General features: G+C 43.8%; 1 protein-coding gene across 1 annotated transcript; it reads right to left on the minus strand.

Annotated features, from left to right (window-relative positions):
* Positions 1-7,221: 7,221 nt before the first annotated feature.
* Positions 7,222-194,778, minus strand: LOC124555846 (glycoprotein 3-alpha-L-fucosyltransferase A). The gene is made up of 4 exons (XM_047129911.1): positions 194,635-194,778; positions 154,941-155,120; positions 93,892-94,322; positions 7,222-7,591 (listed from the first exon to the last, which is right to left on the minus strand). Exons 1-4 carry the CDS (start codon positions 194,776-194,778, stop codon positions 7,264-7,266), a joined length of 1,083 nt encoding a protein of 360 aa, XP_046985867.1. The 3' UTR covers positions 7,222-7,263.
* Between the last annotated feature and the right edge of the window lie 93,580 nt (positions 194,779-288,358).

Here is a 288,358-nt window from a genome sequence, read left to right on the forward strand (position 1 = left end):
TTGTGTGGACATGGCCACCATCTTATTGTTCACCTGAATGAGTGGTCACCTCTGAACTGTGGTCAAGAGCAGAGTTGACTGCCCAGTGGCAGATTACTGTTGAGCACAACATGCTTGACTTCAGTGGTTGTTTCACAAGTTGTGCCATTTGGATCTTCCCTCTTGTTGTGCATTTGAATAAAATGAGTATGTCATTGTAAAAATAATCATGCCACGGACTAAAGTAGGACTCAAATTGTAATTGTTACAACAGTAGAACAAACGAAATGTCTGTGTTGTTTACTCCATTAACAGGCAAATGGCTGCTACTTTCCCCACACAGCGTAGATACATATCAACACAAATATGAAGATATTGTGTGAAAAGAAATTCTCTTTAGCAATGCATTACACTATTCATTTTTATTTGTGGTTCCATGCCACTGAAAATTTCTTAAAGCAATTTATCATTTTGATAAGGCCATTCGTTTTGTTTTGAAATAAACACTATTTCAGTATGTAGTAATTCGCTAATTTCACCCCAGTGGGTAATATCAAACATCTGTAGCTTCATAATGCCCAACTGGATGATATTAGCTAATAGTTAAATAATGAAATAAAGTGCATATTAAGAAAAGAACAGTATACATAGGAAAATGACTTCTTTTAAGATACCACAATATCATAACTCTAAAAACATTTCTTAGCAACATATTGGAAACACTTTTTTATTAATAGTACTGCTTATTAACTCAAACAACTTTTCTTTTGTATTTCACTTTTTTAAGTTGTGGCAGCATTGTGTTGAGTAACATAGCAGTCCTGATAGCACAGAAATTTTCCTCTTTCTTTCCAGCCAGCTTTAACAAAGAAATATCTGTAATAATGTACATAATATGGTTATTTATTTGTTATCACTGTCTGGAAATACAGAGAAAAATTTATAGCTTCTCATTTGACTTTATGAGGCTGTCTGAGCCCCATTCCAGACTTGTGTGAGGTAGTCACTGAGAACATAACTCAAGAACTTTGCATCAGTAGCCAGAAATGATAACCATTCTGCTATAGGGGCAATTAGTTGTGTGGTGGTGATTCAGCAGCTGGAGAAGTTGAACCAAATGATTTAAATATATGTTTAAAATGACACACAAGATGTATAATTATTGTAACAACAACAATATTTTTATTTATTATGAAAAAGGGAGTAATCTTTGGTTAATACACTAAATTTTAGAATGTAATTTCGTTCAGACACTGTAGTGTCGTTGTAAATACATTAAGTATACTTGATCATGCATTCCACTCATCTTTACAAACATAAAGAAAAAATGTATAAAAATCACATAATTTTAAAAAACTGAACTAACTTATAAATGAATGTGTGTAACATTTTGGTTGAGAAATAATGCTAACTAAAAGGGCGACATTTTATTTGCTGCAGTGATCATTTTGATAATACCCTCTGTTACATTTTAGCAAACATTTTATCAACTTGATATGTCTACAGATATTAATATGTTAATTATTATTTTATAATTATGAGCACACAGAGAAAGATTATCTCCAATTTTAGACTGACATATAAAGTCTGTGAACAAATCATTATCTGTTACTTAGAAACAATGATTTGAGGCAAGTCTCACATTGTTGAGGTTTTAAATTTTGTTGATTGCTTATTCCAGGTCATTGTAAATGTTCGCAAAGTGTTATCAGTGGCTAATGTCTGAACGACTAATGGCATGCATTTAAATACACATTACTTCAGTCAACTAATTGTTGGCTGCGATAGGCATATTCTTAGCATAGTGTATGGTGTATAGTCTAGATGTTATACATCTTTTGTTCTGTTTTAGACAATGAAAGTGTTGTAGTGTGCTACTTTTGTAAGCCTCAAAAAAATATTTCACATATTTTCTTAGTTTGTGCCTGAATTATTGTGGCCCACAAAATTGTTGAGAGGTAATTTGGGATATAACTTTGCAAGTTTCAGTGAAATAAAATATGTGCTAAAATGTAGCATAAAAATAAAAATTACTGATGCATCTATACTCTTATAATTAAAAATGATGAAGGGGCTCAAGTATAAATGAGAATTTCATGTAATTTTTTCACATCAGTCAACATATGTCATAGTTTGAGGAATGCCATGTCACATCACCCATACCTCTTAAGTCATTCATCATCACATTGTCCATGCATGAAGGACGCATCACTTTCTGTCATTTTCAAAATACTTAAATACTTTTTTTAGGCATGGATTTCTGTCACAACCAAATGTGTATGGTCGGGCAAGACCATTTTTTGGCCAGAAAATTTCTACAAATGTGAACTTAATGCTCACATAAAATAAATGGAGAAATAGGTAAATTTAGTATGTGGCTTGTATTGTCACCTGCCTTTGCTACCTTACCAGTTTAGAAATATGAATGTTGAAAAATTATTTTCACCTACATATGAAATGCTGAAAACTATTTCAGATTCTCATTTTAAAACCTAAATATTTTGTTAAAGAGGTGATGTGAGAAAGGGATGGAAGAACAAATACAGAATCACTCTCCCAGTCCCTCATATTTTCTTTGTGCTATAGTTGATCAATTACTGATTCATGTATTAAAGTTCCATAATACTGCAATCCAAAAGAGAGAATGGGAGGGAAGAATGCAAGTTAATGTTCACCAACTAATATTTGGAGTATCACTATCCTCATTTTAGGTAGATATTGGGACAAATCGAAGAGCAGCAAGCAATATGTTGTCGTTACGTAACAACCCTCATTTATATTTGAACCTCTCACACATTAAACTCAGCAAAAATGTTACAATTTTATTAATCTCTTTTAATAAGAGTTCTTACATGATTTTAGTCTGAACATGCTAATTAGTCACAAATATTATAATACTGCAGTATAAAATTTTATGGCAAGGAATATTGAAATCAAGGTACACTTATCAGCACATGAAATTGTTTTTAATGAATTTCATGATTTATTGAGAAAGTACCCTGCAAAATGAAATGCTTTGGACATAAAAATTTCTCAGAAAAATTATTGAAACTTAAGCAGGAATATTAATTCATGGGGAGTAGTTAAATCTTTCTTATTTGTATGACAGGTTATTGAAAGATTTCAGTTCTAAGCTACCAAGTAAAGACCAGAAAACACCTAGATTGAGTTGTTTAGCACACAAAGAACTGGAGAAATATGGACTAATAATAAACTTATGAAGCACAAATTTAGACTTACTTTCATGAGAGAACTTGGGAGGCACAGAATAAAACTGCTTTCTGTAAGAGACACACTGAGTTCATTTAATGTGTGTTTATATTACTCTAGTTTTTCATAAAGATGTTGGACTCTATTTAAATATTAAAAGAGAAATAATTAACGAATATAGTTAGCATATATTGAGGAACATCATATTTTGAAATGCAGTTTTAATACAGATGTTTGTCAAAGACCTAAACCAAATGGCGATGAACAGTTTCTAGAATAGTGATAAAAAATTCTTAGAAATAATTATAATGAAATCACAAAGTATCTAACAACTTCTTATTGGAATGCTTTTTCACATTCTGTGAGACATTTCACACTATAAAAAGGTTTCTACAATTAGCTAACATCCACACTATTCCAGGCATCTTAATTTTTACAGTTGAGCATAGACTCTACAAATTTATGCACCACTGGATTCACACTTTGCAGCATGGGTAACTGTCTATTGAGCAAATCACTCAGAATATTGCATTAATCATATTGTCTTACAGACAGAAATAAATGCTGTTTTCATAAACACCACAAAAATTTTCAGCACCAGTACATTAAAATATAAGAGGGAAAAATCCTGTAATACCACATTCAGTAGCATTCTAAGAAATAAATACTGATAATAGAAGCTTACTAAATTTATCAGTGATTCTTAATTTTAGAACTGAACTGATATTTTTATCACAGCTAAATAAATACTATATTCCACATCAAATGACTTGTTTTTTATATGGAAAATTCACACTTTTAACTTACTATCAATATATTTTTCCATATCTAATAGTAACTATCTTATAACCAACCTTGACACAGGTGGATTAGTACATCTTTGGTGAGGAATTTGAATCAGTACTCTAAAAGACAATCTTACAACATACTTACAGGAGTTGTAAATATTACTGTTTCTACTACTGAGCTAATGTCAGTGGCACAATTCTATATATGACATTTGGCATACATTTTACTGAATAGTAATGAACAAGACAAAAAACTTTTCAGGTTCACATGATAGACCTGGTTTCCCAGTGACTCTACATTGTAAATACTAGACTGTCAACATGTTAAATGATGGGAACATTATATTTCAATTTTTGTTTTTCGTTTATACTATTACATGGGTCTGCATTGGCAGTTCTGATATGTTTACTCACAATCATGTGAGTGTCGACAACAAAACATTATCACCATTACTGATTAAAATCCTTCAGAATTTTGTTTTTCGAGTGTAGCCTCTTGAATTTCTATTATGAGAATAGGTAATTATCTTCATATAGAAAGTACTTTGTTATTATTGAAATTTCAGCATAATTATTTGTTTTCTGCAAAAAATATTCACAACCTTGTATTTTAAACACGTATTTTGTACTACTTGTTTTTTTAGCCTTTCCTACTTTTGAGCTGAATATTTTCATATAATATATTATGTTGTTGATTCTGCTACATATAGCTGTTGAAAAATTATAAAAAAAACCATACCACCATATGTATTATAGGACAATTATAATAGGAAAGTTATGGTAGAATGTAAATTTAGGTGTAAAGGAGACCACTCACCAAATAGTAGAAATGTTGAGTCATCAACAGGCACACACGAAAGAGAACACACAAGCACACATGCAGGTGTGTACATGCCCCCCCCCCTCTCTCTCTCTCTCTCTCTCTCTCTCTCTCTCTCTCTCTCTCTCTCTCTTCTGTGTCTGTGTGTGTGTGTGTGTGTGTGTGTGTGTGTACACACACACTCTCGTTCAAGAAATGTTTGATTCAAAAAGCTAGCAAGTTATCTTTCTCTTTTGTGTGTAGCTTTTGATGACTCAATGTTTTTGCTATTCGGTGATAGGACAGTTAGCTTCATATAATAATTCACACAGAAATTTTGCTGTCTCTGCAAGGACAAAAAGATGAAGCAACATGAAAAATTGTATATATGTACAGAGGTGTCAAATGATAGCAATCAATGTAAATTATATTGAATAATTTTAATAATACTGCTATAATGGATTTTGGTATACTCCTTTGACCTTCATTTCACCTGTTTCCTCAGCTCCCCACATAGAGCAAAAAATTGTGCTTTTGTATGCATACAGTTTCAGAAATTATTGTGCAGAAAATTTCCCCCCTTCAGTTATTATGAAATCATCAGTGCCACTATCAGTCTACAACAGATTTCTTTTGAAAATAAAACGTTCTGAATTCCTCATTTTCCCTACATGCTTACAACTTCATTGAATTCTTGTACAGAATTTGAGTGTTACTGCTCCTGACAAGTGGTTTACTTGTATTTTTAGTTTGAATCACTATCCTGAGAATAAAGCTATTTTAGCTTGTATAAATTTTGGTTGTGTCTTCAGTGACATCTGATGTGATGCGTACATAATATGAATATTCATCAGTATTATTGAAATATATACCAGACTTATGGGCTGGGGCTCTTGTGGTAGCTAGAAGTAGCTATACAGATGGGAGTAAATCCTATATCAAACACTGGAGGTTCTTACATTTGCCATACAAATAAAATATTATTTAGTTTCTCAGAAATGAAGATGCCAAACTACTCTAGATTTTGACCAGACTCTATGAATGGTTTGGGATGCTAATTGATCAAAAACATCAAGTTTTGGGTTGAATTAAAACGTTTGATTTGCTTATTGTACTCAGTAAACAGTCCATCTGTTAACACGTTCATTGCTGTATCAGCTTGTGCATATCTTATTGTCACATATTTGGGCCCCAAACGGGATTATCAAGACAGGGACAATTCAACAACAATGTAACAGGTGAGTAGTACATGTGTAATTATGTGCTGGAGTGCTTGATACATATCTCTACTAAAGAAAAGCACAAAGCAAATTAACAAACTGCTTTTTATCACTCATCAGCATATGTGAAAGTAGTCTTGGTTTATATCTGAATGGCTCTCAGACATAATATATAAATTATATTAAATCAAAATACAAATTTTAGCATCTTATCTTACAAGTTCCTTTTACATGATGTTGTAGGATAGTAATGTAATACAGAAAATTATGTGTAATCATGGATAATGAGAGCTACAGAAGTGTCTAGATGAAACAGAATGCAAGCAGTGGAAAGTGTATATCTGATAAAAATTTCTGAGTATTGGATACAGGACTAGTCAAGAGATGATTGTTCATTACTCATTTAATAAGAAGTGATGTGCCAAGATCAGCTAATCTTGTGAACGACGACTCCTTATTCAGTCCCAGATCTTCATGTTATATCAAGCCTTTGCCCCCCCCCCCCCCCCCCCTCAATATTCAATTAGTTTACATTACACTTTTCTTTTTGTTTACCCATGAAGTTTTACTTCCCTTCTCAGACAGCCATTGGCAATAATCCAACTATTAATCATCTCCAATTTTAACAGTACTTTGACATCTAATCAGTACTCTGTACCTCTTGTGCTGATGTTCCACTGATGGCACTATACATCATGTACCATGTAGAGTGTGTGTCTGTTGGACATAAAGTTATGAGTGACTTTTTCTTCTCATTTCCATGCCCCTATACTCTTCAATATTATTTTTGTGTAATTTTAAAGTGCTGTATCATCTTTTTCATGATTATAGTATGGATAAAAAAAATTCTGTGTTTAAATTGAAGCTTTCTCCTAATTTGACTGCAAGAGAGATTAAACTGAATGGAATGCACTGATATACTGGAATGAAATCTGTATTGTTCACCCTCACTGTGAAGCCAAATTTCAAAAAAATTGAACATAATATAGGTGCACTTACATTAGATAAGAAACCATTTCATTCACCATAGCTGACCTAACCGTATTAGACATTAAATAGCACATTCTCTGTCTGCTGTTTATTTGTACAATATGTACATGTTATTTTCTCAGGTTAATTATCATTGTTCTCTCCAGAATGATATGACTATCTATCTTACAAGATGCAGGTGACAGCCACATTTTGCAGCATGTTGTAGTGGTATAATACTTAACATGGAAATATGAAACTGATTCTCTTTTAAATCAGCATCTTTTCTCAAATTTCATTATTCATGAGTAACCTTTCGCCAAGATCCACTAGTACAAGTTCCTGGACCTCGCCACCACTCATTTATATCACGATACGCTTTGGCTGGGAAATCATCATGAAGGAGTGCACAAAGACGACAGAAGAAGTATGTGTTAATGAACTCTCCAGTGCCCTTCCAACGAAAATAAGAATTATACAGCTCATCATCTGTGTCAAGCTGATGTAAGTATGCTGCCAGTTCTTTAGCGGAGGCAAATTCATCAACATGGATGTAGGAACGCTCTGGAGCATTTCGTGCGTAGTCTTCAGGTCTTGCTCCCATAACTACAGGCAGAACATTCCTCCTGCAAAATAAAAGTAGAGAATTATGAATCTTTATCATGTCAACCATCCAGCACCTCACTCAAGCAATTATATGCATCAAGTACAATGGCAGAGAGTCTTGCAATAAAATCAATTTGACAACTAGTTTCTTTACTTCACAGTGACATATTTGTGAACTGTAGTGTAAATGTTATTCTGAATTAATTACACATGATAATCAACAGGAGGAGTCAAAAGTGTTGATGTAGTTCGTTAAAATAACTTGCACAACCATAGCTACATCTGTACTGTAACCTGCTCTTTTTTTGTTGAATGTAGAAATTTTATATTGCAGACAAAATTCGAAATGCTACACATACCTACTATTGTATGGCAGCAAAACTTGGTAGATATTGAAATGTGTTATTGTGGAACTGATTTATGCTGGAAAAAATTAGTTCCAATTTTGGCCACCAGGTGCAAATCTGGCGCCTACAGCATCTTGTCAATGTCTCTGGTGCTCATACTGAAAACACTGTGTAATAATAAAATCAACATTTGCCTTTCTCACTTCCTTGACCTTTTCCACCCATATCCCATTCCTAACCCATTACATATGGAAACATTTCTATATGTCTTCCTTGTGTTCACAGCACCAGATTTGCACCTAGTAGCTAAAACTGAAACTATTTTTATTTCAGCATAAAAGGGTTCCACATTAACACATCAGAGTATCTACTCATTATCATATGACAGTTACAGCCCATACTCAACCTCTGTGAGTAGCTGCACTTTAATTATAACCACCCAGTATATATTAACAAAGGTTTTCAGTGTGACTTTAAAACAATGTATTAAACTTCAGTACTGCTGGAAAGATATACAGGATATAAAATAACTATGTATACAAATGTTTAGTGTTACTGGAGTATATAAAAAGAAACACTTTTGTTATGTGGTGCAAATAGCACAGGTGGTCTGTTTCTTCGTTAGGGGCCCTTTAAGGGTTTCATGCTGCTCTTCCCTTAGGCTAATATTCAATGTTGTTTTGATCATTTTGTGTGTAACATATTGACACATGAATCTGATATGCAACACAATTACATCTTATTGCTGGAAAGGGTAAGTTGTCATTACTGGTAGCAATGTCCATGTCCCTGGATAAACAACTACATTATTAAGGTTTATGTTGTGTTGTGTTTACATAAAAGTTTATACCAGGCATCATGAGCCTTTGCTGACCTGTGAGTCTGATTCACAGTTACTTAAATTCATGGGCCACCGTGTCACGTGATGCTGCAGCAGTGCTGCTATCGTATAAAGTCAAAGCTATAGCATCTGTGACGTTAATCTTTATGGAGTAACACATCAATATCAATGGCACCTCTTTCCTGACACGCCAAGCCAACAAATTATGTCTCAAAACACACATTTTTGAGATTATATCCATTCTTTTCATCCCTTCATCAGATGTATACATTTATTTATGCATCATGAACATTATATCTTTAGTTACAATGTTTTGCAGAAGTTGTCTTAAAAGCTTCCACTGAAAAATTATGCAACACTGTTAGTAAAGAAACAATGTTCACAACATGTAAATAACTGTAACCATCTGAAGATGGGTTGCCAGGCATCTTGAAATGTCATTATGGGAAAACACTGCTTATATACGTTCCTGGTTGCAGTTTATTCATTGAAAATCACATTCAGTTTCAACAGTTGCAATGTTCTAATACATTCTACAATGGACAAGAATTATTTACTAATGCTAATATGAGAAAGACTGGGAAAAAATACGTCAGTGGTGATAGGCAGTTCCAGACGACTAGTAATTAAATAACTTTGTGTATTTCTTCTGCAGGCCAGATTGAAACCATTGCAGGCCAGATGTGACCCATGGGCCATTGCTTGCCCACATGTTGTTTGTACTGATGTGTACAGGTTCTTTATGGCTGATTACACTCAGACCACGTAAGCTGACATACCGGATGATCAAAAAGTCAGTATAAATTCGAAAACTGAATAAATCACGGAATAATGTAGACAGAGAGGTACAAATCGACACACATGCTTGGAATGACATGGGGTTTTATTAGAATGAAAAAAATACAAACGTTCAAGAAATGTCGACAGATGGCGCTTCATCTGATCAGAATAGCAATAATTAGCATAACAAAGTAAGACAAAGCAAAGATGATGTTCTTTACAGGAAATGCTCAATATGTCCACCATCATTCCTCAACAATAACTGTAGTCGAGGAATAATGTTGTGAACAGCACTGTAAAGCATGTCCGGAGTTTTGGTGAGGCATTGACATCGGATGTTGTCTTTTAGCATCCCTAGAGATGTCGGTCGATCACGATACACTTGTGACTTCAGGTGACCCCAAAGCCAATAATCACACGGACTGAGGTCTGGGGACCTGGGAGGCCAAGCATGACAAAAGTGATGGCTGAGCACACGATCATCACCAAACGACGCGCGCGAGAGATCTTTCACGTGTCTAGCAGTATAGGGTGGAGCGCCATCCTGCATAAGCATCGTACGTTACAGCAGGTGTTTATCAGCCAGGCTAGGGATCATGCGATTCTGTAACATATCGGCATACCTCTCACCTGTCACGGTAGCAGTTACAAAACCAGAATCACGCATTTCCTCGAAGAAAAACAGCCCGATAACGGTAGATGTGGTAAATCCAACCCATACTGTGAGTTTCTCGTCATGCAATGGAGTTTCCACGACAGTTCTAGGATTTTCGGTAGCCCAAATTCTACAGTTGTGGGCGTTTATGGACCCTCAGAGCATAAAATGAGCTACGTCGGTTCACAACACGTTACTCAACCAATCGTCATCTTCCGCCATCTTTTGAAACGCCCACACCGCAAATGCTCTCTGCTTCACGAAATTGCCAGGTAACAGTTCATGATGCTGGTGGATTTTGTACGGATAGCATCAGAGGGTACGCCTAAGTGCCAACCAAACAGTAGTGTATGGAATGCCGGCGTGATGTGCGACTGCACGAGTACTGACTTCCCCGTACATAGATGAACCTGCTACAGTCTCCATTTCTTTCTGAACTGTCTCAGTAGTGTTACGCCTTGTGCTCGGTCGGCCACTACGGGATCTATCGTCTTAACAACCTGTGGCTTCGAACTTTGAAATCATTCTCGCCACAGCTGCATTTGTCAACAGACCTTTACCCAATGTTAAAAAATATATCGGCTCAACCACTTGTTTATAGAAAACACTAAGATTGACGTGTTTTGGAAGTCAAGCTTCCATCATTAGAATAATAAAAAGTAAAACAACCTGTTAAAACTCGCTAAAATGGAACATGCACCAGGCACAATACGTGGTTGGGCCGATATATTTTGTAACATTGACATTCACAACCATGACCTCTCATCCAGTATGGATAAAATCAAAGGATCTTTACCCGTTCGAATCCCCTATAGTGATAGGATCGTAACGCTGAATTAGCACATTTCCCATTCTGATAGTACAGCTTCACCAAAAGCACCTTTTCAGGTAATATCAACATGCTGCAACTGCTGGCACATCTGATTCTCTCACTCATTACAGCTCCTTTTATACATGATTGTCATGCGCAGTCACTGACGTTTTGCTGTCCAGCGCCACCTGTCGGGCATTTTGTGAACTTTTTTTTTGTTCTTATAAAACCCCATGTCATTCCAAGCATGCGTGTCAATTTTCACCTCTCCATCTACATTATTCCGTGGTTCATTAAGTTTTCAAATTAATACTGACTTTTTGATCACCCGGTACATCTCATTTATGGGGAGAAATGATAGAACAGTCAAACAGCAAGGCACCTGCATGCAGAAAAATTTCCAGGGAGGAGGTTACCAAATAATATCACATTTCAAGGGATTAATGGCATTGTTCATTGACATGGATCCCTTTGGCTAGACTAATGGGAAACTGGTAGATCTTGAAGTGTGCGAACTGTTCAATTTGAGGAAGCTGTGTTACAACTAACTGGGGACAACCTCAGCACCAGTACACAATCCATTAACAAGGTGGTAATACCTTCAACACCAGTATGTGGACTGCCTTGTGTGAAACGGACATGCATCCACTCAGGTGTGAGGAGATACAAAACCTACCAGCTGATTACTTTCCCCAGCACATGAAGTTTTGCCAATGGCACCCATACCAACCAGTAAACATCACTGACTTCCAAATGTTCATTTTGTTTTCTACAAAGGCTGCTTTCACAAATGAAGGAATATTTAACAGCCACAATAGCCATGCCTGGGATTTGGAAAATCCTGAGGTGACTCATGTATTCCACCATCAACAGATATTTTCCATAAATGTGTGGGGCGGTATTGTTCATGAACATCCAATTGGGGGTGAATCTTCTCCCCAACATGCTTACTGGAGAAAATTACCATGTCTTTCTGCATTAAGTATTACCAGAAATGTTGGAGAATTTCCCACTATTAGTCAGCCAGTGATTATGATTCTAGAATAACAGGGCTGTACGACACAATGCACTTGATGTTAGAGGACATTTAGACAATGTTTTCCACAACTTTTGGACCCTGATCTGACTCCTATGGATTTCTTTTTTTTGGGGGGGGGGGGGGGGGTGGAGCTTGTGGTGTCTGAGACACCAACAGACACTCAAAAAGAGCTGTTTGTCCATGTGGCTGAAGCTGAACCCAAGATTCATGAAACATCTCTTTGTTTTGAGTGTGCTAGACAATCATTAGCACAAAGATACCAGTTGTGTGTTATTGTTAATGGACAACATTTTCAGCAATATCTCTAAAAGAATATTCTTCACATGGCAGTTTGAATACTTTCTCTGGAGTTCATTATTGTCTAAACTTTCATGTACCCCTAGCAGAGAATGATTCCAGTTGTAGCTGCCAGAGATGGTGGTCATGTGTGCATGAAATGTGTTTGCTTTCATGAATGGATGTTTGTATGTTTCCTTTTCTGAAGGAGGCTTTGACTGAAAGCTAATGTGATTGTGTCTTTTTCATTGTGCATGTCTGCAACTCTACATGTGATCCTAATGGTGAGTAGCAATCTATCTTTTCCCTGTAACAGTGATATTCCAACATGGAATTTCCATTGTTTGTTTTTACAATGGTCTCTTGTTTTGCTTGAGATAATGTTCTCATTGCTATATTTTGCAATAAAAGCACTCTTACAGGCTGCAGAGTGGCCTCACAGCAGCAGCCCATAGCTGATGTGCCTGCAGAACATTGCATACAACGCTATCAGTAGGTACTGTTCTGATATTATACTTTATAGTTTTACTCAAGAGGTAGAGGATCCATGGAAGTTTGGAACATGTTTAGTATGCTGTTACCAGGTTAACTTGGTATCAATTAAAAAACCTCATCAACTTCTGCATGTTTTTTGAATAATTTTCATCCTGTTAACAATGAACCAGGCCTTGGCCTCATTGAGTAGGACTATTGCTTGTTGAACAGCCTGATTTTATTTTATTTATTTTCGAGTTCCGTGGGTCCTTGATGCGAATGTATCGCTATGATGTAGAATGTGTCAGGTTATTACAGTAATAGCCACATGTAGATGATCATGAGGCAACCAGTTTAACATATATAAACAGATACATGAAAAAGGACATCCACATGTCAAATAATTCCACACCAAAATTCAGATAACAACACAGATAATAGTACAGTAATGACATAGATGATTGGATAAATAATAGTGCAGTAATGACATAGATGATTACATAAACAAATTTAAAGTAGGCCTAATTCATCTAAGAAATATTCTGCCAACAAGTGATATGCTAATCTCCATAATCAGTTCTATTAGAAATGCATGAAATTAAACACAAATTCAAGAAGTTTTACACATTATCAAAGAATTCCTGTAAAGAATAGAAAGAATTATCCAAAAGATAAAGTTTTAGCTCTGTTTTGAGTTTAGTAAGATCCCCAATGATTGGCTCAATATGGACAGGAAGTTTATTGAGCACTTTTATGCTTGAATAATGAACTCCTTTCTGTACCATGCTGAGATTTTTAAAATTTTTGTGAAGATCATGTTTTCTTCTTGTATTGTGATCATTGTATGCACTATTCATGTTACAAATTGGATAATTTTTGTTCACAAAGCAAAAAGTATTGACAAGGCTTGGTGAGGATCCCCAGCTGTTTGAATAAATTTCTGCAAGAAGATCTAGGATGCACTCTACTCATAATCCTGATAACTCTCTTCTGTGCAACAAATACTTTATTTGCTTGTGGTTGATTTCCCCAGAATATGATGCCATACGTCATAAGTGAATGGAAATAACCAACATATGCAGTTTTGATTGTTTCCATGTCACAAACAGATGCAGTTGAGCGAATGGCAAATGCTGCTGAATTCTGTCTTTTACGCAGGTCAGTGATGTGGACAGACCAGTTTAGTTTGTTATCAATACGTAAGCCCAGAAATTTGGAAGATACAACTTTCACTATTTCTTTGTCTCCACACTTTAATTCAACATTTTCCAATTTTTTGTTTACTGTTTGAAACTGAATGAAATGTGTCTTACTAACTTTGAGGGACAGACCATTTGCAGTGAACCAATCTAGAACTTCTTGGAATATAGTGACTGCAATGTTCTCTAGACTGCAGCTGGGTACCTTGTCAATCATAATGGTTGTGTCATCTGCAAATAGGGTGAAGTGTCCTTCTTAGGTCACACACCGTGAGAGGTCATTTACAAAGATTCAGAAAAGTAAGGGTCCAGGCACCGAGCCCTGCGGCACTCCACATTTTAATGTACCCCAATCAGAGTTGGCAGGTGCCTTTGCACAACTGTTGAATACTACTTTCTGATTTCTGTCATTTAGATATGGCTCAAACCACTTCCCTACTTTATCTTTCAAGCCATAATGCTCAGCCTGTCTTAGTAGAACTCTTTGATCTACACGGTCGAATACAATTGACAGATCACAAAAGATTCTAACTGGTGACATTTTCTTGTTTATTGATTCAAGGAGTTGGTTGACAAATGAGAAAATGGCTTGTTCAGTTGAGAACCTAGGAGAGTATATTTATTACCCATTTAGTGTTTCTCTTTTACATGATGTTTATAAGCACTAAATGTTTGTATATCATATAATTTACATATAAATGTATGTATGAAATGTGGTCCACACTTTTAAAGTATCAAAACCAGTTTCATTTTCTGACTTGAGTACTATATGACACAAAATCAGAAACAAATGAAATACTGCTTCTATTTAAATCACTGTTTCATATTGTAGCTCTGTGAAACTATTTTACTTCATACCATCCTCCATGACAGAAAGCTAAGAGGGAACTTAAAAAAGCGAGTTTCACATTATTATTGCAGGCCAGATAACTTTTATTGCATGCTGCACCACTCTTCAAAGTGACACGGTTACATTACACTGTTGTTCTACATAGACACAAAGACTCTGTAAGCAACAGTTAGAATGTTCTACCAATTGTTCAGTTGCTCAATGATGGAAATTTGCTCGTTGGCCACAGAGCCATCGGGAAACCAGTGTGTGAAAATTTTCTTCCTAGAAAAATCTCTTTCCCATCAGATGTTCATTCATCTTGCCAAATAGGTGCAAATCTCAAGGTGCAAGATCTTCCTCTCTTTCCAGTCAGCATCACCCATGTCATGGTCAAATTGTTGGCACCACTTCACAATGGCTAGACACAATATTGCATTTGGTCTATATATTGCCAGATTTTCATGATAAATCTGTGTCAAATATATGTCTTTTGCTCACAAGAATCGTATTATCCTTCATACTAAAACTTTGGAGTACATTTGCAGCTGCTGTACCATTTCACTCCCACACTGTGATGCACGTGTTATCCATACCGTAGCAGAATTGTGTCTGCACAAAGCGCGGAACATGTATTACTGTCGGGCAATGTGCCACTCTTGTTGCCCAATGGTGTTCATGTAGGATGACTTGTAACTTACTTCCTGAACTCCCTATATACTATTGTAGCAAGAATGGCAGATATGAGTAAAGCAAAAGTGCAGAACAGTGATCAGTTACTGTAAGTGCTTACAGGAAGAAACTGCCAGAAGGGATATGTAGTACTTGAGTGAGTACATATTATTTACTATAGGCTCATTAATCTCTGGCCTGAAAGAGATCCTCATCGAAAGATGCCATGAACACTGAAACCAAAACAAGATGGCAAATTGGGATTTTTTTCTGTTCCTTTGTTACCAACACCCCAGCCAGATTAGATACAGTGATGTCAGTTAATGAATTGGTACTGACATTTATGTCTTAAATGGTGCCTAAAAGTCACGTATTTTCAACACATTCATCAAGTTCTTAGAGTACAAGAGGTAATACAGTAATTTCCTGAACTCAAAGTATGGGATGAGTATTTCATATGCTGTCAAAGGTAAATTCTTTCTCCTAATGAGAACCTTAATGCTGAAAGAGCTAAAGATTAGTCGGATGCTTTTCAGTCAGAATAAAGTGTTTACTTGTGATGTGTGCCTCCTTCAAGTTTCCTTAAGTTTGGTCTGTGTCCACATTAAAACAAAAACAATATTTGTCATAGTCTTTAGACCATTATGACCATTTCTAATCACAGGTTCATCAACCACAAGATTTAGTCAGGGAAAGTGAGGACAATGACAAATACTTTTGATAATTCCTGCTATCCGTTAGGAGATACAGGATTGTGACCCCGTCCCAACTCTGGTCTGTCCTTTCTGTAAAATGAAGAAGGATGATGCCATCACATAATAACGACAGACTTCATAATTGTGGAGCCAGATAACCAGGCACATGTGTACCACTCTTTGCTCTAAACAGAAAGTGGATGAACGTGTAACCGAGCTAGGTAGTACAATGATTAAGACACTGAACTTGCATTCAGGAGGAGGGGTAAAACCTGACGTACAGATTTAGGTTTCCGTTACAGATCAGAAACGGAGCGAGTAGGAGCTGTTCCTCCAGTGCTAACGAGCTTCCTTCGTTCCCACTTTAATTTCGCGAGCATGACTGTGGCGCCGCGGTCGCTACATACTCGTCGACTCGTTCTCTCTTGCGGTAGCGTGCAGGAGTGTAAGGCTAGTCGTGACTGTCTTATTGTTAGTAAGAAAGAAGAGTACGCGATCTAGGCGAAATGACCTGTTGTCGGGATCAGATGGCCTCTAATGAAGCTGTGTTCTGTGAGACTGTGGGGGTATAAGGAGCAGTCCAATTGCTGCAAAGTACACTACTGCAAATCTGTTCCGTTAGAGGAGCAATGTCTGCTATACGTTTCATGCAATAGTTCACGCTTTATAAGAAAAACATAAAAAATTCGTCCAGTGCAAAAAAGGTTGTATTCTACCTCCACCACTAGAAAACATACGTGCTACTTGAAACGAAAACTGGGTAAAGAGCATCACATTATATCCCTGAGACAAGAAGCGAGCTATTTCTGTATTCATTTGGTCATGGCAACTTGCGCTTTTGGACTAACGGCGTGTTGTGTAGATTGTCATTCATTTCTGCAATTTATTATAGTAATTAATCACCATTTAGAGACTGCACTTCATTCTCATGTCATGTTTTCTGGCACCATCTTTATAGATTCTGTGACGCCTCGAAAGTGTGTATATGTGAACGTAGCTGTTAGACATTCTCTGAATAGATGTTAAATATTAAAATAAATTTACAGCAATCTTCGACAAAGTTTTACCTATATAAATATATGTGTAAACAGAAAAAATTTCACTGCTAACCGATCAGATATTATATTGGTATACAATAAATGTCTGTCTTTTAGGCTGGTCGGAAACTTTGTGACATTTCATCTTTCACTTTAGAATGACTATGAAACCGAAATCATGAATGTGTGAAATAAATGAATAATAATTTACATGTTAATGGCGGAAATTGTGTATGTAACGGGAACGCTGCTATTCCGTGGTTATACTTGTGAAATCGTGTGCTCGCTCTCCTTTCCGTGTGCGAGTTGAGTCCACTTGTGTACCCGACAACAGACTCGAGCCTGTTTTACACAAGCGACTCTCTGGTCAAAATCGACTACTCTGAGTTCGTGCACTTTTTATGCCTACTTGTAAATCAGCAACCAACCACGACGTGAGTGTGTCTGTGACGTCAGTGATCCATAGACAGTGCCGAGTGAGAAGTTACAAATTTCCGAGTATGCTGCTCATTGCGCATGCGCTAAACGAGGAATTTTAGGTGCGTGTGCTTCAGGTAACGAGTGGACTGCGGCGGAAACTCATGAGTCGAGTCTGCGGACACACGCAGATGGCGAGTTTGGAGATGAAGTCACAGGACTCGCTGGTTACATTCTGTCATAATGACTTCATCATCAGTGAGATATCAAACCCAAATATTCATTTTTCTTGATTATGAACAGGTACTCTGATCTACAGGTCTAACGAGCGGAACTCTCCGGGCGAGCGGTTCTAGGCGCTTCAGTCCGGAACCACGCTGCTGCTACAGTTCGAATTCTGCCTCGGGCATTGATGTGTAGTTCTACGTCTAGGGGACTGATGACCTCAGATGTGAAGTCCCATAGTGCTTGGAGCCATTTGAACCATTTTGGGGAACTCTCTCTATTCATGAATATGACCCAAATTGGCTTACAAAGTGGCATTTGATTTGTTGAAAAGCCATTGTTATCCGTTAAACATACCTGAAAGAGATACATTCGGATGAGGTAGTGTCTGTAATGAGGCTGGATGCTATATTTTTATGCGGATTCACATACCAGTAGACGCGGAACTTTAAGGGCGGAGGTCTGTAGGGATGGCCTTTTTATATCTCACCTCACTCGTGATGCTACATATGTCATATGAAGCTGACTTATCGTTTTGTACATTTCAGACAAGTTGTAAATAAATTATTTGTACAGTCGTCCCATGTATTCACACTTCCCCCTTCCTTGTCTTGCTCGAACTTGTGCTCTAATGACTTCATCTTCAGTTAGATGTAAATCCTCATCTTCCATCCTTTCTTCTTTTCATCACACGTGCCACCTTTTTTGTTGCCTTTATTATTTGGTTTTACGTTTATTTGTGGAAACCATGTGCAGAACTATTCAGACAGATTGGAGCCCTAGTTCGTCGTTTCAGTATGTGATATGAATTTTCGTCATATCTTCACTCTGTTAGTATTCATTTCCAGTAATTGCTGCGAATGTTTGTATAAGCCATGTGTTCATGGTCCCGACTAGTCTGGAATGTGATTTAATCACGGTAATTTGTACTAGTAGACTTTCTAGAACGGGGTAAGTAAGGGAATATCTATCAGTAGAACTTTTCAGGATTCAGAGTTACGTGTGGACATCCCACGGGAAGTATTGCTGATCAGTCTTCGTGTCGACACGAGCACATTCCCAAACTCACGACAGTACAGTACAGTACATGCCCGAGGGTATTTCACACCAACAGTCCAGCGATTTTCTGTCCTATTCCATTCGTGTATCGAGCGAGAGGAAAACTACTGTATAAAGGGCGAACACGAGCGAAATTCAGAGATTTTCAGGAATGTTTTCTGAGTATTTTGGTATGACAAATCGGTGCACTGCGTTGGATCCTTCCAAAGTAATTGCAATTAAATTGTTCCCCTCCCCCCCCCCCCTCATTTATCTCGCATACGTATTGCACTGAAAATAAGTGCACTACAGATGTCTAGTACTCAGCCACGAAGTTAGTGCACTTTTGCCGTTATTTGATACACGCAGTGACGTTACAGTAAAAAAGTACAACGGTGCCTAAGGAAAACACATCGCACTACCAAGGCTTTCATGTCAATTGTGCATATAGTATCAAGCCCGATTACCCGCAGACTCACGATGAGCCGACAGAAGTGCCCTTACTCCCACGTGCAATAATATTGTGGTCAACTAATACGATATGCGCTGCGTGTCTCGTTTGGATAATAGTCTTGTTCCGTTCACTCACGGTACCTGCTGTTAGCAACTGTAGCCACTTTATGTGATTATGGAAGTAAGGTTCTGCCTTGTGCAGACACAAATTTGTGTTTGCTCAGGACAAAACCCATATTTGCGTAATTATGTATTGGTAAGCAAACGTGGACTAGAAGGGAGTTTCAACCACACGATGAATAAGCTACAACTTTACTCTCCGTCCTGAAGCTTGCACTAAGTATGACTCGGTTGTGTCTAACGTTCTTTTTTTAGTTTTACCTGTACGCTAAAGTGAACCACTGCAGTATGCATAAGCTTCTCACGAAGAGTTGGCCGATATGAATCCCGTCTATGGTTTCACTGAACGCTATAGAAGGGGGCACAGTGACACTACAATGAGGTGACGGAAGTCATGGGATACCTCCTAATATCGTGTCGGGCTTCCTTTCGGAGTGCAGCAACTCGACGTGGCATGAACTCAATATGCCGTTGGAAGTTCCATGCAAAAATATTGAGTCATGTTGCCTCTACAGCCGTCCAGAATTGCGAAAGTGTTGTCGGTGCAGCATTTTGTGCATGAACTGACCACTCGATTATGTCCTATAAATGTTGGATCGGACTCATGTTGGGCGGTCTGAGTGGCCAAATCATTCGCTTGAGCTGTCCAGAATGTTCTTCAAACCAGTCGCGAACGACTGTAGGCTGGTGACATAGCGCATTGTCATCCAAAAAAATTTCCATCGTTGAGTGGCTATAAATCGTCTCCAAGCAGCCGAACATAACAATTTTCAGTAAGTGATCGGTTCACTTGGACCAGAGGCCCCAGTCCATTCCATGCAAACACAACCCACACCATTATGGAGCCACCACCAGCTTGCACAGCGCGTGGTTGACAATTTGGGTCCATGGCTTCGTGGGGTCTGCACCACACTCGAATCCTATGGTCAACTGTAATCAATTGAAATCGGGACTCATCTGACCAGCCCACTGTTTTCCAGTCGTCTAGGATCCAACCGAGATTGTGACGACCTCTGGAGAGGCGCTGCAAGCGATGTTGTGGTCGTAGCAAAGGGATTCGCGTCGGTCGTTTGCTGCCATAGTCCATTAATGCCAAATTTTTTCGCACTACCCTAACGGATACGTCCGTCGTATGTTGCACATTGATTTCTGAGGTTATTTCACGCAATGTTGCTTGTCTGTTAGCAGTGAAAACTCTGCGCAAACGCCGCTGTCTCGGTAGTTAAGTGAAGGCCGTCGACCACTGCGTTGTCCGTGGTGAGAGATATTGCCTGAAATTTGGTATTCTCGGTACACTTTTGACAATGTGGATCTCAGAATTTATTGAATTTCCTAACGATTTCCGGAACTGACTGTCATATTCGTCTAGCTAAGACGCTTTCGCGTTGAAATTCTGTTAATTCCCGTCGAACGTCCATAATCACGTCGGAAACCTTTTCACATGAATCAAATCAGTACAATAACAACTCCACCTATGCACTCTTCTTTCATACATTTTATACGTCATGCTACGGCAATCTCTATACGTGCGTATCGCTATCCCATGACTTCTGTCATCTCAGTATATACCAAAATACTTAGGAAATATATCTGAAGAACCTCTGAATTGTTGTCAATGGAGATTAGGTTCACCCCGCATGTGCCTCTGTATACGCCCTGATCTCGCTTACCTTATTCTCATGATATCTACGCGAGATTTATGATGGCGGCAGCGGAACAGTCGCACAGCATTAATTTACCCAACAGGATTTTACGAGACACCGTCACTTTCTTGCTAAGAGTACTATTTAAGATCCCTGAGAACCTCTGTTACATTATGATATGGCCTATACCGACTTGCTACAGAGCTAACAGAGAATTTTTTAATTCGGTCCTTGTCTGTTGCCATGCTTACTTCACAAAATTTCAATACGGTGGAGAAGTAGTCGAGAACTGATCACAGTAGCGTCTTATGTGAGGTTTCTGTACACATTCACTGCAGCTCCCCAGGACCCTTCCAATCAACCGAAGTCTTCATTTCGCCTTTCTTACTACCTGCAGACATTTAAGATGTTCGCCTCTAATCTTATAATCGGATACTATCGCATTATTTCCCTTTGTTGTAAGCACTGTCGTGTACTTATCCACTGGTGGATGATGATGATGATGATGATGATGATGATACGCGCATAACATCGTGGTCATCAGCGCCCGTACAAGTTCCTAATATTTCGATTTCCAGTCTCGGCACTGCTCGAATGATGATGAGGACAACACAAACACCCAGTCCCCGAGCGGAAAAAATCCCCGACGTGACCGGGAATCGACCCCGTGATCCAGAGGCAGCAACTCTAGCCACTAGGCCATGAGCTGCGGACTCCAGTGGTGGAGAGAGCTATCATACACCAAGTGGAAATTCTATCCAAATCTTTCTGCTTTCCTTGACAGTCGTCCAACGACGTTCGTGTAGACAACAGCAATCTGACAGTGCTACTGACATTACTTGGCTGTTTGATAAATCGTTTATGTATATTGAGAGCATTAACGCTTGTCTCGGAACACACTCGATGTAATTTTCGTTTCTGTTGAATGTGTGCCATCCAGTAGGCTTATAACGTACTGCTTTTTATTAGTCGAGTCATCCGCATATGCACAAAGATACTCAGTTTCATATTTTTAGTATTAATCAAGAATATGGTACTGACGAATGCTTTTTGAAAATGGAGGAGACGGACTCTACCTATTCACTTACATCTGCTTTTTGCAAGATATTTTGTGTGAATAAAGCAAACTTTTTCCTCACGAGTGTTTTTTTCCCTGCGAGTAGCTTCTTGTACTTCATCAATGTGAAAATGTTGGAGCTTAAAATATGTTCTAGAACCTTACAACCGTTAGCGATATAGGCCTGCAATTTCGTGCATCTTTCGTTTTGTCCGTTTACAAAACGGAAGTGACCTGCGTTATTTTCCAGTCATGTGGAACTATTCGTTGCGCTTGAGATTCTCGATGAACACGAAATAGGAAAGAATTTAATTCCGCAGCGTATTATATATAAAATCTTATAGGAATTATGTTCGGGCCTGGTGCTTTGTTCACTTTGAATAGTCCGAAGAAGGAAGAGGAGGAGATTAGTGTTAAACGTCCCGTCGACATCGAGATCATTAGGGACGGAGCACGAACTCGGATTATGGAAGGATGGTGGAGGAAAGCGGCCGTGTCCTTTCGAAGGAACCATCCCGGCATTTGCCTTAAGCGATTTAGGGAAAGCACGGAAAATCTAAATCTAGATGGCTGGACGCGCGTCTGAATCGTCGTCCTCAAGAATGAGAGTCCAGTGTGCTAACCATTTTGCGCGACCTCGCTCAGTGAGTAGTCTGAACTGTTTGCAATGGCAGGGCTACCTGTTTCAATATGCAGTGTATGTAGTCAAACATTGGTAATGGCAGTACCCTCATGCATGAGTACAGACTGCGCAAAAAAACTTATCACTTTTTGTAACCCTGTAATCGTCTCCCAAGTTTGCAATTTGGCTCAAAGATGCCTACACCCTTCCTCTGTAATGGTGCAAAAGCGTGGCGCCCTGAGACGTTACTCTCGGGCTCCGCGACGCTTCAAGCAGTAATGTGTCGACACATGCGAAGAAAGGCCACAGCTCAGAAGTTCACGTGTGCGTTTATGGTGTCACATTGGCACCAAATTTCACCACAATTCTGCCCAACGCCATCGTGGATGTGTCACACGATTGGAAGGTCGTCACAGCCCCTCTTATCCACATTTCACCCGTTATTTTGACGTCTCTGCGATGGAGGTCGAATCGCGACACCCAGCTTTGAAATCACGCCGTTTTCTTATGGGTGGCCAAGGAAAACATTTCAGACAAAGAGACACTACCGCTCAGAAACGAAACGAAAAACCGTCAGGAGATGGCACAAAGGGCGTCAGTGAAAGCACCGTTTCTCTCAGGGCGTTGATTCCCGTACCCTAAACTAAGGACATCGTGATGCTGCAACACCGCTGAACGCGATCTAACCCCTTTCGGGGGTAGTGCGACCGCAATGTTTGCTTTGATATACAATGTGGAATCACTAGGAACCATTCAAAATCAATCGATGAAATTTGAACCTGATATGAAGCGGCAAAGGGTGTTTATGCTTTGATTTACACATGAATAAAATGGCAAAGGGTCCGTCTAAGACCCCCAGTTTGCCAACACCCTCAGTGCCACCCAAACACCTTTGTGTAGCATGTAAGAAATGTACCTGTCAAGTACTCCGACACCCATTCAGCTGAGTGGTGCCAGATTGTTGCTCCCACACCTGAGGGCAGGAAACCCCACCTAAGGTGTGTCATAGGGGCTGCGTGCCCTCAGGTGCTAGAACAGCTCTGAGCCACCACTCAGCTGAATCGATGTCTTAAGTCTCTCGAGGTACATTTTTAATGTTCTCAAAAACATGGGTGGCACCGACCCTTCGCAATTGTATTCATGTACGTTTCAATGTTGCACCCGTCCATGATCATGCTACAGCTTGATCGTACCACAGGAGGACGCGAAACAAGGGGGCTGAAAAAGTATAAACACCCTTTGCTACTTTGGATCACGTTCAAATTTCGTCCGTCGAATGATTTTGAACGGCCCCTAGTGGTTCCACCCTGTGTACAAGAGCAAAAATAGTGGTCGCATTACCTTCCAAAGGGGTCAGATCACGTTCAGTGTGGTTGCAGCCCCACGATGTCCTTAGCATACAATTGAATCGTCCGGGGGTGTCAGCAGTGTCGAACGTTGCCAAGAACATCGTCTTGTCGCTCATCGCACTGCGAGCTGTCGTTATCGACCGCGGAATGCGTGGAAATGAACGCCGCAAGGGAAAGGATGGTTTCACTGACACTCTTTGTGCCACCTGCTGAGGGTTTTCCACGTGTATTCTGAGGTGCTGTGTGTCTGAAATGTTTTCCTCGGCCAGATATAAGAAAACATCGTGATTTCAACACTGGACGTTGCGGTGTTGACCTCCACTGCAGAGGTGTCAAGAGAAGCTATGAGATGTGGGGATGGGGGATAGGGGAGTGACGACCTTCCCATCGTCTGATACGTCCACACTACTGTTGGACAAAATTTTGGTGAAATTTGGTTCCACTGCGGCATCATAAGCACACCCTTCACCTCACCTGAGCCCGCCCCCCGTAGCTGAGTGGTCAGTCTGCCTTCGGCAGGGCAACAGAGCGGACGCGTACGTGTTGACTTCGTGCAGCGCGCGAGCTCGCCTTGTTTACTTTCTGACGGCCGTTGCTTAAGTGCCGGCTTATCTTGTACGATCCATGGCGAACCGTTACCGTAAATCAACACTCCGATTTACTTTCTGCAACGATTATGCCCGACCCAAAGCTCTCGAGGTGGAGCGTTTTCTGTGAGAGGAAGTGAAGATCCCGGCGACCGATATTATCGGCATACATTTGTCCATCGTGAGCAGCACGGTCTATGTGAAAATCATTAACGACGCGGCGTGCGAACGCATACTACGTGAGACCAAACAGGGGCTGCGCTTCTGTCACGCTGATGGCAATGTGGGGGAGGTAACCGTCGACCACGCAGGCTTAGGTATGCGAACGATACGCATTTTCGAATTGCCATTCGAACTTCCGGCTGAGGAAGTCGTCGCGGCACTACGCCCATACGGCACAGTCCACGGCCACACTGCGGAGAAGTGGACACAGTTTCGGACGTATCCTGTCCTAAACGGGGTCCGAAAGGTCACCATAGATCTCCGAAGCCACGTCCCGTCCTACTTACAGATCGGCGGATGCCGTGCCATAATTATATACGATGGCCAGCCTCGGACCTGTTCCGGGTGCGGCAAAGAAGGCCACCTTAGATCCGAATGCCTACAACGGCGTATTACGCAACTTCCAGCTGCCGAAAAACCACCCACGTCGCAACCTACAGTGCTACCGGTGACCTATGCCGCTGCTCTGGCTTCTCCTACCACTTTGCAACGTCGCCCGGTCACCACAAACGACGCCACCAACGAGCCCGACCAGACACCGACGGAGAGCGCCTCGGACGACCCGCCGCCTCGGCCGGCCATTGACGCCGCTCCGAAGATGCCGGCGCAACCAGACGCTGACCCTGATCTCGGAAACACGATGGAGATCGACTCGCTCATCGTTCCTACAGCGGCCTTTCTGCCAGAACGACGCGACTCCCTTCCGTCGTCGGACACGGAGGGTCGCACAAGGAAACAACGTTCCCCGAAACGTCGCAAGCGAAGACGTCGCACCGTTTCCGGCCAAGAGGAGACGTTACAAGTCGAGGAGGACGTAACCGTCGACCAGCACGAGGCCTCAGAACCCGCTACTGCTGACGATGACGTAATGAGCGCGGAGACATCTATCGGTGTGCCTGCGCCCCGTGCTGACGCTGAACTAAATCATGAACGTCTCACAGGCGACACTACACCACGCCCAATTACAACATCTTCTGCAGACAAAATGGACGATACACCAGTTTCCGCTTCCACGGCGTGGCACGAGGAGGAGGTCACGGAGCAGGAGCCGTTACGGGACCCTGCGCCGTCACGGCCGCACCACTAATCATACTCTCCCCAGACTCCCCTGCGGGCCAGCGGGATAACGTTCCGCTGCGACGCCCACACCCTTGCGCGGATGGCGGAGTGGACCAGCCTCCAGCAATCCGACACCAGGCCTACCGGATAGCAACCATCAACACCAACAACATCCGTTCCAGGGTGAAAATCCGCCTTATGCAGGAGATGTTCTGGGCTTCGGATATTGATTTCGCCCTTCTGCAGGAAGTTCACTTGGCTAGTCTCCCGGATATCAATGGCTATACCGCCCACGCCTCCGCGGGTGATCCTATGGGCCGCGGGGTGGCCATCTACGTCCGCCACGGGATTTCTGTGACCGATGTCGCCTTCCTTCCATCAGCTCGGGGCATGGCACTCACTGCCATGGGGACACGCATCATTAATGTCTACGCTCCCTCAGGCACCGACCGACGGCATGAAAGAGCCCAGTTTTATTCCGAGGAAATCGCTCCCCTGTTTTTAGGGCGTTATGACCATTGCCTACTAGGAGGTGACTTTAACTGCGTTCTGCATCCTAAAGATCAGATTCCCCACTATACTACATGCCAGGAGCTACATATAGTGGTGCGAGACCTCCTGCTTCACGATACCTGGGAAGTACAACACGGCGACCTTTCTGGCCATACCTTTCTCACAAGTCATTCCGCAAGCCGACTAGACAGGATATATGTCTCACAAACTCTTAGATCTGCAATACTGGGCGCCGAACGCTGGCCGCTGGCCTTTTCCGACCATTGCGCTTACATCTGTACGGTCCTCCTTCCGCCGCAATCAGTATGGCGCAGCCGTGCGCCATGGAAACTCAATACCTCACACTTGCATGACCTGGCGTGTCGCCAAAAAGGCACTGAAACGTGGAGAGCCTGCGAACGACGCCTTCCCCGCTACCACTCGACATTGACATGGTGGTTGGACTGCGCCAAGCCGGCGATCCGGAGGACACTGATGAGATACGGGAAGGACATGGCCGACTGGCGTCGCACCACTGTTGACTTCTATCACGCGATTCTCCGAGATCTGGATGCTCAACCGCCAACGCCGGACAACCAGTTGGAACGGCAAAGAACTAAGGCAAAGATAATTGCGCTCTCACGTCGGAAACTGCAAGGGGTCGTGATACGGACGCGGCGCCACGATCACGCGGATTTAGAAATTCCATCCATGCATGATATAGTGTCCGACAAACGAAGGCGTCGTCGGCAGATCATCAGCACTCTGACCACGCCTCATGGCACGCAGGTGACCACTCAGAATGACATCGTCCGCGCATTCGTCGAGCACTACCGTCGTACTTATAGTGATGACGACGCTGAAACTGCAGCAGACGACTCCATTTTGAATTACGTGACGCGCACCCTCCCCCACACGGAGGCGGATGCTTTGGTAGTGGCGGTCACGCTAGACGAAGTCAACAACGCAATCGCCAAGGGTGCAGTCAACAGATCGCCCGGCATTGACGGTGTACCGATTGAGTTTTACCGTATCTTTCGGGACCTCATGGCCCCACGGTGGACGACTATGTATCAAGAACTGATAACATCTGACCAAGGAATCCCACCCGCCTTTGCTGAGGGCATCATTATACCAGTCCACAAACCAGCCCGTGGTTCGATGGTCACGAGTTACAGACCGCTCACCCTCCTCAATGCCGATTACAAGATTTTCGCGCGCTTACTGGCAATGCGGCTCCGAACTACACTCCCTCATATCCTCTCGCCAGAGCAAACGACGCCTGGTGGACAGATTAACATACAGACTGCCACAGGGGAATGCCGCGACTTAATTGCGATAGCGGCGGCCTGCAGGCTCCGGGCAGCGGTCGTCGCTATAGACTTCGACAGCGCCTTCGATAAAGTGCGTCATCGTTTCCTGTTTTCGGTGGCAGCCCGAATGGGCATCCCCCCTCCGTTTCTCGACGTCATCCGGCGTCTTTACGACAGTGCCAGTACACGTGTCCAAGACAATGGACGTATAGCAGGGCCGGTACCTATCTGCCGTTCGATACGGCAGGGGTGCCGCCTCTCTACCCTCCTGTATGCTATTGCCCTTGAGCCCCTTATTGGGGGCTTGACGACCAAGCTCTCTGGCCTCACCCTACGCCAACACACTTTTCGCTGTCGGGCATATGCTGATGACCTCCTCCTCCTCATTCGCTCCGGCTCTGAGATTCGGGATGTCCTCGAATTGATTACCCGTTATGGGGCTGCCGCTGGCAGTGCCATGAATGTCACCAAATCTCCTGCAATGCACATTGGACGAGGCCTCCAGGAGGGTGAAGTGGCACCACTGCCGCTTGTGCGGACTTTCCGGTACCTGGGCATTACCTTTACCCCCACGGTCACACGCACGGCGGCAACGAATTTCCGTCGCCTGTTACACGTCCTCCGCAACGACGTCCGCCAGAACCTCTTGCGCCGCCAGGACACACTTCAACGGGTTGCGTTTATTAATCTTTATGTGGCATCAAAATTGGTTCACATCGCGCAAGTTCTCCCTCTGCCAACTGCAATTGGGAGCAACCTTCAGGCGGCTTTTGGCTATTATCTCACGGCTGTGTCAATGTTTAAAGTCCGTTATGAGACACTTACCCTGCCCTGACGGTATGGTGGCGTCGGGCTCTTCAGTGTCCGTATGCGAGCTGCAGCCTTGTACATGAGTACCATGAGAAAACAGTGGATGGGCCAGGGTACATCTCTATCACGCAGCTTGCTTGAGGTCCTCCTACCTGCTTCCACCTCACCACCGGTGTCTGTCGGCCATATCGTGCCTCATTTGTCCCATATTTCGACCTTTTTCGTCGACTACAGTTACATACATACCAGTCTCCCAGATACACGCCCACCTAGGACTAAGGATTTTTACAGCCTGTTGCTGCGCTGTGTTCCCCGGAATGTGATGGAGACCAAACACCCCTCCATCCAGTGGCCCATAGTGTGGACTACCATCCACCAGCCCTTCCTTCCTACGAACGTCCGGGCACTGTCGTATCACATAGTCAACAGGAAATTTGCCACGAAGCAGCGCCTGCACAACATTGGCTTGTCAGAATCCCCTCTTTGTCTCCTTTGCCAGCAACTGGACACTGATGAATACCGTCTGACATGCGCCTCATCGCAAGATGTATGGCACTTCGTGCAGCAAATCATTGCCTGCTATCTCCGGGTGCCACCAGACACAGTCGAGCCTCGAATGTTTCTATACCCGGAGGACCGACATTTTCCCGCCGCCAAATGTCATGCTATTACGTGGGTCAAAGGGTGGGCGGTCGCTTATCTCTTTCATGAGGGACCTAAATCCCACCTCGACTTCTGGACCTATTTACGAACAGCCCATGCAGCTCTCGAAAACACGCCACGTTACCGAACATTATTTGCTAACTATCTTCGAGCGGTCTTTGTTGGACCTCCACTGAGTTGGGGGGTGCCTGGCACAGAGGGCACCCACCCCTCCTCCCCCGGCGGTGTCTGAGTTTCAACCGCCTACGATCTATTCTACTTCTGACCTCCGCGAATGGGAGAGCGCGTCGCAGATTGCGCGGATTTTATTTCTTTTTGCTTTTCCTTTCTCCTTTCTTTTTCTTTACCCAGAATTTATATTTCTTTTCTCTTTCGCATATGTGTTCCCATAATTTCATGCTATTAGTGAATATTACAAAAACACAAGCAAATAAATAAATAACAACGCCTTCCACTACTGTTGATTCCTGTTTCTCCCACTTCCCTAAGCACCACAGCCTCGGTGGTGGTGAGGGGGACAGGTTTCGACCCCTGCCCACTTTGCCCCCCGAGCCCCCACCGGTCCACTACAAAAAAAAAAAAAAAAAAAAAACAGTTGCGGAATGGTTACGGTGTTGGGCTGCCAAAAAATAAAAAAAATAAAAAAAAGTAGTCAGCGTGCCGAACTATCAATCCAAAGGGCCCGGGTTCGATTACCGGCTGGGTCGGAGATTTTCTCCGCTCAGGGACTGGGTGTAGTGTTGTCCTAATCACAATCATTTCATCCCCATCGACGTGCAAGTCGCCGAAGTGGCGTCAAATCGAAAGACTTGCACCAGGCTAGCGGTCTACCCGACGGGAGGCCATAGTCACACGACATTTCATTTTTTACCTGAACTTTCAGCTGTGGCCTTTTTTTCGCATGTCGCTGTTGCTGTTGGAAGTGTCGCCAACCCCAGGGATGACATCGCAGGGAGCCACGCTTTTGCACCGTTGCAGAGAAAGGCAGTAGGCACCTTTGAGGAAAATTTCAGACTTATGCGTCACAATGGGAGACAATTACGGGGTTTCTAAAAGTCATAAGTTCTTTTGCGCAGTGTATTTTTTTAAATGTAATAATAATGTTTGAGAGCTAATTGTTCAAGTGGCGCGTTTCCCACACGTTTAACAGATATATTTAACATTTTTTCACATTTTACACAAATACTGCGCGTTTAAAGCTGTTCTCTTCAGCTTGATAATGTTAGACTGTTTGCTGGACTGGGTCTCAAATACAGATATCTGTATTTAGTGAGTAGTGCGCTTATTAATCGCGTCACTGACGTGGTTTGACGTAGGTTTAGCTTGCCATAGCCTTCTCCTAGTTTTTCTGAAATTCACAGAATCTCTCCCATCCTGCTGTGGCATCTGCGCGGATTGGGGAGAACGGGAATTGGAGGTGGGAGAAAGATAGATACCGCCTATAGGAAAATTAAAAAGTCCTTTGGAGAAAAGAGAAGCAGCTGTACGAATATCAAGAGCTAGATGGAAAACAAGTCCTAAGCAAAGAAGGGAAAGGTAAAAGGTGGAAGCAGTATACAGGCTCTTCAAAATAAGTGTCGAATACTTTGAGAGGTGGTAGTACTCATCGAAACAAGAAAAATGAGTACAATGTACTTTCTGAGATAAACACATGTTTATTGGAAGGCTTGCGGACATCAGCACAGTCGTTACATTACAATGTGTCGGCAGGATATCATGGTGTCTTACTCACAGTACCCTACCAACCATCAGGCGGTCTGCAGTCAGTTGTGTGGTTAGAGTTGTGTTGTAGGCAACGTTAGTTTTCGTCGTGCTTGTGTGTTATTGTGCAGCACTGTCTACCCTGAGTGCTTATATTGTGTTTTACCCCATTCCAAACGCGGATTCACTTATGTGGTTACTGTTATTGTGCTGTTTGTACGTACAAATGGCGTAGTACATTTACGTCTTCTTTCTTTCATCACTTGTTAGCAGCAGAAGCCTTCTACTCGACAAGTGAAATGGCGGATACGATATTCTGCTGTGGTTTAAGAAATGGCCGTAGCTTGCGAACTTGTGCCCTCTGGGCTAGAAAATATCTGCAGCGCAGACTGCCCTCTGATAACCTGTTCGGCAGACTTCTCCAGCGTCTTTGGGTCACACATGCCCTTGCGCCTCATAAGACTGACTGTGGAAGGCCCCGCACAGTCCTCACGTCTGACATCGAGGAGCGTGTGCTACGTTCGGTGAAAGAAACCCCTGGGACCAGTGTGCGACAATTAGCAGCAGCAGAAGGCGTGTTCTCTCTCTCTTATCTGGGGGTACCTCATGAGCAATTGCTGTATCCATATCATCTGCAGCGCGTTCAGGCCATAAGGCTACAGCATCATCATGGCAGACGACGGTTCTGTCAACGGCTGTTGCAGAGGTGTGCCGCAGATCCACTGTTCACATCCAATATTCTATTTACCGACGAGGCAGGGTTCACAAGAGGTGGTGTTGTGAATATCCATAACCAGAATGTACGGGCAGATGTAAATCCCCAAGCAATTCAAGAAAGAGGGAATCGACACCGATTGTCAATCAACGTATGGGCAGGCGTACTTGGCGATAGGTTAATAGGGCCATACGTGCTACCACAGAGGTTAACTGGGAGGGCAGGGGAGGGGGTACTATCTGGACTTTCTCATTAGCTTGTTGCCTACCTTGCTGAAGGCTGTGCCACTGGAGCAACGAATACAAATATGGGTCATGTATAATGGCAATTCAGCACACTTTCGTCACAATGTGCGCGAACAATTGTTGAAGACATTTCAGGACCACTGCGATGGTCAGGAGGGGGGGGGGGGGGAGGGCAAATTTGGCCTGCTCTTTCCCCATACCTCAATCCCCTAGGCTTTCGGTTATGGAGCCACTTGAAGGAATTGGTCTACGCCACGCCAACCAACGCTGTGCGGACACTACAGGGTCGGGTCTTCAATGCGTGTCAGCAAGGACAACAACAATCGGGCATACTTCACACGGTGCTTCATTCCTTACGCCGGAGGGGAGAGGGGTGCATTGTCATGAATTGACACCACGTTGAACACCTCCGGTAAACATGTGTTCGCCACAGAAAGTATGCATTTCCAGACCCATGTTTACTGGACTTATCTCAGAGAGTATGCATTTTCGGACCCATGTTTACTGGACTTATTTTACTTGTTTCGATGAGTACTACTACCTCTCAAAGTATTCGACCCTTTTTTTAGCACCCTGTATAGAGGGAGTATAAAAAGAAATTAAAGTAAGCCGGTATTATAGAAAGGGAATAGAGATTAGATGAAGATGAGATGGGAGATATGATACTGCGAGAAGAATTTGACAGATCACTGGAAGACCTAAGTCGAAACAACGCCCCCGAAGCAGACGACATTCCGTCAGAAGTACTGATATCCTTGGGAGAGCCAACCACAACATAACTGTCCTAGCTGGTGTGCAAGCCAGACGATAGTTATGGGTCGAAGGGCATGAAAGATAACCAGTGTTTGAGAAGAGAATGAGACAGGATTGTAACCTGTCCCCGATGTTATTCAATCGGTACCTTGAGCAAGCACTGAAGGAAACCAAAGAAAAATGTGGAGAAGGAATTAAAGTTCAGAAATAAGAAATAAAAACTTTGAGGTTTACCGATGACATTGTAATTCTGTCGGAGATAGCAAAGCACCTGAAAGAGCAGTTGAGTAGAATGGACAGTGTCTTGAAAGGAGGATCTAAGATGAACAACAACAAAAGCAAAAGAAGGGTAATGAAATGTAGTCGAATTAAAACATTCGATGGTGAGGGAATTAGATTAGGAAACGACACATTAAAAGTAGCAGATGATTTCTGCTGTTTGGGCAGTAAAACAACGGATGATGGCCGAAGTAGGGAGAATACCAGATGTACATTAGCAGTGGGAAGAAAAGCGTGTCTGAAGAAGATAGATTTGTTAACATCGCAAATGGATTCAAATGTTAGGAATTTTTTTCTGAAGGTAGCATAGCATTTGGAGCGTAGCCTTGTATGGAAATGAAACTTGGGCCATAAACAGTTCAGGAAAGAAGAGAACAGAAAGTTCTGAAATGTGGTGCTACAGAAGAATGCTGAAGATTATATGCGAAGGTACTGTATAGCACTGGGGAGAAAAGAAGAAATTTTTGGCACATCTGCACTAAAAGAAGGTATTGTTTGACAGGACACGTTCTGAGATATCAAGGGACAACCAATTTAGTAATGGAGGGAAGTGCGAATGTGTGATTGGGGGGGGGGGGGGGGAGGGGGAGTAAATACTGCAGGGGGAGGCCAATACACACACAATAAGCAGGTTCAAAAGGATGTAGATCGAGTAGTTGTTCGGAGGTGAGGAGGCTTGCCCAGGATAGAGTAGCTTGGAGAGCTGCCTCAAACCAGCCTTCGTATTGAAGACGACAATAACAACAACAACAACAACATCAACAAAAACTCGTAAGAAAACTCGTACGAAGTAGGCGTTGGTACGAAAGCCCTCACATCGTCCTTAGTCAAACATGAATAAAGGAACACTTGATAAAGTAGGAGGGTGGTTTTGTTGTTGGTCCGAGCGGTGGAGTGAGCAGAAGAGGACACTGTACTGAAAAGGAGGTCACAGGCGGCGCTTGTATTTGCAGAGCAGTTTTTGGGCGGGCTGCAATATTGCGCTGCTGGGTCATCGACTGGCAGGCACGGGACGCGATCGTTACGAGCCAAAAGAAGAGCTAACTCGCTCGCTGCTGTGTAGTTGCATCCACTGTACGACTCCGCTTTTCAGAGGATCACATCTCCTCTGATGCCCTGAATGCATTTCATAGCTACACAATACAGAACGCTCACGTAGAGCTGTTCCCCTCTCCTTTCGTTTCTTTCTTCTTCGTTTTGAGCGTTTCATAAACTTCAAGTCAAAGGTAACAAGAGCAGTGTACATGTTGGTAATGCACGTAAACTGTGCGATGCGGGACACGGTAGGAGATGATTCAGTTTCCCACGTATTTTCTTTCAGTACACTTATTTTACTAATCTTTGGTGCAGAAAAATGCACAATGGTAAATGTGGTGCCACCGCCAGACACCACACTTGCTAGGTGGTAGCCTTTAAATCGGCCGCGGTCCATTAGTATATGTCGGACCCGCGTGTCGCCACTGTCAGTGATAGCAGACCGAGCGCCACCACACGGCAGGTCTAGAGAGACTTACTAGCACTCGCCCCAGTTGTACAGCCGACTTAGCCAGAGATGGATCACTGACAACTACGCTCTCATTTGCAGAGACGATAGTTAGCATAGCCTTCAGCTACGTCAATTGCTACGACCTAGCAAGGCGCCATAGCAATGGATATTATTTTATATTGTGGTTATAACATGTATCGTCAAGAGAGATGTTCTACAATTGTGGATTAAAGTTAAGTATTACATCATCTACGTACTTTATTTGCAATTCTCAAGACATTGTCCTGTTCCAGACCTCACGCCAATCAGCGTGAGCTTAACGCGTGCCTTTCGGCTTTCTCTCATTGTGACTTGGCTGTCTTGCCAAGTCACAACAGTAAACAGCGAGAATGTTACGCGATGATGAATGCACTAATACAGCTGATGTATCTTGAGCAAGATGACTCCCTTCAGACAAAAAGAAACTCCTAAGGACATCTGCGACCATATTGGCTCTAAAAGGTAATACGCTTGTCCTGATTGCTACACTGAATTTACTTATCACGTAATGACGCGTTTCGGGAGAACCCCATCAGATCAGTGGCATGAAACATAGGATATATACTGAGGGGACAAAAGTCACGGGATAGCGATATGCATGTATACAGCTGGCGGTAGTATCGCGTACACAAGGTCTAATAGGGCAGTACAATGTCGGAGCTGTTATTTGAACTCAGGTGATTTATGTGAAAAGGTTTCGTACGAGGTTATGGCCGCACGACGGGAATCAACAAACTCTGCGCGCAGAATGTTAGTTGGAGCTGGAAGCATAGGACATTCCATTTCGGGAATCGTTAGTGAATTCAATTTCCGCGATCCACAGTATCAAAAATGTGTCGAGAATATCAAATTTCAGGGATTAATTCTCACCACGGATAATGCAGTGGCCGACGGGCTTCACTTAACGACCGAGACCAGCGGCGTTTGCGTAGAGTTGTTAGCGCTAATAGACAAGCAACACTGCGTGATATACTTGCAGAAACAAATGTGGGACGTACGACGAACGTATCCGTTAGGATAGTGTGACGAAATTTGGCATTGTACTGTATTGTATTGTATGTTAACCGGGGACCTAGAAACGACGCAGCCGCAGTGGTTCACAACCCCACGACCACTACCGCAGTCCACTTCAACCCTCCGCCGCCCCACACCGAACCCAGGGTTATTGTGCGGTTCGGCCCCCGATGGACCCCCCAGGGAACGTTTCACACCAGAAGAGTGTAACCCCTATGTTTGCGTGGTAGAGTAATGGTGGTGTACGCGTACGTGAAGAACTTGTTTGCGCAGCAATCGTCAACGTAGTGTAACTGAGGCGGAATAAGGGGAACCAGCCCGCATTCGCCGAGGCAGATGGTAAACCATCTAAAAACCATCCACAGACTGGCCGGTTTACCGGGCCTCTGCACAAATCCGCCAGGCGCATTCGTGCCGGGGACCAGGCGCTCCTTCCCGCCCGGAAAGCCGTGCTTTAGACCGCACGGCCAACCGGGCGTGCTAAATTTGGCATTAATGGGCTATGGCAGCGGGCGACCGACACTAGTGCTTTCGCTAACAGTATGACATCGCCTGTAACGCCACCTCTGGGCACGTGACCATATCGGTTGGGCGATAGACGACAAGAAAACCGTGGCCTAGTCAGATGAGTCCAGATTTCAGTTGGTAAGAGCTGATGGTAGGGTTCGAATGTGGCGCCGACCTCACTAAGCCATGGAACCAAGTTGTCAACAAGGCACTGTGCAAGCTGGTGTGGGCTGTGTGAGCATGGAATGGACAGGGTCCTCTGGTCCAACTCGACCCATCATTGCCTGACAATGGTTATGTTGGGCTACTTGGTGACATTTTCAGCCATTCATGTATTTTACATTTCCAATAAGCGATGCAATTTTTATGGATGACACTGCGCCATGTCACTGGGCCACAGTTGTTCGTGACTGGTTTGAAGAACATTCTGGACAATTCGAGAAAATGACTTGACCACACAGATCGCCCGACATGAATCCTACAGAACATTTATGGGACATAATCGGGAGGTTAGTACGTGCACAAAATCCTGCACCGGCAACACTTTCGCACTTGTGGACGGCTATCGAAGCAGCGTGGTTCAATATTTCTGCAGAGGACTTCTGACGACTTGGAATGTTAACGCCACGTCGAGTTGCTTCACTATGCCCAGAAAAAAGCTGTCCGACACGATATTAGGAGGTATTCCTTGACTTTTGTCACCTCAGTGTAAGTCAGTGTATTAAAAGGTGTACATGTCATATCACGAGCAATACTTTTATTCTGAAAATTTTATGTCATATCGTAGACGCAGGTTGTATTTTATTCTATGTCTCATTTCAAACTGTAAAAGAATCCTTGTAATTTTGTTTAAAAATTGTTTAAGCATTTGAGTTTTTCATTTTCTGTTCGGCGATGTGCGCTGTGAGCTGCAGTTGCTGTTGTGTCACGGCAGTGGGTCTGCTTTGTTTCGTTTGTGATGAAGTGCGGCGTAACATTGAAATGGCAGTGAATAATGATTTCAAAGTTTTGTAGTACAATTGCCATGACTGATGACGTCGATGCTATAAGTGTAACTTGCCACTAGGCCCAAATTTTAGTGGTTCGTCTTAATAGTATAAATATCCTTGTTCCTTTTCTTCCACAGTTTTAAAGTTTTAAATTTTGATTTTCTTTGTATGACTGCTTTGTACTATTGTTTTTAAATAACTAGGTTAACCTTTGCGTGTTGAGTGTATCCGTATGCGCTGTGTTACTATGTTCGACATCCAGTAACTCGGGGCGCAGAAGCTATGGCCTTGTTGGTACTAGTTTCTAAATGGAATGACATTATCTCGATCTATTAATATTACCTGCAACTAAATCATGAATATCAGTGGTTCCTCGCAAACGCAATAAATATTACTGCTCCTTTCCATCTACATCTTTAATGGTTTATATTTATTGATCTGTTTACGATTCTGATTTTGCCATGTACTGTTGCCTTTAAAATTTTTATTTGAATTTATGTAGTGAGCTGTTTCAATTTGTGTTAGTTTCCTATGTTCAAATTCCAGAAGCTTTGGAGAGCATCAGCTGCAGCCTTGTTAGTACATATTCGATTCCTTTGTTAATAATTTTTTAATGCATTCACTATCCAGTCACATTAATGTGACCACCTGTCGAAAGCTTGAATAATCCCCTTTTGCAGCGATCGTGCAGGAAGAGAGTCAATGAGCTTCTAGAAGTTGCCGACAGGGATGTGGAGCCATGTAGGTTTCTCAGTTGAGGATTCATGGCGCGGACAGTCCGATCGAGGAGGTCCCACAGATTCACGATTTGGTTTAAATCCGTGGAGTCTGTTGGCCAGGAGAATACGCCAAACTCATCCTGGTGCTCTTTGGACGGCGCACGTTCACTGCGAGCTGTGTGATATGTTTTGTCCTGTAGGCAGATGCCATCATGCTGAAGAAAAACAAACTGTGAGTAGGGGTGAACATGGTCCTCAAGGATAGATGAATTCTTGTGTTGATCCACTGCGCCTTCCAGAATGACGACATCACCCCGGGAAATGCACGAAAACATTCCCTAGACCATAACGCTCCCTCCCTCGGCCAGTACTTCTCCGACGATTGTTGCAGGGTTTGCTTTCAGACATTTCATGCCGTACGCGCCAACGGCCATCTGTCCGATAAAGCACAAAACGCGATTCATCTGAAAAGGTCGTCTATCGCCACTGAGTTGTGGTACTGGCGTACAAATTCCAGCCTTCGTCGCCGATGAACGGCAGTCGGGATGGGTGCACGAACCAGACGTCTGCTGCGGAAGCCCATATGCAGCAACGTTCGCTGAACAGTCTTTGGGGAGACACCCTTCGATCATCTGGGCAGCTGCACGTCTATACGATCGTACGCATCTCCGCAGTCATTCACTCCTCTCCTCTAGGGTCCGTGGTACACGACAGTTTCCTCGGCGCCGGTTTTGGATAGCGCCATTTTGTCACGCATGGTATACTTTAGCCATGGCGGTATGCGAACAATTTACAAACTTAGTCGTTTCTGAAATCTTTCAACCCATGGTCCGAAAGCCAATGCTCATGCCCATTTGGATGTCAGGTAAATCGCTCCGTTTCCGCAATACGACAACGACTGCATTGTTTTCCGCGTCTCCCCGACACGGTTTGTATACCCTTCTCCCACTGCTAGTGCTACCTCCTGCCGTGTGTGAATGGGTTATTGCATGTTGATGTTGAACAGAGGCGGTGGTTACATTAATGTGACTGGACCGTGCAGAATCTCAATAATACATTATATTTCTTAATAAACATTCGTCATATGACAATTATGCCTTATCTCATAGACATTATTTTCACTAGCGCCATCTACTGTTGAAATTGTTTTCCTTATACAATACCGAACTGCCTATGTTAGATGGGTATGGATGATGTTACGGGGCCGGCCGTAGTGGCCGAGCGGTTCTAGGAGCTGCAGTCTGGAACCGCGCGACCGCTACGGTCGCAGGTTCGAATCCTGCCTCGGGCATGGATGTGTGTGATGTCCTTAAGTTAGTTACGTTTAAGCAGTTCTAAGTTCTAGGGGACTGATGACCTCCGCAGTTAAGTCCCATAGTGCTCAGAGCCATTTTTTTTTGATATTGCGGAATTGTAAGTGAGATGAGATTGTTCATTGATTTTAACACATTGCAATGTACTACCTTTAATATCCCACCTTATATATTACGTTTCATGCACAGATCTGATGATGGCGTTCTCCCGAAACGCGTTATGAGATGATTAACAAAGTTCTTTCATTTGGATTAACCTCCTCCATGTCAACCAGCATGGTTTCTGAAAACATCTTTCATGCGAAGCCAAATCTTGGTTTACTCGCAGGACATCCTGAAAGCCATGGATCGCACCACAACCTTTATTAACAAAAAGTACGAACATTTGGGGTATCAACAACGACAGGATTTCTTGGTAAGGAGGTCTCAGCGTGTTATCTTGGGTGGAGAGTCACTGACAGAAGTATAAGTAACTTCAGTTATATTATTGGAAAGTGCTTTGGAACGCTTGCTGTTAATGCTGTACATTAATAGCTTGGCTTGGGTTCAAATGGCTCTGAGCACTATGGGACTCAACTGCTGAGGTCATTAGTCCCCTAGAACTTAGAACTAGTTAAACCTAACTAACCTAAGGACATCACAAACATCCATGCCTGAGGCAGGATTCGAACCTGCGACCGTAGCGGTCTTGCGGTTCCAGACTGCAGCGCCTTTAACCGCACGGCCACTTCGGCCGGCCATTAATAGCTGCTTCATACTTTTCGCAGATGGTGTGGTTATCGATAATGAAGTAACGTCTAAGTCCAGTTACTTCTTAATAAGACTCTGAAATGGTACAAAGATTGCCAACTCGCTTTAAACGTACAGAAATGAACACTGAGGTGAGAAAAGTCATTCGATACCTCCTAATATCGTGTCGGAACTCCTTTTGCCCGGCGTAGTGCGGCATCTCGACTTGACACGGGCTCAACAAGTCGTTGGAAGACCCCTGCACAAATATTAAGAGATACTGATTCTATAGCCGTCCATAATTGCGAAAGTATTGCTGCTGCAGCATTTTGTGCACGAACTGACCTCTCGATTATGTTCCGTAAATGTTCGAGGGGATTAATGTCGAGCACTCTGGCCAGCTAAATCATTCACTCGGATTGTCCAGAATGTTCTTCGAACCAACCACGAGCAACTGTGTTCCGGAGATATGGTGCATTGTCATCCTTATAAATTCCATCGTCGAATGGTCGGCAAGTAACCGAATATGACCGTTTCCTGTCAATGATTGGTTGAGTTCCACCAGGGTCCCAGTCCATTCCACGTAAACACAGCACGCACCATTATGGAGCCAACACCAGCTCGCACAGTGTCTCGTTCACAACTTGGGTCAATGGCTTCGTGGAGTCGGCGCCATCAGCTCTTACCAACTGAAATCGGGGCTCATTTGACACGGTTTTACAGTCGTCTAGGGTCCAACCGATACGGTCACGAGCCCAGCGGAAGCGTCGGAAGCAATGTCGTGCTTTTAGGCAAGGCGTTCGCATCGGTCGCCTTCTGCAATAGGCCATTAACGCCAAATTTCGTCGCACTTTCCAAACTGATACGTTCGTCGTACGTCCCATATTAATTTCTGCGGTTATTTCACCCAGTGTTGCTTGTCTGTTACCATTGACAACCCTACGCAAACGCTGCTGCTCTCGGTCGTTAAGTGAAGGCTGTCAGCCACTGCGTTGTTCGTGGTGAGAGGTAATTCCTGACATTTAGTATTCTCAGCACACTTTTGACACTGTGGATCTCGGAATATTGAAATCCCTAACGATTTTCGAAATGGAATGTCCCATTCACCTAGCTCCAACTACCATTCCGCGTTCAGAGTTTGTTGATTCCGTCGTACGGCCATAATCTCGTCGGAAACCTTTTCACATGAATCACTTGAGTACAAACGACAGCTCCGCCAATGTATTGGTCTCTTATATCTTGTGTACGCGATTACACCGCCATCTGTATATGTGAATATCGCTATCCCATTACTTTCGTCGACTCAGTGTAAAGCTGTGCCCTTTACGGGACGTAGAAAAGTAGTATCCTACGACTAAAACATCAGTGATTCACCAGTGGACTCTAGCAACTCATGGATGTAAAAATTTGTGGGGGTATGAACTCAAATGGTCACATAGGCTCAGTCGTTGGTAAGGCTGGTTCATTGGCCGGATAGTGGGAAACTGCAGTCATTCTGTAAAGGAGACTGCTTACAAATCTCTTGGACGTCTCATCTTGTAATATTGATAAAATGCGTGGGATCCATACCATATAGGACTAGCAGGGGATACTGAACATACACAAAGAAGGAGTGACACAAATGGTGACAGGTTTGTGTGACTCACTGGAAAGCATCACGGAAATGCTGAAAAACCTGGATTGGTAGCCGCTCGAAGATGGGCAACAATTATTCCGAGAAAACCTATTTACAAAAGTTGCAAGACTCATTCGGGATGAAGTGAAGAATCTATAGATATTCTTTAGGCCTGTAGCTTCAGTCGATCGACTTATTCGGAAGATGACAGAGAAGTAAAGGCCTACTGTATGCGTTTCAGCGGAAGAATGGGAGTTTCTATAGATACATGCCCGAAACGTAATGGACTGTGGAATAAGGTACGAAGTCCTCATGGTCACAAGGTGCATTTCGACTTTCATCAATGCTTCAGCAGATTCAAAAGGAGCCAGTAGCTTTAGATATGTTGCAAATGGGTTGTTGCTTGAATGCGAATATAGATATTTTGTTTGCATCCTCCAGTTAACTTTATTTTACACTAAAGCTCTTAAGAAACTGGTACAGGCATGCATATTCAAATACAGAGAGATGTAAACAGACAGAATACGGCGCTGCGGTCGGCAGTTCTTAGTTCGGTTACTGCTGCTACAACGGCAGGTCATCAAGATTTTAATGAGTTTGAACGTGGTGTTATAGGCGGCGCACTATCGATGGGACACAGCATCTCCGAGGCAGCGATGAAGTGTGGATTTTCCCATACTATCATTTCAAGAGTGTACCGTGGATATCGGGAATCCAGATAAACATCAAATCTCCGACATCGCTGCGGCCAGAAAAAGATCCTGCAAGAATGGGACCAACGACAGCCGAAGAGAATAGTTAAAGGTGACAGAAGTGCAACCGTTCCGCCAATTGATGCAGATTTCAATGCTGGACCATCAACAAGCGTCAGCATGCGAACCATTCAACGGAACATCATCGATATGGGCTTTCGGAGCCGAAGGCCCTCTCGTGTACCCTTGATAAGTGCACGACACAAAACTTTACGCCTCGCCTTATATTGGACTGTTGATGATTGGAAATATGTTGCCCGGTCGGACGAGTCTCGTTTCAAATTGTATCGAGCGGATGGACGTGTACGGTTATGGAGACAACCTCATGAATCCATGGACCCTGCATATCAGTAGGGGACTGTTCAAGCTGGTGGAGGCTTGGTAATAGTGTGGTACGTGTGCAGTTGGAGTGATGTGGGACCCCTGATACATCTACAGGGTGGACCATTGATCGTGACCGGGCCAAATATCTCACGAAATAAGCGTGAAACGAAAAACTACAAAGAACGAAACTTGTCCAACTTGAAGGGGGAAACCAGATGGCGCTGTGGTTGGCCCGCTAGATGGCGCTGCCATAGGTCAAATTACTATCAACTGCGTTTTTTAAAAATAGGAAGCCCCATTTTTTATTACATATTCGTGTAGTACGTAAAGAAATACGAATGTTATAGTTGGATCACTTTTCTGGCTTTCTGATGGATGGCGCTGTAATAGTCACAGACATATGGCTCACAATTTTAGACGCACAGTTGGTAACAGATAGGTTTTTTAAATTAAAATACAGAACGTAGGTACGTTTGAACATTTTATTTCGGTTGTTCCAATGTGATACATGTACCTTTGTGAACTTATCATTTCTGAGAACGCATGCTGTTACAGCGTGATTACCTGTAAATACCACATTAATGCAATAAATGCTCAACATGATGTCCGTCAACCTCAATGCACGTGTAACGACATTCCTGTCAACAGCGACGTAAAGTTCGCACATGCATTGACAATGCGCTGACGCATATTGTCAGGCGTTGTCGGTGGATCACGATAGCAAATATCTTTCAACTTTCCCCACAGAAAGAAATCCGGGGACGTCAGATCCGGTGAATCCACCTGTAATGAAATATGGTATTCAATACCGCTTAGCCGCACGCGAGCTATGTGCCGGACAACCATAAAGTTGGAAGTACATCGCCATTCTGTCATGCAGTGAAACATCTTGTAGTAACATCGGTAGAACATTACGTAGGAATTCAGCATACATTGCACCATTTAGATTGCCATCGATAAAATGGGGGCCAATTATCCTTCCTCCCATGATGCCGCACCATAAGTTAACCCGCCGAGGTCGCTAATGTTCCACTTGTTGCAGCCATCGTAGATTTTCCGTTGACCAATAGTGCATATTATGCCGGTTTACGTTACCGCTTCGTCGCTAAATAGAACGCGTGCAAAAAATCTGTCACCGTCCCGTAATTTCTCTTGTGCCCAGTGGCAGAGCTGTACACGACGTTCAAAGTCGTCGCCATGCAATTCCTGGTGCATAGAAATATGGTACGGGTGCAATCGATGTTGATGTAGCATTCTCAACACCGACATTTTTGAGATTCGCGATTCTCGCGCAATTTGTCTGCTACTGATGTGCGGATTAGCCGCGACAGCAGCTAAAACACTTCCTTGGGCATCATCATTTGTTGCAGGTCGTGGTTGATGTTTCACATGTGGCTGAACACTTACTGTTTCCTTAAATAACGTAACTATCCGGCGAACGGTCCGGACACTTGGATGATGTGGTTCGGGATACCGAGCAGCATCCAAAGCACATACCTGTTGGGCATTTTGATCTCAAAAGCCATACATCAACACGATATCGACCGTTTCCGCTATTGGTAAACGGTCCAGTTTAACACGGGTAATGTATCACGAAGTAAATATCGTCCGCCCTGGCGGATTGTTACGTGATACCACGTACTTATACGTTTGTGACTATTACAGCGCCATCTATCACAAAGCGAAAAAAGTGGTCCAACTAAAACATTCATATTTCCATACGTACTACATGAATATGTAATAAAAAATGGGGGTTGCTACTTAAAAAAACGCAGTTGATATCCGTTTGACCTACGGCAGCGTCATCTAGCGGGCCAACCATAGCGCCATCTAGTTTGCGCCTTCCAGCTAGACGAGTTTCGTTCTTTGTAGTTTTATCGTTTGATGCTTATTTCGTGAGATATTTGTCTCGATCACTATCAATGGACCACCCTGTATATACGACTCTGACAGGTGGGACGTAAGTAAGCATCTTGTCTGATCACCTGCATCCATTCATGCCCATTGTGCATTCCGACGGACTTGGGTAAATCCAGTAGAGCAATGCGACACCCTAGACGTCCAGAATTGCAACAGAGTGGCTCCAGGAACACTCTTCTGAGTTTAAACACTTCCGCTGGCCACCAAACTCTTCAGACGTGAACATTATTGACCATATCTGGGATGCCTTGCAACGTGCTACTCAGAAGAAATCTCCAACCCCTCGTAGTGTTACGGATTTATGGACAGCCGTCTAGGATTTATGGTGTCAGTTCTCTCCTGCACTATTTCGAACATTAGTCGAGTCCATGCCACGTCGTGTTGCGGCACTTCTGTGGGGGCCGTGCACGATATTAGGCAGGTGTAGCAGCTTCTTTGGCTCTTCAGTGTATGACCTCATTCACTATAATTTTAATGATGGTTGTATCATTGAGACAACTCAGTTTAAACATGGATCATGATTTTCCCATGTCGTTGTGTATTGGTTTATTTTAATAACCTTTGTTCAGTCTGACGACCTTTACTCTGTTTTCCATCTATCCAGTGCATTGTTTTGAAGTGACAAAGTTTTTAATAATCGTTTTCTTCTGTTTTTTATGGCTGCCTAATTACTATCCCTTCTATGTAATATTCATAACATAAAAATGTTTTATCATCATCACATTTAACACTAAATGACTGATGATATAATTTTAACAAAAACACTGAGAGGAGGCATGACTTTCCTAAATTACATCATGTGAAACCCTTTCTCCTGTACTTCTCAAAATGGCTTCACGATTGAATCGCAGTTCTGAGCTACAGACACAATGCAAGTATCTCTGAGTTTTATACGAACGAAATTGTTTCTGTACTATTTTTTGAGACTCCTCGTTGGAGGCTGTTGTTGAACAGATAGTTATAGTTAGGTTTAGTGTCAATGGAGCATTCCAGTGGACAATTTAGTGGATGCGTGATGGACTAAGAATTCAGAGATTAGGTATTCGTTCTATCTTTGATGTAAAGATTTTTCTAAGCACTTACAGGGTGACAATTATCGAATTATATGAAACAAACGCGTCATGGCTTCTGAACGGTTTGCGTTAGGACGTTCAAACTGCATGGCTGGCCGCGGGGCAAGATGGGAATTACGTGGGTTGCCCAGAAAGTAATGCACTGCATTTTTTTTTCTGGGCCGAAAACAATGCTGCGAATGCGAAACGTTACGTATGTATTATTTGAAGTCTCCTGAGTGAAAGATAGCGTAGCTGCAGGACAGTTTCAAAATGACATCTGTAGGTGATGTACGTTACAAGCAACGTGCCGTCATTGAATTTCTCACTGCAGAGAAAGATACTGTGGGGAATATTCATAAACGCTTGTGAAGAGTGTATGGAGCATCTGCTGTCGACAGAAGTACAGTTAGTCGCTGGACACGGAGGGTGATGTCTTCAGAAGGCGGTTCGGCGGAGCTCCACGATTTGCGGCGGTCGGGGAGACCATCCACGGCTGTCACACCTGACGTTGCAGCGAGCTGATGTTGTCATTCGCGAGGACAGAAGCATTACGACTCGTCGGTTGCTGCTGCATCTGTCAATCAGCAGTGGATGCAATTATCCGCACTCTTGGACACTCAAAAGTGTGTGCAAGATGGGTCCCACGGTATCTAACGGTGGACCAAAAATCGCACAGAAAAAACATTTGTCTTGATTTGTTGCAACGTTTTGAGGCTGAGGGGGAGGCCTTCTTGTCCCGGATTGTGACAGGTGATGAAACCTGAGTTCACCGTTTTGAGCCCCAAACAAAACAACAGTCGATGGAATGACCCCATTACCACTCCCCAAAAAAGAAAATATTCAAAGCAACTGCTTCCGCCGGTTAGGTCATGATCACCGTGTTCTGGGACTGTGATATTCTCACTGATGTGATGCCAAGAGGCGGTACCATTAATTCAGAAGCATATGTCAACACATTAACAAAACTCAAGACGCGCTTCTGGCGACTTCGGCGCCACGGCAACCGAGGAGATGTGTTGCTGCAACACGATAACGCTCGGCCTGTCACACGTCTGAAGACAGCTGAACACATCGCAAAAAAGGATTGGACAGTGTTACCCCATCCACCCTACAGCCCCGACCTAGGCCCCACAGACTTTCACTTGTTTGGGCCATTAGAGGATGTCATTCGTGGAAGACATTATGAGGATGATGAGGAGGTGATTCACACACTGAAGCACTGGCTCCGCCACCAGGACAAGGATTGGTACCGACAGGGCATACACACCCTTGTTTCGCGCTGGAGGAAGAACACAGAACGCCGGCCGGGGTGGCCAAGCGGTTATAGGCGCTACAGTCTGGAACCGCGCGACCGCTACGGTCGCAGGTTCGAATCCTGCCTCGGGCATTGATGTGTGTGATGTCCTTAGGTTAGTTAGGTTTAAGTAGTTCTAAGTTCTAGGGGACTGATGACCTTAGAAGTTAAGTCCCATAGTGCTCAGAGCCATTTTTGAAGAACACAGAACGGGATGGAGATTACGTGGAAAAGTGGGATATGTTGATAAAACATCATTCCTTTGTGTGTGTAATTCTCATTATGTTCAATAAAGCATTGTTGAAAAGGAAAAACGCGGTGCATTACTTTCTGGGCAACTCTCGTATATGGTTTGATTTAGCGACGAAGCCCATTATCATTTGGATGGGTTCGTCAATAAGCAGAATTGGCGCATTTGGGGGACTGAGAATCCGCATTTCGCGATCCAGAAGTCTCTTCACCCTCAACAGGTGACTCTGTGGTGTGCAATGTCCAGTCACAGAATAAGCGGTGCGATTTTGGAAGATGATTTCAGCCCCATTATCCTAAGTGTGCCTGATTTTGACAAGATGCGGTTCATGCAAGACGGAGCTTGACCCCATCGAAGCAGGAGAGTGTTTGATGTTCTTGAGGAGATCGTATTCTGGCTCTGCGGTTCCCAGAGGCCACTAGTATGGGCCTCGATTAGCGGCCATATTCTCCGGATCTGATCACACGAGACTCCTTTTCGTCGACCTGTATTACGGACAAGGTGTACAGCAGTAACCCCAAAACCATTACTGAACTGAAAACAGCCATTCAGGAGGCCATCGAAAGCATCGATGCTCCGACACTTCAGCGGGTCATGCAGAACTTCACTATTCATCTGTGCCTCATCATCACCAGTGATGGCAGGCATATCAAATATATCATAACCTAAATCCCAAAATCTGTATTGACGTTTACATGTTGAATAAAGTGTGTGCACGCCGTAGTTTGTAACTAATTTACATTTCTTTTCCATGTAGTTCAAAAATTGTCACCCTGTAAGGTGATTCTCATCTCCGACAATGTATTGTGTAATGTAAAATATACAAATCAATGTTCGAAACTCACTTAAAAGTGTAGAATGTTGCTGTTGTGTACATGGCTCTAGACTTGCCGGCCTCCAGAGAGAGTGGACTACTGTGCTTCCGCCAACGGGCACTAAAGATGATGTGCTGCAGACACTCTCTCAGTTCCTGTAGTTCGCCTGCTGCCTGCGCTGCCAGCAGTTTCTGCAATTACGCTATGGAGCACAGTTCCACGAATTCCGTTCGGGAGACCACAGTTCCGACTTAGCAGTCGCTATTTACAGAGGAACAGAAACAGGAAATACGAGATTCTCCATAATTACTTTCAGCCATAGTGACAATAGCATAGGTTGCCGAGAGGCAGCAAATTTATTCAGATTTCATTGTGTTAGGGATAGGACTTCAAGTTCTATGCATCAAATTGTTACCAAACTTAAGTGTAATTTTGTATCGTAACTATGAATATATGCTATTGATAATTTCTGACTGGGTTGTCTCATTTCTGTAGTAGTACCACCATGTCAAGTAGGTGTTAAGCAGGCTTTAACTAGCGTGTGTACTGCCACCTGTTTAGTGAACTCTAGTAGAAATACGTTTCCTACCACTGTGGATGTTTGGGCTGAACTGATAGCAACATGCAGCTGCAACATCTCACAGCTGCAACGTTGGAATCCTGGGCGTAGAGTTTTCTAAGGTTTAGTAGGAACTCTTCACTATGGAGTAAGTGATGATATAAATATACAGTGGCTTAAATATCAGACCGAATCCATCACCAATAAGAACTCACAAATTTCCAAAACTGTGTAAGGTATGCCACCCAGTTACAGAGTGTTGCGTGGTTGATGAATCCCGATACCTTCTTCATCATGCCGATGGGAGGCCGCGAATCCGTCGTCTTTCAGAGGAACAGCTCCTTGACACCGGTACTGCAGGACGGAGACATCTATATAAATGGAGCCAAGGACAAATGCACGCCTGAAAAGAGGCAAGGAAGGAGTACGGTGTCACGCTAACGTTGATCGGTGAGTGTACAGTCTTAGACATAAAAACTGACCGCCGGCCGGTCGCCACAGAGACTAAGTCCAAGGCGTTCACTTAAGGTGGCCAATAAAACCGACCGCCTCTGCCAACGCTAAGTCCGCCAATCTGCACAATCTGGCAACATTGTAAGATGTGGAAGTGTTAGGAGGAAGTATTACCTACTTACGAGAGTATGTCGTGGTGTGGGAGCCTGTGGTCTAGTGGTAATCGTAGTGCATTCAGAAATTATAGTCGCGTGTTCGCGTCCAGTCGTACCTTTTCTTTCACATTCTACCCACCAGTAGTAACACATACTTTCAGAAACTATTCTGCAGGACAGCTCGTGACTGCGTCGCTATCACAACAGCTGACGCTGGAGCGTTTCCTCGCGCTGCAGCGGCTACCGGCCACCGGCCAGACGCTAACCGCAGCCTGAAATCGGGCGCCGCCCAGGTGAACGGGGCACGACGCTGTCAATGTATGTATCAACTTTCATTTTCGAATCTGAAGTTCTAGTTATCACCTTGCAGTTAACCGTTGGATTTCTTGAAAATCATGAACTACGATTAAGTGCTGTAAAATTGAGTCGCAAGTGGAAAAAGATGTAACATCTGCAACACAGTATTTACTTTTGGTATAACAGCGGGCTGAGTGCAGAGGAGCCAGCTCGAAAGACTTGAACAGTGTGTAGAGCGAGTGCTTTTGGGAAAAATACGTCAGAAATAGATATTCTTGTTTCAACAAAGATCATTCTGGCGTGAATGATTCTCCACATTAAGGAAGTCTCGACTACTAATATAAGTGACGGATTACCATTTAACCACAATGCAACATTTGCATTCAATAGGCAAGGCTCAGAAGTCTGGTGGAGGAGTACTGCATGCTCTAATTCGAAACAACAAAAATCAACGGAGTGATTACTGTTGAACTTTTACTTCAACATCATCAGGTCGCTCATTGAGCATTCCTATGCAATACTGTTACTGGTGAAGAGTTATGATGCCTTCATCGTTAACTTCCTAAGATGAAATGAAAGGCTGAGCCACACCGAAAGATGTAAACTCGAGCAAAGAGTAGTGTGAGCATAATGTTTTCCATCTGATAGCTCCAAATGTGTGTTTTGCACTACGAATTCTTCCCCAATGGTGTGTCCATGACTGGAATTTGTCCATCAGCTGGAATTTGTTGCCAACAACTGAGAAACCTTTCGGTCGCAGTGTAAGAAAATCGACAAGCCAAACTACATGACGTGTGCTACTGCGTGATAACGCACTCTGTTGAGGAACAAAACTATCCAGGAGATGATAGAGAAGTCATCTCTCAGGCCCTTCTCCCTTCGATCGTACACTCGTAAAATTTTCCCTTTCCCGCTCTTGATCTATCAATCGTCAAGGCAATTCATTTCTAGACGAAAATGGACTACACTGGTTTAATGACATCGTTAGAACCAGTAGGTTTCTACAGGAGTAGAATTTGTAAACTACTTTATCATTGTCAGATTGTTTGCGATATTGTGAAAGAATATACTGTTGCTGTTTAATTTCTCTTTGATGATTACTGTTATGTTCAATAAACTAATGGAAAACGTAATTAAAATATTCAACTTACTATAGAAACATCACGACGGCAGTCTATCTTAATAAAGCATTAAGTGTCTGTAAGACGATTGTGCGTTTTTTTTTTACACGAATTAATGGGATATTACCGACTTTTGACTTCTAAAGGGTCTGTATTTACTTCATGTGCTGTATCATACTCAAGGCTGTCACAGGGCGTTAAAATACAGCTATAGCTGCAGATGAAAATTTGTGCCTGACCAGGTTCGAACCCGGATTCGTGGTGTCTTTTCTTTCGGACATGTCCGACAGAACAAACACCACACATATATGCATATACATGGTCTTTCAGGAGGAATAGTAGATATTTTAGCAGGTGGTAGTATAGACGAATTGCATAAAAAATTCCATATACGTGTGTCCACTTTTTATTGAGTACAGAGATACAGCTGTTAGTATCTGACCCTAACAAACTCAAAGCAAAGGCAAATGAGGACGTTGAAAGTTGATTTTCAAAAATTCCCCCACCAACTTCAGTGCATTTTTGACTTCTCTTGATAACACCACGTGTAGCTCTTCTGAGGTCGTCTTTGCGTTCTTTTATGAGGGTTTCACTATTCATAATCCGAACGATGAAATCGGCTCTTGGCTTTACTTTTTCTTTGTACATTTCGCCTTTAAACCATCCCCACAGCTGGCCGGTGTGGCCGTGCGGTTCTAGCCGCTTCAGTTTGGAACCGCGTGACCGCTGTGGTCGCAGGTTCGAATCCTGCCTCGGGCATGGATGTGTGTGATGTCCTTAGGTTAGTTAGGTTTAAGTAGTTCTAAGTTCTAGGGGACTGATGACCTCAGATGTTAAGTCCCATAGTGCTCAGAGCCATTTGAACCATCCCCACAGGCCTGGGGACCTTGGTGGCCACGAAAAGTGCCCATATGTACTGATACATCTTCCGGGAAATGTTAGGCTTGGATCATGTGTCACATGACGACTAGAAAAGTGCAAGGGCCCCGTCATGCTGGAGGAACATATCCATTCTTGTAGCCAAAGGAACCTCTTCCAATGATGCTGGAAGCTCATTTTCAAGGAAGTGTAGACGATGGGGTCCTGTAAGGCCCAACAAACGAAATGAAAATGCGTTGAACCTTGCTGTATGTAATCAATAAAAATTGGACGCATGTTGTATAGAATTTTTTCTGCAATTGTCTATACTACCATCTCCTACAACATTTCCTCCTGAAACATCCTGTATTATTATTCAGACGCACGTCATTGTGCGAAACTTCGCGGGAATACAGTGTGACTGCGAGTGAGTGGAATAATGGACGGGGGGTTACCGCATATGTGGTATGTGGCAACGATGGGAATTTGTGTCCGACGAGGAGCATGTATAGATATGTCCTGCAGGGAGGTCGGTTGCTGTGTCTGGATAGTGCAATGGTCAACGCGTTTGCCTAGTAAGCGGCAGGTCCATGTTCGCACCCTGGTTGGTCACAAATTTTCATCTGCCGTCGTTGGTGTATTTCAACGCCCTGTGACAGTCTGGACGTCTGTCCTTCGATATTTCAGATGCAATTGATTTTTGAGGCAATACAGGTGATTTGTGAACATTTGTCTTGCTATTAATGTAACGGTACTTCAGCGGCATCCATTCCTTAGACATTGATTTGTGATGGCGCTAACCCATGTCATATATATGCGAATCAGATTGTAGCGCATATTTAGTCAAATAACGAATGGTCAGTATACAAGTATTTATGAACAGTAGATGCAGGATTGCAGCGAGGTGATCACTTAACCAAGTGCAACATAGAGTACCTGTGTAGTGAGTCATCTCAGCTGCATAGCTGACGCTAATATTTTTCAAGCAATTGACTGCAGAATTAATGTAATACCCGCACAATGATCTCTGTAGTCATACTGTATCACTAACAGCTCGTGAATGGAGTACTACGTTCGTTAAATCAGATTACTCAAGGCGATGCCAAATAAAGAGAAACGACGACGCCACCACACTATCCTTACTTAGGTAGTCAGCGCTAGATTAAGTGCACCACCATTAACGTTACTGTAAGCAGTTTGACAGCATAATAGCACCACATCCACTGACAACCTGTACCATTATCATCACACAGTTGTGACTGGCACTGATTACAAGTTGCTGATGTTTGTCAAGAATGTGAAGTTCCATTTGCATTACGCCTAGGACAGACAGAATCCCAAATAACAGTAATAGGTTACCCAGCGAAGGGAAGAGTCTACGTATTGTCTCGAGTTTTTATAGTTTCATATTAACGTAGTTCCCGATGGTTTCACACTAACAGGTCTTTTGGCTATCAGAATACTCATATGGGAATTATCAAAGTGTAATTGCTAGAACGCTCAACTACCTTCATAACACCTCATTTTGGATTGAATATGACTCAGAAAGCGCCGTTAATTTGACGTTTCCTTCCGTCTCCTGACGTTTTATTAGATGAAGTCTGAAGTGCATTCACAGTTGTGTTGCATGTCGCATGAATTCTATAAAGTGTTGTGACAGCTGGCAGTAATTGCTTAATGTGCAACTATCTCCACTGCTCTAGGGGAATTCGTCTTTGTTGCATTTTTTCCGTGCCGTTATTAGCTCAATATCATAAGGCTCATTGTGCTGAAGAACTTGATGCCTGCAAGTCCTTGAATTAGAATCTGCGAGCGGTAGTATTGCATGAAAAGAAACAGACTGTTGGACAAAAGAATGGAGAGCTCCCTGCTTTTTGCGTTTCCGATAAGGCCTACCGTAAGAATCTGGTGTCATATTATGCTTCAGAACCCTAAACTATTTATTTTTTTCATTTCATACTAAAGCAAAAGCTATGATATGAGAAGAGGAAATGATATATGCTTCTCAGAAACTTTAGTTTTTGTGTTTATTTTCTCATTTCATACTAAAACAAGGGCGTTGATATGTGAGGAGGAAATGAAATACACGCTTCCAAGCCATAATTTTTCGTTGTGTATTACTACTGCGTGCATGAAAGCTCTGCAGTTAGTTTCTGTGTTGGATAAGCTTTGATATCACCTCACATTATTTTGAGAGAAGGTTTATATTTTTTTGGGATTGAAATAGTGTGGACATTTCACCAATGGTTAATATTTTGATGACTAATGGCATGATACCCATTCCAATAGCTCCATGGCACCTGTGAGTAGTGTCTCACGTCGGTTACTACAAGAACATGCTGGCAGTGATGTCCGCTCACTGCAGTGAGAGTCAAGGTGATTTCTTTCTGTTTATGGCATAGCGTCTTCTGCATTGTCCACGCTCAGCCAAAAGAAACAAATCGCGGCGGCATTGGGCACTGCTAATAGCTGCATTTATTGCGAGCCACGACAAGAGCTGCTAAAGATATTATGGAGTTAATACATCTTACTTACTTAACGTAATATGCAGGACATGGGTTGAGTAAAAATTCAGTTTGTAACTTTCCATCGCATTAAAATACTTTACAGTTATATTTGATGCAATATTTATCCATAATCATTGATTCCAGTCAGAGTGACGACTGCTGTCTGTTGAACAACACATGCGCCAATCAATTACTCAGTTGGCGTCGAGTGGGTGAAATTTTTCAGTTACCTTGCATTGCAAGATTTGTGAAGAGGAGACTGAAAGTAAATGGCCTTGTATGATAAAGAGCCGCAACAAAGCAAAGCTTGGCCGATTATCAGATAATTGTCCACATAGGTTTTGTAGATGAGCATACTTTTAATAACCTACCCACCCACCATCATTACGTAAGATTTCTCGAAGGCGGCGGAGCATTGATTCCACTAAGGTCCTCGATAGTGTAGCGTAATTGTTTACTTCCCACCATACGTTTTCTATATTCGTCTAAAGGCCACTTGGATTTGTAGATCCACATGGCAACGACCTCGTTACCTCTGCCCGCATATTCTCTATCGGGTTGAGGTCCGGTGATCGTGGAACAAACGGCAACAGCTTTATCATCTCTTGGCCCTGAAACCAACCTAGAATTGCTCTGTTCTGATGGATGGGGCTGTGCTCCTGTTATAAATTGTTATCTCGTTACTTCATATATTTATATTTAAATAACATTTTGTAATAAGCACACAGAATTAGTATTTTCCGTAGTGTTTAAGAATTCAGGCCCTGTCATAGATAAGTGATCTAGATTCAACAGTCCGATTAGGAATGTGGTTTAGCGAGTCTATCAAATGATGAGAGTCGTAATCGGAAATACACATTAAGACTGACTGGCTGAATCAGATTAGAACGATCTGATATCGAACGGAAATTACAGAAATAGGATAATCTGTACGTCTGTATTGCAACAATGCCGCGCACGTAAATTCCTTTGATGGATCAACAGGGAGCAACTGTGTAAGAAAAAGTGAGCAATGTAACGTAATTATAACCTATATTTTTGTTTTGCAAATATTGATTCGAACAAAACACCCGTATTTCAGTGGTGGGAAGATAACACCATATCGGATATGCTGTCGACATAATAATAATAATAATAATAATAATAATAATAATAATCCCGTATGAGGTTGTTAGATCCTCCATCGGGAGCCTTCCCAGGTGGCAGATAGGGGAAAGCCTCCCAGATATGGGTGGTAACAAGGAAATTAAGTACTTGGGGTGGACCAAATACTAACACAATCCTCAACGGCTATTCAACCCATTGAATCCAAAATCCAGACACGTCTAAGTGAAAATCACCGGTACTCCTGTCACCGGCTGTTAGCTCAGTGTGCTCGGCTGAAAATATTTGGTTCCAAAGGCTTCAACAACTTCTGGTCCTATCCGGTCCTGGTATCATCGAGGCCAACCAATGACACACAAGCAAACATGAACTTTGCAAGTAAATTCAACTTTATCCCAGGTTGTACACAACCCGCCCGTCGACACACGGCATCTGGACTTTCGGATTCTGGGGAGTCCAGGCTAGCACAGCAGAGAATATCAGAGATCTCTGGTAAGCTGCCCCACAATCAGAAGATATTCATTGGAACACTAAATGTCAATACATTGATCCAAAAAGGAGAATTAAATAATCTCACATAAGAAATCGACTGACAAATAATTCTCATCCTTGCTCTTCAAGAAACATGATTAACTGACAATTAAACCTTTCATTATGGAACCTATCGCCTCTTCAAGAGCAAAACAGAACAAAAGGTAGCCAAAGGCGCACCAATCTTCGGCATGCCATTTCTCGTACACAGATCCATCATCAACTCCATCAAAGAATTCACACCCATCAACAATCGACTGATGACTATGCGCATTCAGAGCCCCAATAAAAAATATACCATCATCAATTCACATATCCCAAAAACATCGAAAATAAGAAAAACCCCAAAAACGTCGAAAAATTCTGGAACACACTCGAGAAAACCACGAGCAAAATTCACCAAGTTGATGCGAAAATCATAATGGGAGATTTCAACGCTTAATTTGGGATAGAAAATACCTACAGAAAAATCACCGGTAAAAATTCAGCACACCGAAAAACTAACACCAACGACACACGTCTGATTGACATTTTCTAACAATTCAACCTCGAAACGAAAAAAGAAAAACAGTCCCGAGGTAACATGCTTGTCTGCCAGGTGCAAGCTGCTTTCGTTCGTCTTTCTAGACTCGCTGAAAGTCAGAACGACATCCACCCCTTAGAAAAAAACCAGTCCCGAGGTAACATGCTTGCCTACCAGGAGGTTAGAATGGCTCTGATCACAATGGAACTTAACTTCTGAGGTCATCAGCCCCTAGAACTTAGAACTACTTAAACCTAACTAACCTAAGGACATCACACACATCCATGCCCGAGGCAGGATTCGAACCTGCGCCCGTAGCGGTCGCACGGTTCCAGACTGTAGAGCCTAGAACCGCTCGGCCACTCCGGCCGGCGCTGAAAGTCAGAACGATGTCAAAAGTCGGTAATACCCTAATAATTCGTGTTAAAATAGGCACAATCGTCATACAGACACTTAATGCTTTATTAAGATAGAATGCCGTCGTGATGTTTCTATAGTAAGATGAATTTAATGTGTATTAGTACAGTGAATATTTTAATTACGTTTTCCATTAGTTTATTGAGCATAACAGTAATCATCAAAGAGAAATTAATCAGCAACAGCATATTCTTTCACAATATCTCAAACAATCTGACAATGATAAAGTAGTTTACAAATTCTACTCCTGTAGAAACCTACTGGTTCTAACGATGTCATTAAACCAGTGTAGTCCATTTTCGTCTAGAAATGAATTGCCTTGACGATTGATAGATCAAGAGCGGGAAAGGGAAAATTTTACGAGTGTACGATCGAAGGGAGAAGGGCCTGAGGGATGACTTCTCTATCATCTCCTCAATAGTTTTGCTCCTCAAATCAACAGAGTGCGTTATCATGCAGTGGCACACGTGATGTAGTTTGGCCGGTCGATTTTCTTACGCTGCGACCGAAAGGTGTCTCAATTGTTGGCAACAAATTCCAGCTGATGGACAAATTCCAGTCATGGACACACCATTGGGGAAGAATTCGTAGTGCAAAACACACATTTGGAGCTATCAGATGGAAAACATTGTCTTCACACTACTCTTTGCTCGAGTTTGCATCTTTTGGTGGAGCTCAGCCTTTCATTTCATCTTAGGAAGTTAACGATAAAGGCGTCATAACTCTTTACCAGCAACAGTATTGCTTAGGAATGCTCAATGAGCGACCTGATGACGTTGAAGCAAAAGTTCAATAATAGTCACTGTGTTGATTATTGTTGTTTCGAATTAGAACATGCAGTACTCCTCCACCAGACTTCTGAGCCTTGCCTATTGAATGCAAATGTTGCATTGTGGTTAAATGGTAATCCATCGCTTATATCAGTAGTCTAGACATCCTTAATGTGGAGAATCTTACATGCCAGAACGATCTTTGTTGAAACAAGAATATCTTTTTCTGGCGTATTTTTCCCAAAAGCATTCGCTCCACACACTGTTCAAGTCTTTCGAGCTGGCTCCTCTGCATTCAGCCCGCTGTTATACCAAAAGTAAATACTGTGTTGCAGATGTTACATCTTTTTCCACTTGCGACTCAATTTTACAGCGCTTAATCGTAGTTCATGATTTTCAAGAAATCCAACGGTTAACTGCAAGATGATAACTAGGAGTACAGATTCGAAAATGACAGTTGACGCATACACTGACAGATTCGCGCCCTGTTCTCCTGGGGTGCGCCCGATTCAGGCTGCGGTTAGCGTCTGACCGGTGGCCGGTAGCCGCTGCATCGCGAGGAAACGCTCGAGCGTAAGCGAACACGCGAATATAATTTCTGAATGCACTACGATTACCACTAAACCACGGGCTCGCACAACAGGACACACTCTCGGACGTTGATAATACTTCCTCCTGACGTTTCCGCATCTTACATTGTTGCCAGATTGTGCAGATGGTCGGACTTAGCGTTGTCAGGGGCGGTCGGTTTTATTGGCAACCTTAAGTGAAAGACTCGGACTTTGTCTCTGTGGCGACCGGCCGGCGGTCAATTTTTATGTCTGAGACTTTACCTGCTCGAAGATTTGGTTGTCAGTACGCTTATGCAACGTTATGCTCTGGGGAACATTCACGTGGGCATCTATGGGCCCAGTGGAGCTCGTGCAAGGTATCGTGACGGCCAAGGAGTATCGTATACTGGTCGCAGACCACGTATACCCTTTCATGACGATTACGTTTCCCGATGACAGTGGCATTTATCAAAAAGATAATACGCCATGTCACAATGCCAGGAGTGTGACGGAGTGGTTCGAGGAACACAATGGCGAGTTCCCAACTCGCCAGATCAGAACCCGATCGAACACATCTAGGATTTAATCGAACGTGGTGTAAGAGCTAATCGCCCCCTCTCCGAAATTTGCGGGAATTAGGTGGCTTGTGTGTGCTGATGCGGAGCCAACTCCCTCTAACGACCTACCAAGGCGTCGTCGCCGCTGTTATCCGCGCCGAGGATGGACATACCGGCTATTAGGTAGGTGGTCATAATGTTTTGGCTGATCAGTGTAAAGCACAGAATGTAACTGATAGAAATACGCAATGAGCGGAACAGAAATGACACTCTTATTCAAAGATAATAATTATACAGAAGTCAACGCAATTCAGGATGGTCCTCTGGACATTACAAACGATGGGACTTAGTTCTTAATGGGGATGTGTGATCAGCACGGGCGACAAGGCATGCTCTGCAACGTGCCCTCATGGGGCGACAATGTCGGTAAGGAGCTCTGACGTGGGAAAACGTCATCGCTAAGTCACAACGCGAACGGAAGTACGTGTTGAGTGATAGTGGTGGACGGTCACTGAAGTGGATTGTGTCGAAAAATAGGTCACTGCTGAACTAAATGCCGCACTCACGAACCCTATCAGCACCGAAAACAACACGAAGGAAGCTCCATAGGCAGGAAATTGTAGGGAATTTCAAAATCTCTCATCAGTGGTGTAAATGCCCATAACAAGAAAACGTGCCGCCGATGCCATAAAACCTAGACTCTGGAGCGATGTAAAAATGTCATTTGGTCCAATGTGTCGTGTTCCGCACTGTTTCGAACTTTTGGCCGAGTTTACGGCTAAAGAGTGAAATATGGCGGGAGTTTGGTGATGATTTGCCAGCCATATCGCGGTATTCCATGGGTCCCACGGTTACTCTGCAAGGTCGCATTGCTACCGAGGGTTATATGGCCATTCTGGCTGATCACGTTCATCCCGTGGTATAGTGTTTGTTCACCAATGGTGATGGTGTGTTCTAAGGCGACAGGACCATTGTTCACACAGCTCGCTTCGCCCAAGACTGCTTTTATGAGCATGAAGATAGATTGTCGAATCTCCCTGGCCACCACAACCACCAGATCTCAATTTTATTGAGCCACTTTTGACACAAGGATTCCTGATCACTATCCACCTCCAACACCATAGCAGAGGGACAAGGGCGGCATCACCACAGTAGTTAATGCAGGTTGCATACATCAGGTGCAAGTATGTGCTCAGGGGTAAACCTGTTATTCTCTTTTGATTGACAGGGGTTTAACCTACTGTTCTGCTAAGAGGATTAAGATCCCCTGTGGATAATCTGTCCTTAGAAACCTCCCCCCACCCCTCCTCCTCCTCCTCCTCCTAACCCCACAGGAAACCTCCAACCCTCCCCCCTCTTGCTGTTACAGATGCACTTTCAGGCCTGAGTTATTCGAATAGCCCCCTGCCACTCTATCAATTTGACTGATTACTTAATTAAATTGATCAATTAATTAACCCTCACTGGTAAACCCACAACCCTTGCTCCCCTTCTTCCCCTCACCTACCTGGAAACTGGTGGCTCTGTACTGGAGAGGAAGGATCTCAAGACAGGAAGTTCAATTATGTAGCAGAAGGTATTTTGCTTATTTACAAAAAATTCAGTCTGCACGTGTTGGATCTCTCTTGCTCATCATTCCCTGCTGTTTGGGAAGATGCAGGTCTTGTAAAATACATCGAAAGTAAGTAATTAAATCAATCGATTTTTTTTATCCCGGTCATGCGAGAAATACTGTTATGAAACAGTCAACACACGCAACTACACTGTTAAAATTGTAATTACACGTGCGAAGCATGCACCGTCCACCATCCCGCATCCAGTGCTGGCTCGCGCCACACACGCAGGCTGCCCAGATTCGGGGTGCACTGGGGGCCGCGCGAAGCGATGTGTCACGCTAATCCCTGAAAGAAAGCACCCGAGAAATTCCTGTCGAAACATGTACTCTCTCTCTCTTGCTCCTCCTGCAACGTGCCACTGCTGGGCCTGCACGCGTCGGCGGTCGCGGTCGGACCAAGTAGCAAACAAAGCAGCGTTTACGCGAGAACTCACTCCAAGGTGAATGACTGACTGAGAATGGATTCCGCCATGGGCCCTAAGCTGCCGCCTGTGCTGAAGAGGAAGGATCTCACGACAGGAACTTGAATTACTTAGCATAGGATATACCGTTTATTTATAAAATTCAATTCGCAGGGGCTGGATCTCATTTTTATTTGGTGGGAAAAGCACGCATCCAGCAACTGCATGTGCTAATTATATAATTCCACTGCTGCGGATTGGAGGTTTCGTCTTATTGGAAAATTTTCATGTGTGGGCTCACCTTCACATGCAGGGATCGATTGAGCTAGTGCACAGTGCACCATCAAAGGACGTCCCATTCCCGTACCCCTCGGCCCCTTCCTCCTCAACCATCCCAGAAAAAAATGGTAGGAAAAAGACTCACTCTGTGCTGGAGAGGAAGGATCTCATGACATGAAATTCAAATTCCCTATACCCTATTAGGAATGGTAGTGCGTTGTGTTTCCATAGTTTTGTCCACAACCTGTATGTTTAAAACTCTTTGTTTTACAAGCACCCGCTAATAATCTTTTATCATTCAAGCACTAGAGACTTGTGTAACTGATAGAATCATTGATTCTTCTATTCTGCCTTCATTGCTTCGGTGATTAAAACACTTTCAACTAGGTTCACATAAAGAGATAGTAAATTCTAATCTGCCTCCTCCGGTTTTTCGTTGCAAATTTTGTCTCTCTTAAATGATGGGTAAAAACAGCCAACCGTTTGTACAAATTTTATTGCACTGACCTGGTTTAGAAACCAATTAAGAGTATCTTCATCAGAATAATTTACAGTTATATATAATTTTCAATCAACATAGGAGAATAACAGCCATATCGAAAACCTTAAGTAGCACTAGAAGCATTAGAAACAGGAAAAGTGTTATGTACATAGATTGACATTGCATGGAGAGACAATGAAAACATATGAGCTAAAGTGCTCAAGTCAAATAAGTAAAAGCTATCTTGTAAAGCAAACATTAAATCCACAAGTATAGCAAACCACTAGAACTGACATCACACGAAAAGGTTAGCAAGCCTAGTGGCTTCCTATGCTCGTAGATTTAAAATTGGTTTTACAATAACTTTTACTGATTTGACTTGAGCCCTATAGCTCATATGTTCTTATCATTTCTCTATGCAATCTGAATATATATAAATAATACTTTTTCTGCTTTTTAATACTTCTAATGACACTTGGGGTTTTTGATGTGGTTGTTCTTCTCCTATGTTGATTAAAAAGTTTTTATAGGTTACTGTAACTTATTCTGATGAAGGTAGTTGGTATTGTCATCAGATCAATGCAGTAAAATTTGTGCAGCCAGATGGCTGTTTTTATCCATGGTTAAAACTCAAATAGCATTCGGGAGGACGACGGTTCAATCCCGTCTTCAGCCATCCTGATTTAGATTTTCCGTGATTTCCCTAAATCGTTTCAGGCAAATTCTGGGATGGTTCTTTTCAAAGGGCACGGCCGATTTCCTTCCCCATCCTTCCCTAACCCGAGCTAGCGCTCCGTCTCTAATGACCTCGTTGTCGGCGGGACGTTAAACAACACTAACCTAACCTAACCTAAAATTTAAATACGGCTGCTGAATGCCAGCTATGTTCAAAATCGTTGAGACAAATTTTTTTAAAGAACTTTCCGCCATATGAATGTAAATTTTTATTTATTTTACGCAATCATTTTGCCTTTATAGCCATTCTAAACTGCATCTTGAACTGAAAAATAATAAACCGTAAGTATCATACAGAGCTGGGCATAGGAACAAGAAGTCATTACGTATTTCAAAACATTTTTACATGTTTTATTAAAAATACACCTCACCTGTCTGTTACATGTCATAGTCGAAAAAACATATTTCTGAACTGAAGTTGTCGTGTTACTAGATATGAGTACAGATCTAAGATACATAATATGGCTGACAATGTGCACAGTGAATAACCATTAACACACAGTATGCCGTATTTAACAACCAATATATTCCTGTGCCCTGTATTTGTCACTTCTGTGCGTCAACAGACGTTAACGTGTGTTAAAACAGTGGCAGAGATCGTAGCAAAGCTGCACCACAGCGAGGGCTACATGATCTTTGGATTAGCAGAGTTATTACAAGAAAAGTGAAGGTGGAAATTGATGTGTCTAAATGCCTGTATTACACATTCATATCACCCTCTTACGATCTCTGCGCCTGTTTTGACGTACATTAACGTCAGTTGATACACACAAGTGACGAATGCAGGTCACAGAAATATATTGGTTATATTGGCTATTAAATACGCTATACTGTGTGCTAATGATTATTCACTGTGCATGATTTCAGCCATATTATATATCTTCGATATGTACTCATGTCCTGTAATACGACAACTGGTCTACAAGACCAGGAATATGTTCTTCTTGACGACGAGATCTCACACAGGACAAATATATCTGGAAACGTAAATAATGTTTTCATATAAGTAATGATGTCTTGTTTCTATGCCCTGCACTGCATGACATACACTTGAAAAGGGCTATAAAGTTGCAATCATGGTTGTGTAAAATAAATAAACAATTTAGAGTCAAATGGTGGAAATTTCTTTAAAAATACTTACGGGACTGTGGTCTCCCACGAAGTAAAAATCATTAAGGCAAATTGTTCGCTCTTTCAAGTCGATTTCTTGTTGTGAAATAACAGGACATGCAATTTTGGTTTCAAAGATTGTGAGAAATATATCCTTAAGCCCCTATTATGAGTGCTAAATTTTCGTAAAGTCGACTAGCGTTTACATAATACATGGCTACGCCAGTGCCAGGCGGAAAGATAATGGAGCATTCAGAATCACAACTCTATGGAGCAATTTTCGAAGTCTTTTGAACTGTCATTCACTAAACAACAGTCATCCAAAAATCAGTTCAATTCATCTGCAGACTCTGACTGAAACTGGTTGGTAGTTAATGCATGAAATATACATTATTACCTTTCCGGTTTGATATGAAGAGGGTCTTATCACAGAGCTACTTTGCTTCACAAAACACTCAATTTTCGAAAGTAACGCTCTTGTTTTAAGAATGAGATTTTCAGTCTGCAGCGGAGTGTGCTCTGATATGAAACTTTCTGGCAGATTAAAACTGTGTGCCGGACCGAGACTCGAACTCGGGACCTTTTGGTAGAGCACTTGCCCGCGTAAGGCAAAGGTCCAGAGTTCGAGTCTCGGTCCGGCACACAGTTTTAATCTGCCAGGAAGTTTCATATCAGCTCTTGTTTTAGTTGACTGTCTACCAGACTCATGAAATAATAAAAAAATAAGATCTATCTTAAAATGTTACTTCTTAGTGTCAACAGTCTACAGCTATGCTCATTATTTTTCGACCATTTCTGTTTGTTACGCTGACCGCTAAGAGTCGCTATGTTTTGATCCTTAGCTAAAATTTATATTTTTTCGGCATAGTTTAAGGTACATTTCTGTGTTAGTTGACTGTCTATTAGAACCATGAAATAATAAAATAAGATCTATATTATAATGTTACTTCTTAGGCTCAACGTCTACAGCCATGCTCATTGTTTTTCGACCGTGTTTGTTTGTTACGTTTACCCCTATCAGTCACGATTTGTAAGGTACAGATTATAACATCAGGCAATAACACCAATACCATAAAGCGTAATTACTAAATCTTAGCATTGCAGAGAAAAAGAGAGTGAGTGATGCCTCCATCACATATAGATAATTAGATATGAGTCAAAACGTGATCTGTTCATGGACTGATGAAAGATCTCAGCATTCACATACAGTGAGTAATGAATACGTAGTATTGCGTCTATCGGAACTTGCAATCATATCATATCGAATACGGATGCAATCTGCCTGTTACTCTCGTTGTGCTGCAGTGTTACAACGTTATCGATCTTCGCAGGCACTGATGATATAATAATGAGGCGCCTAATGATATAGCCGGACTTTACACGGCGAAGTTATTCAAGCTCTGTTAATCTTTCGCCCCCCCCCCCCCCTTCCCCGTCTCCTCCCCTCCCTCTGTCTTTCACAGTTCCTATTCTGAAAGTGACGTCGAGAAAATTGGCTCAGTGATGAAAGAGGAACACCGACGTCAGCCACATGAGGGTACTGAAATAATTTAGTAGCGACAAGTGAAAATTTATGCCACACTGGAACGCGAACCATGATTTCCCGCTTTACTCGAGCGGTCGTCTTAAACGCTTTATTTGTTTATTTTATTTATTGAAGAGGAATTGACCAACGGGAGCTCGGTGGAGAGGGGGGAGGGGGGGAGGGGAAGTGGGCAGGGGTCGAATTCCGAGGCCTGGCCACAGTATCCACCTCACTGCCATCCAGCCAGTGTAGCATAGGACAGTGGGAGAGCTGGGAAACAACTGAAGTGTATGTCTTTTTTTATTACTGTTATTATGAAATTTTGGTGAGAATACGTCACCTACGAAGAAAACAGAAGCGTTTGTGAACATAAACGACAAAGAACCGAAAAGGACTGGAGTCACCGTATCCGAGGTGGCCAGGGAAACCACAGAGACGGGCTTCCGTGTGCCAACGGCTGGATCAGGAAACAAGGAGAAAAGATGAAAGATGGCACCACGTTACCCTGTGGCAAGCGTACGTCTTTCGCGCATAAGAGCCGGAAGTGGGTTAGTGCCGGACGATAGAAGAGGGGTGAAGCAAAACGAAAAATAAAAAAACACGTGTTTACGGCACGCTTTCCCATCCGCAGCAGTCGGGTGTAGAATCGACCATAGGCGGCTAAGACACAGCCGGAGGGGGCAGGAACCTGGTACTACTTTGCTAAATAGAGGTGTAACAAAGACCCCTCCACGACAACTGGAAAATAAAGGTCAGTAACGTGGGGTATTTTCGAACGCTGTGAGGGCTGCTTGTAAATAGTTTCAGATGTCGAGGCAGGATTTTGATCCCTCACGGAAAAAAATAACTGACTGCCGACAGGTTTACCCACGTAAGGACATGATATTTGGCGGCGGGAAAATGTGTCCTCTGGATATAGAAACATTCGCTGTTCCGTCACGTCTGGTGGACGCGGATGTAGCAGGCACTTATTTCTGCACTAATCGCCAGACGTAGTGCGAAGAGGTAAAGGTCAGACGGTGGTCGTCAGTGTCGGGTTACTGGCAAAGGAGACAAAGAGGGAACTCCGAAAAAAATCAAATGGTTCAAATGGCTCTAAGAACTATGGGACTTAACGTCTGAGGTCATCAGTCCCCTAGAACTTAGAACTGCTTACACATAACTAACCTAAGGACAGCACACACATCCATGCCCGAGGCAGGATTCGAACCTGCGACCGTCGCGGTCGCGCGGTTCCAGACTGAAGCGCCTAGAACCGCTTGGCCTCACCGGCCGGCAGAGGGAACTCCGACAAACCGATGTTGTGCAGTCATTGTTTTGTGGCCAATTTCCCGTTGACTACGCGGTACCATGCCCCCCGGACGTCGGTAGGAAGGAAGGGTTGGTGGATGGTACACCACACTATAGGCCACCATATGGAGAGATTTTTGGTCTCCAGTACGTTATGGAGAATGCTGTGCAGTCGTAGGGAGTAAAAATCCTTAGTACTGGGTAGATACGTGGCTGGGAGACAGGTAGTGCATAGCTGTAGTCGACAAAGAAGGCTTAAATGTGAGACAGGTGTGGCGTAATGTGACTGACAGACACCAGTGGTGAGGTAGACCAGGCAGGAGGACATCAAGCAAGGTGCGTGTTAGGGACGTGCCCCGTCTAGTCCATTGTTTTCTCATAGTTATTTGTCCAACAGGTAGCGCTTTCTTGAGGGTAATGCATTCCAAACGATTCCATTGATTCCACTCAAGAGGCTACATTTTATACGTGGAATGGGATGGCTCGCATTAGGACGTTGATGAGTCCGAGGCAACCATCCTGTTGCTAAGTGTCTCATAACGGACTTAAAAACATGGAACTAATTTAAGGTAATAGCCAATGGCTACCTAAAGGTTGCAATCAGTTGTCGTCGGCGAGGGAGCACTTGTGCAACGTGGACCAATTTAGACACCACATAGCGATTAAGGAACTCTATGTGTCAAAGAGGGTCTTGGTGGCGGCGATGGTACTGGCAGACGTCGTTGCGGAAATACGTCACGACTGTGCTTGTGATAGTGGGGGTAAAGAAAACGCCCTGGTACCAGAAAGTCTGTACTTGCAGCAGGGGTGTCACCTCATTTTCCTGGAGGCCTCATCTGATGTACATCACAGATTTGACCTGCAGTAGCCCCATAGCATGTACTCAATTCCAGGACTAATCGAATCTCAGAGCCGGAGTTAATGAGGAGTAGGAGGTCGTCGACGTTCACCTGGCAACAAAAGGTGTGTTGGCGAAGGGTGAGTCCAGAGAGCTTGATCGACAGACCCCCGTTGAGAGGCTCTAGGGCAATAGCATATAGGAGGGTTGAGAGGACCCATCCTTGCCAAATTGAGCGGCAGATGAGTGCCTGTCCTGCCAGTCGTCCATTGACTTGTACTTGGGAACAGGCACCACTATAAAGGCGCTGGAGGATGCCGATGAAGGGAGGTGGGATGCCCATGCAGGCCACCACCGAAAAGAGGAAACGGTGCGGCACTTTGTCGCAGGCTCCATCGAAATCTATAGCGATGACTGCCGCGCGGATTTTGCAGGTACCCACCATCGCAATTAAATCATGGGGTTCACCTGAGTTAACCTGCCCAAAGGTACAGTTTACTCCAGGGAAAGGACAAAAGGGCCTTTGGAGATGCATTGCCAGTAACTGGAAAAAGATCTTGTAATCTGTGTTGAGGAGGGTGAGCAGTCGTTAGTGTGTGATGGTCAAACCACAAGATGGTTTGTGGATTGGAACAATGATGCCCTCAAAGAATGCGAGCAGGACTGCTTCCTCAGATGTCATCAGTTCCTGGAACACAGTCATCCACTGTGGTGCCATGAACCCTCAGAAGGCGCAGTAAGCCGGCCGGTGTGGCCGAGCGGTTCTAGGCGCTTCAGTCTGGAACCGCGTGACCGATACGGTCGCAGGTTCGAATCCTGCCTCGGGCATGGATGTGTGTGATGTCCTTAGGTTAGTTAGATTTAAGTAGTTCTAGGTTCTAGGTTCTAGGGGACTGATGACCACAGATGTTAAGTCCCATAGTGCTCAGAGCCATTTGAACCATTTCTGAAGGCGCAGTAAATCTTATTCAGTAAACTGTCTACGCCAGACAATCTGTTGATTACATCTTTATCGATTGCATCATCGACTTTGTCCCATGTGAACACCACTGTTTAAGTATCTGCCTCCATGTGGGCGAGGGGGCATGTGCCATACTGCAAAATGGCATCGTCATAATGGCGTTGGCATCCTCTGCCCTGTAAGTATGTCGGTAGTGTTTGATGAAAACATTAACAATATCATTCTGATTCGTGACTGGTGAATCATATGGAATGACCAGAGTGTCGATGAGCTGTGGATGATGCTGTCGATCGTCGGACACTGTGTGATGCATGGATGTAATGTAATTTCCAATCCCGCCTGGGCATGGCATCATTACTGTATTACCACCTCCTGCAATTTAAGGCATGCCAGGACAGCTATCCTCATCTTAGTTCTGTGCCATTCCATATGGGTGTCTAGGGATGGTGGCTGGACGATCTGATCTCAGAGGATCGCACAGTAGAAGTTGATGATGTTGCCATGTCATTCGGCCAGGTCCTTTCCATATTGCATCAGTGCCCTCCAGATCGCTTGTTTGGCGCAGTGCATCCACCATATCAGCGCCAAGTGGTAGCTGGGAAGGCATTGCTCACAGGCCGCCCACATCACAGCAATGTGCTGACGACAGTCTGGGTCAAGCAGATGAGAATACTGAGTTTCCAAGGCGCTTGGAGGCGTCATACAGATTGGGGTGGAAAGAGGACCGTGCAGATGTAAGCACAATGGTCGGAAAAGACCAGCAGCCATCGTTTGGTGTCGCTTATTGCAGATGTAAGATCCCGTGACGCATATATCCTGCTAAGGCGACTTGCCAAATGGTTTGCAAGAATTCTATACATGGCTGCACGTTTAGAGACCGTGAATAGTTACAATTGAATGATAACAGCCTTCAGTCACTATTTTTAACGAATTAACCGGGTTTCAACACTGTTAGGAGTGTCTTCCTCAGAATTTAAATCAAAGAATGGTGTTTTGCAAGATATGTACAGCAGGACGGTCGCCATTTTGGACTTACCAGGTATTGTGAAGCACAAGGTCCCCCATCATTAAACGTAGTTCCTGGCATCAATCAGTGGGGATTCCAATTTTCTGGGTGCAGAACACAGTTAAAATCACCTCCTAGCAGGCAGTGCTCATATCACACTAAAACTGGGGACAGTGTCTTCGGAAAAAAACTGGGCCCTTTTACATTGTTGGGGGGAGTCTGACAGGTCATAGATATTAATGAAGCATGTCCAGATGGCAGGGAGCGCCACGGCCTAGCTGATGGCAGGAAAGTGACACTGGAGACAGGAATCCCTTTGTAGCTGTATATGGCCCATGGAGTCACCTTCAGAGGCGTAAGCAGCATAGCTGTTTATATTGGGAAGACTAGCCATATGTACTTCTTGCAGGAGGGCAAAATCAGTATCAGAAGCCCAGAACATCTCCCACATAAGGTGGGGTTTTACCCATGAACTGATGTTGCTAGCGTTGATCGTCGCTATCCGATAGACCTGGTGGTGGACTGCTGGAGGAAGATCTGCTGTGGCATCAACAGAACAGAAGTCGTGGGAGTCGTGATGGAACATCGTTCCACTCGCCCATAGGTGTTTATGGGGAGGGAACGATTAGCAGAATGGTGCCAGTGTCCCAGGACCCCTTAGTGGGTCCTGGTCCTCGACCTACTCTACAATCCTGTGCCATGGAGGCGGGCACCAGTATATCGTCCATTTCGTCCTCCAAAGAGAGCGTACTGGTTTGTGATATGGTATCACCAGAGCTAAGTCTACTGGTGGTTTGGTGTCCTCACGGTGCTGTGGGGGCCGGGCACAGGGACACTGGTAAATGTAGCCACACTCACATCGTCCCCTTCAGCGATGGGGATTTCGTGGGCGTCGTTCGGATCGATGGTGGCCTTGTCTTTGGCCTGTAATGTCCCCTCTTGGCTGGAGAAAGTTCAGCGCCTTCTCTTGCAACTTTTCTGAGAACATCGTTTCCTCACGTGACTTCCCGTGTCCGACGACGGCAGGGATTCGCTTCGCTGTGTCAAGAAGGCCGCGTTAGGGGTGATGAACGAGTCGTGCTCCACCTTGATGTTGAGGAGTGGGTCGGCGTTCGACAGCGTCGTCTCCGTCGGAGCGGGGTCGACGGCAGACCTAGGTGCCAGGCCGTCCGAGGCGCTCTCAATAAGAGGATGATCCGACTCAATGGTGGCGTCCGGGCGTCGTCGCGAGGCGGCAGGAGAAGAGAGAGCAGCGGCGTAGGTCAGCAGCAGGAAATTGCATAATGCGCCGTTGTAGGTGTTCAGATCTAAGGTGGCCTTCTTGGCCACAACGAGAATAGGGCCTTGGCTGGCTGTTTTACATAATTATTGCACGGCATCCTCTGATCTGTACGTAGAATCGCAGATCAATAGTGCCGCCATTTAGGACAGGAGATATCCGAAACTGAGTCTGTTTCACCGCCGTATGGCCATGAACTGTGCCGTACGGTCAGAGTGCCATGACAACTCCCTCTGCCGGAAGTTTGAATGGCAATGTGAAAACGCGTATCATACGCATGCCTAAGATGCGTGGCCTACAGCCACCGCCCCGACAGTGCCGTTGGCATGACAGAAGTGGAACCCCTATTTGGTTTTGCACAGTATGCGTTCACATGCCGCTTCATTGATGGCTTTAACGTAGGCCTTGCTTTTCAGATCAACAAATGTATGGCTATGATGACCGATGACCTCGATGTTTGGTCTCTTCCTCCAAACAATCCCAGCCTATGATGTCAGGCACCGTGATCTTGACCTCTCTCAGAAAACGCTTCACCTCGAGCGCCATGGTTTGGGTATAGTCGTTGCAAAAAGTAAACAGGAGTGTAGATTTACGGTATGGTTCGCCATGTATTGTAGACACTAAGCCACCGCGTAATTAACCACTGTAGGAACACGACAACATGTGCGCTCTGTTGCACTGCCAAAGGCAGACTGCAGCTGTGGCTCTCCAACCCCAATTTCCAACCTTTAGCAACTACTTCCACTGCGCGCCCCTGTCCACAATTCTCATTGCTCTCAGTATATGGCACGATTCCCGCAAGAGGTCGGACCTAAGGTGCATCCACACAAAACATACCAAGAAATGCCGCAAAGGCGTATACACCGAGGTGACAAAAGTCATGGGATAGCGGTATTCACAAATACAGATGGCTGTATTAACCCGTACACAAGGCATTAAAGGGCAGCGCCTTGGCCGAGCTGTCATTTGTACTCAAGTGGTCGGCGTTGAAAGGTTTCTGACGTGACTATGGCTGCACGACGGGAATTAACGGACTTTAAACGCGGAATGGTATTGGAGCTGGACGCCTGGGACACAGAATACCACATTTCAGGCATTACCTCTCACCACGGACAACGCTGCGCGCCGGGCGTAGTGGCCGTGCGGTTCCAGGTACTACAGTCTGGAACCGAGCGACCGCTACGGTCGCAGGTTCGAATCCTGCCTCGGGCATGGCTGTGTGTGACGTCCTTAGGTTAGTTAAGTTTAATTAATTCTAAGTTCTAGGTGACTTATGACCTCAGAAGTTAAGTCGCATAGTGCTCAGAGCCATTTGAACCATTTGAACAACGCTACGCTGACGGCCTTCATTTAACGACCGAGAGCAGTGGCGTTTGCATAGAGAAGCAACACTGCGAGAAGTAGCCGCTGAAATCAATGTGGGACATACGAAGAACGTATCCGTTAGGACAGTGCGGCGAAATTTGGCGTTAATGGGCTATGGCATACGACCACGGATGAGAGTGCGTTTGCTAACAGCGCGACATCGCCTGCAGCGCCTCTCCTGGGCTCGCGACCATACCCGTTGGGTCCTACGGGACTGGAAAACCGTGGCGTGGTCAGTCCCGATTTCAGTTGGTAAGAGCTGACGGTAGGGTCAGAGTATGGCACAGACCCCACGAGACTCTGGACCCAAGTTGTCAACAAGATACTATGCAAGGTGGTGGTAGCTCCATAATGGTGGGGGATATGTTTGCTTGGAATGGACTGGATACTCTGGATGTTCGGCTGCTTGGAGACCATTTGCAGCCATTCATGGATTTCATGTTCCCAAACAACGATGAAATTTTTATGAGTGACAATGCGCCATGTCACTGGGCTAGAAATGTTTGCATTCGGTTTGAAGAATCTTCTGGACAGTTCGAGCGAATGGGTTGGACACCCAAATCAACCGACACGAATCACATCGAACATTTATGGGACATAATCGAGAGGTCAGTTCATGTACAGAATCCTGCATCGGCAACACTTTCGCAATTATGGACGGCTGTAGAGACAGCATGGCTCATTATTTCTGCTGGGGACTTCCAAAGACATGTTGTGTCTATCCTACGTTGAACTGGCCCAACACGATATGAGGAGGTATCTCATGAGCTTTGTTAGCTCAGTGTGTATTATTATTATTATTATTATATGTGTGGTGTCTGTTCTTTCGGACAGACACAACACATAAAGAATTGAAATATGATCACACACAGAACAAAGTGAACACATTTCATAGCCACAGCCCCATAAGTTGATGATGGCAGCGACAGGAAGGCTAGCCGGCCGCAGTGGTAAATAGAAATAAATTTTGCCAAATCTTGAGTACAACGAACTCGGCGCTAGATGAGATTAACGTAAAAGAAGAAGAAAGGGGAGACGTTATCTCAAGCAAAACTCGGGTTCTGTGTTCAAGGAAGTGTTCTAGGAGCAGTACTGTTTACTAAAAGAGACGTATTTAGCACTTGAGGCTGATTGCAGATCACATTATGGTATACAGGGACGTCACGTCGTCAGAAAGGTGCTACAGAATGCAGGAAGACTTGAAGATGACCAGCCTTGACACAAAGAACATGTTATCGACACTGAGTCACTGGAACCAGTCACAGCCGTCAAGTATATGGGAGTATGTGGCCAGAGAGATCTAATATTTAATGGCTATAGAAACCTAGCCCTGTAGATGACTGATGCGGGACTGAAATTTATTGCAACAATCCTACCGAAGTGTTGTTCACTCATGAGTTATGGCGCTTAAAAATCCTACGTCAATCAATTTTGGTACTGTTTTTTTTGTGTGGGACTCACATCGTCTATGATTAAAAGAACTGCTCGCTTTGGGACATGTTTTATGTAGCTAACGCGAATCGTCTGATAGTCGAACAGGAAGATTGGGAAATGATTCTGACATCACATAGCCTCTGGTTTGCAGAGTACAGACAGAGCTGCAATAAATGTTTTGGAGCCTTAATTTCACCAATAATAACAGGAAGGTTGCAAAATGATATGGCGCATCATGTAGCCTAAAGTTAGCTGAGTACAGATATAGCTGCAATGAAGGTGACGTGATTTAGAACGTTAAATCAGTAACCTCATTTCCTAAGGAGAATCATCTACATTGTGAAATCTGCTCATGGAAGATCTTCCTTACGTTTCTGACTTGTGACTCATTATGAATTTCCCGAAAGGTTCGTAAACTTCCCAGCGAAGTTTTGTGTTACTTCCTGTCGTGTAACATGTCAGGAAAAAATGTGTGTGAATTCTTAAGGGATAAAACTGCTGAGGTCATCGGTCCCCAGACTTACACACTACTTAAATTAAGTTTTGCTAAGAACAACACACACATCCATGCCCGACGGAGGACTCGAACCTCCGGCGGGAGGGGCCGCGCATTCCATGGCATGGCGCCTCAAACCACGCACCCACTCCGCGCGGCAGAAAACTTTTGATTCGATCTATTATAGTCTGGAAAAGGCTCTCTATGCAGCGACCATATCTAATGCCAAAGAACTGAATAGGTCACTCTGTATGTATGCAGATGTAACGTTTAGCACTTTATTCTGAGCAGCGACAACTCATCCCTCTTTTCACTATGATTCAGATGCGTTGACACCGATGAGGGAGTGATGCTGGATGTTCATAATTTTGGTCAGTTACTCGCAACTTAATGAACAAAGATATCTTATGCCTGGAAAGCATTTATCATTCTACCTAAACCTTGACAGTTGTGCAGCAGCATGCCATTCTGAGCAGAAAGCAATAAATTATGTCTTTACTTGTTCACTGTATGTAATTACGTACAGCGTCCGTCCAAAAAGTTCCGTGACTGATTTTATTCCTGACGTATAAGAGACGTCAGCGCAGTAGCTACGGTGGCAACTCGAACTAACGACTATAACAACTGTTGTGCATTCGACCGATCAGTTGTGAGAAGGCAGTGTTCAGTAGTGGACGTGTTACCGTAGTGTGTCAACGTTGTTGTCTCACAAATCGCAATGGAGCAACATCTCTAAATCAAATGTTCAAGGAGACTTAGAATTATCAATACGAACCTACCACATAACGACAGAGTGCAGAAATTCACGTGAAGGATCGACACGTCGGCGACATAGCTGATGTTGAAGCCAGCGTGACGCACGAGTTGAACAACATCCCAAAAAGTACTTTTCTGAAAGCTTCACACGCTTTTACGAATATTCGTGCGTTTTAATCAAGATTATGTAGAGCAATTAAGCATTAAAACCACCGTCTTATCTATTCTCTATTTTTTTATTAATCCAACTTCGAAAGTTTTGTGACTTCCAGATGGGAGGGTAAAACGAGCCCAGAATTTGGGGCGACGATGAAAATTTTGGTTAGCATTTTGATCTCAGACGAGAATTTTAGGTGTTTCTGAGAAAAATTTAAAAATAAATTCTTTTGAAAACTACAGACATACCTCCAGAGAATTTTTGAGTGTTCAAATACGACTATACCTTTTGCAACACAGACACGTCTTGTTTTGGATTTATTATAGGCACAGTATATGATAAGGCACTTTTAGGATCCTCTGCACCGAGGTGACATAAGTCATGGGATAGCGATATGCACATATACAGATGGCGGTAGTAGAGCATACACAAGGCATAAATGGACAGTGCTGGAGCTGTATTCAGGTGATTCATGTGGAAAGGTTTCAGACGCGATTATGGCCGCACGACGGAAATTAACAGACTTGGAAAAGGGGATGGTAGTTGGAGACAGATGCGTGGGACATTCCATTCAGGAAGTCGTTAGGGAATTCAATATTCTGAGATCCCCATTGTCAAGAGTGTGCTGAGAATACCTAATTTCAGGCATTACCTCTCACCACGCACAAAGCAGTGGCCGACGGTCTTCACATAACGACCGAGAGCAGCGGCGTTTGCTTAGAGTTGTCAATGCTAACAGACAAGTAACACTACGTGAAATAATCGCAGTAATCAATGTGGGACCTACAACGAACGTACCCGTTAGGACAGTGATGCGAAATCTGGCGTTAATGGGCTATGGCAGCAGAAGACCGACGCGAGTGCCTTTGCCTACAGCACGACGTCGCCTGCAGCGTCTCTCCCGACCTCGTAACCATATCTCTTGGACCCTAAGCGACTGGAAAACGGTGTCCTGGTCAGATAAGTCCAGATTTCAGTCGGTAAGAGCTGCTGGTAGGGTTCGAGTATGGCGCAGACCCCACGAAGCCATGGAACCAAGTTGTCAACAAGGCAGTGTGCAAGCTGGTGGTGGTTCCATAATGGAATGAGTTGTGTTTACATGGAATGGACTGGGTCCTCTATATGTTCGGCATTCGTTGTCATTTATGATGTTCCCAAACAACGATAGAATTTTTAAGGTTGACACTGCGCTATGTTACTGAGCCACAATTGTTCACGATTTGTTTGAAGAACATTCAGGTTAATTTGACCGAATGATCTAGCCACCCATCCAATGTTTATGGGACCTAATCGAGAAGTCAGTTCGTGCACAAAAGCCTTCCCAGGTGCACTTTCGCTGTTAGGGTCGATCATAGAGGCAGCGTGTCTCAGTATTTCCGCAGGGGACTTCCAACGACTTGTTGAGTCCACGCCACGTCCAGTTGCTGCACTACGCTGGGCAAAAGGATGTCCGAACGGTATTTGGAGGTATCCCGCGACTTTTGACTCCTCAGTATATGTGGCTGTTGCCAAGACGCATTTTTAATGAACCTCCTTGCTAAATATCACGTAAATGCTTTGCCTTTAGCAAAAAAATTTACAGCCACCCATTAAGGCTGTTAGGTTTTTAATGGGAACTCCCTCAACACGTTTCAACCAATACATGTTCCTCAGAATCGCAGGACTGCTTTCATATGGTTCAAAATTTTGAATTTGGCTCATGTGTATTTCCTGGGTCAGAACTAAAGGGAAAAACAGCAATGGTAAGTTTTTTCATTGTATTTTATAAATATGGCCCATTTATTTGTGTTAGGCTTAGTCGTAGCGCAACAGATGAGTCTGACTGAAAGATCGCCAATCCGAGCGGCAACAAAGATATCCAGTTCTAAGATACCATTTAAGACACCATATACAAATAATAAACGTAAACTTTGATGATTAGATGCCCATGAGATACTGAACTACAGTCAAATCCCAACAATCATTACAAGTAGATGTTATGTCGCACACCAGATCCCGGTTCCCGATGCCTGCTACGGGAAATACACTTTCAATTAAGCAATATAGTAAGTTCCACGGATCGACACATTTCAGTCTCTGGGCATCATCTCCGCAATTTCCCTTTTCAGTTCACGTAACGGAGTACAACTTTAACTCCACAGAGAAAGGATACAGCAAAGAAAAAATGGAAGTGAAGGCTCATTTTTTCTAACAAATTTCATACTTTGTTCTTAGTCGGCCATTCACTGCTTTCGCCATTAATACGTTTCACTTGTAGAGTTTGGTAGCGGAACTGTTACTTACGGTAACGGGGTAACTTCGTCGGAGGTCCGGGGCGGGGAACTAAATAAGGCCCACGGTCTGCTTAGAAACTGATGCATTTGTTGTGTAGATTTCTCAGAAAATAAATAATATAGGTGTAAGACCTGACAAAAAATTCAGATATTTATAACGTGTGTACTCGATGTTCTAGCAATTGTAATATACGTACATAAAGATATATGTGAGATACTTAGAATGCAAATCAGCGTTTAGCACACCAACCATCAGACAGAGTGCGAAGAAATAACAAAGAACAGAATAAGAAAATTACCTTTTATTTTATATGTCTATAAACAAAGCTTGTACAGTTACAATGTCAGTTAGTTTCGTAATGTTAGTACGAGATGGTAGATATTATTGATCTTACTATGGCACATGTTTTCGTGTCCCTATTTCACTGAAATTCTCAATAACGTCGTTGAAACCTATTCGATTTGAAACTTTTCTCTCGGTTTATACAACTGACAGTTTGGCTAGTCTTTCTTGACTCATCGCAGGGTGAAGATAATTTTTTATTACTTCCAGTTTAGAAAAATTTCTCTCTCATGACGCGACCGATACACAAAAGGTCAAGAAGTATTAATTACAAGGGATGTAGAGATTTTTACTCGATACTCTAATGAATCTTCGGATGGAAGTAGGCTAAATATTTTTTTAATGAATTTGTTATAAAAATGAAAATTTATTCTATTATATAAAGACAAGTCAATGCTTAACGTTGTTACCAAAAATTGCTAGAATTACTTGACCAATTTGCTTTCAGTTTTTATACGATACTCCAATAATCTTTATGACAGACATAGGCTACAAATTTTTAATATATGTGACATATAAGTATATAAAACAGAGGACCGTTTTTAGCAAAGTCTTGTTGACCGATTTGATCCAGTTTTTACACAATGTTGTAATAAACATTAGACACATGTAGACTATATATTGTAATATATGTGATCCATAAATATATATGTATATACTATATGAAGGGACACGTTGTTAGCAAATGTCTCGCAAATTTGTTGTTCGATTTATTTCAAACTACACTGTGACAAACATTCGGACGGAAGCAGGCTGAGAACACATTGTTAGCAAAAATCTCGAGAAGTTCTTGACCGATTTACTTTCAGTTTGTACACGATAATTTAATATACATTTGCACAGGCATTTGTCATATATTTTTCAATATATATGAAGAAGAGAAATTTGTTAACATCGAGTATAGATTTAAGTGGGAGGAAGTCTTTTCTGAAAGTATTTGTATGGAGTTAGCCATGTATGGAAGTGAAACATGGACGATAAATGCTTTAGACAAGAAGAGAATAGAAGCTTTCGAAATATGGTGCTACAGAGGAATGCTGAGGAGTAGATGGGTGGATCACGTAACTAATGAGGAGGTACTGAACAGAATAGGAAAGAAGAGGTATTTGTGTAACAACTTGACGAGAAGAAGGGATCGGTTGTTAGGACAGGTTCCGAGGCATCAAGGGATCACCGATGTAGTATTGGAGGGCAGCGTGGAGGGTAAAAATCGTAGAGGGAGACCAAGAGATGAATACAATAAGCAGATTCAGACGAATGTAGGTTGCAGTAGTTACTTGGTGATGAAAGAAGCTTGCACAGGATAGAGTAGCATGGAGAGCTGCGTCAAACCAATCTCTGGACTGAAGACCACAAAAACAACATGTTATATTTAAAGACACACACACACACACACACACACACACACACACATATATATATATATATATATATATATATATATATATATATATATATAGTAGGGAAATGTTGTTAGCAAATATCTCGAAAAGTTATTTCAGATTTTTACACGATACTTCAATAAACATTCAGACGGACCTAGGCCCTCTGCTTCTTTTTTAAACAACACTTCACAAATTTTCTGTTAAAACCAACTGTGAGTAAAAAAAAAAATACCGTGCTATGCGACGCAGTGAAAATGTGCGGTTTCGTTTTGTTTCTTGCTTTTTAACTACGACAGACCGCAAGACATAATGATTCTCCCATATATATTCCTTCTCCTTATATATAATTTTAAAGAAAAATTGTATACACAAATAATGATGCTTTGTTTTCTTCCTCACAGTCGGCTTGAATAGAAAACAAGGACGTTATATTTTTGGCTGTGGGCTTAAGATTAGAATACTACTACGAAATCTGAATCGCTTAAAACTTCTTGAACCTATCCGTTTGCAGATTATTACTATGCAAAATGAAGCGTCTGAAGATCCTCTAGGATCCAGTACCTGGAGAGGTCTCTCATACCCCATATACCTGTCGTCCCAACCAATTTATCCATTTATTTTAAGCGACTTTAGTTCCCAGTCAAGGTTTCGTTGGCTATAACAATAAGAAAGGCTCAAGGTCAGAGAGAGGGCGAAAGAGGGAATGGACAGGGAGGGGGATGGAAGGAGACCAGGGTAAATGGACGTAGAGAGGGGAAAGAGGAGATGGATAGGGAAAGGAGGGAGGAGCAGGTGCTGATAGATAGGGGGAGGAGAGAAAATGGACAGAAAGTGGGGAAGGAGGTGAAGGACAGAGGAAGGGTGGAGGAGGAGGAGGATATAGACAGGAGGAGGAGAAAATGGAGAGAGAGTAAGTGGGGGTGAAGGACGAAGGAAGTGGAGGAGAAGGAGGAGATAAACAAAGAATCGATATCCAGTACAGGTTTAAATACCCTCCTTCTTCATAGTCAGTCAATGTTTAATGTTCATATCATTGCATTTTTCAATACCAAAAGCAATAGCATTGTCTATAATTGTAGTTCGTTACATCATTAAAAACTCACTCAGCATTTTTAATTTGGCGAATCCTTTACTCAACTTCATTTCTGGAGACTGTAGATATTGTTGGACTAAATTTAGTTCTTCTAGTGGTTTGTGCCAAAATTTGATGTGGGTCATAAAGGTGAAATCACATGTAGCTGCAGATGTAGTATCAAGGTTTGCCTTCGATGGAGTTTGCATATCTTTCAAGGTACTAACAATAGTTTCCACATATTCTTTTATGACTTTAAGTCAAGTGTAATAAGCACTCCAACGAGTGTGAGACAATCGTTTCAAACTCTTTCCTGTTTTTTCTACAAGTAATTCCCATCTATAACTAGAAGGCGAGGAGAACCAATGTACTCACCTCAATTCCAATACTGGTGACACTAGAAGGAACATATGAGAATGAATGAACGTCACAAAGATTTAAGGAATGATTAACTCGGGGACTGAGCAGAGCTTTAGGATTGAATTCTCGAAGTTTTCATTCTACTACTCCACGTACACCTGACACTGACGCAACAGTGTCACAACCTTGAGCCTTGAGTCGTGCACCAGTGGCGGATCTAGGTGGGAGAGGGTGGGAGGACGGATGGGAGGGGTGGTGAGAGGGGGAGGGGGGATGGCAGAAGGAGGACTTGCTCTGGGCGGCAGAATTTAGGAGGCGGAAAATTTTGGGAGAAATTTTATTTTTAGGTTAAGTATAAAATATTTGTTTCCGATAAATTTTAATAAAAGTAACTGTCATAGAACTATATGTATGTTAAACAAGTGCAATCAAAAAGTGATAACATTCAATAAAACTGAAGTACCTCCAAGCTGACATGGAAATTGCCTCAGACACTATGCCTGCGCAACCTGACCCCCTCCCATCACATGACAATCCATTGTTTGCTGTCTGCTAATCCTGTTTCATTGATCTCTATGTTTTGTTAATTTTTGTGTGTTTAAATTTATGTAATAACTTTTACAATACTGTATGGTCGAAGAAGAAATAGTGGAGCGATGTATAGAAAAATATCGGGAGTAAAGAGGAAGAAAGTAAGTGAGGCGTTATCCCAAACACGAAAACAGGATTCGTATTTCACACAGCCTACTGCCTGTAATGAAAACAAAATATCAGGTAGGATTGTACAATATAAATACGTGACGGGTACCGTGAAATTGTAATGATATATTCGCGTTTTACGTGCTTTTAAAATCATACGGCATTAATATTTGTTTTTGTTGTGATTTTATCGTTGAGTATTACTTTGTTTTTAACGAGTTCGAAATGGACCCTTTGCGCAAGAAAGATAAAGATAAAGTGTAAACAAAACGTTAGACCGCGTGTGAATTCGTTTTATTTCTATTTATGGATGTTGAAGTACTTTCAAATCGGGAGTCTTCATTATGTTTACGTATGTGAAAGATTTGAACAATGCGAAGTATCACACAGTTTATGTTTTAAGATATAGGGCTGCACACATAAACGTATCTACTCATATCTAAATATAGAGCATATAAGAATGGAACTGAATGAGGAATGTTACAAAAACGATGTACAGATATGAAATAGAAGATGAAATACAGTATAAATATGAATAGAGACTCACGGTTGAAAATATGTATCTAAGCCTGAAGAAAATAACAGTAGATTTTTGTTGCATTATCTCATGCGATTGTACAGATTTTCATTACCGATTGGTTTGTATATGTAAATTACGGATAGTTTTCTTTTTGTACCTGTTTTATGTGACATTTTTAGCACTGATTAACCGCTTACCGGTACTATAGTATTATCACAACAGAAAATGTAAACAACTTACTCCAGGACTCTATACCTCACAAATTTAGTATGGATTTTGTATTTTTATGTTTCAGGGGAAACTGAAGTTAACCACCAAGATGACACGAGTAAGAAGGAAATAGACGATGGAGTGAAATATGAAACATAAATTGTGGGATCGTGAGTTGGTCTTCATCAAAAGGCCGAACCTGTGAGTCTGAATTTGATTTTAACGATCCTGTTACATGGCCGAAGAAATTTTCTGACATTGAGAGACGTTATGTTATAAATATGAGAGCAGGAAACAAACGTGATCCTGAAATCAGTAAAAGCTATAGAGAAGGCTGCAATTTAAATAAAGATTGGTTTTGAAAGAAGTTAAAAATGGATCAGTAGCTAAAAATTTTATGGCTAGGCTATGATGAGAGCAAAGATGTTTTATCTTGTACACCCTGCAGATTATTTTATTACTTAGGTTCAGATGCTGAGTCAAAATCATTCTTAGCTAAAGACGAAGGGCCCTGAAAATTCACCAAACTCTAGAGTCTTCTCTTGGATGTTGGGGCTTTGATTCGAAGGTACAAGACCAGATAAAAAGAGATAAACCTCAATGGAGAACTGTGTGGCACTGAATTATTGATGCTGTTCTTTTTCTAGCAAAGCAAGGGACTCCCTTTAGAGGAACAAACGGAGCTGGAGATTTGGGTGATCCAGAGAGTGGCAAATTTGGAAACACCATTGATCTCATATCATTCTATGGTGATGCCATACATCAGCATATTGAGCGCCACATGAAAAGACAAATTAGGCATCTTTCCGAAAATTTACAATATGAGTTCCTTGACTTCATTGTCAACAAAATAAGAAAAGATATAATTAAAGATATTTTAGATGCAAAGCACTTTTCATTTATGTTTTCGAATGCACCCCAAATATCAGCTATAATGAACAGATGAGTTAAGTAACTCACTATGCAAAGTTAAGTTACTGAGAGGTTGTGGAGAGTTTTGTTGACTTTTTTATAGTTAGAGATAAAACAGGAGAAGTTTTTTGTCAGAAGATAGTGCAAAAAAAAAAAAAAAAGAACACGATGAGTTGAACATGAAATACTGCAGAGTCAATGGAGCAAACATCGGTGGAAAGTACAAAGTGTTCCAATCAAGAATGCCTGAGGAGAGTCCATGTGTTGCTAATTCTATGAATGTAGCAGGATCATATACAGCGAACACATCTGCCGTAGCTCAAATGTTTTTTGAAACTATCCATCGTTTTTATCTATTCTTTGTGGCTTGAACTTCAAAATGGGAAATCTTACAAAAACATGCACCCATAATATCAACATCCGAGAGAACGAGTAGGTAGTCTCCGAAAGTAGAGGGGTCGAGCTGTTTACAAGCATTTTGAAAAGGTTGCAAAGGCTCTGGAAGAAGTTAAAATTCATAACTCGTCAACTCCACAAACAAAAACTGCGGCAAAATCTATTTTAAATGAATATAAGAAAACTCATAGTCATTGGTTTAATTCGTTGTGATATGCAATATTTGAGGAGATGGGACCTGGATAAACCGAAAGAACCAGAGGTTGTAAAGAGCTTCAGGGAGGGCATTAGGGAACGATTGACAAGAATGGGGGAAAGAAATACAATAGAAGAAGAATGGGTAGCTTTGAGAGATGAAATAGTGAAGGTAGCAGAGGATCAAGTAGGTAAAAAGACGAGGGCTAGTAGAAATCCTTGGGTAACAGAAGAGATATTGAATTTAATTGATGAAAGGAGAAAATATAAAAATGCAGTAAATGAAGCAGGCAAAAAGGAATACAAACGTCCAAAAAATGAGATTGACAGGAAGTGCAAAATGGCTAAGCAGGGATGGCCAGAGGACAAATGTAAGGATGTAGAAGCGCATATCACTAGGGGTAAGATAGATACTGCCTACAGGAAAATTAAAGAGACCTTTGGAGAAAAGAGAACCACTTGCATGAATATCAAGAGCTCAGATGGAAACCCAGTTTTAAGCAAAGAAGGGAAAGTAGATAGGTGGAAGGAGTATATAGAGGGTCTATACAAGGACGATGTTCTAGAGGACAATATTATAGAAATGGAAGAGAATGTAGATGAAGATGAAAGAGGAGATATGGTACTGCGTGAAGAGTTTGACAGAGCACTGAAAGACCTAAGTCGAAACAAGGCCCCGGGAGTAGACAACATTCCATTACAACTACTGACAGTCTTGGGAGAGCCAGGCCTAACAAAACTGTACCATCTAGTGAGCAAGATGTATGAGACAGGCGAAATACCCTCAGACTTAGAGAAGAATATAATAATTCCAATCCCAAAGAAAGCAGGTGTTGACAGTTGTGAAAATTACCGAACTGTCAGTTTAATAAGCCACGGCTGCAAAATACTAACACGAATTCTTCACAGACGTATGGAAAAACTGGTAGAAGCCGACCTCGGGGAAGATCAGTTTGGATTCCGTAGAAATGTTGGAACACGTGAGGCAATACTGACCCTACGACTTACCTTAGAAAATAGATTAAGGAAAGGCAAACCTACGTTTCTAGTATCTGTAGACTTAGAGAAAGCATTTGACAATGTTGACTGAAATACTCTCTTTCAAATTCTAATGGTGGCAGGGGTCAAATACAAGGAGAGAAGGGATATTTACAATTTGTACAGAAACCAGATGACAGTTATAAGAGTCGAGGGGCATGAAATGGAAGCAGCGGTTGGGGAAAGGAGTGAGACAGGATTGTAGCCTATCCCAGATGTTATTCAATCTGTATACCGAGCAAGCAGTGAAGGAAACAAAAGAAAAATTTGGAGTAGGAAGTAAAATCCATGGAGAAGAAATAAAAACTTTGAGGTTCGCCGATGACATTGTAATTCTGTCACAGAGAGCAAAGGACCTGGAAGAGCAGCTAAACGGAATGGACAGTGTCTTGAAAGGAGGATGTAAGATGAACACCAATAAAAGCAAAACGAGGATAATGGAATATAGCCGAATTAAATCGGGTGATGCTGCGAGAAATAGATTAGGAAATGAGAGGCTTAAAGTAGTAAAGGAGTTTCGCTAATTGGGGAGCAAAGTAACTGATGATGGTCGAAGTAGAGAGGATATAAAATGTAGACTGTCAATGGCAAGGAAAGCGATTCTCAAGAAGAGAAATTAGTTAAAATCGAGTATTGATTTAAGTGTCAGGAAGTTATTTCTGAAAGTATTTGTATGGAGTGTAGCCATGTATGGAAGTGAAACGTGGACGATAAATAGTTTAGACAAGAAGAGAACAGAAGCTTTCGAAATGTGGTGCTACAGAAGAATGCTGAAGATTAGATGGGTAGCTCACATAACTAATGAGGAGGTATTGAATAGAATTGGAGAGAAGAGAAATTTGTGGCACAACTTGATTAGGAGAAGGGATCGGCTGGTGGGGCATATTCTGAGACATCAAGGGATCACAAAGTTAGTATTGGAGGGTAGCGTAGAGGGTAAAAATTGTAGAGGGAGACCAAGAGATGAATACAATAAACAGATTCAGAAGGATGTAGGTTGCAGTAGGTACTGGGAAATGAAGAACCTTGTACAGGATAGAGTAGCATGGAGAGCTGCATCAAACCAGTCTCTGGACTGAAGACCACAACAACAACAATGCAATATTAACAAAAAATATCACGTCAGTCAGTTTCTGCAAAGATAAGATCTTACGACTCATACAAGTGCTCGAAATGTCGAAGGCTTTTTGAGCTTTCATAAAGCTTCTAGCGACTCTTGCACCCACGGAGCAATTTCTGAGGCCAAATAATTAGTAGAAGAGAATGAGATATTAACGGAATTCTCAGAAAAAAGGATCAGAGGAAAGAAAAAATGACCGTCGAGCTTTATGAGGATGAAGTATCCGAACATTCATAGGAAAATTTCTTCAAGGTGTCCCTATTAGAAATAACTGTCCGAGTTATAATGGAGCTGAGTACCAGGTTCAAGGCACTGTAGAAAGTTGGTGCAAAGTTTAGTTTTTTATGTGGTGTCGAAATTCAAGAAATGGAAGTGGAAGACTTACAGGCCATATCAGCGGAACTTGGAGGTATCTATGTACAACATGTTAACAATGAAGAATTTGTTTTTGAAACTGAAAGTTCCAGACACCATCCGCTGGAAACAGAAAGAGGCTTGCGAGGTGCCACAAGTTTAATTTATGAAAATAAATTGGTGGAGAGGTACCCCAACCTTACTACAGCCTTTAAATTATTCCTTGTCGTGTCAGTTTCTGTTTCATCTGGAAGAAAGAGTTTCAGCAATCTGAAATGAATTAAAAGTTATTTGATGAGCACAGTTGCTCAGCAAAGGTTAACAATTCTGAACATAATCTCAGTAGAGCAAAAACGAGCCGATTCCATAAACTGAGATGATAAACATTTTTGCTGAAAAAAAGGCGCGGAAAGTGAAACTTTAAATTTATTATTTCTACAATGAATCATCATGTTTTATTTTTTGTATTTTTAAAGTTGTTTTTTGTTTGTTTTGACATTGACTTAATTTAGTCAATACAGTAAGTTAATGTTATGAAATGGTGATATTTATTTCGAAATATATTACGTAAATTACTGGTATAAAACTGTTGATCTTTGTAGGGGCAAATTTAAGCTTACCCCCTTGGTAAAAGTCCTAGTTCCGGCCCTGCCTTGCACAACGCAATATCGAGCCCCTCTTTTTCCCATCTGCTGTTGAAAATCTTTTGCCATACATTCCGTAGTCTTTTCCGACATAAAAAATGTAAGAAGGATTCTACAACTTCCTCAGTGTTGTGTTCTATATAGGCGTATCTAATTATATGACTCATTCAGTCAGTTCTGATTTCATAAGGAGTGCTGTCAAAAATTGTTCCGTGGTATTTACCCTTTTTTATATCTGCAGTCAATTTTTCCTTAACTTCTTCACCCAAAAGAAAAAGAAATTATTTTGTATCTCTTTTGAAAAACCAAAACGTACTCTAGTTGATCCGCCAGCGGACTCTTCAAGTTTTAAGCAATGCTGTTTCAATACTGGAGCATATTTCGTCATCAACTGCATCAATTCTTTTGTTTCCCGATGGAATGTGTTCACGATGACTACGCAAAGCAAGATTTTGCTGGGCTACAAATAGTGTAATATCTAGAAGGCTATGTAAAATGTGTCTCTATTCCTTGGTCTCGTAATTAACCATCTTCTGACTATCTTTGCCAATTGACTTATGAAGCTTCAACCTCATAGAGAGTTTTGAATTTTTCTAAATTTGATAGATGTTGACATGATAATTCAAGCTTTAATGTCTTTGAACATAATTTCTTCCACTGACAGAAGTCAGAAATAAATTTATTTTTATTGGTATCGCCCTCAGAGGCAAATAATCGGCAGCGAAATCAGTACATTTCTTTGTTGATGGTCAGTGTAGCAACGATTCCCTTAAAAATTTAGTCTCATTCAAATGTGAGTAAAACCACGACAAAATTAAACAACGATGTGTTTCTTTAGTGTGTTCATCTGGTCTTCTATAGATTCAAAAGATCCTTCCTTGCTCTGATATCCTTCACTATCTTTTTCAGTAGTCACAATTCTGAAATACAGGTATTGTAGTTTCAGTGGATGAAGAGGAGTCTAAATTAAATCCATCAGAAATATATTCATTCTCAGTAATTTTCTCTTCATTACTATCTTTATCATATTTTTTCAGTCTCATGTCGAAGTCTTAATTAAAATCACGTACAGTAGGCCTTTCACCTCTGTTTTTAGTCTCAATAGCAGTAATTATCAGTACACTAGAGGCACATTAAACAGTTTGATTAATCTTTCCTTCGTCATCATTATTTTCTCCACGAGAGGAAAGGTATTTGGATAAAGTTCTAGCGAGTGATTATCTTCTCCATTCCTTGCTTTTCTCAGCTTTCTTTTGTGAGAGCGAGATGGATGAATTCTTTTCACTAAAAAAAGTTTTACAACTTTATTTCGGTTACAGATCATAGCCTACATGCCAATTAAAAGTTATTTTGTCTCTCCATGTAGCCTGTAGGCTTTTAGTAATGAGAATATAATAGCATCATGATCGTAAATGTACATATGGTCATTATCAAATGAATGGTGTGTGTAGTGTTCATATTGTGACTCACTTCAACGCCAATTTGTTCAGTATATAAAAAGTTTATTTTTATTTTGCTATTCTTTAAACCAGTATGTGCTTGTTGGAAATCATGATCGTAGAATTTATAACACATTTCAGTATTAAAACAAAGTGTTATTAGCTTTAAAACTTTCTAAAGAAAGAATCTAATGTTTACAAAGAAATAAACACTGTCCAGTCACATTAACGTGACCACCTGTTGAAAGCCTGAATAACAACTTTTTGCAGCCCGGATACCTGCGAGACGTGCGGGAAGAGAGTCAATGAGGTTCTGGAAGGTACCGGCAGGGATGTGGAGCCAGGCAAACTCCACTGCCGTAGCTAGCTGCGTTAGGTCTCTCGGTTGAGAATCCACTGCGCGAACAGCCCGATCGAGATGGTCCCACAGATTATCGATTGGGTTTTAATCCGGGGAGTTTGGTGACCAGGGGAGTACGGTAAACTCAACCTAGTGCTTTTCGGACCAAGCACGTGCACTGCGAGATGTGTGATACGTTGCATTGTCCTGCTGGTAGATACAAGCGTGCCGAAGAAAAACAAACTGCATGTAGGGGTGGCATGGTCCCCAAGGATAGATGGATACTTGTGTTGACCCATTGTACCTTCCAGAATGACGAGATCTGCCAGGAATTGCCACAAAAACATTCCCCACACTAGAACGCTCTCTCCTCCATCCTGTACCCTTCCTACGATTTGTGTTTGCTTTCAGACGTTTCTCGCCACTGGAGCATAAACGTGATTCATCTGAAACCAACTGTTGCCATTCGGTGGACGTCCAGCTGCGGTGTTTACATGCGAATTCCAGCCTTCGTCGATGATGAACTGCTGTCAGAATGGGTGCATGAACCAGGCGCCTGCTACGGAGGCCCATACGCAACAACGTTCGCTGAACGGTCGTTAAGCAGACGCTGTTGGTATCCCCTTGGTTCGTCTGGCCAGTCAGTTACACGTTTGTTCGCCCGTACACGTCGCTGCAGCCCTCGTTCACCCCTGACATCTATTGCCCGTGGTGCACCACAGTTATCACGACGCTGGTTTTGGATAGCGCCGTTTTGCCATGCGTACACCTTAACGACGGCGGCACACGAACAATGCACACACTTAGCCGTTTCGGAAATGCTCCCATCCTTGGATGTCAGATAAACCACTCCGTTTCCACATTACGACTGTCGGTGAGTGGTTATTTCACACTGATGTCGAAGGTAGGCGGTAGTCATAGTAATGTGACTGGGCCGTGTAGAAAATTGTGAGTCCATGCATTTCTGGTCCTGATATTATGTTCTTGAAAATGTCGAGATAATAATAACCTAATTAGAAATATAGGTACTTACTTTTTGGGCTCTTCTTAGATACACGGTGATACAGTGTTTTAAACTCACTGAGTATGCCAAAATAAATATCAAAGAAAAATTATTCTACATTAATTACGTAGTAATTTTAATTGAGCTTTAAGAAGAATGAAATGAAGTGAAATTAACCCGAAACTCACGGTATTCTAGGGCGCACGTGCGAGTGGACTGTTTGGGTTTCTCCATTTTGAAGGTTTCCCCATTTTGAAGACTGAAATGGAAGTCGAAGGGAATTTTGCAGTGACGACTATATTCATTTGTTCTCCTAACGGGTTACGCGTTATAACGTATTTTTACGACAATAAGTTTCAAACTGATTGCTCTCATTGCTAGTCTTCAATAGGTATTTTTTCCTTTTGCGAAAGAAATCATCACATGATTTCTCTGTTGGTCGGATCTATTATTTTAGGTTCACGCTGAAGCCGCCATAGAGCGAGTGGAGTGCATCGTTTTAAGGCAATGACTCACTTTTTCGAAAAGGCGTAACTGTCTAGAATTATGACAAAGAAATGTGAAATTTGGCTCAAAGGTACCTGAAACCTTCCTCTATGATGGTGCAAAGCGTGGCGCCCTGTGACTTCAACCGACAAGGTGTAGACAAATGGAAAATAAAGGTCACTGCTCAGAAGTGTATGTGAGGTGGAAGGCGCGTTAAAGATGTCACATTGGCAGGAAATTTCTCCACAATTCTGCCCAACCCCACCGTGCACATGTCACACGATTGGAATATCGTCACACACCTCTTTTACCCACACGTCACCTCTTCTGTTGTCACCTTTGCGATGGAGGTCAGAACCGCGAAGCCCAGTATTGAAATCTTGCGGTTTCTTATGAGAGGCCGAGGAAAACATTTCAGAGGCAGCACCGCTCAGAACTGACCGAAAAGGTTTTAGGGGGTGGCAAAAAGGGTGCCAATAAAACCACCCTTCACTCGGGGTGATGATCCGCTCACAGTTGTCGCAGTCAGTTCGAAAGCAACAGAGTGACGTTCTTGACTACCTTGACATTGCTGACACCCTGCTCCCTCCCCCCCCCCTCCCCCCCCCCCCCGCTCCCCCAGACGATTCAGCTCTAAGCTAAGAACATCTTGGGCCAGCAATCCCACTGAACGTGACTCCACATTTTTGGAGTGTAATGTGACCGCACTTTTTGCTCTGGTGTACAGGGTGGAACAACTAGAGACGGTTCAAAACCACTGGACGAAATAAGAAAGTGATCCAAGGGAGCAAAGGACACGCACGAATAAAATGGCAAAGAGTCCCTATAAGACAACTCAACCTCCCCCCCCCCCCCCCCCCCCCTCGATTGGGAAAACACCGTCAGTGCCACTTGCTCACATTCGTTGATCACTTTAAAAATGTACCTGTACAGAGACAATCTGCGAATGATTCCTAGGCGCTTGACACCCCTCTCATGCCAAATGCTCGCTACCAGGGGCTACAGCAGCAGCGCAGCTTACCTGCAGGTGCCTAAGAGTCCATCAAGAGTTGTCTCTGTACAGGTACATTTATAATTTGCTCAACAAAAGAGCGCTGGTGACACTGAGGGTGTTGCTGAACTGGGTGGTCTTGGAGGGACCCTTTGCTGTTTTAATCTCGCATGTGTCAATGTCGCCCCCCCCCCCCCAAACCACCGCCACCATGATAATCCAAATCACCTTTTTTGCTCCTTATCCTCTCTCATGGAGCGTTTCGTGCAGCGTGTCCTGTTTAGCAAAAACATCCGTTATATCGTGTCGTATAAAATTACACAGCTCTTACTTTAAGCAAAAAATGCGTCTCTCATGTTTTATGTTCATATATCATTAACTTCCACAATGTAAAAGCGAACAAACAAATTTAAATAACGAGATAGAGAAATTCTGAAAGTGCTGGTAAATAAATCAACTGTACTACTTTTTGATTAGAAACTACTGGGAATTGCTTTTGAATGACTATTTTCACGTGCCTGTTTGTACCTCTTGTAGACTACCCCATTAATAACCAAATGAAGGAAGAACATTCCTCTCGTGTTTCGTCAGAGGATTAGCAATGTCTGGCATCATCTTTGATTTGACCAACAGAAGTGCTTTGTTTAAATGATGTCGTTTCCTGCTTTTGGTTATAACTGTTTTTATTGTGCTGTTGCAGCTTTGGCTTCTGTGCCATTATCAAACATAATACTCAATGTCATTTTATGGCATATAAATAGTCTTGAAGCAACAACGTTCTTTTAACGCTGTGTACGTCTTGACGGTAACAGGGTCAGTGGCTGTTATCACTTACATGAGTAACATAATACATTAATCTGTGTTATACTACGACTGCAGTTCTAAGATGTGTTGTTACTGCAATTCGTGCACAATTAATTAAGTGTATCACTTTTGAATGTTTATTCTGTAGTATACGAATTGTCTCAAATTTTATGGCCCTGGAAATGTAATTTATACTTTTTATTTGCACAGCGGTTTTATTTTTGTATGGTGTAATCTGACTGCAGGAGGAAATTTTAGTGATAGAGCCGATGACATGCACTATCTATTCTTGTGCACTGAATCCACTAGTCCTTATGTTAAACTGTGTCTTGACCTGTCTTCTGGTCTTGAAATGGTGGTTTTCTGAGCATAGCATTTATTTGCCTTGTTTTACCTCCATCACGACAACGAACCCTGGTTGACTGCGTCACTTCTTTCAAGGTGATGCTTCCGTAAATTTTCGTTGCAGTAATTTTTGTGGGAAGATGTTTAAAAAAAAAAAAGAAGAAAGAATCTATAATTAATCGTTTCTCAGTTGTAAATTGTAATTTCTCGTTTTGTTTCTCAGCTCCAACTATAAACATACAAAACAAGTGTCGACTGGACATACTCGAACAATCATGTTATACACTTCGTCGATCACTGAAACAACTTCTGTACTTGTTTCATTATTTTACTCGTAATACTTGCATCTTTCGTGGACTCTCGACCCTCTATCCCAAATGTTAATTTTATCAATTCTTCGCGAGCACTCCCATGACATCCACACTACCTACGTTCTACGCTCTGAGCACGTGAACACCACAGAGCAACAAAACATACGCCTTTCACGTGACTGTCAGACGAGGGCAATACTTTTCTGAGCAATTCCTTTTCTTAACGGTACTTTTATTGTCAAACAGTTACATCAAAGGGGCGCGGAATTCAGGGGCAAGTTACATATTCAACTACATATAAAGAATTTTGATCGTCTGTGCGTTACTAAAAAAGTGAGATGACATTGGACGTGTCTAGGATACGGTCACCTTACATTGTTATTTACACGAGTTCGACGTGCATGTATATAACACAAATTTACGTATCATGTTACTTATGTCATTGAAAACAGCCATTGATTCTATTACCATGAAGTAGGTCACAGCCCTACAAGAACATTGCTACTTTTAACCTATGACTGTGCCATTATTTGTCTAGCATATGTCAATTCCAACTGAACTGGAACTAACATTCAAGAATTACGTGATTTTGCAAAATAAATAGAATTAAAGAACTAAATCTAGAAATTAATATCCAAATTTTCAGTCTATTTAGGGCTCCTCTGTCACTCCCAAGAAACCTTCTAGATTTCCGGGTTAAGCTCGTCTACTACAGTTTGTTACAATGTGTCTGATTGTCTGATGTTCATTACCACAGAGGCCTTTCGCCATCGGTGGAGGCTTTCTGCACAAATGCTATGGCGTATACGAGACCTGTTAATTGTTTTCGAAGCACGCCGCGGTAATTCCATGCCGGCTGGTCTTGCGCGAAGTATTGTGAGGGCCCGATATTCCTCATGGGCGATATTATTCAGTGTTTCCGAGCGCTTTCTGCTCAAGGTTAAATACACTGCTTGCATTGATTCCGCCAGTATGATAGGTTATCATAATTTTAATTAATTTTTCATACTCCTTGAAAGGTGAATTCTAACTTCGAAGATATAGCGGAGCAATGTACCATAGGGATGGTAATCAGTGAACAAGAGTAGACCTAATGCAATCTGTTATTGTCCACATTGCTGCATTTAGCTAAACATCGATATTTCTCACATGTGAACTACAGTAAGGTGACAAAAGTGATGGAGTGCCTCCTCGACCTCCTGCTGCCCAGCGTAGCGCACCAGCCTCCACGTGGCGAGGACTCAACAAGTCCCCTGCAGAAATGTTGCCTCTGTAGCCGTCCATAATAGCGGAAGTGTTGCTGGTGCAGGATTTTGTGCACGAACTGACATCTCGATTATGTTCGAATAAATGTTCGATCGGATTCATATCATACAATTTGGGTGGCCAGACCATTCGCTCGAATTTGCAAGAATGTTCTTCAAACCAATCGCAAACAATTGTGGCCTGATGACACAGCGTATTGTCATCCTTAAAAATTCTATTGTTCTTGTGAACATGAAGTCCATGAATGGCTGCAAATGGCGAACATCCAGAGGACCCAGTCCATTCCACGTAAACACAGCCCCACTGTGAAGCCACCGCCAGTTTGCACAGTGCTTTGTTGACAACGTGGGTCCATGACTTCGTGGGGTCTGCACCACACTCGAACCCTACCATCAGCTCTTACAGACAGAAATCTAGACTCATCTGAACAAGCTACGATTTTCCACTCGCCTAGACTACAGGCAATACGGTGACGAACCCAGGACTGCAGGCGATGTCTTGCTGTTAGCAGAGGCACTCACGTCAGTGGTCTGCTGCCATAGCCAATTAACGTCAAATTTCGCGACGCTGTCCTAACGGATCCGATCGTCGTACGTTACACATTGATTTCAGCGGTTATTTCACGCAATGTTGCTTGTCTGTTAGCACTGACAACTCTACACGAACGCCGCTGCTACCGGTCGTTAAGTGAAGGCCATCGACCACTGCTTTGTGCGTGGTGAAAGGTAATGCCTGAAGTTTGGTATTTTGACACTATGGGTCTCGAAATACTGAATTCTCCTACGATTTCCGAAATGGAATGTCTCATGTGTCTAGGTCCAACTACCATTTTGCATTCAAAGTCTGTTAATTCGTGTCGTGAGGCCATAATCACGTCAGTAATCTTTTCACACGAGTCACCTGAATACAATTTAGAGCTCCACCAGTGCACCGCCATTTTATACCTTGTGTACGTGATACTACCTCCATCTGTATATGTGCCTATCGCTGTCCGATGAATTTTGTCACATCAGTGTATTCAGCAGCAGAGTACACGAGTCCTATGGAAGAACATCGTTGTGTTGTAGCACCTGCACTCCATGATGTTCCACCATATTGTGTATGATGTTATTGCACGATCTCAGCTTTATTTCTATGCCATTAGGTGGCATCAATGCGTGACAATGCCACATAAGCCGAAATTGCAATAGCACAATCAGAACAGTTACAGGCAAAAGAGGAAAATGACATAATTTAAAGAGTCTATAGAGGCTGGGGACCCGCTTTCCGATACATTAGTAGCCAGTACTCTAATGAGTACTTTGGCATGTTAGTTTCTTGTGTATATAATCTGCCCCAATACCCATATTAAGTTACACTTTCATGTCTCTGTCACTAGACAGGGCTTTAACTTCATAAAGGCAGAGAAATAAAAAATAATTGAATGTTTCTAACAGTAACTTACATAAGTCCATTGACGTAGAACTTTTCGGTAATGTAGTCTTTACAGTTCGAGTTCTCGAATGCCAAGTAGAATTTGTAGTCCCTGTCGAGCATTTCGAGACATTTGTTGGCATTGGAGCGCGGGCACTTCTTGGTCCCGCACGCGCCGTAGATGTCGACCTGGATGTGCTTCTGCAGCTCGTGCGCGTACTGCAGCCTCTTGTTGCGAGCGCCGCAGTTGGAGACGAACCAAGCGACCTTCTTGGTCTTGTTGGCGGCGTAGTTGAAGTCGGCCTGCGGTTTCTGGCGCACGCGGTCGTCGTAGTAGGCCCAGCGCTCGTACGGCGCCACGATGTCGCTGTCGCGCCGGTACGTCGCCGTCCAGTTGAACACGTCGTTGTGCTTCACGTGCTGCGTGTGGTACGGGCACTCCAAGAAGTACAGGATCCACACCTGCAAGCCAGCCACATAACACAGTTCATCGCTGTACATTAAAAAAAGTTACATATGCGCACTTATGGTATATCCCTACGCTTTCACATTAAAAAAAAAATATTATTGATACATCAAATGCTAGCTCCAGTCCTTCCTAACACCTATATTTACTTCCTTTAACGCCGCGTTGTACAGATTTTTAAACCTTTTTTTACCAATGACTACTTTGGACAGCAATCTTTGATAGATCGGCTTCCTAGCATGCCAGTGGTTCCATAACGGAACCGTGACATTTATTTGCAACTGTTGGGCATTAGTGGTCACCTCCAGAACTCGGTGTGCAGTAGGACACATTTCCCGTCTTTAATGGCTTAGAAATAAAAGCTATAGCTTAGGTTTCTTATGGGCTCCACTGCTATAAAGATAGTTATGTGAATACGTGGTGTCTGTCCTTTGGGACATGTCCGAAAGAATAGCCACCACGCGAAATCTCCAGCTGTGATACATATCACGTAAATTGGAGGTGGAGTGGGGAGAAAGGAAATGAAATTAACTAATGATAGCAGCTGCATCGGGACTTTATGCAGAATCAACGTTGACTAGCGAAAATGTGTGCCGGACATGGACTCGAACTCGGAATCTCCTGTTTACTAGGCAGTAGGGTTAACCACTGCACCACCTGGACACAGCGTTAAGTGCAAATGCGCGGACTATCTTGACCGCTCCCTTGCTGTTTCAGATACCCAACTAACGCCACCTATCCACAGCCCCCGTCTATATCCTCTAGGCTCGCTAATTTTAGATTCCCACTGGAGGTCGAACGTAGATGTGCATCCACGCTGAAGGGTGTGGTTAATTGCCCACCCAGGCGAATCAATCATACGATCGCGTGAATACACACTGAAGAGCCAAAGAAACTGTTACACCTGCCTAATATTGTGTAGGGCTCCCGAGAGCGTCCATAAATTCGTAAGAGTACTGGAGTGGAGGTCTCTTCTGAACAGCACGTTGCAAGGCATCCCATAGATGCTGAATAAAGTTCATGGCCGGGGGATCTGGTAACCAGCGAAGTGTTTAAACTCAGAAAAGTGTTCCTGAAGCCACTCTGTAGCAATTCTGGACGTGTGAGGTGACGTAATGTCCCTCTGGAATTCCGGAAGTCCGTCGGAATGCACAATGGACATGAATGCATACAGGTGATCAGACAGGATGCTTATGTACGCGCAACCGTCAGAGTCGTATCTAGACGTACCAGGGGTCCCATATCAATCCAGCTGCACACGCCCCACACAATTACAGAGCCTCCACCAGCTTGAACAGTCCCCTGCTGACATGCAGGTTCCATGGATTCACCTCGGAGATGCTGTGTCCCATCGCTCGTGCGCCGACTATAACACCACGTTCGGACACACTTAAATCTTGGTTCGGTTCTGAGCACTATGGGACTTAACAGCTATGGTCATCAGTCCCCTAGAACTTAGAACTACTTAAACCTAACTAACCTAAGGACAGCACACAACACCCAGCCATCACGAGGCAGAGAAAATCCCTGACCCCGCCGGGAATCGAACCCGGGAACCCGGGCGTGGGAAGCGAGAACGCTACCGCACGACCACGAGGTGCGGGCACTTAAATCTTGATAAGCTGCTACTGTAGCAGCAGTAACCGATCTAACAACTGCACCAGACACTTGTTGTCTTATGTAGGTGTTTCCGACCACAGCGCCGTATACTGCCTGTTTACATATCTCTGCATTTGAATGAGCATGCCTATACCAGTTTCTTTTGCGCTTCCAAAAGGACAGACACAACGTGTTCATAAAACTGATTCGCCTCAATGGGCACTGAATCCACAACCTTTAGCGCAGATACACATTTACGTTAGACCTCCAACGGGAATCTAAAATTAGCGAACATGCAGGACATGGATGAGGCTAGGCATAGGTGGTGCGAGATGGGAATGTGAGTCGTCTGGGGAACGTGCCGCAGTCCGCGCTATGTACGGGTGGCGCGATCGTTAACGCAATTGCCTCGTAAGCAGGAGATCCCGGGTTCGAGTTCAAGTCTGCTAGACATTTTCGCTCGTCGCCGCTGATTACGCAAAAAGTCCCAATGAAGCTGATATCATTAGTTCTTTTCCTTTCCTTTCTCTCCCCTCCACCTTCGATTTACATAAACAAGACTATCATTTGTGTTTCAGACTGTAGCCACTGTCAAGAAACGGTGGAATCATCTCTTCCTCTCAGAATTAGATTTGTGGAATCTGCATGCTGCTGACTTGATCAGTTGCTGACTTGATCAGTGACATGCCCTCTCAGCTACTGGATTACCGTATGATGAGAAGTCAGTAAACTCCGATAGTGATAATCAAACAGATGTGATGGCATGTAATGTAATGTGGCATGTCGTAAATGTGGCTATTGTCAGTGTTGACATAATCTCTGAGAAATTAGTGCAGAAGACAGAATGGCTTTGAAGGAGTTTAGAGTTTTTGTCATTGTAGGCCATTAGAGCCGTACATGTTTTCGGCAACAACAGGAGCAAATGAGCTTTAGGCATTATCTCCTATAGAGCATGCGCTACAGAAACTAAACTGATAAATGACATGAAACAGTAATACGCCTGCAAAGGGAACATTTGGAAATTAAGCATTCTGTAGCACAGCGAGACACTCTCATCGTACCAAGTGGATCTACCAAACATGTGATGCTGGACTCCTCAGGTGTCATACTGAGAAATGAAACTTCCTGGCAAATTAAAACTGTGTGCCGGACCGAGACTCGTACTCGGGACCTTTGCCTTTCGCGGGCAAGTGCTTTTCGCAGGAGAGCTTCTGTAAAGTTTGGAAGGTAGGAGACGAGGTACTGCCAGAAGTACAGCTGTGAGGAGAGAGAGTGAGTAGTGCTTGGGTAGCTCAGCTGGTAGAGCACTTGCCTACGAAAGGCAAAGGTCCCGAGTTCGAGTCTCGGTCCGGCACACAGTTTTAATCTGCCAGGAAGTTTCATATCAGCGCACATTCCGCTGCAGAGTGAAAATCTCATTCTGGAATACTGAGAACTGTTTTGCAGACTGCAGCAAGAAGTGAACAACTTGTGCTTTACCAGCAGTTTCGCTGAAACAACATAAAACAAAAGTGCTGTAACACACACTTTTCTTAAAGTATCTGTGCTGGTGCTAATTTAACATTCACTTGATATGACCTTTGTTAAGAAAAAATAATTTTTATACAGATTTTATTTCTGGTAAACAAAGGGTTAAAATAAACTGTATTATACGCTTACAAAACGCTGTTAATCGAAACTAGAAGAAAGGATGAATCAGCCTATTTCCAGAAACAAGTAACTTTCGAGGCATGAGATATTTTACTTATGCTGAAAATATTCAGAACTCTGAGGTCTAAGCTGCCTTGCTGTCCAAGTTCATCACTCATTATGAGAATTGAGGTCCACTTAGTATGCAAACAGAAATATTCATTTTTTTACCCAAACATCTTTCAGCAAACTTCTGTCATCATTTGAGAGTATCTTATTCAAGTCTGTAAAATGTAAACACATTTTAAATAATAACTGTTGAAAAATGAATTGCAGGACTAAATAAATTTTAAGTCTATTGCGACAACTACCTTATTATTGCCAATGTTAATCTCTGTAGGACATATTTTCCATTATTATTAGTAGTAGTATGTGGGGTTTGTAGCACAATTTTGATATCAAATTGATATGCAAATTAGTTAAATTGATCAGTTAATCATTCCCACCCCAACCCACTCCCGTCTACCCTCGCCCCGACCACGCCCCCCCCCCCCCCAGATGACATCACGTGTTTTTCTAAGCTGCACATGTGCACCAGCCTCCTCATCCCCCCTCCCCCCTCCCCCACACCTACCATATTGGCGGCAATCAGGACTGTGCTGGATAGAATGGACGTATACCTTTATTTAGACAATTTGAGGCAGTGCCTCCATCCGGTGTGTTCACCATGGGGTCCAGAGTCCCACTGACCTAGTATACATCACTGTCACGAGAGGACGCCATTGTCCCACCCGTGACATAATCCAAGATGGCGGTCTTGAGGGGAAAAGTGGCGGGAAAAGGACTCAGTCTGTTCTGGGCTGCTGGAGAGAGGAAGGAGTGTTCTTTATTTATTTTTGGAACAATTTGTTTAGGGACAGATTTCACATAGTTTATTTATTATGTTGGTACAAAACACTCGCCCTGATGTGCTTGGGGTCACAATACACAGTTTACAGACCTGGAAACTACTCGTAAATTACCGAAATAATGCAGTACAATGATGTACAGACACAAAGGAAACTTGTAAATTGCCGAAATAACGCACTGCACAGCCTACAGACATGTTCAAAAAATAACGCAGTACACTGATGTGCAGACACGTTCACTATGCATAAAATTATCCATATAATGCATGTATAACGTTCTCCAAACAGGCTCACAATGCTTAAACAGCCAAAATAATGCAGTGCACAAACACTCATATAGGTTCAAAATGGTTCAAATGGCTCTGAGCACTATGGGACTCAACTGCTGAGGTCATTAGTCCCCTAGAACTTAGAACTAGTTAAACCTAACTAACCTAAGGACATCACAAACATCCATGCCCGAGGCAGGATTCGAACCTGCGACCGTAGCGGTCTTGCGGTTCCAGACTGCAGCGCCTTTAACCGCACGGCCACTTCGGCCGGCTACTCATATGGGTGCGAAAAGGGGGTCGCTACACTTTCAACTACCTAGTTTCAAATACTTTTCAAGGTCATCCAACCACCCACTTCCACACCTAAGATAAATGCACATAAATCGTAGTATATAGGAAATGTCTTAGGGTTTTGGCTAGGTTAGCAAATAAGACAGTTATATAATCTCATACAAAATAATGATTAACTTTCGCATATACATTTACACACAGAAAACAACTCTTTCTTTATTTTTGTTAGGTGTAGTTTTAATAATGCCCAATTTAATTTTTAACTTATAACTTAAATCCACATCTAAATAATCTACACTCCAGGAAATGGAAAAAAGAACACATTGACACCGGTGTGTCAGACCCACCATACTTGCTCCGGACACTGCGAGAGGGCTGTACAAGCAATGATCACACGCACGGCACAGCGGACACACCAGGAACCGTGGTGTTGGCCGTCGAATGGCGCTAGCTGCGCAGCATTTGTGCACCGCCGCCGTCAGTGTCAGCCAGTTTGCCGTGGCATACGGAGCTCCATCGCAGTCTTTAACACTGGTAGCATGCCGCGACAGCGTGGACGTGAACCGTATGTGCAGTTGACGGACTTTGAGCGAGGGCGTATAGTGGGCATGCGGGGGGCCGGGTGGACGTACCGCCGAATTGCTCAACACGTGGGGCGTGAGGTCTCCACAGTACATCGATGTAGTCGCCAGTGGTCGGCGGAAGGTGCACGTGCCCGTCGACCTGGGACCGGACCGCAGCGACGCACGGATGCACGCCAAGACCGTAGGATCCTACGCAGTGCCGTAGGGGACCGCACCGCCACTTCCCAGCAAATTAGGGACACTGTTGCTCCTGGGGTATCGGCGAGGACCATTCGCAACCGTCTCCATGAAGCTGGGCTACGGTCCCGCACACCGTTAGGCCGTTTTCCGCTCACGCCCCAACATCGTGCAGCCCGCCTCCAGTGGTGTCGCGACAGGCGTGAATAGAGGGACGAATGGAGACGTGTCGTCTTCAGCGATGAGAGTCGCTTCTGCCTTGGTGCCAATGATGGTCGTATGCGTGTTTGGCGCCGTGCAGGTCAGCGCCACAATCAGAACCGCATACGACCGAGGCACACAGGGCCAACACCCGGCATCATGGTGTGGAGAGCGATCTCCTACACTGGCCGTACACCACTGGTGATCGTCGAGGGGACACTGAATAGTGCACGGTATATCCAAACCGTCATCGAACCCATCGTTCTACCATTCCTAGACCGGCAAGGGAACTTGCTGTTCCAACAGGACAATGCACGTCCGCATGTATCCCGTGCCACCCAACGTTGTCTAGAAGGTGTAAGTCAACTACACTGGCCAGCAAGATCTCCGGATCTGTCCCCCATTGAGCATGATTGGGACTGGATGAAGCGTCGTCTCACGCGGTCTGCACGTCCAGCACGAACGCTGGTCCAACTGAGGCGCCAGGTGGAAATGGCATCGCAAGCCGTTCCACAGGACTACATCCAGCATCTCTACGATCGTCTCCATGGGAGAATAGCAGCCTGCATTGCTGCGAAAGTTGGATATACACTGTACTAGTGCCGACATTGTGCATGCTCTGTTGCCTGTGTCTATGTGCCTGTGGTTCTGTCAGTGTGATCATGTGATGTATCTGACCCCAGGAATGTGTCAATAAAGTTTCCCCTTCCTGGGACAATGAATTCACGGTGTTCTTATTTCAATTTCCAGGAGTGTATTTCTTTCTTCAACTAATAATTTGACAAATACAGAGAAGGTACATTCTCAAATTCTAATACATATATAATTTTCTTCCTGTAAAATACTTGTTTTATGGCTTTAACTATTAGCTCAGTTCCTTGCTGCAGCTCTTCCAGGCGAGAGAATTCAGGGATTTTAGTTTTTCCTCGCATCTCCTCAATGACGATACTGTTAAAGCATTCCACGTCTTCCTGTGTGTATGTCGACAATTCTTCTGCTCTACATTCTTGTGGGATTCCTGTAAAGAACTTAAAATTTACAACTTTTGCAAACGAGTGTCCATTAAATGTAGTTATTCCATTAGTTTTAATCTGAGGAAATGGCAGTTCTGTTGTTATGTGGACAACATCCAGCTCGCCACACTTACATAGAATATAACCATCCTTTTTAAGCCGATCCAAATGGGAACAGAGCTTAATAAACACATTTTCCATGTATCCCTTAATAAAGTAAATGTTCTCGATTCCACTGATTTCTGTCAGTACTCCAACACGTGACCAATTTCCATTGCTGTTTACTGTAAATGCCAATATTTTGTATTCCCCCTTCATAGATAGATTTTTCCATACACTGTCTTTGAAGCCGTATGTAAACCTCGCCTGCACATCCGCAATAACCTCTTCCTTTTCCATTTGAAGCTTATATCCTTCCTTTATGGCAGTTGTCTTCTCTGTATACTCTAGTTTTCTTTCCTTCAGTTCGATGTCTTTCATTTCCAGTTTCCTTTTTCGTGCACATAACACATTAACTGTACTTAAAGATGTAATTTCTTCAATGGGAAATTGTTGAAGTCTGTGTGATACATTTACTCTGTTTCTTAGGAGTTGTGGAATGACGTTGTTTGTGTCAACCAATCCCAATTCTGCAATATTTATATCGGCCGGTATTGTGGAGAACAGTGTTCTAGGCTGAGAAAAATAAGTTTCTCCTGCTTTAACATAACTCTTTTGTATAATACTTATATTGTCTTAATTGGAGTCATAGTTAAAAATGTCCACATAGTTTATAGGTAGATAATTAAAACTGTATGCAGACAGAACATAGCTGATAAACTTTTCTCTGTCTGGAGTATCTGGAAGACTTACTTGTACACCTGTAAATTTTTGGGTATTCTTATTACCCCAGTACACAAACTGTATAACATTATTAAACACAACAGTTATTCTGTATGTTATCTGTGAATTGCCGCTACATGGAAGAAAGTGACACAGAGTGAAGTGGAGCACATCGTAAATACTGTTTACTGATGTCTAATACAAGTAAACAAATACTCGTGCACAGGCTCGAACACATGATCCATTCTGTAGTTGGATATTGTAGCCTCCAGCCTGGTAATGCCATGCTGCTTAGCCAAGGAAGACCTACAATTTTCTCATAGTCGCATGTCTGGGCAGCTTATAAAGTCGATAACGTGGTTACCAATATCTTTATTGTGCACTGCATTATTTTGGCTGTTTAAGCATTGTGAACGTGTTTGGCCAGCGTTACACATGCATTATATTGATAATTTTGTGTGTAGTGAATGTTTCTGCACGTTAGTGTACTGCATTGTTTTGTGAATATGTCTGTAGGCTGTGCAATGCGTTATTTCAGTAATTTACGAGTTGTTTTCATGTGTGTACATCAGTGTACTGCATTATTTTGGTGATATATGAGTAGTTTCCATGCCTGTAAACTCTATATTGTGACCCCAAGAACATCAGGGCGAGTGTTTTATATCAATGTAATAAATAAACAACGTGAAATATGGCCCTAAATAAACTGTTCCAAAAGTAAATAAAGGACACTCCTTCCTCTCTCCAGCAGCCCAGAACAAAAAAATGGCTCTGAGCACTATGCGACTTAACTTCTGAGGTCATCAGTCGCCTAGAACTTAGAACTAATTAAACCTAACTAATCTAAGGACATCGCACACACCCATGCCAGAGGCAGGATTCGAACCTGTGATCGTAGCGGTCGGTCGGTTCCCGACTGTAGTGCCTAGAACCCCGCACGGCCACTCCGGCTGGCAGCCCAGAACAGACTGAGTCCTTTTCCCACCATTTTTCCCCTCCAGAGCGCCATATTGTATTATATCATGTGAGGGCCGACAGTGCCCTCTGGTGGCAGTGCTGTATACTAGGTCAGTTGTACTCCAGACCCCATGGTGAACACATTGGATGGAGGCACTGCATCAAATTCTTTAAATAAAGACTGTTTAAATAAAGACATACGTCCATCCTCTTCAGCACAGTCCTGGGACAACGAAATTCCCGCCAAAATTCGAACTTCCCGCCAAAATTCGAAATTCCCACCAATAGGGTAGGTTGGGGGAGGGGTGAGGGTGAGGGAGGGGGGGGTATGAAGAGGCTGAGGCACATGTGCAGCTGAGAAAAACACGTGACGTCATCTGGGGGCGGGGTTGGGCGTGGTCGGGGGCGGCGGTGTGCAGGGGTGGGCGTGTGTGATTAATTGATCAATTTAATTAATTTGCATATCAATTTGGTATCAAGATTGCGTTACAAAGCCCACTATACTACTACTATTATTTACCTTGCCATCTGCAACGAAACGTGGTTAGTGAATTAAAAAATAATTTCACTTATAAACGTAATTTTGCTGCGGAAAATATTTCGCGACTACTTGTTGCGATTACTTACAACTTCAGAACCAAATGATGACGATTATTGCTCGCCCCTGTTGATTATGTTTGGCTGTGTACACATTCTATTTGCTGTGGTGCAGTTAAAATTGTTTCCTGCATCATCCAATCTGTAAGGTTGGTACTAAGCGCTAAATATCCACACTTTAATTAGGCATAAGGTGGATGCCACACATACTGGAGTAATAAATTACCACGATAACAACGCATAGGCAGTTGCATATTCCTGAATGATCGTTGAACCAAGACATCAGGTTCAATGAAGTATGAACGGTGGGTAACGTATTCGTACAGTAGCACACTTTGCCGCAGACGTTATCAGGCGCTGTCTAACTACAGTTTTTGCGCGAATAATTATCCTTGCAGAAATACAGTAGACTGGTTATGTACGACAGGGTTCTGTCCAGTTTTCTGCGCCTCGTACAACGTTAGCCAAGCTAAACATTTAATGAGCGATGTATTGGTGATAATGTCCTGTAGCACGATCTCCACTTTTACCTGACTTTAAACCTTTGAAATTTTGGCTATGGCGACGTTTAAAATCGTTGGTACAGGCCAAATCCATAGACAACGTCTACACGTTGTCCAGTGTGTGTCCCACACATCTCAGCAAATCTGAAGGCAGCCAGGTGTGTTAACACAATTTTGTGATTATTTGAGGAAGAGTGTTGAAAGATACGAGTACGTAAAAAGTGATGGCAACCATATGAACATCTTCTACAGTGCCATCAGACAGATGGCTCATATCTCAACAAGTTTCGTTTCCGCACATATGCTTATAGGACTTATTTCCTAGTTTTGCCCAGTACCATCTCCCTGCAAGAATAAGGTCACTTTTTAAACAAGACATCCTGTGTCCAGGTCAGAACCTTGAACTATAGAATGCATGAAAAATTCTTCTGACATAAAAAATACTCTCGCGAGACGAACTACTGCCGTTACCGTATGAAGAATTTTATTTTTAATGTGAAGTTCCGCTTTTTGGCCTAGACGAGCAAAAGGAACAGACCGACCGCCGTGTCATCCTCTGCCAATGGTGTCATCAGGATGCGGTTATATTTAATAGAGTTCCTGAATCTACTCTAGCCGACCATATTCACTGTTGCCTAAAACAAAATGTATTCTTCCCCACTATCCTTCAGTTCCATTTGCTGAACTTTGTCCGTCCTCTGTGTCTGACTAATAGGAACCTTACTAATTAACCATCATTCTTACGTCACTGTTAACAGTTCCAGTTCCAATGCAAGGCTTGGCCCCATTTCCACTCCATATTTATTTACACGGTTGATTTTCCAAAATTAGTACCTGCAGTCCACTGAATCATTTATGCTAATCCCATGGTATTAACAAACTTATACCTTTTCTATTCCTGTAGTAAAAACATCCAAAAATTTCTGCCACCTGTCGTAAGTTAGATTCGTAGAAATCCATTTTCTGTTCTCCAACCCTTGCTTTCCGGCGCTCCTCTCTGCGCTTCTACATGTTTCATGTTCTTCTACAACAAAATTTTAACCACCTCTTTCCCACAGATCACAATATATATATGAAAAAACTCCTCCCGAATAGGCCATGAAGGCCCAACGGTACTGACTGGCCGCCGTGTCATGCTCAGCTCATAGGCGTCACTGGATGCGGATATGGAGGGGCATGTGGTCAGCACACCGCTCTCCCGGCCGTACGTCAGTTTCCGAGACCGGAGCCGCTAATTCTCAATCGAGTAGCTCCTCAGTTTGCCTCACAAGGGCTGAGTGTACCCCGTTCGCCAACAGAGCGCTTGGCAGACCTGATCCAAGTGCTAGCCCAGCCCGACAGCGCTTAACTTCGGTGATCTGAACCATATATATGAAGGCATCTACTTTTTTTGTCAAATTTACTGGTCCCCTCCCCACTTTGCTCACTTCAAGAGTCCCCTTCTATAATTTGCGTTCGCAGAATCTCACCGCTCATGTCAATACTATCATCATGGCTCTGCGTTCCGTTTCTTCATCCGAGTGTTTCCTCTTTCACACCCGTACCGTATGTTGCAGTTTACTAAGCCCTACATAGTCGTGTGTAATGAGTGTTAAATTTACTAAGACGGCATAACAACGAACTGAACTTGCATGCATAATACGTGACAGGCACCACGCACAAAAGGAAGATTGAACCCGCACGATTTTCACTTATTTTGTGCACGAAAAACCAAGCGGCTCCTGATAGTGAACGGAATGTAAAAAAAAAAAAAAGAATAAAAAAGTCATACACAAAAAATTATTCTGCAGATGGAGTTGAAACTTGATGTAGAAAATTGCTCAAAATGTAATTAACATGTGTATAAGCAAATTTAATTAGTATGAAAGCCATCTCTGTGCCGGCAGATCAATTTCCCCTACCCTCGTGGCTCTGTCATAATGATGTGCTTGCTAACTTTCTGCAGCTGAGAGCCCTGGTCTGTGGGGAAAACAGTGCGCACAACGGATCATCTGGAGAGGCTGTGACACGAATATTCATAGCTGCAACCATGAGAAGCAAGTTGTACTCAGCTTTTATTGGTCTAATGTACCTGCCGCAGTGAACATCATCTAACGGACGTCTGTGTTGCTACCGCGAAGACACGAAACAGGTGGCAACGTCATCAATGTTCTTAATTGTCAAATTTCTCTGTTGGCTGCTCCCGCAACATTTAGCTGAGTAGTTGGTAGATGAGTAGATCTAACTGGTTCAAGAACAAAAACTGCTCCGAGAGTAAAATTTTCACCCTGTAGTAGAGTGTAGGCTTTAATAAAACTACAGGCTGACAATTACTGAACTATATGAAATAAAATCATCATCCCCTTTGAATGGTTTGTGTTAGGACGTTCAAACTGCACGACTGGCAGCGGGGCATCATGGGAGTTCGTATCCGCATTGTTGTTTGGTTTAGTGACGAAGCCCACTTTCATTTGGATGGGTTCGTCAATAAGCAAATCTGGCGCATTTAGGAGACTGTGAAACCGCATTTCGCTGTCGATAAGTTTCTTCACCTTCAACGAGTGACTGTGTGGTGTGCAGTGTCCAGTCACGGAATAATCGGTCCTATATTCCTTGATGGCACGATGACTACCGAACGGTACGTGAAGGTTTTGGAAGGTGATTTCATCCCCATTATCCAAAGTGACCCTGACTGCGACAAGGTTCGTGCACGACGGAGCTCAACCCCATCGTAGCAGGAGAGTGTTTGATGTCCTGGAGGAGCACGTTGGGGACCGCTTTCTGACTCTGGGGTACCTAGCGGCTACTGGCATGGGCCTCGATTGGCCGCCGTAGTCTCCAGATCTGAACACATGCGACTCCTTTTTGTGGGAGTATATTAAAGACAAGGTGTAAAGCAATAACCCCAAAACCATTGCTGAGCTGAAAAACGCCGTTCAGGAGGTCATCGACAGCATCGATGTTCCGACACTTCGACGGGTCATGCAGAATTTAGCTATTCGTCTGTGCCACATCATCGCCAATGATGACGGGCATATCGAACATGTCATAACCTAAATCCGAATATCTGTAATGACGTTTACATGTTGAATAAAGTGTGCGCACGCTGCAGTTTGTCACTAATTTGCAGTTCTTTTCATATAGTTCAATAATTGTCACCCTGTAATTGGGAGTCTAAGGCCAGGTATAGGAGAGCATCAGTGGAATTTGTTGCGTAGGAAGGAATTATTGGCAGACGGTAGCTTTGATTAGTAATTCGTCAAAGAGTAACAAGGAAGTGTTTCGTTATCGACGCAGGCTTCATGGCTTGCAGTTTGGTGGAAGAGGCATTTTGTGTTAGAATAAATGACTGAAATTCTCTCGATCTCGTACACGATATGTGGAGTAGAACGACGCGTGTGGCATCTCATCCAAGTTGCAACGCAAGAGGTAAGGCTCGCAGAAAGCTGTATTTTAAGTATTGTTGAGGTAGGGAAGACTGATCTGTGTGGAGTTATGAAACCCAACTGCATTAAAAAGAATCGAAGATTAGGGTTAAATATCATAACGACCATAACGACTGTGAGCTAGGATTGGTGACGGGAGGGTGAGAACTGACGCACAAAATCGATCCCTCTAAGACGCGTACCCCCCGCCCCCACCGTCTGGCAACGCTCTTGATGCCACTCGCGAGTCTTTATTGGGCACTTTAAAATTTTCTGTACAGAGACTGCCATTCACTGATGCCTAGGCGCCAGTGTGACACACAACCATTTCGACACATCTCAGCTATGTGGCGCCACGTCGCTGAAGTTGCTACTGATGCATGCAAAATCTAAGAGGTGTCGAATGGATGTCTGTACGCCAGTACCTAGGAATCAGTGAACGTATGTCTCCGTACAGGGACACTTTTAAAGTATCCAACAAAGGTGCGCGGATGACACCGAGTTTGTTACCGAACTGGGGGTCTCAGAGGGATTCTTTGTAATTTTGTTCACAGTTGTGTCAATGTCGAATCCCCCATAATCACGTCATAAGAGGGCGCGAAAGAGGAGGGCTGAGAAAGCATAAGCACCCTTTGCTACTTCTGATCGCGTTCAAATTTCGTCAAAGGGTTTTGAACCCTAGTGAATCCACCCTGTACGCAAGAAAAAAAATTATGGTCTCGTTATACTCCAAATGGATGCGATCACGTTCAATGGTGTTTCAGCCCCACAACGTCCTTAGAAAAGGATTGAATCGTTCGGGAGTGTCAGCAGTGTCAAAGACTGTGAAGAATCTAGTCTTGTTACTCATCGCACAGCGAACTGTCATTTTCGCCGGCGAATTGTGTGGGAATCAACGCCCAGGGGAAGGAGTGGGAAGGGAATGGAGCAGGCGCTACAACTCCACGAACGCTAACTTCTGAGCTAGCGTTCGTGAGCCGTAGGACTGCTCGTTCACTGCCACCGCCTACCATCATGGCATGAGGTCTAAAGATGGTCTAAAATAGACCGAAACTGGTAACCTAAAAAAAAGTTTCTTGCGGTTGTGACTGTTAATGTTCATTTCAAAGTTTTTAAAAAACGGCTGTTCTCCAAGAGAAATATCCTCAAAAATTACTGAAACTTCACATTACTCACCAGCTTGTGCCACGTGAGGCAGACGTTCGAAAAGACTTGGCACTTGCGTTTCTTGCAAGGACTGAGGTTGACGACATATGACCTTAGAACATTTTGAGGAGCGATGAAGCACACTTTACGCTCACTGGGCGCAGAACACTCACAGTCGTCGCATTTGGGGATCCTCAGCGCCGACGAACGTTCCTGAAGTGTGGCTTCATTACACAGTTTGTAAATGGCTAATTTTTCTTCGAGAGACTTGGACCTCGAGGACCAAGGCCATGCAACGTGAACGGCACACACATTACCATAATCTGATTCGTCAACATGTGATCCCTTCTCTACAGGTAAGAGGTGCTTTGGACCGAAATGTTTGATGTAGCTCCATCTTACATTGCTTGTGAGGTCAGTCGGTTACTCTGTAACACATTTGGGGAAAACCGAATAGCTGGCAGATCGTTCTAAACTTCGTAGCCACCAACCTTGTGATTTATGGATATGGGATTCGCTGAAGGATACGGTTTATCAACGGGACACTAACACACGTCAGAGGTTGAAAATGAGCATAGCGAGGGAGGTAGCCAGCATCCCACCTGAGATGATCCGGGGTAGCAGGAGAGCAATCTGTAGCGCGGTTCCAGGCTGTCGTGGATACAGAAGGTCGTCAGACTGAGTAACGTTTTTAACGTGGAACGTGGTACACAATTAACAAATGTTACACTATCAATTGGAAATTAAAATGTGTTTCTTTTAGACGTTTTTTCGATATTTCTCTTCCGCACGTCCTTACAAATGTTTCCACGAAGTTTCATTGTCCCACTGTCACTCGTTTCCCATTGGTGCCCTCTCAAGTAGCGGAAGCTTAATTATAACCGGCCTGTATATTGCTACCGGACAAGTGGAAACAACTGCATTCGCAGCACCATTGACAATCATGTGAAAGCGTCTCGTTTCTTGGAGAAGCGTTAAAATGCTTTTGTTCGTAACACTCGGCAGAGAGATGGAGACGGGGAGCTAATAAAAAACTTTGGAATTTTAGGTCAAGAGGGCCTTGGTTGGACAATTGCTCTAAAGTTCTTAAATAAGTCATATCTCTGAGCACATCTTTAGAGCTATGGGTTCGGCTCCATTGCGTTTGTTTCTATTCGCGCTACTAATCTATTCCTAATTCTTAATTATCTGTCCATGTTATTTCTCTGACAAACAAAGCTTTCACTGTATATACTAATACGTTTACTCCTAATTCCAGTAGTTCAGCGGACATGTTAGGGAGCCTATCATGGACTCTTTTTGTCCATATGCTGACATTTTGATTGTGGTAGTCTACTACAAAGCTTAAGTATTTTTGCGTTTGAAAAGCGTTCTTTTCTTTGTATACAATTTGGTGTCTGGAGAACACTTACGACACTGCCTTCATAAAACTGTTTTATTAAGACGCCTAGCAATCGCTTTTCACTCAGGTTTCTCGAGACCATAAAATGAGTAATGGATCACGTTAATATCATCATCTCTGTCAGCAGTTCATCAGTGACAGTTAATACTGAAATTAGTAAATGATTAATAAAGCGTCAAGAATGTTCCTGTCAATTCGCTGCATCTCTCTCGAGTAGGTGTTACACACGATGCAGTTAAAACTGATATACGCCATTCGTACACAATATTCTATATACTCTTGTAGCCACTCATGAATAATATTCTCTGGCGTTAGGAGAGGTATGTATCTCTTCATTAGGTTCAAAATGGCTCTGAGCACTATGGGACTTAACAGCTATGGTCATCAGTCCCCTAGAACTTAGAACTACTTAAACCTAACTAACCTAAGGACAACACACAACACCCAGTCATCACGAGGCAGAGAAAATCCCTGACCCCGCCGGGAATCGAACCCGGGACCCCGTGCTCGGGAAGCGAGAACGCTACCGCGAGACCTCTTCATCAGGAGTCACAACAACAACAGCAACAACAACAACAGTTTTATCAAGAAATTAATAAATAACGGCACATCGACATATTATTGTTTTGTAAGACTTTGTTGAAAATACTTTGTTTCATGAGATAATCGCTGTTAAAAAGAGAAAACAGGTTACTGAGTGTTAGCTATCTGTTATAGACTGCCATGCGCGTCGGAGCTTTAGGTGACAGCTACTGCTCCATGTCGGATACGTGTTTAAAGGACTTAGTAATTGTCCCTGCTGTCACCTCTTGTTTGTGAAAATTAATTAACGCAACAGTTCCTCTCTGGAGGACAAACCTGTCACAAGCCTCGGTAGCTTTGTAAATCTCGACGTGGAACACGTTATGCAAGACCATAGAACTTACGCAATAGCATGTACGAGCTGCAATATTGTTTAGTCTCCTTTGTTGGGGTGGATACACAGACACAGTAACTCTGTCACTGAAGTAATTTTCATCCACACGAATGACACCACAGGCGAAAAGGTTCATTTAAAACCATGTCGAACCTCATAGTCAGGCATTAGTAAAATGTAAAATGTTGCAGCAAAATGATGTAACTATGTGTAATTTATTTACTGAGATAGGGAAAGGGGGCACTGAATTTTGATTGGTGTCAAATGCTCAGGAGGTAATTAGAGGTTTCTGTAACTGAATTCGTTTGATATTACACAGAAAGCGTACGGACTGCGTGGTGCAGAATAACTAAACTGCTATTTCATCTGCGTCGATACTCCTAATAAGTTTCCCTCACGTAATTGTTTCACAGCTTTGTTCGTCACAAGGTAAGAGAGGAAGAAGATAAGCTTATAGGGTTCCGTGGACACTGGTGTTATTAAAATCGAGGTACTAGCGAAGACGGATCTAAATGAAGGAATTAATCGACTGCGCTCATGGTTAAAGAACCATTCCTGCATTCGTGTAAAGTATTTCAGAAAAATTACGGAAGTTCTAAAGTAAGACAGCTAGACAGTGATTTGAAACATATTCGTTCCTAATACAGTGCAGTGTTTCAATGACTGCGTCATCCAGAGCACTCTATATGCAGAATTAACTTAATATGTACCTTCTCTACCTTACAGCATCATTGACGTACAGCGTTTCAGAATTACTCAGCTTGGTATTGGACTAGGGATATTATTTTGCAGTGCTTACGGCCACATTTGGCTAATGAGAAGACACTCAGTGAATTCGTTGCAGATTTGAGCACCATTTTGCGCGACGACAGTTGTTAAAAAAACTCATAACGTTTCCTTTTTTGTGTTGACGCCTCCTGTCAAAACTGTTAATGGGAAACTGTATGTCCATCAAGATACACCTAAAATATGCTACAAAATAATTCTTTCTTTATATTTTTTACTGCTTATTAATACAGTGTTGTATATACCTAATTTTTTAACTTCTATTAATTCAGAATTATTATACTGGTTTTGGAGTATTTATGATTCATTATGGAAATATTTTGCTATGTAATTGTAACTGTTCATTCTGGCGCTAATTGTCGTACGGTCGAACACCCCACATTGAAAAAGAATCTGTGTTAGAAATATCCAAATTACTGTGTCGAGTCGTATTATCATTACCACCCGGTGATGGCAGCACAGATCATGATTGCACTGTCTGACAAAAAAAGTGAAGCACACGGAGGAAGGAACGAAATGGAACTTCACTGGTTGAGAGGGAATGTGATGTTATTTCAGTGATTACGGAACCGAGGCAGATTTACAAAGCACTAGGAAATACGTAGGTTGGAACTTAAATAATGGCAACACTGCTGTGGAGACACAATGCAACGGAATCTACTATTGTCGCTGATAGCACCCGTTGTTGACATACCTACATTACCTCCGAGCAAATGTACTCGCCCGTCCCACGTCACCGGCGTGCGCACAGTCGAGGGAAAAACAGTAACTTGTGAGCAAGCGGTCTAACGTAACGGTGTCACTATGTTTTCGAAACAGGAACAACGGAGTTGGATCAAGATTGAATGTGCCAGAGGTCGTACAACACGACAGGGTCATCGAGGTCTTCAAGAGGCTTGAGCGGAATCGCCATTGCCGCACAGAACAGTGTTACGTTGGGTAAAAGCCTTCAACGAAGGTCGGCAAAACTGTGGCAGACATGCATCGGACAGGTTGTCCTAGCGCCTCTGAAGAAGAAATGCATGCTGTTGCCGCGTTAGCGGACCGTAATCGACGCCATACGATTCGTGAGCTCGCCCACGAAACCGGACTAGCACATACCACTGTGCTTCGCGTCCTGAAGGAACGCCTGGGCATGCGAAAAACTGCATCACGATGGGTTCCGCATAAATTGACGGAAATGCAGAAATGGATGCGTTACGGCGCTGCTCAGACGCAGTTCGAGCGCTATGAACGCGAAGGAGAGGCTTTCTTACGCCGTATCGCAACACTGTATGAGACATGGGCCACATCGTACGAGCCAAAACTGGAACGCCAATCCAACGAATGGTGTCATTATGGGTCGCCGCGAACGTCGAAAGTGCGTCAGAGCCCCAGTATGGTGAAAGTTATGGTGATTCTCGTGTACAACTGTGATGGTGTTATCCTAACGCATTACGTTCCTCCACGGCAGACTGTCAATGCACGGTATTACTGATCGTTTTTGGATCATCACCCGCGACTAGCTTTTCGAAAGAAGCGGCGACACTTTCTGAGCAATCACCCATCATTTTGCACGACAGTGGGCGGGCGCATATAGCGCAAGTTGTGGCTTCTCTGTTCGGTCGATGGGACTGGGAAGTACTGTACCATCCACCATATTCCCCAGACTTAAGTCCTTGTGACTTTGATTTGATTCCGAAGATGAAGGAACCACTTCGTGACATTCGCTTCAGAATTGTTGCAGAGATTCGACAGGCAGTAGACCGCTCCATTCGCACCATCAACAGAACAGGCTCTGCTAACGGTATACTTCGCCTTCCACATCGCTGGCAATAGGTTGTACACAACACTGGTGACTACTTTGAAGAACAGTAACAGGTGCAAACATGTAACTCTTTTGTATCGGTTGCGAATAAATAGTTGCCACTATTTAAGTTCCAACCCTCGTTAAAGACCACTTACCACTATGACGCTCCACGCCCTCTGTCTTGGATGCATGCTCTGATTCGATTGGGAAAGGTGTCATAAATCCATTGTACTCTCTCTTGAGCCAAGCTGGACCACAATTTTTTTTAACTCGTCCTCGATATCCAGAACACTGGCACTGGGACGCGGCTTACGTCCGAGTTGGTCCAGCACATGTTCTGTTCAGGACGGATTTGGAGGTCTTGTTGGCCTCGGGATTACCTCATCACGCAGAGTGTTCACAGAGACACGTGCCGTGCTTGGACGATTAGTATCCTGTTGAAAAATGGCACCGTGATAATGTCGAATGAGAGGTAACGCAGGAGGGCGTAGGCTGTCCGTAACTACCGTTGAACCGTCAGAGTTCACTCAATCACCACGAATCGTGACGTGAAGCCATACGTGATGGATCCCGACACCATGAAGTCAAAAGTAACATCCCGTGCCTCACCAAAACACTGGAAGGACGGGACGTCTTCCTAGATCGCCGTCATATTCAGCGTCGATGGTCATCTGGGGTAAGGCAGAACTGTGATTCATCGCCGAACATCATGCGACAACATTCATCAGCAGTCCACGCTTCCCGGTAATGGCACCAATGTGTGTAGTGATAGCGGGAGAATGTGCATGTCACTGTAACTCCCTAGTTCGGATGCTCCCAGTAACCGACCAGTGATGGGGAACGACACAGAATGTTGCAGAAGGTCCATTACTAGTTCTCAGACGGGTGGTGCAGATGTGAATCCACCCTCGTGATGGTCCTAAGTGGTCGAGCGCAAACTTGATAATGAGTATGCCTGCCCTCACGTTTTCATGCAATCGACATTGGGCGACTGTCACATCTGAATGCCTCGCAAATCTGGATATTGCGCGATTCGACCAGCCGGTCAAATGGAGACCCACAATGAGGCCTCTTTCACACATTCTTTGTAAAGGTCCGTCTTGATCACACAAATTTTACTATCTACCATTACCGGTTTCGGCTACTGACGTCTTCAGATCTATTACAAAGAAAAAAACGATGGTGTAACCAACTAAGTTCAGTTAGCTGAAGCAAACTCTATAACAGACGTGGTGATACATAAGAAAAATAAAAAAAATATTTGTATGATTAACAGCCATTCATTTCTGCCATACATATTCTGATGTAGGTATCAACGTTAAAATTTATGATGTAGGTACATAATAAGTGCTGTTCATGGCCTGCATGTGCCTGGTATTTATACAAATAGCTGAAGTCAGCGAAGAGAAATATAGCTAGGGTACATGAGTAACCAGTATTGTAAATTTAGTAGTTAGAATGCGGTATGTGTAGCCATTACTTGAAATTGCTTCGCATGGCTAAATGATCGTCTGACAATAAAACATAAACTGACATACAATGTGTGTAATTAGATCCACACTTAAAATCCACATATAAGGTGTAAAGAGTAATAATGAGAAGTATGGATCTAATTCCATATATTGTATGTCAGTTCATGTTTTATTGTCAGACGTTCGTTTTCCCATGTAGAGCAATTTTAATTAATGGGTACGAATACTGAATTCTAAGTATTAAAATTTTTTATACCGATTACTTATGTACCCTGGCTATAGTATCCTCTATTAGCCTCAGTTACTTGTATAAATACCACACACATACAGACCATCAAGAGCACTTACCACATTCCTACATGTATAAATTTTGACGTTTGTACCTACATCAGAATATTTTATGGTCTGTATGGCTGGTATGCATGGTTGTTAATCATTTAAATATTTGCTATTTTTCTTATGTATCATCAGGCCTGTTATAGATTTTGCTTCGGGTAACTGAACTTAGTTGTTTACACCACCGTTTTTTTTTTATTTGCAACAGATTTGAAGACGGCAACCGGTAATAACGGATTGTAAAATTTGTGTTGTCAAGACGTACCTTTACAAATAAAGTGCTACAGTGTGATCGCAGACTCATTTCCAGACTTTATGTCTTCAGTTGATACTCTTTCACACAGTCAGTTCCTGATAACGTACACGGCACTCCGTGTCCTTGGCACAGATCACTCAACATGTGACGCTGTACACGCCCCTTGTATATACTGCCAGGGCTGACAAGAACAGTAAATACGAGGAACACTAATGCAATCTGGTCGACATTCTACCTGTCACAGAGAAATGCATTTGCGTTCCCGCCGATGTTGTGTACGTCTACGAAGTTACGTTGCGATTCGATCATGTTTTTGCTTCGTTTTTTTTTTTTTCAGTCAGGCCGTGTGTGTAGACGTTTTGAAAGCGGCTCACCCCAAATGCTGAAGAGTGTGTGACAGAGGAGTCGCAAAGCTAACACGGCGATTGAACTGAACCCACAGATGTGGAGTTGGGCATGAGAGCTGACGAGTAAGGGGGGGGGGGGGGGGGGGGGAGGGATGGACGAAGGGAATAGTAGCTCATTTTCTTCCAGAATTTTCCATAGCTGCTGTTTGCGGTTCGGCGGTGTCTTGATCGACCGCTCTCGGCGCGTCGCGCTCCGCTGTCTCCGCTGAAGCAACATTTTCAAGCGACCGCCTCGAGCCGCTGTTAACCGGCATCCGCCGTGAGTCAACTGTTGCGAACCGCGAAAATATGAAACAGTCGTAGCGGATGAATTATCCTACGTGAGCACTAGAGATCTGAAAAATGGGCATTTTGCTCGTTCATACTCGCTCGAGAATAATGTGCTAGACTATCAGTGTGCCGGCCGGAGTGGCCGTGCGGTTCTAGGCGCTACAGTCTGGAACCGAGCGACCGCTACGGTCGCAGGTTCGAATCCTGCCTCGGGCATGGATGTGTGTGATGTCCTTACGTTAGTTAGGTTTAATTAGTTCTAAGTTCTAGGCGACTGATGACCTTAGAAGTTAAGTCGCTCAGAGCCATTTTGAGACTATCAGTGCACGCAGCGATCAGACTGTGGTCGAGGGTGGCACCTTGTGGAGGTCAGAAGTCGCCCCATACGGCGAGCGCGTCTCTATGAGTCATATGTTAAATGTATTCCCAATTGAGAATATTAACAACCATCAACTGAAGAATGGAATACCGACAATGAAAATGTATGCCGCACCAGGACTCGAACCCGGATTTCCCGCTTATAGCGAGCGGTCGCCTCACCATTTCACTATCCGCGCACCCCTCACGGCCAGACCCAAACTTCCGTATGTCGTCAACAATGCGTCTGCAACCTGTACTCGTACATCCATTATGCACACTACTGGCCATTAAAATTGCTACACCAAGAAGAAATGCAGAGGATAAACGGGTATTCATTGCCCTAGAACTGACATGTGATTACATTTTCACGAAAATTTGGATGCATAGATCGTGAGAAATCAGTACCCACAACAACCAGCTCTGGCCGTAATAACGGCCTTGATACGCCTGGGTAGTGAGTCAAACAGAGCTTGGATGGCGTGTACAGGTACAGCTGCCCATGCAGCTTCAACACGATACCACAGTTCATCAAGAGTAGTGACTGGCGTATTGTGACGAGCCAGTTGCTAGGCCACCATTGACCAGACGTTTTCAATTGGTGAGAGATCTGGAGAATGTGCTGGCCAGGGCAGCAGTCGAACATTTTCTGTATCCAGAAAGGCCCGTACAGGACCTGCAACATGCGATCGTGCATTATCATGCCGAAATGTAGGGTTTCGCAGGAATCAAATGAAGGGTAGAGCCACGGGTCGTAACACAAGTGGTGTCAATGCGAACAAGAGGTGACCGAGACGTGTAACCAATGGCACCCCATACCATCACGCCGGGTGATACGCCAGTATGGCCATGACGAATACACGCTTCCAATGTGTGTTCACCGCAATGTCGCCAAACACGGATGCGACCATCATGATGCTGTAAATAGAACCTGAATTCATCGGAAAAATGACGTTTTGCCATTCGTGCACCCAGGTTCGTCGTTGAGTACACCATCGTAGGCGCTTCTGTCTGTGATGCAGCGTCAAGGGCAACCACAGCCATGGTCTCCGAGCTGATAGTCCATGCTGCTGCAAATGTCGTCGAACTTTTTGTGCAGATGGTTGTTGTCTTGCAAACGTCCCCATCTGTTGACTCATGGATCGAGACGTGGCTGCACGGTCCGTTATAGCCATGCGGATAAGATGCCTGTCATCTCGACTGCTAGTGATACGAGGCCATTGGGATCCAGCACGGGGCTCCATATTACCCTCCTGAACCCACCGATTCCATATTCTGCTAACAGTCATTGGATCTCGACCAACGCGAGCAGCAATGTCGCGATACGATAAACCGCAATCGCGATAGGCTACAATCCGACCTTTATCAAAGTTGGAAACGTGACGGTACGCATTTCTCCTCCTTACACGAGGCATCACAACAACGTTTCCCCAGGCAACGCCGGTCAACTGCTGTTTGCGTATGAGAAATCGGTTGGAAACCTTCCTCATGTCAGCACGTTGTAGGTGTCACCACCGGCGCCAACCTTGTGTGAATCCTCTGAAAACCTAATCATTAGCATATCACAGCATCTTCTTCCTGTCGGTTAAATTTCGCGTCTGTAGCACGTCATCTTCGTGGTGTAGCAATTTTAATAGTCACCTGCGCAGGTGAGACTTTTACATGGAAGTCGCTCGCCCGGTGTCGACGGGTAAATACCATATTGCAGTGTCTGTATTATTTTGAATTAAGATGCAAAGACCATTTGGACATGCTTGCAAAGCATGTCTAAAGAAACTTTGCTTCGTAATCCAGAATAACACAGACACTGCAACATCGTATCGCTCTATATATATCTGTAGGCTGGTGTTGCTTCTGACGTACCCCCACCAGATGATGGAACTGTACCCACATCAGTTTAGTTATGCAGTAGACGTATATTCCTGCAATGCATCGCCTAACTGCGACAACGTCAAGATTCACAGGAGAAAATATACTGAAACGCTAAAGAAACGACTGATGACCTCAGCAGTTAAGTCCCATAGTGCTCAGAGCCATTTTGAGCTAAAGAAACTGGTATGGGCATGTGTATTCAAATACAGAAATACATATGTAAACAGGCAGAATACGGCGCTGCGATCGGCAACGCCTATATAAGACAACAAGTGCCTGGCGGAGTTGATAGGTCGGTTACTGCTAGTACAATGGCAGGTTATCAAGATTTAGAGTTTGAACGTGGTGTTGTAGTCGGCACACGAGCGATAGGACACAGCATCTCCGAGGTAGCGATGAGGTGGGGATTTGCCCGCATGACCATTTCACGAGTGTTCCGTGAATACCAGGAATCTGGTAAAACATCAAATCTCCGACGTCGTTGCGGCCGGAGAAAGGTCCTAAAAGAACGGGACCAACGACGACCGAACGGAATCGTTTAACGTGACAGAAGTGCAACCCTTCAACAGATTTCTTGCAGATTTAAATGCTGGGCCATCAGCAAGTGTCAGCGTCCGAACCATTTAACGAAACATCATCGATATGGGGTTTTAGAGCCGAAGGCCCACTCGTGTACCCTTGATGACTGCACGACACGAAGCCTTACGCTTCGCCTGGGCCCGTCAGCAACGACATTGGACTGTTGATGACCGGAAAAATGTTGCCTGATTTGACGAGTCTCGTTTCAGATTGTATCGAGCAGATAGACGTGCATGGGTATGGAGACAGCCTCATGAATCCATGGAACCTGCTTGTCAGCAGAGGACTGTTTAAGCTGGTGGAGGCTCTGTAATGGTTTTATGGACAGCCCTGCAAGACTCACGCTGTCAATTCTCTCCAGCACTACTTCATATTAGTCGAGTGCATGCCACGTCGTGTTGCGACACTTCTGCGTGTTCGTGGGGGCCCTAAACGATATTAGGCAGGTGTACCTGTTTCTTTGGTTTTTCAGCGTAGTTTGCTTTAAACAATTACAAAAATTTGGAAACAGTTTAAAGTTTTACTGGAAAACTAAATAACTAACAACTTTTGTAAAACTGGCCAGTCGCAGAATGAAAAAGCGCATGGCTGTTTTCTATAACATCATCTGCTCTAATGATTCAAAATTGCGTACTGTACTTACGGGACATCTACCACCTAAGAAATTATAAATCTAACAGGAAAAAATTGTCTATTAATTATTATCTGTTAGCGTTGTAATTACAATGAGTTGTCCGTATACCATCTACTTGCTTCGGGTCAAGTATGCTTTGTCTGTCCGACATAAGGTTCCCCGCCGACTGAAATATATTTCGCTAGACACATCTGAGGCTGCAACACAACATTCTTCTCACTAAATTAAACAGCTTGGGAAACAGACTACTATGATATTTCAATCTCTGATGTGGATGGTCGTCATCACCACTACTCATTCGGGTTCAATACAAATCGTCCTCATCAATAGATAAAGTACGACGTGGTCCACAGTGTAGTCACTCCAGACACAGTCACAAAATTTATTTAGGCTGATGAATTCGGCTGACATCCTCCCTACGGTGCTGAATAGATATTTACAGATATCACAAAAACAGAATAAGTTATTACTGTCACGTTATAATGTTTTTCTAGCTTACCTGAAGCTGATATTCCATCAGAAATCTGACGCGCAGTGTTTAACGTCTCGTCTATGTCAGAAATGGACATCACTTTTAGTAACCTGATGGACGGTTGTAGAGATGTCACTATTTTCTACAACGTCCGGATTTAGACTTTCTCGTCTATGAGACGCAGACAGCACACTTTCAACGCTCGTCGTTTCTACAGTTTATAGACGACATTATGATAGAATGAGATTTTCACTCTGCAGCGGAGTGTGCGCTGATATTATGACAGTTCTAATGTACAGTGACACTGAAACTGACGTTTCGCAATAATTTAAACGTGCCTCTGTACCTTCTTTTCAGTTTACGTACCCATAAAAAAAAAAACTGAATTGTAGGATACTCCTAGCCTTCTAGCAATTTTGTTGCACCTTTGGTTGGTTGGTTGATTTGGGAGAGGGGACCAGACAGCGAGATCATCGGTCCCATCGGATTAGGGAAGGAATTAAGCCGTGCCCTTTCAAAGGAACCATCCAGGCATTTGCCTGAAGCGATTTAGGGAAGTCACGGGTTTGAACCGTCGTCCTCCCGAACGCGAGTCCAGTGTGCTAACTACTGCGACACCTCTCTCGATTTACATCTTTGAAAGTCCATAATAATTTCACGAGTTCTTTAGCACTGTTGTTATCATTATCAAAATGTTTATCAGAGACGCACTTCCCCGCAAGCATCTCCACGACTTTATCGTACAGTCTAACCTAATATTCCACCTAATATCCGTTTCTTGTTTCAGGCTTGTATGTATCGAATTCACGTCACCAACGTATCCTTATCAATCAGTGATGAAAACCTCTCCCAAACATTGCTACGACCAACATCTTTCGTATTCAGAATGCTTCCTTTTGAGTGAATTTCGCTTTCACACTCTCCTTCGTCTCAGGTCAACGCCACCTAAATGTCTTTTAGGTGGCGTTGCTCAGCCTTACGCGCCGTGATTCTGCAGCAGGCGACTGGGCTCTGATCGGGTAACGAGAATAGACGGCCGGGCCATTCGAGCGTCAGATGATCGAACGAGTGTGAAGGAAGTCGAGTGTGGTTGTTCCCGGCTGTATTGACATCTGTCGGAGTTCCACGGAACTACATGCACCGGGTGATGGAGCGAGCGTAAACGTCACATGCAGGTCTCTCGTGAGCGCACACGGCGGGACATCGAGCGACGCGCGATTCGTCGAAGGGAACACGATCAGTCGGTTTAATATTTTCGGGTGAAGTGGAGGCGGTTTGCGGTTTAATTTACGATGTCTGAAATTTCGATCAGTGCCATGCAAGAACGCTATAAAAATTGTATTAACTATTTAATATTGTACGGTTCAAAGGAGGAAGTTGCCAAATAATTGGTACCACAAATGAACAGATACAGCACATTTATTAACCAACGTATTTTGAATTCTTTGTATAGGATTTTGTTCAAAAGACAGTGTAATATTTTCCCTCGTTTGCTCGGCTGCTCGTGATGAACATTACATCTGTTTTGTAAATTGTCTTTAGCTATTTTTGGTATTTTTCAGTACACATTCTGGAAAAATGCAACCTCAGTCTCGTTTATTGATTCAAGATCACGAACGATGATTTTATAGCTTTCACAGTATATGCTGAATTTTCTGCATTGGCTTTGATAGGTTTAAACCAAATTCTAAATTTATATGTTATAGAACCAAAAGAACGTTCTGCCACAATTTTTGCCTATGATGACCGATAGTCATCTGTATCTTTATTGTCTTCGGTGTAGTCTGTGGTTTCTGGAAAAGGCCTCATTAAATATTCGTTTCGAGTAAATGCTGCATCTCCTAGGAGAAATATGGACACTTGGTAGGGGATCGTGGCAGAAATTCTTATTTAGGTATTTTTAGTCGTCCCATTTCTATTACGTGTCGCAAGGGAAAGTAACATAAAACACCTGCGTCACTCTCTTTGCCATAGAGGCCTATATTCGACACAACAAACCAAATATAAGCATCAGTGACAGTTAATAATCCAATCGAAAACAAGGATGTGTAGCAATGATACATGCAACCAGATTTACAGGGTATAGTAATGCGAATGTGTTTCCCGTCAATACTTCCATGACAGTTCGGAAAGTGTCATATGTCCCAAAAATATTGTACTAACTTTTAAAATTCATCTTTTGTCGCCTCGAGCATGTGCTTTGTTAACAATGTTGTCTATCTAGTTCTACAAACTTCTACAACAATTGTGGAAACAGCCGTTTTTGAAATTCTGAAAGAAAAGGCGAGTTGGCTGAACTGTATTAGTTGGATTGAATTGCAGAACAGGTTTTATAGTGGCGAAGATATAATCAAATGTTCTAGGTAATATTCGAGCATACTCCTTGAACAGCAAAAGGTTGACGTTTCAATTCTTCGTAAAAATTGTGAAATTCTCCATGTGTAGGCCTTTATAATACATATTATTAACTCCTTCGCCGCAGACAGTGTTTCTTCATTATTTGATACTGAAGATACGAGTTTTCCATTAAAACTGTCTTTCGTCTGTCCATAATGAATGTACTGTGCTGAATGGGCGTGCGGGCTGGCGGCGGAATAAGGTGTCAGCTTTAACCAACTTTCAACAACAGATTGTGAACTGCAGGGAACTTACCCGTGGTGCGCTCAGGCAGCGCGCTCAAATAAAATATTTCAGCTTCTGTTTTCTCCATACTGTAGTGAGACATGGCTTTCATTTCAACTTTAAAAACAATTTCGATACGATAGCTACATTTTGTAAGCAGGAGTGCAACAGCTAAAATGAACCAAACGTAAAGTAGCCAGTGACGACATTTTTCGCCATAAAGCGAATTTTATGGAAAGGTTACTTTGGAAGTAACTATTACAATAATTATGACGAATATCGAAAAAATAGAAATTTCATAATCGAGCTGTTATGTGAAACTATAAGATATGAAGACCTGCGTCAGAATCAAATGAGAAGCATTTATAGCGAAGAAAACTCACAAATACGAAAGACGTGGTTTGTTATATTTTAAAATGAAAAGGCGAATATCTAGAGAAAAACTAACTGTACGAGTTGACGTAGGCTTTTTTCATTAACATATAGTACTTTTTACAGCATGAAAATGGGAAAAGTATTTTTTCTGAAGTATTATTAGCCGCCGCGCGGCTGGGCTGCGCACGCAGGACAGGGTAACTGCATTGCACCACTTCGCTTTAGGTCTCTCGCGTGTTCACGCGGTCGCTTTCGCATCGGACTCCTCGCGTACTACGTAGTGCTAGAGAGGGAGAGGACGCCGAATTCATATCACCTCACTGTCTGCAATAATTGTGATTGGTCCACCTGTCTTTTTAACCCGTCGCACTCAGAACTCCGCTTCAGATTATCTCAGATTATCATCAGACTACTCTCCGATCACACCGAGCGTTCGGAAGACAGTGTAGTCAGAATTTTACGAAATTAGTACGACAGTAGTGCTACTATGATTGCTAATGAATATTGACAACCAGTACTAATGGAACAGAGAGAGAGAGAGAGAGAGACTGCGTAGGGAATACAAGATACAATGTTATGCGTGATTTATCTCAAATGTATTGTAAAGAAATGCATCGTTTCAATCATTCATTTGATGCATTCTAGAGTTTTTATCCACCTCGTTACACCGACGAACACAACAGACATTTCTAGCGTCGAATTTGTGATTTGTGACGACTTGGATGCACGGAAGAAGTTTCGACATCTCTACACACTGAACTGGTCAGTATTTTCTTCCAGTTTCGTCGGAATAAACTGCAGCTTTTCTATTCTAGAAACAGGCAGGAGCGTAATGTGTATATGGTTCAAATGGCTCTGAGCACTATGGGACTTAACTTATGAGGTCATCAGTCCTCTAGAACTTAGAACTACTTAAACCTAACTAACCTAAGGACATCACACACATCAATGCCCGAGGCAGGATTCGAACTTGCGACCGTAGCGGTCGCGCGGTTCCAGGCTGTAGCCCCTAGAACCGCTCAGCCACCTAGGCAGGCGTAAAGTGTATAGTTTTCTTCACTTCTGTCTTATTATTATTATTATTATTGTTATAGTATTCCTGAATTTGTTATCCCTATTTTTGAAGTGATTTAAATTTTGTATGAAATGGTAACCTTTGGAGACAACACACACTGTACTTATTACTCACATCAAAAAAAGTTTTGCATCACCCCGGTTTCCACAACTTCTGAAGATAGACGTTGACTGTGCATATTGTATCATAGACACAGTCCCTTTGACTGTTCAGAGATGTCACTAAACCCGCCCAAAGCTGTAAACAACCATGCTTCAGCAGCGTCTATTAGACGGAGAGGGTCCGACAGCCGATCAGCTCCAGGCATTTCACCAGGAAGGAGTTACAAGGTTCGTGTTGTCTGTAGTTCAACCATGCCTAGACGGTCAATACCGCGGTTCGATAGCGTCCGCATTGTTACTTTGTGCCAGGAAGGACTCTCAACAAGGAAAGTGTCCAGGCGTCTAGGAGTGAAACAAAGCAATGTTGTTCGGACATGGAGGAGATACAGCGAGACAAGAACTGTCGATGACATGCCTCGCTCAGCCCGCCGAAGGGCTACTGCTGCAGTGGATGACCGCTACCTACGGATTATGACTCGGAGGAACCCTGACAGCAACGCCACCATGTTGAATAATGCCTTTCCTGCAGCCATAGGACGTCATGTTACGACTCAAACTGTGCGCAATAGGCTGCATGATGCGCAACTTCACTCCCGACGTCCATGGCGAAGTCCATCTTAGCAACCACGACACCACGCAGCGCGGTACAAATGGCTCTGAGCACTATGGGACTTAACATCTGAGGTCATCAGTCCCCTAGAACTTAGAACTACTTAAACGTAACTAACCTAAGGACATCATACAGTTCCATGCCCGAGACAGGATTCGAACCTGCGACCTTAGCAGTCGCGCGGTTCCAGACTGTTGCGCCTAGAATCGCTCGGTCACTCCGGCCGGCAGCGCGGTACAGATGGTCCCAACAACATGCCGAACGGACCGCTCAGGATTGGCATCACGTTCTCTTGACCGATGAGTGTCGCATATGCCTTCAACCAGAAAATCGTCGGAGACGTGTTTGGAGGCAACTCGGTCAGGCTGAACGCCTTCGACACACTGTCCAGCGAGTGCAGTAAGGTGGAGGTTCCCTGCTGTTTTGGGGTGACATTATGTGGGGACGACGTACGCCACTGGGGTCATGGAACTCGCCGTAAAGACTGTACGAAACGTGAATGTCATCCTCCGACCAATAGTGCAACCATATCGGTAGTATATTGGCGAGGCATTCGTCTTCATGGACGACAATTCGCACCCCCATCGTGCACATCTTGTGAACGACTTCCTATAGGATAACGACATCGCTCGACTAGAGTGGCCAGCATGTTCTCCAGACATCAACCCTACCGACAAGGCCTGGGATAGATTGAAAAGGGCTGTTTATGGACGACGTGACCCACCAGACACTCTGAGGGATCTACGTCGATTCGCCGTTGACGAGTGGGACAATTTGGACCAAAATTGCCTTGATGAACTTGTGGATAGTATGCCACGACGAATACAGGCATGCATAAATGCAAGAGGACGTGCTACCGGATATTAGAGGTGCCGTGTGTAGAGCAATCTGAACCACCACCTATGAAGGTCTCGCTGTATGGTGGTACAACATGCAATACGCGGTTTTTCATGAGCAATAAAAAGGACGGAAATGATGATTATGTTGATCTCTATTCCAATTTTCTGTACAGGTTCCGGAACTCTCGGAACCGAGGTGATGCAAAACTTTTTTTGATGTGTGTATGTTTCCAAACCAACAAATTCAATCTTTGCTAAGCAGCGTAAGTACACTGGTTCAGGCTCAGCAATCAAAAACCACTGAAGCACAGAATTCCAGTGGCCAGGTTCCGCCTCAACCCTTCCACTGTTTTGATGACAAATAAGAGGAATGGACAGAGTATCGGATACCGCTCCAGCACCACTTCTTAGCTACAAAATCACGGGCTACTCACGACGTTATTTCTTTTTTTCATGGGTAGGAGTGTCAGTTTTCAATAAACTGTTCGCTCAGTAGAGCCCGGAACTCACCGTAAGGGGAAGTGATTCGGAAGCTCAACGGATTTTTTGAAGCGTAGATTCATATACCAGCAGCTCCTTTCAAATTCTCTCGCACACGTCATCAAAGTAATCAGTCTTATAATGGACGGATCGCTGAACTCAAGGGCATGAATCGCAATCTCGAATTGAACTGCACTCGTTGAGCTCCTTTTCAAGGAGAAATGCTTCGCGAGACCATAGTTCAGAACGTTACAGAAAAGAGGAGACGCGACAATATTCTAAAGCATTGGAAACCTTGTCTCAATGAAGTACTTAAAGTAAATGAAGCTCAGGAAGTACAAGACTTTGCGTTAATTTACCTTAATGTGGCCGCCCCGTAGCTCATGTTGACGACAGTCGAAAACCACAGTGTATGCTGGGCATGAGGTACCCCGCCACTTGGACCTCTTACAGTGTAAATACACGCGCTCCCAAGTCTTGAGTCAAGTGTTAGTCACGCATGATCGCAAACACTGTTTCTTCCGCCAAGCGGAAAGCTGGTACTGTCACAATTCTTAACACACACCAAGTGTGCCTGCAAAAGAAGTGCATAGCACACTGTTTCACTTCAGCCAAGTTTTGTGCAAATGGTTTCACATTCTGTATCTTTATCCGCTACTCGTGGCAATACTCACAGAAACCGTAGACGCAAGCACCCTAACCGCTAATCAACGGGCACAGTACATAACTTGCCTAACTCAAATCTGCTGTCCTTACACGGACAAACTGCAAAAGGCTCTGTCTCTCGCAAAGAAGGTAAAAGCATTCTTCCGAAAGTTAGAACTGACAGCTGTCTTCCGAGAACAAACCACAGACTATTCATACGGTTACAGATTTGCAAGAAATCTGAACTATTTCAGTTAAATACTGGTGCTTCAGCCACATTAGTTAATCAGACTACATACGAACAATATGGATATCCTTAGCTCTAAAAATCACTCCATCGCCTCACAGACTACAACGGCGGAAGTATTTCTGTTCTTGGGACGTGCACTTTGCAGACAAAGTATCGAAAAATGACTGAAGCAGTGTCATTCGCAGCAGTTGAACCACCCTCGTGTCCCAATATTTTTGGCATGGGTTTATTTCATTTGTCTGGATTAGATATTCAGGAGAATGTGTATGCTTTTGATACGCAAGTTTCCCATGGCGGCGTTCATCTACTGTGTGGAAAATATGGACGTTTGTTCGCTGGCACATTTGCACATGCAAAAAATTTTCAAACACACATTACGCTGAAAGCTAGGGCTCTACCGCGCGCGTTCTGTACATCCCTCCATTCGCAATCAACCTGCTATTGAACTCACAGATTACGGCAAATTGGAGTCTTGAAATTTATTTCTGATAGTCAGTGGGCAAAAAAAAAAAAAAAATGGCTCTGAGCACTATGGGACTCAACTGCTGAGGTCATTAGTCCCCTAGAACTTAGAACTAGTTAAACCTAACTAACCTAAGGACATTACAAACATCCACGCCCGAGGCAGGATTCGAACCTGCGACCGTAGCGGTCTTGCGGTTCCAGACTGCAGCGCCTTTAACCGCACGGCCACTTCGGCCGGCAGTCAGTGGGCATCTCCTCTGCTTATCATAATAAAAATGAACATAAAAAATCAGACTTTGTGCCGACTTTAAAGCGACAGTTAATGCTCAAACGGTTATTTATTCTTTCCCGTTCCACATATTGAGGAGGTTACGAATAATCTAGCACCAGGACGATTTTTTTTCTAAAACTGATTTAGCCATTGATTACCTTCAACATTTCCTATATGAAAAATGTTATGGTGGTCAATACACTCGTCGGATTGTATCAATACCAGCGCCTTCCCTTCGGAAGTTCGTGTGGTCCCACGTTATTTTAACGCTTTCTCAAACAAGTGACGCCGATATTTCCGTCATGTCACATTATTTGGATGACGTCATTGTGTCAAACCAACACAGGGATAGCATCTTCAAAATCTGAAATATCTTTTCAAGTTTTAACCGACGCAGGGCTGAAGTGCAATTTACAGCAGTGTTCATTCTTCAATACAAAAGTTGAGTATTTTGGACATATCATTGATACCCACGGCGCACGTTCATCGAACAAGCATTTAGAGACTATCCAGAGATGACCTCCACAAAATGTAGTAGAATTTCATGCGGTTCTGGGCAAACTGACCTACTATATCAAATTTAACCCGAACGAAGCATAAATTGCTGCTCGTTTGCATCTGCTCCGCCGTAAAAATGTTGCTTTCCAATTGGCTGGAGAATGACAACATCCATGTTGAAAGTCGAAAAATGCGTTGCTTAATCTCCAATGCCTTATTCATGTCGATTCGCAAAACAGAGAAATGCTTGAGGTTGATGCGTCATCGCATGGTGTATGGGCAGTTTTATCTCACAAGGTTACGTTGAACAAGGCCCAAGTCAACTACAGTCAGCTGGAAAAGGAAACCTTAGCCATCATCTAACGTGTCACGAAATTTCATGAATATCTGCATGGTAGAAAATTTTTCTCGTGACGGAACTTACGCCGTTGACCGCCCTTTTCTATCCGACGAAAGATGTGCCTGATTGTACGGCACAGAAGCTGCAATGTTGGTCGCTACCTGTTTCAAATTACCAATACGAAATTCTCTGTCACCCTACAGCGCAAAATGAAAATACAGACACTCTGTCTCGATTACCTGAAGCATCTAGAATTGGATGCATCAGAGGCTTCTTATCTTCGAACTAATCAATCTGATTCGCAAGCACTGCAAACTTTTTCCCATTGTTTGTCGGCGGATCGCAGCAAAGCTACTGAATAGAGTCAATCACTACGATTGCTCGAGTATTACATTTGGTCGGTTGGCCTAGTAATCTGAAATCAGTGATCAGATGCAGTGGTACGGATATGCTATGCGGAACACAACAGCCTTTCTCTTCAGAATGGGGTAATTTTATCGCATACTCCTAACGAACAAACGCGAGTCTTGACCACAGCAACGTGTTTATAGGTTATTATAAAAAAGGACATTGCAGAAGCGTTAGAACTAAGAAGCTAGCGTGCCAGCATTGTACATAGCTCGGTCTTGACAAGCAGAAAGAAAAGGTAACTGCCCACTCTCATGCATGCGCGGATAACCATGCAGTGGCCTCGACCTTACGGTCCTTGTCAATGCATCCACATCGATTATGCTGGTCATTTCTGGAACAAACGGTGGTTGATTATAGTCAATGTGCACAGTAGATATCCATCTGTCATTCCAATGAATTCGACAACTAGCGGTAGCACTATAAAAGCACTGACTTCTGTCTGCTGTTAAGAAGGCTTGCCACAAATTATCGTTTCGGACAGTGGTCCACAGTACCCTTCGATGCAATTTCAACAATTTTGCTAACAATATGGGTTTCACCATATCCGAATGGCACCGTCTTCTCCTCAATCTAACTATGAAGTCAAACACTTTGTTCGCACATTCAGGGCTCAGATGTCCAAACTTCGTGCTGCGCACTCGAGGGAAAGTGGCTTCCAGTTGGCTCTACAATTGTCGGTCAGCATTGGAAGTGCGTCTGCATTGATCGAGACTCTCGGATATTCAAAGAGGTGCTCACGATGGGTTCCACGAATGCTCACAGCGAACCACAAGATTCAAAGAAAGGCCACTTCATCTGAATTGTTGGAGCTTTTTGAGACCGACGGAGAGGCCTTTCTGTCACAGATTGTTACGCGGGACGAAAGCTGGGTGCATTACTCCGGAAACAAAAAGGCAGTCCACGGAGTGGCATCATCCTCATTCACCACTAAAGAAGAAATTCAAGACAACCTGCTCTGCCGGAAATAGTCGTGGTGACTGACTTCTGTATTGTGGCGTCATTCTCACGGATGTGATGCCAAGAGGGTCGATCATCGATTCAAAGGCATACGTGAAGACTCTGAATAAACCAAGAACCGTTTCCGACGTGTTCTATCGGACAAGAATCCAGCAGAAATCTTGTTCCAACACGATCATGCACGTCCACACACAAGTCTGACAACCCGGGAACACGTCGCCAAATTGGCTTGAACATCATTGCCCCATACACTCCACAGTCCAGACCTGGTAGCCTCGGACTTCCATCTCTTTGGGCCGCTTAAAGATTCTTTACGTGGAACACACTTTGAAGATGACGAGAGTGTCAGTCATGCAGTGAATACATGGTTACGTCTACAGGACAAGAGCTTTTCCCAGCAGGGAATACATGCTCTTCCACAACGTTGGCGTACGACCATAGAACGTGATGGAGACTACGTAGAGAAGTAGGATATGGACGAGACATGTTGATGTATGTTGTCACCAAATTCTGACTCTTAACAATAAATATGTGGGGCATTACTTATTTAACGACCCTCGTATTTCATTCTCGACAGCCTGCTTCAGACGCCAACTTCGCAAAGAATTTCTATAGGGAGAACAAATTTTTCTACCCCTGCTTTTAACAAGTCTCACAACTGTGAATCCGGCATCTTCACTCAGACGACTGTCCGAACTCATTACACTGTTTGCGGAAAAACAGGCACCCACCGACTGCACCAAAATCAACTACGTTTTCGAGAGTATTGTGATCCTGCCGTAGATGTTCGTGTTTTAGAAACGCTGTCTGCATCTCCGACTGCTGCAGCGAACAGCCCTTACAGGGGCCTGACGAACTCACGGCTCGACCCGGTGAAGGAGATCGACCACTGCCCACCTACGCAGCCGCTGTCGCCTCCACAGCTGTTGCTGCTACCGCAGCATCTGTCACTATTCACAGCGACGTCAGTTCACGGACATCGGCTCTGCGACAGCCGTACAGCCCTCGGCTTCTACAGCATCACTAACGTTGCACCCACCTGTGCCGTGGGATGGACGTCTTACCTCCCGTTTTTTGCAGATGTTCCTGTGGTTCGCAAGACGAATGTCGCGACGCCGGTTGATTAAAGACATCTGCCATCTCGCCACAGCCGACTCCATCTCCACGAGTAGAGCAGCACCACGGCACAACCTCCCCCGTATCGTCGCTCGCACGCACAATATGAGACTAAGGTGTTCACTTTGGGGGGGGGGGGGGGGGGGAGGAGGGGGTTATGCGGCATCGGCGGCGCCTTCGTCGACCGCACTCAGCGCGTCGCACTGCGCACTCATCTCCGCAGAAGAAACATTAAAATCGGCCGCCACGAGCCTGTGCAATAGAGGGTTCACAAGACGCCACCAGGTGGCGCTATACACGCCACCAGCGGACGCCGAATTTTCGTCACCTCCCCGCCTGCAATTCTGATTGGGCCTTGCTTCCTCTTAAATTGCCGCACTCAAAGCTCCGCCGAGCCTTTCCTCTGTCCTTTTCTCGGGCTCCCTCTCCCCCCCTTCCATCCTCTTTCTTCCCCACCTCCCCTCTCTTTGACCCCTTCTCTCCCCCGCGTACTTTTACATTTCCCTCCTCTGCCTCCTCTCATTCCCTCTCGCGTCTGCCCTTCTCCCCCTTTCTTAGTCCTCTCCCTCCTTGGTTCCCCCCCCCCCCCTTTTCGTTTTTTCCTCTCCTCCCTCCTTGTTTTTCCCCCTACTCCTGGTCCCCCCCCCCCCCCCCCCATCTGCCTTGGGTCGGGAGTGCCATCTTTGTGCCGCCTTTTTCGTGCAGTGTTTTGCAGCGTGTTTTTCCAGTGCGTGCTCCGTGTTGTGTCTTTTGGGAAGTGTAGCGAACAGCCATCATACTGTCGCTGGGTGTGCTTTTTATTACTTGCGAACAGAAACCAGACTGTCGCCATGTTTTTTAATTGTGTGTCTACTGTGTTACTTGTCTGATTCCTGTGTCTTTTATCTACATTGCCAACCCCCTTTAGCTTTCTGTTTTAACTTTCCGCAATTTTACGCCATTTTTCACTTTAAATCGCCATTTTATCGCCTGTTTTTCCTTGTTTCTTTCTTCTTCCTTTATTTAAAAAAAGTCTGTAGGCTGTAGAGCAGCGTAGTAAGCTGCTGCCGGCCCGCCCCCTTCGGGGGGAATTGAAAATCAATAAAGAACAAAAAAAAAAAAACTCCGCCGAGCGCCGCTCAGCGCGATGCCGCAACTTGCAAACTGCGGTGCGCCCGCGGCTGTCGCAGGCGTCTCAGACTTGCCGTGCGATGGGTCGCGCCGCCCAGTTTATGACCAGCGTGGCCGTGGAAGACAGACATCTGACGACGACGGCTCAGGCTGCGGACACGGCAGCTTCTGGTGCGACGAAAACGGAAAACAGTGGGGGGCCTGGCTCACGCCCGCGGCCGGCAAGCCCGGGACCTCCTAGAGCGAGGTCCGGGCAACATACCGCGGGTGGGACTATCACTTTTCAACCTTACACCCCACCGAACGTCAGCATTTACCCTCTGCCAGCCACTGACGATCTGTAAATCAGCGAAGAAGATCGCAAGAGGCGTGAACGAGAAGCGAAGGACCTTGCCTTGCCACACCTCTCTCTCTCTCTCTCTCTCTCTCTCTCTCTCTCACACACACACACACACACACACACACACACACACAGCCCCACCTCACGTTATCTCAGATTGTCATCATACTACTGTCCTATCACACTGAGAGCATGGACAACAGTGCAGTGAGAACTTATAACACCTCGGTTCAGTTTACAGTGATAAAAGCTATAGAAAGAATAATTTAAAATTAAGAATAGAATTTTTAGATGGGAAAATAGTGTAGAATCAGAGTTCGGTAATTGCAGATCAAAATTATAGTATATCAGCAAGTACTTTACGTCTAAGTACAGCAAAGCCAGGGAAGCTCCGTCATGGAGAAGGCAGTGACGTTAAACTCTTGTGATGAAAAACCTATAAAAAGGCCTGATCGTCATTATTGCCACCTTTTTTCCTTGATTGTTTCGTTAAAGGGCGGGGAACCCGTGTCAGTCAGTGATAAAATAATTAAATTGGACTTTATCGTGTAAAGATTCACGATAAACTGTTAGAATATTACGGAGATTAAAAGTGATGTTGTGTACGATCTCTGACTGTTGGTAGCAACGGAGTATTAAGGGGATTTTAGGACTTTAGTGCTAGATTGGAACTTTACGGACATATAGACGCAGAAACTCAATATCTGCTGATACGAGTGAACTCAGAGGTACCGGTTTTCAGATATTAACGTGTGGACTTTTGAAAGTGTCGTGTGCCGTTTGTTGGGAATCTGGACGTAGAGCGCGTGCATATCGGCATTTGCGGACTATTTAGATTCCTCCAGGCTAGGAACCTTTTAAATAGACCATCATCCATCACCATCTTAATCCTTGAATATAGAGTGAAAGTGAAATTCAAGAGTGCTGTACTTATTTCATTTACCTAGTACTAATCAGTGAAGGTTTTACGGACGCAAAGCTATTCAGCAGTAAGTCAGCACCATCTAGCGGAAAGCGTAGGCATTAACTAACACGCTAACTGAAGTGAACGTTTCGTGTTTTACGGACTGCTTAATATGAACTTTTGTGACTCTTTGACGTCCCCACTCCCTTCGAATGGTGGCGCAGGCTATCTTAATCATAAAAGGGGAGAGTTTTAGCCGGGCAAATTACTAAATAAAAGCGATATTTACAAGAATCGCAGAAATAGCAAAACACAAGGCCCGCACCTCATCGGAGAGTCGTCGCTGTCACGTCCGGAAGTAAAGCCGGAAAACCTACCGACGATACGTATCTACGAGCAGACGTCGACTTGGAGTACCTAAAAAGGAAACCACAAGAGAGTTGGGGATGCTTCAAACTTCTTTATGAATGTAGTACAAGTGGAACTGAGAGAGAGACTGCAGAACGACTACAGGATACAAACTTGTGTATGGTTTATCTTGTATATATTGTAAAGAAATAAATTTGTTTTAATCATTCTATAGTATTTGATGTGTTATAGAGTGTTCATCCACATCGTTGCACAGACGGACACAACACGGTCAATACTGATAACGAACGTCAGTGGCAAATGGGGCTCTGCAAGTCAGATATTGTGATAAGTCGTTTCCTTAACCTGTGATAGTCGTGAGCAATATACGAGCAGAAAATCTGTCATTGTCCTTGTATACATATTATATACATATTTCGGCAGTGCACATGAAGTGACACGTGTAACTAGCTACACATTGTTGGTATAACAGATAGGACGTAATCATAACAATGCAATTCTATAGTGTATGGTAATAACGTGAAACTCCTGAAGCGTATACTGGTTCAAACCTAAATCTGTTCGTCTTAACATTACATCTGCACTTTTATGTGTCGTGAAGCCATAGTACAACTGTATCACGATATCAGTACCGAGAATACGACGCTCCTGTATCCAAATGAGTGATTCATTTAACTTGAAAACACAACATATTTTCGGAAACATGGTCCCATTATCTGTTTCTATAAAACAAACAAAGAACACGCGAATCATTACTCCACATTATTATACATAATAACATACATGTAATGGAACTCTGTCTATATTGTCCATGCAGTATAACGTACCTTAAAAGTTTTCTACCATTACAAACAGTCAAAATCAAGCAGAAAAATTTCTTGTCAAACATATAAGATTCTGCATTATACATATTGTGATACAACGTTCCAAATTACCGATGGCGCTAACACACTCACAGATCTCTATTTGTCAACGGATGTCCACTGCCAATCACCTACGAAATAATGTAATATGTTGTTGCGTATACATCATTGCCACTAACGATACAGCTGTCGATTAAAACACAGTTGACCGTAAGTATGTCACGTCGTAGCAAAAATTAAAGACAATCGTACACCTATGTTACCATGTTCGCATCTATTGAGATTTGACAGAAAATAACATCGACTGATACACTATCTGATTAAAAAGTATCTAGGCACCTATTACTGGTCATTAATGCGCGGTGTGTCCACCTTTCGGCTTGATGACATCTGGAACTCTACTGGGGACACTTTCAATGAGGAACCGAATGTCTATGGACGAATGGCATTCTTCTTCAATAGTCGAAACCAGAGAAAAAATGGTTCAAATGGCTCTGAGCACTATGGGAATTAACTTCTGAGGTCATCAGTCCCCTGTAATTTAGAACTACTTAAACCCAACTAACCCAAGGACGTCACACACATCCATGTCCGAGGCAGGAATCGAACCTGCTACCGTAGCTGTCTCGCGGTTCCATACTGTAGCGCCTAGAACCGCTCGGCCACTCCGGCGAAAAGTATATCGCTTACTGTATTTTCGATGTTCATGCAGTATACTTGCCGCGTCAGGTATGACGTTTCAGTTATTACTTCTTTACCACTGACAAAAATTTGACATACGACGATCGTAAGGATAGAGCTTGAGCCAAAGGCTGAACAGTCTCGAGCGCTATCACCTACGCTACGAGAACAGTCGATACTAATTCCATCTTGCGGGCTGTTTGAATTTGCGCGCAATGGTCTGATTGGCTAACTTCAATGCTAATTAACTCGGAAACGGCACAACGTATCGAATTCTTTTCTTAACGTTTATTTCTCAACACAACCTACCCTGCAACACTCTTATAAGTCTCCAGGCTGTTTCTGACCGCCCTGTCATCAGGCACGTGGACCAGTTTCTTTGGCTCTTCAGTGTATAAGCATCGACGAGGAGGTAAGGGATTAGTGTGGCATTCGTGTCTTTCTGACGTGCGAGCTTTAAATGCGGAAATGTGATCTATAAAAACTAAAACTTAACTCCTACCGAAGAGGCCATGAAGGCCCAACGGTCATCCTCAGCCCATAGGCGTCACTGGATGCGGATATTGAGGGGCATGTGGTCAGCTCACCGCTTTCCAGCGCTCTGTAAGCACACCGAGACCGGAGTCACTACTTCTCTATCAAGTAGCTCCTCAGTTTGCCTCACAAGGGCTGAGTGCACCCCGCTTGCCAACACCTGTAGGCAGACCGGATGGTCACCCATCCAAGTGCTAGCCCAGCCCGACAGCGCTTAAGTTCGGTGATGTGACGGGAACCTGTATTACCACTGCGGCACGGCCGTTGGCGGCAATGGGAACTATGGCGACGTTATTACCAAATGCGCCCGAACAGGGCCAACGTGCTATTCTTTTCTCGGCTGCCGATGAACATCGGTAGACATCCATCCATCCATCCATCGGAGAATGAAGAACGTGTATGGGAGAGATTTTCTGTCGAAAACCGCTATTGTGGATTGGTGCACCAATGGGTGTTGCAGTTTCATGATAACGCACGCAGAAGCTACGCCATCTCAAGTGGGAGTCACTCGTGCATCCGCCCTACAGTCCACGGGCCGACGATTCCTGTCTGTCGGCCGGAGTGTCCGAGCGGTTCTAGGCGCTTCAGTCTGGAACCGAGCGACCGCTACGATCGCAGGTTCGAATCCTACCTCAGGCATGGATAAGTGTGATGTCCTTAGGTTAGTTAGGTTTAAGTAGTTCTAAGTATAGGGGACTGATGACCTCCGATGTTAAGTCCCATAGTGCTCAGAGCCATTTGAACCATTTAATTCCTGTCTGAACAGGATATGCAGTAGGCAGTCACGGGCTTCTTCACGCAGCAGGACACGACACTTTACCAAACGGGTATCTTCAACCTGGTGGGTCGGTGGGATGATTGCCTCGATGCTCACGGCGATTTTGCCTGATTGACAAACCGGTTCTGGACACTGCGGCCTTCGAACAGGAACTTTTTGATCGTCCCCTTATACTAAATAGAGTACGTTGCTTTTCACAAGATCAGCGCTAAAGTAGGCTCAGAAATGGTATTGAATACTTTAGCTGATGCGTTCATCTCTCAAGGTGCAGAATATTTCTGTTTCCTCTTAGTTTGACGGGCATCGAGCTTTTTCTTCAAAATTCAGTGTATTTAAGCTGTCCATGATTCTTCTTACGATTGCTGCTCATTGCTAAGGTACTTTGTTACCGACGATAAACCATTTTCTGTGTTCAAATGGTTCAAATGGCTCTGACCACTATGGGACTTGACTTCTGAGGTCATCAGTCCCCTAGAACTTAGAACTACTTAAACCTAATTAGCTTAAGGACATCACACACATCCATGCCCGAGGCAGGATTCGAACCTGCGACCGTAGCGGTCGCGCGGTTCCAGACTGTAGCGCATAGAACCGCTCGGCCACCCTGGCGGGCTTTTCTGTGTTATACAGAGTCATGTCATATTGGGGAATAACCTCATATAAGCTGGCAAGGTTATTCAACAAAAACGAAAATAAAATTACGTTCTGGACGGTTAAGATTAGCACAGGTGAAAATTGGATGCGAAAAGTGTATGAAACAAAACCTCAAGGTTGTGAAATGAATTACGTGGGATAGACAGGAAGAAATTTTATCGTTACAATCTTTGAACCTTATTTTAAAGGTTCAAAGAATATAATGATAATGACAGTGGTGATCAGCGGTAGCAAGGCTCCTGAAGAATGAGTAGCAGTCGTTAGGAACCATCACGGACAGTTCGAATATATCGCATTTGGAACAGAAAAGTTCGTTGCTATCAGACCGGAAGGAAATAGAAATATGCTGCGCTTTCAGAGATGAACGAATGGACGCGTTCAACGAAAATACGTAAGTGTCTAATGGGCATTTCTGGGCTTACTGTAGCGATGTTCTTGTGAAAAGCAACCACCAACGTAATCTTCTTAGTAATAATTTAGTTTTAATGTAAGTAGTTAATAATCTATATTGTAAGTGATGGAACATTTTGGAATGGGGATCAAGTTTTAGTCATGAGGATTCGATTGGTTACCAGTGTTTACACATGTGGGTTGATATATCAGTGAATATTATATTCTGTCAACTCTTAATACAGGCAAATATGATAATATAAGCGTAAGAGTATTTTTAGGTTTTGCTATGAAATGACGTACAGACGTTCGACTGTATTTCTATCGACAGATATATCGTTGGTGAAAATAAAATGTACGTAACAGCAAGTTACAATCTTCGCTAGGTGACTGGTAGTTGACTCTCGGTAACAAACAGTGCTCTATGTGAATGTTAAGCGCCATCGGTAATTACGAACGTTATAACACGATGTGTAGAACGCAGAGTCTCACATAACTGACAATGAATTTTTGGCGCTTGATTTTAAGTTTTGAGTGCGCTTAATGGCATATCACTTTAAAGGTACTTAACACTAAATGGACAATAGAGTCAGATTTCCATGACATGTATGTTATTACAATGTCCAGTCATATTAATGTCACCACCTGTCAAAAGCCTGAATAACCAAACTTTGCAGCGCGGTCCGCTGCGAGACGTTCACTGAGAAAGTAAGTGAGGTTCTTGACGTTACCGGCAGTTATATGGAACCATGCCGACTCCAGCGCGCTAGGTTTCTCGGTTTAGGATCTGTGGCGCAAACAGCCCGATGGAGGTGGTCCCATATACTCTCGATTTGGTTTAAATCCAGTGAGTTTGGTGGCCAGGCGATTAAGGTAAACGCATCCCGGTGATCTCTGCACCAAGGACGTATACAACGAGCTGTGTGATACTTTGCATTATTCTGCTGGTATATGCCATCGTGCCGACGAAAAACAAACCGCAAGTAGGGTTGGATACGGTCCCCAAGGATAGACACATACTTGTGTTGATCCATTGAGCCTTCCAGAAAGACTAGACCTCCAAGGGAATGCCACGAAAACATTCCCCAGACCATAACGCTCTCTCCTCCAACCTGGGCCCTTCCGACAATTGTTGCAGGGTCCTACACGCCAAATGCCATCTGTGCGATGGAACACAAAACTACATTAACCTGAAAAGACCACCAGTCGTCAGTGGACGTCTAGTTGCGATACCGACGCGCAAATTCCAGCTTTTGTCGCCGATGAGCAGCAGTCAGAATGGGTGCATGAACCAGTCGTCTACTCCGGAGGTCCATACGCAGCAACGTTCGGTGAACGGTCGTTGACGAGACGCAGTTGCTAGCCCCTCGGTTCATCGAGGCGATCAGTTACTTAACTGTTGCACGTCTATTCGCCAGTGTGCATCTCTGCAGCCGTCGTTCAACCCCGTCATCTATGACCATTGCTACACTACAGTTGCCAGTTTACAAACTTAGTCCTTTCGGAAATGCTTCCGCCCTTGGCCCGAAGCCAATGATCATGCCCGTTTGGACTTCATAGAAATCGCTCCGCTTCCGCATTACGACACGACTGCACTATTTCTCCGCTTTTTTTTTTTTTTTTTTTTTTTTTTTTTTTTTTTTTTTTTTTTTTTGGCGTATTGTGTCCAAAGAGTGATCGCCTTTGGCGATTTTTTCTTCCGGGGTGGCAACTTGTGAGAAATGGTTTCACTTTATCGTGTATTCGCTTGCAAGGGGACTTGGGCTCTCTGTGGGTCTTTGAGTCCTTTGAGGGTGTTGAGGTGTTGGTTAGGTAGTCGTGCGAGTGATTGACAGTAACTACTTACATGTTAAACAACGAATAACTGAAGATTGCATTATCTTTGGTGGTCCTGTGGGGGCGCAATAATGGCTCGAGGCACCTTGTATTTGTGCCAATGTCGTGATAGGGCCTGGCCTACATTCGCAAGTTGTCGGGCATTTCCCCGATACTCGTCTAATTTGTGAAAAAGAGGAGTAACCTGGCCTTTTATCTTCTCAGCGATGTATTTTTCTCATGTCAGCTCGTGTATTTCTCTCGTCCTGGCCCATCGTGGGGCGCCTAGACTCCACTTCGGAAACCTGTTTTGTAGTGGTTGCAAACTGCGTATATTAGAGTCACATGTTGTTCCCCAAGACGTCGAGCCGTACAGCAGGGAAGGTTGTACCGTTGTTCTATAAAGTTTTAATTTAGTTGATGGGTTTAGATTCTTGCTCGCGAAAAACAGTGCGAGTCCCCGAATCATCTACATAGTATTCAGTTTTCTATCTTGTATGCGTGGGCTAAAAGCCATCCCTTTATCCAGTATCAATCTTAGGTATTTCGTCGTAGTCCAGGATATTGGCTGTGCGTTGATGGCAGGTCGCGTCCTCAGTTCCGGCTGTTTCTTCGTAAACAGTATTGCTGCCGTTTTCGTAGGGTTTAGGGTGATTTTATTGCTCTTTGCCCATTGTTCGGTGACGACAAGTTGTCGCTGCATTCTGTTGACAGGTCGTTCGACGTTCCTTCAAAAAAATGGTTCAAATGGCTCTGAGCACTATGCGACTTAACTTCTGAGGTCATCAGTCCCCTAGAACTTAGAACTAATTAAACCTAACTAACCTAAGGACATCACACACATCCATGCCCGAGGCAGGATTCGAACCTGCGACCGTAGCAGTTCCAGATTGTAGCGCCCAGAGATGTTCCTTCCAGACGTTAGGAAAGCCGTGTCTTCGGCGTACAGACTGGCAGTGACGTGCTGAATGGTGGGAATGTCGTTAATATACAAATTAAACAGGCATGGCGATATCACCGCTCCCTGTGGGATGCCAGGTGAGACAATTTCCAGTGATGATTTCTTCCCATCTGTTTGTACAGACAGACGCCTATCCTGCAGAAAGCTATCAATCAGCTTGATGTAACTGTCGGGGAGACGGGTTTGATCGACTAATTTGACTATAAGCTTGTCACGCCACACCCGATCATATGCCTTTTCGATATCTAGGAAAACTCCAACTATGAAGGTCCGTCTATTCAGGTTCAGTTGTACGGACTCTGTGATCCGAAGCAGCTGAAGCTCCGCCGATAACCGTAGCTGGAAGCCAAACTGCTCGTGGCGGATGATGTTATTTTTTTCCAGATAGTCTCTTAGACCCTGTAGCAGCATCCGTTCCATTATTCTGCCGAGTGTGAGCAACAGACTAGCTGTCTGACAACGTTGGGTTTTTCCCTCATTTGGGAATAGGAATCGTCTTCACCGTCTTCCAGTCTGCAGGGAAGTAGCCGATGAGTAAGCAGCTGTTGTTAATTCGAGTTAAGAGAACGGTGGCGTTTCCCGGAAGATGTTTAAGATCGGCATTGGTCACAGAGTCCTTGCCAGGCGCCGAGTTGTTCGTTTTCCTGATGAGTCTTATAACTTCAGCGGGAGTGCTAAGAATAGGCCTCTGTTCTATGGTGAGTTGGCCGAAGTCGCCGATTCGCTGTCGGATACGGTCCTCTTCCCTTGCGTCCTCTGCATCCTGTAGGGGCCTAGCTGTTATGTGGTGTTCATATACGTCGACATACAATTCAGCTTTGCCAAGAGAGTCGTATAAGAGGCCATCGGGGCCTCGTATTGCTCTCGTTGGTGGTCTCGGTTGGCGTAGTGCTTTGGCAAGTTTCCACCCTTCCCTAGTCTGGAGAAACATTTCGTACATCTTTGTTTCCCAGAGGTCTTGCCGCCATTCTTCAGATCGGCCGCGTAGCTACGGAGACAAACGATGCATCAGCCGTCTATCTTCTGGATCTCTATGTCGTTGCCATCGGTTTCTGTGACTATTCCGGCGATGCTTGATGTCGGTGAGATGAGGAGGGAATGTTTCAAATTGATGCTCATGACGAAAGATATCAGTCGCTGCACGTCTTGTTGCCCGTAGGATTTTAGCAGTCAAAGTTGCCACAGCGATGTTAATTTCCTGATGATGTCATATGGTGTTTTTGACGAACACTGCAGTTCCGCCAGGTCGTTGCCCAACCTGGTCCGTCCTATAACCGTACATGTTGCGTAATCTGAAACTAGCCATGTCTGTCAGGTGCGTTTCCGATGTCACAACTATGTCCAACCTGTGCCGACTCGGTTTAAGGCGCTGCAGTCATGGACTCTGCGGCTGATCCCGGCGGAGGTTCGAGTCCTCCCTCGGGCATGGGTGTGTGTGTTTGTCCTTAGGATAATTTAGGTTAAGTAGTGTGTAACTGACCTTAGCAGTTAAGTCCCATAAGATTTCACACACATTTGAACATTTTTTTTCTGTGCCGACTAACAAATTCGTTCAGTTCAGTTTGTTTACGTCTTGCTTCATTGGCATTCCAAATGCAGAGTCGGAGGTGTTTTGTTCTGCGGGCGTTATCCATTTCTTAAGGAGCGGCAAACGCCGTGATTGTTCCCTCCAAGAGCGTGAGGATTGCTGTCAGTTTCTGTTGAAGTTGTACAAGTAGGGCTGCGATGTCTGATATGACTGGTGTCGAGGTGCCTAGGGTGGCTGTAGTGGAAGCAGATGTTGCAGGTTGGTCTCTCCTAGGCGACAGTGTGTCTGCATAGGATCGTGAAATCCGTCGTCTTGGAGTCTTCCGTAGTGGTAGCTGATATTTGGGCCTGTCCGAATGGGTGTTGTTCTGGTGCCTCACAGTCCATCTTGCTGCCGGCCGCGGTGGTCTCGCGGTTCTAGGAGCGCAGTCCGGAACCGTGCGACTGGTACGGTCGCAGGTTCGAATCCTGCCTCGGGCATGGATGTGTGTGATGTCCTTAGGTCAGTTAGGTTTAAGTAGTTCTAAGTTCTAGGGGACTGATGACCACAGCAGTTGAGTCCCATAGTGCTCAGAGCCATTTAGTCCATCTTGCTGGTCGTCGCTGGCGTTGTCGATTGTTGAACGATCTTCACCGTCGGTTTCTTGTCCTGCTGTTGCGGCTGGGCTTTATATTTCCGGAGGAGTGCCAGATATTTTTCGCAACCGCACCATGAGGCGCAGTGGTCTTTGTCACAGTTAGCACATTTTGCTTTAGAGGTGCAGGGCAGGCTGCAGTCTTTGGTTCGATTGTCTACAGCGCACTCCACGCAGCAATAATTTGCCGTATGCTCGAAGCACCGATAACCTTCAATGCACACCCTCGTGTAGAGAAGGTACCGGATGTCGTAGATTTTATGGTTGTCTTTTGCCTTAGGAAGGCTGACGCAGTACGTGGGCAGCCTAACTAATTCACCACTGACTTGATGTCCCTTTCTCCTTTTATTTTGATATACCCTGGCGCGGGGGAATCCTTTTTCACTTAATGCCTCCTGGAGTTGATATTCTGTGACCTGTGCAGACAAGCATTTGATCACCGCCTTAAGTTCATTTTCTTCCAGTGGTTGATGTGTGAAGTGCGGCAAGTCGCAGGTCTCACAAAATTTCAGAGCCTTACTTTAATACTCAAAGGACAAGAAATGGTACTTCCTTCTGGAAGATGGCCTTCAGGGTTCCAGAGAGTTGTTGTTGTAGCGCATTACTCAGTTCCACATACTAGCCAGTATAATAAATCGTCACTGGTGGAAAAAGTTTTTGTTTTGCTGTGGCAGATGCAGCAGCGGCTTGTTGTTCCGACGTTCCTAGTTCGAGGTTTCGTGTCTGCGTGGAGTCGTCATAGTTCTCATCTCTAGGGTAATAGGTGTGCACCTATTGGTAATCTCAATCGTCTCAGCTCGTCGTTTCTGAAGCTTAGCGTCTTCTGTCGAGTTTCTCCGAGAGTACCGTCGGTGTCGCACTACGACGAAATCGTCCGTTTCTCCAAAGCTATTGTCTCTTTCCAGTGGTTCTTGGCCCATCAATTCGATGTTCTCGCCGAATTCCAGTGGTGTTGTCCCGTCATGTTCCACATCAGGTTCGTCGTGAAGGACGCTACCGCGCGGAGGGTACGAGTTTTCCTCGTCCGTGAAGGCGCCCTTGGCTTCCGCGAACGCTCTTGTTTACCGATAGAAGCGGCGTCTCGTTTTCTCGTCGCCGCGGCTCCAGGCGGTTGCACAGCTCCACCCGAGTGAAACATCCATAGCCTGTGTCGGCTCCCTCCGGTGTCCATGCGCCGGTGCCGAGGTAGTCGTAAGTGGAGTGACCGATGGGGCCTACGGCAAGGCAGACCCCACGTTTTATTTATTTATTTATTGTTCCGTGGGATCAATTAAGGAGAAGTCTCCATGGTCATGGAACGAGTCAATACATGAAATTATAACATGATATTAGAAACAGATAAAATGAAATATAAATGCCGGCCGAAGTGGCCGTGCGGTTAAAGGCGCTGCAGTCTGGAACCGCAAGACCGCTACGGTCGCAGGTTCGAATCCTGCCTCGGGCATGGATGTTTGTGATGTTCTTAGGTTAGTTAGGTTTAACTAGTTCTAAGTTCTAGGGGACTAATGACCTCAGCAGTTGAGTCCCATAGTGCTCAGAGCCATTTGAACCATTTTTTTGAAATATAAAAAAACATATTCAGGTGACAAGTCGTAAGTTTAAATGAAGAAAATCAACAATGTAGCACTGGAATTTGCTTAATTTTTTAGCTCTTCCAGGAGCTCCTCGACAGAATAGAAGGAGTGAGCCATTAGGAAACTCTTCAGTTTAGACTTAAAAGAGTTTGGGGTACTGCTAAAATTTTTGAGTTCTTGTGGTAGGTTATTGAAAATGGATGCAGCAGAATACTGCACAAGAGTCAAGGAAGTGCATTCTACATGCAGATTTGATTTCTGCCTAGTATTAACTGAGTGAAAGCTGCTAACTCTTGGAAACAGGCTAATATTGCTAACAACAAACGACATTAAAGAAAATATATACTGTGAGGGCAATGTCAGAATTCCCAGATTTTTGTGTAGGGGTCGACAAGAGGTTCTCGAACTTACACCACATATAGCTCGAACAGCCCGATTTTGAGCCAAAAATACATTTTTGAATCAGAAGAATTACCCCAAAAAATAATACCATACGACATAAGCGTATGAAAATATGCGAAGTAGACTACTTTTCGTGTTGAAGTGTCACTTATTTCAGATACTGTTCTAATGGTAAATAAAGCAGCATTTAGCTTCTGAACAAGATCCTGGACATGGGCTTTCCACAACAGCTTACTATCTATCCGAACGCCTAGGAACTTGAACTGTTCCGTCTCGCTTATAATATGCCTATTCTGTCTGATCAAAATATCGGTTCTTGTTGAATTGTGAGTTAGAAACTGTAAAAACTGAGTCTTACTGTGATTTAGCATCAAATTATTTTCCACAAGCCACGAACTTATTTCATGAACTACATTATTTGATACTGTTTCAATATTACACACAAGATCCTTCACTATCAAGCTGGTGTCATCAGCAAACAGAAATATTTTTGAATCACCTGTAATACTAGAAGGCATATCATATATATAAATAAGAAACAGCAGTGGCCCCAGCACCGACCCTTGGGGAACGCCCCACTTAACAGTGCCCCATTGGGACTGAACATCACTACCACTCTCAATATTGCGGAGAATTACCCTCTGCTTTCTGTTATTAAAGTAAGAGGCGAACCAATTGTAAGCTACTCCCCTTACTCCATAATGGTCCAACTTCTGCAGTAATATTTTGTGGTAAACACAGTCAAAAGCCTTCGTTAAATCAAAAAAAAAACACCTAGCGTTCGCAAACTTTTATTTAATCCGTCCAAAACCTCACAGAGAAAAGAGAATATAGCATTTTCAGTTGTTAAACCATTTCTAAAACCAAAGTGAACATTTGACAGCAAATTACGTGAATTTAAATGTTCCAGTAACCTTGTATATACGACCTTCTCGATAACTTTAGCAAACACCGATGGCATAGAAATGGGTCTAAAATTGTCAACATTATCAATGTCTGCGTTTTATAAAGTGGCTTCACTACCGAGTACTTTAATCGGTCAGGAAACCGACCACTCCTAAAGGAAAAGTTACAGATCTGGTTGAGAACTGGGCTAACATACATAGAACAATACTTCAGTATTCTGCTAGATACCCCGTCATATCCATGAGAGTTCTTGGTCTTTAGTGATTTAATTATTAACTCAATCTCCCTCTTGTCAGTATCATGGTGGAGCATTTCAGGTAACAGTCTCGGAACACTTCTTTCTAAGAGCGCTATATGATTCCCTGTTGGGACTAGGTTTCTATTTAGTTCACCTGCTATATTCAGAAAGTGATTATTAAATACTGTACATATATGCGACTTATCAGTAACACGGACATTCCCACTACGCACTGATTCTATATCCTCGACCTGTCTCTGCAGACCAGCAACTTCCTTTACGACTGACCATATGGTTTTAATTTTATCCTGAGACTTAGCTATTCTATCTGCATACCACATACTTTTTGCCTTCCTAATAACATTTTTAAGCACCTTACAATACTGTTTGTAATGGGCTGCTGCATTTAGATTTTGACTGTTTCTAACGTTTTGATATAATTGCCACTTTGTTCTACAAGATATTCTTATCCCTCTAGTCAGTCACCCAGGCTGCCTGTTTGTGCTAGTACCCTGTTTTAAACGTTCTAACGGAAAGCAACTTTCAAAGAGCATGAGAAAAGTCTTGGGAAAAGCATTATATTTATCGTCTACTGTATCAGCGCTATAAACATCTTGCCACTCTTGTTCCTTTATAAGGTTTACAAAGGTCTCTACAGCAACTGGATCAGCTTTCCTGAACAGCTGATGACTATATTTAACACGTGTTGCAGCAAAAAAATCTTTTAAAGTTAAAATTTGTGCATCATGATCTGAAAGGCCATTCACCTTTTTGCTAACAGAATGCCCTTCTAGTAATGAGGAATGAACAAAAATGTTGTCTATGGTTGTTCTACTGTTACCTTGCACTCTCGTTGGAAAGAATACGGTTTGCATAAGATTATATGAATTAAAGAGGTCTACCAGCATCCTCTTCCTTGCACAATCACTTATACAATTAATATTGAAGTCACCACATATAACTAACTTTTTGTATTTCCTATAAAGTGAACCAAGAACCTCCTCTAGCTTTCGCAAAAATGTTGTGAAATCGGAGTCTGGGGATCTATAAATAACAACAGTTAGAAGTTTAGCTCCGTTAAATTTAACCACGCCTGCACAACATTCAAACACCTTTTCAGTGCAGTACTTAATTAATTACATTAATGTTCTGGAACGTGTATATGTAATAAAGTGGAGTATTTATTTGTTTTTTCCTTGTTTTATACGACTTGATAGTGGGATCGTATCTTTCCGAAACATGTTATGTTTTAAACTAACCAGATCACTCATCTGGACAACTGGTGCGTCATTATGTTCATACTGATATTCATATTTTAACCAAACTGTGAATGCACTTATATTATAAACTGATCTGCAAATTTTACGTGTAAACTTTGCTAAGAAAATCATTTTAATGATAAAATTGTGCATTGTTCATAGCAAATTAACTTACAAGCTTTCGTTCTCAGTATGGCAAGGCGGGCTGAGTGAACGACGATGCCACATCATGCCCACAACCAGCGCTAGCTGTTTTTTGTTATTGCTGCATGATTAGATTGTGCACCGAAGTCTTTCGTGAACTGTAAAACATTGTCTCCACTTGGAACTTGTTTGCAAATGTAGAAAAAAAAAATGGCTCTGAACACAATGGGACTTAACATCTAAGTTCATCACTCCCCTAGAACTTAGGAACAACATGTTATTAGTAGGGGCATAATAGGTTTTTTTGGAGATAGCTTCCATCAGTCCTGCACAGGCTAATGTGAGAATACTGCTTATCTTCATTTTGACACTATTTCAGAAAAGCATTTTGATTCAATTGATGTATTTCTGTCGAAGCAAGAGGTCAAAATACGAGCGACGATCAAAAGGTTTCCGTTTGAGGGCGTTGCTGCAGCGTATATGCATCGTAACGCGACTCCGATGTGGGTATATAAGCACCGACATGTAGGCAAGGTATTACTGTGGAATTCGTTCCGAGGTGCATCCGGTAAATGCGGAAACGTGAACTATGGCGACGTTATTCCAAATGCGTCCAAACAGGACCAACGTGCTGTTATTTTTTTCTTAGCTGCCGAAGGACAAACATCGGTAGACACCCATCGCAAAATTAAGAATGTGTGTGGAGCAGCATGTCTGTCGAAAGCCACCGTTGTGGAATGGTGCAACAAGTTCCGTGTTGGGCGCTGCTGCTTCATGATAACGCACGCCCCCATAGTTCCCCATGGGATTATCAGGTCTTGAGTCCCATAAAACAGGCTTTGAAGGGTCTAAACAGGAAGTTACTGACTTCTTCATACAACAGGACACCATGTTTTACCAAACGGATATCTTCAACCCTATGCGTCGATGGGAGGATTACCTCACCGCCCACGGTGATTTCAACTGGCTACGGTGATTTTAATTGATTAGCATACCGATACTGGACTGTACGGCGTTCGAACGGAATGTTTTTGATCGCCTTAGACCTCGATTTTGATATATGGGTTTAATTAAAGTGCAATAGTTTAATGTCTATTATTTAATTAAAACATCCATAAAGGTGCAGAGATAACTTTTATAATACTTTATGTAGCCCAAATCCAATTTCAGTTTCGTAATCCTCTGATCAGAACGAATCGTTTAATATACAGTGTGTTTCAAAGTCTTGGCGTCGAAATGACAGCGGGAATCCCTCACAAACTACCCGTTCTGAGCGCATGTAAACAGTGTTTATAATAGATCGACTGAATCGAGGGAAAGGTGGAGGAAGGGCAAAAAACATACAAAAACCTAAAAGACTATAAATATCTCAAAAACCAGTGTTATTGTGATATATACAGAGTGAAAGTCTTTGCATTATTGATAGGCCACGTCAGGAGAACAACTTTTGTTAGACACAAATTCACTTTCTGGCGACGTTAGGCTTCTTCCTGAAATTCGATGGCCCTGGGACGACGAGATTTCACCGCATTATCCGAGTCTATTAACCACGTGTGCTTCATCTTCATACTACCTACCTCAGTAAATTGCTGGAGTAATTTTCAACAAGAAAACCTTAAGAATGAGAGTCTCTAGGTGGAGAAGGATATTTTAAAAGCTCGGCCTATCCCGTTTCACGCCGAGCAGCAGACTCGACCATAAGCAAGATACGCTGCATACGAACATCGTAGAGTGCGTACGCCCTACCGCCATTCAGGGGCATAATCAATCACAAAAGACGCCCACCGTCGCCGGGAAGCGTCAGCGAACATTTTCCACATCTACATCTACATGGATACTCTGAAAATCACGTTTAAGCGCCTGCCAGAGGGTTCATCGAAACACTTTCACAATAATTCTGTATTATTCCAATCTTGAACAGCGCGCAGAAAAAACGAACACCTATACCGTTCCGCTCGAGCTCTGATTTCCCTTATTTTATTATGACGATAGTTTCTCCCTATGTAGGTCGGGGTCAACAAAATATTTTCGCAGTCGGAGGAGAAAGTTGGTGATTAAAATTTCATGAGAAGATTCCGCCACAACGAAAAACGCCTTTGTTTTAATGGTGTCCACTCCAAATCCCGTGTCATTTCCGTGACACCCTCTCCCCTATTTTGCAATAATACAAAACGTGCTGCCCTTCTTTGACCTTTCGCGATGAACTCCGTCAATCCAATCTGGTAAGGATTCCACACCGCGCAGCAGTACTCCAAAAGAGGACGGACAAGCGTAGTGTAGGCAGTCTCTTTAGTGGAGTTGTTACATTTTCTAAATGTCAAATCAAATGGCTCTAAGCACTAAGGGACTTAACATCTGAGGTTAGGGCGATGGCGTGCATGTGACGTAGTTGGCGTTCTGCTATCTCATTGGTCAACGTTATGTTATGTCAACGTTATGTTATGTTACGAATATCTGACATCTTAGAGATTGCTCTGCACTTTCGGAAAGACTCCCCAACGTGCTATTCCACGCTATGACTTCTGAAACTCAGCACGCTCAACGCTCAACGATCGGATGCACGGTCCGTGCGACGACGGCTTTAGGGTGCATTCATAGTGGCACCGACAACGGTCGTCAGAGGTCGCCCGATATTACCGGCCGACAGCTTGGTCACAGTATGTCCGATGTCCGTCTGTGTTTGGAGGGTCAAGGAAGTTAGGTTAGGTCAGGTTAGAATCTATTCTATGTATGAATTATGTTACATTTTACCCTCCTAACGTCGGATGGATACCATGACGCCTCTGTGCTTTGAGACGAGTGCTGCATTGCGGCTTTTGCTCTTAATAAGACGTCAAACGCATGTGAATCAGCTATATGTGTATCGAAAATAACTTGACGAGTACTGTACATTTTCTCCTCGGTTATCAAAACAACCAGACAAGTTTCACGAATACATGAGATGACGGGAAAAACGTTCTGTTACACACTTAAGATGATTCTTAGTGACAATGAAAAGCAAGATTACAAACACACGGTTTTTCTGTATTTGTTTGAAGTTGCGCAACCATACGTCAGTTAACCATTAATGACTGTCATTTGGCAAACATGTGGAAGATTTAAGTATGAAGCTGAGAACAAGATACTCTCAACACCAAAAGCACTGAAAAATAGAAACACATACACCACGTTTGCAAATCACTTCAAATAACAGAATCACCACCCTACCGGTATAAAAATGCCAGTAAGCAGTAATGATAATTTGTAAACAGCTAATGCCAAATTACCACAACCCAAAAAAATCCACTACAGTAACTTAAACAATACGATACGCCATCCTTCTCATCTGGCCGGCCACGGTGGCCGAGCGGTTCTAGTCGCTACAGTCTGGAACCGCGCGACCGCTACGGTCGCAGGTTCGAATCCTGCCTCGGGCATGGATGTTTGTGCTGTCCTTAGGTTAGTTAGGTTTAAGTAGTTCTAAGTTCTGGGGGACTGATGACCTCAGCAGTTAAGTCCCATAGTGCTCAGAGCCATTTGAACCATTTGAACCTTCTCATCTGAACAAATTATTGTTTGAGGTAATAATTTAAGCCCGAAAAGAAAATAAACTTGCAATTTTAGTACATAGATTTCGAACTTTATCCCGATTACGATATTTTTCATCCTCAGGATATCTCAGAGTCACTCTTTCTTGGACTCAGCTCACCAGTTTTCCACAGTCCGTATGTCGCGTGTGAGAACGTCGGTCGATATGACAGAAGAAAACAAAAAGGTCTAAGTTTCACCGATTGTGGAAGGGACCTCCAGGCGTACGTACCTCCTATTTGTTCTAGACGAGTATCACATTTTATGACTTTTGCTTCCAGTTTTGTAAGTTTTGTATCTTGAATTCCTTTGTTGTAACATAGATCACTCCCGTTTGTTTGTTTTCTGTGAGAGTTCTATGCAGCATCTCACCTGCTCTCACATTTTATCGCATTTACTTGCGACGGTAATATATTCTTACCACGTGACTCATATTCTATATGGACTCATATTCGGGAGGACGACGGTTCAAACCCGCGTCCGGCCATTCTGCTTCAGGTTTTCCGTGATTCCCGTAAATCGCTTCTGGCAAATGCCAGGATGGTTCCTTTGAAAGGGCACGGGTGATTTCCTTCCCCATCCTTCCCTAATCCGAGCTTGTGCTCCGTCTCTAATGACCTCACTGTCGACGCTACGTTAAGCACTAATCTCCTCTCCTGCCTCCTCATATTCTATAACCAAAGTATAGCATGACAATTGCCAGTACTACAGAAGAAGGACAGACACGTCAATAACCTGATGGAAAGTGCATAATTTTGTGAAAAAAAATGTATTGAACACGGATCTCCTGCTTTGCAGTCCAACATTGTGACCACACTACCACGACGCCATAGCTGCTCAGTTTTGCTCACATGCTGAGCTTGCACCCTTCACTAATTCTGTTTTGCTTGTTTTTTCGCTGTTCAGTAGACCTTCTTCCTCATTTCATGCTTGATCTGTGCTCAGTTTTTGAGGGCTATCCACTGGACGACTTAACTATTAAATCTAAGGGGGTTGCGATGAGAAGTTTCACTTGTGAACAATTCCCTTGACTATCTCTAAGTGGGCTCCGAATGTCTGCTTGCCGAAGATAGACACGCACGGCGAGTTCGTTTCCCTCTTACGAGTTTCTGTTACCCGGCAAGTATTGAGCCACCGTCGTACAGTGAAGTAACCGCGCCGACCGTTTAGTGTAGTGACGTTGCCACGCCTGTGCAGATAATAATGTAAGTCCATCTTAGGAAAGATACATTTAATCTCGCCAAACGAAATGAGGGCTACGTAGAACACACACTTCTACGCCACCCCTCGTCTTTGTACAATCGCCTAGGTCTATATTTATGTACCATGATCTCCTAGCGGAGTCTCGCAAATCAAGAAAAGTAAACTGACAGCTACATCGGCACACAAATAAGGTAATATTGCACCTCTTACAGGTTTTCTGTGACACAGCATCAGTCTTATGGGTATTTAAGTCTCACCAGAAATCGAGAAGCCGACGAGTACTTCACAGTACGTAAGCTGTGCTACAATGCTCGGCAACAGCCATTGTACACTGAGGCGACAAAAGTCACGGGACAGCAATGTGCAGATAGCGGTAGTATTGCGTACACAACGTACACTGAAGCGCCAAAGGAACTGGTATAGGCATGCATATTTAAATACAGAGATACGTAAACGGGCAGATTACGGCACTGCGGTCGGCAACGTCTATATAAGACGAGTGTCTGGCGCAGTTGATAGGTCAGTTACTGCTGCCACAGTGGCAGGTTATCAAGATTTAAGTGAGTTTGAACGTGGCGCTATAGTCGGCGCACAAGCGATGGGACACAGCATCTCCGAGGCAGCGATGACTTGGGAATTTTCCCGTACCACCATTTCACGAGTGTACCGTGAATATCAGGAATCCGGTAAAACAGCAAATCTCCGACATCGCTGCAACCGGGATAAGATACTGCAAGAACGGGACCAACGACGACTGAAGGGAATCGTTCAGCGTGACAGAAGTGCAACCCTTCCGCAAATTGCTGCAGATTTCAATGCTGGGCCATCAACAAGTGCCATCGTGCGAATCATTCAATGAAATATCTTCCATATGGGCTTTCGGAGCCGAAGGTCCACACGTGTACCCTTGATGATTGCACGACACAAAGCTTTAAGTCTCTCCTGGACCCGTTAACACCGACATTGGCCTGTTGATGACTGGAAATATGTTGCCTGGTTAGACGAGTCTCGTTTCAGATTGTATCGAGCACATAAACGTGCATGGGTATGGAATCAACCTCATGAATCCATGGACCCTGCATGTCAGCAGAGGACTGTTTAAGTTGGTGGAGGCTCTGTAATGGTGTGAGGTGTGTGCAGTTGGAGTGACATGAGACCCCTGATACATCTAGATACGACTCTGGCAGTTGACACGTACGTAAGCATCTTGTCTGATCGCCTGCGTCCATTCATGTCCATTGTGCATTCCGACAGACTCCGGCAATCACCGGCCAGGGTGGCCGAGCGGTTCTAGGCGCTACAGTCTGGAACCGCGCGACCGCTACGGTGGCAGGTTCGAATCCTGCCTAGGGCATGGGTGTGTGTGTTGTCCTTAGTTTAGTTAGGTTTAAGTAGTTCTAAGTTCTAGGGGACTGATGACCTTAGAAGTTAAGTCCCATAGTGCTCAGAGCCATTTGAACCATTTTTGAACTTCGGCAATTCCAACAGGACAATGCGACATTCCACAAGTCGACTATTGCCACAGAATGGTTCCAGGAACACTTCTGAGTTTAAACACTCCCGCTGGCCACCAAACTCCCCCCAGACACGAACATTATTGGGCGTATCTGTGATGCCTTGCAACGTGCTGTTCAGAAGAGATCTCCACCCGCTCTTACTCTTACGAATTTATGCACAGCCCTGCAGGACTCATGATGTCAATTCCCTCCAGCACTACTTCAGTCATTAGTCGAGTCCATGCCAAGTGATGTAGCGTCACTTCTGCGCGTTGGCGATGGCCCTTCACGATTTTAGGCAGGTGTACCAGTTCCTTTGCCTCTTCAGTGTAAAAAATGGCAGGGCATTGGCGGAGCTGCCATTTGTACTCTGGTGATTCACGTGAAAAGGTTCCCGGCGTGTTTATGGCCGCAAGATGTGATTTAACAGACTTTGAACACGGAACAGTAGTTGCAGCTAGATGCTTGAGACATTCCATTCTGGAATCGTTAGGAAATTCAGCGTCCCGAGATCCACAGTGTCAGGGATGTACCGAGAATACCACATTTGAGGCATTATCTCTCACCACGGACAACGCAGTGGCCGACGGCCTTAACTTAACGACCGACAGCAGCAGCGTTTGCGTAGAGTTGTCAGTACTAACAGAGAAGCAACACCACTTGATATAACTGCAGAAATCAATGTGGAACGTACGACGAACGTATCCTTTAGGACAGTGCTGCGAAATTTGGCTTTAAGGACTATGGCAGCAGACGAGCGACGCGGGTGGCTTTGGTAACAGCATGACATCGCCCGCAGCGTCTCTCCAGGGCTCACGACCATATCGGTTGGACCCTAGACGACTGGAAAACCGTGACCTGGTCAGATGAGTCCCGATTTCAGTTGGTAAGAGCTGATGGTATGGTTAGTGAAAGGTGCGGATTCCACTAAGCCATGTATCCGGATTGTCAACAAGGTACTGTGCAAGCTCGTGGTGGCTTCATAATGGTGGCGCTGTGTTTACCTGGAATGGACTGGGTCCTCTGGTCCAAATGAACCAATCGTTGACTGGAAATCGTTATGTTAGTCTACTTGGAGCCATTTTTAGTCATTCACGTTTCCAAACAACGATAGCATTTTTATGGGTGTCAATGCGCCATTTCACTGGACCACTAATGTTCACGACTGGTTTAAACAGCATCCTGGAAAATACGAGCGAAATGATTTGGCCACCCAGATCGCCCGACATGAATCCCATCGAACATTTACGGGAAATAATAGAGACGTCATTTCGTGCACAAAATCCTGACCCGGGAACACTTTCGCAGTTATGGACGACTATATAGGCAGCATGGCTCATTTTTTCTGCAGAGGACTTCCAAAGACTTGTTGAGTGAATGCCACGCCGAGCTGCTGCACTATGCCTGGAAAAAGGAGGTCCGCCACGATATTAGGAGATAATGTGTGTTACATATGAAATTAACTTTCCAGATGGATGATTTGAAAAATAAATGCCTTGTGGTGTTGAGATCTGAAGTGTGTTCAAAAAAGAAAAGAAACAGGAGGTATGAGACGAACCTGCCTGGCGGGGCGATGGACGCCTGGGTTGACGAAGTGGTCTTTGAAGAGGATGGCGTCTGCGTCCGAGGCTTCAGCTTTGTTGGTGGTGATGGTGCAGCTGCTGACAGGGCAGTGTTGGAACGCGTCGCGACCAGCGCGCAGCGGTGACCACGACCCCAGTCCATTGTACACCAGCACCTGCGACACGTAACAGTTGCAGCTCACAGACAACGTCTAGCAGTTACATTAGTACGCGCGTGACAATGTGCGCTACCGCAAATCTTCTAAAAAGCCACGCATAAAAGCAGGTTAGTTCTTTTACATTAAATATCGTGTATAATGGGCCTTAAGGAGCTTATGGAAGCACCATTTTGATCATGGATGGTGCATGAGAAACCCCAAAACCTTGGTTTTCGATACCAAAACTGAGCCACGAACTGAAGACGGCTACGCACATAAAATAGTTGAAAATTTTTCCAATATATTCCCAAGATCCGGATCTCGAACAGCCTTGACAATTTTCTTGATATCTTTATCATTTTCCGAGATACACAGGTCCAAAGTTACCCTACTTGCAAATAACCTCGGCAAATGCCTCAAATTTTAAAAGTATATTCTGTCGGCATTCATCTATAAGTGCCATCTTCCCGTTTTGAAAAATGCAGTGATAAGCCAAAACATTATCACCACGTATCTAATAGCTGGTATGTCCGACTATGGCACGGAAAACAGCGGTGACGCGTCGTGACATGGAAGCAATGAGGCCTTGTTAGGTCGCTGGAGGGAATTGGCACCACATCTGCACACACAAGTCACCTAATTCCCATAAATTCTGGGGAGAGTGGCGATGAGCTCTGACGCTACGTTCAATCACATTCCAGACATGTTCCATCGGATTCAGATCTGGCGAGTTGGAGGCCAGCACATCGATTGAAACTCGCCACTGTGCTCTTCGAACCACTACGTCACTCTCCTGGCCTTGTGACATGGCGCACTATGTTATTGAAAAACGCCACTGCCGTCGGAAAACACGATCGTCATGATGGGGTGTACGTGATTTGCAATCAGTGCACGATACTCCTTGGGCATTATGGTGCCTTGCACGATCTCCGCTGGACCCGTGGATGCCTAAGTGAATGTTCCCCAGAGCATAGCGGAGCCGCTGCCAGCTCGTCTCCGTCCCGCAGTACAGGTGTCAAGGAGTTGTTTCTCTGGAAGACGACGGATTCGCGTCCTCCCATCGGTATGATGAAGAAGACATAGGGATTCATCAGACCATGATACGCTCTGCCAGTGCGCCAACGTCCAGTGCCAATGGCCACGTGCCCATTTCAGTCGTAGTTGCCGAGATCGTGATGTTAACATTGGCACATACATGGGTCGTCGGCAGCGGAATCCCATCGTTCGGAGTGTCTGGCGCCCTGTGTATTCAGACTCACTTGTACTCTGCCCAGCACTAACGTCTGATGTTAGTTCCGCCACAGTTCGTCAACTGTCCTGTTTTACCAATCTATCCAGCCTACGACGTCCGACATCTATAATGAGAGGTGGCCGCCCAAACTCACGACGTCTGGACGTGGATTCACCTTGGTTTCGCAACGTGTTGGAGACGCTCATCACGGCACTCCTCGAACACCCGACCAGTCGTGCAGTTTCCGAAATGTTCGTGCAGAGCCTTCGGGCCATCACAATTTGCCCTTGGTGAAACACAGAGAGATCGCGGGCCTTGTCCATTCTACACACGGACAGCTGGCTCACTGATACTACAAACGCCGTGCGTGTGTCTGACTAGCAGTCATTACTTGACAGGTGACGCTGATATCGCCTGGACGGGTATCTATCGATAGTATGTCGGTGATCATAATGTTCTGGCTGATCAGTGTACTTATCCATTGTCGAGAAACTCCAAAAACGTCGTTTATGGGTGTCAGAACCGAGCCATGTGTTCTAGAATGGCTACGCACAGCAAATGCCTGTAATGTTTACTATGTATTCCTAAGATTCCAATCTCGAACAGCCTTGAAAATTTTCAAGACACTTTTACCCGTTCCCGAAATACAGAGGTTCAAAGTTTCCCTACTTGATCACGTAAAATACGCACATAATATTCAGTGTGATGCGAAAACGAAGTTTATAAAGTGACGTAGCACTGACAAATATGCTGTAAAGTGTCTTCGTTATCATCAGAAGGTTTCTAGAAACACCAAGTTGTAGTACTGAAGCATATGCAAAATGTTTGTGCATGTAAAATACAGTATAAGGCTTAAAATTAGTTTTGCATTATTTCAGTTTCACAGAAGTACACTATGAAAAGTTTACTGACCCATAAATTTCTTTTCATCTAAGTGACATGCCCTGTTGTAGCAGGGAAAAGAAGGGAACCATCGGCAAAATACTCCTGTTGGAGCACAAAGAAGGCTAATATGCTCCTTTTTCAAAAGACTCTGACTCAAAATTGGGGTTCTAGCTGCCTCATTCTACTTTCCTTAGCACCTTTAAAAATATTTGCAAAAATTTTGGCACGTGAACATCTTCGCCCGTCTTTGTGCTGAGGGATAAGGAGATAGTAGCAGTGAGAAAGAGACAGAAAATTAATAAATACTGGAAGATGGTAGGGAGTGGTTGGGTATAGAAAGAGCGAAGGAGACAATGGCAATGTGTGTGTGAGAGAGGACCATAGTGGCATTGGAACATAGTTGACAGTGACAGGACAGTGCTAGGAAAAGGGTGAAGAAGACAGTGCCAGTGGGAGAGGAATGAAGAGAAGAAGAAAGTGGAAGTGAGTGAGAGCCAGTGATAATGAGAGACAGAGTCTGTGACAATGACAATGTGGAAGAGAGAGACAGTGACAGTGAGAATAGACAGCAGCAGTGGGGAGGAATGAAACAGACAGTAGAGAGTGGCAGTAAGACAGACCAAAAGACAGACTGTGACGGTGAGAGAAGACAGTAGGTGTAGGACGGAACGAAGGAGACAGTGGTTGTGAAACAGGAGACGCTAACAGAGATACACAAAGAGACAATGACAAGAGTAGGGCTGAATGGGTAAGTGAGAAGGGCCATGTGGGGTAGGGTGGGTATGAACGACTTGCAGCTATGATCTAGTGGGTATGAGCGAGTTACAGTTAGGGGAGCTTCTGGGTGTGAGAGGTGAATTGCATGTTTCAAAAAAGCGCAAATACCGGGTGACCAAAAGTCAGTATACATTTGAAAACTTAATAAACCACGGAATAATGTAGATAGAGAGGTAAAAATTGACACACATGCTTGGAATGACATGGGGTTTTATTACAACCACACCATATTGCTAGACGCGTGAAAGATATCTTGCGCGAGTCGTTTGGTGATGATCGTGTGCTCAGCCGCCACTTTCGTCATGCTTGGCCTCCCAGGTCTCCATCCCTCAGTCCGTGGGATTATTGGCTTTGGGGTTACCTGAAGTCGCAAGTGTATCGTGATCGACCGACATCTCTAGGGATGCTGAAAGACAACATCCGACGCCAATGCCTCACCATAACTCCTGACATGCTTTACAGTGCTGTTCACAACATTATTCCTCGACTACAGCTATTGTTGAGGAATGATGGTGGACATATTGAGCATTTCCTGTAAAGAACATCATCTTTGATTTGTCTTACTTTGTTACGCTAATTATTGCTATTTTGATCAGATGAAGCGTCATCTGTTTGACATTTTTTGAACTTTTGTATTTTTTCGGTTCTTTATTAGACAATGACAGTTAACATGTACCTTATATATTGTTCAAAAGAATTAAGGAACATGTCTATCAACGTCCCGTATGTCATTCCAAGCATGTGTGTCAATTTGTACCTCTCTATCTACATTATTCCGTAATTTATACAGTTTTCAAATTTATACTGACTTTTTGATCACCCGGTATGTTCGCATGCCAAAATTTTTAATGGTGCCGAGGAAGGTAGAAAGAGGCAGCTTGTTCCCCATATTTCAGTGAGAGTCTTTTGAAACCGGAGCATGTGCTCCGAAAGAAGCACTTTTCTGCTAGTATAATAATACTCCAGAAAGCCGTAGGACAAATAAGTTCGGTCACACTGAAACGTTCCTTTCGTCCGTTGTCTGAAATTTTGTGACATCGCGCAAAATCCACTGGTGGTTGCGGGCAGAATCCATGCACTTTCGTTGTACGGCGCGCCAGACGAATTACACAATAGTCTGCAGATTTAATCCGCAGTGTTTTCTGCCGGACCCGGATTAATTCCCTGCACTGCTATACACATGTAATCAGTTTAAGTAAAGGTCACTGACCCAACTTTCACCGGGAAGGCAGGTATAAACTTGTCACCAATCTTAGCTCATCAGTTAAAGCACTGTGACTGTCTACGTTCCGAAAGATAAAAGATCCCGCCCACTACACTGGGTATGCACATCGCTAACAGTTCATATGCTGCCTCCAACGGGCTCCTAGCACCTTCTCCTCGTATTCTACGGAACAAAAAACAGGAACGCATTTTAATGGCAATACCGAAAAAGTCATTCAGTAAAACCATACTCAGATTTTCAGTGGATCAAGACGTGAATAGTGTCAGTTGTAATTTACAGGTCTTCCACGTCATATAATTAATGAGGCTTGGTGCTCAATTTGAAATAATGTCATCAACTGCTGACTCGTTGGGTTTGATACATCCATGTACTGGACTATGGTTGTACTTATTATAAAAAAAGTCAGTAACATGTTATCAATGGGAATTAACATGGACCCTATATATTGTTCAAAAGAATTAAGGAACATGTCTATCAACGTCCCGTATGTTAAATCTATTTTGATACAGGCGGTACGTGTGGTCTTATTGCATGGTCTGGGATCTTTCCTTTCAGCGTAAGGAACAACTAAAATCATTCGCCATCTATTGGCTGTGCTAGTGTCAGGCGACCCCTCAGAAGGAAATGAGCTTCGGTGTCCCAGTGAGGTACACATATGGCAGTTGTCATCTGTGGATGTTGGGAGTGCGACATCTAGTGTAGTGCAAGTTGCAAGGATGGCCTGTCTGATCCAAAAGGATGGACTTTCGGTCGTGTTGCTGCAGATGCCAATGTCTCCCCATGTGTGATCCATAGATTGTGGACATGCTATAGGGAGACAGGCGTGTTGGACAAGGTCGCTGACGTAGTACAACTCCACGTGAATACTAATATCTGGCCATATCTGCGTTGCGGCGTCGTACAGATACCGCAGGAGCACTGCAAGACGATCTCAGAATGGCACCTGGAACCGCTGTGACCGATCAGGTTGCAAGAAACAGGTTACGAAAAAGGACCTTACGACCCAGACGCCCAGCTTGAGTACTCCGCTTGACAAGACAATATCCTGCAGCTCGCCTTCATTTCTGTCGTTCCCACGTCAACTGGCAACTTCGTCATTGGCAAAAGGTGTTATTCGTAGACGAGTCCAGATATCCTCTGACGCAAGCTGACGGCCGTGTTCGTGTGCGGAGACTCGTGATGAGCGGTACGTGCCAAATGTTGTTCAGAAAATCGGACAGACATCCACGCTTCTGTGATGTTATGAGGAGGCTTCAGTGCTGACAGCCATGCGGATCTTGTCGATGTCCACGGTCGCCTTACCGCCAGGCATTACCTCGAACAGATCCTGTTGGACCATGTGGTGGCTACTGCGTAAGGTGGTGGCCCTGAATTCCTTCAGGACCTGTGGTGGGCGTCAGCAGAGATATCTCGCGAAGGCTGGGCACTGAAGTAATAGAATAGCTGGCGGTGAGTCCCGACGAAAACTCCATTTTGGGTATGTGGGACATGCTTGACAGATGTGTTTGTGGTCGCCCTGTTCCACCACATACTCTCCAAGAATTCTCGTGGGCTCTCATTGAAAAATGGTAACGGATACCACAGGATGAACTCTGTGGACATACGGAGAATGCCACGTAGGTGTCAGGCAGTGATAAACGCTCACAGAGGGTATAAACGTTATTGAGGCTGTCAAAGTCCAATGAAAAGCACGCAGGACGACGGGATGGTTGATTGTTTCCACTTTATTTTCGACACCCGTCGGACATTTCAGTTCTTTTTATGTAAACGATCGAGGATGTAATGATGTTCTGTTTTGTACTTAATTGGTGAAAGACGATGTCGGATGTTGGTAATTGGGATGACATGTCTGATGTAACTGCGACCGGGACGTTCGCAGGGTAGCAATGACAGAAAGTGCGGCAGGACCCGTGGAGAGGCCTGCGAGCAACACAACGGGAGAGGACTGACACGACCAACGAAGGACAGAACGAATACAACAAGATCGAACAACAGAGTCACAAGGAAACACACACGTCCACTCATACACAGAACAAGGAAGTACCGTCTAATGGGAGGCGAGGTGTCAACCGATGTACGCGTGATTAGACTGGCTGGTTGGCCTTTTTTCTTTCCTTATTGTTATTTCACATCTCACATAAGGTGGGCTGGCAGCGGCACAGTTGGTTCAAATGGTTCAAATGGTTCAAATGGCTCTGAGCACTATGGGACTTAACATCTGTGGTCATCAGTCCCCTAGAACTTAGAACTACTTAAACCTTACTAACCTAAGGACATCACACACATCCATGCCCGAGGCAGGATTCGAACCTGCGACCGTAGCGGTCACGCGGTTTCAGACTGAAGCGCCTAGAACCGCACATCCAGCGGCACCTTATGCCGCTCTTCAGCCACAGGTATTACAAGAGAAAAACAATGGAGACACAGAAGGAACATAACATAATGGGGGACAAAAAACAGTAGTCACAGTAACGAAAAAACATGAAGCTGTTCACACGCAAAGAAAACCAAAGGAATTGTTAGCACTTGACATGGACACTGATGATGGGGATAACACATGAACGATGGAGTGTGGGTGGCGAAAACACTAAAGCACAAACATGCCGGCACACACACAAAACAGATGGCAATGATCTCTGGCGCATGAATGTCCACTTAACGTGTGGGAGTCCGAGGACCTGCCAAGAGGGGAAAGAGGTGGGGGGGGGGGAAGTAGAGGGGAGGGCGGAGATGCCAATGGCAGAGGAGATGGGGGGAGGAATGAAGGGATGGGGGGTAGGAGAAGCCTGGGAGGGAGGAGGGCTGAGGAAAGAAGGAGGGAGAGAAGGGAGGGGGAAGGGAGAGAGGGTGCCCTAAGGAAGAAACACAGGAAGTGGGAGGGGAGGAGCAAATTTCATAGGAGGGGTAGATGCAGTGGAGGAGGGCATCACCAGGGAGGGGGAGCTGGCGGAAGCCACCTTGGGAGAGGCTAAAGAGAGTGGAAAGATGGAGAGTAGGTGGGACATGGAAATACAGGCGTGGTAGCGGATGGGGGTGGGAGAGGATGGGAGAAACAAGCGGGTGAGGGGGATCTAGTTTACGGGAAGTGTAGAGGATCTGGTTGGGCTTTTTTTTTCTTTATTGTCATTTTGCACCTCATACAAGGTGGGCAGGCAGTGGTTAATTTTACTCCGCTCTTCAGCCACAAGCAGTACAATAAGTGAAAAAACCAATGAAGACATAAAAGTAACATAATGGTAGGTAAAAAACAGTAGATACAGTAATTAGAAAACATGAAGCCGTTCACACCCTACGCAAAAACAAGAAAACTGTCGGCACTGTGCACAAACACTGATGATGTAGACGACACACATGAAAGAAGGTGCGTGGGCGACGAAAAACACTGAATCACAAACACAACGGCACACACACAAAAAACTGATGGCGATGATCTCCGGCATGCGAATGTCCACTGAATGTGTGCGAGTCCGGAGACCGGCCAAGAGGGGAAGAAGGGGTGGGGGAGGGAGAGGGGAAAGCAGAGATGCCAATGGCAGAGGAGATGGGGGGAAGAATGAAGGTGTGGGGGGTAGGGGAAGCCCAGGGGAGGAGGGGGGAGGTAGGGAGGAGGGAGGGAAGGGAGAGAGAAGGGAGAGAGGGTGCCCTAAGGAAGAAACACAGGAAGTGGGAGGGGAGGAGTAAATTTGATAGGAGGGGTAGATGGAGGGAAGGAGGGCATCATCAGTAAGGGGGAGCACGCGGAAGCCACCTTGGGAGAGAGTAAGAGGGTGGAGAGAGGGAGAGCAGGTGGGACGTGGAAATACAGGCGCGGCAGCAGATGGGGGTGGGAGAGGATGGGAGAGAAAAGCGGGTGAGGGGGATCTAGTTTACGGGAGGTGTAGAGGATCTGGTTGGGCGAGAGGCAGGCGCTTAAGTACGCAATCGGGGGCGCCGCTATTGCTCGCTGGAACCACGTGTTCCGCTGTGGCGCCCTTACAGTAAAAGCGGGCCAGGAGGCGCGCAACGCCACAGCTTACGGCGCGATGCTGCACAGACCTTTATGGGTCTTCGACGTCCATGACGTCTGGCGTGGATTCAAATTCCGCGGCGCGCGGTACCAGAATGTCACTTAATAGCAGGCAGACTGAAGTTTCCAACTCGTTTGGTAAATTGCCGAATCAGATACTGCCAATTCTACAGGGGACTGGTCAGTCCAGCATTAAAACAGGGGACAGTATTGTAAAAAATCTATGGTTATTTCCTAGGTTACTGATTCATTCTGAGGTTTTTCAAATTTCTCGTGTTAAAATTTTACAAATGGTTTATCGATTGGCCTAGGGGCGGGATTGAAGAAATACTTTCTGAGAGAGTGAGAAATGAGCTTACTAACAAATTTTATTTTCGTGTTCAATCGTCCAGTGAGACCTTTGCTAACTATGTTGAAAGTATTAGGATGGTTAAAGTTGGCTAAATGGCTCTGAGCACTATGGGACTCAACTGCTGAGGTCATTAGTCCCCTAGAACTTAGAACTAGTTAAACCTAACTAACCTAAGGACATCACAAACATCCATGCCCGAGGCAGGATTCGAACCTGCGACCGTAGCGGTCTTGCGGTTCCAGACTGCAGCGCCTTTAACCGCACGGCCACTTCGGCCGGCGTTAAAGTTGCTTTAAGCCTTAATTCACTGAAGAACAAACTGTTGCTAGTATTTTCGATGAAATGCGACAGGAAGACCACTCGAGAGTTGCAATCTGTGCGAAACCTGTAAGCTTTCGTGATCTCAATCGCATTGCTAACACTATTGAAGGGATCCGTTTTAATGACGAGGAAAGAGATAGTTCAAAAGGTGTTGCTAAAACAAGTGCTGCGACTTTTCACAGGTTTATTGAGAAATGAATTCCTGTCAGCCAAGCAATTGTTTTCGCTGTGCGCAGCATGGCCATTTTGCCAGAAACTGCTCCGCACGTAAAGAGGGTAATACAAGCTGACGCAAGGAGAGACCTGCTCGCCGTCGTGGTGCGCACCGGCGCCGCCGGTGTGTAATAACCTCAGTACTATGGGCCCTGGTTCGTTGTCGCGTGTGTGCGTCTTAATTAATCAAGCGCCTGTGTGTGCACTTTGCGACCCCGGCAGCAGTTTGACTTTAATAAGCTTACCAAGCTTTTTTAAGGTACAGAAACGTTTGCAAATTTCCTGAACTAATTCCAGTGAAAAAAAAGTGTCTTTCCGTTAATAGCGAGTCTGTTCCTACTGTGGGTCGAGTGAGGGCTCGCATTAAGATTTATGATTTTTCTTGGACCATTATATTTGGCTTTGTGATAGGTCTGTCTGTTGATCTCATTTTGGGTTGTGATTTTCTCGATAAAGTAAATTGCGTCTTCGGATTTGCAGATAGAACGTTTTGGTTAAAGTTTAGGTCAGATCGGAGGTATCAGTTTGACAATCATTCTAAGGCCGGGCTTAATTATGTACCAACAAGTGAAATGTAGTTTGATGTTGCTCATTTGAAGACGGAAGAGGCTGAACGCTTGGTGGGGGTTTTGGAGGCATTGCCCAATCTTCTCACCGAGCGTTCGGGGGTTATTAATCGTATTAAACATCGAATCCAGTTGACGGTTAATATGCCAGTGCGCCACCAATCTTTGAGATTGTCCCAACCCAAGAAGGAGGAAATCAGAAAAATTATAAATAAAGTTTTGCAAGAAGGGGTTATCAAGCCATCAACATCTCTATACGCATCAACCATGTTTCTGGTGCCCAACCCTAGGAGCGTAGGATAGATGTCGGTTGTTGATTATAGGGCACTAAATCGTAAGGTAATTCTGGACTCAGTGCCCCTACCAGATTTGCGCAATTGTTTCAAGTGTTTCGCGGGGGCCCGTCTCTTTAGTGTGTTATATCTCAACGAGACCTACCATCAGATACCACTTACTGAAGACTCTAAGCCATTAACAGTCTTCAGCACCGATTACGATTTGTTTGAATTTAGCCATGTCCCATTTGGCTTATCTACTGATGCAGCCGTTTTGTCTAGACTCTTATATTCTGTCATGGGTGTGCTGAAATTTCGTATCGTCTACAACTATTTGGATGACGTGGTTGTGTATAGCTACACATTTTAAGAACATATTGACCATATACGTCAGGCCTTGGAGAGATTTATGAAAACTGATATTACTATTAAGCCTAGTAAGGTGAATTTGGCATGTTCAGAAATATCGTTCTTGGGACATGTGGTGTCAGCAAGCGGAGCGAAGGTAGACACAGAACGTGCCAAGGCCGTCAGGGATTTTCCTCAGCCTAAGAATAAGAAATATATCGCTCGATTTATTGGAGTGATCAACTTTTTCTGTAAGTTCATTTCAGGATTTGCTCAGCTAGTAGTTTCGCTTAACATGTTGCGTCGTAAGGGCGTGCCGTTTCAATGGACTGACAATCATCAAGCTGGTTTCAATGCCCTGAAGTACACTCTTAGCACAGCACCCGTGTTAGTCATTCCTGATTTTAAGAAAGACTTTATGCTTCAAACGGACGCATCCAGCTATGAACTGGGGGACTATCTTGTTGCAGAAGTACAATGGCGAGTGACGTCCCGTCGCATATGCGTCCAGGGCATTATGTAGTGTGGGGGTCAATTATGCACTCTACGTCTTAGAAGCTCTCGCATTACTGTATGCCTTAGAGAAGTTTACATTTTTTCTAGAACATCAAATCAGGCTCGAGCCTGACAATCAAGCCCTTAGTTGGATGTTGGCTGCACCACGTAAGACTGAAGGCATAGCGCGGTGGGCCGCCCATATTTCCGCATTCCGATTCACTGTTAGACATATTCGGGATACGGAGAATCAGCTGGTTATGTTCTTAGTAGAATGATTATTGACAGTGAGCAGGTTACGTAATATATGCAGTGGCCAGCAGAGTGTAACTTGGGTGTACTCAGTGAAATGCCTGAGCTTTTCCTGGATTTTGCCGATCAACAGGCAAAGTATCCCAAGCTTAGTAGTATTTTCCAACTGCTTACCCCGGGGGTCGAGTTACCAGGCTATAGCTTTATTAAAGAGTTGCTTTCCTACCGCGCCAGCCCGGATGATAAATGGCTCCGAGCACTATGGGACTTAACATCTATGGTCATCAGTCCCCTAGAACTTAGAACTACTTAAACCTAACTAACCTAAGGACATCACACACATCAATGCCCGAGGCAGGATTCGAACCTGCGACCGTAGCGGTCACGCGGTTCCAGACTGAAGCGCCTAGAACCGCACGGCCACACCGGCCGGCAGCCGGGATGATAAATCGAAAATACGTCTACAAGATAATTTAGTGCCTGTAGTTTTCCGCTATTTCCATCTGGTCATTTACGCCTCTGTAAGACTATAGCTAAGGTTCAGGAGCATTTAACTTGGCCCACTCTCTGTGCTAACATCCGCAAGTTAGTACTGAAGTGTTAAGAATGTCGGTGTGCGAAGCCCAGTCCGAATACCAGGCGAGGGTTGTTGCAGTCTTATCAAGAGGACAAGCCTATGCCGGCCGGAGTGGCCGAGCGGTTCTAGGCGCTACAGTCTGGAACCGCCCTACCGCTACGGTCGCAGGTTCGAATCCTGCCCCGGGCATGGATGTGTGTGATGTCCTTAGGTTAGTTAGGTTTAAGTAGTTCTAAGTTCTAGGGGACTGATGACCATAGATGTTAAGTCCCATAGTGCTCAGAGCCATTTGAACCATTTGAACCCTCAACAACATTAAATTGGCTCACCGCCGATAAGCAGAACGGTACAACCGTGGGAGGCGCTCTATCTCTTTTAAAATTGGCGAGTTGGTCCTCGTTAAAAAACTTTAAAAAGTGTAGTAGGGTGGCTGCAGACGAGATTACGGGTAAGATGTTCCTGAGATTTGTTGGGGCATTCCGAACTGCTGAGATGCCTATCCAGTCTCGTTTGTCGTTGAGAACGTGGCTACAGCGCAGCAAGGTCAGGTTCATGTATGCCAGATCAAGGCTGTGGGGCCCCAGGATGAGGCTTCGAGATCCCCGTCCCCTCTTCTCCATGGCCTTGTTTAAGCGTGGAGGAAGTGCCAGTTTAGTGGAGGTTCGATCTCGATTTGATTTTACGTGTGCTGTAATTCGCCTAAAATGGCAGCGGCCGCTGTGACGGCGCCACCGTGGGTTTTGGCGAGGCTTCTTCAAGCGGTGAGCCTAGGCGCTCGCATAGAGTCTGCCCGCGAAGCGAAACAGTGTAGTTCTGCCCCATGTCTGTGACTTCTTGTCGGCAGCAGTCAATGTTTATCTGTAGAGTTGCGCGCAGAGTGCGTAAGGAGTGAAGGCGCAGCCGTGATGACGCTCACGTCTGAGGCTGCTAGTTGCAAGGGGCAAACCTCATTCTGACTCAGCTAAGAGCAGCCTATGGATATTGGTGCCCGGCATCACTTGTCAATTACGGGACGCGCGGTGCCTCAGTAGAGCTGAGTCACTGTTGGACGTCGAACATACTTGATTATTTTGGACGAAATGTGACCTGGTACACTCTGCAGTATGGTGGCCGCAGATGAGGGGGTCGTTTGCGGAAACTGCTGACCCAAACCGCTGGATGTATAGTTTTGCAGGCCGCTATTTGGAAACGGAGAGCATCGCTTGTGTTCAGTGCATGAACCGTTTCTTTGAAAACGAACTCTCTGCCTGGGTCACTTTCACCGCTGGTTATTGCCCTAAAGATTCACCTAAACAAGATGTTTATTTTAATTATCACTTTCTGATGGTCATTTGCGCTCTGCTTAACGTGTAAGTTGAAATTTGATCTTACCACGAACTGTAAGTTGCGGAACTCAAATTTCTTGTTTACCTCATTGTGAACTGTTGTGCGCTGTCACAAGTACGTAAGCTGTTTGCTATAAATCATTTGTCTGCTGTGGTGCAGCAACAGATTTATTAAGTTTACTCTAAAGTTTACCTTAGTTAAATTCGTGAAGTTGAAATTTCCCAGCAGGTCAGCGCTGTTTAAATGTTTTTAAAGAATTCATTACCTAAAATGAAGATCACAGCTTTTAAATTTTACTTGCTGCTTAGTCTTTTAAGGTTCCTTGTCTTAAAGATTTTTTTATTATCTACAGCTAAACTTAAAGGTTTCATTGTTTAATGTCTTGTTGTTCATTTGTTAACTGGAGTCCTTTGAATTTCTCTATCTAAGTTATTTGTGGCCGATTCTGGTTGGCCTCAAGGTTTTCTGTTGAGCATCTTTTACAATGCACCTTCTCTCCGTTTTAGTTGTGACTTAAATGTCCAAGGGACCAGTCAGAGAATCTGTTCCCTGAGTGTCGGAACTGCGGTCATTGTAAGATTAGATTTGAAGTGGTCTTCCTGATACGAAATGCTGAATTTGGTAATGAGATGTTGCCTTCTTGTTCATTGATTCAATAAAGAGACTGTTCAGTTTTGTTACATATTTTCGTGGTCTAGACGCTTACTGCTCAAAGTAAATCCTCACTCCATACCACTTTTATGAAGCACTATGTAAGTTAATGTATGCACTTTACGTGTTGCTGTTCTCCTTTGCTACAGATGGCTCGAAGATGATCTGAATTCTACCGAAATCGATACCGAAAAAAATAATACATAAATAAATATTGTACTGTTGTCTATTAAATGGTGCAATTCCTAACAAACGCAATTTATTTGTTTTAGTTAAACTTTGCCAAGCCTCGTTTGTTAATTGACCACCACCTCCAGCTACGAACTGGATCAGCGATCTGACGTAAGGCTACTGTCTACCGAAGCCGAGCACGCCCACAAAACCGCAACAGAGGCCAAACTGGCCGGAAACGACTCAGTCACAGTTCTGTGCCCATGCACGGGAACGTACACACAAACTGTTTCAGAGCTTTCAGTATTGGTAACCTACTTCGTGGATCACTCACTCCTGATTCCACATAAGCAGCAACTAAAACACCACCTTCAGTCTACAGGTCTCATGTACCGCGTTCTCTACTCTCCGCGAAGACTGATGATCGACTCACCGATTTTTCTCGACTTAGAAAGTTTCAAATTATTCCACGAAATTATTTAACATTGAACTCTTTTAGCCAGTCTGCCTCAGTAACAGAATTAAGACATTACTACTGGCAGCTTCGTGCTCGTGCATTTTCTGTAAGGTGCTGCTTCCTGCCAAGACCCTCAGAAGTTTTTTTCCAGTGGATGTTCACCGGGCAACGTGTGAAATCCCAAGCCCTTAATCCAGCCTACTTGACTTCGACCCAGGCCATTTAGAAGGTTTATGGAAAGATTGGCCCATCATCTCCAGGCTGAACAAAACTCCCCGTCCCCCAGATAACGGTTTAGTGCCCACAACAGCGAACAGGACGAGTACACAGATGTGCCCAGGAAATGATATGTTACGTCACGACTAAATACAGTCATATTATTGTTGAGAATATTAATACTAAGCAAAGGATCCGACTACTCCCAAGGGACTTCCAGATGAAGCTGGAGGAAAGGACTAGTGGTGTGCTCTAGTAGATGCGGCGGTGGTGTTGAAATAATAATCTAATCATAGCAGCACCAAAAACTATCTACATGCTACACAGAGGCCCCAGAGGCGTACTGTGTCAGGCTAGAAACTCCACGATTGAAATTAATAACGCCTCCATATCACGCAGTGATATCTGTAGGTATATGAGAGTCCAGTTGGATCAAAGAAGGGATTTTATGACACGCACTAAGCTATCCGCAGGAAAATCAGTGAAAATTATGCTCAAGTTTGTAAGAGCCGGCCCAGCCGCGTTGGTCTCGCGGTTCTCGGCGCTCAGTCCGGAACCGCGCGACCGCGACGGTCGTAGGTTCGAATCCTGCCTCGGGCATGGATGTGTGTGATGTCCTTAGGTTAGTTATGTTTAAGTAGTTCTAAGTTCTAGGGGACTGATGACCACAGATGTTATGTCCCATAGTGCTCAGAGCCATTTGAACCATTTGTAAGTGCCGGTACCATGAATTTCAAGCATGGCGTTTGGGCGTACGACACCGCTATCTTCACTGACATAGTTGGCTTCGCAGCCAGTTACGGGCTCATTGGCTGCTATTCAGAAATGCAGAACCATCCTTAGACGAGGGCAGAGGAGCGAACTCCTCAGGCTTACTGGGGCCTTCGGTACACGCCTGTCGAGAATGTGCTGGTAATGCTGGTGATCTGCCCCATCGACATTCAAGTACGATAGAGAGCAGCATGCTACTGCTTCAGTAAGGGGTGACTCGACCGAGGGCATGTTATTACATGCGTGAATATCAATAACAAAATCGCCGGCTCTTGACAACACACCGAGCGAGGTGGCGCAGTGGCTAGCACACTGGACTCGCATTCGGTAGGATGACGGTTCAATCCCGCTTCCGGTCATCCTGATTTAGGTTTTCCGTGATTTCCCTAAATCTCTCCAGGTAAATGCCGGGATGGTTCCTTTTAAAGGGCACGGCCGACTTTCTTCCCCGTCCTTCCCTAATCAGGTGAAACCGATAACCTCGATGTTTGTTCTCCTCCCCCAAAAAATCCAACCCCAACCCATACATGTTCCGTGGAACCGGATCCTGCACCGGATCTTGACAACAGATGAATGGCAGTGTGACTGGAACGATATGACTGCCGATAGGTGTGTGCATAGCTTTTCCCCCAAGTGTCAAAGACAGACTACGATCGCGCCTGATGTCCAAACTAAGGGAATAGTGCACTTCATTACTGGACGTGGTCCTAACACCGTCCGCCAGCACAGAAGAGGATGATGAGCAACAGCGCTCTGCGATTGTGGAGAAACAGGTACATCTGAACTTGTGGTGCTTCACTATAATTGAACCAAATAGAAAGGGGGGACGGAACGCGTAACAGGATACCGAAGGATGGACGTTACTAAGTCTCTATATAAAATGGGCCAAGATCAGCGATGGTTGGTGCGTATTTTTACAAGAAAAACAGGAGCAGAAGAACCACGTCAAGAAGGGAGTACTGAGGAGGAAAACTCAGCGGGCATTCTAAGTCCGGATAGAGATGATGACGAGTGGGAGTAGGATGTTGAGTATCCCACAAGAATTTAACCTTTTCAGCCAATCGGCCTCAGCAGCAGAATGCATGATGGCTGCAAAGGTCGTCAAGTAGCCAAACATAACCATTTCTAGTCAATGATCGATTCAGTTGGACCAGAGGATCTAGTCCACTCCATGTAAACACGACCCACACCATTACGGAGACACCAACAGCTAGTGGCAAGGTTATGAAACATAGTGTCGAAAGAAAAATTTGAAATCGTTCACTGCAGGGTACGTAACTATTGTCTGCATTCGATGTGTACAGAGTACAAGACGTGATTTCACTCGTGACCATGAATTTTGGGAAGTCAGTCTGAAGCGAATTCCTCAGCGTCAGAGATGATTTCAGGCAGGGTACACTTTAACCTCCTGCCGACAACGGAATTGTTATAAACGTATCACCCCTCGGAATGAACAAGGAAACTGCCACAACCTTTTCAAATAAACTATCACGCCATTTGCCTTAAGCAATTTCGGGAAACCACGGCAAACCTAAATCTGTATGTCACATACAAGCCTAAAGGGTATTATACAATATTTTTAAAATTTTATCCATTTTTCTTTCATATTTTCGTCCTTAGAGCTCAGTATTTGATGTAGATTGCTCAGATAATCTTAAGTTTGCTTCCCGAGACTCTTGATAACCGAAAACGTTCCCCTAACTTTCTTAACATTGCTTATAACATCTGAAGCCACTGATACTGCAAAAGCCTAGTGATCACTGATTCTCTCCATTACGTTAACTGATTTGAACAAATCGTGTCTTTTAGGTACTAGGAGGTCTAAGACGTCTCCCTCACGAGTCGGTTGTCTAACTACACGAATTATTTGTCAAGAAAAACGTTCGGATTAATTTCGTACGAACCCCTGTCTCTGGCACAAGTTTTAATTTGTTTGGTCTACAGATTGTGTTAGTATAGATTCAATAGCATGAAATCATGAAATTCAGAAATTGGAGTTAATCGTAGCTAGTGGCGAGGTTATATGACATGGTGTCGAAGGAAAAATTTGAAGTCATTCGCTGCAGGATACGTAACTATTGTCTGCATTCGATGTGTACAGAGTGCACGATATAATTTCATTCGTGTCCATAAATTTTGGGAAGTCAGTCTCAAGTGAATTCCTCAACGTCAGAGATGATGTCAGCCAGCGTTTCATTTTCATCAGACGCTGCGTTTGTAAGGCTCCAAAGTAGCTTCTCATTTGCTATTAAAAAGAGTGCGTAGATGGACAAGCAGATGGACAGACGGATAAACAGAGCAAGTTCTCTCACATTCATTTACTGCGTGCAGCAAGATCACACTACTCACTCGAGGAGGTCCTAGTGAGGCTTTTTTCCTCTACTTGCAACCAAACATAATACTTCGCGTCTGAAATCAAATGACTGTGAGGAACACATGTTATACAATGAGGTGAAAAAAGTCTTGAGATGCATCCTTATATCGTGTCGGACCTCCTTTTGCCCGGGTTAGTGCAGCAGCTAGACATGGCATGGACTCAGTAAGTCGTTGTACGTCCCCCGCAGAAAAAATTAGCCATGCTGCCTCTACAGCCGTCCATAATTGCAAAAGTGTAGCCAGTGCAGAATTTTGTGCACAACTGTCTCGGTTATGTCCCATCAATGTTCGATGAGATTCATGTCAGACGATCTGATTGGTCAAATCATTCGCTCGAACTGTCCAGAATGTTCTTCAAACCAATTGCGGACAACTGTGGTCCGGTGACATGCTGCATTGTCATCCACAAAATTCCCATCGTTATTTGGGAACATGAAGTCAATGAATGGCTGAATATGGTCTCCACGTAGCCAAACATAACCATTTCCAGTCAACGATCGATTAGTTGGATCGGAGGATCCAGTCCATTCCATGTAAAGAAAGCCCACGCCATTACGGAGCCACCACCGGCTTGCACAATGTGTTGTTGACAACCTGGGTATATGGCTTCGTGGGGTCTGCGCCACACTCGAACACTACCATTAGCTCTTACCAACTGAAATCAGGACTCATCTGATCAGGCCACGGTTTTCCAGTCGTCTAGAATCCACCCGATATGGTCACGAGCACAGGAAAGGCGCTGCAGCCGATGTGGTGCTGTTAGGAAACGTTCAAATGGTACAAATGGCTCTGAGCACTATGGGACTTAACATCTAAGGTCAGCAGTCCCCTAGAACTTAGAACTACTTAAACCTAACTAACCTAAGGACATCACACACATCCATGCCCGAGGCAGGATTCGAACCTGAGACAGTAGCGGTCGCGCGGTTCCAGACTGAAGCGCCTAGAACCGCTCGGCCACCAATGGCCGACTGTTAGGAAAGGCACTCGTGTCGGTTGTCTGCTGCCATAGCCCGTTAACGCCAAATTTCGCAGCACTGTCCTAACGGATACGTAGTCGCACGCCCAGACCGGTTTCTGCTGGTATTTCACGCAGTGTTGCTCGTCTGTTAGCACTGCCAACTCCACGCAAACGCCGCTGCTCGTTAAGTGAAGGCCGTCGGCCACTATGTTGTATGGGTGACAGATTAAGCCTGAAATGTGGTCTTCTTGGCACTCTCTTGACACTGCACGTCTCAGAATACTGAATTGTCTAAGATTTCCGAAATAGAATGTCCCATACCCATAGCTCCCAGTTACCGTTCCGCGTTCAGAGTCTGTTGATTTCCGTCGTGCGGCCATAATCACGTCGGGCACCTTTTCACATGAATCACCAGAGTACAAATGACAGCTCCGTCAATGGTTCAAAATGGTTCAAATGGCTCTGAGCACTATGGGACTCAACAACTGAGGTCATCAGTCCCCTAGAACGTAGATCTACTTAAACCTAACTAACCTAAGGACATCACACACATCCATGCCCGAGGCAGGATTCGAACCTGCGACCGTAGCGGTCGCGCGGTTCCAGACTGAAGCGCCTAGAACCGCTCGGCCACACCGGCCGGCGCTCCGTCAATGCACTGCCCTTTTATACCTTGTATGTGCGATACCACCTCCACCTGTGTATATGCATATCGCTGTCCCACGATCTCTGTCACGTCAGTATACGTACACAAAAAAGTTTTAATACGACACGAATTCTTTTATTTAGGTAATTTTCTGTAGAATTTTTTCCTTACTTAAATTACAATTGATTGTGGAGCGTAAAAATAAACTTTAACCAATCCAAAAATCTTCTCATTAACCGTACGTATTTTGGAACTTGTGGACTGACTTTCTAATGATATTTAATGCTATGTTGCCATGTACGAAAACTGAAACCAAAACAACATTGACACGTATCAGTGAACCAATCGGGTAAGAAAACTTTATTCGAGCTGGTAGTTTACAATATGAATGGGCGTACATGAAGAATAATATAAAGGTAGTGATACTTAAACAAACTGAAATAAAAATTTCACTGTTGATTTCTAATGTAACATTATTATGAGCAATTTTCACACAAAGCTACTAATGATATACTTTTACTTATCGTTCCATAATTAGTTAGAAGCCAGAGTAGTTCATCTTTACACTAATATGGTTGACACATAATTACAGCTCGCTTTTCTACACATTGTTACGCCACAGCTAATTTTCTTGGCACGGCTGGGTAAAATTGAGACACCGCCCACAGCTGATGCAAGAGGCCGTGGAAGCAAGTCAGTTTAGGCTGGCAAGGCGAAGTTACAACAGAGGCTACCTGGTGATATGGCAAGCATTGTCTCAGAGGCGTTGAGGTGGTTACAACATGCTACGGACAAGCAGGTGGACCAGTGGCGTTATAGCATTGGTGGAGTAGAAAGACAGCTGCAGCGTGGGTGACTTCACGCCCGCGCCGTTGTTCTCTTGTTCTTACATGACGGAAACCGATCCTTTAGCAAAACAGACACGGGCCGAGCCTGTATAAGTATTACCCATTTCTAGACAGAGGGATTGCAGTCTGCCGGCCAGCAGCTACGAGGGGGGACCTACGACGGTCTACAGGTCTACGAGTCTACATGCTTCAACAAGTGTACTCTGCCGCTGATAGCTGAAGCTCTACCGTTCGCGCTGAGTCCGATGCTACTGACTTAGCGCCCTCCAACTGGTGGGCTACCTGCAGGCCTATCTCAGCTGCCGACGACCTCCTACCCTGGAGGTCTGCAGTTGGAGCCCTGTGCCTTGCAGTGGCTCAGCCGCCATCGCCCCTGCAGACAAACTCATTGGCGGACCCCTCTGCTCGCGTGGCCAGAGACTCCTACTGCGGGCGTCTCATCCACCTGGCCCACAGCTCGATTCTGCGCCTCGTCCTGAGGAACCAGGATGCCTCGAGCCTACTCTGTTGGCTGACGCCTGCTGCTGCAGTCAGTAACCCTGCCGACTCGGTGCCATCCTCATCCCACCGGCCGTCCGACGCTTCACGTTGCCTGGCCAGCTGCTGAAGGCGGCACTCTTCCTGACCCTAAACAGCTTACGTCCAGAGGGCACTGACTAGTCTGGCCATCGTCACGATTGTTTTGCTTTGTTGAGCAATAAATGAATGTTTGAACAATGATGTTTCCATGACGATACGTCGAACGGCTACCAGGCACCCAGTCGTCACTCTTACTGCTACTCTGTCTAGGACTGTGAACTACTGGCCTCCTGACTTCTGTCAATCCAGTTCCGCCACCCACCATAGAGGACTGTCACCTCGGCCTCTACGATATCATTTAATATAGGCCCTTTCCTATTATGCCGTTGTGGCAACACCAGTTCTCGTCATATCACTGAAGTTAGGCACTGTCGGGCTCGGATGGTTCAATGGCCGGGTCTGGCGAGCACTGTTGGCAAGCAGGCTACACTCCACTCGTTTGAGGCCAATTGAGGAGCTACTGGACTGAGAAGTAGCCTCTTCGGTCACGGGAGAACAGTGTGGTGACCACATGCCCCTCTATACCCACAACCAGAGGTGCCTACAGGCTGAAGATGACAAGCCGGTCGGTTCAGTACCGTTGGGCCTTATGTAGCCTATTCAGATGGAGTTTCCTATTATGAAAACGATAAATAAGAATATGCTTGTACTTTACAGGGGTGTTGTGGAAAGTAGAATCATTAAATTAGATAATAATTAAAATGAAATGTTGTGAATAACCACACACTGGCACCACTTCAGCTTCACTTTGAGAGAAGTTGTCACAGGATCTTGTTGTGACACCAAGAACACTGTGGGAATACGAATGTTTTTCGGAAGGGTCTTCCTTTAGCAAAACGCAGTTTTGTTTTTTAACCCAAACATGTTTCACTACAGTTGCAGCATCTTCAGTGGGCTTTTATTTTTCATCTGTTAAAGATAAAGAATGTTCTTTACTGTTTGTATACGTGCAACTATTAGTTCTTAAATCGTAATTACAGATATTTGAAAAAAACGCATAAGTTATGAATTCATGCCTTTTTACCACATGGTGTAGTTTTCCTGATGAGTTGTGTTTCTACAGTGACTGTTTTGTTCCACAGTTTCTCATCTACAACCACTTACACCTTAAAGTAGATAAACTGTTTAAGCCAAAATTTCGATTTGAAAATTGTTAGCCGGCCGCGGTGGCCGAGCGGTTCTAGGCGCTTCAGCTACGGTCGCAGGTTCGAATCCTGCCTCGGGCATGGATGTGTGTCATGTCCTTAGGTTAGTTAGGTTTAAGTAGTTCTAAGTTCTACGGGACTGATGACCTCAGAGCCATTTGAAAATTGTTATTTCTATTCCTAAAATTATATATATATATATATATATATATATATATATATATATATATATGTGTGTGTGTGCGTGTGTTTCTACTTTCATAATGTTTCATTTACTTTTTAAAAATATTATGTAAATAGACACACACACACATAGAATTAATTAATTTCAGGCATAGAAATAGCACCGACAATGTATAAATAGCCCAGACAACAAATGTGTCGGTATCACACACGATTTAGTCACTCTGCCTGCAGCTGTCGTTGGCCATGCGACTTGTCAAACTCGATGCACAGTTTGCAGGAGGCATACCGAAACGTGCAGCATATCGAAGCTGCCTATGCCCACACGATATTGACGCCGGCTCTCTCCCGCCTCGCCATCATCGTGAGAACACGTTCTTCATTCTCGACCGCTTCAGCAGCCAATTGACTCGGAAGTCAATACTTCGCCGCCTCCTTCTTCTTTCCAAACGTCTGCGCGTTCAGCCCTCTTGTTTCTTGCAACAAACGACTTGATAATCCGAATCTATGGATGTCATACCTGCACGCTGGACCTGGGTTTTGATCACATTTTCGCCTGGCATTCATAGCTGGTTATGTTAGTGAGCCAGTACTCAGTGCAGTCTTCCTTCGAAACTTCCGTTTGGTACCTGATCGGTACGTGGTGTTTTGACTCGCGCCGCTAGCGGCCGCACTGTCACCGGTGACTTGGGCCACGCCCCCTCGACTTTACGCAACAGCTTCCGCCGCTCACCAGAATGCCCACCGGCTAGCGGTACCTTCAGGACTGCCTTCACAACACTGGTCACATTCAGAAACTACAACAGCTCTGTTTCGACTCGCATGCAACGAACATCCTTATGCAACACGAAAAATATGCCATTCAGCTCAAAATTAGCGAAGCTGAGGAGGAACACCAAGTGGCACCGTCTTGACCAGCTTCGCAGACTGCCTCGACCCGATTCTGACGTACCCTCCGTCTCTCAGCACGACCGGACTCTGAAGCTCTTTAGCCATCTGTGGATCACTTACAACAACGTCACCATCTGCGGATACTAAGGCCAGTATCATGGTTTTTGCTCGTGCTCCCTCTGACGTGTCTTCACGCTATTCTCAAAGACTGCTTTGTGTAGTGCCTTGTTAAGAACAGAATGGTTCATAAGATCATCACTACGCCCAGCCCCCCAGTGCGTCACAGACCGTGCAGACTACCACCGGATCTACCCACGGTCGCTAAGATAGCGGTAGATGAACGCCTACAGGCTGACATCACACGACAGTTCGTGGGCTTCACCTGTCAAATTAGTTCCCAAAACACGGATGTGTCCGATTGTGTGATGCTCGTACTATACTGAACAGCTACCCAGTCCCGAAAATTCAGAATTTCATTCATCATCTGGTGAATGCATCTGTGTTTTGTGTCACTGAGTGCAAGAAAGCATACCTGTAAATCCCTATGTTCCCTGACGATATCCACAAAATGATTATTATCACGTGTTTGGGATTCCCATTACACGCGTCTCATACAAGTTTTCGATGCGCTCTGACAACGGACTTCTGGGCAACGAGAATTGATACTGCCGGAGCCGGCACCTCGAAGATTCATGCGGGCGCCGGGAGCGCTGTTTTGAACATGCCACCAATGAAGGCCGCCGGCTAATGAAGACCACCAGGATGGTGTTATAGGTGGCGGACACCCGGGCACCAATCTCCTAGCCGACATTACTTCCATGTCGCTAGCTGGTGCAAAAGTTTACACCGAGTTGTTGACTGCTAGCTCTACCGGCAAACATATAGTGTACATAGACACACGCCAGGGTCTGGCCTCTGGTTATAGCTAGCCATGGCTGCTACAAGCTGTCAACAGTGTAACCGTTCTTTCACAGAGGTCGAGTAAAACATAATTATTTAAAATGCATTTGTGTCAACTAATCTTTTGCTTGCCTGTCCAGATTCCTACGGCGACAGACCGCTTTGGTCGCTTGCCACCCATTTATCATTAGCAACGAGGGCGTAGTATTAGGATCCTCGGAACACAACGACTACCCACTCGCATCATAAAGTCACCTACGAGCCTTGAATCTAAGTCGACACATCGTTTTACTTCTTCTATCGTCTATTTTTTCATCACTTTCTGGATATTTTTGTCGCGCTTTTGTCGTTTGCGCCGGTAGATATTTCTGTTCCAGATCCGTGCTTGCAATTTTTCAGTCAATTTACTTGTTTGTGCTGCTACATATTGATTTAGCTTCAGTATTTTTTGCTTTGCCACGGCTACCCCACCGCCCAAAGCATGCCTGCCTCGCACTTAGCGGCGCCACAATTGCAAGCGCTTTCGGCACCCACTCCAGTTACGGACGCAGCAAATGACGCAGGTTATTGAGATGATGATGGCAGCCAATGGAAATCACAATGAGACTCCACCAACTAAAGTAGCGTCGCAACTTATGCAGCAATCATCAGTGATTCCGTTTCGCCCATTTGAAGAGGACTAAGAGGACTGAGTTGAGTACTTGGCCCAGTCTGACACCCATCTATCTGCGCACTAATACCAGATAATGTTAAACAATCTTTTTTCTTATCAACGGCCGGTGTGCCAGTGAACAGAACGTGCTGCAAATGATTCCCCACTTCGCGGCCAGATCTTCTGACCTATGAAGAATTAATTCACTCTTTGAATACATACTGTGACGAGAACGTCCATGTGGAGGCTGCCATGTTTAAATTTTTCAGAGTAAAGAAGTACTCAGGACAAACTTATCGACAGTGGGTGACAGACCTATAAGGGCTTACTAGGCAGTGTAAGTTTAAATGTGAGGGTGGCAAGTATTACAGTGATCTTATGATATGTGACGCCATTACTGAGAAAATGACTATAATAGAATAAGGGAACAGATTCTCAAGTATTCAGACTCTTCCTTGCAGCAAGTTTTCCAAATTATTGACGATCGAGGCTCTTTTCATAGTGCCGTAGATAGTTTTCAATCAACAATTCTGTTGTGGCGCCTAGCTATAGCATTGCGCGACCGCGTAAACAGACCGCTTCCAAGTCACACAACGGCCCACTCGGGCTCAGCATAGCCAGCCATGAAGCCTTGCCCACGCTGGTTCTCAGCGCATAAACGTCGCTTATGCCCGCCACGAAACGACTTGTTTTTCATGTGGCAAGAACAGATATGTTCGAGCGAAATGCTTACGGAAAGAGAAGACTCCCTCTAGTGGTACACGCCCACAGAAATCAATCTTTGCTGTAGATGTTGTGTATTCTGAACCAAACTGACCTTGTAGCGTGGAACACAAGTGTGGTGGTTCGCAATTCAAGAAATCAGTAGCTTCTTCTTCGGTGCAACGCCACTCTAACAAACTCTACGTAGACCTTGTGATACCTGGCCAAACTATTCATTTGCAGTTAGATACGCGTGCCTCAGTTTCCTTGCTCAGTCGCAATACTAATGATCTTTTTGGCAAGCCCAAACTGCAGAAATCGCACACTACGCTTAGAGCACACAACAGACAGGACATTCAAGTGCTCCGTTCTTGCAGCCTTCCTGCTGAATATCAGGGCTTGCAGAAAACTGTTACATTTCAGGTTTTGCGTTCAGCGAACAGTGCAAATATATTTGGTCTCGATTTGTTTGATTCTACATTTACATCTACATCCATACTCCGCAAGCCACCTGACGGTGTGTGGCGGAGGGTACCTTGAGTACCTCTATCGATTCTCCCTTCTATTCCAGTCTCGCATTGTTCGTGGAAAGAAGGATTGTCGGTATGCCTCTGTGTGGGCTCTAATCTCTCTGATTTTATCCTCATGGTCTCTTCGCGAGATATACGTAGGAGGGAGCAATATACTGCTTGACTCCTCGATGAAGGTATGTTCTCGAAACTTCAACAGAAGCCTGTACCGAGCTACTGAGCGTCTCTCCTGCAGAGTCTTCCACTGGAGTTTATCTATCATTTCCGTAACGCTTTCGCGATTACTAAATGATCCTGTAACGAAGCGCGCTACTCTCCGTTGGATCTTCTCTATCTCTTCTATCAACCCTATCTGGTACGGATCCCACACTGCTGAGCAGTATTCAAGCAGTGGGCGAACAAGCGTACTGTAACTTACTTCCTTTGTTTTCGGATTGCATTTCCTTAGGATTCTTCCAATGAGTCTCAGTCTGGCATCTGCTTTACCGACGATCAACTTTATATGATCATTCCATTTTAAATCACTCCTAATGCATATTGCCAGATAATTTATGGAATTAACTGCTTCCAGTTGCTGACCTGCTATATTGTATTTAAATGATAAGGGATCTTTCTTTCTGTGTATTCGCAGCACATTCGTGTTGGTTGCCTGTGGTAGACTATGTGTTGTCAGTTACTCCTTTTGATTCACGGATGGCTCCACCACACGTCGCTCCTTTTGCTGCACCATCCACTGCGGCCGGCGCCTACTCCGCCCACTCAGGCAATGCATCACACTAATGACCCAGTTTTTTCAGATCATACAGTGGTTGGAAGCGCTGGGAACGCGGCATCGTCGTAAAGTTGCTTGAAAATTGCACGATTTTGATACGAGGTCCAGGTGGATTGAAGCTTCGCCACCTGAACCAACTTCGCACCTGCAGATTCGTGATCCTGCCCCTGACTCTTTGTTCCCAGATTCATTGCCTGCCCGGATGATGCAGCCTGCACCCCCCTGCGGCTACCTGTGGTCCTGCGTCACCAACACCTAGCCCTGATCTAATGGACCTGGACGCGACACCTCATCTGTCACCAAGCAGGCAGCAGGCAGCAGGCTTCCCCTCCATTCCGCGGTCGGCCACCGCTTCGAGATGCCGTTGCAAAAATGGTTCAAATGGCTCTGAGCACTATGGGACTTAACATCTGAGGTCATCAGTCCCCTAGAACTTAGAACTACTTAAACCTAACTAACCTAAGGACATCACACACATCCATGCCCGAGGCAGGATTCGAACCTGCGTCCGTAGCAGTCACGCGGTTCCGGACTGCGCGCCTAGAACCGCTAGACCACCGCGGCCGGCTCACCACCTTACACCCATGTGTCATTATCAATGGGAGATACGATACTGCGTGAAGAGTTTGACAGAGCACTGAAAGACCTGAGTCGAAACAAGGCCCCGGGAGTACACAACATTCCATTAGAGCTACTGACGGCCTTGGGAGAGCCAGTCCTGACAAATCTCTACCATCTGGTGAGCGAGATGTATGAGACAGGCGAAATACCCTCAGACTTCAAGAAGAATATAATAATTCGAATCCCAAAGAAAGCAGGTGTTGACAGATGTGAAAATTACCGAACTATCAGTTTAATATGTCACGGCTGCAAAATACTAACGCGAATTCTTTACAGACGAATGGAAAAACTGGTAGAAGCCGACCTAGGCGAAGATCAGTTTGGATTCCTCAGAAATTTTGGAACACGTGACGCAATACTGACCTTACGACATATCTTAGAAGCTAGATTAAGGAAAGGCAAACCTACATTTCTGGCATTTGTAGACTTAGTGAAAACTTTTGACAATGTTGACTGGAATACTCTCTTTCGAATTCTAAAGGTGGCAGGGGTCAAATACAGGGAGCGAAAAGCTATTTACAATTTGTACAGAAACCTGATGGCAGTTATAAGAGTCGAGGGGCATGAAAGGGAAGGAGCGGTTGGGAAGGGAGTGAGACAGAGTTGTAGCCTCGAGGGGCATGAAAGGGAAGCAGCGGTTGGGAAGGGAGTGAGACAGGGTTGTAGCCTGTCCCCGATGTTATTCAATCTGTATATTGAGCAAGCAGTAAAGGAAACAAAAGAAAAATTCGGAGTAGGTATTTAAAGTCCATGGAGAAGAAATAAAAACGTTGAGGTTCGCCGATGACATTGTAATTCTGTCAGAGACAGCAAAGGACTTGGAAGAGCTGTTGAACGGGATGGGCAGTGTCTTGAAAGCGAGGATATAAGATGAACATCAACAAAAGCAAAACGAGGATAATGGAATGTAGTCGAATCAAGTCGGGTGATGCTGAGGGAATTAGATTAGGAAATGAGACACTTAAAGTAGTAAAGGAGTTTTGCTATTTGGGGAGCAAAATAACTGATGATGGTCGAAGTAGAGAGGATATCAAATGTAGACTGTCAATGGCAAGGAAAGCGTTTCTGAAGAAGAGAAATTTGGTAACATCGGGTATAGATTAAGCGTGAGGAAGTCGTTTCTGAAAGTATTTGTATGGAGAGTAGCCATGTATGGAAGTGAAACATGGACGATAAATAGTTTGGACAAGAAGAGAATAGAAGCTTTAGAAATGTGGTGCTACAGAAGAGTGCTGAAAATTAGATGGGTTGATGACATAACTAATGAGGAGGTATTGAATAGAATTGGGGAGAAGAGGAGTTGGTGGCACAACTTGACAAGAAGAAGGGACCGTTTGGTAGGACATGTTCTCAGGCATCAAGGGATCACAAATTTAGCATTGGAGGGCAGCGTGGAGGGTAAAAATCGTAGAGGGAGACCAAGAGAAGAATACACTAAGCAGATTCAGAAGGATGTAGGCTGCAGTAAGTACTGGAAGATGAAGAAGCTTGCACAGGATAGAGTAGCATGGAGAGCTGCATCAAACCAGTCTCAGGACTGAAGACAACAACAACAACAACAACAAGGAGGACGTAAAATTAGTCTCCCCAGAACATAACAGCTGCTGACTCGCATCATAACAATTGTCTTTGGCCACGTAGTAAACGCCTCTGGCGTTCACCCTACGCCACAGATCACTGAAATCATTCAGCAACTGCCGTCACTGCAGAATTACCAGAAAGTATGCTGGTTTTTAGCCGTGGTAAATTTTTATCCAAAGCACCGTCAACAGGCAGCTTCTCTTCAGGTGCCACCCACTCAAGTCCTCATCGGCAAGCCCACTACCGGCAGACGTAAACTCACATGGACGTCAGAGATGCAATCGACTTTAGACAAGTCTGGCACTTATCATAAGTTGCACAGTTCACCACCGACGTCTGTCATACGAAAGGCGTGTAAAACGTAGTGAAAGATAACCTCTCATGCATCAACACCGTGTCATCCCACTTCGACTAGTTAAGTTCGCGGAAGCACAACACCAAGGCCAGCAGTTACAGGCTTTTATTCGTGACACCTCCACAAATCTATGGATTGCACTTTGGTCTACTGTTAGCGTCACCAGCCCGATAATCTGTGACGTCTCGCCGAAACGGACGCGCCCTCTTATTCCTCCGTCATTTTTGCAACTTCATCTTCGAACCAGTTACATAATTTGGCAAACCCTGACATATGTCGCCCCCGTTGGCGGACCATTTCATATGGCCTAAGGTGAAGAGGGATTGCAAGCTCTGACCCTGTGCGTGCATTCTGTGCCAAAGGAACAAGTCTCACGTCACACTGAATCGCCCCTGGGCGCTTTGAAGTCCCAAAAGGACGTTTCCAGTATGTGCATGACGATCTTGTGGGACCACTACCCATCTCCGATGGCTGTCTGTACAGCCTTTCCGTAATCGACAGCGTCACTTGATGGGTAGAAGCTGTACTGCTTGAAGATATTACGGCCGAATGCACCGCCAAAGCATTTTTTGTACTTCGGTTTCCCCACGTCAATAATGACTGACGAAGGTTAGCAGTGTGAATTGGCTCTCTTCCTTGACTTGTGTGACATGTTCAGCACCCGTAGATTTACAAATGGTTCAAATGGCTCTGAGCACTATGGGACTTAACATCTGTGGTCATCAGTCCCCTAGAACTTAGAACTAATTAAACCTAACTAACCTAAGGACATCACACACATCCATGCCCGAGGCAGGATTCGAACCTGCGATCGTAGCAGTCGCGCGGTTCCGGACTGAGCGCCTAGAACCGCTAGACCACAGCGGCCGGCGTAGATTTACAGTGACAGAGTATCATCCACAGAGCAATGCGCTCATCGAGTGGTGACACTGCACCTTAAAGACATCTCTCATGTACTACGGTGGACTCTGAACAGAGGCGCTGCTGTGGGTACTCCTGGGAGTGTGTATGACCCACAAAACGCGACCCTGAAGCTTCGCATGCTGAAATTTTGTACGGCAAAGTGCTCTTCTTGCCTGCTGACTGTGTTACAACAACCTTCGACTACACCTCCTGACCTACACGATCTGGTTTCGTGAGTAAAGCGCCCCATCGCCCTCTTCTGTGAATCTCCCCCTCTTACTCACACTGCGCTAAAAGTATTCCTCCGCAAGGGCCTAAAACATTGTCAATTTGTCATGTTACACGACGACACAATCCGACCAGCCTTGCAACCCCTATATTTGGGTCCCTGCAAGGTACTTTGACGGGATGACCATATCTTTGACGTACTGTTACGAGGGAAAACTATGACAGTGTCTGTCAGTCACCTTAAGCTGGCATGGACTCTGCAAGAAGCTTTATCAGCCGATGATCCCCGTAAATAGTCGGATCACCTGTCACTTCAAGAGATCTGTTAAAGATACTCACAATATTGCCATTCTCACCTCCTGTTCCTATGCTAGCAGTCTCACCGTTACAGCTTCCCGCCTGCCCTCTTCGGATCACGAACCCTCTGGCACCATTCAGCCCCGCTGACTTCTCTACCACCGCTTCGAGTTAACACGCCTATATCGCTCCCATATGGCGTCCAGGCATCCTCTATAGCTTCACGTCGCCTCACTGCCTTTCGCACACTACGCATGTTCCCTCACATAGCTCATCACTACCGGAGGGGGATTTAGATGGGAACTCCGCGACAATAAACAAAATCTCTGTGTCGGAATAAACTGACCGCTTATCCGGATACGGGTCGTATTATTGTACTAGGGATGTTTGGAAAGTAAGGTCCGATCGGGTGCGAGCTGGAAACCACAATGAAAATCCGATGAAGCTTCGCGCAGATGTATTGGGCAGTGTTTCTAGTACGACCGTCGATCGCCTCACGTCGCTCTTTTCGGTTCTGAGCGCACAGTGAGCACGTAAAGATACCTGAATGAATAATGTATCCCGCCAAGTACGACGGACTGCTGAGAGATTTCGCCTGATGTCATCCCAACTCACGTAACATAACTGTCATGTGTTTTCTTCTTCATGGAAATTCTCGGCCGCACTCTGCAGGGCAATGATGATGCTCCTGCAGCATTTTCGATGGGAAGTGTTTGCTAAATCACCATACAGCCCGGACTTGGCAGCTCCTGATTTCATCGCTGACCACATGAACTGCTGGCTGCGAAGACAACATTTTGGCACAGACAACAAGCCGAAGATCAGCGTAGGGAACTGGCAGAAAGCACAGACGACTGCATTATATGATAAGGGTATTAGAGGGTTGATACAATGCTAGGACAAATGTCTAAGTCGGAGCGCCTATGTAGAGAAGTAGATGGGAGGTGCAGCTAACTGTTGCAAATAAAACATGTTTGATTTTCACAATGGTTTCCATTTTGTGAGCTATCGGATCTTACTGTCCGAATAGCCCTCGGACATCCTAGATCCCCTCTGTAACAGAACACTACAGAAGTGCCTGGTATCTGTAAATAGATGACATACTTCTCCCGACATTTTATGTACTTAAGAAGTAGCAATAAAATGCGAATCAATTAACAGCCTTCAAAATCTCCCCAATTTGCACTGGACTTAAAAAACGGGATATCTGACACAATTAGCGAACATTTCCTGGCGGAAGGGTTTACTGAGCTGAGGATGAACACAATAAAACAGTTGTTAAACACTAAAAATTATATTTGTTATTGCTAGTTACAGTCTTCAAAAATTTTTGTTACCTTTAATTTTTTGCTAAAAGTCGTTGCATGTTGCAAACTTCAAATTACAATGAAAGCGTAATTCTGCTTTTACCATATCGACACACCTTATTTCTAGCGTCAGGCAATGAATAACTAATGTGACGGAAGACTTTATCCAAATAGGGATTGTTGCATGGAACTGCCATTCCGCTTTTGATAATATTTTATGTTCGGCGCTCCACCTCCTTTTAAAAACGTTTTCCACGAAAACGGGTTTGTGGCTGTAGAAGGTTGTCTTTTTAATTCTTCCAGAGTTTTTTTAGTATACGGTTTTCCTCATATAAACTATCTTGATTAATGTCTGCACCACCCAGCACCTTTGGTGCTTGTACACGTATTTAGGTAAGATACGCATACGAAACAATGCACAATATAAAGTCGAAATGCATCTGCGTTCAACACTGAGCTTCAACTGATTAACTGGTGCGCGGCGTAGGCTTGGGGGCGCGGTTGGCGGCGGCCGAATGCAGAGGAAGACCGACAACGATCAGTCGATGTCACGCATGCAGCACGTGCCGGCTGGCAACAGCGCATCAAATGTTTACTGACTTGATTTTGCAAATAAATAAATAAATTAGTAATATAAAAGGAATTCTAAAAACACCAGACCACTCATAGTTTGGTACTGAATACCGAACACGGGGCTGAAACACCGAACAGTCTGGTAAGAAACCGAACGTCTGGCAACCCAGCTTGGACCAGGGTTGCCTGCTGAATCTTACGTGGCGCATGGACTGCGCCGCATTGAGTTCACTTCAGTTCTTAATTTTGTTACGTTTGCACGGCCAGCTAGTCACCATCCGGTTGCGATTGAGTTTGATGCTTTTGTCGTGGTGTCCTTTTTGTGTGAGCACCCTTGTTGGGTTGTATGCAGTCTGTTAGTCGATCGGTTGCCTGTAGCGTATCATTTGACCTGCACTTAGCTTTTCAGCATGCTCAGAGTAGTCATTTATCTATAAATTCGTGAAACGTTTGAGTCATGCAATAAGTCTCTTGTATTTCGAGATCTGTGACCTACACGTTAACGTTAACTGAAGCAAAGCAAGGACAGTAAAGCTTCTCTGTGTAGTAATTATAGAGTCTCTGAATTATAATCCTATTAGCAAGATTAGTGTATGTGTGGATAATTTGGATAATATGGAATTAATTTCATTGCCACTTTTCTGCTGTGAAATTAGAGGTATTGCTTTCTCCTTTTCTCATATCAATGAATATCGGTAAACTGGATGTATGAGGGGCAGTCAAATGAATACCGAACAGCCGCCCCAGTGGGACCGTGTTATGGTTCCATTCAATAGTAATCAACACACGCTTTAAGACATATAAATATACGACATGATCAATTCTTGTTTCGTAGAAAGCGGCCGACAGCTGACGAATACACTACCGCACCCACTCTCGCATTTCCTCGTCCTACTGGAACCGACGTCCATGTCTTTATTCAGGTCGCTGAAGGTGTTGAAACTCACACGGTGAAAGATCCGGATTGTACGGACGATATTGCAATGTTTCCCATCCAAATCGCTAAAGCGTAGCCTTTGTCCGATTGGCACTGTAGGGGCGGCCGTTATCGTGTTACAGGATGATTCCGTATGACAACGTTCCCAGGGATTTTGACTTTATGGTACGTCGCAGCTCTGCAAAGTGTCTTCATAGCGCTGCACACTAATCGTCATTCCACACTCGTGGAATCGACTAGCAGGGGAATCATCTTGTTGCACGATAACGCCTGGTCCCAAACTGCCAATCGGACGAAGGCTTCGCTTCAGCGATTTGTATTGGGAGAAGCTGCCCGGATGTTTCACCGTGTGATTTTCGCATCTTTGGCGACCTGTAGAAACACATGGCTGGACGTCGGTTCCAGTTGGTCGAAGAAGTGCAAGAGAGAATGCGGTTGTAGATTCCTCAGCTGCCGATCTCGTTCCACGATACACGAACTGACCGTCTCGTCTCCCAGTGGAATAAATGTCTTCATGCGTGTACTGATTACTGTTGAATGGAACCATTCCATTGTCCCGTTTTGGCGTGTGTTCGGTTTTCATTTGACTGCCCCTTATACACAGATGCCGTCCCGATATCTCTGAGGCTACACAGTCCAAATTTCAAAAAGGTAAAAACATTCCACGTGTCGGCATTATGTAACAGCTGATATCCAAATTACCACTTACGCGAAGCAGAGGCAATCGTGTTGCGTACCCAATAACACCCCGTATCATCAAACCAGCTGAGCCCATATGACGCTATGACGACAACGTATGCAGTTTTGCAGTGTTCATTCTCCTCTGAGCCATCACTCACGGATACGTCCATCGTGATGCTGTAAACAGATCGGAAATCGCCTGAAAAGACGTCGAGTCACTCCTGTGTAAAGGACTGGCACGTCAACGGAAGCCATAACTGGTCGCCGGTGGTGCTCAAGACCGCCGACGTGGATATTTGTCATGTTACAAGCAAGCCCAGTTCTTGACTAATGGATCCTACACGGCCGGGCGAATAGTATGTCTGTCTTCTTGGGCTCTAGTCATGTGCTGACACTGAGTTCTTGCACGACGTTGAGTACTGTCCTCTCGAATTTATAGATTCCATATTCGCATGACAGTCGCGGGATCCAAACGTACACGATCAGCAATATCGCAGGAACAAAGTGCAGTATCGAGAGGTCACGATACTCCCCCTTTGAGCCGTGTATCGACTCGTGCTACACCTTGTGTTTAGATTGCATTGGTTTTCCTTTTCTTCCCCTGACATGTTTGTTTGATATGTTGTCTGTCATTAAGTGGCTGCTTGGTTGTCTTTTTCCATCTGCTATCGATATCTGCGTTTTTGTTTCCGGGAAACTGCTATGGAGGAAGTGAGATCTTTGACCGGTTGTAACCTCGTGTGGTGGCACGGAAGTAGGGGTGTTGCGCGCGGAGAATGTGGCGGATACGGGAGGACAGTGTGGCTTTCCAGCGCGAAGCAGGCGTGGTCGGTTGTACCAGGCGCCACGTGATGTATGTCGGTTGTGTGTAACGAGCGGGTCGAGTTGACGGAAGAGCTCACCGCGTGTTGGGTGTATTCAGAATCGCCCCACGAGTAGTTGCTGTTCATTTCGTCTTGGTGGGACGTTAACAAGCTTCTTTAAATCCTCCCTTTCAACACTGGAGTTTAAAAGGAGACACCTAACATGAAGGAGCGGTCACTACCCGTCAACGTTGCAGAGAAGACGTACACTCCGGTGACAGAGCGTGTTGTCGCGTGACCGTGGCGTGTTGGGTACGCTGGCGACGTGTGCGCGGTCGGATGTGTGGATCCTCGCCATCGGAGGTCGTGTACTGCCTGTTCGAGCATGATTGCAAGTTAAGTTCGTGGAAGGTTTAATCATTAAGTAATAATTTTGAGTAACCAGCGTCTCTTCTGCCTTGTGGCCTCCGGCGACCGGGTTTCCTGTCCTTGGCACCGGTTTAATTGAAGACAGTGATCTTTCCTCCTCCTCTCGTTCCTGTCCGATGGGGGGTATAGTTTTGGCAGTTTAATTGTTTCGCCATTCTGTCGTGGGTGATGAGTAAAGTCATGCTTCTTGTTGGTTGATCATGTGGTCGCTCATTCAGGACTGTGTGGTGTAATGTTTCCTTGCACGAGGTTAGCTCTAATTCTGTCAGCAAGTTAAGCCATCTTATAACAAGTTTTCGCTGGCTAAAAGTCGGTGCAGTGACCAGCCTGAGAGTGGCAATTGTGTTTACAGGCGAATTTAAATTGGTCAGTATTCTGTCTAGCCTGAGCATCCCTGGGTGGGTGATTTGTGACCGCCTTACACGGGTCCGTCATATCTGTTATGTTCTAATGATATTCCAGGACACTTTTGTTTAAAAAAATTTTTTAATTCCTCCAAGTTTGTAAATTCCTTTTATTGCCATTAATCGTGTGTTTGCTGAGACCTGTTTAATTTTTTTAATGGCGGTGTTGGTAGCCTCACTACCTCACCGTAATTTATTAACAAAGTTCTGTATTTACCTTAGTAGCCTGTTTACTAATGTTCTTTAATTTTTTTAAAACTGTTGTGTTGCTATAAATTACTTGAGTGCCGTTAGCGGCGTATTTTAAAAGATTGTTTATTGCCGTACTGCTAGCTTCTGTGTTTCATAACAAAAAATTTTAAATTGTTGTATTGCTATAAATTACTTGATTGCCGTTAGCGGCGTGTTTAAAAGGCCATTTATTGCCGTACTGCTAGTTCCTGTAAGATACGAATAAAATATTTGCGAAAATCTCAGCTCGACAGTAAACTACTAGAAATTTGGCCCCGTTTCCCAACTTGTGGTGTGGCTTGTAGTAACCGTAACCACTGTGTGTGTCACGCTGCTGAGTTCCCACACTTCCTAGTAGATATTTTTCCTTCTTACAAGAGGCATAACACGATCTTCTCACAAACAAATCGGCGCAGAAGGTAGGAAATAACACGGGCTCCAACTGCGTTGTCTAAGTCTGAAAGAGTGTAGTACTGAAGGAATTAATTTTTTCTGATACATTCAAAAGCACTTGCTTCGATTTTAAAAGACTGGTAGAAAAAATAACAGTTCAGTGGTATTATGGAAATAAATAATCAGACATACAAATAAATATACTTTCCGACAGTAATTTCAAATATATGCAGAGTGAATTTATGGAAAACTGACTGAGAATTGAGAACAGTATTATGTATATCATTTTTGAGGTATCATCTTACTCATATGAGGAATTCATTTGCCCTCTGTAATATGATGTCATTTTTTCGTGTTTTCAGATAGACAAACCGCTTTCCGTAGTTCACATAATATCTAAGCTTTGTAAATGCTTTACCATTTCTACAAACTCGTTGAATCCGCTTCTGTTCCAGTAATCTCCAAGAAATTAATAGCATTTCTGAAGCTGTAGCTGATTTTAGCGACAGCTTAAGTTGTGGTTATGTCATTCTTTATGAGAAGAGTTTGGTCAACAGGGAGTTTCAGCATTAACTGAAAGACGCTGTTCAAATGTGAGTTGACATTAAGGGTTACATTTTCTGTGGAATGGATCACAATACTGTTGTTAATACAAACGAAGAAGCTAATTTTAAATTTGTTTGTGCAATATGTTGTAAAATATATACTGTTTCCTTAACAACAGTGTGTGTATTTGTGCACTCCTAATTAACCTCAGGTGTTCCATACCACAGCAGTCAGATTTTCATGGACTGATGAATAAACTGGTCCGTATTTGCTGAATTTTCAAGTTCAAAACTTTGACGTTTTAGATACTGAACTGCAGCAGGAAAGTTTTATTTATTCATCCTCCCAAATAAAATTGTTAAGAATTTGGGCAGGTGGCACGAATGGCCATAGAAAAAGCAACTAATCTTTTGACCCTGTAGTGCATTGTGTTGTTCAGAAAGGTTCGAGGGCACGCTCGAAAGTAATGCCTCAGAATTTTTTATGTGAAAACTCTCGGAGCTTCTTAAATAAAACAATCCTTACATTTTTATTCTTCATCTTTATTTCTCAACAGTTACCCGGACGAGCAACACATTTCTCCCAACGAGAGACCAGTTTGTTGATTCTGTCACTATAGAATGTTTGACGTTGTTCACGCAGCCACCACTTCACCTTCGCTTGCAAGGCTTCATCACTATCAAAATGAAGTCCTCGAAGGTGTTCTTTAAGTTTAGCAAACAAATGAAAATCGGCTGGGGGCAAGTTGTGAATGTATGGAGGATGATCGGTGGCAGTGAACGCAAGGCGTCGGATAGTTGGAGCTGACGAAACGTCCGTGTGTGTTCTGGCATCTTCAGGCTGAAGGAGATGGTGCTCCATGTGTGGACGAACTCTTCGAATTCAAAACTCGGCTGGATTACGGTGTTTCCCACACACCATCATAGTTACATTACACACCGTCATCTTACGAGCTACAATGCAGAGTCCTCTAGCGGTAGAGGACTGCAACTCGCGTCAGCGAAACGGGAAAGTTGACCGAGCAATATGCACGATATGTAATACCTAAACGGATACTGATAACAGAATAAAAAAAACGGAGGCGTTACTCTTCAAAACCTGCTCGTAATAATCTGCTACAGGTGGCTATGCTCAAAAGAAATGGTTATGGCTCATTAAGTAAATCACTTGTGCACTGCTTTTTGCTGGTGCAAATTTTGGAGCTATTGACAAATCAATTTTTGTCTCTCTGTTTTTTGGACATAGAGATCACAAAGTGTCTGGTGCAATTTTATTCCACTTTTTAACATTATTCGTTTTTGTACCTGTATTTTCAACTACACTACTGGCCATTAAAATTGCTATATCACGAAGATGACGTGCTACAGACGCGAAATTTAACCGACAGGTAGAAGATACTGTGATATGCATATGATTAGCTTTTCATAGCATACACACAAGGTTGGCGCCGGTGGCGACACCGACAATGTGCCGACATGAGGAAAGTTTCCAACCGATTTCTCATACACAAACAGCATTTGACCGAAGTTGCCTGGTGAAACGTTGTTGTGATGCTTCGTGTAAGGAGGAGAAATGCGTACCATCACGTTTCCGACTTTGATAAAGGTCGGATTGTAGCCTATCGCGATTGCGGTTTATCGCATCGCGACACTGCTGCTCGCTTTGGTCGAGATCCAATGACTGTTAGCAGAATATGGAATCGGTGGGTTCAGGAGGGTAATACGGAACGCCGTGCTGGATCCCAACGGCCTCGTATCACCAGCAGTCGAGATGACAGGCATTTTATCCGTATGGCTGTAATGGATCGTGCAGCCACGTCTCGATCCCTGAGTCAACAGATGGGGACGTTTGAAAGACAACAACCATCTGCACGAACAGTTCGACGACGTTTGCAGCAGCTTGGACTTTCGGCTCGGAGACCATGGCTGCGGTTACCCTTGACGCTGCATCACAAACAGGAGCACCCGCGATGGTGTACTCAAGGACGAACCTGGGTGCACGAATGGCAAAACGTCATTTTTTCGGATGAATTCAGGTTCTGTTTACAGCATCATGATGGTCGCATCCGTGTTTGGCGACATCGCGGTGAATACACATTGGAAGCGTTTATTCGTCATCGCCATACTGGCGTATCACCCGGCGTGATGGTATGGGGTGCCACTGGTTACACGTCTCGGTCACCTCTTGTTCGCATTAACGGCACTTTGAACAGTGGACGTTACATTTCAGATGTGCTACGACCCGTGGCTCTACCCTTCATTCGATCCCTGCGAAACCCTACATTTCAGCACGATAATGCACGACCGCATGTTGCAGCTCCTGTACGGGCCTTTCTGGATACAGAAAATGTTCGACTGCTGCCCTGGCGAGCACATTCTCCAGATCTCTCAGCAATTGAAAACGTCTGGTCAATGGTGGCCGAGCAACCGACTCGTCACAATACGCCAGTCACTACTCTTGATGAACTGTGGTATCGTGTTGAAGCTGCATGGGCAGCTGTACCTGTGCACGCCATCCAGCCTCTGTTTGACTCAATGCCCAGGCGTATCAAGGCCGATATTACGGCCAGAGGTGGTTCTTCTGGGTACTGATTTCTCAGGATCTATACACCCAAACTGCGTGAAAATGTAATCACATGTCAGTTCTAATATAATATATTTGTTCAATGAATACCCGTTTATCATCTGCATTTCTTCTTGGTGTAGCAGCTTCAATGGCCAGTACTGTAGTAACTTTAGAAACGAGGCATATTTTGCAGGCATACGGTAAGGTTGTGTGTTTCAATCTGGCATAATATTACAACTATCGTACGCCTCTCCTTCGTGTACAATGAGCGTTGTTGTTAGTAACAGTCGCTGCTTATGTCATACGAGTGAACAGTGTATTTGAATGCTGAAAAACTGTAGGAACGATTTATTTGACGTCGTTAGTTGTGTGCCGCACCTTGCGTATCCGGGGCGGCTCGTCGGAGGGCGGTGGGACGAACATGAGCTGCTCGGTGATGCGGTCGGAGTCGGGCGCCTGGTGCGGCCAGAGGCGCGCGGAGCTGGCCGGGTCGTACTGTGGCCAGCGCGAGCCGCCCGCCATGAACCACGGCCGCGCCCACGGCTGCTCGGCCAGCGCCGCCGCCGCAGCCGCCGCCGCCGACTCCTCCGACCACGGGGTACCCGCCCCCGCGGTCACGTCACCCACCACCTGAAACACCACACCGAGCTTCTAACTCGTCTCAACATTACTACTACCAAAAATACACTCTAAGGCTAAGCGCAAATTGAGACGAGTACAGCACGTGTGAAGTTACGGAAGTGCGTGCTGCATTGCGCCCCGCCACACGCGCTATGAGCGTCTCAATTTACGCCTAGCGTTTGTTTCCTTTTTTTTTTAAGCACGATGGAATTATAGGAACGGGGCGGAAATCGGTAGATGTGATGTACATGAACAGACAAACAAATGATTACAACTTCAGATAAATTGGATGATTTATTCAAGAGAAAGACCTCTACAAACTCAGCCAGTCCATACGCGCTGGTTCATCTCTGGCCCTTAAGCAAACAGTTACTCGGGTTGACAGTAATTGACAGAGTTGTTGGATGTGCTCCTGAGGGTATCGTGCCAAATTCTGCCCAAGTGTACCGTTAGACTATCAAAATCCCGAGATGGTTGGACGGTTGGATGCTCCAAACCTTCTCAATTGGGAATAGATCCGGCGACTTTGCTGGCCAAGATAGGTTTTCGCAAGCAGTACAAACTTTCGCTTTGCGCGGAAGGGCATAATTTAGCTGAAACGTAGGCCTAGGATTGTTTGCGATGAAAGTCGACAAAACGGGGCGTCCTGGGTGTCCAAGGCGTCCCAGACACACCTACGCTAGTCATCAGGGCTCGGTTCGAAGCGGGACACACCACTGAAGACAATTCTACTCAAGTTCAAAATTGTTCAAATGGCTCTGAGCACTATGGGACTCAACATCTGAGGTTATCAGTCCCCTAGAACTTAGAACTACTTAAACCTAACTAACCTAAGGACACCACACACATCCATGCCCGAAGCAGGATTCGAACCTGCGACCGTAGCAGTCACGCGGTTCCGGACTGAAGCGCCTAGAACCGCACGGCCACCGCGGCCGGCTCAAGTCAATGAGACTCTAAGTTGAAGACGTCTCTGGGGACGCCCCAGACAGCAGTGGGATACCGGTCTGACTGCCGCCCGGCATACGGTGCGGAAATCGGGAGTGGCGGTCTGGGGTGCCATTTGTTTTCGAGCAGAACCTCTTCGGTCGTCATCTGCGGCACCCTTACAGCATAGCGGTACGTCGACGATATGTTACGCCCGTTTTCTTACCCTTTATGACAAGCTACACTATGTGATAAAAAGTATCCGGATACCTATCTGAAAATGACTTACAAGTTCGCGGTAACCTCCATCGGTAATGCTGGCATGCAGTATGGTGTTGGCCCACCCTTAGCCTTGATGACAACTTACACTCTCGCAGGCATACGTTCAATCAGGTGCTGGAAGGTTTCTTGGTGAATGGCAGCCTATCCTTCACGGAGTGCTGCACTGAGTAGAGGTATCGATGTCGGTCGGTGAGGCCTGGCACGAAGTAGGCGTTCCAGAATATCCCAACGGTGTTCCACAGGATTCAGGTCAGGCCAGTCCATTACAGGGATGTTATTGTCGCGTAACCACTCCGCCACAGGCCGTGCATTATGAACAGGTGTTCGACCGTGTTGAAAGATGCAATCGCCATCCCCGAATTGCTCTTCACTAGGGGGAATCAAGAAGATGCATATAACATCAATGTGGGCCTGTGCTGTGATAGTGCCGCGCAAAACAACAAGGGGTGACAGCCCCCTCCATGAAAAACCCGACCACACCATAACGCCACCGCCTCCAAATTTCACTGTTGACACTACACACGCTGGCAGATGACGTTCACTGGGCATTTGCCAAACCCACACATCGCGACGCCACATTGTGTACCGTGATTTGCTACTCCACACAAAGTTTTTACTGTTCAATCGTCCAATGTTTACGCTCCTTACACCAAGCGAGGCGTCGTTTTCCATTTAACGGCGTGATGTGTGGGTTATGAGCAGCCGCTCGACCATGAAAGCCAAGTTTTCTCACCTACCGCCTAAATGTCATAGTACTTTCAGTGGATCCTGATGCAGTCTGGGATTCATGTGTGATGGCCTGGATAGATGTCTACCTATTACACAACGACGCTCTTCAACTGTCGGCGGTCTCTGTCAGTCTATAGACGAGGTCGGCCTGTACGATTTTGTGCTGTACGTGTCCCTTCACTTTTCCACTTTACTATCACATCGGAAACAGTGGACCTAGGGATGTTCTCGCGTACAGACGTATGAAACAAGTGACACCCAATCACGCCGGCCGAAGTGGCCGTGCGGTTAAAGGCGCTGCAGTCTGGAACCGCAAGACCGCTACGGTCGCAGGTTCGAATCCTGCCTCGGGCATGGATGTTTGTGATGTCCTTAGGTTAGTTAGGTTTAACTAGTTCTAAGTTCTAGGGGACTAATGACCTCAGCAGTTGAGTCCCATAGTGCTCAGAGCCATTTGAACCAACCCAGTCACCTGACCATGTTCGAAGTCCGTGAGTTCCGCGTAACTCCCCATTCTGGTCTCTCACGATGTCTAATGACTATTGAGGTCGCTGATATACAGTACCTGGTAGTAGGGGACAGCACAATACACCTAATATGAAAAACGTATGTTTTTTGAGGTGTCCGGATACTTTTGATCACATAGTGTATCCTGGGTTTACATTTCGTCATATTCGGATAATCCCTTTGTGGTGTGTCGTTTTCTTCTTTTTTTCTTAGAGTGTAGTTTTCAACACCGTGTTTCGGCAGAACGCCGACACCTTCAGGTCTAGTACATTATGTATACATTATTTTTTTGTGGTGAATCCTTGTTTGGATGTTGACTTCTGTTGGAGACCTAGTACACATCGACATTCCCGCGCCGTAGTACCTCAGCACGCCACTAGTGTGTAAAGGAATGGCTCAGCCCACTCATAAAGTTCTACCATACTGTGACAATGTGATGTATGTCAAAGGGTACCAGGTCTGCAGGCATGCACCTACAAACACACAATAAAATAATTACATAAATTTGTATTTTGAGGTGCTACTTGAAAATTTATGATTACCCTCGTAATTCGGGCAACCTCTGGATCGTATATAGGACGAAATTAGCACGGGTTAGATATTCAGAATAGATTGTTGCAATAGCGTTTATGTGGTGTTGAGACAATAAATATGTATTTTTCGTGACGAATTCATCGACACCAAATGCTCTACATGAAACATCCCTTGTCGTCGGTCGCCTCGGAGCTTCCGTAGCGTCCGGCGTAGTTCCACTCGCGGCACATTTAGCGCCGTGTCGTGCGCCAGACAAGTCACGCTACGTATAGCTCCGTAGACTACCTTCAGAACGTGTGTTGGTGGACCCGGATTATTTCTATCCACTACTACGCATACGTTTACTGAATGAAAGTTACCAACCTGGCACTGAACCGCCAGACGGTGTTACAATAATCGCTTCTTCTATGCCACTAATCAATGTTCCGTATCCATCGAACTACGAGGGCGTTCAATAAATAATGCAACCCTTTTTTTCTGAAAGGAGGTTGGTTTTATCCAAACTCCAATACACCATAATTATTCATAATTCTTTTGGCTACAAAACCCTATTTTTCAACATAATCTCCGTTACGCCACCTTACCTAGAGAGCTTGTATGCCCGCATGGTACCACTCCACTAGTCGATTTCGGAGCCAACGTCTTGCTGCATCAGTAACCTCAGAATCATCCACGTACTGCTCTCGATGGAGTGCATCCTTCCCTGGGCCAAACAGATGGAAGTCGCAAAGTGCGAGATCAGGGCTGTAGGATGGATGAGGAAGAACAGTCCCTTGAAGTTTTTGTGAGCTCCTTTCGGGTGCGCACAGTTGTCAGGCCTCGCGTTGTCATGGAGAAGGAAAAGTTTGTTTGCATTTTTTTAGTGAAGAAAACGCTGAAGCCGGCAGCGGTGGCCGAGCGGTTCTAGGCGCTTCAGTCCGTTACCGCGCGACTGCTACGGTTGCAGGTTCGAATCCTGCCTCGGGCATGGATGTGAGTGATGTCCTTAGGTTATTTAGGTTTAATTAGTTCTAAGTTCTAGGGGACTGATGACCTCAGATGGTGAGTCCCATAGCGCTCAGAGCCATTTGAACCAAAACGCTGAAGTCGTTTCTTCAGTTTCCTGAGGGTAGCACAATGCATTTGCAAGTCGATCGTTGCACCACGAGGAAGGGTATAAAACAGAGGAACACTTTCAGAAGACCGCGCCATGACTTTACTGGCTAAGGGTGTGGCTTTAAACTTTTTCTTCGGAGGAGAGTTGGCGTGGCGACACTCCATGGATTGCCATTTTGTTTCCGATTCGGAGTGATGATCCCCATGTTTCTCGCCCGTGACGATGTTCGACAAAAAATGGTCACGATCAGCTTTGTAACGTTCAAGTATTTCCGCACAGATGATTCTTCGCTGAATTGAGCAAGAGGTGTTTGATTATGAACCGTCGATCACCTCGAATGAGAGTGTCAGCACGTCACAACATTGTTGGAGTCACAGCTGTGTGCAGCTGGCTGGCCGGTCCGCGGGAGATTGGATAGGTTTGCGCGACCTTGTTGCGATGATGACAGACTACTCGCTCAACGACTCACCGCGCTTTTGTTCACTACCAATCTTCGTAGATATTCTGCAAGCGCCTATGAATATCTGCGATGCTCTGATTGTCCGCAAAAAAAAAAAAAAAAAAAAAAAAAAAAAAAAAAAAAAAAAAAAAAAAAAAAAAAAAAAAAAAATCCTCAATGACAGCGCTCTGCTTGGGACGCACGTGCGTTACAGACGCCATTTTGAAGGCTACGGACTTCATGAAGCTACAGGAGCTGAAGCGGAAATATTCATCGATGTACCATAAGAAATTACGTATTTTTACAACAGAAATTGGCCAAACAAAAGTGTGTGATTACTAACTGAACGTCCCTCGTACTTTTAAAAGACTCTCAGCTCCAACAACTGGGTGGGATAAGGAGCACCGCAACCGTCAGTATACAGTCTCCAATTGGTTTATACTACCTCCTCCATAAACAAAATTGGATAACAATCTAAAGTTAAAAGGCAGAAAGACACACACTAAAGCACCACAGTTTTCCACCGGAACAACTGGAATTTATTGCCTTCTATAAGATCTCACTAAGTCCATCTCATTATTATCGATAACTACCTCCAGCTAGTTCATCACAATATGAAACCTCCGTCCACGTACCGCCGGCCGAAGTGGCCGAGCGGTTCTAGGCGCTACAGTCCGGAAACGCGAGACCGCTGCGGTCGCAGGTTCGAATCCTGCCTCGGGCATGGATGTGTGTGATGTCCTTAGGTTAGTTCGGTTTAAGTAGTTCTAAGTTCTAGGGGAAGTTAAGTCCCATAGTGCTCAGAGCAGTTCCACATACCAAATTCTCGGTCATTAGCTCATCTCCTTTCTCAAAAAGTCCCGAAAACAGTCATATTGATCCCTCAGATTCGTCAATTCCTAACTTCATACATACTACACTTTTAACATCTCATCTCCACTCTACAGAGCCCGACGACTCACGTCCGACCCTCAAGAGGACAGCCGGCTGGCTTCCGATTTCGTGAGCTACCAAACTGCCCCAAGAAATAATCAGCCTCCACGACGGTATGAAGGCACTTAAATTGGCCGTTTCCTACTAACATTGATAGTACTTGCCGCACGGGGCTGCATACTGACAACCTTCTCAGTAGTCTCTATTCCAAAAGGTGTAAGCAGATACCGTCTATCCTATGAAAATTACTCGTCTTTGAAAGCAGGATGGTCGGTAGAGACCAGTAGCCATTTATCAGGGACCATTACATGCAGCCTGCAGAACAGCCTCCGTCCTTGGAAACTGCAAAACCAACGCTGTCGTTTACAATAGTGACCAGCACTAGTCGACGGTCGCGGCCAGGATATAATACCAGTATTTTATGGGGAATGGATGTTGTATGCCACCATGCAACCCTCGCAATACCAGAGGGTAGGGGGGAGGAGGGTACTTTGTGCCCACTGTTTAAAAATTTATGTAATCTAGTCATTGGAAAAAGTTCTTATTTTTGATGTGTTCTTATGCCAGGTTCCGTAAATGTTTTAAATTTCCTGTAACTTTTAACCAAAAAATTCAAGTCTTGGTAGTGAATGTGGATTTTCGTAACAAATGTCATATTCATAATTTCGGGTTCAGGACGCCTATTACACAGCTATGTATCTTTAAAAAGAGTGTCAACGACAGTTAACGAAAATTGTATTTTTAAAATTTTTTGTGGTGTTTATGTCGTATCCTTCCCCTTGGCGTACATTACGGGAAACGCGTCGGTATTGCCAAGATATTCTCAGGTACTGGACACTACTTACATCTACATCTACATACATACTCCGCAAGCCACCGTACGATGCGTGGCAGAGGGTACCTTGTTCCACAACTAGTAATTTCCATTCCTGTTGACTCGCAGACGGAGCGAGGGAAAAAATTTTGGAAATTTGTGGTAAGTCTCTATGAGACCAAACTGCTGAGGTCATCGGTCCCTAGGCTTACATACTACTTAACCTAACTTAAACTAACTTACGCTAAGGACAACACAGACACCTCTGCCTGAGGGAGGACTCGAACCTCCGACGGGGCGAAGGGGAGGGGGGGGGGGGGGGGGAGCCGCGCGAACAGTGACAAAATGCCTCAAACCGAGCGGCTACCCTGCGTGGCGCGAGGGATAACGAATGTCCATATGCCTCCGTATGAGCCATAATTTTTCGTATCTTAACTTCATGGTACCTGCGCAAAATGTACGCTGGCGGTAATAGGATCGTTCTGCAGCCAGCTTCAAATGCCGATTGGTTAAACTTTCTAGGTAGCGTTCTTCGAATTGAATGTCTTCTTCCCTCCAGGGATTCTTCCACTTCAGGTCCCGAAGCATAACCGAAACACTTTCGTGCTTATCGAACCTACTGGTAACAAATCTAGCAGCTTGCGTCTGGCTTGGTTCGATGCCTTCTTTCAATCCGACCCGATAAGGATCCCAAACACTCCAGCAGTACTCAAGAATAGGTCGCAGTAGCGTCCTATATGCGGTACCCTTTACTGGTCAACTACAATTACCTAAAATTCTCCCAATAAGCCGAAGTCGACCTCGTTCATATCGCTTCGCAACGTTGTCAGACAGGACTCTAGTAGTAATGCTGTATCCGAACTCTACGGGTTTGTTTTTCCTACTTATCCGCATTAACTTAGATTTTTCTACATTAAGAGCCGCATGCTATTGCCGCGCGGTCTGAGGCGCCTTGCTACGGTTCCAAGGCTCCTCTCCCCCCCCCCCCCCTCCCCCCGCCCGTCGGAGGTTCTTGTCCTCCCTCGGGCATGTGTGTGTGTATGATTAAGTAGTGTGTTAGCCTAGGGGCCAATGACCTCAGCAGTTTGGTCCCATGGGAACTTACCACAAATTTCCAAAATTTTCCACATGCCATTCATCACACCAACCAAAAATTTTGTCTACGTCATTCGTGTCGACACTTTCTTGTGCACCACAGCATCATCAGAGAACAGCCGCAGATTTCCACCCACCCTGTCCGCCAAATCATTTATGTATACAGAAATGGGTAACGGTCCTAACACACTACCCTGGGTCAGTCCGATGAAAACTCGCCGTCGAGGACAACGTACTGGGTTCTATTGATTAAGAAGTCATCCAGCCAGTCACATATCTGAGAGCCTATTCAGTACGCGTGTACCTTCATTAACAGACTGCTGTGGGGTACCGTGTCGAATGGTTTTCGGAAATCTAGAAATATGGAATGTGCCTGTTGCCCTTCATCCATAGTTCGCAGTATATCATGTGAGAAAAGAGCAACTTGGGTTTTCGCACGAGCGATGCTTTCTAAAGCTGTGCTGATTCGTAGACATGATCTTTTCGGCCTCTAGGCAATTTATTATCTTCGAACTCAGAATACGCTCCAGAATTTTGCAACTTATATATCAGTACCTATTTAAAAATAATGTTGTTAATAACTGTTAACAACCATTAACCAAATCTTTTGTGGTGGGCATTAAGTCACCCCCCCACCCCCGCCCCCTTTCGTAGTCCGCGTTACGGAAAATGTGTTGATATTGCTAGGGTTAAGCCGATTCTTTTCAGCGACAAGGTACAACCAGCCTTTCCGAAGGGCGTTACGCGTAGATATGTCATGAAATACGCTCGTCTTGGAAGAGACAGGTTTGTGGCTCACGTACCATAATGAAATTAGAAAATGGTTTGTTGCTCTGCACTGAATATTCTCTACTAGAAATAAATTGTACCTTCGAGGTACCTGTATTCATGTTGGTACAGACACGTGTTTTGAAGCAGAGATTAACAGTTTCCATTGAACATATGACAATAGCGATACTGCAAATTATACGAATAAGTAAAGATTATTTTGCTTCTATAGTTGCTTTCCTAAGCTTTTAGTATCAAATTTCTCAACTATCCGTTACGACACCTCGTTTTTTCTACATGTAACAGAAACAGGAGGGCACGACCGTTTGGAAGTTGCAGTGCGACTCTACATCATTTAGTGGCTAGTTGCGACTGCTTTATCATATTTTGGTCGAATGTAATTGAGTCATAATGGCTAACTATGAGTAGATATTCTCATCATGAGCCATTAATTATTCTACATTATAAGTATTAGTATGTGTACCCGTATGATATCAAATTCTCGTAAATTCATGAACTTGACGATAAAGAAGTACATATTTAAAAGAAAATACATTTGTAAGCTACTGTCATACGCGTCCATAAGGGGACTTGCTTCGCCCTTGCAATCCGGAATACCTGTAGAGTTTTTACTATGAAATTCTCATACACTTCTAGAAGTGAATGGCTAACCATCACCTACAAAATTTCGCTCTTTTGGCATGACATGTCTCGAAACTGAGGTACTCATTTACATCATAAATGGCAATTTGGCCCTCCTGAATAAATTTCTGCCAACGCTCATGGATGCAGTGTATATGTGGCGTTTATGCTGTTGGAAGGAAAGCCGGCCGCGGTGGCCGTGCGGTTCTAGCGCTGCAGTCCGGAACCACGGGGCTGCTACGGTCGCAGGTTCGAATCCTGCCTCGAGCACGGATGTGTGTGATGTCCTTAGGTTAGTTAGGTTCAAGTAGTTCTAAGTTCTAGGGGACTGATGACCTAAGATGTTAAGTCCCATAGTGCTAAAGCCATTTGAACCATTTTTTTGTTGGAAGGAGGGAAGGTTAAAGTTTAACTGCCCGTCGACATCGTGGTCCTTAGAGACGGAATACGAGCTCGGAATGTTCAGGGATGGGGAAGGAAATCGACGTGTCAAAGGAACCATTCCGGTTCAAATGGCTCTGAGCGCTATGGGACTTAACTTCTAAGGTCTCAGTCCTCTAGAACTTAGAACTACTTAAACCTACCTAACCTAAGGACATCACACACATCCATGCCCCAGGCAGGATTCGAACCTGCGACCGTAGTGGTCGCGCGTTTCCAGACTGTAGCTCCTAGAACCGTACGGCCACCCAGGCCGGCTGAACCATTCCAGCATTTGCATTTTACAGAAATAACAGAAAATCTAAATCTGAATGGCCGGACGTGGATATGAACCGTCATCCTTTCAAATGCGAGTCCTTTGTGCAAACCACTGCGCCACCTAGTTCGGTTATGCCGTTAGACGCAATACAATACAATAATAGGTAGCCAGAATGACTCAATTACGCTCGACCAGATGATGACAATGCTACGGAAACTAAACGCTGAACAAAGTAAAGTCACACTGCGTCTTCCTGTTAGTAATGTTTTCCTTTTCAAAATACTCAGAAGCCCTGGAATACGACCTACGCAAAATACGTCTAGATATCGTTGTTTATGAATAAGGAACTTCGTTTATTTTTTATCTATGTGCACTAATGGTGATCATTATTTCCTTTGTATTTTCAGTTATCTTACACTACGCTGCTTAAAAGAATACTGTGAATGAGGAGTGCAGTCTAAAATTTTCCTATTAAACTGTTTTTGCAGTGGTGACATGCTGGGTTTGTTCATATACGGTAGTTATACGCCATTTAAAATAAGTGTTATTTAATTGCACATTACTTGGTGCAAGCATTAAGGACTAATTAGTCTGCCGCGCGGGATTGCCGAGCGGTCTAATTTGCTGCAGTCATGGACTGTGCGGCTGGTCCCGGTGGAGGTTCGAGTCCTCCCTCGGGCATGGGTGTGTGTGTTTGTCCTTAGGATAATTTAGGTTAAGTAGTGTGTAAGCTTAGGGACTGATGACCTTGGCAGTTAAGTCCCATAAGATTTCACACACATTTGAACATTTTGACTAATTAGTGTTTGTGTTCGATAATTGATTACTGTTTGCAAATATCTTGCAGTCATGCATTGCATTGGAAAATTCAGAAAGTATGTGCAAATGGATAACGCAGAGTATTAGTGAGTGCCAACAGTCGGAATGTCAGCCAGGTGACATTTGACCTATGAGTTGCAATGGCGTTCATTTAGAAGGCTAATGGCGACGAATATGGGCCGTTAAAAGTCAGCTTGCAAAGTGCGGCGTATAGTACTTTTTATTGTTCCGCGTATTTGCATTTCTCCCCGTTCCTTGCACGGAAGAAGTATGGAAAGAATTACTGCTTATACGTCTTTTTCCTGAAAATTTTATTCTAATTTTATCTTCTGCGGCACGATGTGGGCGGCACTTAGGTGGCTCATGAAAGTTTGTGAACACCTTACTGAAAACTGACTGCTGAAATTTTCAACGTAGATTTCGTCAATTAGGTAAATTTTTTCAAATGTTTGAAACAAGTGTGTGACTGTCTGTGATATATTTGCTTGCATACACTGTTATTCCAAGCAGATAAAGATGCAATATATTTAAACTGTGTTCTAACATAGGCGGCAAAGTGTTTTGTAAGAAATTTCCGTTGTAGATAAATTGCAGTGCCCTATTATCTGTCCCTTTTTTCAAAAACTGGTTTTTGTGTACCTGTAAATGATTTTGTATTAGTTCCATTTCATAACTCCACCTACTGTTACCCGTATTTGTATAACAAACCTGTCTATAGTTGTAACTCAGTAATTTTGCAATCAAAGGCTATTACATTTTTACCTTGCGTAAAATACGCAAACTACATTAATCTGTACTAAAAACTTGTTGCCCGTCTTTGTATCTTGCTGGTATTTATTCAATATCTGACTGCATGTTGTTACATTTTTTTACTGAGTAGCACTTCTTCATAGATAACCGCGTCTGTGTGGTGTCTGAACTCGTATGTTCCTCTAAATCATTAAAACGTAGCATGCTCAGTAATTTCCAAATCACGCTTCCCAGCGGCACACATGGAATTACTTCTGGATGAGTGTAGAAAACTCCGTTCAGGATAATGTGTGTCTTTCTACCTGTCAAGAAGTTTTCAGTGTAGGCCAAAGACTGACATCAAACCCTGTTAGACCGTTTTTGTTTACCTCGGATCGGCACGAATTTGAATTAAGAGAGTTTAGACTGTCATGACTAGAGACTGGATTATATGCATCATAAAAACCTTAAAATATGCATGAAAACTACTTAAAATGCATGAAAAGTGTCGAAAAAATGCAAGATCAAATAAAAACAAAACATGATAGTTACTGTGTACATTGTATCTCAAAGTCTAACCTGTGCATATCACTTACGAGGTAGAGCGCCGGCCGGCCGGAGTGGCCGAGCGGTTCTAGGCGCTACAGTCTGGAACCGCGCGACCGCTGCGGTCGCAGGTTCGAATCCTGCCTCGGGCATGGATGTGTGTGATGTCCTTAGGTTAGGTAGGTTTAAGTAGTTCTAAGTTCTAGGGGACTGATGACCTCAGAAGTTAAGTCCCATAGTGCTTAGAGCCATTTGAATCTTTTTTTTTTTTTTTTTAAGAGCGCCGGCCACATGAGAAATTGGAACATTTAGAACGCTGATATCATTTTCTGGTAGAGGTTGGGAACGGAGTCTTTCTGGGATTGTTTTGTAAAAAGTTGCAAAATGGGGACGCATACCTTGATTTAAGAATTGTTCCTTCTGGGAGCGAGTCGCAGCGAAACAATCGATATGTACAGGACCAACTGCGAGGTATATCGCACGCAGAGGCCCTGTTCCAAATGTTCAGTAGTAAGCTTGTGTCTTCGATCGCTCAAAACATTTTTCTAAGCAGAAATGGACCGTTATACATCAACTGAGGTAACTGGGCAATATTTGAATTTGGGTGCTATGCTGGCACTTATTGTTTTGGTAAAAGTTCCCATTAATAAAACTATCAATTTGCACAAGGGTTCAAAGCCTACTTTATTGTTTAAAATGTTTTGAAACTTTGCTTTAAGTTTTCTTGGGAATGCCTCCGGCAATGAGGAGTTTACTAAAATAACTTTATACAACTAAATAGATGTATTCAACGCAAACCTTGAGTTTCAAGCTTTTAATACTTGCAGGTATATGGGGAAACTGAGTACTAGTCACAGCAGTGTCTTTTTTAATGCCGCAGTCATTAAAAACTTCCTTGCACTGGCAAACTGCCAAAGTCTCTGCACTATCGAAGTCGTTTACTACCCCTCTCGAAATGTTCATTGTAAAACAACACAGCATCGACACAGGTACCACAACGTGCTACCACTGGTTCAGGAGATAAAGGTACATTTGGTAGTTTTTCTTTGTAGGTCTTGTTGCGACCAGGAGCCTTCAGAAACACTTTCTTCGTGGATGAAATCAGTTGATTTACATTCACACATGTGGAACGTACTTCTTCAGCAAGGCGATGTACTCCATGAGCAAAGCACGTCACATGAATCGAATTGGGATAAAATATTCGGAGGGCTTTTCCTGCTTTGATCATATAGGGAGCAGCATCTGAAATAAACACGAACTCCCTTTCATCTATAGAAGATTCTGGAAATATTTTTCTAATACCCTCACTCACAAGTCTGGCGATCGTAGAATGATTTACTTTTTCAAGTTCCTTGCAGGCCGCTACATAGGAAGAAGAAGGCTCTTTTTTTAAAAGCACCAACAATTAAATTTGCAATATAACGGCCACAAGTGTCTGCAGTTTCGTCAACTGAAATCCAGATAATGCTGTCCTAGCGAATTTCTTCCAGAACATTTATGTAAATTGTCGATATATAATTTTTACGCACTGTTGATTCATCTGGTATATTTTGACTTAGGCAATATTTGCGTAGGAAGTCTTTGAGGATAGGGTTTGTTAATTTGCGAAGAGGAATATTGCTTGCAATGAATGCTTCACATAGATCCATGTTAAACCGACATTTTTGGTTACCTTTGGACAAATCCCAAATAGAACTTGCTGCTGACAGAAGTTGTTGTCGTGGTCATTTCTTCTGCATTCTTGCGATATGAAGAGTTGTCTTGACATTGTAGTCTATTTGAAACTTTTTTTGCACGAGATGTTTTTCTCTAAAACCCGACATTATAAAACAATTCTGTCGTATGTAAATTTTCCAGGATGGTCAGCTATCCACGAAACGACGTTTCTTTTTTTCGGGCGGCATGGCGCAAAACACGTTACACACTACACGTCGTTAACACGTTCAATTGTGTACAAGTAAATAGAAAGCTAAACTGAAACAATGAATTTGCGACTAAAGGCTTGCGTAGCTTAATTGTTGCCGACGCGTACAGCGGAGGGGATGAACCGGGGCTGCGGGCTCAGGAGCATTGACTCGGTCTGCCTGTTCCTGTTCCTCTTCCGTAATGATTTCGCTAGGCAGTGGCAACTCCGCACAGTTCTAGGTCGCGGTCAATCTGTGAGACATCAAAACTAGATCGATCAAGAGACCGCCTGACTAAATTTTTAAAATATTGTAAACGTAGAGCGCAAATGTGTATCGTCACTAGTTTTTAGTTAAGATCTGCAATAACCGGTGAAAAGGAGCCAAATCTGCAAATGCAACATTCAAATGCATATAATCCGGTTTCTAATCATGACATACCGACTCCGTCGATTTACCTCCTACAGTTGCTCTTCTGATATCATGTGTGAAACACACGAGTAGCATTTCGTACGATTTGTGGTTTCGGTTGTCACGCAGATGTCCACAGAGAAATTGTTTCTCATACATCTTACGAATTCAGAATACGTTGATACCTTTCATAGAGGAAGAAGTGAGTGATACATGGGCCACAACCCTACTGCCTGATAAAAAGAATGAAGTGCCCACAAGGGGAGGAGGAACCAAAATGAAACTTAACGGGTTGAGAGGGACGTGATGTTATTCCAGTGGTTACGACAATGGGTTACTTTTACAAAGAACTTGCAGTATGAACGCACTTATCACTGAGACTTTGCTCATCCACTGGCCTCGATGGATGCGCTGGGATGGGTGTCATAAAGCCGTTGTATCCTCTCTTGAGGCAAGCTGGCTCCCAAACCGTAATAACAGTTCCTCGATTCCATGCTAGCCGCACACATGTTCTATCGCGAACAGATTTGGGGATCTTGCTGGCCATCAGAGTACCTCAGCATCACGCAGACTGTTCACAGAAACACGTGCCACTTGTAGACGACCATTGTCCTGTTGAAGAATGCTGCCACGATACTGTCGGATGAGGGGTAACGCACGAGGACGCAGGATGTTCGTGACGTTCCGTTGTGTCGTCACGGTACCCTGAATCAACATTATCCGTGACCTGAAGTCAAACTCCACGGCTCCCCAAACAACGATGCCAGGAGTAACACCTCTCCAAAACATTGGAAGAATGGGACTTCTTCCCAGTTTGCCGCCTTACTCGCTGCCGGTGGTAATCTGGGCTAGTGCAGAACCGCGATTCATCACTGAACACGATGTCAGTCCATGCATCTCGTTCAAGGCACCACTCCAAACACAGCCATTTGTAACAGAAGGAGGCATTGCCCCAAGGGGGAGCGACTGCTGAAACTAAGTTTTTGGTAACAGCCACAAGTCGCACTTAATATTTTTTATTTACCGGTTTCGCTCTTCAGATCAACAACAGGATCATCAGAATATACACTCGAATGAAACAACAAGTTTACTTTTACCCGTCACTCTTTATTTATCTCCATGATACGTTTCGAAGGTTTAAACCTCCACCATCAGGTGGATGTACATTTGTTAGTATGACATATGTGTGTGTTTTACGATTTTGGGGGAACCTGTGGCACTGTCTAGTGGAGAAACGAAACACTATTTCAGAACATGGTTTTTATTTTTTTTTACAAAAAAACTGAATGTATCTAACAGTGAAAACAAAACAAGTAACCCGGCCAGAGTGGCCGAGCGGTTGTAGGCTCTACAGTCTGGAACCGCGCGACCGCTACAGTCGCAGGTTCGAATCCTGCCTTGGGCATGGATGTGTGTGATGTCCTTAGGTTAGTTAGGTTTAAGTAGTTCTAAGTTCTAGGGGACTGATGACCTCAGCAGTTAAGTCCCATAGTGCTCAGAGCCATTTGAACCACTTAAAACAACTAAAACAGAATACCTCTAATGATCACAGGTTCCTTTCACTGTCGTAACACATCACATGTAAACTATCATATTTTGTAAACAAAGATGTCATCTAAAAAGTATTAGATGCAAAAAACGACGTGCACTGAAAGAGAACCATTATCATGACTAAGTACAAGGAATATACATCATAACAGTGTCTGGTAACAGTAAACTTGTTGTTTCATTAGATATACAAAACAGTTACGCTAAAGCGTAAACTAAAATGTTGTAAATGTGGTAAAATATACCAACTAACGTAACGTCGATGTAAGTTTTCCGTATTATTTCAATTTAGACCTTTTGCAGCGTGTATTCTTATGTTGCTCTCCTTCATGTGAAGAGAGAGAGCGGTAAATAAAAAATACTAAGTGCAACTTGTGGCAGTTTTCAAAAACTTATCAGCCATTAGTGTTGTGGTGGTACTGGCTGCCTCAGCATGGGACAGTATTCCCTGGTCTGGCTGCTGTTAGACTCCAAGCAATGGTGCTGAATGTCTCAGAATATTGCAGGGAGTCCATTACGTTGATGACGAGTATGCCTGCCTTCACGTAACCATGCATTCCAACATCGGGACACTGCCACATCCGAATGTCCTGCACATTTTTACGTTCAACTAGACAGCCAAATGGAGGCCTGACAGGCTCGGTAACAACCACTAAACAGACTAATCTACTCTGGTGGCCATTCTGCACGTAACAGAAAATTTCAAACACCAGCCAATGGTGTGTATGTGTATGAGGTTACACTCACACCCGATCGTGTCTTCTCGGTTCTTCACTTTTTACTTTGTAAAGCAGTGTGTACACTGATGAGCCAAAACATTATCACCACCGCCCACCTCGAGGTTGTATGCTGTCTGGTGGCGCTGAGGGCACGTGATGCGGTAAGAAAAGTATGTGAGTGGAGCAGAGACGAATGGGGAATCATTCTAGCGACGATAAGTGGGGCAAATGCGGAAATCGTCCGACTTAAGTGGCTTTGACAAAAGCCGTATTGTTCTGGCCCAGTGCCTGGGAGCGAGTATCTCGGAAGCGGCGAAGCTGGTCGGCTGTTCGCGTGATATTGTCATGAGCTTCTATGGAAAGTTGCTGAAGAATGCTGAAAGCACGAGTAGGCGACAAGGAGTTGGACATCCATACTTCGTCACAGAAAATAGGGGTCGTAGGCTTGCCTGCAGGACAGGGGGCGGTCTGTGGCAGATCTGATGGCAGAGTACAGTGCTGGCTCTGACACACGTGCTTTGGAGCACACCGCGCTGAACATGCTGTTCCGCTGCAGATGACCCCTACGTGTCGCTATATTGCCCCAACAACATCGTCAGTTACGGTTACAGTGGGCACAGGATCATCGAAGTTGGACCGCGGATCAGTGGAGTTGTGTCGTCTGGTCGTATTAATCCCGTTTATTATTAAACCAGATACGCCGTCATTAAGGTGAACGACTGCCCGAAATACAGTATGCAGCGCGCCACGGACGCAGACCGGTGGGAGAAGTGTTATGTTATGGGGAACATTCGCCTGGGCTTCCATGGGACTTGCAGCAGTAATCGGAGGCACCAAGACAGGGTCGTCTAGAAGATGGGCAAAACTATAGACCTATATCTCTGACATCGATCTGTTGTAGAATTTTAGAACATGTTTTTTGCTCGCGTATCATGTCATTTCTGGAAACCCAGAATCTTCTCTGTAGGAATCAACATGGATTCCGGAAACAGCGATCGTGTGAGACGCAACTCGCTTTATTTGTTCATGAGACCCAGAAAATATTAGATACAGGCTCCCAGGTACATGCCATTTTCCTTGACTTCCGGAAGGCGTGCGATACAGTTCCGCTCTGTCGCCTGATAAAGAAAGTAAGAGCCTACGGAATATCAGACCAGCTGTGTGGCTGGATTGAAGAGTTTTTAGCAAACAGAACACAGCATGTTGTTCTCAATGGAGAGACGTCTACAGACCTTAAAGTAACCTCTGGCGTGGCACAGGAGAGTGTTATGGGACCACTGCTTTTCACAAAATATATAAATGACCTAGTAGATAGTGTCGGAAGTTCCATGCGGCTTTTCGCAGATGATGCTGTAGTATACAGAGAAGTTGCAGCATTAGAAAATTGCAGCGAAATGCAGGAAGATCTGCAGCGGAAAGGCACTTGGTGCAGGGAATGGCAACTGACCCTTAACGTAGACAAATGTAATGTATTGCGAATACATAGAAAGAAGGATCGATTATTGTATGATTATATGATAGCGGAACAAACACAGGTAGCAATTACTTCTGTAAAATATCTGAGAGTATGCGTGTGGAACGATTTGAAGTGGAATGATCACATAAAATTAATTGTTTGTAAGACGGGTGCCAGATTGAGATTAATTGGGAGAGTGCTTAGAAAATGTAGTCCATCAACAAAGGAGGTGGATTACAAAACACTCATTCGACCTATAATTGGTATTGCTCATCAGTGTGGGATCCGTAACAGGTCGGGTTGACAGAGGAGATAGAGAAGATCCAAAGAAGAGCGGCGTGTTTCGTCACAGGGTTATTTGGTAAGCGTGATAGCGTTACAGAGATGTTTAGCAAATTCAAGTGGAAGACTCTGCAAGAGAGGCGCTCTGCATCGCGGTGTAGCTTGCTGTCCAGGTTTCGAGAGGGTGCGTTTCTGGATGAGGTATCGAATATATTGCTTCCCCCTACTTGCACCTCCCGAGGAGATCACGAACGTAAAATTAGAGAGATTCGAGCGCGCACGGAGGCTTTCTGGCGGTCTTACTTCCCGCGAACCATACGCGACTGGAACAGGAAAGGGAGGTAATGACAGTGGCACGTTAAGTGCCCTCCGCCACATACCGTTGGGTGGCTTGCGGAGTATAAATGTAGATGTAGATGTAGAAGACAACTGTGGACTACGTGAACATTATCAGGGAACCCCTTGTGCTTTATGTCTTATTCAACAGCAATGGAATCTTTCAGCAGGATAACTGTCCGCGTCACAAGACCAGGAACCTGCTGAAAAGGTTCGAGGAGGACGATAATAAACTCTCGTTGATGTCATGGGCATCAAATTACGCTTTTTTGAATCCGATGAATCCCAACCGGACACTACTGGGCGGCATCTCCGCGTCCACAAATCAACTGCCCGTAAATTACGTGAAGTGTGTGAATTGTGCGTAGGCATCTGGTACCACAAACCTCTGGAAACCTATCAAGTACTTGTCAAATCCATGACACACAGAATCGCTGCTGAATTACGTTTCAGAAGTGGACCAACACGCTTTTAAGTGGATGGTCATAATGTTTGGGCTCATCAGTGTATATGCCCGACTCCATAGCTGAGTGGTCAGCGTAGATGGCTGCCATGCGAAGGGTCCGGGTTCGATCCCTGGTACTACCAAGAAGTGTTCCTTGGTGGGAGGACTGGTACAAGGTGCACTTAACGTCATGATGTCAACTGAGGAGCTACTTGAACTAGTAGTAGCTGCTCCACGGTCTGGAAAGTCTGCAAAGGTGCCAGGGGAGCGGTGTGCTGAATACCTGCCCCTCCATACCGCACCCACATGAAGCCACAAGGCGTCATGTGGATGGCCAGTAGACATCCCTTGGGCCTTAATGGATGGTTAGTACCTCCAAGGACATGTGGCAAGAGCAAACCGTCAATGCTAATTTTCCCCTGGGCAGCAGATCAGCAGGTCAGGTGCTGAAGTGTGGATGCATGGACCCAAAACGATTAGTTTATACTGACGTGTGCAGTCCACTTAGTGGTGCAGTACTACCGTGCAGAAAACATCGTGTACTAAACTTTGTGTGAAAGCTGTTCGACGCCGAGAAAAACTAACCAACACACTGATGTGTGTACGTATTAAGGTTCACATGGTTCAAATGGCTCTGAGCAATATGGGACTTAACTACTGAGGTCATCAGTCCCCTAGGACTTAGAACTACTTAAACCTAACTAACCTAAGGACATCACACACATCCATGCCCGAGGCAGGATTCGAACCTGCGATCGTAGCTGTCGCGCGGTTCCAGACTATAGCGCCTAGAACCGCTCGGCCACCGTATTAAGGTATCACATGTAAGTGTATCACAGTTAATCGCGATTCTTGTATGTAGGTTTTGCCTTTTATCCAAAACATTGTTTTTTCTTGTTACTCAAACATGTTTCGGGACCTCTGCGCTATCATCTGTGGATTTTGTTTATTGAAAAACTGCAAAAATGATCATATTTTGGGTTGTAAATGATCTAACAAAATGAGGCCTAAAGACAGTCCCATTTTGTTAGATTAGTTAAAACCTAAGATATGTTCACTTTTTACAGTTTTTGAATAAACAAAGCCCACTGATGATGGTACATAGGTGCCGAAACATGTTTGGGTAACAAGATAAAACAATGTTTTGTATAAAAGGCCGAACCTATATCTAATAATTTTAACTGTAAACACCGAAAATATACAAGAGCTGCAAATCCAAAAGATGAATATTAATAGCAATTATTGACACAGGTGAAAATGTACGACAATAGGAACAGAAACATTCTAGGAAATATACGTCCATATACGACCTGCTTACGACGTATTTGGGAATGTGTGGTTACGTGACGCCACCGACTTTAGAATGAAATACAGACCTAGTCAGTACAAATGTACTTGAAATGTAAACTTGTCGGTTAAATCCCCATCTGACTGGGCTCAAATTTCGTTCAGAACCTAACTTTAAACAGGAAAGCGATCACTACTTCAGCGCAGTACACATTAAAATTTGTTGGAGATCCGTACATGTTCAAGATGGTGTTCCACGTGTTGTCCTCGCATGTTAATGCGACACTTCACTCGAATCTGCAGTAAGTTTCGAATTCATTCAGATATCTCACGATCATCTAGTAATAGTAAACCTAACCAACACTGCACAACTCGTTGTTCCTGTTCTTCAACCATAACGATGGGGATGTACACTTCACTTTTGATGTAAACTCAAATAGAAAAATCAAGATGATTGTGGTCTGGTGATTTTGGAGGCCAAGGTAAAAAATTGCTCAACCAATCCATCTTGGACCATTTTCGTACGATAGATGCCGTCTTAGGTGAGAAAAGAATGTGCCACAGCCCAATCATGCAAGGGGCTTACTCGTAAAATTTACGTTGCAGATACATGTGTAATAACGAGGACAGTATTTCATAATAAAGTCAGTGGCGATTCGTAACCACACTTTTGCGATTACCTCTCAAACTGGTCGTAAACGGACCCATGTTTAGTGGAGCGTTTTTACTGTGCCAGTTTTTTATGTTAATTATGATATACCTTCTACACTGAAGCGCCAAAGAAACTGGTACAGGTATGCGTGTTCAAACACAGAGATATGAAAACAGGCAGAATACGGCACTGCGGTCGGCAGCCCCTATATAAGACAAGGGTCTTGACGCAGTTATTAAATCGGTTACTGCCGGCCGATGTGCCCGTGCGGTTCTGGGCGCTACAGTCTGGAACCGCGCGACCGCTACGGTCGCAGGTTCGAATCCTGTCTCGGGCATGAATGTGCGTGATGTCTTTAGGTTAGTTAGGTTTAATTAGTTCTAAGTTCTAGGGGCTGATGACCTCAGAAGTTAAGTCCCATAGTGCTCATAGCCATTTGAACAAGATCGGTTACTGCTGCTACAATGGGAAAATTATCAAGATTTAAGCGAGTTTGAACGTGGTGTTATAGTCGGCGCACGAGCGATGGGACACAGCATCTTAGAGGCAGCGATGAAGTGGGGATTTTCCCGCACGACCATTTCACTAGTGTGCCGTGAATATTAGGAAACCGGTAAAACATCAAATCTCCGACATCGCTGCGACCGGAAAAAGATCCTGCAAGAACGGGACCAACGATGACTGAAGAGAATCGTTCAACGTGACAGAAGTGCAACCCTTGCTGCAGATTTCAATGCTGGGCCATCAACAAGTGTCACCGTGCGAACCATTCAACGAAACATCATCGATATGGGCTTTCGGAGTCGAAGGCCCACTCGTGTACCCTTGATGACTACACGACACAAATCTTTACGCCTCGCCTAGGCCCGTCAACACTGACACTGGGCTGTTGATGACTGGAAACATGTTACCTGGTCGAACGAGTCTCGTTTCAAATTGTATCGAGTGGATGGACGTGTACGGGTATGCAGACAACCTCACGAATCCATGGAACTTGCATGTCGACAGGGGACTGTTCAAGCTGGTGGAGGCTCTGTAATAGTGTTGGGCGTGTGTAGTTGGAGTGATATGGGACCCCTGATTCGTCTAGATATAGTTCTGACAGGTGACACGTTCGTATGCATCCTGTCTGATCACCTGCATCCATTCATGTTCATAATGTATTCCGACGGTCTTGGGCAATTCCAGCAGGACGATGCGACACCCCAGAACTGCTAGAGAGTGGCTGCAGGAACACTCTTCTGAGTTTAAACACTTCCGCTGGCCACCAGATTCCCCAGACATGAACATTATTGAGCATATCTGTGATGCCTCGCAACGTCCAGTTCAGAAGAGATCTCCATCCCCCCACTACTCCTACGTATTTATGGGCAGCCCTGCAGGATTCATTGTGTCAGTTCCCTCCAGTACTACTTCAGACATTAGTCGAGTCCATGCTACGTCGTGTTGCGGCACTTCTGCGTGTTCGCGGGCTCTACTCGATATTAGGCAGGTGTACCAGTTTCCTCGACTCTTCAGTGTCTATACATTGATGAGCCAAAACATTATGACGACTTGCATAATAGCGTGTTGGTCCACCCTCGGAAATGAGCAGCTGTTCTGCGTGGCATAAATTCGACAATTCCTTGGTAGGTTATCGGAGGTATGTAGTACTAAACGTCATATCATGCAGTTGCCGTAAATAATTCTCCGGTGGTTTGTGGGCATAGCGCTGGCGTCCAATATGTCTACCATTAGGTTCAGATCAGGCAAAATGGTTCAAATGGCTCTGAGCACTATGGGACTTAACATCTATGGTCATTAGTCCGCTAGAACTAAGAACTGCTCAAACCTAACTAACCTAAGGACAGCACACAACACCCATTCATCACGAGGCAGAGAAAATCCTTGACCCCGCCGGGAATCGAACCCGGGAACCCGGGCGCGGGAAGCGAGAACGCTACCACACGACCACGAGCTGCGAACTCAGGCAAATCTGGTTGCCAAGGCATCAACGTGAGTTCCCTATCATGTTCCTCAATTTAATGTAGCGCCATTCTGGCCTTCTGACACGCACAGATATCGTGCTGGACGATGCCATTCGTCGGGGAAGACATCCATAGATTATCACAACAGTAGTACGAGAACAGCCAACCACCTTTGCCCTTAACGAGATGCTCGTTGCCAGACTATGGGCCGTAACTGTGGTGTCATCGTAAGAAACCACTCGTACGCTGGCCGTCAAAACCTGACCAGCACGAACGTCAGTATCTGGTGACCCCGAGGGGTGGCGCCAGCGTGGCAGTACCCGCAAATCAGGCGCCGCATCTCCCCTTTCCGGTAAGACTACACGACACCAGCACCCTCTCCGTTGCTCGAATAAAGGGCGCTTGCCAGTTCGTCAGCGCAGATTGTCTCCTCAGTTCGACAGCTCAGCTCCACGCAACAGCGGCTGCCGACGTCATAGTAGTTAGGTCTGCGAGACCGAGCGAGGTGGCGCAGTGGTAGCACACTGGACTCGCATTCGGGAGGACGACGGTCCGCGTCCGGCCATCCTGATTTAGGTTTTCCGTGATTTCCCTAAATCGCTCCAGGCAAATGCTGGGATGGTTCCTTTGAAAGGGCACGGCCGACTTCCTTCCGTTATCCGATGAGACCGATGACCTCGCTGTTTGGTCTCTTCCCCCAAGCAACCCAACCCCAAGGTCTGCGAGAACCAGCGCAGCTACAAAGATAATTTACTACTGACAAAAACTTTATTCAGAGACTGTACATACTTGGTATGTGCTATATGACTGCTTCTTAAAAGATAAGTAAATGTATTTGATTATCCAATTACAGTACTGTCTATTGATATTCTGTAGTGTGCCCAGCTACCCTGCTCTGTCTCGTGCTTCCTAGTGCATGAATTACTGTTGTGACTACCCGACATACAAAAATAACAAACTGCTCATGGTCAAAGTTACTATGCTAGTGGATTTATCTATTTTCGGCTGGTGTCTTTGCTAGAATTATTCTCGATTCGTCTATGCTGCGCTTCCTTACCGCTTCACGTGCCCGCAGCGCCACCAGGCGGCATTCAGTCCCGCGGTAGGCAATATTTCACCTCATCAGTGATTCTACAGGGTGATTCATCGAGCTGTTCACCTCAGGCATTTCGTGAACTGTTTAACAGATAGTAATTGTTTTTTCATTAAAATGAGTTGTGAAAAAGTTGTCACAAAATGACGTACAGCCTCTTTCCATAACTACGAAGTGGGTCACCTAAAATTTGCACCTCAAATATTGTGGAAATGGAAAGTGTTCTAGATGTGCGGTTTTCACAAAATGGATTGGGTCAGATACTCGCACGTGGCAACGGCCTTGCCGCAGTGGATACACCGGGTCCCGGGAGATCATTTAAGTTAAGCGCTGTTGAGCGTGGCCGGCGCTTGGACGGGTGACCATCCAGTCGCCATGCGCTGTTGCCATTTTTCGGGGTGCACTCAGCCTCGTTGTGCCAATTGAGGAGCTACTCGACCGGATAGTAGCGGCTTCGGTCAAGAATACCATTATAACGACCGGGAGAGCGGTATGCTGACCCCACGTCCCTCCTATCCGCATCCTCCCATGAGGATGATACAGCGGTCGGATGGTCCCGGTAGGCCACTCGTAGCCTGAAGACGGAGTGCTAAACAGATACTCGTATTGTTAGCCAATCAACAGATTATAATAATATTTGGAAAGTGTATTTCCTGTGAAATATGCACTTCTTTTAAAATGGAACAATGAATACTGACATTAAAAAACTAAAAGTACGGTAAATTAGAATGTCAGTGATGTTTGTTGCAGGATTCTAGTGCGAGTCGTTTACGAGATATCGTATTTTGAAAAGTTCCCACACCAACATTAGTACAATTCCTGTGGTAGCACACGCTAAAAAATAGCGCAACTGCGTACACTAGCTATATGGATTCGCACGAGTAACGAGACAACCGAGCATCGCAAGTAGTGTTCAGAATGACCACCAACAACGACAATACACGCTTTCAATCTGGAAGGAAGATTGCTGCACACAGGTTAGCATTTCAGTGCAGGCTGCAGTAAAACGTCGTTGCATATCATTGTGTGTAGTTATATGTCGTTGTAGACAGAGTCTTTCAGCCTTCCCACAGAAAAAATTCTACATGCGTTAAATCCGGGGAACGGTCTGGCCAATGTACAGGTCGTGTGCGCCTAATCCAACGAACTGAAAATAAATCGTGAACGCATGTTGGTGCACTATGGACTGGACAGCCATCATGTTGGTACCGCAGATTCCTCCTAGTCTGCAGAGGTACGTCTTCCACAATCCGTGGAACATGGCGTGTTAGGAGGCTGAGATTCTTGTGCGCGTTCAGTATTGCATCCATGAAAAAGAGGCCTATGAGCTGTTGGTTCACTACCCCAAAAAAAATGGTTCAAATGGCTCTGAGCACTATGGGACTTAACATCTGAGGTCATCAGCCCCCTAGAACTTAGAACTACTTAAACCTAACTAACCTAAGGACATCACACACGTCCATGCCCGAGGCAGGATTCTAACCTGTGATCTTAGCGGTCGCGCGGTTCCAGACTTCACTACCCTACGCCACGTGTGTACACTCCATGGACTCTGACGTTCCACCCGATTAAGCCAACGGGGATTTTCAACACGCCAATAGTGCATGTTGCGGCTGTTTACCTGGCCATGATTGGTAAATGAGGCTTCATCACTAAACAAGATACACGATACATCTGGAGCATCCTATCTTAATGCCCATATATGGAAGTTAACACAATTCTCATTATCATTTACATGCAGCTCTTGATGGAGAGAGATGTGATAGGAACGGAACCTATGTTGCTGGAAAATGCGTAGGACATTTTCCTGACTCATGCCAATCCTCGAGCGATTGCACGGGAGCTAACGTGCGGATCAACTTTAACAGCAGCAAGAACATTGATGTACCCCTCTTCTGTCGTTACTTATTGCCTACTGTTACACTACCACATTCATGTAACTGGTTCAAGAGGTTGGTATAATTGCCGAGATGGTTGACGTCTATTGGGATATGTTGCCGCATTCACCGCACAAGGAGGAACTGCATTCTTCCTACACTCTCCACACACCATGAGTATGTTTCTGCACTGATAAATCGTCCACCCACGAACTACTGCTTGGACTGTCGCAAACTAACTGGACCGAGCGAGGTGGAGCAGTGGTTAGAACACTGGACTCGCATTCGGGGAGGACGACGGTTCAATTCCGCGTCTGGCCATCTTGATTTAGGTTTTCCATGACTTCCCTGAATCGCTCGAGGCAAATGCCGGGATGGTTCCTTTGAAAGGACACGGCCGACTTGCTTCCCCATCCTTCCCTAATCCGATGAGACCGATGACCTTGCTGTTTGGTCTCTTCCCCCAAAACAACCCAACGAAACTAACTGACTAACAAGTCGGAGTGCACTCGAGGAACACACAAGCACAGTGTAAGCAAACACAACAATATCGTACCTAGAAACTGCGCATGTTGAATGATACAAGCAAGTGTCTGTGTGGAAACATTTCAAAATACGATATCTCGTAAACGACTCGCACTAGAATCCTGCAACAAACGCCATACACATTCTAATTTATCCTACATTTAGTTTGTTAATGTCAATGGGCATTGGCGAATTAAAAATAGTGAATGTTTACAAATAAATACTCTTTCTAAGCACATTCATTCTGTTTGTTTTCTAACAATACGAGCTCCTGACTACCAATCCATTCTGTGAAAACCGCACATCAATAGAGCTTTCCATTTCCGCAACATACGCGGTGCAAGTTTTAGGTGATTCACCCTGTATATTAATTATAGAGAAATGAGGATCAACTTTACTTTTTCAAAGTACAGTAATTTTTGCTACAAGTATCGTAGTTCTACAGACAACGAATTCGCCAGCGTTTCGTTCTTCGAAATCCGATTGGCAACACTGGAGAGATTACATTATTTAGGACTTGGTATTTATCTCTTTTGAAAATGAAACCGATAGCTGTCTTACGCGGACGTTGGTTTTGTTATGTGGAGCTGTAGAGTCTGGCTGATAGGGTGCTCCAGCTTGATGCAGCTAAAAGAGTCTGTTTACAACAGCGGAACAGTACAGAAATGTTTTAGCTTATGTCGTTCATGTTGGACAGTGACGTGTATGTGCCCAACATTTTTATTTTTTTTCAGGACGCGTTTCGAGTCCTTACACCCTCATCTTCAGGTGGCTCATTGGATTATATTACAATTTCATTCGCTGGATGTAGTCAGTTGTCTGTTTTGATCTTCATTTCGCTGAAAATAATGTATAATTTGCCACTTGTTTTTGTAATATAATACTAAATGAAATAGCTTTTTAAAAATAATGGAGTTACTTACAAGATGTTTGAGTAAAAGGAACTCTGAGGGTCGTTATATACGTTTTAATCATCAAGCGGCGCGCAGACACGAAACATCAACACATACAGTCCGGAGACAGTACAGATGTAGAATCTCTTGTCTGTTTGGGTATTTGCTGGATGCCTGATACGGTACCGTATATGGCTTTGTGCTTAGCTGCGTTTGTTTATGTTTTGGGCACGATCTGACTGCGACCCCTTTTGGTGCGCATTTGCTTTGGCTGTGGACCAAAGGTGTGTGGAGGAAGAATGGGCAACGGTGTTTCATTTATTTACTGCTACGAATTCATCTGCTCCTCTGTCCCTTCCTTTAACATCCTTTATGAATGCCTTTATGAATGCTTGTGTGTGACTCGCGTGTCTGAATGCTTGCGGCTGTAGCCACAGGTGTATGTCTAGGTTCGATTCATTGCCAGTCTGACTTCTTGTGCAGGTTCAACAGAGGTTGGTTGATTCAGGGGAGGAGGCCAAACAGAGGGGTCATCGGTCCCGTCGGAAGAATGGGAAGGAAGTCGGCCGTGCCCTTTCACAGTTTACCTGAAGCGATTTAGCAAAATCACGGAAACCTAAATGAGGATGGCCGGACGCGGATTTGAACCGTCGTCCTCCCGAATGAGAGTCCAGTGTAAAAGCACTGCGCTATGTCGCTCGGTGTTTCAGCAGAAAACAAGGACTAGAAATAGAGGCAAAGATAAACGCTGAGATCGATTTTTGGCATGTGATCGTTGGTCACCAGGTGCAGATCAACGGTTTCTTGTGGCTGCGCCAGGGCGATGGTGGCCGCTCTGCCGTGGTAAGTGGCAGTCCCTCTGTTATAGCATTTTGCTGGTTTCGGCATCAGTCATCAGAATGTGAAACTTAGTGGCACAACCCATTAAGCCCTTTTCTTCTAGGCTAGTATATGCTCTGGAAGAGTTGCAAGATACGACAATTTTGATTATTTTTCCGTAATTTACTAGGGAAAAGTGACCTTAGGTGATCGCCCTTTGTGCTAGTCCCGATGCCAGTCGCAGGTGCCTTAGTATTATGGACCTTCAGTCTCTGGTGTGGACATTTAGATTGTATGTTAATCGCAACCAACGTGAACGTGTGTTTTTTTAATCAGTTTCATTAAAATGAGTGATGATTTATTTGTTGGAACTCAGAATAACTTTGTCTGGTAGCACCGCGTGGTCCCAAGTCCACCACTAGCATGCGTTATTGCTTAAGTTCCATTTCATTAACAAATTCCGCGTGTATTTCTGAGTCGATTATAGCCGATTTCTGTCAGATTTCATTAAAATCAGTGATTATTTCTTTGTCAGCACTCACCGTAATTTAGTCTCCCGACGCCCTCAGCGTGTTCCCAGTTAACCATTTACGGGTGTTACTGAGAAAGATTAAGTTCAGTATTAAATTTAACGAGTAATTTGAAACGGAATTCTCAGCCCGATACCACTGTCATGTAGCTGATTTCGGTATAAATTTCGTCGTGGATCATGCCTGACTCGTTGTTTAGTCGAAGCAAAATGCTAAAATTCTTAGAACGTTTGGCCTCTGCTTCATCCGTCCTGGACGGTTAGAGGCCGCTGCAGCCCACCTGTAACTCAGTAGTTTCAAGCGTGTGAGTTTGTTGTGCGTACACAGCTTTTCTCTTTCCCGACTGAAGAGTCCTTGTTCGAATTGTATCTCACGTACCGAATGAAATCTCTAACGAGATCGATTATGTCAGCGAGGCCATTTGATGCGTGGATTACGTAACTATGACATTCTGTATCCCTTATATACTTATTTTAAGTGTTTGAGTATAAACCAATAAACGAAATATGTGTTCAAAAGAGTAACACAGTTGTATGGCCAAGTCATTGCAAATAGCCCAGAAACCAACGTCAGCTCTCACCAAATCATTCTTCCATCGAATAATTGATATTTTTCCTTATTAACCCCTTGACGATCAATCCCATAGAAAGGTACGGTATGTCTGAGAGGTGCTTGCACTACGTAATTTCCTCTTGAAGCTCGCATGTCGTTGTGTTATACGTTGCGTTAATAATTCATTTAGTTGCCAGGTCAGCTTCAGCTTTGGGCTCTATTTGATTTAAATCGAGCGCTGAGTTAGACAGAAAGTTCTATGCGCAAGCACGCTTCAGTTCAAGTGTAGATATGAAAGGAGAGTGAGTCGCCAGAGACATTAATAATTATAGATCGTATTGTTGGACCTCCATATCAGGCACTTTACTAGGAAGGTTTCAGTCATCGCTTTGACCTTATATCACACGCCAGAATTAATTAGATAAGTACAACTTATTTAACTCTCCCTCCCTTGCGGTACCTACTATTATATTCTGTAAATCACTAGGATCATTTTTAATGGAAAAAGATTTAATAGCCTACAATAAGTAATAATTTAATTACCTTCCAGCTTAGCACAATTCCGTATGTGTACACTAGTGGTGTTGAACAGCAGCGTTGCAAACGTTTATTTCATATTATATTGTATGCTCAGTTTTGGGAGAAATTTGCTAGCATAACTATATGTGTGACTTGTTTGTGGTTTTTGCTATACGCTACTGTGTGCCATGGGGTCAGGTGATCGAAGCAGCAATTAGCATACCGGGTGTTGAGTGTGATCACTTGGTTCTGTGCAAGACGTTATCTCGTGATGGATAGTACGGAAGATAGCGCCTTGGCGGAGGCAGAAACGCTGAGTGGGTCCGTGACGGCAGATGGTGGTGGCCTCAAGTCGGGTGTAGCAGAAAGCTTGGAGCTCTGCACAAGTTGAGGATAATGCGTTGGGGGTGAATGCAAGCCGGCTGAAGCTGTAACAGTACCATTAGGTGCCTTCCCTTGTGTGGACACACAATTGGAATTCGACAAAGCCGCGTGCCCATCTTTCGCCAATACAAACGAAGTACTGGTCACACGAAACTAAGTCGGTAGTGGTGTTTCCGCGAAGTCTAGATAAGAAACTAGATGAGCAAAATGTGAAACTAGATCGGCACAAAGCAAGTACTCATGAGTGGTTTGATAAGCAAGATAAGAAATTAGACATGAGAATAAAAGAACGAATAGAGCTTATTAACAAATGGTTTGATGAGCAAGAGAGGAGGTTTGGAAGGAAGGATAGGAGTTCTGATGTGTCCATAATTGCCAAGAATCAGGTGAATAACGAGTCAATTCAAAAGGAAGTGGGGGATGTTCGTAAGGAAGTTGTCGATGCAGCTTGAAAATCGAAAAGCGGTTACTGAGTGTGACTTGAGCAGATGCACCGGAGTGGCGCCATGTAGCGGACACATTAAGGAGATTGTGGCGGATATGTGTGGAGAACAGCACTAAGTAATTGAGTAGATGTGTCAGCAAATGACACAACAGGAAGTCATGCTGCACACAAAAATGGTTGGGGTCAGCAAGGTCAGGCAAAAGAATGATGCGCTTGTGCCTCACTGCAGGGCAAGTTGATTCTGATATAATACAACCTGAACCAGTAGGCGAGGTTGAATAAGTCCATTCACTATAGCAATTTAAGCAAACAGCCGCGCGGGATTAGCCGAGCGGTCAAAGGCGCTGCAGTCATGGACTGTGCGGCTGGTCTCGGCGGAGGTTCGAGTCCTCCCTCGGCCATGGATGTGTGTGTTTATTCTTAGGATAATTTAGGTAAAATAGTGTGTAAGCTTAGGGACTGATGACCTTAGCAGTTAAGTCCAATAAGATTTAACACACATTTTTTTAAGCAAATACAACACGCAGTTAGCAGAAGGAATTGGGAGCGTTAATTGCGTTGCAGCAGGGAGATTGTGGACGAGGCACTGTTTGTGTTGACGAGATTAATGTAGGTGAAGGTAAGGAAGATAAGAGCAGGTGGATAAATAGAGTCGGAGGCGCTACGAGAGTTAGAAGTGTACTGGTGTAAGCTGTCGCCAGCACACCGATGGGCAAAGATGTAGCAAGAAGATCGATAGTAGGCGCTGGATCAAGCGCGCCTATCTGGAGAGAGGCCAAAGACACGCTCGCAAGCAAAATGCCACCAACGCCCTCTCAGCCGCAAGTACTCAGATCGCCGCCACTGACCAGAGGGGTCAGTCTCAGTTTCAGTCACTCGTTAACTGGCTCTGTCTCAGTCACTAGTGCAGTCGCTCAGTCACTTGCTCAGTCACTGACACACCAACTCGCTCTCCAGTTTAGTGTCTGTCAATCAACACATAGCGGGATTTGTACTTCACCAGCAGTGAGGCTAACGTGGGCTATTATTGAAGAGCTTGTACCACGACACATGGACTCTTGACTCTTAAAGTTAAGTAGTAGCTGTCTGTTCAAATAAATGTTGAACCCTGTTAATACATGTGTGAAGTTGTGTTGTAGAAAGAGGATAGTGGCCACCAAACAACATCCTCTCCCTTGATTCCTATGGTACGAGACTCATCAGTGGCGACGAGGACACTACAGTGGCGACGAGAACACAATAAGAAGAATGACTTCGCGATATTCTGAAAGAACCAAATGGTGCATGTCCAGCTAGCAGCGGAAATTACATGGATGTCAATGAGGAGGATGTAGATAGCATTATGTGATGGTATAGAATTACTCTCTGTTCCGAGATTCTACGAACGAACAGCATCTCAAGAGGTGGCAGCGTCAGTTCGACGATGCACTGCCTGCTGCTTGGGGCCTCTTGTATGTGGCCACTTGTGCGATGAAGCAGCTGCAAAAATGAAACTCCTAATATGTGAGTATAAGACGTATGATGAATTCAGAACGACATTTCTCAATGAATTTTGATCTAAAAGTGTGCAGAAGAGAACGAAATTAGGAATAATCACGAAAGACGATTACAATGATAATGCATACCATGATCCTGCCACGTATTTTCAGAAGATGGTGATAAGCAAGCAGCATCTGTATACACTTTAGAATCCAGCAGAACTGATGTGAATCTGCTTGATGAAATTGCCACGTATATATCGTAGGGATATAATTATTGCGGGAAGGGAACTGCATGACACAAGCTCCTTTAAGAATCTACTGCAGGAACCCACTTACGTTTGGGTATCAGTTGGATCAACAGGGGAGAGTGTTTAATGAATGACTATAATGACTAAACGGAGAGGCATGAGACTCCATGTGTCTGTGAAGGCGTGATGCAGTAGTAAATATGTTGTATATACAGGGTGCTACAAAAAGGTGCGGCCAAACTTTCAGGAAACATTCCTCACACACAAAGAAAGAAAATATGTTATGCGGACATGTGTCCGGAAACGCTTACTTTCCATGTTAGAGCTCATTTTATTACTTCTTTTCAAATCACATTAATCATGGAATGGAAACACACAGCAACAGAACGTACCAGCGTGACTTGAAACACTTTGTTACAGGAATTGTTCAAAATGTCCTCCGTTAGCGAGGATACATGCATCCAACCTCCGTTGCATGGAATCCCTGATGCGCTGATGCAGCCCTGGAGAATGGCGTACTGTATCACAGCCGTTCACAATACGAGCACGAAGAGTCTCTACATTTGGTACCAGGGTTGCATAGACAAGAGCTTTCAAATGCCCCCATAAATGAAAGTCAAGAGGGTTGAGATCAGGAGAGCGTGGTGGCCATGGAATTGGTCCGCCTTTACTAATCCATCGGTCACCGAATGTATTGTTGAGAAGCGTACGAAGACTTCGACTGAAATGTGCAGGAGCTCCATCGTGCATGAACCACATGTTGCGTCGTACTTGTATGAAATCATGATAACGTGCTCCATTGAGCGTAGGTGGAAGAACGAAACTAAAATGAGCTCCAACATGGAAATTAAGCGTTTCCGGACACATGTCCACATAACATGTTTTCTTTATTTGTGTGTGAGGAATGTTTCCTGAAAGTTTCGCCGTACCTTTTTGTAACACCCTGTATATTTTGGAGAAATAAGGGAATGGCATTCGCCATACCCACACCCTGCCATCGGATCGTCACATTGTGTACCGTGATTCGTCACTCCGCACAACGTTTTTCCACTGTTCAATCGTCCAATGTTTACGCTCCTTACACCAAGCAAGGTATCGTTTGGCATTTGCCGGCGTGATGTGTGACTTATGAGCAGCTACTCGACCATGAAATTCAAGTTTTCTCACCTCCCGCATAACTGTCATAGTACTTGCAGTGGATCGTGTTGCAGTTTGGAATTCCTGTGTGATGGTCTGGATAGATGTTTCCCTATTACACATTACGACCCTCTTCAACTGTCGGTGGTCTCTGTCAGTCAACAGACGTGGTAGGCCCGTACGCTTTTGTGTTGTACATGTCCCTTCATGTTTCCAGTCCAGTATCACATCGGAAACAGTGGACCTAGGGATGTTTAGGAGTGTGGAAATCTCGCGTACAGACGTATGACACAAGTGACACCCCAATCACCTGACCACGTTCGAAGTCCGTGAGTTCCGCGGAGCGTCCCATTCTGCTCTCTCACGATGCCTAATGACTACTGTGGTCGCTGATACGGAGTATCTGGCAGGAGGTGGCAGCACAGTGCACCTAATATGAAAAAACCTATGTTTTTGCATGTGTCCGGATACTTTTGATCACGTAGTGTATTTTACAGGGCAGACAAGTCTCCGAAACCCACGTTGTGTGAGGAGTTGTGGACGTCCAACTATTTCGAGCCTAGTGGTAGTTTCACTGTCCTTTTACCTCTTTCCGTAAATGCTCAAGACAGCAGTACATGAACATTCGATCAGCTTTGCCGTTTTCGAGACACTCGTTTACAGGCTATCTGTAATAATAATAATAATAATAATAATAATAATAATAATAATCTGCGCTTTGTCAAAATCGCTTATCTCAATGTATTTCGCCATTTGCTGCACGTGTCCGCAAAGCCGCCAGGCGGCAGCCGACGTCGCGGTGGGCAGTGGTCACAATGTTTTGGCTCATCAGTGTAGATTTAAAAACCAAACGCCGTAATGCAGTTTTACTATATTTCTGCTAAATAGGCACCTTACCATTAATAAACCAAGGCACTACAAGAGCTAACATGATTATCGACAAGGTTTTTCTAGATGTGATATACAATGTGGTACTATTCATTCTTTTTCCAGTCATCATTTACAGATTTGTTCCAAATTTAATTCATACGTACATTTTAATTTAATTTTTGATTATAATTCGAAACGAGTGCCAAACCTGTGTTTGACTGCAGTCTCACTTGATTATGAGTGAAGATATTGCCAAAGGCGCTCTGGTTGTAAATACGTAATAAATCTCATCTTAAAGATATTAGTGTTGTAATTATATGTTTTGGGGACTGTTTTTTTATCCCTGGATTAACTTTCGAAATTCTCTGGTGTTTGAAGTGAAGTATTAGACTTCAGTATCTATTAGTCATTTCTATCGCAATTGTATTTATTATTATTACAGATTAAAACGTAACTTTTCTGAACACATAAGATTGCAAAAAATTGTACTCACTGAACTATAAAATAACTCAAATATTACTCAGTAACGAATTTTGAAAATTTTAAATAATCGGTGTTGCTAATTAGCATAACATGTTAATATAACCTCAGAAATGATAAAGTAAATGAAAAATAACAACAGCACATGCTAAATTACACAAAAATTAAAAAGTTTTAGGAAGTATTGGCGTTCCCAGGACCAATATATTGCCAGTATCTATCTCGATAACAGGCAAAAATGTCGACATTCTCAATTCCTGCGATGGATGAACTATCTACATACATAACTAAGTTTTTATGGAACCCTTACAGTGTGCGTTTTACTCACACTTGGCCAGTTTTTTGTATTTTTGTGTCTGCAATTGTATTAGTGACAACTTTGTTATATTTGGGTATTCGATCGTGAGCAAACTACTATCTTGTTTATTTTATATGAAAGTAGGACTTGGAGCTTATGGTCTTTTCGATGTCTCTACTCCAAAACTAAATAAATAAACGTTCAGGCCATTTTTTCCATTGGAAGAAAGATCCTGGACCATTTTTTCTTCACAGGCAGTGTGTGATGGAATGATACTATATGAGTCACTCTGTGGTTGATCGCGTTTCTTGATGTTTTGATGCTTTGTTGCTGACTGCCACCCCTTTTGCTGTGCATTTTGTTGGTCTGTGGACCAGTGGCATGTGGAGGAAGAATGGGCAATGATGGTTCATTTATTTACTGGTAAACTTTTCATCTGCTGCTCCATTTATCCCTTTAACGTACTTTGTGTTTGTGAGTGAGTACTGCTTGGGGTCGAGCTTTGGCATGTGGTAGTTGGTCACTGGAGGTACGTCAAGTCCTCCCCACCAGTTTTTTGAACAGCAAATGGTTTCCAGTCGATGCTCCACAGCACTCGTTGCTTGTCTGCCATGATAAATGGCAGCAGCTCTGTTAGAGCATTTTGCTGGTTTTGGAATCATATATCAGAACGAATAATTTCGTAATTATCTATTAATCAATTTTCTTTCGGTCCTTTTTATGCTGGATAAGAGTTGGAAGGCCTGGTAATTTTAATTATTTTGTTATAATTTACTTGGGGAAGTGACGTTAGGTGGTGGTCCTCTGTACTAGCTCGAAAGCGGGTAGGTGCCCAAGTGTTATAGACCTTCTGTGTCTATGATGGATGCCGAGGTTGTGTGTTAATCGTAACTAGTGTGAATGTAATTTTTTTGTCACTTTCATTAAATTATCTGATGATTTATTTGTTGAAACTCACAGTACTTTTATTTCCCGACAGCCCCCACACGTTCTTAGTTAACCACTGACAGGTGTTACTGCTCAAAATTCAGTTGAGCACTAAATGCCATGAGCTATCTTAAACGACTTTCTAAAATTGTTGTTACACAGTGTGGTGGAAAACAGAAAATCAAACTTATTCACTCAATACCACTTCCAGTCCCACACCTACAACCGAGAGATGGTGAAAGGTGACATTTCCGGAACTGAAACGTAACTAAAACGACCGAAGAGCTAAAGGAAAGCCACAAGGAAACGTGACTTGCTGACCACTTATAAAAAGAGCGTGTGTGAGCCAGTCACCTAGTTAACACATTAAGAACATACCCTTAAAATCTTAGGAAACACCGAGCGAGGTGGCGCAGTGGTTAGACCCTGGACTCGCATTCGGGAGGACGACGGTTCAATCCCGCGTCCGGCCATCCTGGTTTAGGTTTTCCATGATTTCCCTAAATCGCTCCAGGCAAATGCCGGGGTGGTTCCTTTTAAAGGGCACGGCCGACTTCCTTCCCCATCCTTCCCTAATCCGATGAGATCGGTCTCCTTCCCCAACAACCCAACCCCAATCTTAGGAAACACGTTGGACAAATCACAAAACTTTAAAACTAACCACATTCGTTTGAAAGTCAGTTAAAATAGAGAGCACATATGTTGGCAAATCTGCCGCTGCTCTCTGGTCTGAAAATAAAACACAGCCAGATGCAATGTGGCGCACAGTGATCGGTGCACCACACGTTGTAGAAGCCTCTGACCAGAGCAACAACCCACGCGTCATAGGGCAGTCGTCTATGCGAAGACGAGAAAAAAGGCCCTTGTACCGTGCGCATGGCTGGAAGGTGGTGTGTCACAGATGGATTGTGCCCTTTACTTGACGGAACTTACTGTCTGTTACTTCGGCCACTCTTGATTCCATCGACACATGAGTCTGTGCCTCAACAGCGAGGTGATAGTATGCAGGAGGATGGCACACTGAACTAACAGAGGATCGCAACATGCCCCTTGGCTGCTACATCCACCTTTTCGTTCCTGGCAATATCCATTTGCCCTGAAAACCAGCAGAAGGACACTTCCTTCCCTAAACTTTGTAGCTGTTCTGGGTGTTTTGGATATTCTCGACTACTTTATCTGCTGGGTACAAGCGGTGTAGAGAGCGAAGGTCACTCAGGGAAAGAGAATAGACAAGGAATTTACAACTCGGAACATGTCTCATCTGCTCCAGTACACGCAAGATGGCGTATTACTCCACGACGGACAGAGTAAACGCATCAGGCAGTCGAATCTTGAGGGAGCGATCAGGGAAAATATCTGAACAACACTAATGTAGTCCCAGTGTTAAGAACCATCCATAAATACAGTTACAGAGTTGTGGTGCTCAGTTAAAATGTCGTAAAATAATACTATGAAAACATACGCATGAGTGCAACCTGTCCTGTGCTGTACAAAATCTAAAACTCTGGACCTCTACAGTAACAAGGGTGGCAGACAGTTAAAACCCTGCCTTTAGGTCTAAACTAGAACCAAACTAAGTTACTCCATTTCACACTTCACGTGGATCCCAAGCAACCTCATTGCCTGTGGGTGGTTGGCAAAGAGGCGTCTCATAACTGAATGAATAATGGTATGGTATGCTGGTAAACTGGGAGCTGTGAGGAACTTACAAACCTGACACGCTATGAGGTGTTGCCACCAGATTATGAGTTGTGGTTCACCAACCTCAGCACAGAGATTACGTATGGGGCTGATCCTGCACGTTCCTGCGGTCAGCCAGATCTCCTCATGGTGTACAGTGTCAATGATCTTCAGATAAGCAGGCTTTGCTTACCTATACACTGTGCACCCACAGTCCAGCCACAATCAGGTAATGCCTCCATAAATCTGGAGCAGATGTACCATGTCCGGTCCTCAGGATCTGTGTCTAAGACATTTCGGGATATTCAGCGCCTTTTGGGCCTTTGACTTTAGGCCCTTTAGGTTTAACCACGACAGTTTTGAGTCAAAAATGAAGCCCAGAAACCTAACAGAATCTTTAAAAGGAAGAACGGCGTCCCACATACGCAATTCGGGTAAATTAAAAATACCACAAGAACGATTAAAATGAACACACACACACACACACACACACACACACACACACACACACACTCCTCTGTAGAAAACCGAAAATCCGTCTTTGCAGCCAATTCTTGTAGCCTCTGTACTGTAAGCAGCAACTAAGGAGCTGTTGGTGCAACACTGGATGACGAACACAAAATTGCAAAATCGTCCACAAATAACAAGCACTGTACAGGACTTATTACTGTAGATGTGATACCGTCTATGGCTATGGAAAAGAGGATAACACTTAAAACACTACCCTGATTGACACCATTCTCCTGGTCAAAGTTATCTGACAGAACATCACCAACTGTGGACCTAAAAAGTTCCTACGAGAGGAAGGACTGTATGAGGATGGGTAGGTGGCCATGGAAGCCCCATTAGTGGAGCTGCCCTAGAATATTGTGTATCCAAACAGTGTCGTATATCTTACTGACGTAAAAGAACACACCAATTCAGTGATGGTTACAGAGGGTAGCTTGCTCAATAGTCGCCTCTGGCAGGGTCAGGTTGTCGACAGTGGTTCGAAATCCCCTGAATGCACACAGAGTGGCTAGAGTTGCCTGGTCTCTAACATCCGGACTAGATGACGGTTAACCATTCGTTCCGGCGTCATTCCTACATAGCTCGTCAATTTGACGTTCCTGTAACTACTGGGCCATATTCACTCCTTTTCTGGTTCGTGGGGAGGTATCAAAATGGCCTCTCTCCACGAATTGGGAAAGTGACCTGTCTGCCATATCAAGTTAAGACATTAGAGCACAATTTCCTTTGACCCTGCTGACAATTGTCGAAGCATATTCACTAGATTTGCTTGTGGCAAGGTCCAGTACCATGAGCCTCAGGCAGTGCCGAATCGAGCTCCTACATTGTGAATGGACAGTTTTAAGGCTCAGAATTGTTGGATCTGAAGTCCAGCTTGCCCCTCTACGCTGGATCCTGGATGACATTGGCAGTAGTCACTGCAAAATGCTCTGCCAACATCGGAATGACGTCTTGAGGCGTTGATTGGAGACACCCCTGTTTCAGCACTGCTACTATTGGTAATCCACTGCATTTACTGGAAATCCACCTCATAGTTTTCCATAATGTAATAGAACAAGTGGAATGGATGATGGAATAGGAAAGTTTGCCATGACCTTTTCTAGCTCTCCTTAATTACGCGTCGAGCCCTGTCTCTCGCGACTCGAAAGGCTCTGAGGCTTTCCGCCATTGCGCCACACTTACACCACCACAGATCTGCACATCTGTGCCAGATTAACGAACTACACTAATCAATCCACCAAGGGACAAGCTGCCTCCGAGGGTGGCCTGAGGACTTAGGGATGGAGAAGTCAGCGGCATATTGAATCTCTTGTGTGATGTGGACCACCCACTCCTGGACACTGTAGCAGTATTCAAACACAGCCAGCTGACTGAACAGCGTCCAGTTGGCTCTGTTGTTCATCCATCATGACTGCATCCTTTCAGGCAGAGCTCCATCCAGGACGAGAATTTGGAGTGGGAAGTGTTCACTGGAAAGAAGGTCATCATTGACTTCCCAGTAGCAACACAGGGATGAGTGGGAGTGCTTGTGTTGAGGATGCACAGCTCGTGAGACGTCATGAAGCTCTCCAGACCCGACCCCCAGGGCAAGTAGAGGTCGTGCCCCACAGAACATGATGGGCATTAAAATTTGCCAGTGGGAGAAATAGTCGGGGAGATGTTGTAGAAGATCAGCGAGACCCTCGGGGTCTATTGTATCTCGTGGAATTCAGGGAACAAACACTGATCCTGTTCTGACTATAGGCTCTCCCAGCATAATAACTGATAATATTCTTCTTGGGTCTGCAGTCTGATAATAAAGTCATCACAATGGCTTCATGATCGTGGAGCAGACCTGAGAAGACTATTATCAAACAGTGATCCTGTGACACACATGCTTTTCAGCTGCAACTGCTTCTAGTCAGTAGCCACGAGGAGAGCAGAAGAGTGACGTGCATTACTGACAAACACAGCGATCCCTCATGCTGCCATTTTCCCAGTCTGGTCATCCTTGCGATGGAGGGTATAGCCCCATAGTAGAGGGGCATAAGATGCTTTGAAATGAGTTTCCTGCAAACGCAAATACAGGGGCCGATTCTGTGCTAGGATTTTCAGTTCCTCCCCACGTGTCATGAACCCATTAACGTTACCCTATAGTATGAGAACCATCCATTTATCACGATGGTAGCACTTTCATTCTGTCTTTCTGCCAAGAAGGAGAGCCTGCTGTGGGTGGAGGCTCAGTCTTGGGGCGAGATGAGTGCCACAGGCCAAAATCAAGGTCTGTGAGCTCTGAAGACGTCAGAGAGAGAGAGCGACGTCGACATCGTCAGACTGCTTACTTCCTTTCTCCATCAGCGGTTAACGCTTTGCCTTTGATTTTTTGGCACGGGGGACTTCAAAGTCACTACCGTGGCAATGGTAGTGATGGCACTGGACGGTGGACCAGACTGAACCTATGGAGGTGGAGGAAGCTCCTCAATGATTTTCTGGAAGGAGGCATGGGTTTCAAAATCACCGCAGCAGCGCAAGTGCATTTACAAATGCAGGTACTAATATTGACACTAGCAACCCCTGTTTGTTTAGCAGCACTGGTTTTCTGAACTGGCTGTTTAAGAACTGAAGCAAATGAGGTAGCGAACGTGTGGCCCTATAGATCTTTTTGGCCTCACCATATGGGATGTGCTTTGTTGTTTTAATCTCCTGTCTCTTCATTTCTTCAAGGAAGACACTGCAGTCCATATTCCAGACAGGGTGATCCCCAGAGCAATTTACACACTTTGCTGGAGATGAGTATTTAACTCCTTTGTGCGCTGCTTTATCACGTTTGCCACAAGTGGCTTCTCCCTTATGTGCTAGAGTGGTGTGCACAAAGTGCTGGCATTTAAAGCAGGACACTGGGTCAATAACATAGGGCCTCACGTTCAAGCAAAGAAAATCTGCCTTAACATGGTCTGGGAGTTTTGTACTATTAAAAGTGAGTATGAACGAGTCGGATTTGACCAGATTACCTTCCATCCCTTTCATGATATTATTCACATCAACAGTGCCTTGTTGAGCCCACTCAACATTCATTTCTTCTTTGGGAACGTCCATCAGATCCCTGATCGTCAAAACACCTTTTCTGTAGTTGAATGTGGTATGGAGCTCAGTTTCAGTGGCATATTCTCCAATCCTTTTCGCTTTCTTAAATTTTGTTGCTTGTTGGAAACGAGAGGATTCGATTAACATTGTGCCATTGTTCAACAGCTTGACAGATTTAAAAGTACATGGAATTCCCTATAAATCCTTTGAATGTAGAAAGAGGAAACTTTCTCAGAGTTTCCCTCTCTTCTTTTAACTATCAAAAACACTTTCCAATATGCAGTATACATTCTGTTTTTAAATACTGAACTACTCTCAACATGCTCAGAATACTGATGGCCCGTCGCACTGGGGCTCTTGAGCGACTGGTTGTTGGTACCTATCAGCGGCTCACCCATTTCGCTGGGAGGAGGATGAGAAAATTTTGTTGGGTCCATCTTGGTCCCATGAACAGCTAGGGAAATAATGGTACACCCAGGCAGAGTCTTGCATGCCTAGGTAAGCCTTATACAACTGAGGTGCAGCAGTTTCTGTCCCCGGCTCAGAAACCACACGGTCGGCAAGCCCGCACCCCGCAAACGAATGCTGAGCCCATGAGGGCATCTCAGCTCGATCCTAGTGTCACATAGTCGATTTCACTATTAATTTCGTCGTCGATTATGTCTGACCAGTTGTTTAGTCACACCCTCCACATGTTCTCTCCGTGACCGACTCATGATGGAGGAAGAACTCACTTAGTATGAAGCAAACTATTAAAATTTTTACAGCATTTGACCTCTGTTTGCTCTGTTCTGGAGGGATAGTGGCCGTTGTAGCCAACCTGTAAGTCAGTAGTTTCAAGTATGTGGATTTGTTGTGTGTACTCAGCTTTGCTTTTTGCCCAGCTGTGGTGACCACTTGATGCATGAATTGCGTGACTACAGGGTGGTTATAATTAAACATTCCCTATTTAACACGTTATAATAAGGAAATCAATTACCATTCGAGTACTAAACTTGGTTGCATTAATGTCCAGAGTACGGGGTGCATGATTTCCATGCGTCACAGCGCCAGCCTCCAGTTCCAACTATGGCCACCAGGTGCCGTGATCAGTCAGCGTGATTCATAGTCTCACACACCTGACCAGTCGCAGTGCTCTTGTTGACATGTCAATATGAGCTTGCACAAAAGGAGCAAGGCATTATTGGTGAAGCTCTGCTATCAAAACAACAGTAATGCTGTAGCTGTACTTAGACAATATCGCCGGCTGAAAGAATTACGGAGCGTCATGAAGTTCGAATCAATTGGAGAACGGGCGTCACTGCGGGAAGAGACCGACCACCGGTTGCACCATATGTGGTTGATGAAATGCTATGGCAGACAACGTTGCGTGCCATTCCCCCGCTCGTCAGACAGTGTGCGTGCTGCGTCACGACAGTTGAATATCTCATGTCCACTGTACGGAAGGTGCTTCGAACCATTCTCAAATGGTATCCGTACAAGATCCATATTTTACAACAGCTTGCACCACAGGACGCACAACGACGTGTTGACTTCACTCTCCATTTTCTCGCAAGGACTAAAGTTGACGAGGGCTGGCTCTGGACCATGCTAAGGACAGGTGAAGCTCATTTTTCTCTGATGCGTGAGGTGAACACACAGAATTTCCTAGTGTGGGGATCTCCACCTCTAGTCACTGTACATGACGTTTCTCTGTACGATGAACTTGTCACCGTATCGTGTGGTTTCAAGGCTACGCACATCATTGTCCCATTTTTGTCTTTGAACAGGTTGGCGCTCAAGGACCAAACACTTGCAGTGAGACTGGCCAGCGTTCTGCTACATGCTTCGCCAGCATGTCATACCCGCCCTACAGGAGAGAGACGCATTGAACTCAACAGTTGTCATGGAAGATGAGACCCCACTGCACATCGCTCGTGAAGTTCATCTGCTTCTCCGAAACACATTTGGAAACAATCGAATTATCAGCCGATCGTTTCCAAATGCTTGGCCGGTACGATTACTTGATCTCAATCCCAGTGATTTCTGCTCGTGTGGCTACCTGAAGGACAGGGTTTACCAGGGAAATACTGACACATGTGCTGATGTGCTACCATATCAAGAGAGGTAGCCAGCATACCTACGCACATGCTACGTTCTGCTGTGCAGAATGCAATTTTGCGCTTTCAGACTCTTCTGGACACTGATGGGCATCACATTAAGCAGCAGTAATGGTGCCGGAATATAATGGTATGATGTACCGTAGCAGCACCTTAAAAGTGTTTCAGTTGAACTGATTCTGTATTATTTCTCTTCCTCAAGTCGTTGACATCAATACTACCAAATTTGGTCCTCGCACGGTAATTGGCTTCCGTGTTATAACGTGTTACATAGGGAAAGTTCAATTATAACCACCCGGTATTACGTTCTGTATACTCTGATTACTGTCAATGTTTGAGGATAAACCAATAAATGAGATATGTGTTCAAAAGAGTAACTCAGTTGTATGGCCAATAATTGCTAATATTCAGAAACCAACGTTACCTCTCTGCATGTCATTCCTCCACCGAAAAATCGATATTGTTCCTTTTTAACTTATTGGTGATCAGTCCCATTGAAACGTATCGTATGCCTGAGAGGTGCTTACACTATGTACGTTCCTCTGGAAGCTCGCATGTGCTGGTTTTATGCGTTGCCATAATGGTTTATTTTGTTACCAAATCAGAAAAACATACGTTTCTGCACACTTCAATGACCCGTCAGGGACATTAATAATTACAGACGATACTGATGGCCTTCCATATCAAGTACCATACTAGGAAGGTTTTAATCATCGCTTTGACCTGGCGCCACCCGCTAGATTTAATTAGATAAGTGCAACTAACTTAAAAGCTCCCTTATCACACCAGGGTATGTTTTTGTGTATAGCTGTAAAGAAGTAGCATATCTAGTTTCTCTTTGTGAAAGACACTTATTTTTTCAGGTTAATCAGCACTCGAGACACGTAAACGACTCGACCAAAACGAAAGCTATATTTCCTTTGTGCCCTTTTTATACTAGTATTGCTACGATGCGGTAACCTTGACCGAGGGAGGTGGCGCAGTGGTTAGCACACTGGACTCACATTCGGGAGGACGACTGTTCAGTCCCGCGTCCAGCCAACCTGATTTAGGTTTTTCGTGATTTCCCTAAATCACTTCAGGCAAATGCCGGGATGGTTCCTTCAAAAGGGTACGGCCGACGTCCTTCCCATCCTTTCCTAATCCGATGAGACTGATGACCTAGCATTTTGGTCTCCTTCCCCAAATCAACCCCGATACCCTTGTGTCTTCATCCTACGTGATGTATTTCATTATCCACAAAAAGTAACAGTATACGAGGGGGAAAACATTGTCAGTAAAACTCTCGAGAATTTCTTGACCAACTTCCTTCAAATATTTACAAGACACTCTAATAAACATTCGGGCGGATATAGGCTATATATTTTTTTAAACAATAATATACAGTTTTTCAGCTAAAACAAACAAGGGGGAAGAAAGTGCTGTGCTGTGAAAAAGTGCGGTTTTGTTTCGTTTCTCGTAGTCGGTTTTAAATACGACAGTAGAGCATTTAAACCATTAGACAAATTGTTTTTCCCATATATATTGTTTCCTTGTATATATAATTTTGATCAGGTACTGTACACACAACTATGTGCTGTTTTGGTTTCTTCCTCGCAATCAGTGTAACAGAAAAGACATTAGGAAAGCTGTATTTATGGCTTACCAACTTATGATTATGTAAGTATGCTGTTTAGGTTTTTATGTTGGTAACGCCACGTAGTAGTCTGTATGAAAATCACTGACTGTGCTGTGTGCAGTCTGTGGCTGACTGGCATTGTTGAAATATTCGCTATTGTAGTGTTGGGCAGTTGGATGTGAACAGCGCGTAGCGTTGCGCAGTTGGTGAGCCGCCTGCAGTGGTGGATGTGGAGAGAGAGAGATGCCAGAGTGTTGAGAACGGACGGATCTGGACGTACGTCCGCCAGAAAAAAGAAATTTGTAAAGATGGATGTCATGAATTGATAGATATATGTATGATGACTTTTGAACACTATTGAGGTAAATACATTGTTTGTTCTCTATCAAAATCTTTCATTTGCTAACTATACCTATCAGTAGTTAGTGCCTTCAATAGTTAGAATCTTTTATTTAGCTAGCAGTATTGGCACTCGCTGTATTGCAGTAGTTCGAGTAACGAAGATTTTTGTGAGGTAAGTGATTCATGAAAGGTATAGGTTATTGTTAGTCAGGGCCATTCTTTAGTAGGGATTATTGAAAGTCAGACTGCGTTGCGCTAAAAATATTGTGTGTCAGTTTGGAGATGATCAGAATAAGTAAAGAGAGAAATGTCTGAGTACGTTCAGTTTTGATCAGCTGTTTGAAAAACAAATAACGTAAGAGGTTTACCAGCACAGCAATATATAATTTTCCAAAGGGGACGTTTCATATGTCGAGCCTTAGCTGAGGATACCTCACTGGAATCTTCTGATTTTTTTCTTGTAGTTTGTGTAATTAGTGTAGTTACCGTTTATTGCTAGCGCGTAATTGTAGAGACACTCTCCTTTGTGGTTGTAGTTTTTCTTTGTTATACTGTAAAACAGTTGTGGCATGCATGTAAATCTGCACCAGATATTTCGCAGCTGTGCTTACAATTAATTAGATATTATTTTCAGTGCTATGTTAATGTGTTTTCTTACTTTACACTTCAAATTGTGCTTTTTCGGGTCATCGTGTGAAATATTGTGACAATTATGGCGTGTGAAAAACGTAATACTAGGCTCCAAAGTAAACTGATAAATCACAGTGAAGACGAGAGTAGTGTGCTAGCTCCACCGTGTAAGGAATTAACGAATGGTCAATATAGTAATTTGGTAATTGTGGATATGGAAATGGGCTAGGCAATAAATAATGGTGTAAACAGTGAAACAGCTAGTGAACAGGGTAGTATTGTCGATCGGTCGGTCGGCAACAGCTCGCCCCAGGAATCCGAAATGACAGGACACAATCCTGCAAATACTGTAGATTCAGGTTTTGATTCATTACCCGTTTCTCAATCAAGTCAATACACATTTTCTGTTTTTAAAAATGCGAATGTTGCCGGTGCAAATGCACTGCCGAAAAGTACAGAGGAACATGTTTCAGACACCTGTGCATTGTTATTACAATTAGTGCAACAAATGGGACAACAGCTTCAAAAATTAGACACAATGGAACAAAATCAGAGACAAACGCAGCAACAGCTTTAAAAGTTAGACACAATGGAACAAAATCAGAGACAAACACAGCAACAGCTTCAAAAGTTATACTCAATGGAACAAACGCGTGATTATTTAACTGCAGAGTTACTTAAAATTGAATCTAAATGTCAAAAAGTCTGTAATGACGTAAAAACATAATTTGTGAGCATTTTCAACCTATTTTTTCGAGGCATGAAAATGCATTACAGAATGACGAAGCGGCAATAAAAGAACTGCAAACTGTTGTTCATGAAAATCACGACACCTTGCAAGCTTAAATTGACTCAGTTGCATCTACCGATTCGGTTACCCAACTTGCAAAATCTCAGGAAAACTTAAAGGACACAGTAGATACGCTTTCAACACAAATGGACACTCTGAAACTTGGTTCAGAAAAACACACTGAGGAAATCAGTTCATTATCAAAGAAAGTATTCGTACTTTCGGATCAGCTAAATAATGTATCTACGGAGGTAGATGATAATCTGAATGACACAAGACCGGTAGTCTTTAATGACACAGAAGAGTACGAACAAATTAGGAAAGTCAAACAAAATCAGAATCAAATTAATACGAAACACAAAAGAGAAATCCGGAAAGTACAAGATCAGTTGGCACAAGTAATACAAGAATTACATATTTCAGAGGACACTCGCGCTCCAATATGGGAAGAGGGACATAGAAATACGGAAAAGCCACAAAATAATAACCCAGGGAATTTCGGAAATTATGAAAGAAATTGGCAAGGAGCACCGAATTTTGAGATGGAACCGCCGACACGACGTAACAGTGACCGATATGCGACTCGCCGTCGTGATGACTTTGACTATAAGCTGTTCATTACTACACGTAAATTCAAAACATTTAAGAATTCCGGCAACGACATTCATCCACAAGCATGGCTTCATCAATTCTCTCAGTGTTTTCCTCCCAACTGGTCATTAGAGCACAGATTAGAATTTATGTGTGGCTACTTAGAGAATGAATCAGCTGTAAGAATGCGATCGGCCATTCACGACTGTCACAGTGAAGGAGAATTTTATCATGCCTTCCTCTCAGCATATTGGTCTCAAGGTACACAAGACCGAGTAAAACATAGCATCATAATGATGAAACATTTCGAACACTCTGAATTTGCCAGTCTCGTCAAATACTTTGAAGACATGTTACACAAGAATCAGTATCTGTCAAACCCATACAGCCCCTCAGAACGTATTCGCATTTGCTTAATCAAATTGCCTGAACATTTGAGACATATTATTTTGGCAGGACGTTGCAAAGACGAAATCGAAGGTTTTCTGGGGCTTTTACAAGAATTAGAAATTGACACAGACAGTCGTGGGATGCGAAAACAGGAAAACAATCATTACAGGTCACGTCCGTCACAATTCCGCGATGACAGAAATAATAACCGGACACGACAAGGCTATTCTTACAACGCAAATCGTGACCAAAACAGACACCACCCGTATGACAACCGTTGGCAGAGTAATGATAATTACAGGGAAATATCACCTCTCCGCGATATTGACTATAACAGAGACAATAAGAGAAACAGACAATATGGGAACCAAAATAATTGTTATCAAGGGAGACAGAATAACTTAAGACGTAACGGTCCACCGCGCAGTTACGACTCAGGGAGAAATTCTCCACCACGTGACCGACAAGAAAGAAATTACAGAAACTACCGACATGACGACAGACAATATAATCGGCAAGGTGAATTTGTAGAAGTTAGATCTCCTCATCCCAATAACGACGCGCGCCAACAAAGAGACAGTAGACCATGACTCACACCGCTGGCAGCCACAAAACGTACTTATGAAGCTGACGACGTAGCTGCCGTGGCTACTAATTACGTAAAAATGGAAGACATTAGGGACATTTTACTCCAGGAACACGACGTAGAACAGAACAACATTGCATGTCCTGTAATTCACATTACAGTAAATGACGTAAAATTTACGGCAGTACTTAACTCTGGCAGTGCCATTTCAGTAATTAATGAAACAGCTTTTAGCAAATGCAACAAATCGACCGATTGACCCACACTGACTTTACGTAAGATTAAATTACAAGGTACAATTTTTGGAAAAGTGTAGATGTACGCCAACAAACTAACTTAGAATTCTTTTGTCAAAGCCACAGATTCACTATGAACTTTCTTATCGTTCCATTATTGTCGACAGAAATTATATTGGGAGTAGACTTTCCGAATGAATACAAAGCAATCTTAAACTTTCACGATGCTGAAATAAGTTTAGAGAAAGAAGGTAAGTCAATAGCTTTGAAATTTGAAGATTGGCTCTTGAACCATGACGAGGAAATTAATCGGCTTTACCTCTTATCAGACAACAGTTCGGAACTTTAGACGGAACTTGACACTAACAATCACTCTGCAAGTATAGACAGGGATGATCTCGACGGCGTATTTGATACTAATGAGTTAATTCAGAATAAAATTCAAACAACTGAGAACTGTAATGACAATGATAGGCAGGACCTTTTTGAGATTTTACGAGCACATTCCACAGTTTTTACTCACAAAACAGGAACAATCAAGGGATATCAATACCAATTTCGTGTTCGTGAGCATACTAAATTTTGTGTTAGACCATACATCATTCCGGCACATTATAGGGACCGTGTTAGAATAGAAATAAAATCTATGCTTCACGAGGGCATTATTGAGCCTGCAGTAAGCTCATACAACAATCCATTACATGTTGTTGAGGAGAAAAATTGATCGATCGGGCTTGACTTAGATTCGAGACAAATCAGTACTATCATCATTCCTGAATCCGACACGCCGCAAATGTTTGAAGAACTTCTTCAAAATTTTAATGGTGGAAAAGTGTTGTCTTCCATTGATCTCAGATCCAGCTTTTATCAGATCGAACTTCATCCAGAATGTAGAAAATACACAGCTTTTCGTTGTTTCGGCGTTTGTTATCAAATTCGGAAACTTCCTTTTGGTTTGAACATTTCTTCGGCAGCATTCATTCGCGGGTTAAATTCCATATTACCTGAGTTCTTAACTCGTCACATCACCTTATATGTGGACGATACTCTAATAGCAGAAGCTTCATGGGAACAACATAACCACATTCTCAAAAGTGTGTTACGTATTTTTGCAAAATCTGGAATTACAGTTAACTTGGAAAAGTCTAAATTCGGTAGGACAAATGTGAAGTTTTTGGGACACATTATTTCTTCTGAAGGCATTCAGCCGGATCCTGAAAAGTTAGAAGCAATCAGAGCCATTACAGTTCCATCCACAAAGAAACAAGTCCGCATTTTTCTAGGTCTCGTAAATTTTTACCGTCGTTTTCTGAATATGCAAACTCTAGTTACACCAAAACTTTGTTCTCTCACTGGCAAAAATACTGTTTGGAACTGGGACGAACAGGCACAGTAGGAATTTAATTCTTTGAGAGAAGCGCTACTTAACGCGCCAATACTAGCTCTTCCAGATCTATCACAAGATTCCTGCCTTAGCACGGATTCTTCTAAAGTCGGTGTTGGTGCCCATTTATTTCAAGAAGCCATAGAAAATGACACTAATGTTCAGAAAACCATTGCTTTTGCTAGCCGCGTGCTAACAAAATCTGAAAAGAATTATTCCGTCACTGAATTAGAAGCTTTAGCTATCGTTTGGGCATTCGACAAATTCCGTTTCTTTCTTTCTGGTAAACAGGTAAAAGTAATCAGTGATCACCGTGCATTACAATTTCGTATGTCTTCAAAATTAAATCATGACAGGTTAAAACGTTGGGCATAGATTCTGCAAGAATTCCACTTCACAATAGTCTACATTCCCGGCAAGGAAAACATTGTTGCGGACGCACTGTCACGCGCACCGGCTGGGCTTGAGAAAAATAACACAGAAGGCAACCTCGAGAAAAATTTCATTATTCTTTACATTTAGAAAGTCGCCTTTGAAAACTTCATCACCATATCGTTAAAGGACATTGCTCATGAACAAGATAAAGGTCCGATTTGGAAAGACGTCAAAAGTAAATGGAATGAAAAGGCACACACACACAGATTCGGTATTATTATCTGGTTAGAAATAACATACTCTTCAAACGCTACACTGTTGATGACAAGCTATGGATACTTTGCATTCCTGACGATTTTGTTAATAAGCTCATCTGGTACATTCATTTTAGGTACGCACATTTTGGTCCAAGAAAATGTTATCATATTCTTCAGACGACTTGTTATTTTAACAATATAGAAAAGAGAATTCGAAGAGTCTTGTCTATTCATAAACTTTGTCAAAAGGCTAAACCATCTACTATCGCACATCGTGCTCCGTTGTTTCCTATCTTCCTTCTAAATTAAAAGAATTTGCTGCTGTTGATCTCTTGGGACCTCTGTTGAACTTACTTCAAAATTTGTTTCTTTCAACCCGTTACGTAAAACCACTGGACGGTCTGTATCCAACGCCTTTGTTAAAAATTTCTTACGTGAAGTCGGCCACGTTGCTAAAGTCATTTCAGATAGCGGACGACAATTCAGATCTGCCGTTTGGTCACTCATGCTTCGAAATCATAAAATCAAACCTGTTTTTATTTCACTGTACTCACCATATTGCAACCCGTCTGAACGGATTTTGAAAGAAATCAATAAGCTTTGCAGATTTTATTGTCATAGAAAACATCAGTATTGGGACAGATATTTACACTTATTTCAAAACGTGCTCAATGAAATGCCTCATGACTCACCTATTCTTGTATTGAAGAATGAAGAACCACCAAACAGAATCGGAGAGCTTGTACCTTTTACGAATACACGTAAACTTCGACGCAAAGACATACTTGATTTGCCTTTAAAAATATAAATTCTGCTGCAGACAAAAGGAGAAAACTACACGGTAAAGCAAATACAAAGACATTATTTATTGGTCAGAAAGTTGTCATTAAAGCTCATTCATTGTCACATAAGAAGAAACACTTGAGTCACAAATTCTTTCTGATTTGCAATGGACCTTACAGAATCCGACGTATACCACATGATAATTGCGTTGAAGTTGAAACACTGTGTACTAGGAAGAGTAAAGGTTTACACCACATTTCACATGTAAATCCGTTTATTGAGAGATAATCTGCTTTATAACTTAGTCTTTGCCATAAAATTTTTCACTTCACGCTACTAGTACGCTTTGTCACACTTAGAAATCGTTAACCTGCAACAATGTTTGAAGTTAACTATCCAGTCAAGAAGCTAGAGAACTTATTTAGACAGTAATTACGAATGCATTGTTGTTTGAACTGACGACACAGCATTACTGTGTGTACATTCTTGCTTGTTCGTTGCACGATTACGTAACGACTATAAGGCTTACGTATTGGAAGATATACTGCTCATGAGATTTTAATGCAATATTTTGGTTTACTTGAAAAGACATTCTTCATTTAAAGCACTTTCTGTGAGATTACAGATGACTTAGTATTTGGTTTGTATGACAGCTACACGATTATATCACGACGCTACTGATGTGTGACACAATTTACATTGTTGCTTTTGCGGTGTATCTGTTTTATATGTGCATTATTATTTTGGAAAGTAAAACATGTTTTAGTACTAACTTTGTGGTATAGCTACAATGACACAGCCTTTTCCGTAGCACAACAATACGTTACAGTACAGTACTTTCTTCATCACGACAATAAGCGTAATAACTACGATATCTATACGCAAAGCATTTCACTTTTGTTTAAGACGAGCTAAGTACATTGACTTCTGCAGAACTTAGCTTATGGAGGACGATAACTACGACACTTCCACAGAATTATCTTACCTCAAGGCGCACAGTTTAGCGCTACAGGACACGCATTTGAGTGATTAATTTTTGTACTTAAAACATTTATTTTTAAAGATTTTTGAATTACAAAGATACAAAGAAAGTTTTCGGTGATACATTTCATTCGATTGCTGTGATCTGTAACGTCTGAGGGTACAATTACATTTACTCGCAGGAGGTACACGCCTGCTTTGTGTACTAAGTGTGTGGCAAGCGCTAGGAGCCCTAGCTAATATGGTATTTGCTTATACAACTGTACACATCGCTAACTTATTTCTCTAACATGGAATTACACAGCTATCTGATCATTTAACTGAGAGAGACAAACTTTTTTTTTTTACTACAATAGTGACACATGTTTACGCAATTACACAGTTAGATAACTTCACACTTATGAAATTGTATTTTGTCTGCACTTTTTGAACTCCTCATATCTTTTGAGAAGCATTGTGATACTATGAGAGCTTTGAATGATGTATTTGGTAAAAGATCATGATTTTTGAAGTACGTCTGAGGCAGATGACTTTATTGAAGGTTTTGAAATTATTGAAAGAAGCTGCAACGATTTTGAGATGTGATTGATCTGTTATGATGATGTTATTACGACAACGATGTGTATTATGCTGGTAAGATGTGTTTATGATCATTAAGATGATGAATGATGAGTAGTGGTTAGGGACTCTGATTTGTGAAAAGAATGTTGGAAACCAAGAATCGTACTTTAAGAGTTATGACATGCGTGTACATGTGTGAATGTATCAAAACACTGCTATTCATAAGATTTCGTTTCTACACACTTCACACTTCAACCTGTGAAATTTTTTATATGAGACTGTCACTGTAGCAGAAACTGCTGCTGTAAATATTTCGGTAAGGAAGGTAAGTGACCTTGACATAGTGCATTGTAGGCGCCCAGCTACGCTACAGTCGCTTTCTTTGCAGAAAGCATCGCAAATATGACACGCTCATACTTGAAGACTACGATTACACTTTGGAGCTCATAGTTTCTGATATTTGCTGAAATACCTAATGAAATGATGAGAAACATTTTACATCTATCGTCTTGCTAGTTGAGAGATTTTTTGCTGCGTTATGAAATGCCATGTGGCTGGTGAATGACGTTTCATGCCTCGCTTTATGCATATATTTGGTCATTTTGTTTAATACCTAGTTTCTAGCTGCACTGCAGCATTGGTTAAAATAAATTTTAATAGACATACTAATAGAAAAGTTTTCTGTCTACAGACCCAGTAAATAATAATTTTATGATCTACTTTCTTAGAAATGGGAGCACAAATAGACATTTCCCTTCACAGGAATTGCATACATAATTTTTTCAACGATTTGGTAACTTTTTTGGTAGAGTAAGTTATTGTGATGCATCACTCTAGTGTTAAGATCTGACATAGGTATTAGACATTACCTATCTTTAGTGTAATATTCTTTCTGCTTGAGCCTTATCATGTTTAGGTATAAGTTATTGCACTTGCTGCTGCTGTTTGCCAGGCATTGTCCTACTGAATTTACACTGTATTAAGCCAGTTTTACTACTGATTTATTTTTCTAGTTGCTGCACATTGGCTTGTATTAGTTGTAATGTTGCATTTGCTTTGCTAATTTACATCTACTGCTGCTTGCTTTGCCAATTTGCATTTTTTGTCATTGCTGTTTGTGTTAATTTTTTTGTGCTGCTGCATTGCCTCGTCCCTTAGTTTATGCATCTGAGCTCAGTAGATTTAAGTTACCTTTATGAGGGGGTAGGCTATATGAGAGAATGAATTGTGATGAATTGGAAGAAATGCATTAAGAAGCTATAAGAAAAAGATTTGGCCAAAGGAAAAGGTAGTGTACAATGAAGAAAAATTATTTTGTAAGAGGATATGAACAAAAAAGTAGGGTTTAGGGACAACGGGTACAGATAGGACTTTTTGGGAATAATGATGAACTAAGGGAGATCTCCAAGAAGTAAAGAAAGTTCTGTTTGCAAATCAAATAAGATAAATACTGCAATACCAAAGGCCACACTGGAAATAAACCCTGTCTTGTCCTTTTGTGATATTCCACTATGTGTTTGTATATCCTTGTGTATTTGTGTTCTTCATGTCTTTATGTGTTTATCTGATAAGAGTTATGTTGCAGAATTTTTCTAATACTAAGCTGCATTCACTATGATGAGGAATACTGTTATCCTCATATATAATTTGCATTAATAATATGCTATTTACTTTGTAAAGATGTTTAGACATTATTTATTCTGTTCTGTTTTAATGCTCATGTGTGAAGTTAATGTTTCGAAAGCTCTTCTCATTTTTTTATTTATTTACTTGTGTCATAATTCAGGCAGCACTGATGTATATGTTTATTTCTATTCCTTTGTAAAGCCTGTATTACTACAAATGTTATCTGTATTATTATGTTCTTTAATGATGTTTTCTGTACCTTTTTAACTGTATTCTCATGTCATAAAATTCTCATGTCAAAAATTCTTCGATTTAAGTTTCATTTCACTGCACACATTTCTGCTGGTCATAGTATATGCACAATATGTGAAAAAAAGGGACTGTTAGAGCTTGCAAGTTCTGGTTCTAAGGACATTCCAAAAGGTTTGTGAGTGCACAAGTGGTGATTTATGGACTTGCTATATTGTCCGCAAGACTCTTCGATGGTGATTGTGCACCCTGCACAGTTGCCAAGGACTACAGTGGGTCTGCACCTTTGGTGGCCCACCAGTACCATAATCTCTACCAGGACTACAGTCGGTCTGCTCTGTGATGACCTACCTACCAATATTCTTCAAAACTTCGACTGACTCTGCTGTAGGTTTGCTCTGTTGTGGCCCATTACCTGTCCGCATGTCAAGAGTCAGCACTGTCTTTCCATTGGAAGGTCAACACTACTTCTGCAAGAGTGCATTGAAATCCACTACTTCCGTGTGCATTTTCTTTTACTGCTCAGACTTTGAGAAAAAAACTGCAATTACTACTGTAATGAATGAGCAGGACTGTCTTTATGAGAACAGTTTTTGCTTTTGAACAACATTGTATCAATAACTGTATGCATTTGATATATTTATTAGGGTTAATATAAATTTTTTCTAACAAATATGTAGTGGCCATTGCCAAAAACAATTTGTAAAATTTTTTGTGGGGAGCATGGGGGCTATGTAAGTATGCTGTTTAGGTTTTTATGTCGGTAACGCCACGTAGTGCTCTGTATGAAAGTCACTGACTGTGCTGTGTGCAGTCTGTGGCTGGTTGGCATTGATGAAATATTCGCTATTGTAGTGTTGGGCAGTTGGATGTGAAGAGCGCATAGCGTTGCGTAGTTGGAGGTGAGCAGCGAGCAGTGGTGGATGTGGAGAGAGAGAGATGCCAGAGTTTTGAGAACGGACGATCTGGACATATGTCCGCCAGAAAAAAGAAATTTGTAAAGATGGATGTCATGAATTGATAGATATATGTATGATCACTTTTGAACACTGTTAAGGTAAATACATTGTTTGTTCTCTATCAAAATCTTTCATTTGCTAACTATGCCTATCAGTAGTTAGTGCCTTCAGTAGTTAGAATCTTTTATTTAGCTGGCATTATTGCCGCTCGCTGTATTGCAGTGGTTCGAGTAACGAAGATTTTTGTGAGGTAAGTGATTCATGAAAGGTATAGGTTATTGTTAGTCAGGGCCATTCCTTAGTAGGAATTATTGAAAGTCAGACTGCGTTGCGCTAAAAATATTGTGTGTCAGTTTGGAGATGATCAGAATAAGTAAAGAGAGAAATGTCTGAGTACGTTCAGTTTTGCTCAGTTGTTTGAAAATCAAATAACGTAAGAGGTTTACCAGTACAGTAGCATATATTTTTCCAAAGGGGACGTTTCAATTAGAACACTGGTAAACAATCTGAAGCGCCGAAAGTTTGTAATGCTACTTGTTTGAAGATGAAAAGTTCTGCGAAATAACAGACACTGAAGCTACTGTCCTCGCAGGATCCAGTAGCTGCAGAGCTCTCTCTCATATCCCACATACCAATGATCTCAACCAATTCACTAGTTCAGTTTAAGCGAATCCGTGTTTCGTTTTCAGTAACAATGAAGATGGAATAAGGTTGGATATTCAGATACGTTGATACTTATTTACGACCACAGTGTTTACCGCACGTTCAATTGTATGTTGCGTTTTGACGAACTTGTAGTTCAGAAAACCAGTCCATACATTTATCACACAGTATCCACGAAACTAAAAATGTATTTTATGAAGTTTTGTAATTGTATTGGGTACAATAAATAAAAAAAAACTTAAAAAGAATAAAAAGTAAAAACGAAAATAACGGCTCTTTTTCATTCATTTTCTGTATGATTCATTACGATTTCGAATCACATACCTCCAAAGCGGCTGAAATCGCAACGAGGGACCGAATGCGCCCAGACATATTTCCCAGAGATACCCCGGCTTACAGTGTATTTCCAGTTACCATACGTGTTCAGTATTGACGGGTTCGCTAATTTGGTTATGAAATTTCTAACTTCTGCATAAGACAGGAATCGGTTTCACGTTCAAAACAGATAAATCATAAGTTCCAAATATCATAATTTCTTCGAAACAACTAGCGAGATTTTCAAGGGCAAAGCGGCGTTGAATTTGTCTCTTTTTAGAGCTACGGTACTAGCAGCAGAAATTAGTGTCGAACATAAAGTTTTGTAAATAGGAGTGTGTAGTTGCCGTGAATCAGGATGGGGTGTACCTGTCTGGTGAGTGTAGACTATCGTTGAGTGTCCAGAATGAGATTTTCACTCTGCAGCGGAGTGTGCGCTGATATGAAACTTCCTGGCAGATTAAAACTGTGTGCCCGACCGAGACTCGAACTCGGGACCTTTGCCTTTCGCGGGCAAGTGCTCTACCAACTGAGCTACCGAAGCACGACTCACGCCCGGTACTCACAGCTTTACTTCTGCCAGTATCTCGTCTCCTACCTTCCAAACTTTATAGAAGCTCTCCTGCGAACCTTGCCCGCGAAAGGCAAAGGTCCCGAGTTCGAGTCTCGGTCAGGCACACAGTTTTAATCTGCCAGGAAGTTTCCTTATCGTTGAGTGTCTTTGTCAATATCACAATATGCGCATCGTTTGCTGCATTGTAAGGTGGGGCCCAATGCTGAAGTGACAGAAAAGAAGGACTGATGATTGCCTTTGAATGTACTAACAGTCATTCTGTGAGTGAAATGACACGTGTACTGGCACTCACTGTGTTAAGGGTTTACCGTAAGTGGCAGACATTCTGATCTAGAAGGTAGTGGAGTAGAATTTGAAACTCACAGACGGGCTGCAGCAGAGTGTCCCGGCACTCTGCTGAATATTGCTATGCTACGAGACAGCAGTTGCTGCAGGGATCCAACACAAGCTCTTTCGGCTCATTTTTGAATGATCTGTGATCTATGTTACTGGAATAGTACCGCGTGCACAATTGGAGCAGATTAGCCAGTAAGAGGAACCTTGTCCACTTCCTCCAGCAGCGAATTGTGATGAACTTGAAATGTATTGTATGCACTTGTCAATCACTTTCAGGTTGCATGTGAATAATGTGTAACACAATGTTCGTTAAAAACCTCAGGAAGACTTCCGAGAAATCCAACGACAGGAAGGTTGCAACATGAAGAAGGCTCTGTGTCGTTTTGTCGAGATTGTAGTAGAACAGAAATGGGTACTTTGATTCGACAGACATCTCAGAGCAACACTGCTAGCTTGTCACTTTAATGACGACCACAACGTTATCAAACTCGCTTCTCGATATTACAGTTGTTGCGCTCATGGGGATATAACTGTACGTACTTGGGATAAGAAGTATTCGTGGGCATTCAAGAGCAATCGCAGATCAGAAATGGTCTGAAAAGTATCTACTTTTAATCTCAGTGGAAATATCAGCGACAACCTGGGATAATTGCGGTTAGAGCACTTCTGTACTACAGTCTCCCACACTCAGAACTTTTTCCAGTCTATACCGCCAGAAATTACTGCTTTTAGCGAGATTATGGTGTTTCAGAGTAACTCACAGACGATCATCGATCATCGTGGACTGGGGCTACCGCCGTGTGTCCTTCCATCAGCTGAATATTTCCATTCTCTGAGATAGCAGTTGTGCAAGAAGTCAACATCAAGTCTTGGGGCTCATTTGCGAATGATGTACATGACTGGAACATTATCACGTGCACATCTGGCCGCGCGTGCTAGCCGAGCGGTCTTGGGCGTCTTGTCACGATTCGCGAGCTCACCCCGTCGGAGGTTCGAGTCCTCGTTCGTGCATGGGTGTGTGTGTTGTCCTTAGCGTAAGTTGCTTTAGGTTAGATTAAGTAGTGTGTAAGCCTTGGGACCGATGACCTCAGCAATTTGGTCCCTTAAGAAAAAAATGGTTCAAATGGCTCTGAGCACTATGGGACTTAACATCTATGGTCATCAGTCCCCTAGAACTAAGAACTACTTAAACCTAACTAACCTAAGGACAGCACACAACACCCAGTCATCACGAGGCAGAGAAAATCCCTGACCCCGCCGGGAATCGAACGGTCCCTTAAGATCTTACCACAAATTTCCAAAATTTGCACATCTGGAGCAGATTATAAGATTAGAGTTACCTTATTCACTTCTTCCAACAGTGAATCACGGTGGGTTTGTTCAGCGAGCTTAATTTTAAAAATTTCAGTATCCAGGAGAGATAATTCAAGAAAATAGGACAGATTAACCTGCCACACATATGAGGATACAGAAAAGGAAAGACCGTATGGAATAACAAAAAATATTTACAATAAAAAAGTGCATATCAAGAAATGCAAAAACAGAGCATTAAAAACAGAGCACCTAACCAGAGCACCTCAGCGTAATTGAATGCGTGACAGTACATTATAAAGTACACTGGCTGACAAAAAATGTGAAGCACCCAGAAGATACGGTCAGCTGTAATGTAGCTTTATAGACGCATACAACGTTGACACATATGTAAATTATTGGAGTTACTACTCTCTGTGACAGGGAGAACGGCCACCAGAGTGCTTCAGTGTTGTGCGTGTCTAGTGTTGTTACCGTTTCAATAGTGTCAGTTCAGTTATGAATCGCAGTTCCGAACTACACCGCATACCTATGGCCAGAGAGTATGCCGGCGACTGGGAAGAGGATTCATTCTTCCAGTGTTTTAGCGAGGGAGAACAGTATTACTGCTGATGTCGTGGCGTGGGGCGCCATTGCGCATGCCTACAGGCTACGGCTGGTAGCGACTGAGGGAAGTCTGAGGCCCAACGGTATATGGCGGGCATTTACATCTACATCTACATAAATACTCCGCAAGTCACGATACGGTGCGTGGCGGGGGGTCATTCCCTTCCCTGTTACACTCGCAAGTAGAGCGAGGGCAAAACAACTATCTATATGCCACCGTACGAGTCCTAATTTCTCGAATCTTATCTTCGCGTTCCTTACGCACAGTTTATGTTGGCGGCACTAGAATCGTTCAGCAGTCAGCTTCAAATGCCGGTTGTCTAAATTTTCTCAATAGTGTTTTTCGGAAAGATCATCACCTTCCCTCCAGGGATTCTCATCTGAATTCCTGAAGCATCTCCTTAGCACTTAAGTTTTGTTCGAACCTATCGGTAACAAATCTAGCAGCTCTCCTCTGAATTACTTCGATGTCTGTCTTGAATCCGACCTGGTATGGATCCCAAAAGTGCACCAGCTATTAGGTAGGTGGTCATAATGGTCTGGTTGATCAGTGTATAGCTACAAATCGAAGTTAACAATGTGACTGATGAGCCATTCCTTAAGCAAATTTTTGGAGGTCAGTAATGCAAACACAGTTGATTAATTTTTCCGCGGACGAGATACTTCACTGTATTTGACCTTAGAGTTGGGCTGTTTGAGGCAGAGGGGTGCTTCATGCAAAACAGCTCTCCTTTCCCCTCCTCTGCCCGCATCTCGTGGTCGTGCGGTAGCGTTCTCGCTTCCCACGCCCGGGTTCCCGGGTTCGATTCCCGGCGGGGTGAGGGATTTTCTCTGCCTCGTGATGGCTGGGTGTTGTGTGCTGTCCTTAGGTTAGTTAGGTTTAAGTAGTTCTAAGTTCTAGGGGACTTATGACCACAGCAGTTGAGTCCCATAGTGCTCAGAGCCATTTGAACCATTTTTTCCCCTCCTCTCCTCTCCCCTGCTTTCCCCTCCCTTCCTTTCCCTCTCCCACTTGGCCTTGTCACGTGATTTCTGCAATGGCCTTGGATATAAGTAACTGCTAACGCTGCAGTCAACGAAATGTAGCATGCACAACCATCTCAGCTGTAAAATGACACTACAGATAAGAAAGCGCTGCTGTGTCAGCACACTATACGCCCAAACATACACTGCACTATTACTCCCGTGGCCAGCTTGGATGTCAACTCTGTTCCAGTGTCAGTTTCCAGGATACCTGCGACAACAACTGTGGGCCAGCTCGTCTAAGAAGGGATAAAACGGCTTTAAGACATTCGTCCCAACCGAGTCATTTTATGCACCGAGGCCGGTGGTGGTGAAACGTCATACTGGTAAGTGGGATCATACTGGTAAGTTCTTTGTAAATTTGAGTCAATTCTGTGATCAGTGAAATAACATCACATATCCTGCCATACCATGTAGTTTCATTTAGTCTCTCCTCCACCTCTCTGGGTTCTTCAGTTTTTTGTCAAACAGTGGAGACAAACTGGAAATATTAGAGAGAAGAATTAAGAGGGAAATATCAGGCCCAGTAAGAGGCAAAGACGCCTGGAAATTAAGAAGCAATTATGACGTATTTCAAAATACAGTAAAAGTAACAGAAACAACAAGTAAAAGAAGACAGATGTCCTTTGCAAATTTTTACGACCTGGTTGCCAAATGTATGATAAAACATATGTTCAAGTAAATGTGGGAAAATATATTTATATCAAATTGCATCCAAAAAGTTAAAAATGGTTAACAAATACTGAACATTAAAGCGGAAGAGCAGCACAAAGAGAAATTTTAAGAAGGAAAGTGTTAAATTTAGAAGGATGCCAAGGCAGAAGCAGTATCCTACGGGTGTGAAGTTGACTGAGGACAGAAAACAAAGGCATGGTGTAAAGATGAAAGAATACTGAAAGCAAGAAAAGAAATGTGCAAATCAGAAGGAACTGTAAGCGTCAAGAGATCCCTCGTTGTCCAAAACCTGAAGGAAAAATAGCCGTAGTGTCAACTTCAAATATGCGGTACTTCTTTGAACGACTTCATCCAGTTACCTACAATATCGCACAAACAAACAACATGGAAAAATGTAAGTATTAGAAACGCGTCGTTAGAAACAGAATTTGCACTAACGATTTTATTTGTGATGCAGTGGTTGAACACCCTTTAACACGCGTTGGTGCTGTTAGCTCACTTTCATAACACGGATAAAGTGACGGACGCCACTTTAAGCGCGCCTGAAGTTCGGCATTTCCCCGTAGTGTTCTGTACTGAGTGTATATGGTGGAGCTTCTCCTGGAAGTCTATAGTGTAATCGAGTTGTGGTGGGAACTGGACCGAAACTTGGCAGAATTCCACTTGCAACACCCACGGCCTCCATCCGCTGTATGGAATTCTGCGTAAAACAGACGGCATGGAGGCAGTGGCGCACAGAGGTCGATGCTGCCGGGGCGTTAACGAGCAGCAGAATCCTAAATGAGGGTGGAGCGAACCGCTGAAAATTGCCTTCCCAACGACACCGAGCCGTCGGCTGCTGTCACAAAGTCGCGTTTTTCACGGAATCGGCATCCCAGCCTCTGCCAGTTTCTCTTAAACTATACATCAGACACAAACGCATGAATCAACGTTAATTTTTTTAGATGATCAACCTCTCGCGTACATTGCGTTCGGTTGCGTACTGCTTTGCATTCTGCGATGGAATAAAACGTCGTATACGTTTTGTGAACGACGCACATGCGATGCACTGGGTGACGAAACGCTGAGAGTAGCGTGAGAGACTTATGGTTCGAATCATGGTGCAGCCCATTTGGCGTATTTCCTGCACGGATATTAATACTTCACACTACATGTTTCTCTGAGTAGCGGTCCAGCATCTGGTGGAGAGTTCATGTGTTTCCTTTTGATGTTCTTAGTGGCGTTAATACATAAAAACGCACGGATCTAGGACGCTTGCAGTAGCATCAGACAACTGAAGTTAGGCCTTTATACAAACATTGACTTAGAGATAAAATAAACATCTACTTGCTTCGTTATTTATCTGTCAACTTTCATCTGTTGTCATCCTCGGTCAAACAAAGAAACAAAGGAACAAGGAACGAAGGGGTGTTAGAAATCATCAGACATGGAGCATTTGATCAGCTTAAGGGCGCTGGCGAAATAATCTTCCACGGCTTCTTAAACAAACAATCCTGGAATTCGCCTGAAGCGATTTTAGGGAAAGCAAGTAAAGTCATTGAATCGAAGTTAATCGAGATGTTTTATGGAAGAAATACGGTATTTCAACAAATTTTAACCATAATCCTTGTTATGTATAAGCGCTATGATTCAAATTTAATAAAGACAATAAAAGTTAGTTCCTGAAGTGATGTGGTCGTGATTTCTGGAAACAGGAGGAACAAATAAAATTTACTGATTTTGGAATGTTGTTACGAAAGAAGCGATGCTGAAGAATACTTTAGAACCTGTGTACAGAAAGATGTTGGAGAAATAACTGAACTTTACTAAATATACAGGAACAGTACTATATCCAATAAAACAAAAACAAGTTTGAATATTTAATAGCGAGATGAAATTTGTCGTCGTCTGCGTATGTGAAACTAAGAATTTTATCAGACCTTACAATCACCAACAAAAAGTATTCACACATAACTTCAAGTTAAGATCTACGGAACACTACCGAGCTTTCACACTGAAAAACCAGAGAAATTGGTACACCTGTCTAACATCGTGTAGGGCCCCAACGAGCACACGGAAGTGCCCCAACACGACGTGGCACGGACTCAATAATGTCTGAAGTAGTTCTGGAGGGAATTGACACCATGAATCCTGCAGGGCTGTCCATAAATCTGTAAGAGTACAAGGGGGTGGAGATGTCTTCTGAACAACACGCTGCAAGGAATCCCAGATATGCTCAGTAATGTTCATGTCTGGGGAGTTTGGTGGCCAGCAGAAATGTTTAAACTCAGAAGAGTGTTCCTGGAGGCTGTCTGTAGCAATTCTGGACGTGTGGGGTGTCGCACTATACTGCTGGAATTGTCCGGCGGAAGGCATAATGGACACGAATGGATGCAGGTGATCAGACATGAAGCTTGCGTACGTGTCATCTGTCACAGTCGTATCTAGATTTATCAGGGGTCCCATATCACTCCAACTGCACACGCCCCACACAATTACAGAGTCTTCACCAGTTTGAACAGTCCCCTGCTGACATGCAGGGTCAGTGGATTCATGAGGTTGTCTCCATACCCTTACACATCCACCAGCTCAATACAATTTGAAACGAGACTCGTCCGATCAGGCAATATGTTTCTAGCCATCAACAGTCCAATGTTATCGTTGACGGGCCCAGGCGAGGCGTAAAGCTTTGTGTTGAGCAGTCATCAAGGGTACACGAGTTGGCTTCGGCTGCGAAAGCCCATATCGATGATGTTTCAAATGGCTCAAGTGGCTCTGAGCACTATGGGACTTAACTTCTGAGGTCATCAGTCGCCTAGAACTTAGAACTACTTAAACCTAACTAACCTAAGGACATCACACACACCCATGCCCGAGACAGGATTCGAACCTGCGACCGTAGCGGTCGCGCGGTTCCAGACTGCGGCGCCTAGAACCGCCACCCCGGCCGGCGATGATGTTTCGTTCAATGGTTCGCACTCTTACATTTGTTGATGGCCCAGCATTGAAATCTGTAGCAATTAGCGGAAGGGATGCACTTCTGTCACACTGAACGATTCTCTTCAGTCGTCGTTGGTCACATTCTTGCAGGATTTTTCCGTCCGCAGCGATGTCGGAGATTGGATGTTTTACCGGATTCCTCATATTCACGGTACATTCGTGAAATGGTGGTACGGGAAAATCCCCACTTCATTGCTACCTTGGAAATGTTGTGTCGATCGCTCGTGCACCGACTATAACACCACTATCAGATTTACTTAAATCTTGATATGCTGCCATTGTAGCAGCAGTAACTGATCTAACAACTGCGCCAGACACTTGCTGCCTTACATAGGCGTTGCCAACCGCAGTGCCATATTCTGCCTGTTAACATATCTCTGTATTTGAATACGCATGCCTATACCAGTGTCTTTGGCACTTCAGTGTATCAATCACTCTAGAAATACAAAAGTAGAATTAATGTGGTTAAAATGCGCTTTAAGAAAACGAGATGGTGCTGTCTCAGTAAGAGTATCCGGCCATCAAACAGCACCAGCATTGATACATCCCATATAACAATGCCGATCCTGTAAATAAATGGGGAAGGCAAAAGAAGATGGAAGGGGGTAGTAGTAGTAGTAGTAGTAGTAGTAGAAGTAGGATAAGAACAAGAAAATTGTTTGGAAAGCCAGTTCTGGATTCGAGTGTAACGGATAGCAGAAAACAATGAAGATACGGTATGCGATGCCGAAATCTCCAGACGACTATAGTACAAAGCGGCTGTTTATATGATTTTGCTGCGACCATTAAAATGTTCGGGAACACAGCTGCCGCTCTTCAGCCACTGACAGAGGCAATTTGCAGATTAACACAAATATTTGGTCGATGAAATGCAGAAGAATTTTTTGTCATTACGATTATGATGAGCATTGTTCTATAATCCATGTGGATGATTCTGATTATAGTTAGGAATTTGGGTGGATATACGATTGAAATGAATAATATGCAAAGAAACTGTTCGATCAGTATGGGGGTAAGAACTAATAGGCGGGAGATAAAGGAGTGGCGATAGGACAGGTCGTTACAGCACAGATGTAGTTGGGTGGAAAGGCGAGAGAGGCTGCAGCTTCTTTATACGATTACATATGATAGAGATTACTCAGAAAAGATGAAATCAGGCGGATGTCATTGACTGGAATAGCATACCAGCGTAGTACAAACATGAACCTGGAATTCCATACAAGTTCGCAGGCTTTTTACGTCTAGCAGTGTGGAGAGGGCGGGTCAGCGCAGATTGTGTTGTTGGTATAGGAGGAGGATTTGGTACAGAAGATGATCGTCTAGGGAGAGGTCCCATTGGCAGGTCTGTTAGACTTAAAGAAAAAATAATTTTTCGTGGTTAAATCGGTATTCATCTGCATTCACTGACATGGCTATAAACGGTGAAAAACGCACTCGCAGGCTGCAGCACTGTATTTTATCCACAGGACACCTAGTGACTAAGATTCTAATGTAGAACTTACTGACAAGTATATTCAGCTTGACGTGAAACTCAAGTTTTCGTCGATTGTATGCACTTGGAACGACTCTGCTGAAGTCAGATTTCTTGGGGTGATAAAAATGGTTCAAATGGCTCTGAGCACTATGGGACTTAACTACTGAGGTTATCAGTCCCCTAGAACTTAGAACTACTTAAACCTAACTAACCTAATGACATCACACACATCCATGCCCGAGGCAGGATTCGAACCTGCGACCGTAGCGGTCACGCGGTTCCAAACTGACGCGCTTAGAACCGCACGGCCACACCGGCCGGCCTTGGGGTGATAATACACTGTCCAGTCACATTGAAGTGATCACCTATCAAAAGTCTGAATAAACACCTTTTTCAGCGCGTATCGCTGCGAGACGTGCCGGAAGAGAGTGAGTGAGGTTATGGCAGATACTGACGGGGATGCAGAACCATGAGGATTCAGGTGCCGTGGGCAGTCAATAACGCTGCCACATCCGGCCTGGATTCTTTCGACGACTGTTGCAGGGTGTTTGGTTGCAGCAGTTTACGACGTACGCTCCAGAGGCCATCTATCCGATGGAACATACAACCTGGTTCATCTCAAGGGAACCACATTTCGCCACTCTGTGGACGCCCACTTGCGGTACTAGCCTGCAAATTCCAGCCTTCGTCGCCGATAACAGTGGATGGTGATATTTTTGAGATTCGAGTTCAATACAGAAACAGTGAACCACATCCACACAGATCTAAATGACTGTGAAAGTTACTGGAAAGCGATACTGAACCAGGCGTGCTAGTTATCTTCCAGCATCAGTCAGAACAGAGCGACGGTATTTACGTTATGTGCGGGGTTTTCTTTCCAGACGAGCCATTGGTCAGCTGATACAACAATTTTTCCTCCTCCTCGTGTTCCTGGGAAACTAATGTCTTGTATTGTCGAATTGTCTTGTTGTTGTTGTTGTTGTGGTCTTCAGTCCTGAGATAGGTTTGATGCAGCTCTCCATGCTACTCTATTCTGTGCAAGCTTCTTCATCTCCCAGTACCTACTGCAACCTACATCCTTCTGAATCTGTTTAGTGTATTCATCTCTTGGTCTCCCTCTACGATTTTTACCCTCCACGCTGCCCTCCAATACTAAATTGGTGATCCCTTGACGCCTTAGAACATGTCCTACCAACCGGTCCCTTCTTCTTGTCAAGTTGTGCCACAAACTCCTCTTCTCCCCTACTCTATTCAATACTTCCTGATTAGTTACGTGATCTATCCGTCTAATCTTCAGCATTCTTCTGTAGCACCACATTTCGAAAGCTTCTATTCTCTTCTTGTCCAAACTATTTATCGTCCATGTTTCACTTCCATACATGGCTACACTCCATATAAATACTTTCAGAAACGACTTCCTGACACCTAAATCTATACTCGATGTTAACAAATTCCTCTTCTTCAGAAACGCATTCCTTGCCATTGCCAGTCTGTATATTATATCCTCTCTACTTCGACCATCATCAGTTATTTTGCTCACCAAATAGCAAAACTCCTTTACTACTTTAAGCGTCTCATTTCCTAATCTAATTCCCTCAGCATCACCCGACTTAATTCGACTACATTCCATGATCCTCGTTTTACTTTTGTTGATGTTCATCTTATATCCTTCTTTCAAGGCACTGTCCATTCCGTTCAACTGCTCTTCCAAGTCCTTTGCTGTCTCTGGCAGAATTACAATGTCATCGGCAAACCTCAAAGTTTTTATTTCTTCTCCGAATTGTATTACGGAGGCATATATTTCCAGAATGAAATTCTCACTCTGCAGCGGAGTGTGCGCTGATATGAAACTTCCTGGCAGCTCAAAACTGTGTGTCAGAGAGAGACTCGAACTCGGGACGTCTGCCTTTCCCGGGAAAGTGCTCTACCAACAGAGCTACCCAAACACGACTCACGACGCGTCCTTACAGATTCAGTTCCGCCAATACCTCGTATCCTACCTTTCGAAACTGCACAGAAGCTCTCATGCTTATATTTATCTGACACCATCAGGTATAGAGAATAGAAATAAAATATTATATAGACCAGTCTTGATCGCATAAAAACACTTTTATTCATGGGTGATGACATGTGGAGACGATGGCAGGGAGCAAGAACTGTGAATACCACCCACTGTTGTCGAAGATGATCCATATCGGGTCGATATTGTTGTCTTGTTGTTGTTGTTGTTGTGGTCTTCAGTCCTGAGATAGGTTTGATGCAGCTCTCCATGCTACTCTATCCTGTGCAAGCTTCTTCATCTCCCAGTACCTACTGCAACCTACATCCTTCTGAATCTGTTTAGTGTATTCATCTCTTGGTCTCCCTCTACGATTTTTACCCTCCACGCTGCCCTCCAATACTAAATTGGTGATCCCTTGACGCCTTAGAACATGTCCTACCAACCGGTCCCTTCTTCTTGTCAAGTTGTGCCACAAACTCCTCTTCAAATGGTTCAAATGGCTCTGAGCACTATGGGACTCAACTGCTGAGGTCATTAGTCCCCGAGAACTTAGAACTAGTTAAACCTAACTAACCTAAGGACATCACAAACATCCATGCCCGAGGCAGGATTCGAACCTGCGACCGTAGCGGTCTTGCGGTTCCAGACTGCAGCGCCTTTAACCACACGGCCACTTCGGCCGGCTAAACTCCTCTTCTCCCCTACTCTATTCAATACTTCCTGATTAGTTACGTGACCTATGAATAAAAGTGTTTTTATGCGATCAAGACTGTTCTATATAATATTTTATTACTAGTTCACTGCGATCGCTGCTGTCCCCAACATGTTTACAAAGATCATCAACAGAGAATTGAAGCTTATCACCAAGTACTGGCACCAGCTGAAATCCGCGAACTGACAGGATGACCACCTTCTTGACGTTAGAAATGCTGAGATTATGAGGCTAGTACTGATGGAAGATGTTTTCCACGGTTAGGGTGATGCTCATAGCAGTGAAATCACAAAGACGGAAGAAGCAACATTATAATATACGTATGGATAGCCAACCAACTCCATTGGCTGTAGGACCTCTATTTCTACAGTCGACAGATAGAATTCTATAACCTGTTGCCTAGAAAACGATTATTTATTGTTCAGATCCAGATATTACAAGCGGAGAGTACGTATCTTCATAAAAACTTCACAGTATTATGTTTATTCGGATCCAATTCCGAACGTCCTATATTAATTGGAAATTTGCGACAGTGGCTGGTCAGATAAAGTAAGGGTATCTAAAGCGACGAGCAACTACGCAGACGACTCATTTTTAGTCATTGCAGGCCATCAGAAATAGAAGTCTTCGTGATAATAGAAATTAGTAATAAAAATTAAATGGGTTTCAAAGCGAAATGCAGTTGTCTACTTTCCTTTTTCAACCTAACTTTCTGGAAGGCGATTCGTCCATTTCAGGAGAGATACACATAGAGACTACCAATTAACATGAGTTATTCAGTTCTCTTCCGAAAAGTTAATCCAGGTCTTGAATCAATGATATTTGGGACAAACTTCATAGAATGACATAACACAAGATTCCATGGTAATTCTCATTACTTCACCGCTATTAACACTGAATGTCTCATAGCAAGCACGTGATCAATATGTAATTAATTGCTTCTGACTACAAGCTTTTTGATTTTCTAACAAAAATTTTCACCTATTATACGCCTATCATGAAGTAAACGTAGCGTACTATAGAGTATCGTTTGGACTCGCTTAGCTTTTAAAGAAAATTATTTTGCAGAAATTTATTCAATCAGTATTCCACATGTTATTCAGGTTTTGGCTTTTGATTTCCTGTTTAGGAATCATGCCTATTGTTGGCAATATTTATTGAGTACCAAACCCATTTTCTGTTCGCTCTGAGATAATACCTTTGTGAAGGATGGCTCTTCTGAACTAATTCCAGAAAAAATGATATGAAAGCACTGCACCTCTTAGTTTTAGACACTTTTTATAATCAAGCTTTTCAAGAAATTGAGCAACTCAGTCGAAACAGCAGGTGATAATACTTCGGTTCAGACAGATGGTTCCCCACAAAATGTCACACTTTAATTCATATGGATTAATTTAAACATTAACTCTTTATAGATCAATGCTTTAATTTAATTATGAATGTCGACAGGATGTCTCATACGTCAATGTTGGACGCATTAACTTAACTTATTCTTAATTTTAAATTAATTGTATTGTATTAGTGAGAAAATATCTTTGCTACATTTTAATACCATACACTCTCAGTGCTTTTCCCTTCCCCCTCCCACCTTCTTCCCTCCCTTATCCACCTTCCGTGACTCATATGTCTGCATGATGCAAAGTGGGTTTAGTAAAATGCTAGATGCCACAGTTCCTTTTTACAGCTTGTAATTATGTTCTGTTTAAAGCATTCTGACTTCTCAAAACTCATGATTAATCAGGTATTTACTGAAACAGTTATTTATTAACATTCCATTTTATTTTATATTTATCTCTGAAGATAATTATTAAATGTGATCTAAACTACACTCATGTTCATAAATTAAGGATAAAGCTGATGCATGGTGAAACAACGCTCTGGTGGGCGGTTTGCGGGTTTAAATCACCTCGGGGTATGACCATGCGGTGCATTTGACCTGCGGTCGTCGCACGGTGGCGCTGGCAGCAGTCCACATACGCACAGGTGCGTGTCAGAGTACGGTGCAGCGAGTAAGTGTGCAGGCGTTTTCAGACGTGCTAATGGTGATTGGCTCAAAGAACACATATTCATGACGTTGTGAGGGTTAGAATACTAGGGCGACTGGAGGCTGGTCAAACACAGCAGGTCGTAGCATGGGGCCACAAAGTGTGATCTCACGATTATGGCAACGATTCCAGCAGACAGGAAACGTGTTCAGGCGCTACAGTACGGGACGTCCACAGTGTACAACACCACAAGAAGACTGATATCTCACCATCAGTGCCCGCAGACGGCCACGGAGTACTGCAGGTAGCATTGCTCGGGTTCTTACCGCAGCCACTGGAGACCTGCAAGGTGCATTCCACTGACCCCTGGTCACAGGAGAGCCCGTAAAGCCTGGTGTCAAGAACACAGTACATGGTCATTGGAACAGTGGTCCCAGGTTACGTTCACGGACGAATCCAGGTATAGTCTGAACAGTGATTCTCGCCGGGTTTTCATCTGGCGTGAACCAGGAACCAGATACCTACCCCTTAATGTCCTTGAAAGCAGGTCGTGGATTGATGGTGTGGGGTGGCATTATGATTGGTGCACGTACACCCCTGCATTTCTTTGACATAGGAACTGAAACAGGTCAGGTGTATCGGGACGTCATTTTGCACCAGTATGTCCGCCTTTTAAGGGGTGCAGTGGGTCTCACCTTCCTCCTGATGTATAATAACGCACGGCCCCACCGAGCTGCCATAGTGGAGGAGTACCTTGAAACAGAAGATATCAGGCGAATGGAGTGGCCTGCCTGTTCTCCAGACCTAAAACCCATCGAGCACGTCTGGGATGCTCTCGGTCGACGTATCGCTGAACGTCTTCACACCCCTACGACACTTCAGGGCCTCCGACAGGCACTGGTGCAAGAATGGGAGGCTATACCTCAGCAGATGCTCGACCACCTGATCAAGAGTATGCCAACCCTTTGTGCGGCCTGTGCACGTGTGCATGGTCATCATATCCCACATTTATGTCGGGGTACATGCGCAGGAAACAGTGGCGTTTTGTAGCACATGTGTTTCGGGTTGGTTTTCTAAACTGATCACCAATACCGTGAACTTACAGATCTGTGTCGTGTGTGTTCCCTATGTGCCTGTGCAATTAGCGCCAGTTTTGTGTAGTACCACGTTGTGTGGCACCACATTCTGCAATTTTCCTTAATTTATGAGCACGAGTGTAGTTATCAAGTGTAACTAATTGCAACTGAGACTGTTCTAATAAATATTTTAGAAATTTTTACAGTTACGGTACCTCTCGCGATAATATGCCGACGTTATTAACAGGGGACATGAATTAATTTCCGTACACCGTGCCAAGACAGAATCCAACTATTCAGTAAAACAAAGTCAGTCATGCGGCATACGTGACTAAAATCCCATTCAGTTATCAGTATAACGGGATGTTTTGTTATGCGACTAGCAGTATCTTCTTTATGCAATCTAGTTCATTTAATATCTTAGAAATATCATTTTAATGCAGATAGAACCGTCATTGTGTGAGGGACGTGTTTTTTTCTTATGAATGACTCAGTCACAGAGAAATGGTTTCAGCCTTAAGTAACAGTATATTAAATAATTAATGACATGTCGTCATTATGATGGCACTCTAACAGTGTCGTCACGAGCCACTGGGTAGAAGAAGCCTCCTTATCAGAATGTGGGCGGAGTGTGTCTCTAGAACATTTGTGTGGTGGGTGAATTTTATAATTTTTACATTTGTCGAATTGCAATGTATACGTAACACCTCTCATGCTATTGTTACTTTAATTTCAATAACATATCTCATGATTTCAGTAGCCAAAATGTCATAATAAATTAAAATATATTGACTCGCAATAGTTACTTTTGATCACACACTCATGTACGACATTTCTTCTACTCTTCATCCTAGCGTCATCGAGTAGATTTATAGTCCGTTCTGGTTTTGCTGAAGCCAACTGTTCTTCGAACATCATACATCCCTTTTTCTTACTGGCCGATAACTGATTACTGGTTTCGCTGAGTTGTCTCCTCACATTCTGTTGATATGTTGTTTCCGTTTTTATGCATCCTTCCTCTATTTTTTCACTTATACAGTAAATATTAAGTTCTATTACAATATTGTTTTGTACCTCACCTGTGAGGTTAAAGCCTTTAACTTTCTCTAGAACATTTATTGCAGCCGACTGTATTTTTCTTTTGCTTCTCTTAGTTAGTTAAAAATTCTATTCCATATATTAGGTAGCAATTACTTTGTAAAATTTTAACTTTTTATCCTTCCTTGTCTTGTCAACCAGTGTTGTGTGTAATGTACCACATATAATTTGAAATTTAGTTAATTTATTATTGACATAGATTTCATATTAATAGCTAATATCACAGCTTTACAAGAGAAAATGTAAGACCTGTTTTACTGACTGTTCGTGCAGTAATATTACGGAGCGGCTAGAAATTTTTCTTTGAAGGTAATTACTTTAGATTTTTTACCGAAATTTTTAGATGACATTCCTCACATACTTGATTTAGGCGATGCATTGAGAAAAGGAGATCAGTTTATGTTTTCTGAATAATTGGTTTGTCATCGGACAAGAGTGGAGTTTTTATTGTAATTTCTGAGTGCTAATACAAACTATTTATTAGTTCTATTGAAAGTCTCGGATACCATTCTTTTTCCACAATGTTGCAAAATTCGCTCCTTTTAATTCACACTCCTGCCTCGGGCATGGATGTGTGTGATGTCCTTAGGTTAGTTAGGTTTAAGTAGTTCTAAGTTCTAGGGGACTGATGACCACAGCTGTTAAGTCCCATAGTGCTCAGAGCCATTTGAACCATTTAATTCGCACCGTCAAAAAAAGAAACCCTTCTAAAGATTTCCAGTTCACTCAATATCTGCTGTTGCAACAGTGCATACGGAGTTCAGAAAGTAATGACATTTATAGATCAATATCACAATTGCTACTGAGGTGCTAGGACAGAGCGAAGTGGCGCAGTAGTTAGCACACTGTACTCGCATTCGGGAGGACGACGGTCAAATCCCGCGTCCGGCCATACTGAGTTAGGTTTTCCGTGATTTCTCTGAAGCGCTTCAGGCAAGTGCCGGGACGGTTCCTTTGAAAAGGGCACGGCCTACTTCCTTCCCCATCCTTCCCGAGACCGATGACCTCGCTGTTTAGTCTCCTCCCCCAAAACCACAACCCCACTGAGGTGCTAGATATCGACCTATGCTGAAACACTTATATTAGTATGTGGTGCAGCCTCCACGGGCGGCAATGCAGGTGCTGACTCTGGCAGCTAGTCGTTCGTACATATGGCGAATACTGTCCTGGGATACGTTATGCCAGGCCTGCGTAGTTCTGTAGGAGTTGTTGGTTGGCGAGTCGCACGAGTCACTTCTCGCCCCCTCGTATCCCACACATGCTCGAATGGAGATAAGTACAGAGATCGGGCTGGCCAGGGAAGTTGCTGCGCGTCTTGCAGAGTAAGACGAGCTTCACGCGCAGTGTGTGGGCAAGCGTTATCGTGATGGAACAACACATCACGTTCCTATTGCAAGAAAGGCAAAAGAATGGGTCTAACAACATTCTGCACGTATCGAGCTCTGTTTAGGGTCCACTCCAGAAACACCAAAGATGAACGAGAGTTGTAGATTATCGCTACCTAAACCATAAAACATGAGGTGGTACCAGTGTGTCATGGACGAATGCGCTCTACAATACAGCACTCACCAGATCTACGTTGTAGATGCAAACGACCATAACTTGTGTGCAGGCGGAATCTGCTTTCATCACTGAAGGCTGCAGCACGTCATTCCCTCTTCCAAATGACTCTCAGACGTCACCAGTCGAGCCATGTACGTCGATGCAGCGGCGTGTGTGGAAGATGGGCTAGACGTGTGCGTGCTGGTAGTCCCACTACTAATAGTCATTTCGTAACAGTTCATGTTGACAAGTACGAGCTCACAAGCCCTCTTATCTGTGCTGTGGTAGGTGTACCGTCTACCAGGGCTGCACCTACTATACGACGATCATGGCGAGCGTCTGGGCTGCTTGGCCATCCAGGACCTCATCTATGGGTGTGAGAATGTTCACAAGACCACTGACACCAGCATCATTGCGCAACTGGAGCAGCACGTCCAACTTGTGTGATAGTTCTCCGAAAGGACCATTCCGCCAATCAGAAGCCACAATTTGACCACTTTCAAACTCGCTCATTTCGCTACAGGAATGAGTGCATCTTTGTGACACGATTGCCTGCGTGTTTCACACGTTTTCGCAACACTGAGCCTTCTGGCTGTGAACATTCCCTATTAAACGGTAAATCCAGATAGTGCTCTGGTAGCTATGCCACTACGCTGTTGGTGGAGACGTTGAAACCGTTATCAGTACATCTACCTCCCAGGTGGCAAATGCCGTCATCGGATCAAAATCGACGTAATCTTTCCTGGTGTACTAATTTTTTTCCGCCACAGTGTATTTCCTACGTAAATAAATCACTTTAACCGGGCACAGAAGACTTTTCATCCATTCGATATTATAGTCGAACTTACTCCATACGAAACTGATTCATCGTGATGACGGAAAGCTTCACGACTCTGCCGCCAAATTCCCCCAACGCTACACCCCACACGCTCCACATCCCCTCCCAACGAAACTGTAATCGCCTTCCCGTACCCGACCATGAAATCCGTCCTGGTATATACCCGTCCTACCAGATCTCAACAGAACTCCCCCACCTTCCTCCGTCAGGGCTCCCTTCCTCTCTACTCCCTTGCATCCATATACTGAAGCTCGGTCCAGAACGGCATCCGTCTTCACTCTCCTGTATTCCTCCTCCAAACACCTGCCCGCATAAACACCTTGTAACGCCCATCTCAACTGCTATATCCCCACAATGCCCCTCTTCCTGGCTGTCTAAGCCCACTCATCACTTCACTCACGTATGTCTCTATCTTAATCAGTTTTTTAGATTTCTTTTAACTTACTCAACTATCCTTCTGCGTTTTGTCTGTTGTGTTACATTCATTTGCAATTTCATCTGTGTCAATCTTTTACTTAACTGGGATAGGACGTCAAACAGGCCGACCTGGAGCAGGAGAGGCATCTCAGTACATTTTGATTTCCAGTGTCTATACTTTTACAAATAAATTCATAAAACTTTGCCAGCATCACCAGGAAAAAATTCAGGATTCACACTCATTGCAATGGAAGTTCGAAAACACAACAAAGAATTTTTTTTTGTTTTTTTTTTTTTACGTGTGAAGTTTCATCATTTTTCATTTACCAATGGCTGCATTTCTTGCTATAGGTACACTTTTCTTCATAAGTTAGAAAGATTGTTTGCTGAATTTTGCACAGCATACATATACTTACAGGTGTATGAAACGCTAGAATTTATTCAATTTATGAAAAAACGAATGATCTGTTGTATTTTAATCTTCATGTTTAGAAAAACACAAATTTTATAGTTAATTACCTCAATTTTTACCACAGTTTTTAATAGATTTGTAAAATTCTAGAGTTTCGTACACGTTTAAGTATGGTTTGTATGCTGTGCAAAATTCATCGAAACATCTCTCATACTTATGAAAAAAAGTGTGCCTATAGCAACAAATGCTGCCATTAGTAAGTGAAAAAAATGATGAAATTTCACGTGTAAAAAGAATTAGTTCGTTATGTTTTCGAACTTGAACTGCTGTGAGTGTGAATTCTGAATCCTTCCTGGTCATGCTGACAAAGTTTTATGAATTTATTTGTAAAAGTATAGACAGTGGAAATGAAAATGTCCTGTGGTGCCTCTCCTGCTCCAAGTCGGCCCGCCTTTTATATTTTAATTTATACAACTGAAGCCATGTCAAACATACATTTTGCCAACCCCGCCGTGTCCAATTTTATAATATGTTCTAAACTTTTTACTCTCATATGACTGAAGGGCGGCAACTTGTATGCGCTGACAGACCACGCCCCATCCACACCCACCCACCAGCCCACATATCAGCCCAGACACACACACACACACACACACACACACACACACACACACACAAGAGAGAGAGAGAGATAAAAGGTGCAACTTAGATTGTGTATTTTGCAGTTAGTTGTGTGGCACTGACCGGCCGCGGCGGCGGCGCGTGGGCGGCGTCGGGGGCGTCGGCGGGCCTCCAGGGCAGCTCCCTCTGCTGCAGACACACCAGGACGGCCAGGGAGGCCGCCGCCAGCAGGACCAGCCCGCGCCGCGGCGACAGCCGTGCCATCACCGACACTCCCTGCAACACACACTGCCTCACAGTACACAGTCCGGCAAAAAATAATGAACCACCCCGAACATACCGTCGAATGATAGTATAACTTCGTACACGTGCACACCATCGGTGGGTATGCAAATGATTGGAACTGCAGTTCTCTGTGACAGGTAGAAAGGCCACCTGATATGTCTGGGTAAGCAGAAGAAACTAACGATCAAAGTCCGAAAACAATTTATTGGACTATTCAATTAACCAAAACAAATTCTCCAATTATAACATCAACACAAAGCTGTGATCCGTCCTCGAATCACAACTACATACAAAAATAATATAGAAAACAACTCAAATAACTTCCTACTAGTCTCCGCCAGAGACTTCTCCGATATACCGAGCCTAATCCACAGATCAGCGAGAAGAGCCGAGCCGCGCTGCCGGGGCAGCAACTATCTAAGTCTGCTGGCGGTCGATGAATTGCCGATGTCTGGCCGAACGCCGTCCTTTATAGCGCTTCGGCGGATGAGTACCTAGGACCTATTTTCCATCACATGGTTTGACGTGTGAAAATAGTTTCGGGATCCGCAGTAAACCTCTTCCTTGTGTTTATGTAGGCCGGTAGTGGCCCTTGGTGGCCGCCGGTATCTTCGCTGTGTTGTTGTTGTTGTTGCTGTGGCCGTTCATCAATATTTCCTGTCGGTTGCGTAGTGCTTCGGTGTGCCTGCGAGGCGGGCAACCGCAGCTGCAGGCTGTCAGTTTGGTTGCTGATACTCTAGGCGCCGTGATGTCTGGTGGAGAAGGCCACAGCACCACCCGATTGGATTGGTGCTGTGCCTCGTCGGAACTTATCGATAGCTGCATCACGCATATTGATCTGGCTTCGGTCTGGCAAGCTTTGGAAGGCTTTTTGACGCGGCACTCGGCGGCGAGAGAGGTGATTATCGACTGGAGTAGGACAAGCTTGAAGTGTGGTGGGCACGGCGCGGCTGTTTGGCCGAGGGCATCGACCGAGAACAAGTGGTGTATTTCGAGCCCTGCTCAAACAGTGTTATTGCAGAAGTATCAGCGACTGATTGGAAAACGTTGCATTTTGTGGCGATGTAAGTACGTACGAAGCTGACGTATGAATTAAGCCACGATTTTATACTTAAATTTTCCACAACACATTTAAGTCTTATCTTTATCTTCGATAATGATGGAAGCTGAAGAAATGAATTAAAGTTTGTTTCACGGCCGGGACTCGAACCACGGTCTCCTTGTTTACGAGGCAAATATGCTGACCATTACACCACTTTTTTAAAAAATTTCTTTGGTATTGTTCCCTCGTTTGGTCTGGGTGGAGTCACATGACATCCGTTCAAGTTGACCTTTGATTCCTTTACTCAGTTTTTTAATTACAGAGGACAATCGGCCCTCTCATCGAACACGCTGAGCTACCGCACCATTGCCGGCCGAAGTGGCCGAGCGGTTCTAGGCGCTACAGTCTGGAACCGCTCGACTGCAACGGTCACAAGTTCGAATACTGCCTCGGCATGGATGTGTGTGATGTCCGTAGGCTAGTTAGGCTTAAGTAGTTCTAAGTTCTAAGTTAGCAGTTAAGTCCCATAGTGCTCAGAGCCATTTGAACCATCCTGAACCGCACCACCGGAGCACTATCGCCTAGATTGTTGCACGGACTACAGATGTCCAGTGCCCTCCTCAACACAAACCTCAGTTCATATCTTCAGCTTATTTTCCATCTAAATTGTCACTATTGTCGGGGCTCTCTGGCATTAGAATAGCACCCCAGCATTGGACGTAATGGGGACGTCCTGTACCTCAGGTGATCTTACAGAGCTAATATCTACATTTTCTCCGAGACATTTAAGTCTCGTGTTTATCTACGATAATGATGGAAGCTGAAGAACTGAATTGAAATTTGTGCCACCATTATCGTAGATAAAGATGAAACTTAAATGTCTCGGGGAAAATTTAATGCCATCATTGTAGATAAAGATGAGATTTAAATGTCTCTGGGAAAATTTAATTATAAGATCTAGAAGACCACTTCCCCATTAGATCCAACGCTGGGGTGCTATTCCAGTGCCGGAGAGCCCCAGCAGTAATGATAATTTATGGGGAAAATAAGCTGAAGACATGAATTGAAGTTTGTGTTGGGGAGGGCACTGGATTTGGATAGTCTGTGCAGCAATGTTGACCATCGTGGTGTGTAGGTGTAATTGTCAGCACATCTTCTTAATAAGCAATGAAACCCCGGTTCGAGTCCTGGCTGTGGCGCAAATTTTAATTTATTTCTTCAGCTACCATCATTAGCGTATATTAAGATACGATTATATGTGCTTCTGCTGAGATTTTACTCTTGGAACTGTTCACTGCTGTTGTCATGGCCTACCTCTTGTGAAATGCCGAGTACTATTTGTGGTTCAGACACAAATTGCTAAATTCATTAGTGGTCAGTCCTTTGCAATAAGTCAGTGGTGCTTTAACAGGAAGCTAAAGGCATCTTTAAAAGCTACAAAAAAGAAAAAAAACAGATTGGTGTTTCCATAATTGTTTTGGTAGTAGTCTGACGCTATTGACCTCAGTACGGGCGCTTGCATATTATTTGTTTGGCTGGTGGAATGTCGTTGTTTCCAGTGTGTAACATATACCTGTCGCAGGTTAATGAAGCTAGTATCTAAGTCCTATGTATATAACGGCACGGTTTGTGTCAATGAGCTTCATGTAATGTTGCTTTTGTTATAGGAAAACAAGCTATATACAAGTTCTGTGCTGCTGAATTACTGGACATGGTAGTGGCAGCGATTTTGGTGTGCTGCAACAGAAGGGAAGCATCATTTTGTATTCATTACAGATTTCTGTATTTCTGTAAAGTGTGTTCGCCTACGCGGTTTTAACTTGGATTGAAAGACCAGTGGGGCCTCGCGGGGTAGCCGAGCGGTCTCAGGCGCCTTGTCACGGTTCCGCGCGGCGCCCTCCATCGGAAGTTCGAGTCTTCCCTCTGGCATGGGTGTGTGTGTTGTCGTTAGCGTAAGTTAGTTTATCTTACATTAAGTAGTATGTAAGCCTAGGGACCTCTGACCTCAGCAGTATGGTTCCATAAGACTTTACCACAAATTTCCAAAATTTCGAAAGACCAGTGGTTTCCATAATTAAGGCTTGTTCGATGAAGGGGATAAATCAAGATGACTGTATTATGGTTTTATGGTTCAAATGGCTCTGAGCACTATGCGACTTAACTTCTGAGGTCGTCAGTCGCCTAGAACTTGGAACTAATTAAACCGAACTAACCTAAGGACATCACACACATCCATGCCCGAGGCAGGAATCGAACCTGCGACCGTAGCGGTCGCTCGGCTCCAGACTGTAGCGCCAAGAACCGCACGGCCACTCCGGCCGGCTTGTGGTTTTATAAAAGTAGTAATTTTGTATTTGAATTTGTTGTTGTTAAAGATACTTATCTTTACATTTTGTTGTCCTTACTTATCAGAAGCTATATTATGGAAATTAAAGGTTGGAAACTATTTTTGGATAAGATTTTTCTGCAGCAATTCAGTTGTTAGTAGCCTTATCCTGTTAGTCATTCTAATATTAACTTGCAGCCCTTACGTTGCTCTAAGTATGCTATTTGTATTTCAGGTCACTATTGTGCGATTTGATTAATAAATTTGACCATGTATTGTATACTGAATCAGTCGACTCCACGAGTAATTATTTTGGGTACCAACTCCCAGCTTCCATATCAGTGTTTAGCTTTGTTACCAGATCTGGTAGGTTATACCAATATAAGGGGCCTGAACAGCGTCAAATGTTGAGTGACCACTGGGAACGACACGGACATGCCGCGTTCTCGTGTGAGACAGTGTTATCAGCACCTGGCGGGTTGAAAGGGATCTCATTGTGGGTTTCTATTTGGCCACCTGGTCAGATCTTTCAGTATCCAGATCTGATGGGCATTCAAATGCGACAGCGACAAATTTTGCACTACACGGAATCGTGAGGGCAGTCATACTGGCTGGCGAGGTTCCAGTCGACCACCTCTGACCACTAGAAGGGAGGACCGCCGTATTGTACACCAAGCACATCGTATCCCCATCGCATCGGCGCCTGCCATCCGAGAATAAGCAATGGACCCCTCGAAACGTTCTGTCATCCCACACCATGGGTTAGAGATTAGCAGCAGCTAGATTGGGAACTGCTGTCCGATGCGTAAGCTGCCGTTAGCACCACAACACAAACGACTGCGTTTGTAGTGATGTCATGACTAAGACACATGGACTGCTGATGAATGGCATCTGCACTACCCAGGATGATCATCGTCAGCGAGTATGGCAGCAACCTGAGGAGAGATCCCATTTTTCCAGTGTATTGAATGAACACAGGTGTGTTACTCCCGACGTTATTGTGTGGGGAGTCATCGGACATGATTTCAGTTACCGGCTGGTAGTAACTGAGGGTACGCTGATGGCCCAACGGTACGTCTACATCTAAATCTACATCCATACTCAGCAAGCCACCTGACGGTGTGTGGCGGAGGGTACCTTGAGTACCTCTATCGGTTCTTCCTTCTATTGCAGTCTCGTATTGTTCGTGGAAAGAAGGATTGTCGGTATGCTTCTGTGTGGGCTATAATCTCTCTGATTTTATCCTCATGGTCTCTTCGCGAGATATACGTAGGACGGAGCAATATACTGCTTGACTCTTCGGTGAAGGTATGTTCTCGAAACTTTAACAAAAGCCCGTACCGAGCTACTGAGCGTCTTAACTGCAGAGTCTTCCACTGGAGTTTATCTATCATCTCCGTAACGCTTTTGCGATTACTAAATGATCCTGTAACGAAGCGCGCTGCTCTCCGTTGGATCTTCTCTATCTATTCTGTCAACCCTCTCTGGTACGGATCCCACACTGCTGAGCAGTATTCAAGCAGTGGGCGAACAAGCGTACTGTAACCTATTTCCTTTGTTTTCGGATTGCATTTCCTTAGGATTCTTCCAAAGAATCTCAGTGTGGCATCTGATTTACCGACGATCAATTTTATATGATCATTCCGTTTTAAATCACTCCTAATGCGTACTCCCAGATAATGTATGGAATTAACTGCTTCCAGTTGCTGACCTGCTATTTTGTAGCTAAATGATAAGGTAACTATCATTCTATGTATTCTCAGCACATTACACTTGTCTACATAGAGATTCAATTGCCATTCCCCGCACCATGCGTCAATTCGCTGCAGATCCTCCTGCATTTCAGTACAATTTTCCATTGTTACAACGTCTCGATACACCACAGCATCATCCGCAAAAAGCCTCAGTGAACTTCCGATGTCATCCACAAGGTCATTTATGTATATTGTGAATAGCAACGGTCCTATGACACTCCCCTGCGGCACACTTGAAATCACTCTTACTTCGGAAGACTTCTCTCCATTGAGAATGACATGCTGCGTTCTGTTATCTAGGAACTCTTCAATCCAATCACACAATTGGTCTGATAGTCCACATGCCCTTACTTTGTTCGTTAAACGACTGTGGGGAACTGTATCGAACGCCTTGCGGAAGTCAAGAAACACGTCATCTACCTGTGAACCCGTGTCTATGGCCCTCTGAGTCTCGTGGACGAATAGCGCGAGCTGGGTTTCACACGACCGTCTTTTTCGAAACCCATGCTGATGCCTACAGAGTAGATTTCTAGTCTCCAGAAAAGTCATTATACTCGAACATAATACGTGTTCCAAAATTCTACAACTGATCGACGTTAGAGATATAGGTCTATAGTTCTGCACATCTGTTCGACGTCCCTTCTTGAAAACGGGGATGACCTGTGACCTTTTCCAATTCTTTGGAACGCTACGCTCTTCTAGAGACCTACGGTACACCGCTGCAAGAAGGGGGCAAGTTCCTTCGCGTACTCTGTGTAAAATCGAACTGGTATCCCATCAGGTCCAGCGGCCTTCCCTCTGTTGAGCGATTTTAATTGTTTCTCTGTCCCTCTGTCGTCTATTTCGATATCTACTACTTTGTCATCTGTGTGACAATCTAGAGAAGGAACTACAGTGCTGTCTTCCTCTGTGAAACAGCTGTGGAAAAAGTCATTTAGTATTTCGGTCTTTAGTCTGTCATCCTCTGTTTCAGTACCATTTTGATCACAGAGTGTCTGGACATTTTGTTTTGATCCACCTACCGTTCTGACATAAGACCAAAATTTCTTAGGATTTTCTGCCAAGTCAGTACATAGAACTTTACTTTCGAATTCATTGAACGCCTCTCGCATAGCCCTCCTCACACTACATTTCGCTTCGCGTAATTTTTGTTTGTCTGCAAGGCTTTGGCTATTTTTATGTTTGCTGTGAAGTTCCCTTTGCTTCTGCAGCAGATTTCTAACTCGGTTGTTGTACCACAGTGGCTCTTTTCCATCTCTTACGATCTTGCTTGGCACATACTCATCTAACGCATGTTGTACGATGGTTTTGAACTTTGTCCACTGATCCTCAACACTATCTGTACATGAGACAAAACTTTTGTGTTGGGCCGTCAGGTACTCTGTAATCTGCTTTTTGTCACTTTTGCTAAACGGAAGAATCTTCTTACCTTTTTTAATATTTCTATTTACGGCTGAAATAATCGATGCAGAAACCGCTTTATGATCGCTGATTCCCTGTTCTGCGTTAACTGTTTCAAATAGTTGGGGTCTGTTTGTCACCAGAAGGTCTAATATGTTATCGCCACGAGACGGTTCTCTGTTTAACTGCTCAAGGTAGTTTTCAGATAAGGCACTTAAAAAAATGTAACTGTATTCTTTGTCCCTGCCACCCGTTATGAACGTTTGAGTCTCCCAGTCTATATCCGGCAAATTAAAATCTCCACCCAGAACTATAACATGGTGGGGACATCTACTCGAAATATTTTCCAAATTATCCTTCAGGTGCTCAGCCACAACAGCTGCTGAGCTAGGGGGCCTATTGAGACATCCAATTACCATGTCTGAGTCTGCTTTATTTCACATTTCGGATCTCCGTCAATTTCCTTCGATGCTATTGCACTTGTTATCGCTATAAACACGCCTCCCCATTCACTGTCCAGCCTGTCTCTGCGGTATACATTCCAATCTGAGTTTAGGATTTCATTACTGTTTACGTCTTGTTTCAGCCAGCTTTCTGTCCCTAGTACTATATGGGTATTGTGACCGTTTATTAATGAGAGCAGTTCTGGGACCTTTCTACAGACGCTCCTGCAGTTTACTGTTAGCATATTAATATTGTTATTCCCTGTTGCATTTGGCTACTCCTACCTTGCCACGTCTCAGGAGCCGTCTTGTCGGGCCTAGGGAGGGAATTCTCTAACCTAAAAAACCCACATGTGCACTCCACACGTACTCCGCTACCCTTGTAGCCGCTTCCGGCTTGTAGTGCACGCCTGACCTATTCAGGGGGACCCTACATTTCTCCACCCGATAGCAGAGGTCGAGAAATTTGTACCCCAGATCTCTGCAGAATCGTCTGAGCCTCTGGTTTCAGTCTTCTACTCGGCTCCAAACCAGAGAACCGCAATCGGTTCTGGGAACGATACTACAAATAGTTAGCTCAGATTCCACCCCGCGAGCGAGGCTTTCCACCTTCACCAATTCCGCCAACCGCCTGTACGAACTGAGGATGACCTCTGAACCCAGACGGCAAGAGTCATTGGTGCCGACATGAGCAACAATTTGAAGTCGGGTGCACCCAGTGCTCTCTATCGCCGCCGGCAGGGCCTCCTCCACATCTCGGATGAGACCCCCCGGCACGCAGACAGAGTGAACACTGGCCTTCTTCCCCGACCTTTCCGCTATTTCCCTAAGGGGCTCCATCACCCGCCTAACGTTGGAGCTCCCAATAACTAATAAACCCCTCCCCCGGTGTGCCTGCTCGGATCTTGCTGAAGGAGCGTCCACATGTCCACTCACAAGAAGAGCGGGCGATGCCACACGGCCAGCCTCCACATTGACTCTCCGCCTCGTGCGCCGCGAACGCCGCTGAACACGCCACTCCCCTTGGGGAGAGGGTGGCCCAACCGCGCACGGTACCCGCGAAGATGTCTCGACAGCAGGGACAGTGGGCGAAGCATGTAACACGTGGGGTGTACCATGCGACGCACCAGACTCCCCAGTGCCGCTACACTCCGAGGCAGCAGCCTGAAGACGGCTGACAGCGGCCATCAACACGTTCAGCTGTTCGCGAACAGTGGCCAGCTCCTCCTGCGTCCGTACACAGCAGTCACACATCCTATCCATCCTAAGAAATCAATTTACTGTAGAGGGTTACTCAACTTTTAACTAGACTGCTAATTCACTAAAGGCGGCTGATTGTTGACTAAACTGTGGCTGCTAGACGCTTCTTGTTGAAAACAATGAAAATAGCACTACCTGTCTCTGGATTGTATTGAAAACAAACACTAGCACTACTGGCACTATGGTTGACTAAATGGACTCTCTCCGACTGTATTCAAAACAAACACGAAATCTATGGAACACTATTACTAGCACTCGACAATCAAAGCTTCCTAAAAGCAAAAACACACGGAAGAAGAAGTGAAAAGTAATACAAATACAGTTAATACTTACATTAACGTAGCTCGCTGCACAGCAGACGTGAAGCAGACGGCAGTTACGACGACACTGCCACTACGTCACGGACCTCCTGGGTGCTCATGTGTTAGCTCTTATGCGACAGTATCACGGTGCCATTTTTCTACTGCTCAACGCTCAGCAAGTGTATTTTCGATAGGTCTGTGCCGTGATGAGTTACTCCCATGACCAGCAACGTCCCAAGATCTGGCCCCGACAGAACACGTGTGGGACCATTTCGGATGTCAACCTTGTCCTTGTGTCAGAGTCCACGATAAAGAGGAATAAAGAGGACGAGTTACAACTCCTGTGGACCACCTTATCTCAGGAGAGAGTACAACGACTTTATGGCACTCATCCCAACCACATTACTGAATGCATCCAAGCCAGACGGGGTGTAGCATCATATTGCAAAGTGGGTTCAAACTGCCAGTTTCTTTGTAAATTTATCTGGGTTTTGTTTTGACTGCAATTACATCCCATACCACATCAATCTGTAAGGTGTCATTTCCTTTTCTCCTCCCCTTCTGGGCGCTTCACTTTTTTGGCCAGGCAGTTTATGTCATTTTGTGTATATGAGGGCTATTGAGAAAGCAAGTTCCGATCGGTTGCAAAATGGAAACCACTGTGAAAATCAAAAATGTTTTATTTGGAACAGTTAGCTGCACTTTCCAGCCACTTCTCTACATAATTGACGCTCCAACTTAGACATTTGTCGCAGCGTTGTACCAACTTTCCAATACCCTCGTCATAGAAGGCAGCTGCCTGTACTTTCCGCCAATTCTCTACGCTAATCTACAGTTCGTTGTCTCTGAAAAAATATTGTCTTCATAGCCAGCAGTTCATGTGAGCAGAAATGAAATTCAGCGATAGCCAATTAGGGACTGTATTGTGGCTGATCAAATACCTCCCGCCGTAAACGCTGAAGGAGCATCTTCATTGCCTCTGCAGAATGCGTCCGAGAATTGTCACAAAGACGGACCCGTATGACAGTTATGTAATGTGGGCTGCATGACATCAGGCGAAATCTCTCACCAGGCCCTCATACTTGGCGGGAGACACTATTTTCTAGGCATCCTTACGCGCTCAACGTGAGCTGAGAATTGAAAAGAGCGACATGATGCGATCGATGGGCATACAAGAGACACTGCCCAACACAAATTTGCAAAGCTTCATCGGATTTTCACAGTTATTTCCATTTCATGACAGATCGGAACTTATTTTCCGACTAGCCCTCGTATGTATACTGATGCCAGCTGTCGAATAGTGATTACTTGTGTATATTTATCTATTTATTACCGATCTAGTTCAGACGCATGTCCATTATCAGCGACATCTGCATTACAGAAGACAAAATTTCTTTCAAAATACCTATTTGTCGTGTTTACGTTTTCCGTATAACGTAACTTTCCTTATACACTTGTTTCTTAGCACATGACAGAGACTGTCGCAAATAATGGTCGCATAATTATCTAATTTTATGACACTTTTAATCAACACATTTATTTGGGATATTATGCACTTGTCAATGGAAACGTAGTTAACATCCTATGATATTGTTTTAGTTGTTTCATAGATTATACATGATGTTTGACTGTTTGACTGTTATAGGTGCAAAGAAAGGCGCGAGTAGACGACAGTAAAACAAGCAAATAATCTTAATAATACTGATACCAGCGGTTTTCACTGTACTTATAACACCTTATATTCAGCTTGTAACAGAGTGCTCAAGGATCAGAAGTGCAGATATACACTTGGGGATAAATGGATTACAGCAAGTGTTCCATGTCACCAGCGTTCGTTTGAAGGGAGGCTTCAGTAAGTCTCGTCATCAATGTTGGTACATATTCAAAACTCACAGATGTGTTCAAAATGCATTGACAGCTATCCACAATGCATTCCTGGAGTTCATCGAAACTAACAACAGGTCTGGAATACACCAAAGCTATCAAATATCTCTACCCTAGAAAGAAATCCAACAGGTTCGTGTCGGGTGATATGGGAGACCATGATACTAGCGAGCCACGCCCAATACACTTGCCCGCATCTCGTGGTCGTGCGGTAGCGTTCTCGCTTCCCACGCCCGGGTTCCCGGGTTCGATTCCCGGCGGGGTCAGAGATTTTCTCTGCCTCGTGATGGCTGGGTGTTGTGTGATTTCCTTAGGTTAGTTAGGTTTAAGTAGTTCTAAGTTCTAGGGGACTGATGACCATAGATGTTAAGTCCCATAGTGCTCAGAGCCATTTGAATTTGAACCCAATACACTTGTCGAAGATTCGTGTTTCGTATTCCCGAACAGCCACATGTAAGCGTGCCGGTTCACCAACATGTATGTACCACATACGCATATTTTCACGATAAGAAACACACATGACCAGAAAGTCGGTCATACAGGCAATGCCGCACCATCAACCGATCACCAGCGACAATTACCCAAACGTTAACGGCAAATGTTCGATCTCAGTGGCAGCACGTGGGATCTCATAAGCCAAAACGTCTGTGTCGTGGATGTTCATAATACCGTTTCGGATGTAGCATGCTTCGTATGTATATAACACGTGCACGAGTAAGTGTACATCGTTCTAACATTGAGTAAGGATCCATTGGCAGAATGCAGAACAGGCAGGATGATCAGGTGTGGCCAGGGCTTCCACACATTGTGCATAATACACTGAGGTGACGAAAATCACGGGGTAGCGATATACACATTTGCAGATGGCGGCGGTAGTATCGCGTACACAAGGTATAGAAGGGCAGTGCATTGGTGAACCTGTCATTCGTACTCGGTAGATTCTTGTGAAAAAAGGTTTCAGATGTGATTATGGACGCACGATGGGAATTAACAGAGTTTGAACGCGGAATGGTAGTTGGAGCTGGGAGCATGTAACCTTCCCTTTCGGTAATGTTATGGAATTCAGTATTCCGAGATCGACAATGTCAAGAGTGTGCCGAGAATACCAAATTTCAGGCATTACCTCTCACCACGGACAATGCATTGGCTGACGGCCTTCACTTAACGACCGAGAGCAGCGGCGTTTGCTTAGAGTTATCAGTGCTAACAGACAAGAAAAACTGCTGGAATTAACAGCAGACTACGACGGGAGCGTATCCGTTAGGACAATGAGGCGAAATATGGTGTCAATGAGATATGCCTGCAGATGACTAGTGCGAGTGCATCTGCTAACAGCACGACATAGCCTGCAGCGCCTCTCCTGAGGTCGTGAACAAATCGGTTGTCCCCTAAAGGACTAGGAAAACCTTGTCTGGCAAGGTGAGTCCCGATGTCAGTTCGTAAGACCTGATGGTTCGGCTCGAGTGTGGCGTAGACCCCACGAAGCCATGGATCCAAGTTGTCAACAAAGCACTGTCAAACCTAAGGTAGTTCCGCAATGGTGTGGCCTCTGTTAATGTGGAATCGACTGGGTCCTCTGCTCCATCTAATCCTATCATTGAATAGTAATGGATATATTTTATGTTCGGCTTCTTGGGGACCATTTGCAGCCATTCACGGTACTGATGTCCCCAAACAACGATATCATGTCACCAGACCACAACTGTTTACTATTGATTAGATTTGGTCAACCAGGTCACTCGACGTGAATCCCATTGAAAATTTATGGAACGTAATCAAGAGGACAGTTCGTGCACAAAATCCTGCACGGGCAACACTTTCGCTATTATGGACGGCTGTAGAGGCAGCATGGCTTAATATTTCTGTCAGGGGACTTCCAAAGACTTGTTGACCCCACGTCACGTCGAGTTGCTGCACTACGCAGGGCAAAAGGAGGTCTGACACGATATTAGGAGGTGTATGGGTACAATTATCGCTCACGTAACACCAGTCATACAGTGGAGAGTGAAACGCGTTCTGCTGCAGTAATCAATCTGCTTCCCGTGACCAGCATTTCGTTCACTTGTTGTAATACAGGCTCCTCCATTCGTGGTATCAACACTGTAATTGGTGTACCTACGTACTGCATGTTAAGTTTAAATGAACGAGTCTCACGCAGGTGTTAATGGAACCCAGTGAAACTTTTCTGTCTGGCTCTGAGGATACGAAAATTGTGCTGCCTCCCGTGCAGTGCCATTAGCAAGCACGTATATGAAGTGGATGTTAGCCACTTCTTCATTTGAAAATGTGTTAGGGTCATGGAAACAACCATAAACGCCACACATGCACAATGCTTTGCTGTTTACTGTGGAAACTGGTACCTGGAACGTATTGATCGTGCTATAACACTGGCATGGCTACACACGTGCATACGTCGGATAGGGGCTAAAATTCGTTTCCAGTCCTACGTTTACTAGGATACATTACCTGTTTCATTGTCCTGTACTCACGTCTTTCGCTTGTACCTATAAGGGTGCAATACTTTGCATAATTTCTTTCTATATTGTATTACCTGAGTTAACGAAATTTCTAAGTATAGAAATATATTTCAGCACTAAAGGTTTATGAGAACAGTGGTGAAATTTTCGGCGAATTTTTTGTTTTTAGGTCGGTCTTTTGGTTCAAAAAGCTGTTGCTGGGTAACGTCTTTGACATGTAGTAAGAAACAAGCACTTAAGGCACATTAAATTAGATGAAAAAGTAGCCTTTTACGCTGGTATGCAGCAGATACTAGTACGGAAATAAATAAATCAATAAAAGTAAAAGTTATTCGGCAGCTGAAGTCAATCTACAATACATAAAATTGGTATATTTCCAACATTTTTAACCTGCGGAGCACCATTTGTTGAAGAGAGTCTTAAAACACAAATTATTAAAACTCTGCATTATGTGAAGCAATGGTGTGCGACAACTAGACCTTCTACACATCTGGCGCACGAGATCAAAGGAGGCCTGTACATCCAGTACGAGTTTGTTCTGCATCGGGAGTTTTGCCTTCAGCGTTCATTCCCAAGGTAACTAGAAACAATCAGGTAGGCCATTCCGAGGGGTCGTGCTGCTGTTGGCTAACGCCGAGGTCCACAAGAAAGACAGGCGTCACGAAGGTAGGTCTGAAATCACTCGCTCGCTCAGCTCAGCAGACAAAAAGCGTTTCTAAACCTGTTAACTCGCAGCTGGCCGTCTACGTACTAACGAGAGTTACATCTTCTTGGGGAATCTGCTATTATGAAATGTCACTGATTAACAGTACTACAACAAAATTTAAGATAAGTACTCGATATAAATAATATAGCGGCTTGTTTATAGCATTTCATCTCTTCTGATTAACAGTGCTCATTTCATACAAGAAGTAGTGCCTTATGCAACTGATAATTTTGTCATGATTTTAATTTTATTGTACCCCAGTACAGCCGTAGCAAACTATAAGGAGGCCTACGGACCTCTGATCATTGTAGGACTAATAACAGTAATACTCCGTAATAGTGGATTCCAGTAGAAGATGCAATTCTCGTTTGTACGTACACACATAGTTAGGAGTTAACAGGTGTAGAAACGCAGTATGTCCGCTGAGATGAGCGAACAAGCGAGCTCAGGCCTACATTCGTGCGTACGCGTCGCGGCCTGGCCGCGGGCTAACGCGAATGATGTCAGCGGGAATGCTGTTCTGCCGCGGTCCGCGAGCAGCCTCATGAAATGTATGTTGTTAAGTGCTGATCAACATTATTAGATCTAAAATAATAATAAACCTACAGTCTGGAACCGCGCGACCGCTACGGTCGCAGGTTCGAATCCTGCCTCGGGCATGGATGTGTGTGATGTCCTTAGGTTAGTTAGGTTTAAGTAGTTCTAAGTTCTAGGGGACTGATGACCTCAGCAGTTAAGTCCCATAGTGCTCAGTGCCATTTGAACCATTAAATAATAAACAAACTCTTGTATGTTATGATAGTAGCCACGTCAAAAGACTTAGTATTAAAAGCTGGAACATCTTACTTCGTTCATAAATACTCACTGTAGATCAGGAACATCACGACGCAAGCAACTGAAGATTTTTGTTTGCTGCAAGTTTTTTATATTTCCTGTTGTAGCTTGTGTGTTCAAATGCCTTTTTATAATGAAGGTTCTTGGCCTTACGCAGAGAGAAATCAGTTTGTGATGCATTTCGGGAAACCTCGACCTTATTGTAGAAATTATCTTTTGCATCGCTCCGTCACACTTAGCAACATGCCGCCCATGAAAATGTCACTTCAAACTCCTTTATTTTACTGAACCAGTCCATTGAAGGAGAAGGAGCCGAGCACTGGAGATTACATAGATTCAGTCATTACCGGTGACGTAATCTAAATGGTTCAAATGGCTCTAAGCACTATGGGACTTAACATCTGAGCTCATCAGTCCCCTAGATTTAGAACTACTTAAACCTAAGTAACCTAAAGACATCGCACACATTCTTGCCCGAGGCAGGATTCGAACCTGCAACCGTAGCAGCAGCGCGGTTCCGGACTGAAGCGTCTAGAACCGTTCAGTCACAACGGCCGGCCTTAATCTGAATCCGGAAGAAGTTTGTCTGAGACTGAATTCAAGGAACTGTCAATGTAAGGTCGAATCTGGCCTGATGTGAAACACTGTCTAATTTATTGTTTTATTGCAGAAGAAAACTGGCAATTGACTCTAAATAATATGAATTGTGAAGTCACCCGCATGAGTGCTTAAAGGAATCCGCTAAATTTCGGCTACACGATAAATGGCACAAATGTAAAGGCTGTAAATTCAATTAGAGATTACAGTTACGAATAATTTAAATTGGAAATACCGCACAGATAATGTCGTGGGAAAAGCGAACCAAATGCTGCGATTTATTGGCAGAACACTCTGAAAATGCAACACGTCTACCAAAGAGACTGCGTGCACTAAGCTTGGAATATTGCTGTGTGGTGTTGTATCCGCAGCAGACGGAATGGACGGAGGACATCGAAAAAGTTCAAGAAGGGCAGTACGTTTTGTATTATCGCGAAGTAGGAGACAGAGCGCCACGGATATGATAAGCAAATTTGGATGGCTGTCATTAAAACAAAGACGATTTTCGTTGCAGCAGGATCCTGTCATGAAATTTCAATTATCAGCTTTCTCTTCCGAATGTGAAAATATTTTGTTGGTGTCTGCCTACATAAGCAGGAATGATCATCATTATAAATTAAGAGAAATCAGGTCTTGCACAGAAATATTTAAGGGTTCATTTTTCCTGTGCACTCTTCGAGAGTGGAACGACAGAAAAATAGCTCTAAGATGGTTCCATGAATCCTCTGAAAGAGAATTAATTGCGAAATGCAGAGTAGCTATGCAGGTGTAAAAGAAGCACATCTATTTACTTCCACATCATACTTCAAATACTCGGCGAATCGTAATTTTTTCCCCTCAGCAGTAGTATCTTTGTTTTTAATCCGTCTATTTCGTTTTTAGCAGTAACATCTATGTCAAGAATTAGCTCTGTGCCAGTCGACTGATTTAATTTAATCTTATTCGGAGATAAAGCTTCCAAACCATGCAGCGTACTCTTTTCTTTTCATATCGACGATCTCTTGCTCATGTCACTTATTAACAAAAGCAAATATATTTCACAATAACATTATTACTGTTGTTGTTGTGAGAATGAAACGTTTGTAAACGCTATAAAAGAACAATACGCGAATAATTCCATAGCCGATAATACATAAAACACGTTTCTAAATAGGATGAATATCTGGCAGTTATCTATACGCTCTATACGTTATCCTTCCTTGTGTTGCGACAACTTCGAATGCATCTCCATGCCAATTTGGAATTTTTTGTGATGGCAAAAAGACATCCATGAATTATCTTTTCAAAGGAATTTCAATTTTTAAGTCTCGTTCATTATCATCGGAAGGAAATACTTTCAATATGTCCTTGCATTATTCGAATTAACGGGATCAGTTCTTTTACAACGAGATACCCATTTGCGCTTTAGTTTTGTTATCTTTTGGAAATCTATGGTAAACTACGTCCGCAGTTTTACATGAAACATTTTTGCACTGAGTAGTAGCACACGGATTTCCACTTTTGCTCATAGTTCTACAAAATGACCAGTAAGAAGAATAGCTAGCAAGCAATTGCATTTTATTTATTTCAACGCAGGGATTTGGGAATTTGCTTGTACTACTACTGCACGTGTAGGGTTCTCACTTCCCGCATTGCTAATGACGCCGTGCTGCACGGTTCTGCCAGCAGTCAGACGTGAAGCCAATATGGCATGCCCTGGCTCATTCCGCTCTCGGCTCTCGACTAGTGCGGCGCTACATTTATTTACCTTGGCACCGAGGGAAGCTTGGAGCCCGAGCAGTAATTAACACCGGCAGCGCGATATCGCCAGCTGTAGTCAAGCACACAACGTATAAGGCCCACCGGCTGCAGACAGAAAACGGCATGTCGCTGCAGTGGCACACTGAGAGGAGAAGAGAGACAGTACGATAAAAAAAAAAAAACTGTTTTTGACTGGTCTTTCAAAAGGCCATACCCATATGAAATTTACGAATGGCCTTCTGAAAAGGTTAAATTAATATTAGACAAATACATGGGACTCAGGTAGATTCAATTCAAATTGTGTTTTTGGGTCAATGAGCTGCTCGAAGCACTGTGATAAAATAATCGAAAGTTGCAGTGGCATAATAAAGTTCAGCCATAGGGACGATTCTATTAGTCAAGCAACCGTAACAAAC

This window comes from Schistocerca americana, chromosome X (genome assembly GCF_021461395.2).
Source record: "Schistocerca americana isolate TAMUIC-IGC-003095 chromosome X, iqSchAmer2.1, whole genome shotgun sequence".
Taxonomy (NCBI): Eukaryota; Metazoa; Arthropoda; class Insecta; order Orthoptera; family Acrididae; genus Schistocerca; species Schistocerca americana.

Excerpts from the sequence above, each read along its gene's own strand:
- LOC124555846 (XM_047129911.1), bottom strand. The coding sequence starts at position 194,778 with ATGGCGGGCGGCTCGCGCTGGCCACAGTACGACCCGGCCAGCTCCGCG. Across the intron at positions 155,121-194,634 it reads AGCCGCCCCGGATACGCAAG|GTGCTGGTGTACAATGGACT; the intron begins GTGCGGCACACA and ends TACGTGTCGCAG. Across the intron at positions 94,323-154,940 it reads TCCATCGCCCCGCCAGGCAG|GTGTGGATCCTGTACTTCTT; the intron begins GTTCGTCTCATA and ends GCTGGCTTGCAG.